At 37.3% G+C, this 288,358-nt stretch overlaps 1 protein-coding gene and 2 long non-coding RNA genes across 3 annotated transcripts; 2 read left to right on the forward strand and 1 right to left on the reverse strand.

Moving 5' to 3' along the window:
• Positions 1-12,974: 12,974 nt before the first annotated feature.
• TMEFF2 (transmembrane protein with EGF like and two follistatin like domains 2) lies at positions 12,975-238,763 on the reverse strand. The gene is made up of 10 exons (XM_070581697.1): positions 237,743-238,763; positions 235,340-235,449; positions 227,936-228,065; positions 222,762-222,788; positions 114,550-114,646; positions 60,087-60,235; positions 59,320-59,379; positions 18,744-18,867; positions 16,782-16,940; positions 12,975-13,303 (listed from the first exon to the last, which is right to left on the reverse strand). The coding sequence occupies exons 1-10, from the start codon at positions 237,912-237,914 to the stop codon at positions 13,207-13,209; spliced, it is 1,125 nt and encodes a 374-aa protein (XP_070437798.1). The 5' UTR covers positions 237,915-238,763; the 3' UTR covers positions 12,975-13,206.
• Positions 89,892-93,489, forward strand: LOC139076839 (uncharacterized). Its single transcript, XR_011528836.1, has 2 exons — positions 89,892-91,006; positions 92,650-93,489. It is a non-coding gene; the product is annotated as an uncharacterized lncRNA (long non-coding RNA).
• On the forward strand, positions 238,469-240,826 carry LOC139076837 (uncharacterized). The gene is made up of 2 exons (XR_011528834.1): positions 238,469-238,709; positions 239,795-240,826. It is a non-coding gene; the product is annotated as an uncharacterized lncRNA (long non-coding RNA).
• Positions 240,827-288,358: the final 47,532 nt, after the last annotated feature.

Here is a 288,358-nt window from a genome sequence, read left to right on the forward strand (position 1 = left end):
TAGAGAGGGAAGGATGTCTTTTCAACCTAAGTTATAATGTCTGAGTAACATCTCCTAAAATTAAGACGTCCATAAGTCAGGGAAAAGGTTTTTAATTCCACCCTGAATAAGACTTTAAAAGCGTACAAAAGGTTTTGGTAAAGGGATTCCTTGATGAGAGTCCTTGTTTCTTTTCTTCTCTTTCAAGTATTCATCAGGATGTTCAGCAAGTCTAATCCTGCTGATTGTAGCGCCTTTAATGAGACACAGGACAGCAGGCTGTCTTGGTTTCAACAGGTATGTACTATTTAGGGCTTCACAGACTCTAAGTCAAACTTAGAATTTGACTGTCTGATGTATGACTATCTAGAGAAATTCACAGAGAGTGGGCATTTCTCCCAGGAAATGTAAAGACTATCCAAAACATTAAGCAATATGCTTTGCGCCACCACCTCACCACTTGGCAAGCTTCTGTCATTATTGTACAAGTCCTCAGATCTCTTTGTTTCCTAGACTATATTCCATCTTAAAAAGTGATTAGCTCATGCAACTGATTCTGAAATGCAGCCTAAAACAAGGCAGATTGTGCTTTACTTGGGATTCTCCTTCACTGCCAAAACCCCCTGCTGCCCAAATGCCAGTGTGGTGTAGTGCTTGGGCACGATAGCTGTGGCCATCACCGTGCCCAGACAAGACTTCTCAAAGGCTGCGCAAAACAGTCACCTTCCCAAAGCTGGCAGTTGTGCTCTCAGTCTTGGGTCCTCGTCATCCCTTCCCCCTACCCCAAATCTCAAGAATGGTACTAAGAATGGAAAATATAAGGAAATGCTAAACTGCAGATTTCCACAATCAATTAGGTATTATTTATCCTGAGAACTTCATTCTTTTTCACCTGGAAAACTATAGTGATATTTGTTAAAAAAAAGAAAAGGAACCAGTGTGCATTATTCATAGGTGGCTTGGCTTCATAGATCTCCTTGCAATTTGTTTTTAGAGCAAGTCTCCACTCAGAGCCGAAAAGTGCATTGCTAACCTTGTGCCTTGGTTCCTGTGTACTCACTGTGGAGGTCCTTGCCATTGGTAAATCCCTTTATAGAGATCTAAGGCTGTCCTTGCACTGAATTTGTAGCTCCTAATATAGTTCTGTCCCCATAGATTCTTCTTGGAATAGTTCACTGGACCCAGGACATTTTGAATGGACCCAATTCACATAACAAATACAACACAATTAAATCTCACTGGACCTCCAGTTTACTTTGCTTATACCAACGAGGGAAAGAGTAATCAAATTTTAATAATAAATGGGCAAACACATAATAGTAATGTCTGCAATTAAGAACAGTTTAATCTCCTGTAGCATCTTATAGATTTTTCTCTCTAGCATTTTGGGTCTGACAGATTCAGTGCCTTCTACCTACTAATTATTTTTATTAACCATTAATGAAGCAAGTTCTTTGTATTTGAAATTTTAAAATAGGTCCTTAGAATTAGGTCATTTAAAATAGTTTTTCCTCTCCTTGCTCTCACCTCTTCCCTAGGACAGAGCTGGGCAGGTGAAATCCAGAGGTACCTACTTTCCTCACCAGAGAGCTCTCTGTTTGCCTTTGCTGGTGGTAATTTATTCTGAATACATCTCTTTCATTTAGGGCTGACCTCACGGAAAGCAGGGTTCATTTTACAGTTTCTCCGGCAGTGGCTTTGGAAGTACTGTTCTTTGGTAGCTAACATTTTCCTTTTTTACTTGCATCCCTTCACTTGAATGGCTAATGATAGAATCAGGACCCATGTCTTGAACAAATGAAATCAGACCAGGTACCCTTTGTCCCTTTGTTCCTGCTTAGATTTGTGTTTGAGTTTTATCCTACGTATCAATTCCCCCTTTGGCCATTCTGATCTCTGCCCTGCAGAGCCACTTAAAAAGTTTCCCATCTTTGAGAAAAGGACAGAAATAAGGGATATTAATAAGAAATAAAACAAGGGCCTGTTTCCATCTTGACTATTCAATGAGTGTGTGTATGCCATCTGAAGGCTCCAATAATGACTTAGCATTCACTCATTTTTTTAAATGAGCTTTGTTAGGCACATTTGTTTGGCAGTCCAGGTAGCCACAAGGCATTGTCCCTCTTATGCTGTTTTGTACTAGGCACTGAAAGGACAGAATGAGAGACAAGGGAAAGAGAACAGCTTTTACAAATGAATCTTACAGTTTGAGTGCCTTTCAGAAGCAACAAATCATTTTTAATCGGACAGCTCCTAATTAAATTGATTATGAGATAAAACGCACCCAATAAGTATCAGGTGCATATGAGTTAAAAAGCCTGGTGGGTTGCAAAAGGCATTTAATGCTCCTAAAACTTTCTGAAAGTGGATGCCCTTGAAATCTCTCATAGCACTGAGTTAAAGATCTCAGCTGGGGGCTGCTGACATGTGTAATGACTATGATTTATAGCACACCAGCTCCATACCACCCTAAGCCCCACCAGGGTGCTGCCTGGAAACTAGTGTGGCTTATGGTGGGTTGGAAGGAAGAAAGGAGGAAGAAAAAAGACTCCAAGCCCCTTTTAGTAGCCTCTGTACTATCGGCTTAGACTTCTGGGGCCTCTTTCAGAGACCGGCAACTTTCAAATCAAAGATTATTCAGCTTCTGCTGATTTATACCATAATGGTATAGTTTTGTTCCTGATGTATGTGGCCAGTTAGTCCAGGTAGGGTGGCAGAAGCTCAGAGGTGATTTTAATTTCATTCTTTCAATAAGTATTAATTGATCACCTGCAATATTCTGAGAATTGTTCTAAGCAGTTGGGCCATATAAACAAGACAGGCTTCTTGATCTCATGAAGCTTAACATTCCTTGGGGTGGAGGGACCAGAGATGAAGAAGAGACAGAAAAACGAGCAAACATGTACACAAACAAGGTAACGTCTGACATGATATCACTTATAACAATTGGAAATTACCTTGTTCAACTCTTTCCCCGGCACCTATATGGTAGGTAGAAAGAGGTATGTGGATATTGGAGCTCATTAAAATTGGGAGAATGAGGAGGAGGGGAAAAAGGAGAGAAAGGTAGGAAGCCAAAGCCAGTATCCTTATAATATGTTGAAACACATGTGCTGGTTCGGTTCATAAGTCATCTCTGAGGATAATTTCCATGGCAAAATTTCAAAATAATTGGAGCAACGACAGCATTTTTGGAACAAGAATTTGGCTGGCCAACAGGTAACCTTGAAAGATGTATGATTTCTGCCATGCTGGTATTAAACAAAAAGTAGTGGACACAGCGTGATAGGGTGGAACAGAATGGATTATGGTTTGATCTGGGTTCAAATTTTGACTGTGACTAGGTCTGGCTCCGCAACCTTGGACAAGTTATTTACAACCTTACAAGTTGCTTCCCAATTACTTCATCATAAAAATGGTATAATAATAACGTGTCTCAGAGACTCTTGTAAGAAATAAGTGAGCTGGTATTCATAAAGTGCCAAACAATCTCTCTCCTATAAGAGATGAGTAGAAAATCAATCTACCTGGGTCTTGATTTTATCCTGTGTCATAAATTGTAATTTTATGTGCATCATACATTATCACACTCAGTAAACCATAGTACCAATTCTTAAAACCCTCAGACGTAGCGAGAAAGAAAAAGTCAATCCTTTAAGGACTGTTTCATTCCCTTATTCTCAGGTCACACAAACAGTTCTGTCTGCAACGGAAGGAGTCTTGATTTTGTGTATTCAGGATCAAATCCAGCATAGTGTTCCTTTGTGGGGCCACTCTTCAAGTCATAGCTTTTGAGGCTTTCTGACATTGTGAAACAACAACTCAACAAAGGATCAAAGGATGCAAAATTCAAGGTTGATTCACGCATTTTAAAGTGAAGGTGTCTTATAGCATCGGGCACGATGTGAAGCAGCTAGTGCCAGCAAGATGTAACTCAGGAGAACAGAAAGACCTTGATTTCAGAGAAAAATAAAATCAACAACTTGATCTCTCTAAAGCCTCAGATCATGACAGAAAAATTTGCAATGATGAAAACCAGGAGCCAAAACACAGATGACTGGACCAATTTTCTCCCAAACTATCAGGTGACTGTATATTACCTCTAGCCTTTCCAAAGATGTCTTTGAAAATGTCCCCTACGGAAGCCCTCCTGGATTTAAGGGCTCGAAGAAGGTCTCTTCACTTTATGTTCTGCCGCTGAATAAACAGGCAGGGGTTATGAAGTAAAATTATTTTGTACAGTATGCCAAGTGTTTCCACATATTAAAGGCAATTATTGGTAAATGATCTTTTTATAAAAGTTCTTGCTGTGATATAGGTATCTAATTTATTAGGCACAGTGTTTAATGGGATTGCTTAAGAAATTAACTGAGACCCTGAGTTAGGAATGTGTTGTTCCATTTTTCATTTTTCTGAAATAAGATCCAGTTTGCCTAATTTCAATTTATAGTCCTTTCCTTGCAATGCAATCTGCTCTGAGTATAAGATCTTGCTCTTCCATGAATTTTCCCGGGAGCGCACAGGTTATCTTGTCTCTCTTTTTCTCCTTCCAAGCCTGTTCTTATGGTATCTGGCTCTTCTGCATCCTGGGTGAAAAGAGGGTTGACAACATGGCAAGACGAAATTGCCATCTTTTGTGGTTAGCCTGTGCAGTGAGCATTCAGGCCCCTGGAGGTATTTTTGTACAGCTTTTCAGGGCAGCATTTTCATGTCCCCACTGAACTGATAACGAGGAAACTTCAATGCCTGTTGCCTTCAATCATTTTCTTATTGTGCCAGCTCAATGACTTTTCTTCAACTCCAGTTTTCTGGCACCAGGTCTGGAAAAAAATTCTTTTTGTGTGGGTTGCAAGGAACGTCGCTTTTAATTCTCCATTAATGGGCGATTGGAACAATTCCTTACTCACAGAAAAATTATGTTCATGTTTGTGCAAAAGGGAATGCAGAGAAGTGACAGATGCAAGATAAGAGAAGAGGCAGCCTTTCATCGTTTTCCTGTCCAAGCAGCTTTGGATCACCCTTTGAAGAAAGTACCTTCCTCACTGCTTCTGGAAAACTAGAGACCCTTTCTCTTGCCCTTGGCAGATTCCTTGCCCACACAGTTACACTCTGCACTGCACGCAAAACTTCTGAACCCGAGATCCTTGCTACAAAGACCTCCATTTTATACATTCACATTTCAGGAGAATTGGCTCTTTGCTCTAACGAGACAGAGATTCTGATGACTCATTTGACATGTAATCCCGATGGAAGGGAAAAAAATGTGTGGTAAATCCCAGTGACTGAAGAACTGGTCTTCATTTGCAATGGGGCCAGTCATACGTCATAAAGAGGCTAAGTGTTAAAGCACATAACATTTAGAAAGTAGAAGTCCTTTCTCCCTTAATCCCTGCATGACTGTAATTAAGCAGGAGAGTTAGTTATATGTAAATCATGCATTACTGTAATTGGGCACGAGTGAACAATCACGTACACCTTATTTAAAAGAGAAATGTAATGTTATTATGTGGAAGCTGGGCAGTGAAGTCTTAAATCTCTAGGGGGGACATCAGCAACGTCCCTGGCTGTTTACAAGACTTTGGTCTATGAGCTTAATTACAAGTCACCCGGCTGGGCTCATGCTGTCCTGTGAAGAACTGAGCCACATGCCTTCCAAAAGGCTAAGAGGTGAACCCTGGGGTTTCCAGTCCCATTCCTTTCTTAACCTCCACTTGTAGAGCAGTCATTTTTCTCTTTCTACTCATCTTTTCAAACCTAAACAATACTTTGCAATGGTTTGCTCCACTTGGCAGTTCTGACCCATATTTCCCAGGCAGACCACAGATAGATTTGTCTTCTGTAAGCAGGGCCCAGTCTGCTTCCATTTTTAGCATGTCTGTTCTGTGCTGCTCAGGGCTGCTTTAAGACCCCAGGATTCTGTTTTCTAAGTGGAGCCAGATCAGATACTCTCCAGCAGCCTGCGTTTGTGATTGCCACAGCACCTCCACAGCCCGGAGGGAGGGCCAGCCTCTGGGTGGAGAGGATGTGCTGTTCCTTTGTTCTCTATCCAGAGAGCAGATCTGGTGCTTTGGACAAGGTTGTCCTGCAGAATATAAAGAATCTAATCTGCATATCTTGAGGTCAAGAATTGGGAAGAAGAAAATATGCACATGACAAAACTTTTAGTTTAAACACATTCTCCTCCTCACCCGGAGGTCCCCAGCAATCATTTTTGGAGTTGTGCCTTGGCCTCATTCTGCCCAGCTTTCCAAGCCAGTTCCTTGCCTACCAATCCTGTGCACACATCAGGTTGACCTTCAGACACTGCAGGGCAAGAGGCCTTCCTGGGGTACGGCCTCTCTGCTCCCTGCTCACTTGCTGCCACACCATATTCCTGCACTGCTGCTTAAGCGCTTCAGACGTGCTTCTTTCTGAAGGACTATGGGAATGGACCATCTCTTAAATTCCTCTTCTCATAATCACCCACTCCTCCCAATCCAGTTGTTTGCTATCTCCATCCCTCCTGCCTTCCTCAGCTCGTTCTTGCTCACTTTCTTCTCTTCCCATTCTACATATCGTCATTTCTCACTCTGAGCATTCTTACTTGACATGCCATTGGTCCAGAGGTTATGGATGTGAACAGATGAAGTAACTTCTGGCTGAGAACCTTTTTTTCAAGTAAGTAGTAAGGAGCTAAGTGCATTCCCTAGTGGCCATAGTGTTTTCTCTTCATCTTTGTTCCTGTAAAGAGACACCTTGAAGTAACATATAGCACAGCCTGTTAGAAGAATAGACTGTCTTTACCGGATGAGTCCATCCAGGAAAATTCAATATCCTTTTATAATAGCTTCAGCTCACGCGATGGGTGGCAGCTATTTGTGCATTCCTTTATTTAAGTAATATTCTTATATTGTTTTTAACTATTCAATTTTATATTGTATTCAAGTTTGAAAGTTTAAGTACTTTTAAATATAATCAAGTGATACATTTTTTAATGAACAAAAGTAAAAATAAGGACATTTCTTAATGTCATTGCTATTGTTATTTAATGTTACTCTACTTACACTAACTCCTGGTTCTGAACCAAATCAAATGCCTCAATTAATGCCCATGAACTGCTTTTTACTCATCCTATACAAGACAGTGAAGGAGAGTCCCAGGGTGGGAAACAACTCAGTTCAGAGGTTAGCACCATCCTGAGCTGAGTTTAACCGGAGTGCAAACTGTTGGAGGAGTAGCAGCGTTGGCTTAAGTACATTGAGGGCATGTGATGGTTAAATGGCCAAACCTTTCTCCAGCTCAGGGATCAGAAAGAAGCCTTCGTAGAGTGAAAGAGAAACAAGACATCCTCATCGTGAGTGGAGAGTTAAGCCGCTTTAGCATCTCTGGATTTCGGTAGATTCAGTTAGGCACAGGGACAATTAAGGAGAAACTCTGTTGATGAGGTCCCAATGCTTTATGGGTAAACTTTAGATAGTTGCAGGCTGTGAGACTGAGAATACCTTGTAAGGGGTATAAAAGCACTTACACTAGAAGGGACCCTTGTCAGGAGTATGGGACTTGGTGGAAAATTAGTGATATGGGTGAGAGAAAGATAAAGATGCAAATAGATAGCTCAGAGATCCTCAGCGAAACCCTTTGAAGGCCTCACTGATTCCTGACTGAGAGGGATTGAAACTTACACAAGAACCACACTGTGTGTGTAGTTTGATAAATTATGCTTAAATGACTATGAAACTTTAGAGCTTATTCTTTAGTGAGGATTCAGTTTGTGAAAAATTATTTTATTGTCTTATATAAACCTCAATCTATATTTATAGAAATGATCTGAAAGGATATACACGAACACTGTGGTCTTTATCTCTTGGTGGTAGGATTATTTTATGTTGCTGGCTTATCTATATTTTCAAATTTTACTACTTAAACAAGTGTTATTTATGTAATGTATTTATTAGTAATTTCATGTACTGTGGTGACAATTTGGGACATTACTCTGTGCTTTGTTTTCATAGCTGGACTCATAAAAAGGACTTTGTTTTCAAGACTTGAGTCCAAGAGGAGAATTAAGCTGGGTTGTGGCAGAGGACGGCTGATACCCAGGACAGAGTCTTCTCGATGGGAAGAAGCATGGTTAGGATCCTGAGAAAGGGAGGAGGCCCAGCAAGGGGAGATGCCACAGAGGAAGGGTACAGAGCCCTCTCAAAATGCCCCCTGCAGAATGGGTTGACTGTGTGGGCGCTGAGGACAGCTGCCTCCGGAGGTCACTGTGGCTAAGCTCCCTGTGCAGGGAGTGCCTCTGACAGATCAGGAAGACGGGAAGATTTAGCAGTGGCAATGGGACCACAAGGAACAGACGACCAGGACTTGTTCCTGTTCCGCCTCCCCCATAATACCTGATTAACTCTGAGTTAGGTTCTTATGCTGGATTGAATTTGGTTTGGAAAAATAAAGGCAAGCACTATTTCCTTCACTTCGTACCTGATGCAAGAGAAATAATGAAAATTAATGAAAAAGTTACAAGTAAATGAGTAAGTCAAAATGACTCATATAGTATTACCGGGGATAGATATCAATCAAGGTCACATTCCCAGAGTAGGTGGACCAGCAAAGTCGATTTTTGTCTGGAGTAAGGCTGGCAGGAGGCCTGAATATGACCAGGTGGGCTACACATCACCCTTACTGTCCTGAGGCTGATTTCAAAGGGTCATATTTATTTGTATATTTATGCATTGATTATAAAACCAATACCGATTACTTTATATAATCCTAATCCTTCATATAATGTGGATGCTCATATAAAGATAGCAATTAATTCAATGAAAAGGTTTTTTTTTCTTGATATCCAGATGATTAATTATATGACTGAAACATCTCCTGTAATTGAGGAACAGTGAGAGTTGGTGCAGGTACTGCATGACTTTGGAAAAGGGAAGTCGCATCTGAAGATAAACGTTAGTAAAGAGTCTAATAGGACTTTGAGATAATCTCTGTCATATTTCGATAGTCTGCACTGAGTGCTCCTCAAGGATTTATGAAAATAGAGAATTCAGCCCTGCAAAGTCTCTGCAATATCGACTCACTCATCCTGTGCCTGGAAACACACAAGAGGTTTACCGGTATGTGCTTTATCAGAATAGACCTCTTTTAAAGGGGAAAAAATGATCCCTTTTCTTGTTCAGACATGAAGCCAGTGGACCCATTTGAAAAAAATTAGAGGAGATGCATTGTGTCTTAACTCTGTATTGCCTTATTTTTCTAGAATCAGCTCTCTTGCCTCAAAGAGACAAGAGATACTCCTTTGAGTAAGTGTGATTGCTTGATTCCTTCTAACTCTAACCATATGATTTCCATTATGCTTTATTTAAGTGATGACATATGATTTATTCTTCTTGATTACTTAACAACAAATATTTATTATATTCCTAAAAACTAATTTCCACGTATTGGAAGTTTACTCTGTGCATGTCATCATTCTAAGCACAACATGGATTGTCTTGTCTTTTTCTCATAATGGTCATATTGGGTGTGCAAAGACATTTTTCTCCCCATTTTAAATACGAGGCATAAAGAGACTAGGCAACTTGCCCAAGGTTAAGTAGTTAGTAAAGTGGAGCTTAGATTGGGACCAATTTCTGTCTTGCTTCAGAGGCCAAGTTGTAAATACTACACTCTCCTTGGAGGGACCAAATCTCCAGTAACCACTCAGTCACCTTGAATCACCTCATTCTATTTTTAATTCTTTGAATAGGACTTATAACTTTATAGTTTTGTTGTTGTTGTTGTTTATTGTTTGATTAATCACCTCCACTTCCTTTGCTAGAATGTGAGCTTGAGAGCAGAGACCTGTTATCCACTTTATCACCACATAACAGCACCTAGAATAGTGTTTGGCATGGTGTAGGCACCCAATAAATGTTTGTTGAATAAATGGAAACAACTGGCAAGGCATTAATTTTCTGCCTTCTTGTTGCTCCTGGGCTAAGGGAAAGACAGACTTGCATGAACAATTAAGGAATAACATGGAAAGTACTATAACAGAATTAGGAAGACTGCCAAGGGAGTCATGGAGGCTTCACGGATAAGCTGTTGTTTGCTCTGGGTATTGTGGAGAGAAGAAGGGCATGAAGAGAGCATGAGGAGTGCATAAAATCCCAGAAGCAGAAGTCAGAGTCTGTGTGGGGAAAGAGGAAATCATCTCCTGTGTATCTTACTTGAAAAGACATGTCTACTCAGCCTAGAGGGTCCTCTTGTAGGGTCCCCAAGGACTCTGAACTGACCATGATCATAAACTTTGTTACATTCTTTATAATTTTTATTTACCTCTCAGTCTCCTCACAAAGCAGTGAGATCTTTGATGCAAAGAACCAGGATGATCTGATCATGAGTTATTTACAGGCAGGACTCCGCCTTATTTACCTTTGTCTTCTCATAGCTTAGTGTGATGCTAATGATTGGTGGCCCTCAGGACAAGCATAATGTACAACAAGTGTATAATGAATGAATGAATGAAGGAGTGAATGACAGGGCTTACTAGCAGTTTATTTAAAAAGAGTTTTGAATTTAAGTTGCGGATAGGCAGCAAAAATAGTTAATATGGTCTTGGGTAGCAATAATAGAAGTATAGTGCCTGGTTTATGAATATCCAGCATCTTGGAATTACAGAGATAGAAATGATAGAAATTGAGGCCTGAGATGTGAAATAACTTCTCTTGGTTTCACAGCACATCTGCAGTCAAAGTGAGACTTGAATTTGGAGATCATGGCTCTTAGTTAAATTTGCTTACTACTGGTTCTATTATATTCTGTGCTGATCAGACCACAACTGGAGTAGACTGTGCAATTCTGAGCTCCACACTTAAAGAAATATAGTGATGAAGTAGAGTTTGTCTATGCAAGGATGACACAGATGCTACGAGGAAGTGGAAACCATATCACATGAACATCAAATGAGGATGTTAAGGATGTTTCACTTGGAGAGGAAAATACTTGGAACGAAGTCATGGAATGAGTGGGAAAACAAAATATCTGTCCAAATATTTTTAAATACTTGTTACTATTCTCTCTTTGTTCCAGAAAGGAAAAATAGAAGTCATGGGTAGAAACCTTAGAAAGTATATTTCAACTTCTCAAAATAGTCTCAAATTTAGAATTATCCAAGAATGAAATTCCAAATTATAAGAGATATGCAAGTAGAGGCTGGATGAAAACCTGTCAGGACTAGATTGTGTTTTTTTAGAGTAAAGATCATATTTTATTTGTATTTCCCTAAGACCTTGAATAGAGGCTGGTGCATAATAAATACTCACGTAAAATGTGTCATACACCTTTTACAAGGGATTCCTTTAGGGGATGAGTGAGCATGGAGGTGAACAGGAATGCACTTTATTATATTATATTATTACTATTAACTCTAAGGACTTCTCCAACACTCAGGTTTATGATCCTTTGATAAAAATTCACGCAAAGTAACATACCAACATTTAATGAAACAAGTCATTTCATACTCTTATAAGTTAAGGTCAGTAGCATTGTTGTTTCTTTTAAAGTCTACTAAGCTCTGTGATGTTGCATTTTCACTCTTCCTTTAGGAGGAAGGAGGTTTTGTTTGCCACAACTACTGTCTTACAAAGGAGATCAGTACCAGTTACATCTCTGCACCTATTACCCAAACTAAAATCCCATGCAGAAGTTTAAATGGAGTTTGTTCTGTACAAGCAGCATAGGACCGATTTATGGAAACACTTGAGTGATGGTTGTGCCAATAGAGTCACACTTTTCAAAGTGATGACTAACCTAGAAAAGCAGGTTTTTCACAGAGTCCTAAATCCTATTTAGATTGTCACCTTTTTTAATGTTTTAACAAATATCTTAAATATCACTGTAGGAAACATTTTTCACTGAATACTTTATATTCAGAATGTGTTGATTTGATATTTGTCTTTTTTTTTTGACCCAGGAGTGTCATTCCTTTTAGTCCATGCAGAGGTCATTTGAAGGAGGCAAAGAAAGCTTTATTTACTATATTAGCCATAGAAAGCTATGAAGAACAAAATGATAATAAGGCAATTATTTGGTTTGATAGTTTCAACTTATTCTTTGAGAATTTTCACAGTTTATTTTTTTTCTAAACAAAGTGGTTATACCTATTTGTATGCTCAAAAATGCATATCAACTTCCCACTAAGGTCTTTCAGATGCAATGCGATTAATTTTCTTTCTTATCGCATCATATAAATATGCTCAAACATATTTCTCTGTTTTCTTGAAACATTATCATCTTAGTCCATTTCAAGTAATTGTGTTGCATTAGCCATAAAGGTATTCATGAGGTATTTGGTTGTGATTCTAACTTCTTTTTAAAGAGCTGTATACTATAAATATAGCAAGGTGCTTCTGAGAATTCATGATTTTGTGTTTCACATTTAACGATGTTATTAAATTTTTCCCCTAGTTGTTAATTCCACTGACCTAAATGGAGAAGATTTTGTGTTCTATATTCCTAACATGTAACTTGTTCTGGACCCTTTGGATATATGCACTTCACTGGGAGATTCTAAGATGCTTCCCAAATCAAAACCAATATCTTCTTTCCTTCTCCCTTATGAGTTATGAAACACTTTCCCTCCCCTTCTTCTTTGATTTAATTTATTTGCCAGAGATTTTTCTGCTCTGGGGCTGAAGATGGAGGACCAAGGAAGAAATTCGATGAAATAGAGATGATTCAAAGATCTGAAATATTTTATCCTCACTCGATATAAAGTAAATTATTTTTTCTCCTTTCCAATAACCATCATTTCCCTTGATCTTGGAATCACTCAAAACCTAGCCACTGAGTCCTGTATAAACTAATGCTCTGTCCCAAGATCTGGAGAAAGATGAAATACTGGTACCTGTACAGATTGTACTAGCTTGATTATATTTACAGTTATGAGATACCGCAAATTTAAGAATGCCGATTTTTTCTCATCACTGAGTATTTATTATATATAACAAATACATGGGAAAGAAAAAACTATATTGTGTGATATAAATAGTTTATTTACATTACAGAAAAACATCAAGACAATGTATACTATTTCAAATATATCCATACATAATCAAATATAGCTGTAGTACATGTTTTCATTGGTGTAGATTACCACAAATGCAAGGCAACATGTGTAGATCTCTTGTCTTATTCTTTTGTCTATAATACTGTATTGTGTAGTCCAAGCTTTCGGTAGTCCGGCCACTGTGCAACATGCTCCCTTTAGATTAACCTCGTGGACGCTCTTGTTGTGTTGTCTGAACTGTAGTGCCCTGTATTTTGCTTCTGTCTGTGAATTCTGTTGCTTCTGGGACATTTCCTAGAAGGTTGGAAAGTTTACAAATCTTAGTCCAGTGCTATTCTAGAATCACAGAGTGAAGTTGTGGATTAGGCAAGTTATTAAAATATTTCAGATGAAAGAATTTATTATTAGTAGAGGCTGGGATTATTTGGGAAGAGGTGTTCTTTTTTTTTTTTTTTTTTTCCGCTTCTCCTTGCAGTTGTCTTTAAGTGTCTGTTGTGGAGGATCGAGGAACAGAGGCAGAAGCTGAAAAGGAAGTTTACCTAGTCCTCAACTGCTTACTCATTAAAACACAAAGAATGACTCAGCACAATGCAGTCAAGCAAGTCCTGAGCTCATCTAATTTCACTTTAAAGGTCTTCAACAATTTCATATTGTAAATGTCCTAGGGGTGAATGTTGTATTGACATTTCAATGCTGCAAGTTTAAACCCTATCAAACCAGAGGATGAGCCAACTGTTAATATCTGATATGTAGTGGAAAGGGATCTTGTTTTGTATTAGCCTAATATTATTTTTGTCCATTAATACTGTAAGCTAAAGACATAAATTGGTACCAATTATTTAGCTTCTATAAACAGCTAATATTCAGTCAGATTATCTGTAAAGCTCTGATCTTGTATCTTTTCTCTTGTAATACAAGGATGCTTTGACAATGCAAATAAGAACAACATAAAGTTCATATAAAGTCCTATTATAATAAACTGTGGGGTATCAGAGAATATATATTCATATATATGTTTATAGATGAATAAATAAATATACATAGTATGTGTTTGTGTATACATATATATAAATATATATATATATATATATATATATGGTCTTTTCTGGGGGGAGGTCGGCAAAATGACCATGGAGCTGGAAGTCACATTTCCAGCAAGTGGGAGGTGGAGACAAAAAGACTGAAAATCCAACTTCTCAAGATGGTAACTCTTTTCATTCCAGAATGTGTCTCTAGATGTCCATATTTTTTATGACGCACATTGTATTTAGGAGGGCAGTGGTTTAATTAAAATAGTAAAGAAAAACAAGGAAGAGAAATTAGAAAAAAAAGAAAGTGGGAAAAAGAGAAGAGAAAGAAAAGAGGTGGAAAAGGGGAGAGATCAGGAGGGGAAGAGATTGGAAGAAAATAGGAGAGAATGAGGGACCTCAGCTCTGTGAGATTTTGTAAATCTCTTAGCAACTAGATATGTTGGAATAGGTCTTGACAGACATGTGTGGCCAGGTCGCTAGGAAGGAAAGGTTTAGGGCTGTGGGGGAGATGGCCTAATTGGAAAGTCTAGTTTTTAAGCAGAATGTTTTCAAGTGAATGAAATGAATCCACACTGGGAATAGTGTGGTCTATTGACTAGTACAACTCCTGGAAAGGCTTTGGAAGGCTTGGATGTCCTAGGATAGCATTGAAATAATGCTAATTTAGCTCATACGCTATTTTTCCTTCTCAAAAGTAAACAGAGGATAGGGTTGGTTTTGTTTAAACATGGAAAATGAAAATGTCCATATGCCTTGATAAAATGGCTGGCTCTCATTTGGAGCTCAGTTTAGGTTGTCTTGAGCATCAGAATACACAACATCATGACCTGCCAAGGGCACTATGAGCAGTGATTAAGTGCGCAGGCTCTGACACTAGGCAGGCTGGACTCCATTTCTGCCCTTGTTGCTCAGCTGTGTAAACTCAGCAATTTGTTAACTTCTCATACCTCAGAGTCCCTATCTTAAAAATGGGGATAATTGTTCCTTCTTCATAACATTATTAAATGTATATATGTGTGCCTGTGTGTGTGTGTACACACATATATGATACATACACACACATATAGTATATACACACACAATTCCTGGTGAGGTAAGGACTCTGCGTATTCCAGTTGTGTTTATTATGTATGGAAATGGAATTGTGATTAATAACAGACCTGAAAACATCTGCTAAAGCATTTAAACTTTTGCATTTTTGTCAGTACATGAAGTAGGAAATCAAATTGTTATGAGATTATATCTATTAAATACGAATTTTGTTTTTCATGTACTGATATTCCTTAGATATTAGAAGGCTCCAGACTCTTAGAGTAATGTGGTGCAGTTTCCTGTGTTTTAGATTCTTTTCTTTTATACTCTGTATTTTTGGTTACTTGAGTTATCTTTTTGTTCCCCAGAATCTATTTTAATATAATCCATTGACTCACTTGGCATCTAAACGTGAGAGTCGAGTTGATGAACTCAGCTTGGCTTAGAGCAGCACAAAGCTCCAGTCAATGATCTACCCTTAAGCCTTTCTGCCAGGCAAGGATTTATGAACCATATTTTGTCTCTTTCAAGAGCAAATGCCACACTTGTCCTTAAAGAAGATAGTGCAATACAGATACTGAGATATATTATGGTCTTTATTTTCTAAAGATATGATACCTTCTTTTATTTTCCTGTCTTTGGAAAATAATTTTTGGGGAAACATTCTGATTTACTGTGAGCTGTACAAATGAATGGAAGTCTAAATGCCTTGTGAATTTGGCGAAGACCTTGAGAAACTTCCTTGGAACTTTTTTCTCAAGGAAAATGAAATTGGGTCAGAAAGAAGTATCTTCAATAATGCTTCTGGTTAGACAGGACAAAAATAACATGCATTTGATTTAGAATCTAATTCTTGGTTACTATGAATTTACACTCTGGTGAAGTTAAGCAAGTACCTGGCCCCACTCCTTTACTCCAAGTCCAATGTCAGACATCACTGACTAGTCTTGGTTTTGTTTCCTGTTGAAAGTGGATGAGATCTCTGTATCTCTGTCTACCTAGCTCTCCAGGCAACAATGACCATTTGGATTGTTCTTGGGGTTTGATATAAAAGCTGGTTGTGAGATTCGTTGTATGTTTCCATATATCAAAGGTTTTAATGGTCTATAACATAATCTTTCTTGTTATAACTATTTTCTTTGAATTTTGTGATTAAAAGCTATTTTGTCAACTTAAGATAAAAATGCATTTGCTGTTTTTATCAAATATGTTAAAAATGATTATATCTGAGAGTTATACTTGGAAACATACGTACCATAAATGAGAGCTGTAACAATACTTTTCTAGGCCTTATATAGAATCTGTTCTGACCTCATTTGGCATACTGATCTGGGTAAATAAGAAACGCTGTTATTTAAATAGTCTGTTAGAAGTTTGAATGAAGACTGACTTTTCATAGTTAAAAGAGAGAAGCATATTTAAACAAAGACTGGAATTATATATTAGAAATAAAAAAAAAAGACCTTCGCTTTGAAAATAAATAATCCCCATCATAATGCAAAAATAAGGAAAATAATTTGTTCCACTCCAGCATGAAAATCAATGTCTTTTCATTTGGCTATTCAAATGCTGTTATGATGAGGAAATAGGACTCCAGAGAATGGATGGTTGCAGAGTCCATGAAAGGACTCATAATTAGAGTGATCTGATTAAGACAAGGAGGAATAAAATCTCCCTTTATTTGAATGGCCTTGAGTATCGTTACTGACCTTGTGATACAGAGGACCACCACACAGATGACAGCAATCTGGATCGTTCCAATCACCGCTGCGATTAAGACGTACTGAAATCGTACAGGGCCGGGGACAACATAGAGAACACTGTAGTCCTTTTTTTCACAGTGTTGGCCAGTATAGCCAGCATCACACCTGCAAGAAATTATAGTGTCCAGTTACCTGTAGCTGCTGGATCCATTTTTGTAGGTGGCCGACAGGCATTTATGTTCATGATGACATTAGCGCTTTTTGTCTCCCTCTCTAAAAAAATGGTGCTTTGTAGATATGGTTCTCAACTACTTATTTTCAACATGACATCTTTGTGTTTTTGGTTTTGAAGATATGTGGGTTCTTTTTATACTTATAATAATGAATTCTGAAGATTGGAGGATTGGTAGATAATTTGTGATGATAATACAGAGACAACAGATGTCCAGGGATAATTTTCTCTCTGTTTTTTTCAGGTGAGCTTTACATTTTATTTAACTTGCTGTTTAATCAACCTAAGTCAACGAGATTATTTGAGAAAAGGTTTGTTTCTGATGACATGGGTATAAAAAATAGGGCTATGTATTTATTTAGTTTGGGATAAAGCCTTCTTTATGTTACCATTAGAATAATTGTTGAAAAATATTAGGGCCAGAGGTACAATAAGAGTAATTTCTTTGATTATTATGGTCATAAAGTCTTCTGCTTATGTTAGAGAGTTAAATTTCAGAAGAAAAAAGTAATTATGATGAAGGCAACCCTGTTCTGTAAAACAAGCCCACGTGCTATCCATCTGAGAAGCAACGCTACCTCTCACTCAATCAACCTTCACCAGAAAGCTCAGGGAAACAATCTGCGTGTTAAGATTGACATTTGACAATGAAATGAGAAAACAGCTCACGTAAAAACAATACTAATGGGGAGCTACTTGTCATTGACTTTGTGCAATTATTTGAGTACTGCACTTTGAATTCCTGGTCAGTACATCCTGGGCTGTTTCCTCTCTGCATCAGAAGGGTTTAATGATGGGGACTCTGCTGAGGATGACACGGCAGCAGAAACAACTTCCCAGTTATGTTCCCTCTGCCTGACTTCACTGGAAGGCAGGTGCTAGTATATTCAGTGAAGGAAAACATGAAAGGAAGCCAGTTCTTGAGGAGAGAGGGAGAGAGAGAGGGAAAGAGAGAGGGAGACAGAAGAGAGAAAGACAGAGAAAGGGAGAAACCCCTTTCAATGTATAGCAACACACAACCTATTTCATCATATGCCACTTGTATATTCCTTTAATAACAACACATTCGTTTTTCCACTTTGGCTTTACCATCTCTGAAATAATTACGTTCTACCATGAATATTCAGCAGATATTTATATTTATTAACTAAATCCAGGCAAGCAATTTCTTTGTGTCTCAAGTGAGTTTGAAACTGTAGAGGTGTAGCTAATAATCTCACTATACAAGTCACATGGATAGCAGATCGACAGAAAAGAGTGTGCGCCTAGCAACACCAAGACTGATCATATTTATGAGAAGACCTGAGGATTTTGAAAAGGTGACCTCCCCAAAGCAACTATGTTATCTAATGGACAGAAAGGCCTCATCCATTCATTTGTTCGAGAAATATTTATTGAGCACCTGATATGTGCAAAGTGTGTTCTGTGCCTAGGGGAAAGTGGTGAATAAAACAGAGGAGCCTGTGTCTTTAAGGAGCTTGTGATGCCCAAAGCACAATTTCAAATTATACTAGAAAAGTATACATAATAATGTGTTGCATAGTACTTGGGTGTGTAAGGCACACACATTTTGTGATTTGCTAGTGGGAGTGTGTGTGTGTAGGAGATGCAGAGAAAAGCTTTGCTGCTGATCACTCATTCAGGCAGAATGCCATCCAACTCTCCGTAAACATCCAGAATTTAGTTTTCACATTTTTACTTTATACATTTTAAAAGTTAAAGGGTGAAAATATTACCTGCAAGATGGCTCCTGCATATTGATAGAATGTTCACACTTTCCGTGCATGCAGAAGCCGTTGTAATGTTCTGGGCAAGGTATGTGGTGTTCTCTGGCACTTTCTTCTAATTTGTTAGCATTCTCTGTGAACATAGATAAAAGCAAGCACCCCTTGTAAATACTTTCTTAGCCTGGTAAGATCAACCAGTACATTAAGAAGCAAAGTACAGTAGGCAAAGATATTTTAAAACGGCAAGAACTAAAAGGCCATGTTTCAGAAGAAAGAGGGAGACGGCACTGAAAGACAGACATCGTTACAATTGTGTTTTAGAGATGAAACTGCAAAATTACCCAGGGCTTTTCATGCTTTTATGTAATTTCCTACATCTTTAACAGCCAGTGGTGTTTCTACGAGTTGTCAGAGAGCTTTAATTTTCCTTGTGTAAAGACCATACATTGATCATAAAATAATTCAAGAAGTAATTTTCTATTTTTTGAAATTCAAAGCCCAGCATAATGTCCCTAAAAGTAAATTGCTGCAATACCTTGATACTTGCTCAACGTGGGAGCTTAAAAGTTAAAATACGGCAGCGTTCAATTGTTAGACGTTTTCCAAAACTAAATGCAAATTTTAACAAATGTATTCTTTCAGGCTTTTTTCATCTACGGTGAACATGAATTTTACTAGCATCCATACATTTTCTTATTGTCAAAATAAAGCTATTGAAGGAGCAAATGTTACTTCATAATCACTTATGTAGACACTAACACAGCACATACAGGATGCTATAAGTGTATTCTAATGCATAATATTTGGCCGATGTTAATAATGCTATGTGAAATTTAAACTTATGATAAGGAAAAAACTTATGTTCTAAAATGAACCCTTTCGCCTGTCATTAACAAGTTTCATTTGTTTTCTTATGTTTCTATGAAGATATTACAATATTTTTTATGATCTTTTTTAGTCTAAATATATTTGCTTCATATTTGTAATGCCATCTCTAAGAGGTCTTTTGATTCTTTATGTTCATTTTATAATATAAAGTTTTGCCTTTTCTGAGTGTCTTCTATAATCTGCGATATCCTTTAAAACTCCTCTCCAAACACATGAGAAATATAACTTTCTTGACTTCAATCTAAAGATGCTCTTCAACACCACCGTAATTGGTCAGCAGTAACGGAAGATTGAGAATGAATTACTCTTTTAATGAAATAGATTATTTCCAGATAAGGCTATAGTTTTTTATTATTGTGCATCCCTTATCATTTTTACTGGCTGTCACGGATGATGAGCATATTCATCAGGAGAAAAAAACTTTTGGTATTACTGAATCAGACAAATGTATTACTTATGTTGAAGCAGAACGGTAACATATTTATATATTTTAAGATCTAGGTGTCATCTACAAAACATTAAAGCTTGGTAAATTGTTAAATATGTTAAGTGCTTTCTGTGTAGAGATATTTATATACATTGCTATGATGGATAATATTTCAGATTACATATCCAAATTAATATCGGATTCATCATCAGTATGCTAGAGAAACTGGAAATGGCATTGAAATCATTCATTGGTTCTATATCTGTGTCTTTTTACCAATTTAGGTGATTTTTTGTTTGCATTATACTATTTCTATTTTGCTAATTGCCGTTAAACTGAAGGAATCACTTCCATGGAAAAGACCGAGAATATACAGAACCTTCTCTTTCAGTTTCTCCCGTTCTTCAAAGCTACTTTGGAATTTTGTGGCATAGTCATTTTGGTAACAAACTGCCCCTGCAGTGAGCAAACACAGCAAAACTGAAATGGATAATGTAGGGTGAAATTGCCAATATGGGAATATGTGACCAAAATGGGCCACCACGGTATTTCAATGCACCTCGAGAGGCTTGTGGTCATTCATGAATCCATGGAGAAAACTGGGCTCATCCTGCGCCAGGGCCAGGGGGCTGCAAGCTAGAGTGGTCAAACCGTGCACCTGCTGGTTAAAGGCACACTTTAGCAGTGGGTTTTGCTGGCCCCACTGTTGATGTAATGAACCAGCACTGATTTTCACTCTTATTTCTGGATCTTCTCCCCATAACAAGCTATTCAACACTTGTATTTAGTGTTCGTTAGTAACCCTTCAGTGCTTCTGCACACCTGCATGCAGGAGAATTTCCTGTAACTTCCCTGCATTTCAGCTATAAACTATGATAGTGTTTTTAAAACACATCTTATTAGGGGCTATTTTTTTCTTTCTGTCAGTTGCAAAAGAAGATAAAGAATTTTCTTAACTCAAAATCTAGCTTTTAGGCTATTTCATTTTTAACTCTGTTCCTCACTCCATACTGTTTGTTTCTGGATTTGTACCACATCCACAATTATGAACTGAAGTCCAAGGGCAAAATAAGAGCTTGTTTGAGTGAGGTTGTTGTCTTAGTATGATAAGAGCTATGTATTTTCACCAAGCTCATTCTCCAGACATGGTGATCACATGGGAGGGGAATAGTTTCCATCATAAAATCTGCTAATTAGTTTACTCCATTCCTTATAAGCTTAGGGTGCTCTGTTCGTAGGATATTGTCAAATAAGAAAGTAGAGAGATTGGAAATAAATGAGTAGAAGAAATGATTGCTGGGAAAGAAAATGAGGACTCATCAATACATGTCAGCAAATTTATAGTCAATCCAACGAAGTAAACCAGTTGATTGAAAACCTGAATACATAACCGCTTCTAGTAATACAATAGACATATTTAGAAATGAGATTTAAGTATATTAAGAAGAGTAGAGACACAGAAATCTAATATCCCAACCAAATATGCGTATGGACCATAGTGAAGATTTGTGATTCTGATGTTTACGCATAGGGACTCAAGCAACAATAAAGCATTTAAAGATTTAAAATCATATAAGAATGATACTTTGGAAGTCTGTATGTTCTCTCCAGTGGCTGATGATGTAGACAACAATTTCTCTGTCCTCCATTTAAAAAGAGGTTTAATGTAAAGGTTGTGCTCTTTCTTCTGAGAGAGATGCTGATGATGGTAGAAACTCTTCATATCTTTGTTTAAAATCCTCTACCAGTTTCCTGTTCAAATGTTTACAGATGGTTTGTTCTGAAAGAGATCTCGACCCTTTTAAGAAACAATTCCTGGTATAATCTGGGTTATTTGCAGCAGAGCTAACAGGGCTGCATGCCTATTACTAGTCAACACTCCAGTCAAGAGCTATAAAAGCACATTGCTCTAAAGCACAGCTACAGGTATTGTGTCTATCCTAGTGATTTCAGGAAAAGAGACAGAGAGGGCTGAAGAGAGAGAAGGAATGGTGAATGGCAAGGCCTTACCTCACCATAAGGTAAGTAGAAAGGAAATAGAGCCAGGCAGAGGCGTTCAGAGAGTTAAATCAATAGAGCCAGAGTGGGGTGTATGTGTGTGTGTTTACCATTACTCCTGCCTTCTTCTCCCCAAAAAGCTGGAAATAAGATGTCATTCAGAGAATTAATCCATTAAAGTAACACATCATGGGTCAAAGCAGAAATATGACAGTATAAAATTTGACTAAAACTATTCGTATATCTGAAGAAAGAATGTTTCCCTTTGGACAAGGGTCAGAGCTTGGCAAAAAGAGCATCTGCAAGTCAAGTTGTGTCACCTATTCAAGTGCTCCTCAGAGTGGTGTGCCCCGAGGAGCCAAGTGAAACTAGGAAACCCAGAGGCCCAGTTGCAGAGATGGATGCACTAGGCTATCAGCATCTGATGCTGTTAAATATTCACTCAGTCAGCCCATTTCTCTTGTTTACTTTAATTTCACTTCTATTCAAGCCTCCTCATTGGGAATGGCTTTGACAGTGTCACCTGAATATCATATCCCTCTGACAGTTATCTATTTTGTTTGAGAGAATTGACAGGTTTTGAGTTTCTATGCCCTTTTTGGGGCACAAATCAGCCTTCTTCAGCCCACTCACTTCTGAGATTTTCTATGATCAAATTTCTGCACCTATTGGCTAGAGGACCAGACCCTACCCATAATGCACTACAGTCTCGGAGGCTGTTTGGGCATTGGTCGGATGATATTTCTCTGGAGATACCCCTATTTTGCTTTCATCAGGCTTTTCTTTCGAATATAAACAAATCCTTTAGACCACTGATTACCGAGGAAGGTCTGAGAGAAAGTTGGAAAGATCCTAAACTAGAAGTATCATCAAGATTTAGTGGATGTCTTGGAGAGGCGGATACCTACTACATATTTTTAAGCAACTAGAGTTGTTCAATAGGGAGATGAGTCGTATAGTGAAAGAGTGAGTTTCTGGTGGTGTTAAAAAGGAGCTGTGCTTTCATCGCTCAGATGGTGTAGATTGTTACTTTGTGATGGATCAGATTATTTCAGACCTCTAGATTCTTTGAACTCTAATATTTACTTCTATTGCTAATATTTATTATAAGATTATTTTTGATACTCTGGGAAAAATAAGTGGAGAAATAGGGATATTATTCAGATACAGTAGATGAAGGAAATCACTTTGCCTTAATTATTGGGAATTCTACTTTTTCAAAGAGTGTAAAATGTCTTAAATATTTACTATGTCTACAAATCAGGCCTAGCATAATGTGATCTTCATTATGTATTGTCTTCCTTGTGGGGAATAATATGTTTTTGGATCGAAATTCAATTTTTTTTTCCTGAGGATTCTCCCTCTGCTAACATCTGCTGCCAATCTCCCTCTTTTTTATGTGAGCCACTGCCACAGCATGGCCACTGAGAGACAAGTGGTGTAGGTCTGTGACTGAGAACCACGCCTGGGAACCAAACCTGGGCCACCAAAGTGGAACACACTGAACTTAACCACCAGGCTACCGAAGCTGGCCCTAAATTCAATTTTTAACATCACGCTTTAACATCACAAATTATCTTGACCAGCTCATACTGATAAGTTGTACAGTTTGGTTTATTATCTTTTCAACTGTCTTTTCCTGTGGGCACACAAAAGGTGCCACACTTTTCCAGCAAACTAAAAATTTCCACTTTGAATGTATTTCTATAACCCTTCTATTTTTTTATGTTTAATAACAGTACAAAGAAACCCAGCACTGGGGGGTTCATACTTGCACACCTGTGGTGATCACTTGATTTTACCCTTCAACTACTACTGCCATATCTCCAAAGCAATTTGGAAATAATCTTATTTAACCAACTAGGAAAAAACCTACCTTTCTTTCTATTATATTTATATTGTGCCTGGGACAGAAATAAATTCTGAATTTAGAAGTAAAGTCATGATTGTCCCTGTTGTTGATTAGAGCTGGTTTCAAAGAATATATATAATTCTTCTGATTCCCTCTCCTTATCTTATCGAGTATGAACATGTGAGGTGGCAGCAAAGCCTCATATCTAGCTTGAATTGCAATCGAAGTTTTTTAAAGACCGGAAAAGCATCCTATTGAACGGGTTCTGAATGTAATGCAATATGTGTTCTCACAACTGAACCAGTTCCATAAGAGCCTCACCTGCTGTTATAGTTTCTTCGAGGCACAGATGAGCAGATGAGAAGAGTCTCTCCTTTTTTAAGCCTCTAGGACAGAGACTCAAATGAGAATGCTAGATAAAAGTGACAGCCTACTGCAAGGGACATGGAGGCGTTTAAGGACACAGTTGATTCTCAAGTTTTGTAAAGAGCAGAGACCCAGTCACAACATTCCTAGTTATTTAAGCTCTGTTAAGATTTAGAAAGATAACTTCAAAACAGAGACCAAGTCCTTCAAATGCTACAAATTCAACATTTTTTCTGCAAGTTGAACATTATCCTATTTTTTCAGAAGAGCAATTAAAACTATGTGGACCCAAAATTTTGCCAATTAGGCAGTGGTATGGGTTGGGAGCAGGATGGATGGGGATGGAGAGAAATTCTTTCTTATCTCACCATCGATCAGGCACTAATATAAAATGTGAAATGTGATTATCCATCTCACCACTTGCGTGCATAAATATTTTTATTGGACATAAAATTAAAATAAACTGGAAGAAAACTAATTTTCATGTTACTACATTCTCAGGCAGGGCCCTAATGATATTATTCAAGAATTGCCTGAATTTAAGTTGAAAAAAGTACCAGCATCCGAAATAGCTATAGTAATCTGGGGACCGGAGTGATGGAAATGAAACAATACTGGATGATTATTTACATGGGCTTTTGTTATCTCAGTTTCTACTGGTAATATATTTACATAGATAAAGCTGAGAAATCTGTGAAATCTTGGGAGAGAAACTTGTATGTAACACTTTAACTTACAAAATCCAAATACAATTATTATAATTCAAGGATTTGGCATAACAAGGCTCACACAGATTTAGCTAGAAATTCTAGACTCCCAACAAATAAAGAAAACATTCTTTTCTGTTTATTATTAAAAGCCAAATAAGCAGATCTTCAGCCTTTTGCTCTATCCTCTGACTTAGAACCGCCCTGCCTGGCTTGAGATGGCAGAGCCCTCAAGAGTAAAGAGAGCAAGCTACTGGGAGAAACTGTACTCTTCCTCAAATGGTCCTTTTTGAACTTCACCATTCAGTCAAGAGCCTATTAACTCTCAGCAAGTGAGTAACTCCTATAGGTTTAGAGGATTTAGCTTGAAGACCTTTTAAAAATATAGTATTTTATGGAACTTTAGAGTCTTTGACAACACTTCGTAAATATCAGGCCTTGGGAAGAGGTAGGGAGTCTCGAGCTGGAGTTGCCTTAAGCTTATCTGTGGCAATTTGCTGCCGCTCTCCCCACTGAGCTCTGGCTGCAGCAGCCTTTCTCACTTGAAAGCTACTCTTCAAAGGCAAAGTTTACTATAAACCTTAGAGAAAGAAAAAAATTATGGGAAGTCATTTTATGCCAAGGATATTCCGCTCCCCTTCTTTCTTTTGTCTTGCACTAAATTTATGCATTTCTGGCCAAATTTCTTTGATTAGTGGCTAATCTGGGCATATTTTCTCAGTGAGCTTCTTTGGTGGCAGTACTGAAAATGACGACCAAGTGACGAGAGTCCAGGTTCTGTCCACTTTCACCTTCTGGGCTATGTCAAGCTCTTTTCCCCTCCACAGGCTGCATATGCAGAAATGGATAAACTGTTCAGATAAACCTTCTCAGGTGACCGATTTGTTTCCCTCTGGGATCCTGAAGTTACTAGTCAGCAGAGAGTGTGGGGGATTTACACTGGAGCATAGGCTGGAGCAAACACAGTAGAAACATCGGTTTTAATAATGTAGACAGGACAAAAAACGTGACTTTCAGTCATTTGTTATACATGTATTTCTTGAGTACCCTCCTTGTGTCTGTCACTGTGCTGTGGACTGTGTATGAGACACTGTTTATCTATTGGTTGTTTCCCATGATTTTGCTTGTTGTCTTCTAAACCCTCCCAAGGAAACAGATTCTCAAGACATAATAATAGTAAACATATCTACAATTACTTGCGAATCTACAACATGCCCTTCAAGGTAGATTTATAAAAATCCCATTTTGTATAACTGAGGAAACTTAAGTTCACATAGGTTTAATTACCTGTCTTAGAAATATACACAATTGATAAGTAGAACTGGGTCAAACCCAGGGCTCTTTGCAGTGTAACAGGCAGACCACACAGTTAAGAACTTATCAAAACACAAGACAACATCTGGCCTCCATTTCTTACTTATTATTTGCCCTTTATGATGCCTGGCTCTTTAACCCACCTGGATCCTACCGCTGCTCTGAAACCAATTCTTTTCTTTTTTCTTCCTTCTCCCCTTGGGAGAGATATCTTGTCTAAGGCCAAGCCATCATGAATCTCAACCTCTCCATCCTCCTCAAGGGCTCTCTCCATCAATTACCTCCTTTCTCTCCTGTAGCTTCACCTCTTCTTCATTCTTTGCTTCCTGCCAGCAGCATTTAAACATTTTGTGTGTGTTCCTTCTTAAAATAAAAGTTTATAAACCACTCTCAATCCATGTCCCTTGATGGACTTCTTGTCTCCTTTCTCCTCTTTACACTTAAACTTCTTAAAAGTGTTGTCTCCTCTTCTGTTCTTCACTTCCTGCACTAACTCCCATTCACTCTTTAACCCACCACTCTCTGGCCACCCCTTCAGAGAAACTGCTAAGACCAAGCTCAATCAACAACATCTTTGTTGCTAAAACGAGTATCTCTTCTCAGACATCAACTGTCAACCGTCCCAATCTCAGTAACTGATACTGCTGACCACTTCCTTCTTTGTGAAGTCTTCTCTTCCCTTGGTTTCCAGATCACTGACCTCTTGTTTTTTCAGTTGTTCCTTCATAGTCTATTTTGTAGGCTCTTGTTTTGCAACTGATGCTTTAAGAGCGAATGCTTTCCTAAAATTCTTTTCTTTTTATACTTTAAATACTCCCCCTGAGGGAACGTCGTACTCACTCAATGCTTCTACTGTCACCTAAATGCCTCTGATTTCCAAATTTGGATTAGCCAACACAGATCACGTTTTTATAGGTGATGACACTTTCATAGAGTTTCATATCCACATATCAAAGTGCGTAGGATCTCTCAGACACCTCAAACTCATCAGCCTCTTCTCCCGCTTCCTTCCCCTTCTTATCCCAGGCATATTCATCTACTCATTGACCCAAATCAGAAATCTCGGTTTCGCTTTCAAATTGTGATTGAGTAAATCATCAAGTCCTATAATTTCTACTTAAGTATCTACCCAATTTTTTCATTTTCTGCATTTCTACTGCTACTCCCTGAGATCAGACCATCACTGTCTCTCAGCTAGTCTCCAATCTTGCCTCTCCAAATCGATTTTCCACACTAGAGCCAGGGTAATCTTTCTAAAAGAAAAATATGAGTGCATGATGGCACTGATTAAAACCCCAAAAGAAACAATTCTTGTTATTCCTTATTATTCCGCCAATGAATTAAATTTTAAAATCACTTAGAAGGCCATTCAGAATCTGGTCCCAGCTTCTCCATTCTCACTTCTTGTAATTCTCTGGTATCCTCCTACACTCATCAAATGAAATTTCTCTCTGCCCTCTAGGACTTTCCAAATGTCATTCTCTTTGTCTGGTATGCTCATTACCCCTCTTTGTATCATCTACCCAACTCCTACTCATCATCAGGTCTCATCACTGACATTACTTCCTCTAAGAAGCTTCTGTAATGTTCTCCCTGCCCACTCAGTCTGGGCTTACGGCCTCTCTTACTTAAAACCACTCCTCTCTCCTAGCACTTTTCACTCCAAATATTCTTTGTTGTTTATTTGTCTGTGTGACACAGTAGTTCATAAACTCTTTGTTAAAGGCAAGTATTAGATCTGCCTTATTTATTTATTTGCTGTTGTTGTCTCTGCACCTAGCACAGACCATAGCACAGAAAGGATAATGAACATGTAGTTTTTTAAATAAAAGAAGGTTTCCCCACTGACACAGTTGCCCAGCCTGGAGAAGCTGCAGAACAATATCCAGAAGTTATACCAGTAGAAAAAGGATCTTAACATTGTGTCATGGAAACAGCTTTTTGTCACGTGAGGGTGGCATCAGAAAATAACCTAAAGGAGAGCGAGAAGTGCCTATGAAACAATGTCTGCTGTGGGGGCTACAGATCCTGCAGAAAAGGACCCAGAGAAAGGGACGTGGTTCTTTCTTTCTACAGCTTCTGGTGGGGCTCATGGAGAAATGTGATCATCTAGTTTTTAAAATAATATCCTCTCTGTGAACTAAGGAGGTGTGATTATAAAGCAATGATATATAATCACCTTCACTTAAAGAATGAAAAGTATGGGAAATTTAGTTCTTCTGGGTGGAAAAACTGGTATCAGCGTGCATGTCATACCTCAAAAATCACACTGGAACCACGTAAAGGCAATTCTGAATGCACAGATTCTCATTTGGCCATTCACACTGTGCCTACAGTATCGTCCGGAAGTGAGAAATGCTGGTTGAAATTTTTTAGGACAAGAAGGAAGGAAACTTTTATTAAAAAAACAAACAGAACACAGGCAAATGCATTTCAAAATAGAAACTAGGATAAGTTAATAAAACATTTTCCTTACTTGTCTGCTTCTGAATACAACTATGCATTTATTCTCATACTTAAAAATAATAGATGATAAACTCCAAAACTATGGTGCAGATACACTTGAGGACACTGCAATGAGGAAGGCTAGTGACGAGCTTGGTTTTCTGCAAGTGCACTCTAAAAAGAAGTGGAGAGCTTTTTAGTTTCTTCAACCAAGGAACAAAGGGATAGCTTTTACTCTTCAATAGACTTTTGTGAACAGAATCTCAAAGTGCTTAAGAAAAGACACTAGGAATAATGTAAAATTCTCTATGGAAACAGGTTTAAAACTGGACTTCTTTTCTGGAAAAAATAAAAAGAAATAAGTTCCATAAAATTTGTGGTAAAAGCATGTCCAATAGCTAGAAATATTATATAATGTTTAAGTGGAATGTTTGATTCTAAATATTAATAACCTGCCTAACCTAGAAATTGTAGACAGTCTTTGTCCAGCATATTATGCAATGCTAGGTACCTGAATAACATTTCTAGGTACAGAACCTTAGCATTTGTATGTTACAGGATTTTAGAAGACGTTCTTGATGCTCTGACACCCTCACAGAAGTGTGTGTATATGTGTATCAGTTTTGTATAAACACAATTATACTATGACCTCTTACAAGTGGCAACATTTAATGAGGTACATGAGTGGGTTTAGTATCCTAGAATTTCTCTTTTAAGGGCAATGCTGCTGGTTCTAGTGCAGACCACTTAAAGTGCTTGCCAAAAACAGATTTCTAGGCCTTGGTCCTGATCAACTGAATCAGAATCACCAGCTGAGGGGCCTGAAGTCTGTCTTTTTTGAGGTGTGTGTGAGGAAGACAAGCCCTGAGCTAACATCCATTGCCAATCTTTCTCTTATTGCTTGACGAAGGTTGTCGCTGTGCTAACATCTGTGGCAATCTCCATTTTGTATGTGGGATGCTGCCGCTGGATGGCTCGATGAGTGGTGTGTGTGTCTGCTCCTGGGATCCGAACCAGCGAACCTCAGGGCACCGAAGCAGACCATGGGAACTTAACCACTAAATCTCTGGGCCAGCCCTGAAGTCTGTCTTTTTAAAAAGTACCCCTAGGGATTCTCATGCTCAGATGATTTGGAACACGATACTGCTGACCCCACCTAGCCCCTTCTCCTCATCTCTCTGTCTCTGGCCATCTGATGCTAGGTTCCCCTGCTTCCCGGTTCCTGCTTCCTTCCCCTGGTAACTACCCTCGAGCTGCTCAGCTACTCCTCTGTAAAGTACCTATCTCAGCAGCTGTTCCACGTCCATGAGTGTGTGAGCAGTGGTTGGCTCAAAGCTGCTCTTCACACACCCACCTTGGATGTGGTGAGAATCATCAGGGACCTTCAGCTCATAAAGTCTTCCTTGACCTTGGCAGTCAGCCTGAACAATTCATTTCCTTTTAGAACATCTTTGCCTCTTTTGAGAACACAACACTCAAAGAATAGGCCATGTGCCTGTATCTGGGAGAGATTTCTAAATGTTGTCAAATCTCAGGTATCTTGAGACTAACTTTTTCAAACCTCTAGGCTTCCTTCATGGCTCTGTTAGATAACTAACAGAATAGCAAGAAGAACTCCCAGTGTGGAAGCCAATGAGCATTCTCTTGAGTATACGAACAAATAACACAGCTGGGAAAAGGTGCAGATTATACCCTTTAGGACTGGCACAATTTTCAAATGGGAATAAAGGCGCATTGGTCCATTGGTGATATCTTTATAAGTTCAGCTAGTCTGTAGAAAAGAGAAAGTCAAAAGAGAAGTGATGGGGGCAGGAAAGAAGACACATAGAAAGAGGGAATAAACGGAAGCAAAATCACCACTTGTGGCAGGGGGGCAACTGGGAGAGTTGATGCCACAACAAATAGCAGGTGTTGACAGCACAAGAGAAGGGGCAGCAGAGGAGGGACATTTCTTCAGTTTCATGGAGAAGGACAAACAGCCATCTGTGCTTCTAAATTTCAGGCCTTAAGGACAGAGGACATGCGCTCTACACCAGAGTTTCCCAAGGTGACCACTGTCAATGCATTGCTGCTTCTGGAGCAGGCTGCATGGGAAAAAGGGGTTCTATAGTCAAACAAGTTTGGGAAAGGGTGAACTAAAAAAAGTTATATGGGTGTCTTTACTGCTGGTTTTCTGATTCTTTAAAAGGCTAAGCTGCATTGTGAGATACTAAGAAAGGACACATATTATGGAGTATTCCTAAACTCATTTGTCTACGGAACCTCCCTCTTCTTTTTGGGATCATTTTGTGGGACTATTCCTCTAAACTCCATTCTGGGAAACATTGCATTAGACCACAGCATCTCCAAATTTTTCACATCACCACACATGCAGAAAATGATAATATTTGCTTTTAGGTAAAAGGAGGAGACAGCCGGGGGCTCTAACCACCCAAGCCACCTAAGGGCTCAGGTGGTTCGATGAGTGAACATACGTGTTACCCATTCATGGCACAAAAGAAAGCTTTGCACTAGATTGTACTTTCCTTTTAGGGCAGAGACCGTGTATTGTTTACCGTAATATCTCCAGCGTGTAGAACAGGGACTAGCACAAAGTGGGTGTTCAATAAGTGGCATGGATAAACGAATGAATATTACAGGCATAGGCAATATATTTGGTAGTCACGTGTACCTTGGTGTAGTGGTTTTCAAAAGATTAGTGCCTATTAGTTGTTTGCATCAAACAACCAGCTGAACTTCAGTGATGTGCCCTTAAAGGCACAGACAATCCTTACCTTAAGTGACAAGATAAGGTATAACACGGCAGAGAACTCTAATCTACTCAATAGAATGTATATATTCAGTATGACAGGACTAGATGCACAAGTAAAAGCCATATTTGCTATACACTTTAGTTTTCTTCCATGAAAGGCAAAAGGCTGGAGGGCAAAAATTTGTTGCTAACTATAAAAGACAAGAAAGATATCTATAAATGACTTGAAAGTGCAAGTATAGGTAATTGATGTGTTTGCACATTTCTCCTGTATGATGTCATGGCCAAAAAAGGGCAGTTAGAGAATTTACAGTGCAGATTTGGATTCATTTACGGATTTGGAGTACTGCCATATGTTGGTACCTGACCCAATTAATGTAAAGGATTTTCAGTGAAAGGGTTGGAAGTTATACCATCTCTTTTAATATTCCATGATAAGACAAAATAATTCTAAGAAACAAATGTGCTATGTGCTATGAGTATTTCTGAAAGTTTGTTTGACATTTCAAATTAGCATTCCAGATAAAATTGATAATAAAAAAGCCATGGAATTAACACTAAGACAGAATTTTGTAGTTTTCACTAAGAAGTAATTTCTGAACAGAGCATAGCCCCTGAGCAGTTTATTGGCGTAGAGAAGTTATTCTGTTTTGATGATATTTCTCAATTATATCTTGGTACATGTCTGTGGCTCAAGTGTCTTTGTATTTAAGCAGAATAAGACTGTTATTGATGGTGTATTACTTCTTTAAATAAAACTTTTAATGATGTGTTAATCTGTCATAGATTTCCATGTGGTGTCTCCATTTAACCTGTTACAGAGACATGAGAATACCAGCGAACGAGTCTTTTTCATGACCAGATTACGCTTTTTTTTTTATTATCAGTAAAACTGTACATGTAAGTGATTATCTGGTAAAATAACAACCAAATATTTTATTTGTTACTGTACCGGGTTGAATAGTGTCCCTTCAAAACTCACGTCAACCCGGAACCTCAGAATGTGACTGTATTTGGAAATAAGTAATTAGTTCAAATGCGCTCATACTGGATTAAAGTGGGCCCTAACTCCAGTGACTGGTGTTCTTATTAGAAGGACATGTGAAGACACACAAGTAGAAGGTCAAGTGAAGACGGAGGCAGAGATTGGAGCTGTGCTGCTGCAAGCCAAGAATGCAGGAGCCACCAGAAGCTGCAAGAGGAAAGGAAGGATTTTCCTTTTGAGCCTTTGGAGGGAGTGTGGCCCTGCTATCACCCTAATTTCAGACGCTTAGCCTCCAGAACTGTGAGATACTAAGTTTCTGCTGTTTTAAGTCACCCGCTTTCTGCCAATGTGCTTGGCAGCCTTGCAAACTAATACAGTTACCATTTAGCAACCAAACTCTTACATTGATGAAATATACCTTTTACTAGCCCATATGGAATCAACGAAAATGACCTGAAGGATTGGTTTCAGCTAATGTGTGACCTGGACAGTCTTGGTTTACATTTATTTTCCTAGTGTAATTATTAATAGTGATTTTTCACTCCTAAAAGTTTGGATGATAAATTATATGACCACCTTAGGTTAAGCTTATGTTGAAATATCTGTGGTTCCTTGCATTTGCAACACAAAAATTATGTTTTGAAGGTGCTGATGTGTCAAAGGATGCTAACAACCACAGTAAACAAGAATTTTTGAGACAATAAGAAAACTTTACGGAAAGGGCTGCATTCATTTTTGATTCATTAATTCATCTTATAGGAAAGGCAGTTACTTTACATGTTCATTTTGTCATATAACAGATGATGCTGCATTTCATCTTTATTAGAAAGAAGCAAATGACCAAGAAGCAAAGTGACATTAATGACCTTTTCAACAAAAAGATTCCAGGTCACATCTGAGGCATGATTTCTACCTTATCTCTATCTACATTTTCAGAATGTTTGAATAACTGATTTTCTTATGCAATTCTGACTCATTAAGAAAATGCTAGAGTTTATTTAGCATCTTTTATTTAAGAAGGATGGATGTTTAGGGTACTCCATTATGAAAATTTGAACATTAAATGTTCTTGTATTTGAAATGTTATCCTTTGGTTAAGCGCAAATCTTTTTAATCTGGGACAACTCTTTCCCTAAGTATTCTAAATAGCTATGAGTTCACTCTCTCTTTCTTTTTTTCTTTCCAGTTTGGAACAAATTGATTTGCTTCCGGCACTTCCTTAATTTCTAGTCAGTGATACCCCTGCGTGTAAAAAACTGCTCTAGAAATAGTGAAGGATGAGGTGTAGGTCTCAACAGTTTCCAATTGGACAACATTTAGGGCTTGGAATTAGTTATTAACTAAATGGTACTTTGTGGTCTCGTAGTATTAGTTTACCTTTTAACAGGTCTAACACACTCTCAGTATATAATTTACACTCTCCAAGTACACAGTGAACCACTCAAGAAGTCAATAGGGGTTATAAGACGTGTACAAATTTGAATTTGGAGAGAGGCAAACACCTATTTTATCCATTAGATATAAAACAGCTGACATTTAGAATTGGGGCTTACAGGGAACCATTTATCTTGAAATAGAAAAAGCACAAAATGGCTATGTCCAGAGATGGGAGTGAAGTATGACACAGTTAATTCAAACAATTTTTCATTTTTGCCATCATTATTGCTGTCAATCTCAACCCACATGTTTTGGATCTTGGCATGTGACCACGGAGCCCTTTGGATCCAGAGAAGGTAAGAAATATTTTCTCTTATGAGGTTTTGAAATTTACTAGACTTCAGTCCTACCTGTACCTAGTTAACTCATCAATTTATTCGTTCACTTTAAAAATATTGGTCGATCTCATCCTCTGTACCAAATATTGCGGGTACAAGGTGTAGAGTGATGAATTAAGAAGATGAAGCTTCTCTCCTGAAGAGCATACACATTAGAGAGTCAGACAGGCAATATACAAAATCACAAACAAACAAAAACCTAACATTGAAATTAGAAATGTTACAGGGAAAAGTATGGTGTTCAGATATGGAAGAGTAGGTGGGAGACCTGTTTTAGAGAGGTGAGGGAAGCGTATTGAGGAAGGAAGGCTGAGAAAGAGGGGGCCAGGTGAAGAGCTTGGGAAGAGCCCCTGCCTGAGTGAATGGAACAAATGGAAAAAGACTCTAATGTAGGAGAGAGATGTTGCAGGAGCCAGCATTGTGGCTAGAACAGAGGGTGCCAGGGGTAGTAAAGAGAGGGCCAAAATGAATTGGAGAGCCCAGTGAGATCTTCCCTGTGTGCAACTTTACATGCCGTGGTAAGGAGTATCAAGTTAATTTAAAGTGCAATGGGAAACCATTTGGGTAGTTTCAAGCAGATCTGACTGGTATGGAAAATAGATCATTGAGGGAAACAGAGGGAGCAGGGAGAATAAATCAGAGATCATTTGGCACTGTGGGTGAAAGACCACATCCAAGTCTTGGACTTTGGTAGTAGGAATGGAGAGAGGAAAAAAAATACTTCTATTCCACATATATCTTTGATGTGGACTGAATATGACTTGTTTATGTATTGGAAAATGGGAGAGATGAATCAAAGATGACTAGAGTTTTGGCTTGAACATCTGGGTAGTGCTATTTTGTATAACGGGGAAGACTGGAGGAGGAGCAATTATGCTCTGATGTATAAACATGACAGATCTCTGGTTATGATTTTTGAAACTGCATTGAAAATTCTATGTTTATGTTTGAGTATGTCTACAAAAGAACTGATGTGAACTGGAAGGAATTCAGAGTTTAGTAGGGAAGTTATTAGGGGTTAAATGCCTATTAATAATATTAAGTAAAGTTATGATTATTATATGCAAATCTTCTACATGATATCTAAAGTAGGAAGAAGGACATTTATAATGGTCTACAAGGGATGTTGAGATGTAAATTTAAAGGCAAGATAAGATATATCATGAAATGAAAGGGAAAAATTAGACTCTGAAGAAACATCAGTGAGGAATGCTTTTAAGCAAAGCATTCTTTTCTCGTTTTGAAAAAATCACCACAAGAAAATGAGTTATTTAAAGATAAGAAGTTTGTAGATTTGCCCTCTTCAATTTCCATTATATAGCATTGGTCTTATTTTGGCCAAAAGATTATTAAATTACTTTATTATTTTACTCTGTTTAATGATGTACATTTTTCAAAGTTATTCTGTAGCTATTATTTTATTTGAGACTGCAACACCCCTAAATGTTAGCTAAGTTTTAGAATATGAGTGTGTGTGTGTGTGTATTTTTTTTATTGAGACATTAGAAGGTGGAGGCCAGAAATATTCAATTATTCCCCAATGTCACACAGTGAGTTAAAGGCAGAATACTTGCTCCAGAAGCCATGAGTTCTCATTTTCTAAATAAATGTTTTGTTTTAAAATAGTTTAGATTTATAGAAACATTACAAAGAGAGTACAGAGAATTCTCATATACCCACATCCAATTTTTCTTTGTGTTCTCCTCTTTAATCTGATGTTTTCTTCAAAAATTTTCAATGGTAAAGAATTGTCTTAGAGTTGCACATGTAGAGTTAGGAGAAAAATGAAAGAGGCAATCATCTGGATAATTCTAGGCCAAAAAACAATTTTGTCTGAAAGATTTAGATAATTGAGACAGAAGCGTTTTTTGCCTGGAGAGATTCCTAAGATTGCCCTGCTCATGCACTTGAGTTTGTAGGTATAGTTAGGACTATAGGTGTTTCACTTTCTAGTAGGAAACTGCGTATCACTCAATGTGAAGAACGTGGGTTTTTTGAAAGGGCTAAATTGTTTAGCTCTATGTTTTTTTTCTTACAAATAAAGTATATTGGGTATTTTTCATTATAAAAGCAATTCACATTGATTTAAGAATAGTAGAAAATACAGAAAGTAAAAGAAGGATAGAAAGTCCTCATTGTTTACAACCTAAAGAAAACCACTATCAACATTTAATTTACTTACTTCTAGTCTTTCTACTAGGTGGATAGTTTGAATCTGTTTACTTACATTGGACCATGCCTAGGGCATTCTTATTTTTAAGCTTCACATGAGGCCGTGTCTAAAAGCTGGTCTCAAAAAGCAGGCTAGCTAAATTGTTCAGCATGGTACATTATGAATAGGCCATTCAGTGTATCTGGAGAAGGACTGTAGTCATCTGAAGCCCACATCTTACATCAATTGGGCCAGTGGTTGACAGTGCAGAGACAAGAATTAAAGATACGATTGGTGGGAGAGAAAATGGTACAAACTTTCAAGAACTAATATGGAGTTATATCTCAAGAGCCTCAAAAGCAGACAAAGACTCATGTTATAAATAAGTCAATTGCAACATCCTTTATAAAAATGAAAACTGGGAAATTACTTAAATTTTCAGCAATAGTACAATATAGTTAAGTAAATTGTAGTGTAACTAAACGATAAAATATTATTCAACTAGAAAAAAGCTATCAAGAATTTTGATAACAGAAAAAATACATATTAGAGATAATTTTATATTATAAATGTTTTATTTTTATAAGAAAAATAAATACATTAATTGAAAAATAATGGTCATCAAATGATTTTTCCTTTTTGCGTACGGGGAGGCGATCCTTAAAAGCATAATCAAGTCTTTGAATTTAAGATTTTACTCTTACTTGATCAGTTTAGAGTGGGTATATTCAAAGCTTTTTGTCATCTATTAACAACCTCTCATAGAAAAAATGTGAAATCTTACTTTCCTCAGCTTATTAAAACTCTAACATTCACTATCGTCTTCATGTCCTTATACTGTTTTTAGGAAACAGAAGCTCCAATGCCCAAACTTGACTGGGTATATTTCCACGCCCTAGGAGCACCACAATCTTTCTATCATAGTTGGCAGTACCAGGGATGGGCTAATTGTTTTTAAGGGTCAGAACTGCTTTCATATTTCTATGTTTTTATTGATCTTGGGTCACTGGAAGCAACTGCTACCATGTCCCAATTGCGGTTAGAGGTGACAAAACTATCCTTTCACAGCCCCACCAGGCTTAAACGCATACAATGGAGCGATCTTTGTCTGAGACTCGGAACAATGAATCTTCCATGTCAATTAAAGCAGATCAGTGTTTATAGAGAAGAAGAAGTATGACCAGCAGAGGAAGAGCTATGCAGGGTCTTGAGATCCCATCTGTCTTCATGCTAAACAAAGCTGGACCCATGCAAGCCCTTTATCATCTTTTCAAGCTAGGTCATTCCATAGAAATGAGGAGTAAAATATGAGCATGAAGTGCCTTAGGCACAGTCATTTCTCTCTCATACTCTGAGTGTTTCTCAGTATTCTCTGAGGGTACTGAACATAAGGCAGGTTTGTGATTAGTCTCATAATACATAGCTGATATGTTATATGAGTTAAATAATTTTGGTAATTGACAGTGAACTTTTGGTAACACTGAGAATGATCTGACTTCTATAAATGAGAAGTTGTGTCAAATTGAGTTCAGAATCTGGCTCCTCCACCTACCAGGTCTGGGACGTAAAGCAAGTCACATACCCCTCTGGGGATCAGTTTCCTCATCTGTAAAATGGGGATGATAATAGTATTTGCATCACAGGGTTACTGTGAGGAATAAATGAGAATACCCATATAAAAACCCTTTGAACAACAGCCAACAAATAATATGTACTTCATAAATGTTTTAGTTATTATTGTCATCACATGTCCTCATAGTCAGGTTTTAAAACAAATCTAAAGGAACCAAACAAGAACAAAGCAGTAGACCTAGAAGTAAATACTCTCCGAGCCCTTTCAGGTCACTTTGCTTTTGTTTTCACGGGCATGCATGTCTGTGGAGAAATGCCCTAGCTGGCATTTACAAGAGATTGTTCTCAGAGGGAAAAATACAGACTTTGGAACAGAGAGAGCTGAGCTCAGATCTCAGCATGGCGATTTAATATTGTTAATGGTCTTTGGCAAGTTACTTCACTCCTCAAGGCTTCTGTTTCCTCATCAAAAAGAAGGAAACAGAAAAGCAAATTGGTGAATACAATGCGACGTGATGACTGGGTGAAGATAGAGGCCAAGAACACACAGCCCTCATGCCCAGACTCCAGGGTCAAGGTGGGGAGCGAATGGCCTCCGTTTCCTGATTTTTAAAATGGTGAAGTAATGGTACTATCTGTTAACACTTGTGAGGCAATAAGATCTCAGGATTGGAACTCCACAGTCTGGGTTCAAGTCTGTGCTTCCTCCCGCCCCTCCCAACTCTGTGACCCCAGCAAAGTTATTTAACCTTGATGCCTGTCTGTAAAACATTTATAACAATGCTGGCACACAGTAAGTACTCAATAAGTTACAGCTATTTTAAACAAATATATGTAACGAGTAAATGAGACTGTAAATGTAAAGAAGCATTTATTTAGCATAGTGCCTGGCACACAGTAAATGCCCAATAAATGGAAGTGGCCGTTATAATCATTATCATTCCCAGAGGAAAGATATCTAAGCTGAAACATGAAGAATGAACAAGAATTAGACAAAGAAGAATAAGCGTATTCCATGCTGGAACAATATATATAAAAACTCAGATGGGACATAGAGCATGGCTCGTAGCGGAACTGTCAGTTTCTGGAGCACAGAGAGTAAAGGGTAGCGGGCGTGGATTCAGGAGTGTGGTACATGCCATAAAGCTATTGTATTGCCTTGCAATCAAGTAGGCACCCACTAGCTGGCACATGCAAGTATGTCCAGTGCTCCCACTCAAGGGGAGGCTGCCTCTCCAGCAAGACTAGCAGGTCCGCTCTCGTGCTTGCCTCAGCCAGCCTTTCAGTGTGTTTCGTTGCTGGCACTTTATGGAAGAGATTCAGTTATATTCCATAGCGGACTCTTGCAAGAGCCCTGGGCAACTGAAGGAGCCCTCAATAACAGCGAAGGAGAAGGATTATAGGGTCGGTAAAGATATACTTTGTTTTGACAATCTACAAAGGGGACAAATGCCATGGTGTGTCTATCTCTAATAAAATAATCTCTCTTCCATGCAATCTTATAAAAGAAATGGAATTCTCTCTTGGCAAAACAAATATACATCGGGTTTAGGCCACTTCTTAAACTCAAGGCAATATTAAAAGTGTAATTTGAATCACTTATTAACAACAAATCTCATCACTTGAAATGTATTCTCATCTCTTAAATACAAGAGATGCTGACACAATATAGTCTATTCCGATGGAAACAACTTTGCTACAATAAGATAACATCCATTCCTTTTTTTAAAAATGGCTTTATGTTTTTATGTTTGATGGAATGATGAGATGCTATAATACATTGGAAAAAATCTGTGCATGATATTCCTTCATTGCGGCAGTATACCATAATTACTCAGCTTCCCTTTATCATTAATAACAGAACATCCTGAATAAAAACATACTAATATCCAACAGATGTTCAGAAAAACATAAATATCTCCATGTCAGCACATTTTAGCAAAAAGTCAACAAAATTTTCTCTATTTCTTTTTCTTTTTTTAGTTTTCTGAACATGTTCTTTGATATGATATTTTTAATCCTCATTAGGGATTTGCTTTTGGTTTCTTTAGTATCTGCCACAAGAGACTGTATATTTTCAAATGTAGCCAACAGGCATCTTGCTACCTGTTTTCTCCTTACCCTCTATATCAAGAGGCAGGCTGGTGTAATAGCAAGAGATCAGCCAGCATTGTGGTCAAGAGAGATCTGTGTACACCTATTCTCAGCTTAATAGCTAGGTGACCTTGGGAAAATTGCTTAAACTTTCTGAGCCTAAATTTCTTTACCTTTACAATGGTGATAATAATTCTTTCATTGAAGGGTCGTTTCAAAGAGAAGCACTAATAAAGGACCAAGCACTCAGCTATTCAATAAAAGTTGGCAATTATATTATCCATCTGAAGACCATTCTGATCTCTTGGTTCCCTTTGACTATTGGGTTCTCCATTTTTCTTCCCCACTGATACCTTAAGGTTACTAAATTTTATTTTTTTTCTAAAATTCAAGTGTTTCTCTTCAGTTATCATTCTAAAAGCTTTTTCTCTTAGCCCAGTTCCCTTATAAATATGCTGTGCAAAGATGAAGGCAGGTTCTGTTTTGCTTTTTAATACCCAAGACAAAATTGCGGTGCAGGCACTACCTGACAGATTGCAGATAGCTCCTCCTGTTAGAGGAACACAACTCCCACACAGACTCCATGAAATGGCCAGTAAAAATTGCATAAAATAGTTTATTAATTTTTTTCCCTGTGATGAATTCCATTGTCTCAACTTGGAAAGGAGAAAACGGCCTATTTTGTAAAAATTATACGTGGGCACCTGGTCCCCAGGAATGGGCTGTCTATTCAGGTGGGGCTACTTAACTCCTCCAGAAGCAAGGAGCACCATAACAGTGTAGGAAAAATATAATTTATAGACTGGTACGCTGGTGTCCTGAAAGGATAATTCATTTAATATAAAGGAGTTATTTATCCCCATCTGGTAATTTACATACTATGGTTTACCAAGAGGAATTTTCCCAAAGTGACCATCTTCTTCGAAGGCAGTGGAACAAACATGAAATAAGAAAGAGGTAAAAATTAACAGTCTTTGCTTTTTTAGTTCAACCTTTAGAACCTCACATAAAAAACAATCCTGGCATAAAGGTTAAGCAGAGAGGACATCATGAGGCCCTTGCTTTCCATATCAGCATTTAGACGGAAGCAAAGACTTGACAGGAAGTTGTCACTTTTTTGATCTGTGAATCCCTTTTCTTCTAGCCAGTTCCTTTCTATTACCATTCAAGGGCTGTGAGATTCGATTTCATTTTGGTTTGCACTCTGGCCAGGTGGTCTTTGACCTGGAGCGCCACAACTGTGTTAAGAGGTAGTGAAGATATGCGCTTCCATGTCTTCACGCACTGCAACTCTATCAGTTTACTTTATTTTGATACAGAAATTGGCTAATGCTATACAAAGTCTCTCTTCCCTGGAATTCAGACAGCAGCTTATTTATATGTAGATGTAGCTATATGACATTTTCAAATGCCATACATTTGCATATGAAGGTCTCTTTCTTCCCCTTTCAGTAAACAGTCTCTGCTATTACTTCCAAAGCAATGTTTTGAACTATATTTTCTATACAGGTCCTTCCTTAAAATGTTTTTCAAATGCCTAGTAGAGATAAAAAGTGAAACCCTCAAACTGGGAATCCATTTTTTAGGGGTGAAAATTAATATATCTATCTATCTTTTAGCATCTTCTGTTTTTGTAGCTTTGCGCTGAAAGTTTTGTAAAATGACAGAAATATTATTATGGTCAAAATTTCTTAAGAAGAAAGCAAAAGTGAAATTAATTTGACAGGGAGCTTCCTTTAAAAACTCACGTAGTTTGGTTTCTAGAGAGATGACTATCAGTCTTATTCATTTATTCAACAAATAATTATTGAGTGTCTACTATATGCCAGGCAATTTTCCAGGCACTGCATTTACAGAGGGGAACAAGACAAACTCTCCGTCCTCATCAAGTTTATATTATAACAAAAGAACACAGAAAATAAAAGACTAAAAACACAAATATGTAAATAAAATTTGGTCTCATTCAACAGTGTGAAGAAAATCAAACATGGTGTTGTCAGACAATGCACAGGGTGCAGGTGGACATTCAGTGGAGTGCCCAAGCAGGCTTTCTCTTGAAGACCTGTGAAGGGTCCTACTAGGAGAAGATAAGAGGGATGTACATCTTTTATTTTGTGTGCGTGTGTATGTGAGGAAGATTGGCCCTGAGCTAACATCTGTGCCAATCTTCCTCTATTTTGTATGTGGGACACCGCCACAGCATGGCTTGAGGAGTGGTGTGTAGGTCCACGCCTGGGATCTGAACCCGTGAATCCCAGACCACAGAAGCAGAGTGCAGGAACTTAACCACTATGCCACCAGGCCGGCCCTGAGGCACATCATTAAGAGCACAGAAAAGGCTGGAGCAAATAGTATGCTTCAGACATAAGTGTACAGAAAAATAAGTTTTGCAACAGTAAGGGCACTTTTAACTGTAACTCTGAAAACGAAATGACCATTTATTTGACATTAGAATTTTAAGAAACATGAAGTAACAGGGAAGGAAACAAAAGAGAGAAGCTACTTAGTGTTTCCACAATTTCTATTTGCTTCTATGGGCCCCACTGTTCCCCAGGGATTCATTCTAGGTCATCTTCACTTTTCCCTCTACCTGAATCCCCTGGGACCCCTAGGCTCAGCTTCTTTTGAGGATTACCACATCGTTATTTTCATCTCCACTTCTCTCCAGACCTCTAGTCCCATGTATTCATTTCTATGTTGATGTCCTTAAGCAAAAAAGATAAAAAATTGACTCAATATTTTGCCCCCAAATCTGCTCTTCCTCATATTGTTTTCCCTGTCTTAGAGAATGGAACTTTCATTCATCTAGGCAGCCAAGCAAGGAACCTTCCCATTTTCCCTGACTCTCCCCTTCTCTTGGCATTCATAGCCGGTCAGTTAGCAAATCTCGTAAGCTTTTAGTCGCTAAATTCACCCCAAATCTGTTCCTCTCTGCTGCCACCATCATCAACAACATTCATGCTTCATTGTTCCCTGTTTGGTTAATAGCACGTTCTCTTACCTCATCTTACCTTGTGTTCCTTCCCTCTCTAGCCTGTTCTTCACTTTGCTGCCAGGGTTTTGTGTTTGTTTGTTTTTTTGAATAAAAAATATGACATCATTTAAGATACCTCAATGGCCCCTATTGAGCAGAGGCTAAATTTCAACTTTCCTTTCAAATGAGGAAAGATCCTGATTGAGGCTGCACACCACTTCTTATTTCAGCCCATTTGTTCCCTTCCTCATCCTATGCTTCAGTCATTCCAAACTAGTTGCCACTCCCTATAAATGCCTGCTCATCAAATCCTCGTTGCCTTTTCAAATGCTGTTCCCTATGTCTATAATGTTCTTTTCTCTTTTCTGCCAGGCAAACTCAATGCAGACACCAACTCCTCTGTAATACCTCTGACTTCTCTTATTGCCAGTCATAGTTACTCCACCAGCTTGAATCTCTGCTCCATTACATAGCATCTCTGAACTTTGCTTCCTCATTTCTAGAAAGGACTCACTAGACCTCCTCCAGGCAGGTTGTAAAGAAATAAGATAGCATGTTGTACATATAATGCATGACACAAAGTAAGTGAAAAATAAATCTATTTTTTCTACTACTTTCTACTACTTTATTTCTACTTCAGCACTCTCAAGGCTTTATTTTCTATTTGCTGGAAAAAAGTTATTTGAATACTAATCATCATTTAACATAAGAGTGCTTGTTAGAGTAATACAACTCTGAATTTAAAGCTAGAGGGAGGTTTGGGTGTAGTTTGCCTCCGAATTTCCTTATTTCCAAAAAGTCAAAACAAACACTACCAGTATCAGTGAAAATTGATCAACCCTCATAAGAAGTTCACAAATTAAAATTCGGAACCCAAATAGGTAGCTAATCACAATCTCTCGAAAGCAGTGCATCTTCCACATGAGTAGATTTTGTGGGTCTCAAGTGGTTTTGTCACATTTGCCACTTTGAAGTCCTGGATGCCACCAGCCTGAGAATCAGGGCACTTTACTTAGAGGGTGTCACGGTTAAAGTCATATCACTTGATGGTGTCTGAGAATAACGGGCACTTTTCTAGGCTTAGAACTTCCCATTTTGATGAGCTTGGGGAAACAATGTTGATTATAACAAGAATGATTCTGAAGAGACGCTCTACTAATTTGCTAATCAGTTTCAGGATTTTAACGTATTTATGCAAATTCTGGAGAAAGTCACTGGAATCACAGACTGAGCACTTCAGCCTGTGGCTTTCTATGCCATCACTGCACAGAGTAATGGATGACCCTATTATCTGGCACTGACATTGAGATCATCTATCTGAAACCTACAATCTACAGGCAAGGAACTAAGGCTCAGGGAAGTGCTGGCCAAATGCAGGACCTGACATGGGTCTCCCGGGGGTTAGTGTGCAGCAATGACTAGAATCAAGGGTGCATTAAATGCCAATTCAGAGATTTTCCCACCTGCGTGGAAAAGCCTCTGTTATTCAAAGATCCTGTAACCCATGTCACAGGTGTTAGAAGAAGATCGTGAAAACAGGTAAAAGGAAAAAAAAGGCAAGGAGGGTGGATAAAGAGTTATACTAGTTTTAAAATTACATTAGATGAAAAGCAAAAATGTTGAAATGATTGAGACCAGTGTAAAACTTGACTTGACTTCCAACTAGTTTTAGGGATTATGACTTTTATGATAAGAATAATAGATGAGACATACCATCCTATTGTTTAAGTTTCTGATGCTGAATCATATTTTCCTATTAAATTTCTACTTAATTTTGCACAGAACACAACATTTCTAGGCATTTGAGTGTTGGCATTTTTATCAGAATAGCTTTTCTTTAACCCCTTACTTTTAAAAGTTTTGTTTGTAAGGTGTGGTTTTAACCCCTTGGAACCATTTCCCAAGACAGAAATATAGTGGATTTTGCAATGAAAGTCATCAGAAACCAGAATTCATTCACCAGAAGTTAGATTGAAGTGGAACTTGCAGTAGGCACAGGAACTCAAACGTCTGCATTTTCCATTAGCATGAGGGGACACGGAGCATAGAAATTTCTTGGTGAGAACTCTGGCCTATAGTAGAATGCCACTGCCTCTTATATATTGGACAGTTTCAAAAACATCCTATGCCCTAATGCTCTAAAAACACAATGCAAAAGGAGAATGACCAGTAAGTAATAGACATTGGTAGATCAGGATAATATGACAAATTGGATGAACTGACAGGCAGGTGATGAATACTTTTAACATGACCCTAAAAATAGTGGAAGGATGTTTGCACATTGACACTTCTCTAAAGGCAGATGGATATGCACGACCCGAGTTTTTAGACAGGTGTCAGGAATATTGATGGTTGGTGTGGGAAAGATCATTTTCTTGGCACTGTTGCAGTAGACAGTTTGCATGATTAATGATGCATCTCAGTCATTTTTTTTCTCCTAGGGGCAGAAAGGGATACGAACCTTTGTCACCCTGAGGAATGTAAGAATTCTGCCTGAAGGGTAAGGCAGGAGAGCTTTGCTCACCTAAAGCACCACTTTCTTTTCGCCGGGGTGAAGAAATAGTAGTAAAATATACAAGTGATCTTGACATATGAGATGACAGTGCCTGGTAGGACGATTATAAGATGCTTCTCCTGAACAATAGAGTTCTACCCCAGGGCACAGGAGCCTTGCACAGACTTGAAGTGGGGAGTGCAGTAGGCCCGGGCCCTGACAAAAGCAAGAGCGAACTGTGGCTTTGGGATGGATCTGATCACATACAGTGAGTGCATATTAATAACCACTCGAAAGAAACAGTACAAGACCAAGGAAGTAAGAGGTGAGATCATCTTTCTAATGTTTATATTCATTTCAGGTTTTCTGAGACAATTTTCTGATTCAAATCAATTCAATATTGTTTCTAAATGCTGAATCTAGTGAGAAAGGGCTTTTCCTTTCCAAGAATAATACTGTTTGCTCAGGTTTTTAAAATGTCACATAGAACAGTGAATGAACTATGCTATTTCAAGGCTCAAAATTTAATACAAAGCCTAACAATAGTTTGTAGATGTATTCCGCTAAACCCTGAATAGCTCGTCTACTAAAAATATTATGATAAGTAAAGGTAAATACAAGCTATGGAGGTAAACTACAAAAGTTTCTCTTCTTTTTCTTTTTAACGGAATAAAGGGCAACCCTGGAAATCAAGACCCAGTGGAAAAAAATCGTTGTTATTAAAAGAAAGCATTTCCTTTGTTATATTGAAGGTTATTAACTAATAGATCAGGTGATCTAGAAAACAGGCAATTTACTTCTCCAAAGAAATTTAAATACAGAATAGAGGCTCAATGATATGAGGGCAAGGGGTGAGAATTTAATCTTCATGAACACAAGTGACTGCAGAGTTTATTTCCTTATTTTCCGTTTACCCAGAGAGGATAAGAGTTAAAACCTAAAATCCTTCCTTTGCTAGTACTAGAACTGTTTGTATTTATTGATGAAATTCTCTGTGGGTAAAACTCATAACCAAAATGTGTGAATGATGGAATGTGTCTTATCTGGAATAAGCTCTTAACATTTTTAACTCATAATTTCGATTGGTATACTGCTACATTCAAATTCTGTAATAGAGTTCTCGTAACAGGACTAAATAATCTTTCTTTAGACTAATACAACTTTTACTCAAATTCTGAAACATTCTGTACCTGTTGAGTACAATGAACTCTTCCATTACTTGGAACACGTTGAGGGAAGAAAATCACTGTAACAGTATAAATGGTTGCCTGGAACAGCCCTTGTGCTTTTGGAACATGCAACCTGAACAAGACTTAAGCCAATCAGCAGGAAACAGAATTACCTGGTCGTAAATTTGAATCTTTATACATAGTCAAGGGACTATTGAGTCCAACAGCCTTGTCATCATGTTGTTTTATATGACTCAATTAATACAGCCATACAGGAAAATGGAAATGTAGAATCAAAAAATCTTCAGTTTGGGGGCCTGCCCTGTGGCCAAATGGTTAAAGTTCCCTGTGCTCCACTTCAGTGGCCCTGGGTTTGCGGGTTCAGATCCCAGGTGCAGACCTACTCCACTCATCAGCCATGCTGTGGAGGCATCCCACATACACAGTAGAGGAAGACTGGAACAGATGTTACCTCGGGGCTAATCTTCCTCAAGAAAAAAAAGAGGAGGATTGGAAATGGATGTTAGCTCAGGGCGAATCTTCCCCACACACAAAATAAATAAATACATAAAAATTTAAAAAATAAAAAATCTTCAGTTTGAATTGTGTTAAAATTAGATCAAATTATGCTATCCAAATTAAATAATTATTTCAATCTGGAAAAATAATTAAAACTTTGATGACAACACGGAAAACATGTTAGAATAAGAAGTGTCCATATCCTAAATTTCTGCCAATAATAATTCCTAGTAATTACATAGTGAGTCACATCTCACAAAGGGTTTTCATCTCCAAAATATGTGAAAAAGGCAGAAAAGATATAATCTCCATTTTAAAGATCCTCAGAGAAGTTAGGAGATTTCCTCAGATTATATAACATTTATAAACTGAGTAGCTGGGTTTAGAATTTAGGTCTTTTGATAACCTGCCCAGTGTGTTTTCCACAAAATCAAAACATTTCAGTAGGGAATTAACAAATCATATACAGAATAACATTCAATAAATGGATCATAGATACTTGTACATTATTTCATCTGTCTATACCAGAAAGAGTTACTTCGTTTTTTTTTCAATGGCTAATGTTTGGCATAAAACCAGTGTAGATGAAAAAAAATTGTCCCAACTTCCAGAGATATAGTCTGTTTCCAAAGAAGACATCATAACTTTTTCAAAACATTAACACAAACCTCTCAGACAATTTATTTACCAACTCTTCCTTCTTAGGTATTTTTTTTGGTGAGGTATAAAGGCCAATGGTACACACACTGCATGAATAGGTAGCACTATAATCTAAGACAGAAAATAGCATTGCTGTGAAAGTTATTCATTTGTTTCAATACTAAAGTAATTACTGTAGCAAAGACTCGCTCATTTATCATTTCCTGTTGTCTTTGCTGTTTTTTCAAGTTGTCTTTTTAAACAAATATCCTCATTGTCCTTGTGGCAAAACCAATAACTTTATTTCACTAGGTACAACAGCAAACCGAGGCAGCAGGCTTTAGTCTCCGTTCCAAGGGGGAGCTGTGCCTGGCTGCCACTAAACAACGCATTGGTGTCCCACTACCAATGCATGCTACTGCACATTGGTGTCCTTCCCTGAGGAACGTGGCAGTCTAGTTGAGCACTAAGTTCCCAATTAAGAGACATCGTCAGCTCTCCTTCTGTTTCAACATTGAAGGTTTTCATGAATACCTGATTCTAATGCCATATCAAGGATTTTGTTCCGCAAACAACACAACAATTTCAGTCTTAAGAATTCCTGTTGGAAACTCTAATAGAATTTAGACAGTTGCTTTTAAATATATTCCTATGAACCAAGATTTACAAAGATTTATACCGTGGAATAATAAAAAGAAGCTTTGAAATGGTTGCTGTTGCCTCCTCAGAGAACATCATTAAATATCTTTCCAACAGGCAGTATTTAGTTCAGCAATTCAGTCAAAATGCGTAAGGAGTGGCTAATATGAACAAAAAGATGACACAGCTTTGAACAAAAGCAAAGCAGGGACCCAGATTATTACAATACTAGTTAGGAATGCTGAGTAAGATGAGATCCAATTATGACTATAAGACTTTCCTCAATAACTCATGATAACCATCAGTCTAACTTCCATTTTAGCTAGATTAATTTTTATCATTCTGATAAGCCTTTTCAGAAACAGATATTCCCTCTTATTTGTGAAACTTTAAAGGATATTTCTGTTTATGGGATTACCATCATTTTAAATTAGTGTGTATGTGTTTGAAGCAGCGAGATGAAAAGAAACCTGGACCAAGCCACCGATCCTCTGTCTAGGATTGTGTCTCCTTGTGGGGCACAGGAGAATTGAGAAGTGATTAGGGAGCCCTGCTCTGGAGTTCATACTGCCACTTAATTTCTAGAACCAATGTAATGTGTACTTTCCCATAGTTTCCAATACCATAAACCAGGATTTCCAAACCTTGGCACTATTGGCATTTTGGCTGAATAAATGTCTCTGGACATTGCCACACATCACCCCAGTTGAGAACCATTACCATAAGGTAGTGGTCAACACATTTCCCTCAAGTTCATGATTTCTGAACTAAAGTTATATACTTGGTTATAGAATCTTAAATCTAGAGAGCCATCATTATAACCTAATCTTATTTTCAAATTTTACTGATGAGAAAATTTAGATTCTGAGAAGCTAAATGCCTATGTAAATTTCGATGAGTGTAAAATAGAGATGAGACTAAGTCAAAAGTTTCTGCATTCCTACTCCAGGCTCTTTCTCCTACAAAATGCTATTTGTAAGTCATTTGGTCTGAAATTCAAATGAACTTAAGAAATAAATATGATGACTCGTATCATTGGAGAATAGCCTTTAGAGACTCCAAAACAATAGATAACACATATATAATTTCTAGTTGACTTTGGAATGAACTAAGTGATCTTATTCCAGTGGCTTTAATTCCCTTATCAGGGAATTATAATGATGAGGATGATGATGATAATGATGATAATGATTCTAATGAAGATGACAAAGGTTTTCTTAGGATAACATTATGATTAACTGTTTTTCTTCAGCACATACCAATTCCTGGCTAAGGGGAATAGCTAAGGAGCACGCTAAATTGCAAAAAGCAGCCAGCTTGAATGTCAGAATGTAGTCCTGATAATCTACTTAGATAAGTGAGAGTTAATGGTTTCCTATCACTACTGACGAGGTGTTATCCTTATTATTAATTGATCTACATATAGAAGACAACATAGACACTTTATTAAAACTATTTTTAGATACGTTTCCCTGGCCTGCCTGTTGGTTCTTCCTCATGCTTCCATAGCTACATTTCATCAAAAATCAGAAACAAAGGCATTCATGCTAACTGTGAGGAAGGGTGAGTGGCTACAAGTGAGGGGACAGGAGTGGGATTTGCTCAGAGATTATTTCAAACAACTGAAAACTTCAACTTCCCTGGGGCTCTTTAAATAACAGAAAAGTAAATAGGAAAAAACCCAGTGGTGCAAGATTTGTAGAATAATTGTGACAGTACATGAACAGTCAATCTGAAAAAGTGAATTTGAATGTGTATTGCCTGACAAAACACTAATTGCTTGTTGGTTTAAACTCTGTAGACTAATAACATGATCTTTCTGGAATACTTAATTTCTAGAGGACAAATGGAGCTTCACTTTTAGGCTTCACTTTCTGAATGGTTTTTAAAAAATTAATTAAAATTTTTTGTTGTTGTTAAACAGACATCTATTTCCATCATTAAATGAATTTTTTAATGAAATACTCTTGGAAGGGGGTTTTCTGATATATGACACATGCAGCTTTGAATCTTAGAAAATGAGAAAGAAAGAATAAAAGCAGTGGAATTTTTATATTTTACAGAAATATTATGTGACACAATCAAACGATGGATAATACATTCACAACACTTTGAAGAGCCCTCTGTCTCATTCTTGGTGGGATAATTGATAAACTCATTCTGTTTATGTTTTATAAAATTAAACATTAACAATGTTACCATAAAGGATATTTATTAGCATAAATGCTAAGAATTATCTTAGAACATACCAAAGATATTAAACTTGCTTTCTAAAATTTATTCATTTTTCTTTGCTATTGGTCAAACCTCTTTGGATTATATGTTAAAACATGGCTTTCAAAGTTAACTTTGTGTAAAAACTTTTGAAGTTTACACAATGCAGAAGGACCTCCCAATCCAACATGGCTAATATTGACATTCTGTACTAATACTGTCCTTTCTTGGGGGCTATTGAGTGAGACCCCAGAGGAACTCAGAAGTTAGGAGAGCAGGATTACCCTGTGTTTCCAGAGCACTAGACAGCCTTAAAGTTATGAAGTGGCTTCCAGGAGAGCAGGCCTCAACTTTCCCCTGACAAAATTTACTATATCTAGGAGAATAGGTAGATTGGACAAGACCTACCCAGAAATGGAACTCAACAAAGGAGAGTCACACAGGCCAATAGTGTTAGTGCAAACTCTGACCACGGGAGAGGAGGTTCTGGCCAACGGCACTTATTGTCTGTATTCATCTGAGGGCAGGAGCATCCCTATTGTGTACCAGTTGCAGAAGGCTGTCCTAGCTTGGTGCCTTAAACATCTAAAGAATATATGCTCCATTCAGGCACACTAAGCGACCTCGTTATAATTGGGCTTCTCAGAGAATTCAACTGTAAGAAGAGAATGCACTGGTCAGAGGACCCATGTCCTCTAGGTAACTCTTTCTCAGTGCAAATCAATACACAGATACTGAATTTAGTTAACTGAGTTCACTGCTGAGCAAAAAAGCTTACTTTTGGTGTATTGAAAATTTAGATTTCTGAGTCTACAAGTCCAAAAGCTTCTATCATGAGTTTAGTCAATGTCTAGTTCTCACCCTGTCATGTCCCAGCTGTCCATCTTCACCGAATTTTCATACTCATGATATGCCCTTGTTGCTTCTCTGCCTTTGACTAAACCCATCTCTCTGCTCCCATCTTCCAACTACTTCCCAAAGATCACCCGGAACCGTGCTCCATAATTGGCAAATTCCCCTCTATCCTCAGATGCCTCACTGAAATTCTCCTCTCTTTTCTTGCACAGTAAAGCACTAGCTTTCCCTGAGAGTACCACATCTCCTCAGCTTTCTCACAAGGTGGCCATATTCTCTACCTTCCTCGCCTGCATGTCAGGACTCACAGTGGGGGGTGCTGTCCTCCTTGGTCCTCATTGCTACTTTCAAGTTATTGGACCACCCCTTCTCTCAAGCCTTATCACTGATTTCCAAACACTGTTATGCCTGGAGTTTGGCTCATAAGTTAGATTCCTCTTGATTACATTTGAGTTCAAACTAAAATCTAAGCGTTTTCCAAATGATCAACTGGAGGGAACAAGCTATGACCCGTGAAACAAGCAACAGTGTTTAGAAATGCAATTTCTCTGAGAGATTTTAGTTTCACAGATATTTAAAAATATTTTTAGTTGATTATGTTTGTACACAGTCTCAAATCGTCAAGATGTGAGAACTGAAGTTTTAATGTGCTTGGTAATGTTGGCTCATATATTTAGGGCATGTCAGACTCATTAACGAAAGCAGCAAATCAAAGTGCTCTGGATAGTTTGTTTTTTTGAAACTGCTTGAGTTCTATTTCTTAGTTTTATGGAAAACAATGTATCCTGACATTATACAGAGCATTTGGACATAACTTCACACATTATACAGAGCATTTGGACATCAGCTTCACACATTCTATTCACACTTATGTTACTTTTCCCAGGAATGGAAATAATATGCTTAAGGTAAAAAGGTAAATTAAGGTGGATAATTATGTCACTTTCACTAGTGACATCTAGATGTTTGAGCTGAAACAGCTTTCCTTCTTTTCCTCCTCTGCTAAGTAGACTTGTTTTTCCCTGGTGATCAGTTTTTGTTGAAAACATCTCTTCTGACCTTGATGCTCTGCCTCTTTAAGGTGTATGTGTGTGTGTGTGTGTGTGTGTTGATTTATGATGTGTGAACATTAACTTTTCTGAGTGAAAATAATGTTTTGCATAAACAGAATAAATTCTCATATGTCACATTCCAGTTAATTTTGCTTGACACCTCCCCATCAGCATGGTCACCCATTACATAAATTTCTTGTGAATAATGAATGTGTAGGTCTTTCAAACACATACTTTGGGGTACAAATGACTAATTTTTAAGGTCAAATAGAAAAGAAATATAAGTGATATCATGATCTTGCAGTTCTGTCAAATGTTACATACTATTACTAAATTTCTATTTGAATCTCATGTTGAAATAATCTGGTGATCATATTCTTTTAAAGTGATCAAAATATACCATATGTAAAATTATGTTGAATGGACGAAAACCGAAAAATTGGCCATGTGAAAATTTAGACATATCAATGTACTGAAGATTTAAAAATGGTAGATGCTTAATAAATATTTCTTTATAGATGAAGTAGAAAGTTAGCCAAAGTCTCTTGCAACAAGTTGTTATATGACTCAAACAGAAAAAAAAATAAACTTCTTGCAATTGGATGAGTTCATAAAGGGTAATATATGTATAAAAACTCTGAACACATATCACATGAACAGACCATATCCCATACCACGTCTTATATTTCCCATAAAAATATACTTTCAATTGTCTGACGGAAAGGAAGATAATAACAATAGTTAGCTTACTAGTTGCTGCTAATGCCTTACATAATGTCTTTTAATTCAAACTTCAACCCTATGCAAGTAGGTTTATTATCTCCATTGAACAGATGAAATTGGGGCTCAGAAAGGTTAACTAATTGGCTCAAGGTTAAATAATCAATAATAGCATGGCCAGGGTTTAAACTCAGCCCTGTCTGATTACATGGCTTTGACTTCTAAACTGGGTGCCTCACCCTTATGGAAGGGAAAGGTAGAGAAGTAACACCTCAAAGTGAACAATTTGTTGCAGAAAGAAGCCTTTCAGGAAAGTAGGAAAAAGTGCCCATAAATGATGCAGGATGCATTTACGAACTGGGGCATAAACACAAAGTTTCCCAGAGTGTCTACCAGGGCCCAAGGCAACTCTTCAGTAGAAAATCTTCATCTGTATTGCAAATACTATTTCTGTGTTTATCTATAACTATGAACATAACATAATATTACCGATGACTGGCTACATGATTTTATGGGGAAAACAATGAAAGCACAGAAGTTCAAGAGAGCAGGAAAAATTGGAAGTTAGAGTTCATAGAAAGCTTCATGAATTTTGCAGGACTCTAATGTAAATCCCAGAGGGGAAATAGTTGAATTGAGACACTTTCCCTCAGAAACCTTGAGAAAATCTTGACATCTTAATTCATTTCCTGAGCTTAAATATTCTAGGCTAGTCTGGTGGCACTGTAATAGTCTGGGCAAACATTTTTATTTATTTCACTGTTGATACCAATATTTGTGCTACAAGCTGCTGCCTGCATTTGCTGCTATTTATTTATTTCCCACAGATCAAATTATTGGCCTAGACATAACATGCTTTCCGGTGAAGCGCTCCTCTTGTTCATGAGCAAATGCAAAAAGCTTCCATTTTAAATGCAGATTTTTGCCACATGACTGAATTAATTCATGTTATAAATATGATATGTACCCACTTGGTATTCGTGTCTATATATGTAGAGTGGAAGAACAATCAAGGCAAATAGTTAATAAATCAAGCCAGTGTCCTATTTGCATGGGTGGGTGGTCAATACGTCAAAATACCGTGTCTAGTTCCAGGTCAACCACTTAGTTTCTCTGAGCCTCAATTTTATTTCCTCTGGTATTTGCAACACTGTTTTATTGGACTGACATTAGAGCAAATAAGGTAATATGAATGGATCTTTGTAAAACCACAAAATATCACACACACATTTTCTATTAATGTTGGATGACTTGGTAGCAAACACTGTTCTCTTTGGCTTCTCTTGTCCATGTGGGGAAATAGGAAAGAGAACAAGAGAATTTTAAAAGCAAACAGCATAACACTTATAGGATGTTTATAAGATATAGGCATAAATTGAGAGAAAAGTAACTCTTTCCAGCATCTCACAGCAATGTAGACATCATGGTGAAACATTTTTGAGTCTGGAACTCCCAAGCAGTTAACCTTTAAGGTGCAGAGTGAGTCCCAAAGCACCTAAGAATGTTAGATAGTGACACTTTTCCCCTGCTCCCTCTCCATTCACACTTGGCTGGATTCTGGAATTAGCAATAATGGTTTGAACCCTCGCTCCATCACGTAGTCTCTTTACTTAATCTCCCTGAACCTTCATTTCTCACCTGTCAAATGCATAGAGTATCTCCCTCACATTTCTGTTGTCAAGACTGAAGGAGACAATATATGTGAAAAAGCCTTTGTAAATTGCAATGGCTTCTACAGAGAACGAGTTATTATCACAATTCACTTAGCCTATCTAGATACCCTTTCAAGATGTCAGTTCCCTCTTAGTGTGGAAACATGGGTTGACGGAATAACAATAGGATGGGTAGAATTTGGTTTACATGTGTATTTCTGGTTTCTTTCTTTCATATTGCAGACCTGAGCTTAATATCTAAATTATTGCTTAAAGATAAGGAAAAGGTTTTTAATCCTCCCTAAATGTTACAGGAAAGGGTGAATGGTCCCAGTGCAACGTGCAACAAGTTGACACATGGACTCCATACATGTTTGTACCTAGACTCAGAGCTAGGGAGACCCTTGCTCCCTCCCAAGAATGGAGGTGACTCAGGGCTTACTTATCTCATTACAAACTAATAAAAACAGGAAATTTTTACCCCCATATACATACTATAATCTAACATATTCTCTGTTTTTATTCAGGCTTTCTGACTGTTATCTTATTTAGTTCCTGTTGAACCTGTAGACACATGAGGAGGATAAACTGAACATGTTCTCCCTCACAGCCATTTCCCTCGGTATTCTGTGTTAATTATTTATTTTTTCTAATCCAGAAATATACACAAATGTAACTCATTACTTTAGTCTGCCATAGAAACAGTATCGTTGAGTTATACATATTTTAATGCTATGTTCTAGAATGTTATCAAAAATTGATTTAAAAAATCCCCAGCCATATGAAGAGCCTCCTGGCATATTTTATAAAAATCACTGTTGAAGCTTTTATCCATCCTATGCTTTCCAGTGATGTCTTATAAAAAGATCTATGCTAAACGTTTCCTTTAGAATTTAGCACTAGGGGAACTTCATCTTTGGTGTCTGTACTGGTTATTTACTTTTATCAGACAACGAAAAGCTAAGTTCCATTTAGCAGGGACCTCTTCACCTTGGTGAAGCCCAGGTCAGTGGAGAGTGTATAGCAGGGACTCTGAAAATATTTGCTGGATGAATTGATTCCATCGTAATTTCTCTCTACATTGGTTGCAAGGAAGCTGAGGGCTAAAGGCAGAAGCTGTAGTAGTCTATGTTGCTGATAGAGTTATTTTCCTCAAAGTTCTACTTTTATGTTTTCAATTTCTCTTGAAACACTCTCATTGAATATATTTTAATTATAAGCCACTGCAGATCCTTTTGGAAACTGATACAGAATGTCATAAAAGAAAATACATTTCATTTTCTAGATGATAAAAGACAAAATAGTTTAACTTCATGGTTATTTGTTTTTTTACATCTCTCAACTTATAAAATTAAGTACATTTTTACTGGAAAAATATGTAGCCACTTTTTCTGAAGCATGACCAGACTTTTAGATAGAAAAGCAATACCACCAGAAAATACACATACCAGAGGTGAAAAACCAAAATAGTTGAACTTCAGTTGTTTTCATTACAAGACATGAGAGGAATATATACATTTTTAAAGAAAATGTTGCAAATTTCAAGAAGTGTAAAACATTTGCTATTTAAAAACTTCCAAAAGGAAAGTTTAATATTAATTGTTTGAAACAATGGAAATCCTTGAAAGCCCTAGCTTTATGGTTTTATAAAATCATGTTCTCTGAACCCTTCTGAGAGTGAAGAGAAAGACTGAAAGCTAAGCCCCAGTCATACTGACAAGGGAGAATAAGACTAAGTGGCCCGCTTGGCTTATCAGATAGCAGTTCTGTCAGCCTGCCTTGAAACAAAGATCCAAAGCTCTTGATTCGGGACTCACTAATCCTTCCGTCTCATTAAAGGAGAGAGAGCACAACAGAAACCCAAGTCAGACCCAACCAGAAAGTACCGCCAGCTGGGAGGATCTGGCAAATTCCTTGGTTTCCTGGTGTGAAGGGCAGTTAGGTGAGGTAAGGATCATGGAAGTCACAGCTCCATGCAAGTTTGCTCACGCCTGGGTCTACTGCCCGTTAGTCTTGTTGGAGGCAGGGCTCCTTTACGGGCACTTATTTTTTTTTATAAATCAGTCCCTCCTTGTTGGAGTCTCTTTCTTTTAAATGCTATTAAAAATAAGGCACAGCATACTTATTTTAAGATTTAGGCTTTCTTTAAAATATAGTTCCATTTTTGTAATCAGAAATGTGTGTTCTTGTATTAAAAGATTTAAGGTAGGCTCAAAGGAAAGAAAAGCGGAGGGGGGAATTGCTAAAGGTTTGTAACCTATGGCATTAAAGACATATAAGGAAAAGATGAGTGTGTGTGAAGATCAGTACTTCCCTCTGGTGGGAGAGTCCATGAATGCTTGTCTCACGAGGGAAGTGACTGTGATGTTAAATGAGCTGTGAGCACATGGCAAACTTCTAGGAATGTGAGTCACTCGGTTCCTGTTTTTCCTCCTTTGGGAATTTTGAGCTTGTGAAACAGAAATTAAGAGGACAATGACATACTGAGTCTCCATTTGGTTCCTTTTACTTTTTCCAAACTTTGTGTCCCAAAATTCAGGAAAATGCAAATACTATTGGAATCTTGGAAATGTTGAGGAACAGATTATTATCTAAATAATTTCTAAAGAGGGGTCTATGTTGTATTTTAATAAGATCATCAATGAAGATAAAGACTTCTAAATCAAATTTAAGGGGAATTTTAAATTATGCAATCAGTGTTTAATTAGGAATGGCAAGCTTGAAGTATAAGGATTTATTCACAATTATTTTAGGTGTGATAATGACACTGTAATTTTGCTACAAAAGGGTTGATCTTTTAGAGATGCAGGTTAAAGTATTTATCAATAAAATGATGCGATTCCTGGGATTTATTTCCACATATTTTGAAGGTAGGGAAAGAGGATGGGGGTGGGGAGAGGGCTAGGTTAGCCATGGCTTGTTTTTACTGAGTTAGAGTGATGAGCACGTGTGAGTTCATGATACTATACAGCCGACATTTGTATGCGTTATGTATATATATGAAATTCTCCCCAACAAAGAGTAAAAAAAAAAAAAGGGTGTCTGTTAAAAATTTTACAGTGCATATAAGAACTGTAAAAAGTTCTGAGTAAAAAATTCCTTTGTTTTTCTGGATTCTTCCCAAACTTATTGTCCACGGACTATTATTTTCAAGGAACATCTATTAATATCTCTCCTGGACACTTTGGGAACAGCTACAGAATAGTAGAACTAATGGGTTTCCATGTTTCATTGTCTGTGACAATTCCAGGCTTCTAGCACATGAAAAGTTTTATTTACATGTTGAAAAACATTAAGATAAAAATGAAAAGTTAAAAAAAAGAATTCTTTTATTCTCAAATTCTGGGAGGTCTGAGGTATCCATAAGTAAAACATCTGATTGATTAATTTATTTTTAAATTTCATCAAGATTTACTTTATATATAAGTATAACATCAGAAATATTGTTAAAAGAAATGCAATTTCAGAAAGAATGAATGGTAGTATATATTTTGAAAGACGAGGCAATTCTTTTTGATTGAATATTGGCCATAAATCTAGTTAGAAATGCTTCATAGGTAAAACTGTATTTTTTTTAAAAGCCCTACATATTATCAACTTCAATAATTTTGTTTCTATATATTTTAGCCTAAATTTCTCCAAATTTAAGAATCTATTAAAATCCTATTTGCATACCCATAAATTATTTCCCACCCAAGGAAAATTATATTAGGTAGAAATGTTCCTCATAATAATATCCTATAATTGCTAAATAAAATTTCCATTTTAAAATAAAATGCTTTATAATTTTGCACGTGTCAGAAGCTACATATTAGTTTTTAAATAAATTGAACGTATTTAATTTTAAAAAGTAAATTATATATACCTTTTTAACTTTGTGTCTAAATATAGACAGCCTTCACTACTAGTTATAGCTGTCCTTTCTTTCTAGCATTTTAAAGAGACTAGTAAACTTTTTTATTGTTGACTTTTATAAAAATTCAAACAAGAACATTTACATTTATTACAATATACTGTCAAAAATTGCATTAATTTCCATCGATGTCCATTAATTTGATAAAATTTTGTCATTTGTGCTATTTGTACTGTCAAAACAAGTTAATTAGATTTTATGATATTTTTGACAATTACTTTAACTCTGGCAAAAAATAAGTGTCTTATTTGCTTCAACAAAAATTTACTCTTGCTTATTGAAAGTTTGAACTAAGCAAGAGAAGACTAGCACATGTCAGAAGTCTTGCAAGGTTGAACTCAGGATCAATGGCAAACAATGATTCCCCAGGACTTTTTTATTGACATGCTCATATTCTGTAGTAGAAAATATCACATACCTGCATAATCTGTTCTTGCGTAATGCCCATCTTCAGATTTAGTAGTTGCAGTTGTGTTATCTGTGTTAAAAAATTAACAATAAAGATTAACTTTCATAAATATCTGTCACACTTATCTCTCCAACAGTATCTTCATTGCAATTAAGGAATTTTTACAACTATAGTTCTAAGCAACCTTTATACAAAGACAGACTTACAACATCAATTTTTGTTCGAGAGTGAATAATAGAATAATGTGAGCTTTCTAAAGTTTAGGGCAAGAAAGTTCACAACTATAACTGAGATAGGTTGAGTAAAAGAATAACAAGTCAAAAACGAAGAAAACGTTTCTTTCTGAACAAGAAACAAAGTAGGACATCCTAGTACATCCTGCTTTTAAAAATGTACTTGAAATATTTCTATTGAATCAAAGCATAAAAGTGGTATGATTTGCTTTTAATTTTGAGGTTGTCTAATAAAGCCTTAGATTCTTCGCTAAAAATGGTTTTGACTTTCCTTTTTTCCCCTGCAAGGAGAATGACTGCTCTCTTCTGATTATTGGTTTCTGTGTTTATGGTATTATGAAGATACAGTCCTACGTGGACGGTTGCTGGTAGGCCCTCAAACTTCTATTGTTCCCAAAAATGCTAGTAGACTCTACTATCCATTGTGAATCAGACTGCCTTTCAGAAAATGAAATAGCTTCCTAATAAGGAGTTTTCTTCACTTCTCATTTCTACACAGAGACTAAAAACATTCTTTGAAATGAATTTTGGTAGGAACATTACCTTGACATCGACCCAACGACATGACTTCAATTTTCTCCTGTTTCTGACACGACGCTTCTTTGATTTGACATGCATTATCATAAGACTTCCCATCAGAAGCACAGAGGGGATTGAAGTTGGTTTGAGAACAGTCAATGTTGCACACGCACCTAACGGAAGAGAGAAATAAGAATGTGTAACATCAATAGTGTTGTTACCACATTATAAATAAAACACAAAGTGGAAGAATTGCCAGGGTTGGCAAAATGCAAGTTGGCAAAATTGAATTGTATCCTTCTGGGGAAGTTCCTTCAGTTTTCTACCTGAGATGAAAAGAAATACAGAACTAATCAAAAATAATTCAAAAGGCTGAGAAATGGATACAAAATCAAAGGGGAAAACTCAGAAAATAGTCATCAGTTGATCTCTGCCACTGAAACTTTTCAAACGTGTACATGAACTTCCACGCTGATGCCTGCAGATTTTGAATGGGCTGAGGTAGCTACGAAACTCTGCTTTACAATTTCCTTAAATAAATCTTACTGTCACTTCTTTTCTCAGGATATTTGAATGGCGAAAGCTTGAGGAAAATGATTCAGAGGACATTTAAGAGAAGGAAAACAAGGAGATTATTTGGAAGGCAATTGGGAGTTAAATTTCTCCAGCATACATGAGGAGGAGCATAAAATGTGCTAAACAGGAATTTTCAGTAGTGCTTCACACTTTTGAGGGGGCCAGAAAACCCTTTGAGAATCAAGTGAAAGATACGGATCCCTCCTCAGAAATACTCATACTCATATAAACAATTTTTTGCATAAAATGTCAGGGGTTCCATTGGCCCCTTCAAACCTATCCCATGGACCTCTTTCTCAGATATATACTATTCTTTTTCTAATTCTAGTTTTAAATAATAAATACAAGTTGACTATCACTTATGATTTTAATCTTTTTCTATAATATGAATAAAAATTTGGTGAGTCAATAAGAATTAGGGCACCTGAACTAGAAAACTTAGACATTTTAAAGCAAATTTTACATGATTTTTCCCACATTCTTATAATTCCCTGTATTTTACAATCTACTTTGTTACTCAGAATATTGTGTTGATTTTTTTTAGGGGTGCAAATATGTTACTGCCTCAGAATATAAACTCATATTTTAAATTTTTATTAATATTTATATTATTTTTCTAAATAGATTGCATGCTTCTCAAAGTAGTGAACCAGACATTTTACTTCTGTATATTTTATTTAGAGCTAGGCATATAATACTACGATAACAACGACCACTAGCTTACTACATGCTGGATTCTAACACGCATTGCGTTATGTAATCTTCACAACAGTCATCTTACAGACCAATGATGTTACGAAAGATCAGAGAGCTAGTAGGTTGCGGAACAAGGACTCCCTATGGCTGTGTTAGAGGAAAATATCATCCCCTTCCTCTCACTGCAGGCTGTGTATTAGAATTTCCCAGAAAACTTTTAAATATATCAATCTATAAGCAGGTTTCTGGGCCCCAGTAAATTTAGGGGTAGAGCCTAGGACTCTGTTTTCTTAAGCAGTCAGCCTGGCACCAATCTCACTCCCTGGGAATCGCTGCTTGATGGGTTTGGTGAGTGAGAGAGGGTTTGTCTACACACTAGTGCTTCTCGGACCATCTGTATCAGAATTACCCAGATCTCTGTTAAAAATGCTAGCAGGAAATGTGCTAATGCACTTAATTTTTTTTTTGGTAAGAGAATTGCTTTAGGAACACTTGGTTATTTTTACTTTCACCTATTTGGGGACAAATAGCAACGACAGATGGTAACCATCTCGAAATGCTTAAGTCATTGAGGAGTGGTGCTCCTACCTTGGCCATGATGCTGTATGTGATGACAGCTACCGGGATCACAGCATTGCTACCTCAGCTGATTCTTGGCATCCGAAAAACCTGAGAGTAGGAGCTGCCTACGTGTTCAAAGAGCTTTTGGTCCTTTCCACAGTGGGTTTAGAGAAGTGTAACTTTGGAGATCAGACTTTTATTTTCCTTAACCGTTGGTAATAAATAAATTAATAAATAATAATTTAAAAAGTCACAAAATTTTGTATTTTTAAAAAAGTGGTTCATTTACCTTCAAGTCAATTTAGTTTTTGACTGTTGTTGTGTTAGACTCTAGGGTCTATCTCCTTGAAAGACACTGAAATAATTATCTGTTAGCAGCAGAAGAACAAAGAGAAAAGTATATTCTTTCCCTTATCTAAATAGTAAATTATGTAACATATCAAGGGCTTTGCAGTTTTCTCCAGATTAAGTCCAATGAAATTCAGTGGTGTACACCACAATAACTTTGATGAAGAAATGATTGGCAGTTCCGAAACCCATTTGATATCATAACAAAATGGTGAAATGAGAACAGAGATGGGAAGAGAAAATTTGGTTGAATTCAATTGGCTAGATTCAATGATCCATGAAAAATTCACTTAATTAAGCCATAGCACCAAATTAAACAATTGTTCAGGATGTCTTACAAGATCCTCCTTTTCCAAGTGGCTATTTTTTTTTTTTTTCCCAGTTTGACTGATCTGGCCTTAGTTCCACAGATTTTCTGCTGCCAACATCTTCTTTCCTTCCTTTCCTAGCATTGCTCACTCAGGGCCTCCTTTCAAGATTTGTTTCCCCTTTGGAAATTCCTGACTCTTGCTGCCTTAAATAAGCCTTTCAGGGAACGGCTAAGAAAAAGTTATAGACATTTTGCATTTCTATTCTCATCTCAAAGGGAAGATCTAGATTCCTTGAGGTGAAAGTAAGGTATAGTTTTGCTGTGATATAAGCTTCATGAAAGCATGGATTATATGTATCTTTTTCCCCACTGTATACTGTCATTATATCTCCATCTTTCCTCCCCCCTCTGTGGCCTTGCATATATTAAATTAATGCAAGAGTATAATAAACAAATTTTTGCTTATGAATTTCAGCAACCATTGGAAACTGGAAGCCTACGGAGAATATTTTTCTTTCTTTGAATGAGTGGAAGAAGCTTCAATAATTTGCTGAAATGGCATGAAAACTATGTAGCTTGGGAGAAAGGAAATGTTGTGACTGGCTTACCAAGGACCTATCATTTCTATATTTATGTAAGACCCATGAACTCTGATTATATGATCACTATTTACTATATTTTCTGTATCTAAGTTTATTACGCTTACTTAGAAAACCATGCAGGCTCCCAGGGCCATGATCGGAAACTCTGAGGCCACCTTGATCTCTATTGGTAAAATTATCTTTGAGTTCCATGCTTTGCCCAATATCTTGCATACAGTAAAATTTCAATAACTACTTGTTCAATAGATAAATAAATGAAATGAATGAACACATTAATATGATTTTATACCCTTCAAGAAAGGATAAAATTAACATAAATTATCATCACCATACTGCCATAAAAACAGACAGGATAGCTAAATAATTTTCTTGGCAAATATTAAATGTCCTTACTGAGATCAAATGAATATTCAATTGAATTTGAGGATAATGGTAATAATAATACTTGCTTACTTAATGGTAGTGCCTGTCCCAGTGCTATATGCTTTATCTGCTATTACTCCTTTCACACTTCTATCTCTATGGGGTAGCTGCTATTACTATCTCCATCCTCCAGCTAAGAAAATTGAGGCTTGGAGAAGTCATGCAGCTTGTACAGGAAAGAACCTAATTTTAAATCTAGGCAGTCTGATGCCAGAGCCTGCGCTGTTCCATACACTGCTCAGTACAATGAAAAACAACACAGACCCAAATTCCTACTATTAACTAATTAAAGGAATACTTTGGATGAATAGGGCTTGAAAAAACAAGGCTATGTCTACTCTTGGAATATTTATTATGACTTTATGAATTTAAATCACATTGACTCTTAGCTCTGTCTTCCTAAATAAGTGATCCAGGCTTTTCAGTATCATAGAGGTATATCAGTGAATATTCTTTTTAAGACATTCTGAACTAATACCTGGTGTTAGAATGAGTAACTAATCTGATATGTATTAAATTAATCTGACACTTATGGCATCAGTTGTTCAGAATACTTTTTCCTTAATAAAACTCTTTATAAAGTTGGCTCCACATAAAACACACATTTAGACCAATACACACACATCCCGTCTGACTTTACTAAAATTACAAAATTGGAAAGTTTTAGCACTGAATCTTTTCCCAGTTTCTGCTTCAAACTTTTAAAGAATCTGGAATCTTTGGAAGTTCACATTCACGAGGCAGAAGGGTTTTGCATGTTTATATGAATGAATGAATATGTGTATGAATGTGTGTGGAGAGTGGGCTCTGAGGTGGCATTTACTGCATTGTTAATGTGCCTATTTCCTAGTTTACAACTTTACTTTTCTGCAACTTTCTCAAGGGCAACATGCCTGTTTTACCTTTGAATTCTTGGTACCTAGTACCATGCCTCATAGCAAGTCTTCAATAAGTGTCTGTTGAATGAGTTACTGAGAGAATGGTGGGATGGAGCTGGAAGGAGTCAAAGAAAACAGTCACTGTCTAGACATCAACACGTAGCAGAGATATGTTCATATAAACTCTCACCTAGCTTTGTGCTACTTGGCACATGGACTCTCTGAGGAAGGAGAAGGCTCTTAAGAACCAAGGTTTGCCTTCCTCCTTTTATTCGTGTCTACACAGACAAAGGAAACAAAGCACTAACCCTTAGTGGCCTCAATGTCATCGAAGTCCAATTGCGAAAAGGACACGTTTTCACCATCCAGGTTACTATTACCTTTTTGGTATTTAGGTACAGTTTTTAAGAACAAATATAATTTGAACAAGGCAGTGATTTGTCAGTTTATTGCTATCTCAAAACACTGAAAAATATAAGGCTCTGATAAAAAGATAATAGAATTATCATACGGTGTAATGATGAAACTGCAGGTCATTCTATGCTCTAGCAGTTTCTGTAAATTAATTCAAGTTTTTCTGTAAAATGAAAGGCAGACATTTTTAAAAAACAGAAACTATCCCTTCTTCACTGCTTTTGGCAAATAATTGCATTATTATTCATTCTGAGAGGAGTAACTAGTTAATTACAGCATGTCACAGTATTTCATGTGAGCCAAGGATTTGTAAGGCTGAGGACTGCATGGGTGCCTTTAAGGTTTTTTGTGTTTTCTCTTCTTTCCTTCTTCTTTTTCTCAACCTATCTCAGTCTTTTGACATTTTGACATTGCGATTACATAGATCTCTTTTCTTCTAGGCTACAAAGAAAAAGAATCAGCCCTACTTGAAAATAATAATTTCAGGGATCTCTATGTGGAAATACTACCCTCTGAGAATTCTTCAAAGAAAATTAACATTGACTGAAAACCCTAGCTCTCTGAATTGTAAGAAAGAAGAGAAACATCCAATAATTTTAGAAGACCACTTGATGGAGTGAAAAGCCTAAATTATTGGAAGCAAAAGGTGGTGTCTAAGACAGTTCACATACATTCGTAATTATTTCACGAATATTTTGGGGGCTTGACATTAGTTCCCTGCCTCCGTTGAAATGGTTCTTCCACGGATGTTCGGCAATGAGTTAAATAAGCCTTTCCTGTGTATTTAGCAATGTCTCATCATCCACCAAAGTGTGAAGATGTGAACACTGCCAGGTAGCAAATTACTTATTCATGTGTCTGGTTTGTGGCTGCCCTCTAATTTCACTAGATTTTGTTTCATCATACCTGTCACTTATTCCTCTCGCAAGGTCTGTGACTTGATGTCTGCTCCGAATTTTGACCATACAACATTCCTGATCCGTTTTAAAGCACCTAATTGCACCACAGGAAGGGTGGCTTTCGGGGGTTGTTTTGGACCTTGACTGGTTTATTTCCCTTGAGCCTTTCTCTGGGGCTATTATGCAGTCCCTTCCTGGCCTGGCCAGTAAAGAGGTCAGATCCGCTGTCTGTGCTCTCTGTCAGAACCCTAATGGATGAGCTACATTATGCTAATAACAGTAAAAACAGTGCGTATCTTTCATTCAAGACTCTTGTGATACTTTAAGCCCATTTACTCATTAACTTTCACGTCACTCTTTTTGATGGAACTTGACTGTAAGTATTTTATCTGTACAGAAACTACAATTCAGGAATGACTGTGAGTGGTGAGGGAGAAACTGAGATACATGAAAATCCATTAAAAACTTAAACTTTCTATACAAAGTGTGGAAAAGCATTGACTGAGAGGCAAGGCTAGTAAGTCTACCATATTGTTACTCAGGTAACATGCGCAAGCTTGGGTCAATACTTTTTTTAATTTGAGAAGGGCAATTCTTTTAATTTTGAAACTTAGGAGGATGGAACAATGTCCTTCTCCAGACAGGTTACCCAGGACTGCAATGAGGTTTTCCAAGGAGGACCAGGCTTATCTTGTACATGGAAAAAACTTGTTTGCCATTAATATGTATCTCTTTATAAGGCAGTAAAGCACAGAAGTTGGCCTACAGTTAGGAAAAGTCTTGGGAATATTGGGACTCAAGGATTGGAAAAAGCCTAGGTCAACAAACAGCCAGTCAGTGGGTGTCTCAATGAAGGGAAACTGAGCTGAGAAACTCTTCTGCTGGGTGGTGTCAGAACTTTCAAAAGCAGAATCATATATCAAACAGGGGGAACAATTCCTGGCAAAGAGACTGATGGCCATGGTTTGAAATAGTCTGATATAATGAAGGTACACGGGGAATGTCACTGGAGCTTGGAATGTGGCATCAGATCTGTGTGTAATTGAGCCTTGATCCTTGACTAGCTGTATGATCTTGGATTAGTTACTTAACTTTTCCAGGTGGAAATGGAGGTACTAACTCAGGATTGTAGAGATTAAATAGAATAACTGCTTAACGAAGTTTCTGAGAAGTTGTAATTACCCAATAAATATTGGTCATCATTAATGTTTGGCTTCGTGGTTTCCAATCCTGGGTGCAGATTAAAAATTTCTGTGGAATATTTCAACCTTGATCCCTAACCCAGAGATTCTTGCTGAGGAGGTGTGACGTGAGGCCAAGGCAACCACAGTCATCAAAAATGCTACAGGTGATTCTGACGTGCTGCTGTGGTGAGCTGCAATTGGAATAAATACTCTTTATCACTCTAAGATTGAAATTTCCCAAATTTAGTGTATGTAAGATTCTCTATGAGAAATTTGGATGCAATAGTTCTGGGATGGGACTCAGAAATCAGCATTTAAGTAAGTTCCTTTGCTCTTTCTAAGGTAGGTGGCTCGCATATCCTACTGAGGAATCTCAACTACTCTGGCTCCAGCCACACTCTCTCTTTCCTCTTCATTCCATTATAAGGAATTTAATGTTCTTGTTTAATGTACATGCTTCAGTGACACGCATTGAAAAGCTTTCCTCCATGCTACAGGTGATATGTGTGTGGGGTCAGGTGACAGGGAAAGGTGATTAAATAGACTGATCCAAAAACATCAATGTCGGAGCAGTCAGCAGAAGTGATTCACCAAGTAAAATCCAGACAGAGCGGTGCAAAGGATCAAACTACGGAGGAGCCCTTGCGCCAGGCACTCGGCTCCAACTTCCATAGGACTCCCAGTTTTAATGCTCACAAGATAGGGCTACGAAAAGGGGGAAACTGAACTGTGTCAAAAGATGGGTAGGATTTAACAGAACTGTAGTCAGAGTGAATGACATGAGGAAATGCGCGGAGGCACACAACACGGGCTGCTGGGGGGGACCGCGAAGATCCGTCTGATTGGAACGAACTCTTCCCATCAAAAGCAGCGGAATACAACGCTCGACAGATTGTAAGGGGCCTCGATTCCAGCCCAAGGAGTGGCCTTTGTCTTGGAGGCAATGGGGAGTCCTGAAAGCTTTTTGAGCACAGGGTGACGAGAAGGTCACCGTGATGAAAGGGGTGCTTTAGGAAGATTACGCTTGCAGTGGAGTGCAGGCAGAGGGGCCAGTCACCATGCTACTGCTGTCAGTCAGAGCGACCAGCGAGGCAAGCCCAGGAGTGAGGCATTCACTCTAGGGAAGAAAAGCAAGAATCAATAGGGCTTAGTGGCTTGATTCTTAAGGCATATTACAGTGAAGTACTAAGGCAAAAATGTCACCACATGCCCTTCCGGCTCTGCCCTTTGCTGCTCTTTTTCCTGACTTGCGTTGTGTTCCAAATAGGAAACTTATGAGAGGAGCAGCCAGGCTTGGGGATGCCGCTGTGTGTGGGACTCAGGAAGGCATCCTTTCCTCTCCTGGTAGAGAGAATGTTCTTTCTTTGCTACTGGGACGCGGCAGGCAGGATTCTGTCATGATGGTGATAGCATGTAATCACCCTTAACTGCAGTCTAAAGAGAACCGTCCCTGGACTAACGTATAGCCAGCCTGATCAGGAAGGGTTTCAGACCACTGTGGCAACAAGTGCCCAGGAATGCCCACCGCCTTAGAGAGCGAAGAGGCGCCCTCCAAGAGGGTGTGTGGGGCCTCACCCCTCTTCACTATATGTGCCAGAGCTGAAGCAGGAGTGAGCTTGTGATCCATTTTCAGGTATCACAATTGCATTTTTCTCAGGATTATTTTTTCCTTTTTGAAGCAGCTGCATTTACATCCTAAAATAATCAAAGTAAACAATTCTTCTTACTCATGTACATTTTTAAAAGTATCTTGAAGCACAAATCCCTCATTAGCATCATGTGTATGCTCTTGCTCATTAAGCTGGAAAACATATTCAATAACCAAGGGTGACTCTGTGATTACCAAGAAGTGTGGTCGCTCTGACTAGATGGGTCTTACTACACAACAAAGTCAGAAGGCATGACAACCCCAGAATAAGAAATTGGAAGAAAAAACAATACAATGAAATTAGGGGAAAAAACAGTTGCCTTTGAATAACATGCTAGACTAAATTCACACTCACTCCTTTCTGTCACGACTAATGGGATTGAACGTTTAGGCATTTTCCTTTGGGCCCAGCTGTGGGATTTCCATCCCCATTTCAGTCAGCCAGGCAGCTCTATGTTTACATTTTACAAACTGGCCCTCTGGTATGCTTTCATTTGGCAAAGGACTTTCAGGAGTAAATATGTATGAACATCATTACAGCCTAGATTTTCCATAAAGCTGCAATTTAACATCACGCCCTTGCATTTTATCCATGAGATATAAGAAACAGGAGGTAAAAAAATGGCTCTGCATTGTGGTAAAATTGCTAGTTTGAAAATACTGTCCATTAAATTGTTAAGATGGTTTTCATTTGTTTGTTTAATTTTATTTATTTTCCTATAAGGACACATGATAATTCTTTTCGGAGAAAAAAGGCAGTTTCATGTGATGGTCTGGGATCTCTCCTTTGATTAGATAATGCCAGCTTCAGAACTAAGATTTTTTTCTTTCTCTCAGGGAATTTAGGATCTCAGGGAACTCAGAGATAAGCAGTAAGTGAGTAAGTGTGTGTGTGTGTGTGTGTGTGTGTGTGTGTGTGTAGAAAATGAATGATGGGTGGTACGTGGAACACTAAAATATCTACCCACAAGTTTCAATCGATTTTATTGATCTTATGATATAAAGGCAGGAAAATAAAGTGACATTTGTATACTTGTAACATTTCCTCATGGAATTAACTCTCAGTGTGTTTGTAAAGTTTTTTCCGGACTGATGTCCCCAAAGTTTATTCTGTTATAATTGAGTATAAAAATGAAGTGTTGATTAAATTATGCTGGTATGAACTAACCCCATTCATAATTAAAACTTGTACCAAATCATCTCCCTTTATGATTACCTCATCCTTTATTTTTCGCTTATTAATTTTAGTCTCAATTCAATTTAAATTTGATTTTAAAATAATGTTTAATACATTTTATCGCATGCTATCATAAATTTCATTATCTGAACAATGAAAGAGAATAAAAATATTCATAGGATGCTATACTACAACTCTGGAGAGAGAAGGTGTGAAATACAATTAAGGAAGGAGGATGCGCATAGCTTTATCCGTAAGGTTATGTTTCTAAAGAAAAGATCAAAAGCAAATATGGTTAAATGTTTGTATTTGTTAAAACCAGGTGGTGGATGCACAAGCATTATATTATTTTTGATAGTTTCAGAATATAATTAAAACAATATTAGATTTGACGTTTTGCTTAAAATGATTAAATTACCAACCTTGGTAAATACTTTTGCTTTGATTTAGATCTGGATAATTTATTTCTAAATTGTTTAAACCAAATTTGAAAACAAATATGGGCAGGGAGAAATTCTACTAAAATAAAATAATGTTTCTTTGTAAATAACTATTTAAGATTGAGCTTCTGTCTGTCTAAAAGTGACTTTTGAGCAGAGTTTATTATAGGAAGGGAATCAGCTTGTCTTTCTCCCTCCTCATCTTACTCGTCCGCCCACTGAAATGTTAAACTCGCAAACACATGGTGGCATTTCAGTTTACAGGCTCCAGCCGGCGCTGCTCCTGGACTTCCTGCAGCATCGCCGGTGAGTTTCGATTGCTCTCAAACAGGGCTGGATGGCAGTGTTGTCAGCCAGAAATAGTCGTGAGCTATTCCGAAACCCTTGGGATGAAGGGCTTTGAGTAGAAATGTTTGAACATTTTGCTTTGAAATAAGAATGCTTCAGAGTTTCTCCAAAAGATTAAGCTTTAAAAGGTGAGAAGGGAAAGGATGTGTGACTGCTCCTGGCTGTGAACTCCGGGTAAGCGGGTAATGGCCTCCTGCTAGAGGGGTTTGGCATTCTCCCCTGCCCTCCCGGACCCCTGGCACAGTGCTTTGCACATTCTACATATAAGGGTTGAATGAATGAAGGGATGAATGAGGGTTCCTGTTTGATTTTTTAAAGTTTCCTTAATGTCCTTCCAATCAGTGAATTACTCAGACATTCCTAACTGTCCAGGGCTCCAGCCATGCTCTTTATCATCTGAGAACGCTTCCCTCCTGGGCCTGATGCTCCCTCGACTAGGTTGCTTGCTGTTTCCTCATCTGTAGCCTTACTCTCTTACTCCAGCCTGTCCTGTGTCACATGTCTCCACAGTGTAGTGGGAAAAACATGGACCCGTGGATCTTGTAATTAGGGTCTCAGCCCATTATCTGTACCTAATAAATGCTTATTGAATGAATGACAGACCTGAGTTAAAAATCCTCATTTTGCAAGTTACTTCACTCATCTGTAAAATGCGGAAAATAACTCCTAGCTCATAATAATACCTACTTCGAAAGCTTGTCTGCGGGTATAACTAGAGAAGAAATGAAAACAACTTCTTGTGATATTTGGTGCATAGCAGGTTCTGTTGCTTCCCCTGCTCATGGAGAGTCTGTTCTCCATCCTGTATTAAATTGGTCTAGTCCATTCCAGGCTGCCCATCACTACATTATCTTTCCACTTACACCTAATTGATCAACTGCAAATAAGCTTTGTTCCATTGTGGATAAAAGAACTATTTGCCATGCGTATTTATCTAAAATCTATAAATTGAGGTTTTTTCCTGCCATGCTTGGAAGTACAAGAAGACTGAAGTCTCCTTCTTTTTTTGGTTAAAAAAAAAGAAACTGTTAACAGATAACATCTCCAGTGTATTCTGTTTAAAAAATGAGATATTTGGCATGGTCCTATAAATTTTAATATTTTTAAATTCTATATAACTTTCAAAATATAGAAACCATAGCTTATTTATCTAATTTTCCATAAATATTACAAATTCTTGTAAAACCTTAGGACATCATTGTACTGATTAATGTTAAAAATAAGTTTGCTTCACTCCTCCATGTTTTCTAGTCCTTGTTATCTCTGCCCTTCACTTCTTCCTTACCTTTCTCTCTTTCTTTACTGCTTTCTCTCTCTCCAAATATTTAAGTCAAGTATATAATCTAAATACTTAGGAAAAAAAATCCCCTGCAATTCATGGAGCTTACTATCTAGCAGAGAAACTTACCATTTAGGAGATGGAAAGTTTCAAAATCTTTGACAATCATGCAGAAAAACATTTTTTTAATATATTGTCTATAAAGATGATGCAAATGTATTGTATTTGTATGCAGAAACAATATAAATGAAATGAGAGATGAATCTGCTTGTACTTTCAAACATTGTGGAAACAAACTCAATTTATAGATTTTAGATAAATGTACACAGCAACATGCATAAAGTCACATTGAATTCTTTTGCTCTCATTTATTTTTCATGCTAGAGTTATTTGCTAATGGTGCCATTCTTTTTATTCTAATTAAAATGTCCACATTTCTATTCTTAAGCATAGCTATGCAAAATGGTCCTGCTCTTGGCCTCATCTCAGAAGCTTTTTAAACTGCATAATCAAATGTGGACTTTGCTTTCAGCTGTAGTAAGTGGAACTACAGGAACACAATATGGGTTTTTTTTTTTTCTGGTGAGGAAGATTGGCCCTGAGCTAACATCTGCTGCCAATCTTCTTCTTTTTGCTTGAGGAAGATTGTCGCTGAGCTAACATTTGCGGCAATCATTCTCTATTTTGTATGTGGGATGCTGGCATAGCGTGGCTTGACAAGTGGTATATAGGTCTGCACTTGGGATCCAAACCCACAAACCCCAGGCTGCCAAAGTGGAGCATGTGAATTTAACTGCTATGCCACTGGGCCGGCCCTGGGAATACAATATGTTTTGTAAAAGATTGTTTTGAATTACTTCTAAGAGGAAAACTCATTTTAATTAAACTAATAAGTTACTGACTGTAACAAATACTAGAGTTATCATAAGTTATTACCTAAAACGTGGCAATGTTTTCATTATTTTAACTTTCTTGTGACTATATGTTATATACAGCATATGTTAGGGATTTGATTTATCCTTACCTATGCTACTCATCCATTTCATAAATTGTCAGTCTTCTATCTTAAGCAAGCTAAATTCTAATTTATTTGAATTCAAAACACTAATTCTTATTATCACATATTATCTTTTATTTTTTTCAAAATAAGTACCTTTAAGTGCCACACTATAAAGGGACATAGAAAAAAACCATAAATTCTATTTAAATAAATCAGCCCGTAGTTGACTACAATTTAAAACCATTGGGTGATAACTTTTGTTTGTGCCTCTGAACAGCATGTATTCTATACGTTTCTTACTCACAAATGATCTACCGAGATTGACAGCTGACAGGCAGGCAGGCTTGGGGCTGGCTGAGCTCATTATCAGATACACATCAAGGCACCAATGGGACCAATGCCAACAAACACGCAGGAAGCCTTCAATACTCATCCAGATGTTGTCTCAGTCGGGGCCCTTCAACCAGAGTTGGAGTATTACAGGCTCATACTTTTCCTGATAGGATGCTAGCCCCCAATGAATGAACTGGCCTAGTCTCTAACTTGGGATTTTTCTAATATGACAAACCACTTTTTAAATGTAAAATTCTAATCAAAAGTAACATACAATTAAAAATATCTTTTATCTAGAAGGAAATGGGATGACTTTACCTTTGTATTTAGCTTTGTATTTATACTCCTATAGATCAGAGAGTAACTTGGCTCATAAAAGATTCAAGATATTGTATTGAGAAAAATTATCTAAATTGGAATGACAAGGTATAGAAAAATTAACAAAAGTGTATACAATGAAAGTTTTCTTATCTGATGTAGAAAAAAAATGTAGAGGCTCATCCAGAATTAGGACCCTAAGATGCTAGGAATCAAAAAACAGCTAAAGATGGGTATACATATGCTCTGTATGGATAAATCACCAGGGAACTGAAAGGTCCTCTGACTTGCTCTCTGTTTCTACTCTGCCTCCCCAGAGTCAGTTACAGCTCAGCCAGGGAGATGCTTGGAAAAAGTGAAGGAGCTCAAACCATTCCCTCACTCAAAACCCAGCAAGGGCTTCCCAGGGACCTTAGAGTAAAATCTATGGTTCTTACCACGGTTTATGAGGCCCTGTATGATCCGGCTCTTGGCTACCTCTCCAATTCCTCTTCTTATCAATCTTCTATACTCCTTCCTTGCTCCAACCACCCTGGACTTTTTACTGCTCTCCCGACCCACCCTACATGCATCTGCCACCAGGAATTTTCATCTGCTGTCCCCTCCACCTGGAATGTTCTTACATCAGATATTTACACGGCTCAAATATGACCCTGTCAGAGAAGCCTTCCCCGACTACCCTGTTGAAATCAGCACGCTTCCATCTCTGAATCCCGACATTACATGACATACTTGGTTTCTTTAATCGTCTGTTTTCTCTGCTCCAATGTACGCTACATGTAGAAAGTGACCTCATCTGATTGGTTCACTGCTGTATTCTTCAGGTCTAGAACCATATCTGGCATATAATAGGTGCTCAATAAATATTTGTTGAATAAATAAGTAAATCAATGAATACATTTCTAACTTAAATATGTACTTATAGTTTAGTGATCTAGACAAAGCTTTGATTTGCATTATACGGTTAATTAGATCAATGTGTATTACTTTGCTTCAATTATCAAGAAAAGTATTTCTTTATTCTTACATGCAATAAATATTTCTTGATTTCATCAAATGCTTAGCTGACAGTGGATATGCAATAAATATTTTTTGAATAAATGGAATGCCTACCATGTATGTTATTAGACATTTTGGCATTTATACCAAAAAAATGGGCCAAATAACCTTGTTAGGTGGACTAGGTTATTTTAAACATGTTGATGAATTTTGTGTCCCAAAGAACAGTCTTCAGTAATCAGTGTGAAATGGTAAAGGTTCCCACAGTTTGACAGCCCTAAGCTACATGCAGTGCATACAATAAGCTTTTTCATGATCCATGTACATTTTTGGCACTGAAATCCATATTATATAATTCCAATCTTTTTTTTTCACTGCGATGCTCAAAATGGTTTAGATTCCCCATCTGTCAGAATCTTCTCCTGCTGAACAAAAACTCAATCAGCCCTGTTTCTTTTAATGATTATTTAATTTGTACCAACCTTTGTTATTACTATCCTTAAGATCAGAATGAGTCAGTGTTTACTGCAGATGTAGAAAATGATTGAACGTTACTGTCTGCCGTAAGCCTTTGCCGATCAAGCACTTTCTTCATCTTTAGACAATTCAGTATGTGTCTAATTTAAGTAATTTGATCATTTGATCATTCTGATCTGATTTCCAATTATACTTGTATCAACAGATCTATTTCATTTCAAAGACGCAACAGCAGTTACTGAAAACTGAATAATGTTGGGCTTGTACTGGGTGAAAGTACTTTTCATAGGTTCAAAGATTTAGATAGAACAAGGAGAAAAATATGTATCAATTTATTGCTTATGTTATATGTAACTATTACTAAATACGAATTGGAATAAGAAGGCATGTTAAATATCACATAAATATTTTGGAGTGAATTCCCTTGTCACAGGCATTGTTTTTATTTTGCCTATGGTTTCTGGAGAATACTAGTCAGGGGTATGCTGTGTGGTAGATGTAGTTAATAGTGCAAGGAAACGCAAGGAAGACAGAACCTCCCTCTGCTTAGCACAATTTCTTAGGCAACAATGCTCTTCTGCTTTCCTGATACATATGCTCTGCTGGGGGAAAACAGCGTACTGTTAGGGTGGTGGTTAGTTATATGAGGGATTGGACTATATGTTGCTATATAAGGTTTTATATGCAAAAAAGATTCATAAAAATTAAATCTAAAAATTATAGCTGTGACTTGTCAGTGGAATATTGTTGTTGACAGAGAGATGTTAAAATGGTTGAATGGCATTCTAGAGGCTGTCGTAGAATCTTTTTTTCCCAGGCTGGTAAGGACTAAAATGGTTACAGGGTTTTAGATGCTAATTTTGAGCTTGTTCCATTTGGCTACATATTCTGCAATATGTGTGCCCCCTTGGAAGAATTTATGATTAAAGACTGAAACTGGCTAAAAGACACAATTTACAGTCTATTTTTCTAAGGTTAAAGAATGATTATCCTTTTAAAAATGTTTTTAAATAGCAGAAAGCACAAGCCTGTTAAATAGAATACATTTTAAAGGAATCTTATTTAAACAATCTACCCTAAATAAAAGGGCTACTATAGTTTTAAAAGAATAATGCATATGCAGGAAACAATGGTGATCACTTAATAAGTCGCTCAACATTTGAACAATAAGTGTGACATTTGGAAGATGGCTCCTTTCTCTGGGAAAGTATACACCATTGCACTTGGTATCATATTCAGGAAAGTGGAACCAGAGCTGGCAGGTTGCTTGAGAGACTAGGGTCCATCCTCTTTTTCCTGGAAGCATAATGCCAGTGTCACAAAATGTTGGTGTTGTCTTACTATATCATAACACAGTGTCATAGTTCAAGCAATCACTGTGTCAGCCTAATGTAACTGCAGTGTATGCTTGCAGTCATAGATAATGAACAGTTCACAGGACAAGACACTTAAAATGAATATTGGCTAAATATAAGGTCTGTACAGAGATGAACCAATATATCTATACCATGCCTTGAGTCGCATAGAAGGATACACAACAGGCTACTCAAGTTTTAACCTATAAATTCTAAAGACTGCTTGATATAGAGAATGATGATAGTACCAATTTTTGGAGTGGTAGCCATATCAGAAGAAAGAACTTGTACATGGACTAAAGGTGATAGAATCCCATGAATTGAGAGATACAATTAACTTCACTCTGTTAAAAAATTATTAGAACTATACCAATCTACAAGTAATTAGAAATAGGCATCAGGCTCCAGGGAGCTGAATGGGATGATTCTCATTTCCATTCAACATAGCCTAATTAACTAGTGAAGACATATCTACCTTTGTTTATTAACAATTCTTAATTAGAGTAGATTGGTCAAGCATCATTTATTCTTTGTGAACACTACAGTTTAACCATGGTAAACCAAAACTCTTCGGTAACTGCATAAGGCACTCAATTAAATAATACCATTTTAATCCCATGCCTCATCAATTGACACATGAACTGTGAAACACTAATACTCACTCCTGGCCTGAGACCTTGCTCTCAACTGGTGAAATATACTCAGGACCCTGTGAGTCCATCCCACAGCCTTTCACACTTTCACACACATCCTTTTACTAGCTAGTTATTAGAAGTTCAGTGAAATTGGACATTTCTCTATTTCAGCCAATATTCATGAGATTCAGAGTCCAAATGGTGCTTTCCTCAACTGGAGGGAGAAAAAAAGAAACTAAGTTACATTTTCTTTAACATTACCAAATACTGCATCTTCCAACTGGGTAATTATAAAGCAACATGGCAGAAAGCTGTAACAGGAAAATTACAAAAGGCAGAATTCTGGGGTACTCGTTCATTCAGTCATTTACTCAATAGATCTGTGCCAAACACATAACATGAGGCAGCACTGTTGTTTTGGTTACAAAGGGGAACATGACACTACCTACAATTAAGAGCAAGGGACAAAACATGAATTAGAGAGGGCTGTTTTAGAGGCATAGTCAAAGCTGAGATGAACTGAGTTTGAGTGTGGTGGAGTGTCAAGCTTTCTAGAGAAGGAATGCAAGTTCAGTAGGACTTGGTTGGGCACAGAAGTGGGAGACAAATCTTCAAGCTACAGGCAAGAGCTTATGCCCAACTACAGAGGCATGAAGCCTTTGTTGCAGGGCTGCAGGTGGCTTGGTAGACCTAGAGGTCCCTGTGTATGCGAGGTAAAGAGTAGAGTGAGGCGGAAGAGGTAAGGTGGGGCCAGATCATAAGGTAGATCTTCGACCTGCTGAGGACATTGAACTTTACTGTGAAGGTTCAAGGAACTTTGAGGAGTGGAAGCAGAAGAGTAATAGGAGGTATGTGAATGGATTGGAGAGACTGGGTCTGGAAGCAGGGAGACCCGTTCAAAAGCTGTGTATCAATATAGAGGAGAAAGGACGAGGCCTGAGGGATCTGGTTACACCCATTAGTAGTGTTCGCTCCAGATGACCGTTCTTTTCTTCTGCTCTCTTTTTGTGTTAGCATTCTCTCCTAGTGTTTCTTGTACTTCCTCCATGCTCCCCATTTTCAGCCTAATATCTCTTTTTCTCTCTCACGCTCTACAGGTCGGTGTTCTTCAAAGCTCAGTCCTAATTTCCCCTTTCTTCTCTCTCTATGGTCTTTCTCTAGGTAATCTCTTCTATTCACAGTCTGACAAGTTCAAATTTATTTTTCCAGCCAAGAATCCACTAGAATCCAACTGCCTACTTGATATACCCACTTGGGTGCCTCATAAACATCATAAACTAACTTTAAAAATTAAACTCTTGTTCTTTTCCCGGAAATGTACTTCTTCTTCAGTTTTCCCACCTCAGTAATTGACACTCACATGAACCAAGTGGCAAGCCAGAAGGCCAGGAGTCAGGGTTGATAGCTCTTCTCTCACAATCTCCGCCTCCAGTCTTTCACCAAATCTACCCCTCACTTTCCCCGCTGCTACTCAGATGACAAGCTTATCTGAGATAACAAGCCTCTGGCTTGTTGACAGAGTGAAAGCAAGGGACTAGGGGGAATGTGGGGTGGGGGGATTTGTACCATTTGATTCTAGCAGGATGATAAGTTCTGTCAGATTCTGTAAAAACGCAAGCCCTGTTAGAGGCTGTTTTAGTTTCTCTGAGCCTCAGATTTCTATTCTCTGCCAATAAACAGATATTCTTTCTTTCCAATTCTTTCTAAAGTCATTTGAGATAGCCAGAAAAAAACTCCATATAACTGTGTTAGATTTTTTTACTCAGCAAAAAGTTCAAGTGTTTCAACATTTTCCCTTTGCTTTTAGCTTACCCTTATTATACATAGTTTTTTTTTTCACCCTTACACATTAAGATACCATAAATAACCACTTCCTGATTCTCCTTCCTTCTCAGTTTTGCAAACATTTTTCATGTATTCACACTCATCTTTGAGCATTGAATCTAGCGTGCTTGTCTTTCTTCCTCTCATTTTATTTTATTCAATCATTATTTAAAAGGGGATTTGATTGACTTTGTCCTATTCAATTGGCATCCGGCAGCTTGGCAATCCAGATGGGGATAGGCTGGGAATGGTGCTACATCTTCTCTTTCCTTTCTCCCTTTCTACCCATCCCACTCAAGTCTCCTGATGATTTCTGTACGAAATTGTCAACCAATATATTTTCAGGTAGCAAAAGTATAATTAAGTATTTAAACATTTGAAAGTCATGAACTTGAAAAACTCATAAGTGGCAAAATTCAGTTTTTCCACGAATTTAGACAGATTTGTTTTGGTCGATTTGTGACTTTTTTCAAGGTAGAAAAATTAACTTTGGGGCCAGTTAGGGGATATAGTGGTTAAATTCTCGTGCCTGCTGCCGTGGCCCGGGGTTCGCAGGTTTGGATCCCTGGTGTGGACCCATGCATTGCTCATCAAACCATGCTGTGGTGGCATCCCACGTACAAAAATAGAAGAGGATCGCCACAGATGTTAGCTCAGTGACACTCTTACTGAAGCAAAAAGAGGAAGATTGGCAACAGATGTTAGTGCAGGGCCAGTCTTTCTCAGGAAAAAAAAAATTAACTTTGCTGCATTTAGGAAATGGCCAGGATATGCAAACATCTTATTCTTAATTCACTGTACCTAAGACATCAAACCAATTCCTTCTCACCACAATAATATCAATATTATTATATAATATTGTTACTCTCTATTACTCACATTCACACAACATCTACTGTAATGGTTGGTATTTATTTTAAGGCAAAAATATTTGGAAATAATTTTTCTGGAAGAAAAAACATTGGTGAGATTGTTATGTTTATAAATAAAACAAAAGTAAATAAATATCTAGAAGGCTGATCTTTCACTACTTGTAACTATATAGATTATTACTAGTACTATCTCAAAATATTATGTCGAATGAATTCTTTTTCATATTAATGATCACTTGCCAACTATTTGATTTTACTAAAAGAGGAGAGTCAGCTGAAGCGGATGATACCATCTTTTTTACTTTTCTTATTGGAATTCTTAGAGCATAAGAGATGTTGATAAATTACTGAACACACCTCCAGCAGAATCATTGCTGAGAGGTATCGGGAACGTCTTCACCTGGATAGTTACACAGCTCATGGTGCCCTCATGTATAAATAGATGGGTACTCTGATCTAACTTTGGCTAAACAATTTAAATAACAAAAAATAAAAGCACATCGCATACCAGGAAATTAACTTTGACGATTCTGAGCTTAAGGAAGGAAAAGATAACTCTATCATAATGGGTGCATGTTTAGAAAAAAATAATGTTAGTGTAAAAATAGCTTTGAAAATTTGTTTTCAAAATTGCTTCCTTCCTCTGAAATGATGATTATAGCATGCACAAGATATTGCATTTATAAATATTGTCTTTTTTTTTTTTTTTATCTCTTCAGGGTCCTTGTATTTGCATTGGTTTTTCATGGTGGTATATCTCTATTAAAGGTTGCAAATTTTTCTTGACTAAGAATAAAAGGCATTGAGAAGTTGGGTGGTTATCCAATAGGACAGACAACGTTAGTCAAATAATTAGAATAATATACAAACTGTGCTCCAAATGATCAGAACATTACGTGGAGAATTGGTTTTGCACCATGAGAATTATTTTAAAGGCCTTCACTTTTCATAATGTGAAGAAACTCAGTGTAATTATACTATTTCTGTTTGCTCATATAGAGAAAGTGTTCTCTCTTGGAAATGTATCTGAGCAGATACACACTAAAATAGTAGGTTTCATACTATGCTTCTAGGAAATGATTCTGTTGGGAGCTCAACCAAGATGTTCTGCCACTAAAATAAAATAATAACAGCTTTTTTCCAATTCTCTGAGAAAAACAGAAAAGAAATTTTTCTGATTTGTGAATTTCCCCCCCCCCCATCCTCTCCACTTTTTTCAGTTTCATTGGTTCTTCAATTTGCCTACTGGCATATGCTTCTATAAGATGACAAAATGAATGAGCCAAGAGCACATAAGAAAAGAGACAAACCTTATATGTGTTAATTCTCAAATACATGTTATGAGTCATTGCTTTTTAACATGTAGAGACTTGCACACATATAAAAATAGTCGTATTTCTGCAGATGAAATTCCTCCTAGCTCTTTCAATTCAATTAAAATTTCATTATTTCATGGAAATCTGCAAAGAATGTCATAATTTTCAGGTGCTTGAGTGCTTAATTGTGACTGAGAACCACTGAATTAAAATGCTGAATTTATTTATTAGTTTTATTTTTTGAGTGGAAATTGTAATCCAGAGATTTTCAGCTATATTTCAGAATCAGGATTAAGTATGATGATCAAACTTTATATTGTTTGGGTTCAAGACTTTCTCTGAAATAGTAAAGGAAATACAAAGAAATTAGAAAACACATTAGCCCTTGTCTGTGTTAGGAAAGTTATTTTCAAAAACCTTTATGTTAGTTGATACTATTAATGGCTGCATCTCATCTAATTCAAGACCTTGAAGGTGGACTCTAGTTTGCATTCCATTAAAAGTTTTTAATAAGATTTCAACAAAAATAATAATAAAAAGCATTCCATTTCACCTTTGCATCTCCTTAACAATTCAGAGTATCAATTATAACACAACCTTTCTTTGACTTGCAACCACCCCTGTGCTCTCAACAGCATAGTGAATTGCATGTAACACTTTCAGGGCAAAATAAATGTCTTGTTTTACTTTTTAACTTTCGTTCCATTTTAAAGTGACCTCTCAAATGGTGTAGTACTCAGCTAAACTTTATCTATTAAATAGTATTTTTAAGCATTTGTTTTCTTATTTTCTGATCATTTCAAATGGTTCAATCAGCATTTTAAAAGTTTTAAGAATACATACTCCTCATTCGCACCTTAAAGAGAGACTGTTTCTTTCCAAACAGGGGTATTGCTTTCTTCTTCCTTTTTTTTTTTTAAGGATTGGCACCTGAGCTAACAACTGTTGCCAATCTTCTTCTTTTTTTTAATTCTTCTACCCAAAGCCCCCCAGTACATAGTTGTATATTCTAGTTGTGAGTGCCTCTGGTTGTGCTGTGTGGGATGCTGCCTCAGCATGGCCTGATGAGCGGTGTCATGTCTGCACCCAGGGTCCAAACCGGCCAAATCCTGGGCCGCAGAAGCAGGGCGGGCCAACCCGACCACTTGGCCACAGGGTGGGCCCTGTTGCTTTCTTTTTAAATCATCACACTGATACTGGGATGGGAACCGTTGCTTACTCAACTTCCTTTTATTTTACCTGTCACTTTCCTAGCAGCACAGATCACAGGACTCTCAGAATAAGTAGGCTAAAGTAGGATGTCAAAGGAAGAAGGAATTTCGATTATTGAAGGTTCCAGAATCCTCCACTCCTTTAAAGAAATATAGAAATTAAGAAAGGAAACAATAAAATTTGGAAAGAAAGAAAAATGAGAGTGTATAGGAAAAACTGAAGGATAAAACAGATGAAACATTTTTGGTGCAGAGAGAACTATCATTTTTCAAAGCAGACTCAGCAGTTCTTATCTTCTCTTGATCAGTCAGCAAATATACCATAAATCTTCTTTCACAATAGTGTTTCTCAAAGGCTGGTCTGCAGAGAAGATTAAATGAAGGGCTTTCGGGAGTCTGCTCCAAATGGGCAGGATCATGGAGAACGAGTCCCTCCCTGATGGCAGGGCCAGCCCCAGGGGGAGCAACCGTGTAAGGTACGCAGACTCCAGGCTGATCAGCTTGGATGGTTTGTCAGGAGGATATAAATATTTTAGGGATATTTTTGTTAATTTAGTGTACTATGTAGAAAAAGAAACTGAAGTTGTCATTTATTTATTACCAGTGGACAGTCTGAACTGTTTCAATCTTGGGGAGAAGAGCTTCTATACAGCTCCCAAGAAAGAGCTGAGCCCTAGTATCCATTATACAAACAACAGTTTATATTACAAACATAGATCATACAAAATTGACTTATACTCTATTTTCCTTTTCTTGTTGTTTTTTAGAAAGGGAAGATTTAGTGGTATCTTGCCTATGTATGTCGTTGATTTTAATTAACAGGGAATGAAATTGCTAGTTTTTTTCCCCCTAAAATTCAATATTTAACTTATACATTAAGTTAATTGATTTAAGGAGGATTAAAATAAAAACAAAAAAACAGACGCACTTACGTATTCCAGAGTACTTGTAATCTGTGGGGTGAATTTGGTGACTGAAACTGGGAAACAGAGTTTAGAAATCACATGAAGAAAAGCCTGGCAGGAAATTGGGATCGATCAAAGAGGCAGGTACCCAAAAGGCCTGGAATTTGTTAATGAACAAGGGCTGGGAGGACCTAAAGGCTGTCTTTCTATGTACTGATTTTGTAGTAAACCTAGGCCCCTGATTGAAGGAACCACAGTATACCAGAAGCCAATTTAAAGAAGGACTGGCTGGACATGAAATGGAGAGAGGACAAAGAAAGATAAATTTTTTTAGTCTAAGATTCAGGATTTCATGTTCTACAGCTAAGAGTGACAAGATGCAAGCAGAGATGTGAAATTTGGAGAACCGCCCCAGGAGCCTTATAATATATGGCGACATTGAGCTGCGGAGAAGGATTTCCAGCAGAGAAAGAGCAATGGCAGCTAGGGGTGTGGGAAGCCTAAGGATATTTTCAAAATCTGAATGAGCTGAAGAGGATAGGTGTCTTCAAACCTGAAAAAAATAACTAACACAGGAACTAAATCCTTAGCTCATATCTTAGTTCTTTCATAATTCAATTGCTATTGTTCCTTGTCTTCTGGAATTAAAATTTGCAGAGGAGAAGTCTGAGGTCATTCTCATTTTGTTCCTTTATAGGTATATAAGCTGGAACTACGTTTCCCAGAAATCCCTTGCCTGCGTGGTTCTGGGCTAGAGTTGGCCACAAGAGAATTAGCTGGAAGGAAAGCAGCAGACATTATACTCTGACAGTCCATGCAAGGCACCAGGTGCAGCTGTAGGCCACATTGATTGCTGGTGTCTGTTGCTGCCTCACTTCATTGCAGGGCAGCAGCTCGGCCTGCAGCATCTCAAGCTCCCCCTAGACTTCCTCCACTGGCTTCTCTGAGTCCTGAGCCGGCTGGTGTGCAGCTCCACAGTAAAAGGTGCTAACTTCTGCAAGTCACCTGTATCGTCAAGGTTGGAGACTGTGAGAGACAGATGTGTGCTCCAGTTGGTCCTTGAGAGTTCCAGTTTGTGCTGTTGTCTTCCTTGTCTCACGTCCAGCCTTTCCTCCTGACTGCTGACTCTGCTGACCCATAGAGAGGTCAGGGCCAAGACCATGCAGAGGCAGCAGCCTTTCACAGACTTCTTCAGCAGCTCCCACAGATGCATGAGGTCTGATGCCCATAAAAATTCTCTGATTCTGTAACATTCATAGTGGTGCTATTTCCTTGATTTTACCCTTTTGAAAGAGTAGGTAACTTGTTTCTTTCCACCCAGATGTCTGTCAGGGTTTTTTTTCTCTATCTTTTTCATCAAAAACAAGTTCTGGGATATATTTTAGAGTGGACATCTATTCATTAATTCATTGATTCTGCCTGGGAATTTTTTCTTTTAATCTGCTCTTAGGTTTTGTTTTTTGGATTGTTTGCTTACACTCAAGAAAGCAGTTTTTGATGATCTCTTTAGTACCAATTTTTTTTATCAATAATAATAATAATACTTACTCTCTATTGGCTGTTTACTACTTTCCAGGATCAAACGCTTTAAATTCATTGTATTCTTTATCTCGTTACAATAATCCTATAATGTAAGTATCTCCCAACAGCATCTTAAGTATTATGTTGGATTTTCCTACATTATGGAGGATGAAAAATAGAAGATGTTGGGGATTTTTTGGTTGGTTTACTGGCTTGCTTATTTATCTTTGAATAAGGCCTGATTTATCTAACCCTAGTCTGTCAATATGCAAGGGGGGTGGGTTGTAATGTATCCTGTTCCCTGCCCCTTTTTGCATCTACATCTGAGCGGTGGGTTGATGGCCACATTTTCTAGTCCAATTTCCAGTAATTAGGCTTTTACCTAAAATGCTCAGTCCTCCTCCTTTCCTTTAAGACACTTTGAATAGAGTGACCTCACAAAAATCAACAGTCACGGGTATGTCCAACATCCACAATTCTCTGTATACCCCCCACCTCCTCTACCTGAAGCATTTTGCCTGTGTGTGAGGGAGAACTACACCAATGCCAGGTACTTCTCACTTCTTGTCTAATTGTATTCTAGGAACTGTAGTTTTTTCCTGCACTTGGAGAAAGAGAGGTGATAATGGGAAAGAGGAGGGGAACAGCAGTATTCTGGCTTTCTCCAAAAGCCAGATCATTTCCTATGACCTATATACGAAAACCTATATTGGTTTGTCCTTACGTTTTTCAAAACAGGCTGGAGGTAGGTGGGTAGTCTTTGTTTCTGCAAGCAAAGAATTGGTGGATTTTGATTGCACTTTTAAATCCAGTTTTATTGGCCTTGTAATTAGTAAAATATCCGCAGGTTTTGGTAGTTTTTTTCTTTTTTTGAGGAAGATTAGCCCTGAGCTAACATCTGCTGCCAATCCTCCTCTTTTTTGCTGAGGAAGATTGGGCCTGAGCTAACATCCCTTGCCCATCTTCCTCTACTTTATATGTGGGACACACTCAAGAACATGCGACCACACCCGGGATCTGAACCGGCAAATCCCGGGCCATAGAAGCGGATACAGTTTTTTTTTTTTTCTGATGTTATTATTTTTTTTACATCTGTCTATCATCCATCTGTATCTCTAGCTGTTTTATTAGTCGGGAAAAATTTCATTAGAGGTTTGCCAGTTGGAAACAATATAAAACTGGAAGATCTTTCCCTTCACCACTATCTATAATCTCCTTTTAGTGATGTTTCTATTATCCTTTGATTACCTGAATTTGGGACAGACTATACTTGCTGGAGGAAGGTTTAGCAACTATCATTGATTAAAGGTCATCACACGTTTCAAAGTGATTAAAAAGCATGTTAAAGAAAGATTAACACTAATAGAGTCTTTCCTCTAAAATTCTGTGAAAGAACACTGCAGAGGGCAGGGCTTTGAAAGCAAAGCATGGCCAGCTCATAGACGTACTTTGTGACAGTCATATACCGCTTGTGCACATGTCTATTATTAGTAAAGCACAATATTCCCATATTTCTTTATTCATGGGATAACTTTGAAAGTATGTCCGATACATGAGGATTTTCCTTAGTTGATTTATCATAAATACAAAAATGGAATTATATTTTACAGGTACTTTCTGCTCTTCCTTTTGCTACAAGTTGCATTAAGTCAACACAAGCTATATTAAGCCAAAACATTGTTTCAATTTAAATATAGCATAAGACTGTAGTCTGTAAAGAATTCTTCGGTATTTTGTTATTTTTGTTTTGTTTTTTAAAATATGGTGGGTTCTTGTCTTTTCCTGAGTGAAATCAACGAGAAGCTGCGAAATTTATCAAATTAAGTGGAATGCTTCCTTATGCTAGTGTCATATGCCACAGAGCTGTGTCAGGCATGTGGAGAACACTGGTAGCTCTTGAATGACATTTTAAAACAGCTATCCTACAGTAAAATTTCAAAATTTGAGTTAGAATTTACCTGCTGTAAATTGTGCAGAGCAGATTGTAAACTGTGCATAATATTTTCTAATATTAAAGACATGAGTTTTAAAATACACACTCTCAGAGCATGTGGTCAGTGTTTCATAAGAGTTTTTCCACATTGAGGATAAGAAAGAGGCCAGAGTTGTACTTTTTTAAGCACTTAATTTGAAGCCTATCCTCAGATTTATCAGTTGTCCAGTGGCTTCTGCAAAAACATTTTAAATTCAGTGTCTATTTTTATATCACTGACCATTGAGAGGCTGAAGCATAAAAGTAAACATAGATGGGACTCTGAGAAGAATAATGTTGGCACCTCTTTATGCAGCAGAGTTTTCTAAATTAAGTTCATTGCATGGGTAATTTCCTGTAACCACAGGGGGCCAGAGCTGGCTGGTTGACTAGGAGAAAATTAATGAGAAGCAGAGAGGTCTGAACAAAGAGGGAAGGAATGAGGTATACTATTGCCTAATGTAAAGGAAATAGACTAATGTCCAGATGAGAGGAGGTGATCAGAAGCTTACTCAGTCAGGACGAATAATTGATCTGGAGAAAATGCATTGGCAGTCAGTGAGAAATCCAGACTTCAAGCTATATCAGGCATTGTGTTGGTGACTGAGAGAATGCCTCTGGTTGTTTTGCCAGAATGATGCCCACTCTTTTAGGACTCTTATTGGTGGTTCAATTTCAAATTAAGGCATTTCTATCGAGCTTTTGAATTAGCAGGGGAAGACAAGGGATGGGCTTACGATCAAGTGTGAAGCTGTTGGTTATGGTGGTGCGAGGTAAGGTCTTATCTGAGGAAGAAATTCAACACACAGGAAGGCGTTTCATTATGACATAGGGTTTTTGTTGAAAACAAAAAAAAAAGCATGCCAGATGGGAAGATACGGAAAACAGCACAGTTCAAATCCAAGATGTTGGTGAAACTCTCACTCGGGCACAGCTATAAAGGGGAGAAATGTTTTTCTGTGTAATAAAAAGTGAAATCTCTGCTTCAGTACATTATCGTGGGGTATAAAATTCATTACTTGTGTTTTCTATGGGAAGAGATCTGAACATGTGCCACAGTAATGGAAAAATCTGCTTGGAAGGAGTACACTCATTTTTGGCATATGTCTTTTTAAATTGGGAGATTTAGAAGTCCATAAACAGTGTGTTTCCTTCCTAGTGTTTCCTTCCTATCTAGGTGTGGTCCTAGTCTAAAATGAAGCAGGATAGGGGATGGGTGCTGGCTCGAGGCGGTGTGATACACAGTGGGGAGGTGGAATGTCTGAACGCGATGCACCGATGCAGTGCAACTGCTTTTGTAGCTTTGTACAAAGAGAAAAATACATACTTGACTGAACTATTTAACCAACACATTTATTTCTAAACTGCAGAGTTGAACTGTTGCTTGGTTATTCATATATTCTTACATGAAACATGACAAAAATACAATGCATTTATCGCTAAAATGCTGGTAAGAAATTGGTAAAGAAATACATACACATGGCTCGTGAACTTCTCTCCTCCATCCCCCAAGCCCCTGGGTGCCTCTCACTTCTGCTCAGTTCACAGTATCAGAAATCTGAAGCAATAAATATCACGCCTCTCTTGACCACAATGAGCCAACAGGTGTCCTATCGTAAGTAAATAGGCCACTGTGAGCACACCAGCCGCTTTGCTGCCAGAACTTCCCTGGAGTTGCTGGTTAGGCTACAGAGTGCTTTGTTTTGTTTGGACATGGGAGGAGGAGGGAAAGCTGAAGTGTGAAGACAAAGGTGAAGGAAGGCGCAACCCTCCAGCGGCTCAGTGTGGGCACTTGGCTGCTGTAATAGATGACTATGTGTCAATGCACATTAATATTTGATGTGCATCATCATATTATCCTTTATGTGCAGTTTCACAATATTGTGAAGCAGCAAGGCTGTTCTAGACAAGGATTTATACTGCCAAGTGCAGCGGCTTTTACTTGGTGAAATTAGCACACATCCTGTCCTTACAATGTCAAAAGGGATGCTTCTGTTTATATTGAATAAACAGGCAGAGACTGGGTCCAACCTTTTTTTAAAACACTGTATTATCTTGAGTGCATAAACAAGACTGACAAAATAGTTTTTCTTAAATGGCACACTGATGCATTTTGTATTCTGCTCCTCGGAAACAAAGGCTTAGCTTCTGTCATTATAAAGGACCCTTGAAACAGATCTGGAAGTGAAAGCTTATGCATTGTGGGATAGAACGATGAAGAAAACTGAAGAAAATGCTTAGATCTACAAAGGCTTCTGCTCATTTTTATTTTCTTTTTCTGAAAATTGAATACAAGCTCTGGGAAGCATTATTTACTCACACAATGCCTGACCACATGTGCAAACCATTAAAAGGGCGTAGCTCCCCTGCCATTTTGATGCGGTTCAAAATAAAAATGTAAATGCCAATGGAACAGTTCCTCCAGATATGCTCCAGCTGTCCTTTGTATCATTAATTCTCTTCTCAAGTACAATAATTCACCCATGACAATAACCTAAATACAATGTTTTAGAGGTCAGAAAGAACCCATGTGTGAAGGGAGGACAGTCTATGACAAGGAGGTAAAAAGAGAAATCACCACATGTGGTTTGTGGAAAGATAAGAGTCTGAAGTCACAAAGGTAGTCTGTCATAAGACCTTGCAATATCTAGGAAAATATTAAAGTCAATTTCTCATATTGATCATTTTTTCACAAAGACCACTCACCAGAATATAAATCAAACTTCCACTGCATCATTTATTCATTCATCCATTCACTCATTTCATAAGCATGTTTTCAGTGCCTGCTGTGTATTCCATATTACAAATGACAAAGGCATGCTAGGGTATGTATCACAGAGGAACCCTGTCCTCGAGGAGGTCACTGTCTAGAACAGTACCTAAGATAACATGCACGTAAGTAACTACAGAGTACAAGGGAGTAAGGAACAAGTCAGAAGAGAAAAATGATACTGGATGTGGCAGGCAGCTTCTAACATGGCCCTTAATGATCTCTGCCTCCTGGGTTTCATGCCCTTGTGTAATCCTCTCCCCTTGAGTGTGGGCTGGAACCAGTAACTCTCCTCTAATACAGCAAAAGTGATGGGCAGGGCTGGTTTCGTGGGAATGTGACCCATCCACGCAGGGCCATATGCTTGGTTTAATGCTCTGTTGTCATTGACTTGACATCTATCTTTGAATTTCGTAAATGAAGTCCAGTGACACAGTGGAGCATGTTCACGAGCAGAAGGGAGGGATGTGATATGTTGTCTGCCTCCATTCTTGGCCACCCATTCTCACACAGTGTTCTCGATGCCCCACGAGCACAGGGTTCCGGTGGACCTGTGATTCACGGAGCTCAGTAAGACTCAAAGCAAGTACAAAGTAAGTGGGTTACGTCTACCATTGAGGAAATGGGCACTGACAGCCTGAGAAGATGTCCTTTCCCTTCAAACCAGAACTTGCTTAGAACACAGGAAGAAGTCAACGGCATCTTAAGAGACAAAAATGACCAAGGAACTGTATCATGGAAATTTTTTTATGCTGCTTCCCTGGAAAAGCCAACCACTTTTGCTGAAAATTATGACTGAGCAGGAAAGAGAAAGAACAACCCATAGCGCCTTTTTCTTTTAGTCCTTCCTTACTCACCAGTACACTGAAGACAGAGAGGGTTGGTAGAATGTGTGAGTATCAAGAAATGAAATACAAACAAACAAACAAAAAAACAGGTGAGTTAGTTTTGTGCAGCAGTGTCTACTGTTCTGGTAAGAATGAAATGTATATGCATGTATGAGCTAAAAGCATAATTGTGTCATTTTTAATAACTCTGTATACAAATTAAATGCTCTTATATTTGCATTTAAACCCGGCTTTGTACAATATAAAAATTAACAGTAAAATACATAATGATAATTTAAAATTTTAATCTTTCCCAACTCAGAATGACATAGCAAATAAAAATCACCATGACAACTCAAGAAAGAGAGACTAATGAAAGAATGGAAGAAAGCCTTCAATAGAACTTTTTTTATCTTTTTTGGGGAGAGAAAACTAGGGATTTTCCTTTTGCATTGAGCTCAACAAGCAGGTCATGATCATGGGCTGTCACTTCCAAGATTAGGTTACAAAAACATTCTGGCTCCTCCTTATCTCTTTCTCTCTCTCTCTTCTTCCCTCCCTCCCTCCTCTACCTGACATCTTTCTCTGAGGTAGAGATAGAGAACAAGCTACCATTTTGCAAGAAGGCTTTGACTAAGAACTAAGAAAGACCTGCCCCTTGTCAGCAGCCACGTGAGCTAGCGTGGAGGTGGTCCTCCCCAAGGTGATCCTTGAGATGCTGCAGCCCTGCTGACACTGACGTCCAGGTTGCAGACTTAGGAGGGGCCCTGCGTCGGAAGCACACAGCTAAGCCATACCTGGATTCCTGATCCACACAAGCTATGAGGTAATAAATATAGTTGTTTTGAGCTGATAAATTTGGGGATAATTTATTTTGCAGCTATAGAAAACAAATGCATTGGGATTCAGTGGAATAAGAGCTTAGTTCTAAGGACTGAGGAGGATCATTTGACATGTCTTTTCTGATAAGCATTTAGTGATAGAGGATATAGCATTGCAGGTAGACGATACTATGTAATCTAGGACAGGGCAACACTTCTCAAATCTTTTGATCTCAGGACACCTTTATAATTTTGAAAAATATCGAGGACCTCTAAGAGCCTTTATTTACACATCTTATATCTATTGATATTTACCACAGTAGAAACTAAAAAATAAGGCATTTAAAAATTTGTGTTTAAACAAATGTTGGAGAGAATGTGGAGAGAAGGAAACCCTTGTACACTGCTGGTGGGAGTGCAAAGTGGTGCAGCCACTATGGAAAGCAGTATGGAGTATCCTCAGAAAATTAAGAGTAGATCTACCACATGATGCAGCTATCCCACTGCTGGGTATTTATCCAAAGAACTTGAAAAGGCAAAGGCATAAAGATACTTGCACGCCGATGTTTATTGCAGCATTATATACAATAGCCAAGACTTGGAAGCAACCTAGGTGCCCATCAAGGGACGAATGGATAAAGAAGATGTGGTATTTATATACGATGGACTACTACTCAGCCATAAGAAATGATGAAATCCGGCCATTTGTGACGACATGGATGGACCTTGAGGGTATTATGCTGAGTGAAATAAGTCAGAGGGAAAAAGTCAAATACTGTCTGATCTCAAACATAAAAACAATGACAAACACATAGCGTTGGAGATTGGACTGGTGGTTACCACAGGGGAAGGGGGAGGGCAAAAGAGGTGATTAGGCTCACATGTGAGGGGGTGGACTATAATTAGTTTTTAGGTGGTGAACATGATGTAATCTACACAGAATTTGAAATATATTATGATGTACATCCGAAAGCTATGTAATGTTATAATCCAATGTTACTACAATTAGAAAAAAATTTTATTAATCATCTAAAAACAATAATACATGCATTATATGTTGTAAATAACATATTTTTATGAAAATTAATATATTTTATAAGAATAAATTTAGTGAGAGGAAGGTTAACGTACATTTTTGAAAATTCCTTTAAAGTTTAGCTTACTAGAAGAAAGCCAGATTCTAATATCTGCTTCTGCATTGAATCTGTTGAATAACACATATTAAGTATCCTCTGGAAAACTCCACTGTGCATTTGTGTGAGAATGAGGATGGAAGAGGCAAATAATATCTTAGCCCTTGGACCACACATTGAGAACAACTGCTCTAAGGCATGGAGCTGGGAGAATTCAGAGCACATGGTGGCTAAAGTACTCTATAGAAGAAAAAAATCTCAGGAAGGTAGATCTCAGAAGCTTGAATATCACACTCAATAGTTTATCAGTAGAGGGTTTGGCAGAAGTTATTTCCTGTCAATCCAAAAGCCATTCTTGCTCTCCTTCCTTGTTAAAGAATCCTTGATTCTGTTCAGCTTTGGAAAGCTCATGTATTGAGGGAGCGCATGTTGATTGGTCTTCCTCCTACCCATGATTGTTACAAGTGCAAATATGTGACATAACCATGGCCATAAAAAGAAATCTCCTGTTGCAGGTGGTCATGGCAATGTGTACGTTTTCACTGAGACAGAGGATTGCTCCTTTCTGCCCTTGGATGCTGTGCTGTAAGAACGTGATGCACGAGTTTGCTGTAACCATCCTGCTTCAATGATGAGAAGGCCAAAGGAACCTGGGTGAGCTGACCCACAGGCTGGATACTGTTGAGCCACTGAATTGTTGAAGATTTTGGAACTGAGGACTGACAAGCCAGTTGATGTCTATGAACATCGAACTGACTGCTGCGGATTGGACTTTGACATACCAGCTAGGTGGTTATTAAAATAGACCAGGTAAATGTAATATGGATCTGAAACACACTAGTATTAACAGAAATGAAAAAGAATAGAATACGCATGAAAGAATTGTGGAAGTCAAATTTGTAAGACTTGGCAGCTGAGTAGACAGACGTTGGTGTGTGTGGACAGGAGAATGAAAAGGAAGCATCAGCAATGGTGGAGTTAATTGCCTGCCTGAGTGATTAGAAGAATAGTGGTGCCAGAAACCCTGCAGATGTAACAGGTTTGGGAGGGAAGATGATGGATTGAATTTGGACATAGGGAGTGAAGGAGATACCTAAAATACATGGTGTATGGTTAGTGCTCAATAAATGATACAGGACAGAATTATCTGATACCCTTGGCTTCCTCATATTCTTCACTCTTTTACTAAAATGTTGCCTTCTTAGGAAAGCCTTTCTTGATCACCCTATCTGGAATTGTAATATTCACGCCCCACTTCCTTAACACTTGTCCAATATGACTTAATAAGTCCTATGTTACTTCTATGCTTTTTTATTTTATCTGAGCTCTTATCTAATAAACTACATATATGTTAACTTATTTGTCATGTTTTCCTAAGAGAAAGTAAACTCAATACTGGAACTTTTTATCTGTTTTGTTTACTTAGCATCCAAACCAATGCTTGACACTTAGTAGATAATCAATAAATATGTATTAAATAAATAAATAAATACTCAGAGCCTGAAAGTCAGGGCTGCAAAAATATTTGTCCATCATATGCCTAAAGGTAGCAACTGGAGCCTCAGGACTAGATGAATGTACTGTAATTGGATACCGAACTCACAGAGATAATACCAGATATTTATTGAGCAACAAAGATTATCCTAAACATGTTATATACGTCTTAGCATTTAACCCTTACAAAAATCCTGTGGGTAGATAGCCACTCTCCCATTTTACAGGTAGAAAAGCTGAGGTTCAGAGAGGCTAGGTAACTCAACTAAGGTTGCAAAGTTAGTGAGAGACCTGGGCCTTTATGTAAAGACCAGAATAAGCTCTTGTGTAGAACCTTTAACAGAAAATTTACCTAACCGATGGAATTTTAAATTGTGTTCAGCCATGGTACGTAGTTTTCAAGGAAAATAATTTAGAGTTGTCCTTGCTGTCTGGCTTTGTAAAAAGTAGAAGTGACCCTTCTTAAACTTCCAAGAAAAGTAATTCCTGACTTCATAATCAGATTATTCAGATAACTATACATACTTGTACACATCTCTTCTAATGTCTGAATAAAGCAAGAGTAAAGATGGATCACACACAAAAAATCAACAGTTAAAAATAAAATCAATGGGTCTACTGAAAAGACAAAGCACTTTTAGTCCCTTTGGTTCTCTACTGGGAACTGTAGTGAAGCGCCCGGGAGGACCTCATAAACTACATAACACTAGTGGTGGAGGCAAGATGATACTTTTCTTCAAGTCCTGGGTTGGCTGTCACTTAAAGTGACATAACTTAGAAGGTCTGTCAGGACATCTTAATGCCTCAGAGATGTTCTTCATGAAGAAAATGACCTGCACTTATTTCATTTAAAACAGATCCAGCCTGAGGATGGTTTTCCTCCTTCTATGAAAAAGCAGGCTATTAGTGAAGATAAGGACTCTTTTGGCTTTGCAACACGTTTTTACATTTTGTTCATGAACATGAGATGGAAAAATGAGGCGAGAATGATTCCTTTATTGGGCATTCAATTAAAAAATGTCATGACTTGGCCATTAGTTTGTATAAATCTTAGGAATGAGTTTCAAATGAGAGTGTGTTATTATGTTGAGGGGAAAACGGAAGTGCATAACCTTGGGCAGATTGTTTAACATCTCTCTGCTTTACATTTACAAGTGGTAATGCAAAGAGACAGGATTATATGATCTCCAAGGTCCCATCCAGATGGACTTAACACACTATGATTATTTGAGAGGCAATTTAGCGCGGTAGTGAGGAGCCTGGGCTCTGGAACCAGACTGCCTCTGTCTAGGTCCTGCTTCACTTCACTTATCAGCCGTATGACATGATGTAAGTTACCTTGTAACCCTTTAAGCCTCAGTTTCCTCTTCAGCAAAATGAGAATAGTAACCCTCATAAGGCCCTTTTGAGTATTAAGCATGATTGTCCTTGTAAACTATTTAGCACCGGATTTAGTAAGAAATCAAGAAACAGTATTGTGAATAATATTTATATTATAAATTAAACTATTTTTCCTCTAACAAGAACAACAAAAACTTTCATAAGAATTCAGGTTGGTATGGTTTCTCTTGGTTTAAACTCTTTAATCTATTTAACACCTACATTATTATTTATAGTATAAAAAATAAATTAAGGCATTAATTTCATTTACACAATCCCAAACAATTGGTTTGATTGTTTTCATTACCGCCCCCAGCCCCCACCTCAGTAGAATAGGTGTCGAGATTCAAGGCCTATTTAAAGGGATGCTTTGGAGACTTATGAAGAATTTCTGAGATAAACCAGGGCACCATCATACAGGTCACCAATAATGAGAGCGAGTGACGATTCTCTAAATCACAGTCTGAACAATACATTAGCATGATATGGGCAAAGAGAAACGCTTTTGAGATAGTATAAGTTTTTAAATAAGAAATTCAAAGACAACTGAGGTTAATGATAGTAGTTATTATGTATCTTCCTAACATCCTCATAAAATGGATGTTCAAATTCTCTTCATGTGGATGCGAACATGGAGACTCAGGAAGACAAAGGAACATGCCTAAGGTCACACAGGAATAAGCGGCAGCACCAAAATTTAAGTTCCCGCAGTTTGACTTAAGCATCTGAGCTCTTAATTAGACTGCTTTTAGCATAAGAACCATTTCTTCAGGTTTGTTTTACGCAAAGTTTATGCTCTCTCAAGACACCAAACTGCCTTGTTGTATGAATTTATCCATTACACTTGTCTGTCTGTCCATCTATCCATCCATCGATGCATCTATCTGTCAAGCATGTCTTTGTCTCTTAAGACATGACCGACAGGATTTGAACTCTTGGTTCATGGCCAATGAGTGAAGTGAGACAGATTTGTCAGACTTTGACTTTGATATAGTGTCATCAGGTACAACTCAATGCCAGAATGAGCATCTGATTATCTTTTTGTCAGACAAGGAGAAGTCTCTTCTTGTGAAAGAAATTTCCTAGCAGACTGAGTTTTACTAACTTGTTCCCCTTTCCTCTTTGAAAAAGGAAAAAATAAGTTTTCTTTTTTTTAAAACATGATTTTGAGTTTTAAAAATAAATAAAAACTAATTAATGATTCTTATTTAAAGTTCACAATGAATCTTAGGATTCCATTTGAAATATTAAAAACACTCTCTCATATATAGTTTTAAGTTTAATTCCTCAAATTTAAAATTAGGTCACTACAAGTAGTCAAAGATTGAGCGAAAAAAGATATTCATTTCCTTTCCCTTCCCCCCTCCTCATCATTCCTTCGTGGGAAAAAAATTTCCTAATATGTTGCACATTGTAGGAACAAAAATGAGTTAACCTCTTTTTGGGTTCTCTTTTCTACTTACTCGTCTCTATATTTGTAGGCCTCATATGGAATGTCAATTTCTGCTTTATTCTTGTAAGCTTGGTTTTATCTTCCTAAATATATCCTCCTTGTCAGAAGCCAATCAAGCATTTTGCTCTCCCCCTTTATAAATCGTTGTCCTATTTTATGCTTTGGGTTCTGATTATCTCTGGTTCTTTTTTCTTCTTTGTCACAGGCACTGCGGTGCCGAAGATCTGGAAGCACCACTAACTGTCCTTTAACTTTTTGATTCTCAGGCAGGTCAACCTAATTCATGTTAGCCGTGAAGCGGATGAGGGGAGAGTGACACAGCCAGCCAGGCGGAGGAGTTCAGCAGTCTCCCTGGAGGAGATGGCCTATTCTACTTTTCACTGAGTAGAGCATGGATGGGTAGCTGAACACATCTGCGGTTAACTTTCCCTGGCCACCCCACTGCAAGGCCTTTGGGGATAAGCATGTTAGAAGCTTTGTCAATGTCGTGGCCCATTTGGGCTGCTATGACAAAACTATCAACTGGGTGGCTTATGAGCAACAGAAATTTATTTCTCACAGTTCTGGAGGCTGGGAAGTCCAAGATCATGGCATCAACAGATTTGGTGTCTGCTGAGAGTCACTTCCTCATAGAGGGCTGTCTTTTTGCTATAACTTCACAAGATGAAAGGGGCAAGCTAGCATTCTGGGTTCCGGGTTCTTTTTTATAAAGACACTAATCCCATTCGTGAGGGCTCCATCTTCATGACCTCATCACCTCCCAAAGGTCCCACCTTCTAATACCATCACCTTGGGGGTTAGGTTTCAACATATGAATTTGCAGGGGGATACAAACATTCAGATCACAGCAGTATCATTTGCCAACTTTGTGTCTCTGCCTTCTGTAATGACCCTTAATTTCTCCACTGTTTCCTTATCTCCATAGTCAATCTCACTCTACATCTGTTTTCTCACTCATGTCAAGTTTGTCGGTCAGGATAAGATGTTATGCTGCAGTAATAAATAACCTCAACATCTCAGTGGCTTAAAACAACAAAGATCTATTTTTTGTTCAAGTCACATGTCACCCAAGGACCCAGGAAAATGAAACAGTCACCTACTTGAACACTGACGGTTACTATGCCAGAAAGAGAAAAAAACTCTGCAGGGTCTTGTATTGGCAATCACACACTCAGCCACAGATCAAGGTCTTGAACCAGACGCATGAGTTCCCCCAACCTCAAGGGAGCCAGGAAGTACAATCCTATAACACAGTCCTATTTCCCCCATTCTGGAGGTGGAAAATCTGAAATATTCAGTGAGCACCAGGACAGTTAGTTTTCTCTTTTAATTAAACAAATGGAGGACAGCAGCTTTAGTTCTTTTCTTCTTTGGCCTATTTCTAATTTCTAATTAATGTACCCTGATATCCTTCTGTTTTCCATTATTTAGTTTGTCCTTTCTTTCCAATATCACATTATTTTCAATAAATATTTTGTTTCCTTTTACCCAGCAGTCTAACTTTTTCCTTCCCCAGTGTCTGTTCTCATTCTTCAGCCCGAAATCCATTTTCTTTATTAGATTTCTCTGCACTCCTGCAGCTCTTTCTGTCTGCACCACACAACTTAACCTTTAATCATTTGCCTACTGGGCATTCCACTTGGTTCTGCCTTTTATCCGCTGCATAAGCACGTACCTTTCTCTCCCCATCTCCCTCCCCTACTCCAAATTGACCCTACTTCCCAATCCCAGCTTCCAAAGTGTGCCATTATTCTCCCCAGTGCTCAGCCTCAGAATCTTCCCTTCTCTCAGACTCTTTTTCTACTCGCTTGCTTCTCACCATTGTGCAGTCACCAAACTCTTCCCCATGCACCCATTGTGCTGGCGTGGATCAAACGACACAGTGAAAGTGAAGAGCATGTTGCAGACTCTAACTACAAGCGGATATGGCTCTCTACTCCGTTAACTATTTTCATTCCTTCCTTCACTTACTTATGTATCATTCATTTATCCACACACTTACTCAGGACCTAAGTGCTTTCTTGGAACTGTGCTTGTTACTAGTTCATTTATAAGTGTGCTTGTTAACTAATTAATTAAATATGTCTCTGCTCTCTAGGAGGTTCCAGTTGAGGAAGTCACATAGCCACACTTTCAGGTAACTAAGCATTATTAAGATTGAAACAAGCAAAAATGCTCTGGGATATGTGAGAAGGGCGCAATGACAATGTTCTGGAGAGGTCTAGTAAAGCTCAGGAGGAAGTGAGAGTGGAGATGACTGAATCATATCACTTCCAGATTACAACATCTGAAGGCTTTTCAGCATACTTAGAATAAAATTGACACTCTTCATTAAGGCATATTGGAACCTTCATGATCAGGCCCCGTTTCAACTTCAACTAAGATCTTCTTTCTTATTTTCCTTTTCTGGCTCTGGCTACCCTAACCTTCTATCAGTTCCTTGAGCACATTAAGCTCAACTGCACTCTTGGGCCTTTGGAACAGAGGTTCTCTTTGCTCAAAGTTCTGTTTCTACAGACCTTTGCGAGGCTGGCTCTTTCTTGCTACTTGATTCAAATAGCAATCCTCAAAAAGTCACTCCCTAAATACCCAATCTTAAGGAGCATCCCCCTCCCCCAGGACCCTGATTTTCAGAACTCTGTTGTAACACTAATATCTGAAAGCATCTTGCTTGCATACTGGTTTTGTTGTTTCTTTATCACTTAGCCCCATCTCTCCTCTTCCTGGGAAGTTTATGTTGTCATCTTGGACAGGAACCTTCCCAGCATGAAGGCTAGTTACAGGTGGGAATCTTGTCTATGTTATACACTGTACTGCCGGGACTCAGAGCATAACTCGTCACATGGACTAAATAAATATCTACCTCTGCTATACAGCTTCCCTGACTCCAGTCTCTCTCTCAGGGACCATTACCAAACTGCCTTACTGGGTTCTTTCTCTTTAATGCTAATTTTGCTATGTAACAAATGTTCTGGCCAGAGGGACGTATCAGTGAAAACTCACATGTATGATCCTTTTCTTCTCTTTTGCTTTCTATTAAATGAATGAACAGGACCTCAACAATTTAGGGAAAGGCAGGCTCATGATAGGGAAAGAGGCACAATTCCTACAAGGCCACGTGTAGAACTACCTGATTAGGAACACTTGCCTTGAACTGTCATGAAAGCAAGAAATAAATGTGTGTGTGTGTGTGTGTGTGTGTGTGTGTTATACCTCTGGGAGTTTGGCATTAATCTATTATAACACTTAGTGTTACTTACCCTAATTAATATACTCGACAACTAGGTCTTCCGTCATTTGGCTATAAGTACTTTTCTAACTCTTCAGGTATTACACACATTCGCAGTCATAAGTTGTTCCCTCCTCTGAAAGGACAGTTTCTTTAACCACCTTAATTTTACCTTAACATCTTCCCTCTCGCACAAGGCAATGAAAACAGCATGGACCTTGGAATTATCCTAGAAAAATCTGAGGTTGAATGCAGAAGTGCTTCTACCTAGAAACATGCATTTGGCCTGTCATTTACCTCCTTAATACTCAGTTTCCTCCTTTGCATAAATGGAGAAAAATAACACTTAATCTACTGCACTGTTGTGAAGGATTAAATGAGACAGTATACTTGACTTACATGCTAATTAAACATACGTTTCTTTCTCTATTTCCTCAAGGAAACTTCTCTCCTTTGAGTCTTGAAATTCTCCACTGCATCCCACATTTTCTGAAGTACCATGTTTACAAAATGTGTGAGAGTGTGGCCTCTGGGTTCAAATCTTGACTTTGACTCTTAAAAGCTAAGTAAACTTAGACAAGCTACTTAGACAAATAACACTTTTGTGCCTCAATTTCATCATATTTAAAACTAAAATAGTAATAGTACCTAACTTGCAGTGTTCTTGTGAGGGTCAACTGGGTTAATAAATGCAAAGTCCTTAGGGGAGTGCAGGGCACAGAATAAGCATGCACTAATGCTTAGTTATTATCAAATTATGTTCTCAAACCTTTCAAACCAAATCTTCCCAGCTACTGTAGACACTGCCATTCTCTATGCTTAAGATAGCGGCTGTGCCCCTTGCATTGTCTTATTTCCTGTTAAAAAGAAAGTCTTCCTGACTAATAACTTTGCAGGCTACAGTTTTAATACCCACAGTGCTCTACACCAACCCTTCTAGCCAATGTTACAGGCAGCACAAATAGAATTAAACTAAATTACACTTAAAAAAATGTGGGCCCACTGCCCTCGTGCACTCTATTTTATTATCATGTGTTGCTTGGTTGCTAATGCAAAGATTTCTTCCCCCTCTAATTTAACACTGCAGTACAAGATATTAATTTGAAACTATACTTTGGTTTGGGACAAACAAAAATTGGGGAAAAAATATACAATAGAGGAAGAAGTGGGTTAAAATTCCTAAAAGCTTGATTATAGCAATAAAGGACTACAAATCCCATTATGAGGATTTTTAGAAAAAATATAGTCAAATATATCTAGCAAATTATTGGTTACTTATTGCCTGAGTAAAAATAGAGCAGAATTGATAGGAAGTCTTATAAGTAAATATATCTCAAAGTCACATTATGTGTTCTACACTCATAATCATAATCATTAGGCCCTATATTATGATATATTGCTATTGCTTTGCATACTTTTATCTTTGCTTCTCGTTTCTACTTTTTAATCATTTAACTAATTATGATCAAGGCGAGGATATTTGTCATACAAAATTGAACGTTTTCTCGTTTTGCACAAACTTGTATAACAACCACATCCTTTATTCTTAATTAATAGTAAAATAAAATATTTACAGAAAAAACTGTGTAAGGAAATGATACTTTATAGTCACAAACCAAGTCATCTAATTTCCAAGGTGTTCATGAATGGTTTGGAATAAATCAGAGACACTGTTCTAGGGTCATTTCAAGACCCCTGGCACTCTTCCTTATCTCACTGCATGAACAAATTATTTCTCTCTCAACGACTGCTTAATTTTGCTAGCTGTACCTGGGGACTCTAATCTTAAGACTCATATGAAATATTTTAGGAGTTGTGTCTAATCTTTGGCTGGGGTAACTATAATTCAGAGAAAAAGACTCACAAATACATTGGCCATCTATTCTGAGTCAGATACCATAATGTGACAAATCTAGATCTCATTATTGAAGTCTTACAGAGAATCACCTCTAAAGAGTTATAATTTTACAACTTTAGAATTTTATCATTAATACATTGCATTAAGATCTAATATAAATAATTTTATATAATTTATAAGCTAGTTATCAAGGATGTTGTCTTTTATTTTATTCAAAATGTTATTAAAGGCATACAGTATAAATTCTTATAGAGTCAGAACTTGTTAAAGTACCTCTTGATGAACTAGTTATCTTTTCTAATTACACCAAAAGAATTATTCATTTTCTTCCTTACCTTGAATTCTAGATAAGGGTTTTGATTAATTCTAGCAGCTTCTCTTAGTTTGATTTTTCCTTAAATTAATTTTTCGATCCTGCTTTTCCCCTTCTTCCTTCTCCTCAACATAGTTTTATTATTTGACTCTTGAATTTTTCCTCTTATTTAAATAGCTTTGTTGTATTTTTACATTTTGCAGACTCTTCTTCATATTCTTTGAAGAGCCTCCTATTTTCTGTGCTTTCTAAAGAGATGACTAGCCAAGATGAAAAACTTATTTCTGTTAATTTCTGTATGAAGGGTAAAATATAGAGTCATAAATGTTATCTTCTGGACACAATAGACCAACTTTTCTAATTTAAAAATCACTTAGCGGAAATTTTAGGCCAAAAAGGAAAGAGGAACGATGCCACTGGGACCATTGGGGATGCTTGCAGAGTAGGTCTTTCTAACCCACAGCAATTCTGCTCCAATCTTAGATGATGTTTGAATTCAAAGAAACCATGAAAATCGTCCAGACCAACACTCTTATTTCCCATATTTTACTTATGAGGAAATGGAGTTAGTTCTGGCATAAGGATAGACATATACATCAATGGAATATAATGAGAGTTCAAAAATATACATATATAGGGCCAACTAATTTCTACAAGGGTGCCAAGAAAATTTAATGGAGAAAGAATAGTCCTGTCAACCAATGGTGTTGGAACACTTGGATATCTATATGCAAAAAATGATTTTGGACCTCCTCATTCCTCCATACACAAAAATTAACTCAAAATGAATCAGAGACCTAAATATAAAAGCTAAAACTATAAACCCCTTAGGATAAAATACAGGAATAAATCTTTATGACTTTGGGTTAAGCAAAGCCTTCCTAGATATGACACCAAAAACACAGGTGATAAAAGGAAAGACAGACAAATTGGAATTCATCAAAATCAAAACTTTTATGTTTTAAAAGATACCATGAAAAATGTGAAAAGACAACTGCACAAAATGGAGAAAATATGTGCATAACATCTACATTTGGTAAGAAGCTTATACCGATAATATATTAAAAAACCTTACAACTCAATAATAGATAAATAATTTAAAAATGGCAAAAGATCTGAATAGGTATTTCTCCAAAGAAGATATACAAATGATCAATAAGCACATGAAAAGAGACTCAACATCATTAGCCATCTGGAAAATGCAAATCGAGACCACAATGAGATACCATTTTACACCCACATGGATTGTAATGTTCAAAAAAATGGTAATAATTGTTGGCAACGATGTGGAGAAATTTGGATCTTCATATGCAACTGGTGGAAAGATAAAGTGGTGCAGCCACTTTGGAAAATAGTCTGGTAGTTCTTCAAAAAGTTAATCACAAGGTTACCATTTGACCTAGAAATTCTGTTCCTAGGGTATACTCAGGAGAAATGAAAACTTATGTCCAAACTAAAACCTGTATACAAACACATTTGTACACAAATGTTCAAGACAGCATTGTTCATTACAGCCCCAAACTGGAAAAAACCCAAATGTTCATCAACTGATGAATGGATATACAAAATTTGATATATCCACACAATGGAATATTTTTCATTTATCGAAAGAATGAGATACTGATACATGCTACAATATGGATGAACCCTGAAAACATCATGCTAAGTGAAAGAAGCCACTCACAAAGGATCACGTGTTGAATGATTCCACTTATATGAAATGTCAGAATAGGAAAATCTGTAGAGACATAAAATAGATTATTTGTTGCCTGGGTGGATGGAGGAGGGAAACTTGGGGAAAAACAGGGCGGGGCTGCTAATGTCTACACGTTTCTTTTTGGAGGGATGAAAATATAAAATTGATTGTGGTGTTAGTTGCACAACTTGGTGAATGTACTAAAAACCGTTGAATTGTATGCTTTAAATCAGTGAGATTTTTATGAATTATATTACAATAGGGCTATAGATATATCTATGTATCTATGTACCTATCTATCATCTATCATCTATCTATGCAATCTGATCTATTTATGAAAAGAAGCAGAGGCCGAGGGAAATGATAAGATTTATCCAAGGTGATGTCTCAGCTCCCTGAACCACCAATCCAGTGGTCTTTCCGCTGTGTCACACCAGCTCTTTCCTCTCTCTCCTTTTTAAGTGTCTCTTTGGTAGCTTTGATTAATGGTGGCATAAGTCACTTGAGCCCTTTCTCTTTACTACATGTTGATCACCCTTAACCTTTCAGGGGCTCCATGTGTGTATCTGTCATGTAAGGATACCATTACTTGCCCTTTGCGCGTCAGAGAGATATCAGAGAATCACAGGAGAGGAGACAGTCGTCTGAAAAATGCAAGGTTTTTAATATGTTAGGAGGTTTTCCTCTTCTCCTGGCTGGCCCTTCATGCCATGCATATCTCAAAAGGCAAATACCTTCTCCAACATTATAGCAAAAAGACAATTGTTAAAAGACTTATGAATGCAGGTATAAAACATTCCATAATATACCCCTAAGGATGTAATAGCTTTACACAGAAATGTCAGATTCTGATATATTGATCAATATAGGGCATCTTTTTATTTTTTTCCCTAAGCCCAGCCATCCAATGTTGCTGTAATACACACAGCTTTGTTGTATTTTCTTTTTCCCAAATCAACAAATTTTCTATAGAAGGAAAAACATATTCAATTAAAGTTAAACTGCATACTTCAATCAAATATAATATTTTTATTTCTTTGTCATAATTGACAATTTGATGTCATATTTGAATGTCTTAAAGTACCACATTTGTGTGGATATCTGTTTATTACATTAATACATCACTAATTTTTGCTAATGGGAAGCAAATATTTTATTTCATTTCGTATTTTTGCTTTTTCCCCAATTGTTGGCACTTCTCCCTGATATGCCTCTCTTGATATCCAATGATTATAGGCACTTATGGCTAGTTGGGACCTAGCATTACTTTTACTACCCTGGATAATATAATTTTGATTGTAGAAAGCGCATTTTAGGATGAGCTCTGAGAACAGAGTAAACTACTATTTCAAAGACTTCAGAAAGACTGCAATGAATAAAAAAGAGCCGTGGTAAAGGATCTTTGGAAGATCATCCATCCCAAGGGCATCATGCTGATTTCTATGTTTCCTTCATAGCTTAGTGATGAAGGAATGAATGGACCCACTCCTGATTAAGTTTACTTTGCACTGCGGACACTAGAAGAATCAGATACTCGTTTCTTTTCTTTTACTATAATAAGCATTTAGATCTTCGGCAATATTGATTTTCCGATGGGTGTCGCATATAATTTTACAATGTGTTCAATCACTTATTAAATATCACCCATCCTGTTTGTAGGGGGATGTGTCTGGAACAGACTGACGTGGGCTGCTGAGGATGGCTAGCTGATTTGTTGTTTAGAGGAAGCAACACATGCAATATATTGCTATCTGGAAGTAAACCACTGAAGACCAGCAACAGTTTCTACCCAATTTAAAACACCTTTGGGAGGACAGTTTCTCTGTAAATAATGCTTATACCTCAGAAAGCTATTTATTATGAATCCTCTGAATACAAACAATGGAAATGTTTTCATTACATACCCCATCTAGTCTCTCGAGGTTAACCAAGAAAAATGTCTAACATAGAGGAGATTTAGGTTTTTAAAATTTTCTAGATCATAATTGTTAGGACAGTACCTTCAGATCCATTTGTCCTAAGTGCAAAAATTTTGAAAGAATAATTAGAATTTGGGCCACAGAAGTTATGTTGAAATCTAAATATATTATTTGTAAATTTGTTTAGCGTTCCGAACAACCTCCAAACTCAGCCTCAAGGTTAAGAAAAATTTTTGAGAGAGAGGCTTTGTGGATGTGTAAAATACAATTAGATTCTTGTTAGAAATACATACACACACGACACAGACACCTGTGTACACACACATAAGCACAGACATGGGAGGAAAATACACCTCCAAATTTTACAGGGGTTATCTTGGAATGACAGGATGACATTTTGATAGAGTTTTTATATTTCTAGTTTTTTCAAATTCTCTATGATAAATGTGTACAACTTTTATAATAAGAAAAAATCAATTTTAATGTAATATCAGAAAGATACATAGATTGGGAAATAAGAGGCTTGACATCATACTTTTAAGCGCTGAATAAAAAGATTCAGCAGAGCATTGCCACCAGGAGAGAGATTAAAACCCAATGCCATATGGGTCATAGTTATCTGCCATTTAATTTGGTGATTCTTCCCTCTTTCTCTATATCTCATAATTTCTCTTTTTGCAGCAAGGAGATGCTATTGTAATAAGCCCTCCTTTGCCACTTGGAAAGGAGCCTGTAGCCCATTAGCTTAGTATCCCAAAGACCCTAAGACATGAAGCTAAGTACAACCTTGCTTAGCAGGTGGCTTCCTGCACAGTGCCCTCACTCTCTGGGTTCCTCAGCGCTCCTGGCTTTTTCTAGAGCCCTTTAAAATATTGCTAAGAGTGGCGTGCCAGCATTAAAGGAAGGGGGAGCACTCTAATGGCTAGTCTCTAAAAACTGTGTTATATGCCTCTTTTCTGGATAAAAATATCCGGAACCTATCAGTAGTTATAACATATAAATAATTTTCACCTGGTCCTTAACAGGGTTGCCATTGCCACTTCAAAGCAAATAAATGGAAGCTGAAGCAGCTCAAAGTGATGGGGTTTGGTGAAGCTAATTCTCCTCTCTACAATCTCATGGCTGATAACCTTCTCATCTAATGGGGCACACATGTGGTCATAATAAGGATATTCTCCATAGGTAATCATTCCATACCTCCACAGGAAACAAACAAAGGAAAACTACACGGTCGGCAAAGAAATAAGGTAGGCAGAACTGTGGGAAAGAAAATACTTCAAGGGTGTCATAGACAATGTGGACCTGTTGGTGGTGGATTTCATCAGAAAGTGGCATTTCAAGTCTTCGGCAGTTTTTTTTTTTGGTGTGGAAGATTGGCCCTGAGCTAACATCTGTTGCCAATCTTCCTCTTTTTGCTTAATGAAGATTGTCCCTGAGCTAATGTCTCTGCCAATCTTCCTCTATTTTGTATGTGGGACACTGCCACAGCATGGCTTGATGAGTGGTGTCTGTGTCCATGATCTGAACCAGCAAACCCCGGGCCCCTGAAGCAGAACATGCGTACTTAACCACTACACCACTGGGCTGGCCCCCAAGTATTGTTTTTATATTCTATTTCAAGAAAAAAAAGTGAAATTCTATATTGAATACACCTAACATATGTTAGATATATATCTAATATATGTATGTGGCATATATATATCCTATGTGGCAGGCACTCTCAGAGGGTTTCCGTGCATGGAGCTGTTTAATCCACTCAATAAACTTATGAAGTTAGATATGCTAGATATATATATAATATATGTCAGATATATCCAGTATTCATATATCATGTATCTAACATATCATATATGTATATATGTATATATTATATATCTAACATATGTTAGATATGTTCAGCATTCATATATTAGATATATTCAGATATATTGTAGCTCAGTATCTAACATATATTAGATATATTCAGTTTGTGTGTGTATACACGTAATGTATACTACACACACACACACACACACACAATTTATGTCATTAAACATATGAGAAGACAATGAGTGGTGGATAAGTGCTTGTCTTTGGAGTTGGTCTGGCAGAGTTCAAATCCTAGCTCTTCCACTTACTGTTTGGCTTTGGGTAGTTTGCTCAACATCTCTGTGCCTCAGTTTCCTTTTATGTAAACTGGGAATTATTAGTGTATCTGACTTCATGAGATTATCGAGTGGATTAAACGGCTCCATGTACGGAAACCCTCTGATGGTGCCTGCCACACGGGAAATACATGCTTTGGAGGTTCCTTCATAGTTTGAGAACTGCAATGAGATTCATCTGTTTGTCTCTGAGACTGGGATGTTACACTGGGACGCTGGAACGTGCAGTGTGTATTCCCTGATTCTAAGGGACAGAAATCACTGACTCAGAACATACTAGAAGCTGAGACTCAGAAAACTGAGGGTGAGAGTTTGGTGAGTGAGCGCCAGAAATCAGGCAGCACCCTGTGAGCAGAGTAGAGTCCCCAAGAGGATTTAAAAAGCAAGTAAAAGAGGAACAGGTAAAGAAAATAGATACGTTACTGGCAGAAATACATCTGTACTTAGGAGTTCTGCTTCCTTTTTTCTGTCTTCATGTTGTATTTCATGATCTTTATATAAAATGGGAGTTACATGGTCTATACTGCATGAGCTAAATAAAAATTATAAAAACATATAAACATATGCACAATTGTACAGACCATGTTACAAATACTAGTCCTATTTAACTATAATTGCACTTCTAAATTTTATTTCATTGTGTGAAATTTTTAAAAAGTACAAATTATTTTTTTTATTAAGATGGTATAGAAGTACATAAAAGAAGGAAATAACAATATCAAATGCAAACTTTTACATTTGGACATAGATTTGCTAAAAATGAGAGCATTTTTCCCTTGAAACGATGGGAGTGGAAAGATGTGTGTTTCCCCAAATCAGGAGCTGTATATTTCCCTCTCTCTCTGGAAAGCTTTTCTGGGAAAGTCGAAGCCTTGAAGGAAAGAGATGTCTTTACTCTTCAGACCCCACCCATCCATACCAACAGAAAATACTGTGGCAGTTTTCCGAGGCGACAGCGTCATCTTCATAGCGGGGGAGAAAAGGCAATTTGAGGGAGGCAGTATTCCAACTACAGGAAGCTTGGAACTGAAAGGTTTTCTCATTCCGTAACATTCAACAAAAACCTTGGATTTTCTAGACCAGACCTATTCCTTTTTGTTTCTGTTTTTTCATTCTCTCCATGAGTAAATTGATGTTAGAAGCCCGTCCTAATTATGGTCCCCACATTTACAGCTAAGGCAAGAGAGCAAAGGGAGTGAATAAAAGGGAAGCCCCCTGGGGGACGGCTGAAAGAACTCTTAGGTCACTAAAAGTGTGTGACTTTATCAGCATCCTCATCTTTAGATATCTCATATACAACCCTAACCGATCTTCTTTTTACTTAGTAGAAAACAATTGGAAATTTTCCAATTGCAGCACAATCTTTTTGTTCACCAGTAGTAGTTTTAAAAGAAATCATTTTCTATATTTTCCACAGCGGTGTCTTAATTTCTCCTATCAAACTCATAACCCAAAGTACTGAAGTCAGCAGGACCTAATGCCTAATTTGCTTGTATGTATGGTGAAATCTAGTGCCAAGGATCATCCACAGCCATTGCCCTGCTTCAAATATTCATGATGCTCCACGGTCCAAAACGCATTAAAGGTGGGAATGATGCCAGCAACACACAGCCTTCCTAGTGACAAGGAGCCTTCTCAGATCAGAGGAGCAAGAAGTTAAAGACTTCAAACTAAACTGTCTTTGTGAGAGACACTCACAAAAGGAACGCCGAATCCCACACCCTGTTTCAGTTGTGGAACATCAATGAAATAAAAACATAAATGCTCATTCATTTTCTCTTCTCAACTTGCTTTACTGCAACTACTTTGCTTTGCTCCTTTACCATTGCAATCAAACCCAAGGATGTTATGCACTAAAACTTGAAAAAATTATTAATGCTTTCAAAGACAAAATGAATGGCTACTGAGGAATTAATAGCATTTAAGCCAATATGATACTGCTAATGTAGAGAGTGTACAAGAGCAAAGTTAAAATAAGAATAACAGCTATAATGCATGCATATGAATCAAATACACATAATAATTTAAGTTGTCCCTTTATGCCATTTGTCACCCAGCTGCATCTGCTCTTACACCTGTGCTCCCTTCCTTGATCTATCCTGACACCCTGGAAACGTTAGGCATGCAGCCAATTTCTTACCCAGCCATTCCTATGATCAGACCCAGAACCAACTTGCTTTTTTCTTATATTAAATCAAGTATCAACCCCAGGGCTCTGAACTACTTCTGACTGACAGGACCAACAGAAAGTTCTAGGCTAATTACTTCTTAGGAGTAGTTCCCAGTGCAAAGAGTTACTACTGACCTACTTTGGACTTACCGAAATAATTTATCAAGTAAGATAATTAAGGGAATATAAAGCTGTTTCTAAAACCAACCAAGTATCAGAAATATTTGTTGAAATCTTAAGTTGGTATTCCCAGTGCTATCAGATGGGGCTTTATTTCTTTGCAATGAACCAGTTTTATTATGTTTGACTTATTTATAAACCATTCTTTTTCCTTATAAATTATATTTGGCAGGATGTATTTGATAGTCTCTTTGATGTATAAATGTATTAGTTTTGACTTTTTCCCATCTAGATATGAAGAAAAACAATCTCTTAAGCCCTTCTTTTCTTCCCCTCTTAACCCCTTTGCCATAAGCAGGCATGCACATCCCTTTGCACAGGTGCTCCAATTATTTTTGAAGTCCATCCTAAATAAAGGGATGCCTCATATGAAAGTGGTTGTAACCGTGGTGTGGACCACTTACCCTGTGGACTTTCAACTCTCTCTTTTGAAAGCTTAATCCTTTCTTACACTTAGGTAAATATCTATAACTGAAGAATCTTTGGTAGCAATAGTCTTTCTCTCTTACTGAGAAAACCTGACCATTTTCTGATTTCTACAGCCTTGATATTCTCCATAAGAAGAAGAAAAAGGCAAAAGAAAAACCTTGAAATGAAATCATAGAACATAAGTGCGGGACTTACATGAGCTTAAAACCATCTGTTTACTCAAAATAAAAGCATTAAAATGTTATGTCATTAGTATCATGGTTTATCAATGCCATCCTCTAATGGTTATTTTTTCTTCTTTTCTTCTTCTCTCTTTATCCCTCTCTGTTTTATTTATTTTTTTTCTTCCCCATGTCCAGTGTGACTTGCTTCTTAACCCAAAAACTCACCTAACCATGAAGACAAAATCGATTGTGTAGTACTGGCTTTTTGATTCTAACAGAGATTTATCTTCATCTAGAAAGCATCTGAACATCTTTGAATAGCTAGACTTAGTCCACGTGGTGAAATGTAACATGTTAATTTCTTAGGCCAGGGTGAAAGAAAGACTAGGAATTAATTTCCCCCCTTTGTTTCCATATTGCAGATACAATAATAGCATTATTTCTCAGTAGCATTTATTCACATCTTGTTATTACTGCATAATGCAGGGTTGACGAAATTATGTACATAAATTTGTAGTTTAGTTAGTGTCAAGGAAAAAATAAAACTAAACACTGAGTTGTATTCTTTGTTGCCATACAGCATATGCAGTATTTTATGTTTGCGAGAGGACCTGGCCACGGTTTCTTCCAAAATCGATAGCACATCAAAGCCCCCGGATCCAGTTGACTAGTACTGGAGTCAGATGCCTCCCTATTGCTTCCTATCTCACTCTATAGCCTCTTTCATTGCATACCTATTTAATTTCATTTATTGCTTTATTCTTGTGTCCTTCAGCTGTTTCCAGTCTGCCCTTCATGGCCATAACTAAATACAATATGTTAACATAGAAAGGTATTTATGTAAATGAAAATCAATATGCTTATCATTTCAGCACCATTCCTTATTGCTTACATTGAACATTTTAAGTACATTTTATTTAAACATTAACAACTTTTCATTCTTGCCTGGGTAGTATAATAATCTTCTTGGCTCCCTGCCCCCTGCAGCCGTCTAATCTTCACAGCTATGGCCACTTAGCCCCATCTGGAGGTTCAGCTTTATTCCACATTTTGGAGCTAATCTTGTCTCTACGCTGGGGGCGTACAAGATGTCTTAGCCAAAAGCTAACTGATTCAGCATCCAGTCAGCCTTGTTGCTGATTTCATCCTGACCTTGTAATTTATTTCCCAGATCTAGGCGCTTGTCCCAGCCCCTTGCAACCAAGGCTTGGTTTTCTCCACTGGTTCCTGCAAGTGGGTATCCATGCAGTCTTTCCTATACCAGTCCCTGATTAGTGTTCCCGATTGCTAGCCAATTCCTCAGTAACAGGTTCCTTTCGTAGCTGAGTTTCCTTTTCTCATTCCAGTTGCCACGGCTGGGCCCTACAGTCTATTGTTGAATCTTTAGGATGTCACTGGCTTTGCCCATCTCTCCTTACCATGCCTGTCTTCATCTCACGGATCTGAACTTTTGGTGGAATACTAGAAGTGATATTGCTTGCCTGGATGTTTTCCCACTGCCTGCTGTAGACATATCCCTTGTCACCAGCTCTAAACCTGCAGGTCTTGAGTCACTGGATCTAAGCTGCCTTGCAATCTGGCCATCTCACTATTCCAGCCAGGACAGGAAAGAAATATTATTTTAATTGCATCTTTGCTTGAATTGTTATGCTAATACTTTCTAGTTAATTTCGCCTCATATCTTCATCTTGGCCCTGCCACTTAAACACTTTAAAACTCAGTTTCCTCTTAGTAAAGAGAGATCATAATGATATCTACTCCTAAGGTTATTTAGAAGATAACTGAGAAAAAAAATGCGTACAAATGGACCAAGCCCATCATAGGCAATCAGTGATTTTTCGCTGCTATTATTATCTCATCTTAAATCTTTGCACTTGTAAAGTGGAACTATGTCACTTAAAGATGATCATTAAAGAGATGAGAAACCAGGGGAATGGAAATTCTTAAGAAAAAATTAGGGACCCATGTGAATTTTTTTTAAAGTAAAATAATTGACAGCAAGATAATTAGCTTTAAAAATAATGTTGAACCACAGATGCAGTCACCAGCAAACATTAAAAATGAAATATTTTAAGGGCACACTTTTCATCAGCGTGTTTTAATATACAATGACTATGACTATACAGAGCCCTGAAGCATTAAGTGGGGAGAAGGATTCTTTGAGTCAGTCATTTATTTTAGAGCTGTATTTCCATAACCATTTGGGGCATTTTAGATAAGTAAAATGTTAAGCCCCAGTTTTGTGAAATTCTGACATTAATTTTGGGGTAGAACTAAAGAATTGATGTGTTTAAAAAATTCTCAAAGTAATTCTGATGATCAGCTAGATTTGGGAACCATAAATTCATCAGCCATTAAGATGCCCAGATTTTCTTTAAAACACACCCATTCGTTTGCCTCAAGATGGTCAAACCAGTGCATAGACTCCCTGACTTGGCTCCTAGCTGCCTATTGGCTAGGAATGTTTGACAGGTGTGGAAACTACTGATGTCTACTTTTAGTAATGGGTGGCTATTTCACATGGCTAGTCAAGAGCAGTGTTGATCTATAAGTACCTAGTTAAATTACCCTAAGAACCCCAGTTTTCTCAATTGCAATCCTGACTTAATTTGCATTCAAAAATATTTTAAAATATTTTAAGTGCAGACTGTTTTACTCTTCTTTTTTTTTTGAGGAAGATTAGCCCTGAGCCAACATCTGCTGCCAATCCTCCTCTTTTTGCTGAGGAAGACTGGCCCTGAGCTAACACCTGTGCCCATCTTCCTCTACTTTATATGTGGGACACCTGCTACAGCATGGCTTGACAAGCAGTGCCATGTCCGCACCCAGGATCTGAACCCTCGAACCCAGGGCTGCCGAAGTGGAACGTACGAACTTAACCGCTGCACCACCAGGCTGGCCGTAGACTGTTTCACTCTTGCCAAAATTATCTTGTCTTAATTTTTTTTCTTCTCGTCCCTTAGATGAATTTCCCTCTTCACCTACAAAAGTTTGATCAAAATGAATTTTTCTCCCAACTTTAGATACAATTGACATATAACATTATATAAGTCTGAGGTGTCTAACATGTTGATTTGATACACTTATATATTGCAATATGATTACCACCATAGTGTTAGCTAACACCTCCATCATGTCACATAATAGCTATTTCTTTTTTTGGGTGAGAACATTTACGATTTACTCTCTTGGCAACTTTGATCAAAATGATTTTTAACTGCTTTAAGCCAACACAGTCTGCATGTTGAAGAAAACAAAGGGCCCTGGGCTGTTTTCCTATGTGTGTAAAAATTAAAGAGAAGGAGAGAGAAAGAGACTGCCTCTTTCCACTATCACACCACAAAGACTTCCCTCCGAATTTTGGATGGCTCAGTTTGGGTATGATCAGAGCAAGATGAACACTTGTGGATGCCCTAGGAGGCTAACATTTTGGAACCCATTCAAAATAATGAATATTTTCATTATTTGTTCAGCATACCTTTACAGGATAAGCTGAGAATTGCTTGCGTGAAGGGAGAAGTTGATCCTACAGAGCGGCCCAGACATCACTCTTTGCTTTACCATCTTCCCAGTTCAGCTACAGGCGTGCATATGTGTACCCTTAAGTAACATCTCTCTAGTTACCCAGATCCACCAACTTGGAAAGCAGATTAGCAACTATCATTGTTTCTTGACCATGCTTCTTCAGAGTTGTTCTGGTAAATACGATTTTTCTCTCCATCTCTTAACATGGACAGGATTTGAGAGTCTCAACGACATCTTATTGTACCTTATCAAGTAATGCGCTGGACAGCTGCTTGGTGGCCCAATTCTTAATTCAGCTTCAGAAATTCCTTACTGTTATTATAGCCCTCATTTTTCCCCCCGTAGGAACTGGATAAGAAAAAAATTGCTGAAAACGTCTTCTTTTGGGAACTGGTTGATGGAGTAAAAAGAAATTAACTATTGTCATTCTTTCATTTAAAAGAATAAAAAAAGCACGTTACCAGACATCCTCGGCATCTTCATCACACTCTGCACCAAACTGGCAAATATCACAGGTGGATGTCTCCTTTTGACTGGTTTCTCCTGAGCCTTCATGGACTGCAGGACAGAAAAAAAGAAACAAAGAATTCAGATAAGTGTGCATAATACCAACAACTCTAAGACTATTCTATATTACAGCTGCTACCCTTCCAATGGACCTGTTTGCCACTGGGGCTTCGTAAGAATGTCATACTCAACTCCTTTCTTCCCTAAATTTGAGGAAACTCTAACAATAAAATGCCATCCATTGGGATATGGTGAGCACTTCTCTTTTTAAAAGCAAAATAAATCAGACACAAGGGTTTACTAGATTTATCAAAATTTCTTGGCTAATAAATAGACCATATGAAAGAGTTATTTAATTAAAAGGGATTTAGATTGTTACTCATCTAAAAGAAACATCTAGTGTCTATTTTATTTAAAAAACTTAGCATTTTCTCATTCTTAAATTACAGATTTTGTTATTTATATTTTTTTATACATAATTTAAAAAATTTAAATGGGCAGGATTGACTTATTAGATATGTCTTCCTTTGTTTCCCCCTCAAGATATTAAGTACTTCTAAGGAAAAATATGTTGATTATAAGTTTTTATAAAACAGCTGTTAATTGGTTTGCACAGTAATTTCCTGAATCTTACATAGATATTGCACAGAGCGCATCATAGTGATTTCCTCTGTGAGGGTTATGAACATATATTTCATTTTAAATGTGCATATTGTCATTGACGATGATTATTGATATTGGTCCTTTTTCTCTCCACAAATTACAAGGAGAAAAACATGCAATATATAACCTAATTATAAAATTAACCTTTCAAAGATTAAGACACAATAGTGTAAATCAAGAAAAAATTTCTGGTATTTTGAGTTCAAGGCATGAAAATCTGAGCAACACTTTTGAGATGATGGATTAATGTTTACCCAATTAAAAAATATGTAGTTGAAAGCAAAAATTGTTTTGCTTGTAGATGAAAAATTGCTACAACCTAACTACTGCATAGATAATCTTATTCCATGGACAGATCATATGCTTAATAAAAGATGTTTAAATCAAGAGGATCTGTAAAAAGTGCACTTCTGCAAAAGGTTATGTATTTCCTTTCTTTTTTTAATGCTTTTTGGTGAGGAAGATTGGCCCTGAGCTAACATCTGTTGCCAATCTTCCTCTTTTTTTTTTTCCCTCCTCAAAGCCCCAGCACATAGTTGTATATCCTAATTGCAGGTCAGTCTAGTTCTTCTATGTGGGATGACACCACAGCATGGCTTGATGAGCAGTGCATAGGTCTGCACCCAGGATCCGAACCTGCAAATCCCAGGTGGCTGAAGCGTAGCATGCGAACTTAACCACTCGGCCATGGGGCCAGCCCCTGGGTTATGTATTTTCAACAGAAAAAGAATATAAGCAATTAAGGATGGCATTGGCTTCTATCTTTATGAACCCTAATAAGACGACATTTTTAACAAAGATATAATTTATTAACATGCACCCTAAACCTAACAAATCCAAGCCTACTTATTTTGTTTTAATGTTTTTTTAATCATTCTTCTTTGTCTATTAACAAGAAAGCTCTTAATATTTATAAAAGCAAAGGTCTTTATTCCTTGATTTACTCTTTAATTTACTGCTGTGCAGATGAGTGATTTAATTTACCAAAAAAAAAAAAAGGATAAGAAGAGATCTCTAGGAGAGTTCTCTGTTTTATAGTTTCCCCAGGAAAGGTAGAGAGATTTATTTTTTCTAAAGTAACATTTTCTTTCCTGAACTTGATGATTTGCACTTATATTTTTAAAAAGCTATGAATTAAATAGATCAACTTCAATTGCAATAGTTTTAAATTTGGAAGTCTTAAAAAAAGATATTCCTCCCCAGAAAGAAGAAGGAATTTTATATTCGGATAAAATAGACAGCACTTATTACCCACTCGATTACTTTAATACAGGCAAGACCATTAGACTAGACCATGGGGATAAAAAGGAAGCTGGGGCTTCACCTCAGGGGAGACTGAACAGCTGAGGTCGGTCTCTTTATTACTTTCTTATTATTAATGCAACACGGAAGTTGCTAATGAGAGAGAGCCTTTTAATGTGAGCAAGATTAGCAGCTCCCAGACTAAAACTTCCCATCATTCAGGAAATATACTAATGCAATGGGAAGGTCCTTAATGAACAGTTACAGCCCCTCAGGGGCAGCCCCATTTTCTTTTGAAGCAGAGATCCTTGGTTAGGGATCCACCGGAAGTAATCCAGGGGGTGAATTATGCTAACTCAGCAGAACTAATAATGATGTTTCTACTGGAAGTCACATTACATTTCTATAAAAGGACAATTATTGGTAGAATTGAGATGTTTGGAAATTCTCCTACATGGAGAAATAAATCCAGAAGTAGCATTAGCAACACCTCCATCAATAAGTATTCTGGCAATGACCTTATACGAAGTCATCCACAATGAAAAATAAAGTAAAATCTTTCTATATTACCTGAAGCACAGGCTTGTACCTTTGTAACAAACCGCCAAATGAATCAGTCCACAGCTTTCATCTAATCCTATAGATGAGTGGTTCTTAAATAGGGCTGGGCTCAGAGGCGCTAGTAGATTGTCTTTGTTCATTTATTTACTTTTAACATAAATGCCCTGGGATATCGTTGGAGATACTGAATTCGTAGGCTTGGGCTTGGATATGCATATTCTAGAAAACAGACCTTCCCAGAGGAAGAATCTCTGCCTTAAACAATATTGAGAAGACTTCATCTGACCCGAACATCCTCCTCACGCATCATCTAGCTCCAGACTTCTGACACTTTGCCCAGCACACGAAGCGCCTGGAAGTTTTGTTAAATGCAGATTGTAATTCAGTAGGTGTGAGGTGTGGCTTGAGGTTTTGCATTTCTTACAAGCCCCCAGATGCTGATGCTGCTGGTCCACAGACCATACTTTGGTTAGCAAGGATAGCGATGTGTTTTTCAGTTCACAATTCACAGTTTATTAGTAGGTAGTGAAATGGAGTTAGTGGGTCACTACCAGTATTTTTGTAAACACGAAACTGAAGATACTAGAATAGAAAACACAGTGCATCTTATTTAGCAACTATAGGTTTTATCTTATAACACTGTTTTAGTTTTACATATGTACATCCACACAGGGTTGCAATGTGAATTTCATCTCTTACTAAAGGTCACGGTTACAAAAGCTTGAAAACCACTGATGTAGCCCATGGTGGATTCTCAGTAAATGTGTTGAATTGGATTATTCCTTCTTTCCATTCTTTCTACACTAAGAGAAACAGGAAAGATAGGTGCCTAATTATTTGCATTTATCCACAGATTATATAGAAATAAAATTCATTTATCCAAAAGTATTATTTTAACCATGAATTTGCATTTTAAGCCTTTTGAGTTTTGAAGTACAAGAATTATTCCCTTTTCTTCTATAGAAACAGGTTTCAGCAAGTGATGGAAGGCAATTTGAGGGGCGAGGAAGGTGGAACTCCTGAAAGCACATTTTACCTAGAATGCCATCCTACAGTTAAAACTGATATAAGCCCTTTAAGAAGATTCTGGATTGGGACATGGTAAGAGATGAGCAAATCACCTCCCTCTCTCTCAACTCTCCCAACCCTGGAAGGTTTCATCTGGAGGTAACCAAAGCTCTTTTATCTCCACCTTGTTCTGCCCAATCCAGGTCTTCACACTGGATGCGCCCACGTGGCCCAGTTCTCTTCCTAACTCCCTACAGTGTCTTCTGGGCCTCTTAGAATATTCTTAACCTATGTTATACTATTTCTGAAAACACAGTGAAATGTAATGTTCAAACACATAGTTATTCAGTGTCATTTATTTTGGTAAAAATTGTGTTAAAATCTACATTCAGTGAAATGCTCAGATCTTAAGTGTATCTTTTAATCAGTTTTGAAGAATGCATATCAAGACAAGGAACACCTCCATCATTCCGGAAAGTTCGCTGGTGCCCCTTCCTGGACATGTTGCTATCACCTCTCTGTCTCTCTGTATAGGCAGATCAGCGACCTGATCTCTGTCACCACAGATTAACTCTTCCAGAACATCACATCAGTGGAATCATACACTATGTAATTATTGTGTCCAGCTTCTTTCACTCAGCATCATAGTTTTTGAGATTAATTCAGGTAGTTGCATATATCAGCAGTTTCTCTCTCTTTATTGTTTGGTATTCAGTTGAAGGAATATATCACAGCTTATTTATCCATTTTTTTTTTTGTTGAAGGACATCTGCTTGTTTTCACTTATTGGCTAGAAACAATAACTGAGTATTTATGAATAAAGTTGCTATAAATATTCTTGTTAAAGACTTTTTGTGCTCATAACTTTTTATTTCTCTTAGACAAATACCTAGCAGTGGGATAACTGGGTCTTAAGGTAAATATTATTGTTTTTGTTTTTATTCTTAAGTTTCAAGAATTTTTAATATATTTTGGGTACAAATTTTCGTCAGATATACGTGTTGTGATATTTTTTCTCGGTCTATTTTCTTGATGGTGTTTTGGCCTTTTCTGCATGCACAGAGATTTTTATTTTGATGAAATCAGTTTCTTTCTTTCATGATTTGCCTTTTCTGTGTCACTTCTGAGAAGTCTTCTACTCGAAGCCCATGAAGACATTCTTCTACGCTTTTTTTAAGTCTCTATTTTCATTAATTTTTAAATTGTGTTTTAGGTTTAGGCTTATGGTCTATCTCAAATTGGATTTTGTACATGATATGAAGTAGAGGTTGAGGTTCTTTCTTTTTTTTTCCCACATGGACATGATTTTTCTCTTTTGACCTATAAACGTGGTGAAATACGTTGATTGATTTTTAAACGTTGAGCCAACCTCGCATTCTTGGGATAAGTCAAACTTGATCATATCTACGTAATGAAGCTTCCAGAAAAATCCAAAAGGAAAAGGTCTGTAGAGCTTCTGGGTTGGTGAACACATGGAGATTCTGGGAGAATGGTGTGCCCAGAGATGGCATAGAAACTCCATGCCCTTTCCCAAATACCTTGCCCTATGTATCTTGTCCATTTAGCTCTTCTTGAGTTATATCCTGTTATAATAAATCAGTGATCTAGGAAGTAACATGTTTCTCTGAGTTCTGTGAGCTGCTCTAGCAAATTAATTGAACCCAAGGAGGCAGTTGAGGGAACGTCCAATCTACAGCCATTTGGTCAGAAGCGCAAGTAATAGCCTGAGCTTGCAACTGGCATCTGAAGCTGGGGTGGGTGGGTGTGCAGTCTTGTAGAAGTGAGCTCTCAACCTATGAAATATGATTCTATCTGTGGGTAGATAGTGTCAGAATTGAGTAGAATTCTCAGACACCTTACTGCTGTCTGAGAATTGTCTCTTGACATAGGGGTACTGCCTCCCCCTCCCCAGCCATGTTGGGAATCAGGTCTCAGAACACTAATTTAATTTCATCTTAGCATTCCTAATGATTTTTTTCAGTGTTTTTGTGTCATTATTTTGGTCGTTGCTTTAGGGATTACAATATATATCCTTAAATTAACCCATTACTTCATGAACAATTTAAGAAGTTTATGACAATATATTTTTACTTACTATAGTCCACTCTTTGAATTCTTATTGTTATATATCACACTTGTACCTATGCATAAAACTCATGTTCCTTTTCAAAATTAGTTTTATGTTAAACAGCTATCCTCCTCTTTTGTGTTAATTTCAAAGGCAAAAAGCCAGAGATGTCAGTACCCATGTAGACTCCTTCCTGTCATTATTAAATGATTATTTGACTTCTGACCCATATTTGCTCTAACTTTTCAAGACTTATCTGTGGCCTCAAATTCTCCATGGGAGACACTATTGGCACATGATACTTATAGTAGATTGTATTATCTTTCCAATGAAAGGACTATATGTTCCTCTCCATAGCCATATGACTTGAAGTTCCATGATGTCACTGTTGACCGTATGACTTGCTTTTGCCTTTGAAATGTGAGCAGTAGTGAGAAGCTATATAAAAGCCATCATGTGGATTTCTACTTTCTTGCTCTTTTCCTTTGCATAGAAAAGACACATTTCAGAACAGGAGCTGTTTCTTCAACCAATCCCAAAATAAGAAGATATATAGAGCAGAGCCATAGCTGACTATAGCCATGGGAGCAAGAATTATGCCACTGATGCTGTAAGCCTCTGAGATTTTGAGGTTGTTTGTAACTGTAGCCTTACCTAGTGAAAGATGACTAATAAGACATGAATTAATGTTATTAATAAATTCTAGGGAAACATATTTCACAACATTTTCCACACCTCAGATTTTGGTTGCATTACTTATCTATACAAGCCTAGATCTGTTTTTAATTTTCTCCAACTCTGCCTTCAAAATTTGTACTATTTCCTTTCTATCTCAGCGTATATTCTGCCATAGTTAAGGCATGTTGCTTCTATTACATTTTCATTTTTCCCCCAACATAGCACTACCTTCCCAGTCTATGTATGGTTCACATTTTCTTCTCTATGTAGCTCTATTATACGTCTTTGGCAGTTATATAAGGTGTCCCATTTAAATTAAGCATAGTATAAACATTAAACATGGCATAAATATGCATAAATAGAAACCTCCACGTATATCAAGTCTGAAATAAAGTAGGCAATCCCTGAAAATATCAAATTGTATCCACAAAGGGAATGAGATTTCTAAGTTAAAATATGACCCATAGATACTGGTTATATAACCATTTAAATTATTGCAAAGTTGGTTCTATAACCATTTAAATTATTGCAAAGTTGAGAAAAACACATTTACACAAACTTTATGTAGACCTTAATCTAAATTTTTTCAAAATTTAGAATGATTTTTCTCTTTCTATTTTAGAGTCAATATCATTCACTGGGCAGATGACAAAATAATTATTGGTAGTCTTGTCATTTTTCCCACTTTATTTAGATAGATAAAGAATTCATCAGTGATAACATTCAATGCATCTGTTGTAACTAAAATTACTTGATTATCAAATTATCAACAGCAATTTTTCTTTTAAAATAACTTGCATAAATTACTACCTCATTATCACTGAAAAGGTGAACTTTGAGTTTGCCTTCTAATGAAGGACAAATTCCTCTTAAAGAAGAGAAAGAAAAATTTAAATTGAAACTTTCTACTCCATTCTTCAATTGGTACAACTTGTGTATTTTGCTTTTTGTATGCCAGTGTTGCCTCTCCTATGCCTCTCCCACCTGTGAGTAAGCTGAATTTAAATGATGGAAGCTGCTGACAGTTTCTTGAGGCTCAAACAATTCTAAGTTGTTGTTTTTCAGCCAGAGTCATGTGCTTTTACATTTTTCAACATTTTCCTAAGACCCCAATATGACTTTAAAGAAAAATAAGAAATGCTTTTTTTCAGATTATAACATAGGGATATTTGTCATATGAATAATAATTATATTATTACATTGTATTACTGAAATGCTAAAGCAAGAGAAGTAGCATTTCAGTCTTTTATTTACAAAACTAACACAGATTAATTTTGTATATGTATCAGTGCCATAATGCAGTAAGATGTGTCCAGATTTTAGGGAGGAAATTCATTAGCTTCGCTTCTTTTTAATTAAAAGAAGTATAACTCCACTGATAATTTTTAATTTTTAAGTGATTTAAATTGTCCAAAACTAAAGGCAGTCTGAAATTATACTTACACATAGTGGTTTGAAATTCTAAAAACCACTTGAAAAGCCTAAGAACCAAGTTCATGTCTGAGCAAATGTAATTTTATATTAAACACTCAAAAGAAAAGATCATTACAGAAAATTTAATTTTTCATAATTAAGCTAGTTTGCTAGAGCTTGACAAAGCTTCTTTAGAAATCACATATAATTTATCTTCTGCAGAACTAAAAATAATTTCAGATTAATATAATTCTGCGATGTCGAGGCACAATTCTATTGTCATCATTCAAGTCTGACTGATTTCACTCAGTCCTATCTGAGTTAGAACTGAAGATACTCAGTTGATTAGAAGAAAGAAGAAAGAGAGAAATGAAGTAAGGAAAGGAGAAACGAGAGAAGGAAGGATGGAAGGAAGGAAAGAAGGAAGGAAAAAAAAGCTTATTCAGCTTGATATTATGCATGGCAGGATGCATTAGAGCAAGTTACTATGCCAGACTTCACGAAACTCTATTATATCAATTATATGATAATTATAAGCAAAACTACTTTTATTATCATCAGTATAATTAATCTAAATCATTTTATGCAAATTCATGTAATTTAAAACTTTTTCCTTATTAAATGGCTAAAAGATGAGAAATTTATTTTTTATTGGTAAGTTATGAACTTTGGCTTGGGTTACAGGAGCTACTACAGAGCATAGTGGGTACCAAATCCCAATGAGAGGAGACTGAGAAAAGATTAGGAGGTTAGTCAGTGGAAACAGTAAATGGAGGTGCACCTTTGTACAGGTTTGCTGATGAGGAGAACAGAGAATGAGGCATTAGTTAGATATGGATGCAGAGTCAAGAAGCGGATTTTTATGCAAGGATGGAGTTGAGGCATCATTGTATGCTGAGAGGAATGATGGAGCAGAGAGAGGAACAAATTTATGCAGGCAAGCAAAGGCATAATCACAGAAGTGATGTCCTTGAGAAGGGATGTGCTTATACACAGGTGTAGTGGTTGATCTTAGAGGTAGGAACACATTTTCTGCTCTAGAAAGGATGGCAGAGTATGTGGGTACAGATGTAGAAAGGAGGTGACACTGGAAAGAGGACAATGAAATAGATCTCCTGTGGTTGTATTTATTGCCTCTATTGTATTTGTACTTAAGAGAAAGGTCCTCAGTTGAGAGGATGTGATAAGAAGGGAGCAGACTGTAAGAGAGAGAATGTGAATGAAGAAAGACCGAAGTCCTAAGTCTTTCTTACACTAATTTGTTGCTTTCCAACTTTGTGCTTAATTCTTCTAATTAGCAAATCTCTGATGAATACAGATATTTATTTATTAATTTGGACTTCTGTATGTCTTTAGTACATGAATTTTGGTGTTGATAATTTAAAGGCATTTTGTGATGTAGAAAGTTTCATTTGAATCATCAGATAAAGAGCAAATTGCCAATAGAGTTAACTCTAAGCTACTTAACGTTTGTTGTGGCAGAAGAGCTTCACGGTCTAGTGACCACTTACATGTCACGTTTCTTTCCTAAATACTCTCCCATTCCATCAGGTCTGTACTAGTTCAGCTCTTCATCATACCTTGCCTAAACTTCTAACTAGCTGATCTCTACACTTACAAACTTGTTTCTTTTAAATACATTTCCCATGTGCCTTATTGAAATGCAAAACTGATCATGCCATTTAAAATTGAAAATGACGTGAAGTTGCCTAAAGGCTGTTACCTGACAGACAAAAATCAGGCCTAGTGCTAGGAGAGCTGCATTTGGGTTGTCCGGATTATGTCTATATCCTCAGATTTCTTATTTGTAAAACGAGATGCCTGCCCTGGTTAGCTCACAGGCTGTGGTGAAGATTAAACAGGAGGATGGGTGAAAGTGCTTTGCAGCCTCTAAACTGCTCTGCCACCCGAAGGTGTTAACATTAAGAAAATGATGAAAGTCAAGTCAAGTCATCTTTTTCCAAGTAAGAAGGCTTTTTGAAGGAAGTCTAAGGCCGAACATCGCAAATGTGAATTTTTGGCCCTTGTGAGTGGCGTGATAAGTGATACTGAAATAAGAATCTTTGTGGGAGCAGGAAAATAAGAATTACAAAACAACATAACAAAATAGAGGAACTTATGGAGGAAGTCTTGTGCTAGAACATTCTCATTTGGTTTCTTATATTAAGGGATAAAAAGACTGAGGGAAGAGGAGGTAAGAGAGGATGAGAAGTCTCCGGCAGACATCCTCAGAAACTGCCCAGAGCTCTTTGTTCTAGAACACTGGATCTTGGAACAAAGAAAGTACAAAAGTGACATTTTCTTTTCTTATTGATGAAGATAAGGATAAAATAAGTTCTTTATCATTTTTTTTCTACTTGCCTGTTATGGGCATTGGTTTTCACCGAAAAGCATATTCGATCTGAGTCTGACTTCCGAGTCCGAATGAGACGTAAAAATGAAATTTATAAAGATCAAGACTTGTTTAAATATATACATACAGTAGTCCCCCCTTACCTGTGGTTTCACTTTGCAAGGTTTCAGTTACCTGTGGTCCAAAAATATTAAGTGGAAAATTCCAGAAATAGACAATTCATAAGTTTTAAATTGCTCACCATTCTGAGTAGCATGACGAAATGTTGCACCATCCTGCTCCACCCCCCCCAGAGGTGAATCATATCTTTGTACAGTGTATCCACGATGTACATGCTACCTTCCCGTTAGCCACTTAGTAGCCATCTTGACTATCAAATCGACTGTTGTGGTATCTCAGTGTTTTTGTTCAAGTAACCCTTATCTTACTTAATAATGGCCCCAAAGCACAAGAGAAGTGATGCTGGCAATTGAGATATGTGAAAAAGAAACCATAAAGTGCTTCCTTTAAGTGAGAAGGTGGAAGTTCTCGACTTAATAAAGAAAGAAAAAAAATCACATGCTGAGCTTGCTAAGATCTACAGTAAGTTTTATTGCAGTATATTGCTATGTGTTCTATTTATAATTAGCTATCACTGTTAATTTCTTACTGTGCCTAACTGATAGATTAAACTTTATCATAGGTGTGTATGAATAGGAAAAAACGGTATAAATAGGGTTTGGTACTATCCGTGGTTTCAGCATCCGCTGGGGGTCTTGGAACGTATTCCCTGCAGATAAGGGGGACTGCTGTAAATAGGCCAGTGAAATAAAAAAGTAGCAGTAATCATGAAGCCAATTTTAAGAGGTCACAGCATTTCATAAAATTGGTAGTTCTAGCAATAATTGTTCTAAATTGCCTGTACTATTTTCCAGCCTCGTTTTGCTAACTAAGAATCAGTTTCTAATTTTTGGAACCATCAATTAATTCACAGGTGAATGTTAGGGCTGGAATTCAGTGTTTGTCTTTAGTTTCAGTCTTATCTCGATCTAGCCACACACCTTCCTCCACCCCTGCTGGTTCCATATGGAGAGACCCCGTTTCATCTCTACAATTTCCCTTCTGCCTGTTGACTCTAGTTGGTGGAGTTTGTCACTCTTATGACTCCCTTTTCCAGTTTACAACTGCCTTTCAAGCTCTGGTTTCAAATCTATTCCTTATTGCCTACTCCCTAGCATTCTGGAAGACCTCTCTTGTGAGCTCCTTCTAGGAATCTGGCCCCACTAGCAGGCAAGTCAGGAAGGCCCCACTAGCCTCAGTTTCACCCCCTCCAAGAAAAGGTGCTTTCACATACATTATTTCAAATCAATATAAACAAAAGAAAACAAGAAGAAAAATATATATTCTCAAAAGTATCAGACTAGAAAGGTCAGAATTACCCAATTTGAGGTGTGAAACAAGACATGAATATCTCCTACAAAATGGAAAAACAGAGAACACAAAATAAAACCAAACCCACAAAATGGTCTAAGAAAGCCGAAGAAGTGCTGGAATAGGTTAGAAATTGCCTTCAAGCTAATCAATATGTCTACACACAGACCCATTAGCTCAATCTAAATCTGCAAAGCGGAAAGAATGAATAATTGTGGAAAGGACATCTAGATTTTTTTAAATTGCATGAATTTTAGAGAGAATTCTATTGCCGTTAGATTGCCAAAGATATCCAGAGATAAATGGAAAGAGATAATTTTTAACAATTAACAATGTTCTATTTGGAATTTCATAATGAGACCACTTTTCTAAACACTAGGTTTTTAAACTCAAACCACTTTCATTTATATAGTTTCATCAAGATTCATGGACTTTCTATTTTTAAACACCTCACACCTGAATTGTAAGATAACTGGAAGTGAATTAATTTCTTTGCTTTTGCAGATTTGGGGAAAAAATACTCTTCACGTTTGGGGAAAGTTGCTGTTAGCCTAAATCATGAAGATTTAAGTTGAATAGGGACTGTAGTTTATTACCTCTGTTTAATATTTGTTTTAAAAATTATAATATTGAGAGACATATATGCTAAAATTCTCAGACATAAAAACGTTTTGACTTGTGAATAAATAAGAACATACTCATAAATATAATAAACTCAAGAAGGAAACATTTTAGAAGGTCAAAATATTTGTATTATTATAACATTGTGAGTTACATTGTTGGAATTAATAATAAAATCAAAAAGCATATTTTTGTAGAGCTTTACTGTTTTTCATTTGATTAAAGATTGTGGCCTCAGTTTAGAAGTCAATGAAATATTTCTAATGACTATGAAATATTAGTCAATAAGCAAACTTAAATGGTACTTTAAAAGTCCAAATTTTGATTATGATACAACTCTGTTTAGTTCTAAGTTCTCCTGTTACCTTTAGGATAAAAATCACAGTCCTTATCATTGTATTCAAAGCCTCATGATTTGCCCGCAACCTCTGACTCCACCTTCATCTCTAGCCCCCTGGCATGCTCCTTACACTATAGCTCTGCTTGTCACTGTGATGGGGGTTTACATGCGTTGTTCCACTGTCTGTAGTAGCATCTCTCTTCCCCACCTCCATGGCTGAGTCTGTCTCTACCTTGAAGATTCAGCTGCAGCATCACACCATTCAAGAAAGATGGCCTCATCTTCTTCCTTTTCCTTCCTTCCTGGGCTGTGTTGGCTCTTGGTTTATACACCCTCACATTCTTAGAACTTATCACATTGTAGAAGTTGGGTTGCTTTCCTGATTCTTCCATTGTCCTAGGAGTTTTTCAGGGTCAAGTCATATGTCTCTTTTGCGTTTATATCCATTCTTAGCACAAGGCTTGGGAGGAGATACGAAGTAGTGGTCAGAGAGGGGAATTTCAGAATGTGAGATCTTTGTATTAGAGTGCTTCCAGGTAATAACAAGGTGTAACCGCATTTCTAGACAGCCAAACTGACATTGAGGAGTCTGAGGAGATATGGGGCCAGTGTTGAGAAGAAATATCAGATAGACCCTGTGGTAGTTATTAATGTTGTGCATTAAAATGTTCAGTCACAGGGCCAGGTTGCACTTCCTGGACGCCTTGTGGTTGAACAGACCACATAACTAGTTCTGGCTATTGAGTTGTTGAGTGAAAGTGACATGGGTCACTTCAGGCTAGAGCATTTAATTGCTGGTTGGAGACCTTCTCGACTACTGAAGGGTACCTGAGAAAGGCAGGAAGAAGGTCAAAATTATGGGGCTATGGCAGGGGGATACTAAAATGTGGTTAGATCTGCCACATAATTTGGAGAGAGAACTGACAAGATTGACTGATGAATTGGGTGCAGGTATAGAGTTAATGTTTAAGATAGCTGCTCCCTCTGTCTAGGTCCCTGACTGATTGCACAGGCATAACCAGCTGTCCCCACCCAGCGCCTTGCCCAGCCAACCTGCAGTGAACATGTGGTGAGAATGAGAAACGAACCTTGCTTCTTTTAAGCCACTAAGTTTTGGGGCATGTTTGTTACTACTGTATAACCTTGCATAACATAGCATAACCTGAATACATCAGGCTAGGAGGGCTGGATGCCCTCTGCTCCATTGCGTCGATTTCACCAGCAACTCCCAAGTACCCAACTACTGATGGTTGCCCTGGAATAGAGTGTAAGGAAAGTAAGCCAAGTGCTGATTCATTGAGAAAAATGGCAGCAATGTGGAGTTCATCAGCTTTATACCTAAAATATGGGGAAAGGGTGGTATCAGCAAACAGTATGAGTTTTGAACAAGAAGCAGTTTACTGGATGATAATGACAGACTGCATTAATGGTGGTCTGAAAACAACAATTTGAAGTGAGCAATGCATGGCCTTATATGGGAAAGTGGAGTGAAGTAGATATGATTTGGAGAAGTGTTATGCTGTCACTGGGGAGAAGACGGGGGGAAATTATTGGAACATTTAGCACAATTTAACCTTACTCTTTCACTAGAGTTAATATTGATAATAACTATCAAAATAGAGCAAGAATATACTAAATTCCTATATCCTTAAATAGGCCCAATTTTACTTTCTCAGAGGATACAGGAAATGTTTCCTAATAATTTTTGGTATTTTAAAATGTATGTTCACATGCATGCTTTTACTGTCTTAAAGCCCTTTGACATAAAGTTCAGATTGCGGCTGACTTGGGGTATCCCCAAATAGAAAAATATTTTTTCCCTATCTCAAAACACATTCCGCTTCCTGCCCAAATTCATACCCACACAACATTCTGTACTGTTGCTTTCATTTTTCTCCACTGCTGCTTAGATTTCTTCATGCATATTCGTATTTTTAGATCAGATAAAATGAATAGGTTCTTTCCCTGAAAAATATGTAGTGCGATTCAAAGAAACTGTTCATAAAATGAAATACTTAAAGTCTTGTGAAATATTGATTCGCAGCAACTAATTTTTCTCTATACTCAATTGCTTTTTCTTTGTGTATCTGAAGCACCGTTCTTATGGAATTATGTAGTTGTACAAGCAGTGGTATTGACAGAATTTTTAAATGGAAAAGAAGGGGGTGGCGAAAGGGATTTAAATGTACTAAACAGAATATCTTTCAAAATATGCCTAAATATGAGGTAGGATGTAGGGACTAATCTGCCGTTATATTCATTTTTGAGAGAAACCACCTCCATAAAGAAATACTTTCCCCCAACACAAAAACAGGTGTCGAAATGAAGAGCACTCCTCCTGCCTTGTTAAATTCCACGTCAGAAACATGGACTGTCTTTCACGACCACAGTTTCGTCCCTCCCCTCCTCCCACACTGCCTGACAAGCAGGTCACAGAGGAAGGCTGTTAACTATCTTCCTTTGCCTAAAAAGGGATCTCAGACAAATGCCTACCTTCACTTTACCCCTCAGGGGGTCAGATGGCTGAGGAGTGATTTGTTTGTGTGCAGATAGGCAAAGGAATGGAAAAAAAATATTCAAGTGAAGAATTTCTAAATGGGGAAGATGTGTTTCAAAGAAAGCTTTTCTTATGTATCAGATACAACTGGCAGAGGCACAGGGCAAGGGGAGTCTACTATAAACAACAAGTCTCCTTAGCAAAAAGGGCCACATACTGAGAGATCTGTGAGCTGGATAGAACAGCCAGAAGTTCCACTTTTCTAATATATGTTTGAAGAGGAGGTTTGACATCGGTTTTAATGCAACTGGGAAGCTTTCAACTTTTTCTTTTTTTAAGACAAATTACTTGGATTTAACTTCTATTAAAAAGCCCAAGACTATACATGATCACAGCAGACACATTAGATTAGAAATAAAATTTGGTCCAAGAACTTCAGTAAAATTAAGAAGCCAGTTGCATTCTTGGCTTGCATAGAAATGTACATTAAAAACCCTCCTAGTTTGCTTAGTGCATCTGTTAAATGATACAATATCCATATCTATGATCACTCCAGAGATCAAATTAAAAACATTCCTCATTTGTTTGTTTGTCTCTAAGGAAAATACAGGAAAATAAAGGAAAATAAATGCTAATCAAAAGATTAATGGATTTCTCGATGTATAATACATTAACCACCCCTGCAACCTTTGGGAAACAAAATAAAAATAAGGTGTTGTCTAACATATTCTTGGTAAATATTGTGCGGTTTTAAGGCCTTTGTCAGTATGAATTTGATTTAAGTCTGTGAATCTTTTCTGAATATTCCTGTAGCTGTCTAGATAGAAACATCATACATAAAAATGTACCTTATTCCAAAACAGATGAAACTCCCAGTGGCAAAAGAAGATTTAGGTATCTCTGAAGGTTTCTTATCACCCAGCAACATAACTCTTTGATGGTTCAGTGCCTGAAAGGGTCGTCTGGGATCACTCATCAAATAAATCAAATAGTTGGCTGGCTAACAGAGTGGGAACCTATAGTATTCTCACGTCTCTGCTTTCAGACATCCAATCTTTCTTCTAACAAGCCAGTAGAGAAGTTAATATGTCACTTAGTGTGGCATATCCAAACCTGGGTATCAACCTGCCCTAAGTTGCTGTTACTAGTTCTGAGATGGTTTGACTCATCTAAGCAATGACAATACTCAGTTTTAACATTTTAAACCACAGATTGCCAAACCCTAATATACTGAGGAAAAGGGGATGATGAGAAGGCTGGAAGTGTATTGAGTTTCATCTCTAAATTGCTTCAAGGAATTTTATTTCAACATATAAAATCTAATTTCGATTTAAATATTCTATAAATATTTATTAAATGATGATGTAACTATATTTATTATACATATATTTTTTGGTTACTAGCAGGATTATGCTAATAGCAGTATTTTAAATTACTTCTAAAAAAGACAAGTCTTTTAAAATTCAGAAATCAAAGGCTTTAGAACTATGCTGTCCAATACGGAAGCCAGCAGCCACCTGTAGTTGTTTATATTTATATTAATGAAAAACAAAATCAAATTAACAATCCAGTTTCTCACAGGCAATAGCTACATTTCAAGTAATTAATAGGAAGCTGAGGATAGTGACTACTGTATTGGACAGGGCAAATATAGAACATTTCCATCAACACAGAATGTTCCATTGGACTGTGCTCGCTGCTCTAGAAAGGCATTACTCAAATACAGCATATAATAGTATTCGTGAATCCATCTTCTTTCAATTCAGTTACTTTTGTTTTAGTGTTTCAACCTTATAAAATAAGAGGTGGCATGACGGCCGTTTTCATCTTCCCATGAGGTAGAGAGAATATCTTACTGTGATACATACATGTGTTATATGACTATGTGACTCTTTTGTATATACTGTCCTTTGATTAATAAACACAACAGAAATTCTTAATTAATAAGATTTTGCACTCTTACTCCAGCTCAAGTGCTCAAAACATAGCTATCTTCTAATTTAGTCTCTAGACATCTTGATAATGAGCATCGGTATTATTGTGGCTTGAAGCTTAACAGATTAGATGACCAGAACTGGGCCCAATAGAGTGAATGTAGATTTTTTGTTTTTGTTTTTTTCTGCAGAGTAAGATACGCTCTAAGCTAACATCTGTTGCCAATCCTCCTCCTTTTTTCCCTCCTTTCCCCCCAGAAAGCCCCAGTACATAGTTGTGTACAGTTGTAACTGAATTCTTCTGGTTCTTCTATGTGAGCTGCTGCCACAGCATAGCTACTGACAGACAAGTGGTGTGGTTCCGCATCCGGGAACCAATCCTGGGCCGCCTAAGCAGAACATGCTGACCTGTAACTGCTAGGCCATCAGGGCTGGCTCAAGAGTGAATGTGATTTCAATGAATATCTTTTGTTCCTCTGTCCAAGGATCTGGCTACCACACTTGCAATTATATTTATAGTTTGGGTTAGCATGCCTACCTCATACACTAAGGTTAATTATTGTGCCTAGGGTACACCACCAATATACACATACTGCTTAGCATATACCCTTGCAAAAATGTTTCCTTTTCATGGGGATCTAATTCTTCCATGTACACACTTGCCATGTGAGTTTAAACCAAGACAACATGGGTGCCATGAGCACTATATTATTTGTAATAGGACAGACTTGATTTTTGTGGCTAAAAATTTCCTACAGAAGAATTATCTTCCCAACAGACGTCAACAGACCTTTCACTGCTATCAGTTTGAGGGGGGGCATTAAAGTAAAATGAAGGCACATAGAGATTTAATTCTGTGTTCACATCTATAGGTAGTGATAAACTGGGGATCTGCCATTACCTTGATATTTTGGAGATAAATAGGTATCTGAATAAATAGAAGGCTTCGGTCTCTGCAGCTGTCACTAACATATTTCACCCTAATTGCAAAATATTTATTTTAAACACTAGAATACAAACCGAGGAAGCAAACCTCAGCTGGTAAAAAGGAGATTTTCAATTGCCAACTTTTCTAGATTAATTCAAATAGTGTGGGAGATACTACAGATGGCATTTTATTCTTTAACTTTTGACTTTGTATTCTGTACATAAGGAAGGAAGGAAGGAAAGATGGAAGGAACTACTTCTATGGTTTCTCTGTGGGTAAGCAATATTTTATTTTGCTCTGTGTCCTGGTACCCACACATATTTGGCATACAGTAAGGCACTTAGGAAATATTTGTTGAATAAAAGATGAATAAATTTTGGCTGAGACAAGAAAAAGAGTCATTTTTAAGTTAGTATTTATAGGTGTATATTATAGTTATAAACTTTACTCAAATCTATATTGCTTTGTTATATTTGAGAAACTAATATGTATAACTGGCCCTCCCACCCTCCCCTCCTTTCATCTCTCCCCATTTCTCTTTCTTCCTCTCCTATTATAAACGGAAGTTTTACATTAATTAATCATATTCCTGATATTTGGGGGCATTTGCATCACAAAAATATCTTCTTTAAATGTTTATTTACTTAAAGGAATAATGGCATCAAGGAACAAGATAAAACTAGATGTTGAATTTTTAATTCAATGATATGGACCAATTTCTCCAGCATATTCATTCATTCTACCAACATTTACTGAACACCTTCTATCTGGTAGTAATGGGGATAAAACAGTGAGCTAAATAAAGTCCCTGTCATCATGGAGGTTAGGGCACTGTGAGGAAATATTTTTAAAAATGTTTGAATAAGTTAAGACTGCTCGCTCTCTCTTTTAAAAATCAGCAAGTTCATTTATTTATTTAGTCCAACTCACTCCCTGTACCCTGCTACCTTAACTTATTAGGAAGTGAAGGACAGAGTGAAATTGAAGGAACCAATTCTGCATAAGTGGATGTCAATATTGCGGCACCTGAGCTCTAGGGGATGGGGGTCTCATCACAGATGATGAAGTGGCATGCAGGCGAGCAGGGAGCAGCCAGTGAGCCAAAAGTCAGCACAGGAAATACCTAGGTGTGTAATTAGGGTGGGAGTGAAGATCAAGCTCAAGGCTTGGTCTTCTGATCACACGTCACCTCTTACAATTCTCCAAATAGGGCAATCCGAGCTTCAGTTTGACCCTTTTCCTATTCTTTGCATTTCGTTTTCTTTCTCAGAGAAATCTGGCTTCAGAAAATGATATCTAAATGATAATGCGTCATTGTGCTGATGAATAGGGTTACAATGCTTGAGACAGATAGATATGAGCAAGAAAGGCAGCTAGATGGCGGATCAAAGGCATTTCCTGGCCAGAAGGTGGAAAATAGCCGTTGAGAGTTTTAGTAAATGCACTTAAGAATCTAGAGGAGCTTCTCAGGCATTTATTAGAAGCTAATTCAAACCCTTCGGGTTACGGAAGATTTTGTGAAAAGCACCTCTTAACTGACCAACTGTCAATTAGCAAAAGAGAAAATGCCTCAAGTACTCCATTATGATGATGATCAAATAAACGGGCTTTGATTACTATAATAATGGTAGGATAATTTATAAAAAATCTTTGGTTTGAGATATGAAAAGAACGCATAACTGGTGATCATCTGTAAAATCTACAGTAAAAAACTACAAGTATAATTGCCCAATGATGCCAATTTATTTTTTCTTCCTCAAATTTTTCAGGTGATCTAATATAATGAGAAATAATAATCATTAAGGTTTGATCATCCTAAACTAATTTTCTGGATGGCTTATTAACCTTCCAAGGATGTCTCTCTTCTACTTCTTGATCGTTAGATTAGGTAATAATTAGGGTAAGAATGAGAAATGTCAATTACATAATGATGTATGAGAGGATACAGAAAGATGTCATGGATATTTAGGCTTATGTTTTCACGTTTGGCCACGTTCGTGGATACGCACACACACGTAAGCACAGCTTTCTGATTTCTTATAAGAAAGAGATCTAATGAAACATATATTTCAAAATATGATTTAAATATTTTTCCTAAACTGAACCTGGTCCCATGTGTGTGAGCTTCAGAAAATAAACAGTAGCAAAAAAGCAGAGTCTGCATTAAACAGCTATACACAACATTCTCTCACTTTAATTTGTACTGGACTAGAGTATTTTAGGAAAGGCTATGATTTTCAAATATGACTAAATGTAAACACTCTTAAGAAGAGTAAAGAATGATTATTCCACAGGATTGTTCATTTTAGAAAGAAAATGGCATCATGGAAAAATGATGGGTGCTGGGGTCATGGGGATCTGAGTTTAACACACGGTGAAGTCTATACCAGTCATGTGCCTTCATGCAATCACCAAAACTCTCTGAGCCTTTGTTCCACCATCTGCAAAATGAGGATAACAAAAACTTTTGCAGGGATGTTCCAAGATTAGATGCAACGTTCGTATAGGTCTTGACATATAGCAGGGACTTCAATAAATGGTCGAAATTATTATTCTTTACCTTTCTGCATTGGGAGCTATTTATTCACTGGATTCATTTATTGAATGTGGACAAAAACATTTATATTTGAACTTAGTCTTTTGTCTTCCCTTTTACTCAAATTAATTCCAGTTGTTGGATTTGGACTGCAATGGAGAGTAAGAATTTTTACCATGGGTGTTAGAGATATACTTCAGAGGTATACTTTCCTATACTTAGGAAAATTCACAACTGAACCGTGCTGATTCTCTATATCTATATTACATATTATTTATGGTGACTTCAGGCTTAGGGCCCTCATCAGATCTTTCTCAACGTTTCAGTTGGATTTCACTTCATACAAACTGCAAACTATATTCTATGTAGTGTCAGCTTATAAATAAAAAATAAATCACAAATCTGACAACAAAGTGGACCCTATAATCAACTATATATAAATTCAGTCCTGAAAAAAGGAAAAAGCATAAATGTTGCCCAAACTCAGAGTAGGTATGACACTGCCTGCTGTGACACTGCTTCCTTCTTGGTAGGTTTAGCAGGACTCATACAGTCGTGGAATCCGCACTTCTTTGCATTCTATTCCTACTAAGGGGATATATACATACTGTGCCAGCTGCTAGTGTTCCCTAACTCCCTTCTCCCTTTATTACATGACGGGCAGCTGTGGATAAGCCCACCTCAGATCTCATTTGAAGAAAGAATTTGCCATTTAGTTGCAAGATACACAGTTAGCTGGGAGCCTCCAGCAGTCAGCGACTTAAAGATTCGCCTCAGCTTTCAAGTCTAGGCCACTTTCTTCTTATGGCGCTACAGCATGGTTGGAGCACTAGGGTCTGGCAATTCCTGCCCAACATAGGACCCCCCTAGCGGTCAATATTTGCTCTGGAGATGCACATAGGGTTGACCTAATTTTTACCAGGTTTGCATCTTGCTCCAAGGTCTGCTCTGCCCAATCCTGCTCCCCTCCGTCTCTCCTCTCCCAGGTCTCAGATCTGCATCACAGTGTGAGGGCTTCCCCAGCCCAATTCTGCTTCCTCTGCGTTTTGTCTTTTATTCCTCCAATAAACCTTTTGCACTCTAAATTTGTCTTAGCGTCTACCTCCCAGAGGATTGAAGCGACACATATAGTAGTAGTGTTTTAGCAGGGTATGTGGAAAACTACTTAGCGGCTTCATTTGCTGGTCTTGTGCCTGGACACGGCCATATGTCCAAGTTCCTGGGAATGGAATATAACTGAAAGTGATGTGTAAAGCTATTGCATCACTTCCTTGAGGGGAAATTGCTTGCCTTCGACTTCTGTTGTTTTCCTTTTCCTGAAAGTTGGCACATCGATGTGGCATTGATAGAGCTTCTAATATGCAGGAAATTCCCTCACAGAAGGGGTGAGCAAACTGTAGCCCACAGGCCAAAGCTGCCCGGGGGCCTATTTTATATCGTCCGTAAGCTAAGGATGGTTTTTACATTTTTAAAGCATTGTTAAAAGAATAAAAAGAGGGAGAATACGTGACGGAAACCATAGATAGCCCATCAAGCCTAAAACATTTACTCTCTGACCCTTTGTGGAAAAAGTTTGCTGACCCCTGCTTTAGAGGATTGCAGATCAACAAGTTAGGAAAAACCTGGGTCTCTGAATGATCATTTGGAGCAAAGCTACTCGTCTGTCCTGCAGTCCTGGATGGTAACGTGAGAGCAAATGCTACCGTATTATTGTGTCTTGCTGTTATGGCAACAGACCCTAGCTAAGCTAGGTACAAATAAATAAAAGAAGATGAAAATGATTTTCTATTCCTCCAAAATTTTATATGACTCAGTCACTTCTTCATCTAAGCTTTGAACAGTTTTCTAAAAATAAATTCTTCATTTGTTTCTTAGCTTTTAGAGACCAAAAGCACTTGGATTGCTTGTATATCATGTTGCACAAACACTGCCCACGAAGATTAAAAATATGTAAGCTTGAGAGACTATGATAAGTATAGAGTGTACTTTATTAACTTCCCCTAATCCAAAACACCATAATATTATTTTTAGAACTGGCCTCTACCTTACACAAAAACGTGGTGACTGTAATGAGGGAGTTGAGGCTGTGGGAACAAAGATGATTTTACAAATGGCTAGTTAATGACTGCATATGCTAGAGGGTAATTTATTATAAACATAGGGTATATTCTCTCACATCAATTACACCATATTATGACAAATCATTTACCATCAATAGGCTTTCTATAGTCAGTCTCTCAGGAACTTACGCAGCACACATTTCTCGGACACTTTTCTGTATCTTGTACTGAGGTAGAGAAAGTCAGTCAATTTGATGTTTCCAGATACCCAGCAAATGCACAAGTTTTATACATATCATTTGAAATGATCAGTTTTGCTGCCTCATGATTTTCTTTTTTGACATCAATAAAGACTTTATACAAAATAATCTCTTTGCCGAACCCAAAACATGAGCTACTGTTTTATATATCAAAAAGCTTACTTGCTTGCTAAATTCTCACCTGCTTCTCATTACACATAAAGCTTTGCACAAAAATAGTTGATCAAATAGGTGTGATACTTATAAGCAAACCTTGAAAGAAGCCATCTTTCGTAATTTCATTTGTGCTACCTGAATAAAGTATTTTTTAAAATTAGCATTCATTGTCATGATGTTTAGAAAGAAGGTACAGGACTGTTGTAAGAACAGAAATTTTTTGTTATGCCAGACAGTGAAGAATGAAAAAAAGAATTTCTCGTGATAGGTATTTTCAGATGCAATACTAGCGCCTTTGCAAAACATATTTAAACAACTGGTAAAAGAAAGTGATATTCTGTTTTTCTAGCAGCATCTTGGTACATAGCTTATTGGTTTACCAGAAATCATCAGAAAATGCAGTATGCTTCGTAATTTAGTCTAGAAGCTTTCTCTGAAAAATTTCTTTGCAAAGAAGCTTTGTCTACTTTACTACTGAGCCTGGAAATGCAGGACATGAAAATATGTTTCACTCCCAAGTAGTCTGAGGTTTTGTTTAATTAGCAAATTTCACTATAAAGAGGCACAAGATGGAAGTCATTACTTTCTGGTCATATTAATTCTAATTTAAGAAAGATAAAACAATCAGCCTGATGATGTGCCAATTTATTAAATTCATATACCTAAAACTTAATTTCCACTGAATTAACTGTGACAAAATATCAGGCTTTCCTTTCCAAAGAATCAGGGAATCATAACTACTAGAAAAAAATGCCAGAGGGGAGGGAGAAGATACAAAACTGATCGCAGTGGCAGAAAGTCCCAGTGCTTTCAAGTTTATTCAGTTGCTATTTTGTTCGCCTGCTATGGGCATGGTATAGGGAGGAAAAACAACAGAGGGTATATTAAAGTCTTCTATGTGATCTTTAAAACTATACTTTTTCATGCATAAAAATCAATGCTGAAGTGTCACAGTGTATTAAGCTATTTTACTTGTTTTTGAAGTTGCCTTTTTTTCCTTTTTTGGCCATTATAGTTAATTCTGTGATGAACATCTTCATAAACACATCATTTCTTTCTTGCATTGGTGCATGTGCTTAGGAGTGGAGTTTTTTAATCAAAGAGTTTGAAAATGTTTTAGCGTCTTTACTTCTTACTGCTGTGCCCCTATGCATAGCAGACACTGTGCTGAAGTCAGTGCTCCTCCTTGCTAAGACCCCGTGTGGATTAGAGTTCTTGGAGCAGAGTGCTCCAAAGAGCCACTATGGTTAGACAGAAAGTCAGAGTGAGCATGCTAAATATGACCTATCTGCCATCTTCCTCTAGGGTTTTCTAAAGCAATCATCCAAATTTCAGTGCTATTAAAAACAAATGAATTTCTTAGTCAGTGAAGCTTTTGCTAGCATTTTATCATTTAACTTTATATCACTTTTATCATAAAGTTATTGCATTTGTGTCCCTTGTACCATGTGTAAGGATAAATTTTCTCCCATTCGTATGTTTGCTAATTCCCTTTACTCTGGAATGAGTTTTTATTAAAACTGGCTGCCTATATCCTGGGGTCCTATAGACAAATGACCTTTCTTGACAGTTAGATTTGGATTATCTTTACTACATCTGGTATTTATTTTGGTGCATTTTCCAAAACTGCTATCCCTAAAAATCAATTTTTATCACTTCGGATAATATGGTTTATTTTTTAACCATAAAATATGTTTTCAATTAAATAAAAATAGAAGACAGTAAAAAATGTCAAAGTGCTAAACAGAACATTGTATTTTATGTTATGTTTCTTGCATTTTGGAACATGTCTATGTTAGCCAGATTTTTATAGGGTTTTAGGAGAAAAGTTGTTTTGAAGTCAAAAAGTAGTAGGGAAAAAGTCTCTACATAGCGGTTACCACATGTACCATTAGATAGCTCGTCAGTTCTCAAAACACATATCACGGTACTCCTCCTCACAATCAACACTTAGCACATCCTCAGCAAAACAAAACAAAATAAAACAAAACAGAAATTTATTGTTTCTTGAATGCCCTAATTTTATTTTCAACTTCCAGACTTTGTACACTCTTCATTCATATCTGAAATGTCCATCTCCCTTTTTCAACTTCCAAGAGCTATTTTGACTCGGGGTTCAGCTCAAGCAATTAGAGAATTAGATGGTGTTGGAGGTAAGGGGAGGGCTTAGGAATGAGAACGAAATTTCATTCAAGCCCTTTTCTATGCCAGGCTCTGGTCCCAGGAGTTTCAAAAATGTTCTTACTACTACCACCGCTAGAACCATTGTACCACTGAATTGCACCTACCTAGAGACAAACCCGGAGGAGGTAGTTACGTACACTTCCTAATTTAGTACTCAAATAACTCTATGGGCTAGGCATTATCATGCCTACTTACACATGCAGAATCAGAGGAGTTAAAAGTCCTGCTTAAAGGCACACAACTAACAGCTGTAGAGACAGGATTTAAAATAGGTCCATTGGAATCCTGAAGTCAGGCTCTTCCTACTGTCCCTCATTGTCTCTGTGCCTCTGCCCTGGTCTGGAGGGCTCATTTTCTGTTCTATCATTATTTATTTTTCATCTAAACACCTGTGTTATTTACTGTGTGCGCCCCTTATTTAGCACTCCCTTCCTTGTGTCATAGATGTACGCTTGTATCATTATATGTATGCTCTGTTCCACAGCTAGATTACAACTTCCTTGAGAAAGGAGATAATTATTATTAAAATAGTGCCAATTAAGATGCTTTTCCATAGTGGGTACTTAATAAATGATTTTGGCTGAGGGTAATTGTTAATCTAAGCATCTATGTGAAAAAAAGTGAATGTTCTTTACATTAAAAAAAGAAGAAAAAGAATGGATCCAAAGGACGAGGACTCATTAAGAGAAGAAAAAGACAAAGTCACATTTATAATTTCTCCACTTTTATTTTCACCTTTTTACCTGTTGAATATAATCTTAAACACACTTAGACGTTGAGTTTTTATTTCTTGTGATATTATTTTGTAGTGGGAGCTGTGTACGTGGTTACTCTATTATCTTTTTTTTTTTTTTTGAGGAAGTTAGCCCCTGAGCTAACATCTGCTGCCAACCCTCCTCTTTTTGCTGAGGAAGACTGGCCTTGAGCTAACATCCGTGTTCATCTTCTTCTACTTTATATGTGGGGTGACTGCCGCAGCATGGCCTGACAAGCCGTGCGTAGGTGTACACCTGGGATCTGAACCCGCGAACCCAGGGCCACTGAAGCAGGCCGTGCGAACTTAACCGCTGCAACCTTGGGCTGACTCCTCTATTATCATTTTAATTCTCTATTTAAACAGAAAATGAGATGCCATCAAAAAAGCAAATTGATGCTATGTATTTTATGATGACAGAAAATATTTAAAAATGTGTGAGTGTCTAACACAGGTTTCTTTTTTTTAATTAGTTTTACATTCATTTGTAATCTGGAGGGAACTCATCAGGTTTCCGCCATTGAATTAGAGTCACTTTTTAGTTTCCTTGCTTTACCTGCTAGTAAAAATGCAATGGTAGCTATTCTTAACCTTAATACTGCTTGGTTTTCCTTTAAATATTTTAAACCGAAAACTGGAATAAAGCCCTTTTAAGATGAACCAGGCTCCAATACAAGTAAAGGTTTAACTTCTTTTCTTGTCTCCTTTTCTAAGATGAAATCTGTATTCAGGATGTAACGCTTCTTCTGAAGTACTCGGAGAATCAGAGAAAATGGCCCATTTTCATTTTAATGAATCATGCTGGAGAATAAATTTACATGATGTTAATACTGAGACCTGGAAGATGGTATGGTATAATGCTCATAATAAAGGATTTAGGAACCATGACAGTTCTGGGGTATGAATTCTGGTAAGCCACTCATGTGTGACTTTGGATAAGTTACTTGAGCTCACAGGTCCTCAGTAAATTGAGATGGAGTGCTAGGCGGAGGCAGCACGTCGCTGAAAACCAACTCGGCGAGGCCAAAATGAGATCAACCAGCCATCAGGGCTACACTTTCCTGATGCACCCCAGGATATTCTGCACATGAAACAGCACCACAGAGTCAGGCATCACTCATTGTGGGCTCTTTAAATGAAACCGACAGCAGCTGAAAGGCTTTGCTCTTAAAGATAGAGGGAGGTAATCCCATCTCAGGCAGCCAAATGAAGAGGTAAGCTGGGAGGATGCAGACTTCAAAACAGTATGTTTGGCTGCATCTCTCTTTCACCTGCGGAATCTTCAGCAGTTTATATCTAATAACCATATTAAAGAAGAATATGAAGGGGAAATCCATATCTAGGGAGATAGAGAGGAGGTGAACTCATATAAGCATAAAGAAAAACACCAAGGAGGTAATTTCAGGATTCAGTAAACAAAATTGGGACAAAAATTCAGAGTGCAAATGTACAAATCTGATCACAGAGCTCTTAGGAGATGACTTTTACCATTATCTCATAGCACTTAATCATCACGCAATCAGCATGCCACAGAGCCCTGCGTTTCAAGGGATTTGTTCATATGGACAAGGTCCATTTCTCAAATGTGACGCAGAGCTGCTTTAAAATGGCTGCTGTGATCTTTAACAGATTGTTTCATCTTTTTGTGTGTCAGTTCCCTCAACAGGAAAACAGACCCCATCAAATTCCACACGCCATTGTAAACATCAAAGGCATTAACATATGACAAATGAAATTTGTTAGTTTAGTTAAATCTGCATCTTTGGCTAATTTATCATCAATAATACCAGAAAATAAAAGGAATTATTTAACGAGTACAGACATGTGCCACATAATGATGTTTCGATCAACAACGGATGGCATATACGATGGGTGGTCCATGAGATTAGTACCGTACAGCCTAGGGGTATAGTTAGCTATACCATCTAGGTTTGTGTAAGTACACCCTGTGATGTTCGCACAACAAAACCGCCTAACGACACATTTCTCAGCACGTATCCCTGTTGTTAAGCGATGCATGACTGTAATTGGTTATAGAATTCATTGACATCTCTCCACAACTAACAGCATTTAAGCGTTTGGTACATTTGGTTACTCGTTGGTTTCTTTTTGCCTCCATAATTGTTATGCAGTATCAGTGAGCCACCACAAAAGCTATATAAAAGTACATTAAAGTTTCTTTCCTTCAAAAATCTTACATGAGTAAGGGTAACTCCAATTATTTTGTAATCGGTCCTAGTTTCTTTTGGAAAAAAATAGCCTTTTGATGAGATTTTGTCTTGAGTCAAAGTTTATGTAGACTTATTTCAAAATCACTGATTATAGAAATCGCTTACAGTCTGCTTGCTCATGAAATATTTCTACTGCAATTCTTATCTTTTTAGTAGTACATGCTCCATAGTATGTATCACCTTGGTAACACTCCAGAAAAGGAAAGGGCTGTTAGCTGAGAGATGAGGTGGTGTTCACGGGTTGTAAGTTTGGGTTATAAAAAATGTTCATAGTAATGATCAAACTTTATGATCCGTCTACATATTGGTAGGTACCAAGCCAATAGAGAATTGGAAAAATCTCCTACCAAAGGACAAGGAACCTTAAGTTCACAGGTCTTTTATTCCTTTTGGAACATACTTCCCATTATGTTTGGCCTATCTGCAACCTCTAAAGACACTTGCTTTGAAATATTTTTATTTGTTAGCATATAGTGCTACAATTTGCCTAGCTCTTATAATGGCAGAAAAATATATTGGAAGTCAATTTTCTCTTTTAATATGACATATGTATCATGAAAATTAGGCATAATTTGCTAGATTGGACTTGGGAAGAAAAGAATTGAAATATATATCGTTTTCACGTTAAAAAAATTCCACACTATACATAAAACTAAATTCTCAATCTGGGAACTCACAAATAGATATCTATACCCTACTCTGGGCAGGAATTCTAGGAAAGAAGTCCAACTAATTAATGAATGATGAGAACTTTGCCTGTTCATTGGGAAAAACCTTACAGTAATTCATTCATTTATTTCCCAACATTACAAAACATTTAATCCCCAACCATGATGGCTCTAAGGGAGTGTAAGCAAGGAGGAAAAACAGGCTATAATTCTAGTCAATAAAGTGTCAGGGTTGTGGAACTTGTAAGGTAGAGAGAAGACAATACTCAGGTTACAAAAAGGAAAGAAATCTAAGGAATAAACGTTGGTCTCAAAATGCGTGGCTTCTACTTTCACAGTGTCCTGAGTCCCAGCACCAGCAGAGTGAGAAGTCACCTTAGGCCAATATTACAGCTGCAGGAATTACGTGAGAGGCTAGAGTTTAGAGACAGCCCATCAAATCTTTGTTTCTTTAATAAACCTAAGGCATAGTGCCAAATTGGTTAAATGTACCATGTCTGTGTTCACTCATGCATGTTACCACAGTGAAATTAAAGAAGAAACAAAAAGGGAGCCGATCCGTTACAACCTGATGCAATAAGAGAGACTAAAGACTATATTAGAAACTTTTCTATGTTTAACGTATAGTATGTGCAAAGATAAATCCTATTTCTGGGGAAGTTCTTTACATCCTCCCTGGTAGACTCAGATCCCTCTGTTATGTCTGTTGACTTCCTCTGTGAATATCTTTATTAATAAAATCATATGGTTAATCATTTATTATCTTTCTACATCATAAATTCCAGCTATATGTTTGAATACAAAAGAAGAAAGAGCTTGCTTATTAAACTTAAAATAAATTTCTTTATAAAGAAGTTCTGGGAGGCAATACTTAGTACAATTAGTCCCTGTTCCTCACCTTGAAGCAAACATTGATTTATAAAAGACAAACCTCTTCCAGCATGGTTCAAGTCCCATAGCTCCTGATTCGCTAGGAACTGCGGTGTTTCAGTGCTGGATTCTTCTGTCTGTAGCTCAGCAGTGAGAAAATACTTTTCTTGTAGAGGCTCTGTGAGGACTTCAGTTCCTTCTATCACTTCCAGAAACTTTCCATCAGCGCAAAGCAAATAAGATGTTTTATTTTCCCTAACACATCCAAGGAGGCTAAATGGTGCCCACAGGTAAGAAGGGACTGAGTCCGTGAAGGGGCATGGAAGACTGAGGGGTAGTTGGAGAGAGGAAGCTCACACTTGTACCAAGGCTAACGGTTTACAGGGCCTATCTGTCCACGAGCCATAGGAATATCTGGTTAATGGATTTTTTGCTGATCCCTGCATTTTCCAGATCACCACTGGCTGCAGAATTTACAAGGGGAGAGAAGGGTCTCATCTCACCTGATCGACAAGAGCACTGAGTGACAACTGGGTCAGGGCAAGCTGACCCTGATAACATTACTGGTGGTGTCAGCATCAGCTGCTTTGAATGAAACAACAGATCTGCAGAATGTAGCACAAAACTGAATCAATTATCCTGATATCTTCTGAAATCTTCATGTACCCTTTGCTCTCTAGGCAAACCCAAGCACTCAGTTTATTTCTTTCTCGTACTTTGTGCTTTCCCACCTCCCAATCTTTTAACTCATGCTGTTCCTTTTGCCAAAAACTGGTTTTCTTTCTTCTGCCATCTCTGAATGCCCAAAGCGTCTCCTGTGCATTTCAAATACCACCTCCAAAAGATCTTTTGTGCTTAGTCTTCCATGTCCCCGTGCCCTTCCTCCTGAAGTATGTCTTTCTTTTCTCGACTCTGGAGCACCTGGCCCCTAACTTGGGCTATCAATCACCTTCGCCCTGGCTGTAGGGTTAATTACGGCTGTGTGGTCTCATAATTCTCAGTGAACTCTTTGAGGGCAGGTTCTCTGTCTAATTTATATTTATTATCCCTTAAGCCACTTACCATAGTAGGTACTCAGTAGATACTTGTTTAACAAACACATATATTGAAAATCGAGACAGAAGTGACGTTGGGGGATTGAATCAGCTAATTGCTCCAATTCTTCACTGACTATAGAGTATCTAGACAAACCTCCTGCTCCCCGGGCTCCAGCACAGTCTTTCCTAACCTCCTTTCCTTTTCTTTTTAAATTCCTCTAGGCTCAGGTAAGGCTTTCTCCCCGCCCCCACTCACCCGCTCTTCCTCCTGCTTGACCTACTTACTTGGATAGAAGAATTAGGTCAGCAGTCTAGGGAACAAGAATCTCAGACTTTTTTCTCCCAAAGGTGAGGATGACTGAATGTGGGTCTCTAAGTGGCAAATAAGCTTGCTCTCGAAGTTCTTTGATAACTCCGAAGAGTATAAGATCTGAGAGAAGAGACTCCCCTCTCTCTTTCCAAGTGAGGTTTAAAGTCAATACCCAACTTCCAGGTTGAAGCCCTTGGAGTCTTCTTTGACAATCCCCCTGCCTGTCTCCATATCCAGATAGCCCTGATAACTTCTCCTGAGAACAGCATCTGCGATCTGGGTCCACCTCTGGGTGCCACAGCCACCACCCTAGACTGAGCTGCGTGCACCCACTGTGTGCCCCGTGCTCCTCTCAGGCCACATGCCATGTGGCACTGCACAGGCTGGGTCTGAGTCCAACTTATCCTGCTTCCAAGCTGTACAACTTTACGGAACCTCCCTAAGTTTTTGTTCCTTTATTTGTCAAACGGAGATAATAACGTCTACTTTACTGAGAAGATTAAACAAGAAAAGGCGTGTAAATCAGGTGACACAATGCCTAGAACATGGCATCCATTAAGCCTAAGAAATGGTCTCAGCTGTTCCCTGCATAACCATACTTTTTCTTCCTCCATGCATTGGTCTCCCTGTCTAAGGTGACCTCCTTTCTCCTTTTCCTTAACGAAATTCTATTCATCCACCAGCTGACTATCAAATCATCCTATATGATTCTGTCCCCACTGATCTGCTTGTCTTTTCTGTAAACATCACTTATTTTCTGTACCCTGCAAATTAGAAATAGTATGTATTATCTTGTATTCTGTCATGTTGCCTTACAAAAACGTGACTATCAGGGCTGGCCCCGTGGCCGAGTGGTTAAGTTCGCGCGTCCGCTGCAGGTGACCCAGTGTTTTCTTGGTTCGAATCCTGGGTGCGGACATGGCACTGCTCATCAAACCACGCTGAGGCAGTGTCCCACATCCCACAACTGGAAGGACCCACGACGAAGAATATACAACTATGTACTGGGAGGCTTTGGGGAGAAAAATGAAGAAAAATTTAAAAAAATTAAAAAAAAAAAAACTTGACTATCAGATCTTTAAGAACAGAGCCATGTTTATGGTCACGTGTTCTTCATGGGCCTAGCCTAGTGCCAGCACATAAAAAGTAAACAATAAACATTTCTTGGTTCAACAATTGAAGGAAATGCCAACAGGCAAAAAATGTGCATTCTTTAGTGGAGTGACTGCTGTTTCCCAGAATTGTTTATTACTGATCTGGCTTGCCAGTTTCAAGTGTGGCAAAAATGTACTCGCCCATTCATAAAGTTCTCTTGCATCATGACATGTCTTTAGTCTTCTGTAGTTAAATATCATCACTGCCAAAAGCAGCGATATAATAAAACCCAATCTATTACCATAATAAGTTACTCGGACTACAATCAGTCAAAACGGCAGTTCTCTGACACCTTGCCAACCCCAGGCTCTCCTTTCAAGGTGTGTGATATAAGCTAATTTACATGTTTTCTATACAAAGAAGAATCAAAGAAGTCTGATAATTGATGTAGGAACACCAGGAATAGCTTTCAAATGGTAACGTCAAATTTGCCCATTACATCCAGGATGCAACTCAGACTCGGGCATTTGCATATTAATTTATTAGAGTGTTAATCAATTCTGAAAATACCAATCTCCATAGTCCAGGTGCCACAGGTAGTTGAACAGGCAAACTAGTGGAAGGAATTGAACAGAGCCGGTAGGCTGGCCCAGAAGACTCATTAGTTATACAGAGATTTTTTTATAGGATGAGAAAGATTTCATTGCTCTGACAAGAAGTTATTCATCTACATTTTAAAGCTGGCAAGACATTACTAATTTCACGGTTCTATTCCTGTCACTAAGCATGCCACAAACGCCAATGCTCCGTTAATGTGTTGGAAATATTACATGTGGGAGATGGTGAACGCAGCAAGAAGCAGCATCTGTCTCACACACTCAAGCTGTGTGCTCTTTCACCTCGGGTCCTTTGGACATTGTTGTCAACTCCCAGTTCCCAAGACTCCTAGTCTGAGTAGTATCACACCTGCCGCAAGGCTTAGGGATTCTCTGCAGCAGCTTATGGTGGTACTTGTGGTAGGTTCCTGCGTGTGTAGCTGTTTAATGCTTTGATGGTTGTTTAAGGGCTCCTCTCAAACACCTATTCCTGAGTGACAGAGTTAAAAATCCCAGCCTAAGCAAAAGGCACACAGTGGCAGAAACGCCAGGGAAGCCATGGAGATTATCAGGACAGTGGGGTAGTTACTGAGCAGTTATGCTCAACGCCCTCCTCTCCTGCCCTACCCCCCACACCCCCGCGTCACCTACTACATTTGTAATTGCATGAAGGAAAGAAAAGGATAGAGTATTAGCTCTCTAAAAGAGAGGGAAAAAAAATTCACTTCCTCTGCTTGTCTGCAATCCAGTAAGAAGCTTATTCATGCATTTTAAATTAAACTCTTATTTTAATAGCTAAACACAAAGAGCAAACACTTGGAAAGTGGACTGTCTGTAACATTTGCTGGGAGAGTTGGCATTCTGGTTTTATGATGTCATTTTATGAGCAATAAGATTAGATTTTGTTCAAATGCAATTTATCTGAAGGAAAATATTAATTTGGAGGTTATTATCACAGTTCTGAATTTCAGTATAATTCTCCAACTCATTAAAAACTCTGCATTGCTATGTGTACTTCAGGCCAAAGTATCTGAAAACTGGGGAAAAAAAGACGGAGATAAAATTCTTAAAGTCCAGTGACATCTATGTCCTGATATCCTGCTCTCTTTCCAGCAGGTGCATATTACTGCCTCTTCAGAATTTTTTTTTTTTTTCATTTGGAAGATTGGCCCTGAGCTAACATCTGCTGCCAATCCTCCTCTTTTTGCTGAGGAAGACTGGCCCTGAGCTAACATCCATGCTCATCTTCCTCTACTTTATACATGGGATGCCTACCACAGAATGGCTTTTGCCAAGCGGTGCCATGTCCGCACCCGGGATCCGAACCTGTGAACCCTGGGCAGCCAAAGTGGAACGTGCGAACTTAACAGCTGTGCCACTGGGCCAGCCCCTAAAAGTTAGTTTTAAAAACAGATAACTTACTTTCTTCATCAGAAACTGAAACATCTGAAGTCCAGGTACTTGCTCAGGATTTGAACCTTCAAATTTCAGCTCTTTCTCTCTTATTAAACCTCAGTTACAAGAAATAATCTTCCTGGATGGTTGGCTGGATATTTATTGGCATGACAATTCCTGTTGTGTTCTGTGTGATGCTTTCTCCCATTTCTGGCTGAATCAGCGTCAACTAAGTGGAATCATGATAAAGTTTGACTTTGCTGCTCAGGGATTCTCTTCAATATTCTCCATTTATTTTCAAATATGCAGGGCTCCATATACTTACTCTAAAATGTATAAGATTCTTTATATAACCATGTGGTAATTGACATTTACTAAACGTGTGGCATTTAAGGATAATTGATAGACTATCTGGAATTCTAAAAAGAATTTTGAGACTATATAAATGGTCAAGAAGAGAATGTTCCACATTTTAGAAAAGTCTTCAGTGTTCCCAAGGACCAACATATTCGTCTTTGATTGGAGATTGGCTGTGAAAGAGGTTTGTATAGAAGTTTGTGATAGACAGAATAATGGCCTCCCTAAGATGTCTATGTCCTACTCTCCAGAACCTATGAATATGTTATTTTACATGGCAAAAGAGTCTTTGCAGACACGATTAAGGACTTTGAGATGGGAAGATTGTCTTGGGTCATTCAAGTGGGCCCGATGTAATCACAAGGATCCTTACAAGAGGGAGGCAGCAGATCAAATGAGTAGAAGGTGATGTGACAATGAGGGCAGAGAGTGAAAAGTCATTGCGGTGCAGGGCCATGAACCAAGGAATGTGGGTAGCCTTAGGAGCTGGAAAAAGCAAGGAAACAGATTCTCCCTTAGAGCATCCATAAGAAACACAGCTCTTCTCACATCATAGCAGCGGAAGATTTATTTTGGACTTCTGACCTCTGGATCCCTAAGATAATAAATTTGTGTTGTTTTTAAGCCACTAAGTTTGTAGTACTTTGTTACAGCAGCAATAGGGAATGAATATAAACCCCCCAATAAAGGATTCACTTAGGAAAGTTTCTCTCGATGTTTTCTCCAGCTGCCCCTTGCTCGGGCGGATGCACATCACTGCCGTTTGTTGAGCTGTTCTTCCTTCTTCAGCTTTGCTTACAGACTAGGGGTCAGTTGAAGGCAGGTACCCTCCCTGCACACTGTGTCCCTGTTCTTACGGAGTGCACAGTTTACTGGGAAGAAATAGATGCTACACAAATAGATTAATAGGTATGGGATACAGTAGGTGGAAAGAAAAATAAATCAAGACAAGAATATGGAAAGTGAGGTTTTAGTGCTATTTATTTATTTCGGAGGGAGTATTTGATCTGGTTTAATAACTTTTTCTAGAATACATTTCAAATTCTGTTCCTATGTTATTGCCAATTCTCTGTCCATAAAGAAGTATTCATTTGATACTCCCAAATAGACTCTTGCCTGTTTCTAAATAACGTCTCACCTCTCTTCAGATGTTAGAAGTTTGGCTGTCCCTCATCCCTAAGAACTAGCCATAACTGGACATATAGAAAATAGCACAAGAAATCACCTAGATACAAGTTCTAAATCTGAATTCCAAGACCTCAACCACGACAGCATAAAACATTTCTATTCTCTTCCATAGTGGTGGCTACGTGGGAACCAGACAAGAGCTTTTGCCAGAAATCCCCAGGTAAATTTTGCCATTTGATGATATGTAGACCCAGGCCCAGTCAGACCTTATTGGTTACTTCCAGATCAACTGCAGTGAGGTTAGAGTTGAAATCCAAGATGAAAGCCTTTGAGATTACATTTAAACCCTGATTACTCTATAAAGTCAGAAAGAATAAACAGCAAAAAAAAAAAAAAAAAAAAAGGAAGAAAGAAGAGAAGGATAGGAAGGAAGGCCTGGGTTTTCATCCCTCTTAGGGCTGGCCCTACAGTCATAGTGTCCGGCCCAGAACTAGGGTTTTGTTACATTTTGTTTTTATAAGCCTCTGGATTGTTTTCAGACTCATGGTATTAGCAGTAGGTCTTGGTAATTCTCTACAAGGCATATTTAAATGTCTTGAACTTTGATATTACAAACAGTTAGTTTTGAATGTACTTATTATTAATTTGGTTTGAATGAGGCTTATCCACTTTATTTAAATAATCTTTTGAAAAGGAGGAATGTGGGTAGACTGTATTTCGGGGGAGGTTTATGAGGTGCTTAGACTGAGAGGCTCAGGTGGAGTTGGGGCTTGGGACACAGATAAAAGCTTCATATTATGTGACTTTTATTATACTGCTTTTCACGCTTCTTTGTTTGCTTTTGTTCTTACTTTAATGTGTAAATGTAGCATCTCAGCCTACCCAGGACCATTTAATGTAGCATAAGGCTAAGTTCCAAAGACACTGACCCAAACACATTTGAAGTGGCACCTGAACACCGACCATTTGAAATAAAATTCTACCACATAACCAGAGGGCAAACATTCTTAGTAATTGTGTGTGTGTGTGTGTGTGGTTGATACACCCTTCTCAATTTTTATCTTGCCTTTAAGCTGTTGGTAGACAAAGAGGTTGCCACTCTTATAGAAAGAAGAAACAGTTTTCAAACTTGAAATGAGAAGTCTCCTCTTAAATCAGTGCATACTTGATTAGAGATCATGTTCTAAAATTTAGTCAGATTTTATTCATACTCAGTTGAAACCCTTTAAATGCATCCTGTGATTTTAATATGTGATTAAGGAAGCATTTGGAAATATTCTTCCTCCTCTCTAGTAATTGCTAAATTCATGCGTAAGGATTATTATACTTTCTATTTCTGTCTTGATTTGCAAAGGGCATGGTAATCAATAATAACTGTAAAATAATGTGGAACAATTAGTTTTTCTTGCATGCTCATAATTTGTGTTGACATCAGTTGGCATTAGTTAATGCATATTTTGGAGAGGGGGAAATTAAGCTGTCAATAATCAAGTTTCATACTCACTACTATTAATAGCAATTTTTTTTGCTTTAAATAAATAATTTTTGAAAATTTGTATTCTAACATCCCACTAGCAACAGAAATGCATGCATTTCCTCCTAGAACCCAATGACTTTCCAAACATAATGACTCTCTTAAAAAATAAGATGAGTCAATGTATTTCTTTGGGTTTTACCAGATTAACTGCTTATTCCTGTTTCAAAACTGAGTCTATGCTGCTTTTCATATTCTAGAAGCTCAGAGTAAATTCACTTGAGTAAGGCAGAGTTCTCACATTTATGCAAGCACAACACTGGATCACAAAAACTGAGTTTAAACATCAGGGTCGAGCTTTCCTCAAACGCACATGGTTCTCTGCAACTACTGACGGTCTGCCATGTTAAGTGATTGTCCTCATCGTTCCTTTCCTGCCTTTATTACGTGCTCAGTAGGTTTGCTGTTGTTTTCTTACTCTCCCTTCATCTCACATATATTGGTTTTTGCCATGTGGCTCTGTGTCACCCACAGCCAGCTTTCCTTTTCTGGTAGACGGGAGAGTCCCCTTAAGCTTCTCCCTTCAGATCCTACAAAGGCGGGAGCTTTGAAGGTAACCTGGGTGAGGGGACACAGCTGAAGCCACAAAGCAGCCCATGTTTTGAGGTTCACTGTCTGGCCTGACAATATTTCACAACTAAAATCTTAGAGAGCTGTAGAATTGATTATATACAATTTACTATTTAGGCCTCAAGACGCTGCTTATTTTGCCACTGAGCCAAAACCCTCAATGATCACCTATAACTTCTAAATAACAGCTTCAAGAGGAATATAATTCAATCTCTCAGCACCGTATTTATTAGAGACATTGAAAAATTTTGTAAATATTAATGGAGGAAGTAAAAATTGATCCCAATGAAGGACAGAAATGGATGGAAATCTCTCTTTCCAGCTGGATAGATGCCTTCCTCTGGCAGCTGCCATGTGTCATCTTATGTATACGGCATGGTAGTGAGTCCTTAAGGAAGTTTTGAAATAGCAACATCATAGAATTCAATGAGAGAAAAATACAGCTATCCTTCTTGCCCTGAAAATAAATTCTAAATGTGTGCTTTTTAATGACAAATAGGGTTACACTATTTTAATTTTATTTTCAAGAGTGTTCATCACAATATTAAAATTATAAAGTAATAGGGAAACTCAATAAACCTGACACTTTTCCTGCAGCAAAAGAAATATAGAAAACAACTATTTAAAACAAAGAATCAAAAAGACAAGAAACAATAACAACGTAAGTCCTTATGATAGGGAGAATCTTTGTCACTGATCCACTTTAGAGGCAAAGACCAAAAGACTTTCCATAATGATACTGGGGATAAGCTAATGGCAAAGCTGGATATTGTCACAGTATTCAATTTCGAGTTTCTAATTCAAGCCCAGTGCTTCCTGCACTCTGGGAATAAAAGTCTTCCGTAACTTACTTTAAACACAAAACAAATAAATAATCAACTGCCAAAATATTTAGAAACCACAACCAACAAATGAAATGTATGTAAGATAAACATGCGTCATAGTTTTTGACATAATCCGTAATTTGAAGTGAAGTTATATGTAGGTCGTGTGAGTAACTTAAAAGCTGCTTTGCACATTCGTCACGGCTTCGGCTTCTGTTCTCACCTTGTACCCTGTGAAGAGGTTTTCATAATGAGGAGAAGCGGTGTTATGGGATTTGGAAACACTGCTCCACAGAATACAGAAAATGCAATTTGGATGGGTGTTCTGTGCCTGAAAGAGGAAGCAGCTGATATGACTTAACTTTCCCTCCTGCCCAGGCTGTGACGTGGTCATCCATTAACGATGAAATCAATGGAATATTAATTGGATCTTATTCATTCCCAAGGACAGTTAGAACCTTTTACAAGAGGAGATTTTCAACTGAAGTTAAAAATTTTATAGACATAAATGTAGATGAAGCATTAATATAAAACAACATAAATGTGACTGTATTTATTAGACAGTTAATTTTTTAATGGTTTAAGGAGTAATATTCCAAGAGCTTTTCTTTTAGGCCATTTAGAAATGAGATACTCATTCTGCACATAGGAAGATGTTTCTTGCATGACTGATTTCTTCCAAGTGAATCCTCTATACCTATAAACTTAATTTGCGTTTGCAAATGTACTCGTTATTTTGAAAATTATAAAAATAAAAATATACTTTAAAATTTGGATGTATCTTTAAATTTGAATGTTTTTTTTTTTTTTTGAGGAAGATTAGCCCTGAGCTAACTGCTGCCCATCCTCCTCTTTTTGCTGAGGAAGACTGGCCCTGAGCTAACACCCGTGCCCATCTGCCTCTATTTTATATGTGGGACGCCTACCATAGCCTGACTTGCTAAGCGGTGCCATGTCTGCACCCAGGATCCGAACCAGTGAACTCCAGGCTGCCGAAGAAAAACGTGCGCACTTAACCACTGTGCGAGGGCCACTGTGCCGCTGGCCCCTAAATTTGAATTTTTAAGTGTTCTAAAAACCACAAATGTATTTTGCACCTATTTTGTATTATTATTTCTTAGTATTAGCATATACTAATATAATATTTAATAAAGGATTGAATTACGGATTTGTGTGTACACTAAATTTTGCAAATAGTATAGTTACAACACATACATTTTAAAACAATTTAATGAAATCAGGTTGGCTTCACCTTATTTACTGAGATGATTTTTTAAAAATTGCTTGTGCATTTCTCCATGTAACAAGCTCCCTTAATTGTTTATCACATGCACACTTACCGCACTGTGCACAGCTTGCTTTACAAAGGAATGCAAGGAAGGACATCTCACAATAGAATTATGTGGATTTAGTTGTAATTCTAGCTTATTCGTTTCCTAATTCATGTATCGTATCATCTTATCTACTCAGCCAAAGCTTATGAAGAGCATATATTCTTTAATGTATTTCCTTTTGAGCTATGCTAACAGAAATATATTGTTAGCTTGGATAGCGATCACCTGCCAATTTAGACAATAATTCCCTCAAATATTTCAAATAGATTTTAAGATACAACAGATACCTTCAATTGAGCTACTATACGCTCTTCTCTTGGAGAAATAGACATTTGAATGCACATTTTTAATCTAACCAAAGTGGAATAAATCTTCATTGCAATTTTCAGTACTTGTGTTGTCCTTGTGGGAGAGCAGGAATAAGACAATTACAGGTCATCACGTCTCAATTACACCTCACTGTGTGCTCTCCGGCCTCCATTATTAGAATCTCTTTAGGTCCTCATATTTTTGTTTTTAATTGGATCATGCACAGCCATCAGTGAAGAAAACACATTCACATTCAGAGCTCATGTTAGCCTAAAAATCTTCTAAATGAAGTCAGGAAGGTACAAGGCTAGGATTCTAGGTACATTGCATACGCTATCACATTTAGACTTCACCAAAGTGGTAATAATAGTCTCTTTAAACAGCAGCTTAGCGGAAAGAGAAGATGAAGAAAAGAAAGGTTACAAGCATTTGGCCGATGACAGTTACATTTGCCTCCATTAACCGAATACATGGGTGATTCTGTGTTTGCTATTTAATAGCGTAGATCATCATTTGACAATGCTTTAGAGGAGGAAGTGGTCCCCGAAATAATAATCTCTAACTTGAATTTAACCACAATAGTAGAGTAAAATAAAACACTAACATAGATTCTTTAAAAAACAAAGTGACTTTTTACCCAGCGAGTATTATCAAATGCAAGGTCGTATTCTACGGAGCAAAAACACTCTCAACCCAAATCTTATTTGAATAGAACCCTGACCACTCCTTTGTGAAAAAATTTCTTTTATATTTTATTTATGTGTAACTTTTAAACTTTTTGGTCAACATAAAATCAATGTTTAAAAAATAACTAATTTGCCTTCCATTTAGAATTAAAATAATTTGGGGGCTGGCCTGGTGGTGTAGTGTTTAAGTTCATGTGCTCCACTTCAGTGGCCCTGGGTTCACCAGTTCAGATCCCAGGCGTGGACCCAGCACTGCTCACCAAGCCATGCTGTGGGAGTGCACCACATAAAATAGAGGAAGATTGGCACAGATGTTAGCTCAGCAACAATCATCTTTGAGCAAAAAGAACAAGATTGGCAACGGATGTTAGCTCAAGGCCAATCTTCCTCACACACACGCACACAAAAACACTACTACTATTACTACTACTAATAATTTGTTCCAAAAAATTCTCCTCATTATTTGACAAGGCAAGTGCTGAAATGAGACTAGGTCAAATGCTAAGAAATCAAGTCTTTAAGGAAACAGGGCGGGTTTCCCTGTAGAGATTCCTGATTAGACAGGAGAGTTTTAGGAACAAGAGACAACCAAGGTTCTGCCATGTTTTCTACTGTCGTTTATAGGAGGGCAGCTGAGCTAGGGGCAGAAGCAGTCTGCTGCTCTTCTCTCAACTGGATGAAAAAAGCAAAGCTTGAAAAATATAGACAAACTAGCTAAATTGGCAGTTCAATAAAATTGCATTCACGAAGATTTTTTTCTTCTGGGTAAATGGCAATTCCATGAAGGGCAGCAGAACGGAATCTCTAAAAGCACGTCTTCTGTGAGCTGATCGTCGTAATTCATCATATGTATTTGAGTGAATGTTACAAAATTTGTTTAGAGTAAGTATTGAGAAAGACTTGGGTAAAATATTATTCAGTTTAGTTATTCAAAAGGAATTGATTTAAAGTTTTCAGAGTATTTCAGTTATAGAAACCAGGCATACAATTTTGTTGAATAAAGAATTGGTTTTTAAAGACAGAGGTGTTATATTTTTGAAATCCCCAACAATGTCAGCTTTCTAAAACTACATTAGCACTTGGTTAATATTCTCAAAAGACAGCAGGGAGCAGCCACAGGGCATACACACTGAGAATTGAGGGACAATCAGTATAGGCCTCCTTCCTTATTTTCCTTTCCCTTCTTCCATCTTGCCAGTTGTTTCTGTTTCAATCTTTATAGCAAACAAATGTTATTTTTTCTTCTCACTAGAAATGGACACTGAAAGCCTTGACTAATGATCATAGCTAAATTGCGTTCTTCAGTAGTCAACAAGCCTGCACTGTTTGCTTGCTCATTTAGTATCTGAGTAATATCTAGTTAGGATTCACTCCTTGAAGTTAAGTCCGTGAACTAGTTCTTTGGTAAGCTTGGGACATTAGGGACGCTGAGAGCTTTCAGACCTATTTTTTAACTCCAATCAGATATTTTTGCATGTTTATCTTCTGCTACTTTTGTGTTTCAAACTTTCTTGGATTGGTAATGCTCTATTTTCCTAAACCCTTGAACTCAGACCAAAATGAGTTTCCTTATTCTCAATTACATAAGCATAACTTAAATTGTCCAGAGTACCTGATAGTTCCAGGTGGCTCATGTACAGGGCCCCACATTTTAGAGAGATTGGTTTCAGTTTTCAAAAAAACTGTACCAGATTAATTACTGGCAGCTTCAAAGGTTGTTTAAGGGAAAAAAGGTTTTCTAACCATTTTCTCAGTTTGGCGCGTAGGATTGCTTCATCTGCCACAGACTATGCTGCTACCCAACAGATTCGGGCACTAAAAGCACACAGACTTGCATGTTCATTTCAACATTCATTTTTCCCCAACTTCTTTAGGAAGACCTAAAACCATTGGCTTCTTCTGCATCTAAGAAATGTGTGTCACAAAAATGTTCAATGAATTGCTCAAGATCGCATCAGCAAGTTTAAATTAAGCTCGGATAAGAAGCTAGCGTTTTACTTCCACGTCTATTCATTCCCAAACCACATGATAACAACTGAATGTCTTTTTTTCCACCTTAGGAGTGACCATTTATTTAGTTCAATAGTGCTTTTGAATAAACATAGTTTGATTAATGGAAAAACTGTAGACAGTTCTTAGATTTTCAAACTGTTTTTATAAGTATTACTCAAGTGTATTGCAAATATATACACCACTCTATATCATGGCCGGAAGTTATTGACAAATGCTCACAGGAAGAAGAAATGTTAGCCTAATAATGAATTATGGTCCTGTTCACAGTTTTATTATCAAAGTTAGTAATTGCCTTAAAATAGCTGAATGAATAAGTTTTAAATTCAATAACCTCTTCATATTTCATACCAAGGAACCAGCCTTACCCAATTTAATTCAAATTTAATTCAATTAAAGAAACAGAGAGAGTGTGCCTACAGCAGACTGGTTTTACTTAAAATGTAAACTGTGCACACTTCAAGGTAATTTCTTGATTAACCTGGAGGCTGAAAAGCCGATCTTGTGTGTGATGTTGTGTTGGATTAGTGGCCTACTGGAAACTTTTGTCCAGAAAAACTGGCCTCATCCCTGGGCTTCCAGGAGACTGTGACTCCAGCTATTTTCCAACAACTCTTTGTTATGTCGCTTTATTAGGCATAAAACAAGGATATTGCTAATTGTTTCTGGAGTTTATAATGCCTGTGGTATTTGCCATCTATTTTAAATTTGTATTTTGCTATGTTTTATTTTCTCCATCTAAATAAATATTCATTTTTGTACCTAATTTTGTATACTTTCTCTTAAAATGTGACCTCAAAATCTTATAGGTTTGGATCCTACTTTAGGTTCTGTTATTTTACGGAAGTACAAAAACTAGACACTGGAAAGTCCTGCAGAGCCAGTAAACGGACGAGCTGGGATAGGAACCCCTGTGTTCTGATTCAATGAACACGTGCAGAATCCCTAAGACTCTACTGCATCCAAGGAGTGCTTTAGGCTGTAACAAACGTCTGAGGATGCAGATGGTGAATCTCGCTTAGAAATCTAGTCCAACATGGAAAATATACTCTCTCCTAACTAAATATTAGTCAACTGAAAGAAAATATCTGAAGAGGGAACTCAGGTCTGTGAAAACAAATATTATGTCAACTCTAGGCAAGGCACATGGTCCAGAATTCCAAAGTTTTCTGCACTACACTTTCCCTTTCAGTAAACTGGAGATGACGATTATTCTAAATTGTTGGAGCAATCAGTGAGATTCTGCATGTAAAGCATATAGCACAGATCCTGGCACATACAAAGGCTCAATAAATGTAATTTAATTTAGCTTTAGGGCAACTTAACTAAAAAACTGGAAGGAATTGGAATGTTAAATAATAATAGCCTGTCAGGGAGATGTGTATAAAACACAGGACGCAAAAATTATTGAACCTTATGTAGTCAGAGACTACTACCAAATAAAACATAAAAACAAGTAAAATTAAAGCCTGTATTTGCAACTCTTTTAGCTTTTAGTTAGCCATTTTGCAATGGTTAGTCCAGGAAGGAAGGTCATGCTTATGAGCTTATCAGCAGTACACAGATCATGTATTCTTTTGTTAAAAACCATTTAGTGGCATTCCATCTCACTCAGAATAAATGGCAAAGTCCTCACCATGGTGTTGTGTAAGTTGCCACAGAATGTGCCTTGACCGCAACTTCATTTTCCTTGTTTCCCTCCCTCTTTACTCTGCTCCAGCTATGCTAGCCTTCTTGCAATTCTTCAAACAAAGCCTAGAATTCTCTATCCCCAGATATCTCCATGTCTCTCTCTCTCTCACCTCTTTAAGTTTTTATTTTAATGTCACCTTTGCAATAAGGCCTTTCTTAACTACCTTACTAGAAATTGCAACCTCTAGCTTATTCCTGAAATGCAGCTCATTTTTCTCTATGAGTCTTCTGAGGAATGGAATACTGCAGCTGGGTCTACCTGGGTCTTCTCCTAAACCCTAGGATCACCTAGGATCACCACTGCACCTAAGCAATGGAAGAGCGACTTCTCACTAATTCAAAACGGGAGCTGGTTCCCCAGAAACTCAGCAATTGAATTTTACTCTCCTATTAACCATGGTCATTGCCCTGTAACTCAATTTCTCATTGAATATGGTCTTTCTGGATCTTCTCTTTTCCTAAAACTGTTTTCTGATGGTTATTTATGATCCCAAGGGATATCTTTTTTCTGAACATCAGTATCCCAAAATGGGTACAACAGCTGTCTGTATTTCCTTTCCCTATGCCTGTTTCCCAGCACCAACTGACAAATGAGAAGTACCTTCACCAATGACACGATTATTAGATTGCCTCCCAGATCCTGTCCCGTCTCTGCTTGGATCTTGGCCAGTACACGGACCTTTCAGCTTTGGATTCACCTTCAGATGTGTGTTCTCATGTGTTTGCCCCTAGAATAACTGGTCTCTCTCTTGCCTCCATCTCAGAACTGCAGCAATCTTCTTTTAGTTCCATGAGGAGTCAGCTCTAACCTTTGCAACTTGGCTGGTTCTATTGCCAACTATATATTAACAAAACCCTAGTTGTGACTCAGTATCTAATTCTCAATGCTCTAGAAGCTTTTAGGGAGGTAGACTTGCTTTCAACTCTGCAAGCAAAACACCCAGTAGAGTGCTAAATAAATCATGAATTACTGTGTATATTGAGTCAGGCAGTCAGTCGGTTAGCATTTGCAGTTGGATTCCAGAGTTCTCTTGGTGAGAATCAAAGCAATGGTGGAGTCATTAGTAGAAAGAGAAGGAAAGTGAGAAATTGTCTGTCTTTGTTTTATGCAGAGCTGCTGTAGCCTTGAGGTGAGAGCCTGCTTGGTGTGTTTGAGGAAGGAGCTGAGGGAAAAAGAGAGTGGTAGGAGCTAAAATCAGAGATGTAGCAGAGGTTAGATCATTATAGTATTGCTGTGAAGTTCATTATAAGACCTTTGGCTTTTACTCTGAGTGAGATGGAAAGCCATTGGGAGTTTTGAGTAGAGGAGTGACTTGTTCTGACTTTTATATATAAAGGATCATTCTGGCTGTTTTATCAGAAAAAGACTGTAGGAAAGCAACTGCCAAAGCAGGGAGAAACATTAAGAGACTACTTTAACAATGAAAGAGAGAGAGAGGGAGGGAGGCTGAGAAGGAGAAAGGGAGAGAATGATGGCAGCTTGTGTAAGGGTGGAAGCAGTAGGCGTTTCTGGGGAGTATACTGGATATATTTGTATGTAGCTTCAGACAGGATTTACTGATGGATAAGATGTGAGGATTGAGAGAAAAGAAGTAGTTAAGGGTGACTCCAAAGTTTTTGACACGAACAACTGGAGAATGCTTAGACACAGAAATAGAGAGAATAGGGTGCGTCAAATTTGGGGGAGCTTATCAGAATAATTTCCAGTTAAGTGGCTTTCTTTTCTTGAACACATAACCTATCTATATAAAATTTTACTTTAATGTCTGAAGAAGTAGGTCAAATATTTATAACCCTGCAAACTCATTATATTGTGTACTTTAGCTTAGGCTCCTAACTCATACCGCAATATATAAATCCATTAAAATAGTTAAAAAAAAAAAAAACAGAGAGTGGTTATTGGCAAACATTTTAACACAAAAATCTGACAATTTTAAACCTCTTCTATTCATATTGTATTCATCTTGGATAATTTAACTGGATGAATTAAAGATAACATAAATTATTCAACTGTAAATGATTTAAAAGCAAGCAGCATGTTCATTTCATCATTTTTTTCTTGGAGCCTTTCATTAAAATTCAGCCATTTTGCAATTAATTGTCACAATTTTCTGGCCAATACATTCATTTCCTATCATATTCAAAGAAAAATTATTTGAATTTAAAAAATCTTACTCTACATGCAGTTTATTGAACATTTCAAGTCTTGACAGTTTAATTCTATATTTGTGTTATGAAAGGCAGTTCTTTTCTTTTTACCTGTCTTATTTCTTTAAGTTAGTTACACGTGAAATTGTAACCCTGACTGTTATCTCATGTTAACTCAAGACAAGAAAATACACATGAATATCGTAAAGAGATTTGACCTGGAAACTTTTCATTTATTGAAAAGGCTGTTGTTGGATTTTAGCACATGAATTATTACCAGAATCCTTTAAATATTCATATGAAGCCTAATTGATGTTGTAATGTGGAGTAACACACTCTTTTCATTTGACCTATTCCAAAATGACACACAACTTCTTTTACCAAATTGTTTCAATGTTCATGAAATAGAGAGGTTGATTACATATGTATTTCGCGAAGTGTTCTTGAAGTGAACATAAAGCGTAATATTATTTTTATGTGCTTCCCCCCTTATGCATGATAGCTCATTCTATAATAAATAAAACCATTTACTCAGCATATCTATTAAGTAATGAACCTGTAGTGTAGGCAGCTATTTTCCAAATATCGTAGGTAAAAATAGTTAACAGCTATGATTTTGCAGAGACCTTCTAGTTGGCAGGCACTGGGCAATATGTTTTTTTGTGCGTTATCTCATCTTGCCCCCACAACCACCCTCCAAAGAAGGTACCCTCATTATTTCTATTTTGTGAATACAGAAATGATAGCTAAGAGCTATATATAGGTGTGGCCCAACATCACACAATAGTAAGTGATCAGTGACAGTTTAACTGGGCAATATAACTCCAGAACTGGAATACTAAGGACAATGGCATACTTCCTTAATTCAGTTGGCATTTCTGAACTTAGAATATTGAGTCACCATATATTACATGCCATTAGAGTGTCACGAGACCACTAAGTACAAAACATGTATTTTCAGATATGTAGGAAATACAAGATAAAAGAGAACCTAAGCTATTATGTCCTTAATCCAATTGCTTTTTCTTCAGCAAAGACTTCACCTAATGTCTTCCAAGCAGATTAGAATTGTGACATATCCACATTTTGAGGAAACCTTTAGAGAATGCAGCTTGAGTCAGAAACAGAGCAGTTAAGGAAGTCCCTATTAGGTACTCTAAAACACTGCTACTGCCAATAGGAACTGGCAAAAGAGAAAAAGGTTTGAAAGGAAAGCAAAAATTTAATCACATCAATGAGAGTTAGTGATTTAACTATAGTGAGACAGTAGAATTCGAAATGTCTAAAGAATGGGGGTTGTATAGACAAAAAAGGAATGCTAGGAATTCATTAAAAATAATGTTTGAGAAGTATATTTATTGATATAGAAATAAGGTCATGAAAAACTGTTATTAGGAAAAAACACAAACTACAAAAAATATATAAACTATGCTCCCTTTGGGGGGTTAAAAATATATCTTGCTATATCTGGATGTTATCTTTGGTAATGCAGGTAAAAGTAATTTTATTCTTGAGGATTTTTTTGTTTCTTATTATTTCATACAATAAACAGATGACTTGATAATAAAACCAAAAAGTTATTCTAAGAAAGTCACCATTTCATGTTTCTTCCTGTACTGAAACACTGACACTGCTTAGCTTACATCATTTTCAAAAGAGGTCCATGATTTACTAATTTCTTTGTTTATTTTACTTAATGAAGAATAAATTATATTCTTTTCAAAATGATCTTTTATAAGCTACACTTGAGAATGTAAATTCCATTCAATCCAAAATAATATACTTTAAGTACTCCCCTGTCTGAATGCCACTTTTTTTGGTGTTTTGGGAAATTCCAGGATGAAGAATATATGGCCCCAGCCCCTAAGGAGCTCACCAAGAGAAGAAGAGATAAGGCACGTAAAACCTAAGTATAATTCCAGACAAAACGTAACAAGTATGTCAACAGTGGTAAAAAGTCTTATGGTAGCAGGGAGGTGGAAATTATTTCCCATTCAGTGAACCAAGAGAAGTTTGATGGGGATGATGGCAATTGACCTTGAAATTGGACTTGAAGAATGGGTTGGACTTTTACAGATGAAGTCAAGGAGTTAGGCATTTCTAGTGGGTGGCAATTACATGAGAAACACTTCGGAGTGAACAAAGCAGAGTGAATAGTATGGTTTGTTTCCTACATTGAGTATTTGGTAAGTAATAGTGAAATAGGAGGCTGAAAAGGGAGTTGAAATAAGGTCCAAACATTCTGAGAAAAAAAAAGGCTAAGCTGTTTGGATTTTATCACCTATTTATTGGGGAGCTATTAAAAGCTTTTGAGCAAAGAAATGACATTATCTTTGTTAAAATATGAATAATATTAATGCTAAATACACTTAGGATTAAGGGATTGCTAATTTATATACAGATCAACCAAGCCCTAGATTCCAAGCAGTTCAGCATCACATGAGAATAAAGAATCTCGATATCTTGATGGATTAGTAAAAAAGAAAGTTCTTCAGAATTTCTTTCTTTCTTTCATCTAGGACATCTAGGAAATTCTCTGTTGTCTTTTACTAGAGACTACCCTCGCACCCCCAATGCCCCAGAGCATGGTTGCATATCCTAGTTGTAAGTCCTTCTAGTTCTTCTACGTGAGTCACCACAGCATGGCAACAGACAGAGGGGTGGTGTGGTTCTGCCACCGGAAACGAACCCGGGGCCGCCTAAGCGGTGAGAGCGCGGAAGCTTAACCACTAGACCATCAAGGCTGGCTTGAGACTTCTTTTTTAAGATTCTTAAATTTACTTAGACCAATGTTCTAAATCTTACCATGAATATCAGTGCAAATACTTATGATAGATACAATCATCTGTGGGAGATTAAGAATCGTAATTAGGAAAAAATCGCTTCACTAAAGCAGAAGTGCCCAATTTACATGATATTATATGCTGGTAAAACAGTGTATCAAAACAAAGATCAGGGTCTTTTTGGACTTAGAAAATGTGCAGGCATGCACAAGATAATCATTCCATGCTTATAAGACAATGAGATCTCTGTTAATTTCCCAAATACAATCATTCAAATGACTTCTCCTCGTATGTCAGCGTGGAGAGCATATGCTGCAGGAAGACTTCACATTCTCTGTCCCAACAAAATGGCCTCAGTATCTCACAGTGTTGGATAGTCAGGGAATCACAAGGCAACAAGGGAAATTAAGAGATCATCTTGTTCAGATTCTGCATGCCTTATAAATCTCTCTAATTCTTCACAAAAGATAGAAACAATATGACTTCTTTTGAGAAAATAATTAAAACAGAAAATTTCTGTTTAATAACGTCATGATGACTGTGTTAGAAACGAAGTTCACTTTTTTGTGGTTCTGGAATTGAATGGAAAAAAGAAGCAAATAGCTAGTCATCCATTATACGTGATCAATTATCTTAGCTAGTTCAAACAGGTCAACCTTTTAAATTGATTTTCCTAGTAGGCGATTAACTTTTTGTTTCCATAAGCAAGTAACTAATCTAGCCAGCAAGGTTAAATTGGGTACTTTGGGTCACACAGAGCTTGAATACAACAAACAAAAAAAGTGGCTAAATCAGAACAAATTTTTGATGACCCTAACAACAATTTGAATTGCATGTCATACTCATATGGGTTGTTAGTATAAGCCACTTCTATGAAGGACAAGATTTTATTTAAACATAGACATAAATCTTTTTGTAATAAAATGAATATTAGGTAATTCCATAGCATTCTCTAGACTAAAGGAATTTTTCAGGTCATTGTGCTATGCCTTATAACTTTCATTTTAAAATTCTTTGATAATCTTTGTTAATCCATTGCAATAAATTCTCTATGGTAATCCTAAATTATTAAGTATTAAACTAATACCATCCTTGAAAAGGTACCAATGAGAGAAACTATGGACAAGTGGGAATGTAAAATGATGTAGCTACTGTGGAAAATAGTTTGGCAATTCCTCAAAAAGTTAACCAGAATCATCATATGACCCAATAATTCAACTCTTTGGTATATACCCGAAAGAATTGAAAGAAGGAACTTAAACATATACTTGTATGTCAATGTGCATTGCAGTATTCTTTTCAAATGTCAAAAGGTAGAAACAATCCAAGCATCCATCAACTGACGAATGGATAAACAAAATGTGATATATACAAACAGAGTGGAATATTATTCAGCTATACAAAAGTAATGAAGTTCTGATACATACTACAAAATGGATGAACCTTTGAAAACATTATGCCAAGTGAAATAAGCCAGACATAAAAGTGCAAATACTGGATGATTCCATTTATATAAAATATCTAGAAAAGGCAAATTCACAGAGACAGAAAGTAGATTAGAATTTACCAATGGGGAGTTTTTGTTAACAGGTAGAGTTTCCGTTTAGTGTGATGAAAAAGCGTTGGAATTAGGAAGTGGTGATGGTTGCACAATATTGTGAATATAATTAATGCCACTGAATTATGTACTTACAATGGTTAAAATGGCAAACTTTATAATATATACAATTTACATTTATATATAAATGTATCAATGACAGCTATGTGTAATAAATAATTAGTATGAGATTCCACGTACTATATTTTTATTTATGGATCTTACATTCTGCTTTTAAAAAATCAATAAAGTCATGTAGTTGATTCACACGCAATCTACTGCAGGCTAACTCTCTGCAAATCCCTTTCTGCTACCTTGACACATTGCTGGTTGCCACTTCTTACCAATTTTCCATCCCCTCAAGGTATTTTTTCTTTTACATTGATCCTCATTGTATTTATTTCTAACCACTTCTACCAGGATACGTTAAATTATTAACCAACAATAAATAGTTACTTATTGAAGACGCCTCTGGATTTAAGGAACACTTCCTTATAACATGTCTGTTACAGTTGATGAATAAGGGAAGAAGTAGACAGCTTCAAGACAGACTTTGAGTGCCAGGGGTATGCTACCTGATGCTAGACTGTATATGGTGGGGAGGTATGAGGGAGGGGCAAAAACCATAATGACTTCTAGGTTTCTGGCTTACAGAATTGAATTGAAGTAGGAAATTCTGGAAAATGAGATTTTAATGTGAGCAATATGTTTGCATGACTGGGTATAGGAAGATAATTAATTTAGTTTCAGACATATTAAGTTGTAGGTGCTTTTAAAGCACTTTTGAAATATACCCAATAGCTATGCTGTGCAGTTGGTTACATTTCCAAGTTTGAACCTCAGAAAATTCTGTACTAGAGATGTAAATTAAGAAGCTATTAGCATATCGGTCATAATTAAAGTCATAGGTATAGGTGATATGGCTGAGGGGGAAAATTTAGAATAAGAAATGGAGATGGAAAGAAAGAAGAGAGGAAAAGAGAGAAGAGAATCTGTGACTGCCCATGGAGCATCTCTAATATTTAATGCCTGGATAATGAGGATGAGCCAGCAAACGAGACAGAGAAATTTCTATGAGAGCCATAAGAGGAAATTAGGCCAGGCAAGTCATGGAAGCAGAAGAAACAGAGGGTTTTCAAAGACTAAGAGGTCAATGGAGTCATCTCTTTCTAAGCAGTTAAATTGAGGACTAAAAAATTCCATTGGATTTCATGACCCAGAAGTCATCGGTAACCTTTTAGAGAGCTTTTTAGGTGGCGAGATAAAGTAGGAAACCAAACTGAAGTGGGTTGAGTGGTGAGGAGGAAGCGAAGTAGTAGGGTTGGAGAGTGTAGACAATTCTAAACGAGGGAAGAAAAAGGAGTTGTACCTAGACGTGGAGGGAGAGTCCTGTTGTTTTTAGCTGGTATCCTTCATCCTTAGAATAAAAATCCAACTAGACTTTTATTCTTCTTTTCTGTCTACAAGGCATCTCTCCTTCCTTTCAAGACTAAACCCTTGCCCACCTCTTCCTACCTCCGCCAGGACATATAGCATTTATTAAGTATTTACTATATGCTAATTTGTTATAAACACAGTATTTTAAAGTTTGTCGCCATTCTTGCACATCCCTTTTATTAATTTTTCACTCATTGCTATTCGTTTCTTTATAGCTGAATCAGTTCTTTTTACGATGCTTTTTCTGTTATTCTGCATATATGTAGATTTTTTGGATAATTAAAAATATATATTTCACATATTTCATGTGTTTTAACTTGCTCTCATTATGCTCAAAGTTGTACACAAGCACTTAAAATTAAGATTACCATTTATTAAAAGTATTTCTTGATTTTAAAATGTTTAGGCTTATGTACTATTGAAAGAATATTGGCACGATTGCAAACGTTGAAAGATTATTTCAGTTCTATTATTCTTATTTCTACCAGTGACTGCTAATAATGAAAATATTAATAATTGGGCATTTTCAATAGACAAAGAAGTCCTCATCTTGATTTTTTCAGGTAAATTACAACGTTCTATAGAGAAGATGAATGCTTTTCATATATTTTTGAATGCCTTAGTTATCACTTATCATATGTTAACACGAAACAAGAAAACTAATTCACACGAATTAATACCAGTCTATGGTTATGAAAAGTAAATGGATGCAAGGATTATAGGACATATTTTTGCTTTGGATATTTCTTCATTAAGAAATTTCTTTTCTCTTAATAGAGATGATATGAAATAAATATGGCATTTAATCACATTAAATCAATTCTAATAAGCTATTTAGATTGTTTTGAATACATATGATGGTAGATATAATTAGCATCCCTAAAAATAGCAGGAGAAAATGAAAGATATTTTTCAATAAATAGTGAACTTGTAAAATGAACATGATACAAGTTCTGAAACAGGGATTTTAATGGGAGCAGTTGTTCAAAAAAGTAAGTGACGTGAATAGTAGCTAGCAGTCGCTAAGTCCTTTGTATTCACCAGACCCTTGATCTTATTGTTTGTCCATACCTCCCAATGAGGTAAGTATTACTATGACCCCATTATACTGACAGCACCTGAAGCTCAGAGGAGGGCCCACCACTGATGAGCAGTGGAGCAGAGATTCGAACTTAGATTCTATTTCAAAGCTTGGTGCTTTACCTTTATGCTTTAATAACATCCACAACCAAAACTGATATGGGTCTTCTGCTTAGAATTACTCGGTTCCCTTAGAGAACAATATTGAATCAAGCCCGGAAAGTGTATTTGTGTCCATGTGCGAGTGCGCGCACGCGCGCGTGTGTGTGTGTTATAGCTTTTAACCAATACTGTTTGGGGTATTTTTCATCAAGAAACAAAAGCCCCCAAGAGCAAATATCAAACAAACAGCTCAGATTGTGAAGAACATGAATACAATCTTTAATCCAAAAGAACTATCTTATGTGAAAATAAAATTCACATAATGTTACCTATTTTTGTAGAAGATAATTTTTCTTTCCTTACTAGTATAATATTTAGTCTTGAATTCTGAAAATATATTTGGAGTAAATAAAATAAAAATTAAAACTATAATGATACATATAAGCTTAATTTAATAAATATGTTTAATAAAGTAAAAGTAGATCACAAGACATTGATAGAATTCTGAATGTTATTCAGGAAGCAAAATGAAGATAAATGAATGAATCGATTCAACGACATACAGTTCAGTTACTATATTTTACTAAAAGAATATTAAATTTTGATATGTCACTGGATATAACTGTAAAGAAAATAATTTTGTAGTCTTTGTTGTTGATGATGATAAGCTGAACAGATTGACAAAACAACTACAGGATTTTATTCAAAACATAACTATTTACATCTAAGGAAGTATTCTCTAAGCTGGTCTGAATCACACTGAATCACAGTGTGAGACTGATCTTTTAGAAATCTTCTGATATAAATTAAGGTTACTGCCAGTATCGTGACGTGAGAAATGAAGGCAGCAATTCTTACCTGAAGATCAGGATTCTTACAAATGCTTAATCTGAGTGCAGCATGTTATTTATGATTGCTGATAAAAATTTGTAAACCTTTTAAGCAAGATATTAAATATCTATGGCTCAATAGCCATTCAGAACAATGTCATTTTATTTCTGTAGTTATTTTTATTGAAAGAATACATATTATTCTTACTTTCATCATTATCTAACAGCGTCCTTTTAATAAGTGCTATTCCATATATTCCCAATAGATGCTTTGAGACTAACCAAAGTTACCCTTTTTCTTAGCTCTGATATTTGTAAATTTTTTAGCCAACTATTTTTTAATTAATGAGACTTAAAATGTGATTACCAACAGATAGGGGCTACCAGAGAACGCCTGTAATCAGAGGTGGTAAAAAGATTGTTTCGGAAATCTTACAAAAGTGCAGAGCTCTCTCAAAGTTAGAATAGCTACACTTAAAGATAATTTTCATAAACTATACATGATAGTAGAATTTACTTCTGAGACCTATAATTAACTCAATGACAAGTAGACAAAAATTACTTAAGATCCAATTGTGTATACTCACACAAACTTGTCATAAGAAAATAAAAAGATACTAGTGAGAGGTTAACTAATTAGAAGTGAAAGACTCTTAAGTACAGGGAAATGGCAATTTATTTAAAGAAAGCCAGGGATCCAAACAGAATATTAGGAAAAGCAAAAACAATGAGTTAAACGAAGGTTCTCGGTTTCATTGATAAAATATAGAATTGGAATAAAACTAATCTACCAGAAAGCAGTTTGTTTTTATTCTTTCATGATTTACACCTTAAAGATTATGAATGTTTTGGTCTCAACTTTGTAAACTCCTCAACGATGTTCTAATCAAAACGGAGGGTTTTGTACCAAGAATTTTAGACTAGAGATCATTTCATAAAGAATGTACCTACTAACAGATGGCTTTGATCCTCTTCCATTGACTGTGTAGAGTGACTGCCAGTTTTGGAACACATTCTCTGAGGATTGTATTTCTAACAGGCAACCACTTTGTGGTGAAAATTTCGAGATGACATAACTATTCCACTATAACAGCTCTAACAGAATCAAAGTTTCAACACTGAAAATTGCTTTGTCTTTAAGGGATATATGCAAGACAAAGCGAAACAAAACGCCTTTCCCCTTTCTCCAACTCTGAAGAGCCCTTGGCATGTGTTCACAAATGCCTCGGTGTGAGGAGAGACGCACAGTCAACAGTGAAGAGAGACTTGCTGAGTTTAATTATGTAAGTTGTTTCAGGAACTGAGAGCTTATTCAGCACACCTAAATATGAAGGCTGGGTCCAGCTTTTAAAAAATTATAACAATTTACTGCCTGAAAGAGATAAATTCCCTGAAGACTAGTTTTCTTCATACAGTAGATTTAAAATGTTTATAAAGTAAATCTGACCTAGACTTGAGTCATTCAGATATGAAAATTCTATATTTATTTCCATTTTTGCTTCCCATACAGTTTCTGTCATCCTTTATTCCGATGACTATTCTCAGAAAATAATTCAAATACATCTTTAAAAGCATACAAATTTTTATTGTTATATACTTCACAAAGATTATTTACAAAATACGTAAACATACTGTTTGATAATATAACTTCTAAATGGGTGAAAATGTCTACATTTTATTCACAGACTTACTAAATATGTTACTCATTTTCGAATGTTTAATCTCTCTGTCTTTGGTTCTAGAGCAGAGGTTAGTCAATTTTTTTATGTAAGGTGCCAGATAGTATATTTTAGGATCATGGACCAAGAAGAAAAATCAAGGATATATGTAGGTACTTATATGCCAAAAGAGAAACGAGATTTTCACATTTTTTTATTGATGAAACTCAAAATATAATAATAATAATTGCATACAGTTTTGTGTAATACAGACCTACTAGTGAGAAAATGCAATTCTTCTTTGGGGGGATAACATTTTGCCTAATTGCGGTCCAAAGATAGTGCTCCCTATCATCAAAATTAATTGCAAATGTCCTTCTGCAATGTGATTTTATATATTGCTTCTCTGAATATGTCTTTTCACCCAGGAAGGTAGTGCCAAATACTGATATAAATGCATGAACACACAGTTTTAATTGGGTATATTTATCGCTTGGAAGGAATTTATAGAATTCTATTAGATCATCTTGATATTCGTTTTTTAGCTTGTCTTTAAATTGTAGATTAATGACTTCCAATTGAAGGTTAGAAGGAAGCTCCTCAATTGCACAGTTAAATGTGTTTTGAAATACGCAAATTTCCTTTGCACTTGCCTCAAGGCCTGAAAAGTGCTGCGGGACTGTAGTTTGAGCTCAGAAAATACATCTGCTGCAGATTTGTGTGGGAATGGAGATCTCACTTTTTGCTTTACTTTGACTGTACCAGGAATGTCTAAAGCAGCTTGACATTATTTGTGATTCAAGCAACATCAATTGCTCTTGAAATTACTTTACAGCAGTGTAAGTTCTGCATATAGACAGTGTTTGCCTTGTAATTTTAGGTTGAATTTATTAAGAAACATTATCGAGTCTGCAGCAAAAGCTAATTTCTGAAGCCAATTTGGCTTAAATCACAGTGGTTGAGGGCTGGATTTGTCACCAGGGTTGTAGGTTTGGACCCTTGTTCTAAAGGATACCAAAGGCAATTATTTAAATTGTCCCACAGTAAATAGTTATTATTTGCCCTGAGCAAGTTGTAGAGAACCCTTATAGTGTCCATTCTTTCATGAATTTCCTGAACAACCATTTGTCAAGGGCCTACCATGCTATTTGAACTTTGCTAGGTATCAGGGAACTAAAAACACAGACAAATGAAGGAAAGAGACATGTTAGCAGGTACTGCCAACATAATATAATAAGTGCTAAGAAGGAATACATAAGTGTACTATAGGAGCAAAGAGGAAAAATTGTGATGTATCAGATGCCATAGTTTGAAAAGAAACACCAAGTGAGAAGATATTTAGTTCCCGTCATAAAGCATTTGTAGCAGATTCTTAGGTAGAGAAGTCAGGAAAAGAAATTCGGGACAAAGAGATCTCTTTGTATGTAGAGGGCTGGAGGCATGAAAAGATAATTTTGCATCCAGAGAAACGAGAGCCAGAGGAAGCAAAGTGGAAGAAGGGGAAGAAGGTGGTGGAAGGATGCAACTGGAGAGTCAAGATAGGGCTAGACTGATTGAGGAGGCCTTTGGAACCGGAGCTTCACAAGCTTTAATGTGCAAACGAACCACTTGGACAATCTGGGTAAAATGCAACTTCAGAGTCAGTTGATGGAAACTCCATTCTGTCTTTCCAACAAGATCTCAGGTGGTGGTGATAGCTGCTGGCTGGAGGATCACACTTGAATAGCAAGATTCTACACAACACTAAGGGTTTTAGCCCTCTTCCCTCTTCTGGCAGTGAATTCGATGTGGCTGACATTTTAATCAGAGAAGTAACACAATCAAATTTTGGAAGTTTAAAGGTAGAGCTATAGCTATAAGGAGTATGGTCTGCACATAGGAAAGAACGAGGATAGGAGAGAGTTGCTGAGAGAAACTTGTTCATGAGAGAAAGGCTGAGAGCCTGAGCAAGCAGTGATAATAATGATAAAAATTTTAAAAACATTCAACAGGTAATCGTGCACACTGGATAAGGAGAATGGCTGAATAAGAGGATGAAGTAGCAATATCTACGTTCCCTGAAAAACATTCACCAGGCAGCCGCAATAAAATCTGGCCCCACTCCACGCCAACCCCTCTATTCTCCAATGAAAAAGCAAAAACAGAATTCAATTTCCTTAGTGCTAAAAGAAAAAGTACTTAGTAACAAAACTCATTCCAACAGGATGTGTGCATGAGAAATATTTTGGCATATAATAGCTAACCTCCATTCTGCTAAAACTGATGTCAGAGGAATTTAGGCTCTGCCAACGCAGGAGCTTTATTCTAAGGTTCCAGAAAAAATTCAATGGTAAGTTACGTGGATTTTCTTAAGAATGGGATAGGCATTTCTCCTTTTGGAGTGGCTTAGCTCTGCCAAAGAACTGTGCGATTTTTACTGTCCTTTTAAACACAGTGCCTGTTACTGTATTGCATGGCTTCTGTAGTGATCCACAGGCAATGAAATCAAGTGTGTTTATGAAATTAACTGTATACATCTGCTTGGTCCCAAGACTAATTTAGTGCAGAAGAATGAGATCAGAAGATTACCATTACAGACTGAATGTAAATATAAACACTAGATAAAAATAAAAATACCCTGTATTTTATATGCCCTGTAAAAGAATACTATCAGGTATTAATAGATTGATAGAACTATATGCTTGTCTTATTCAATGTGATTTAATCATTTATAAATATGGAAAGCATAACAGAATGGCAAAAATGTAAAAGGAGGGTATGAGAATCAGATTGGAATCCAGAAATGAAATTAAGGAATGTATATATTTTAAGATGTATATGTAAATACAAGGCCCACAAATTGGGCTCTGAGCTTTATAGCAACCATGCAATAGATAAAGCTATTTATCTATTTTTTTATGTGAATGTTAAAATTTCTCCTTTATACCAAATGAAAATGAGTAAGCCACCACATAGCTGCACTGTAAAACTATATTAAGGAGAAAATTACTTTGCAACCTTTGGCAAGTTACTTGTAGCTCATTCTTGATGTGCTAATTGCTGTTGCTGGTAGTTCCTCTGAAGTAAAGATTTGTCCTTCAGTGTATTTACTGAACCAGTATTTGTGATATTTGGCAGCATCTTTATTTCAAATTTAGTTATCCTGTGTGGAACTTCTGATGTGATGAGCTGATTCGATTTTCCCTTACCTGTTTTGATAAATAAACTCACATTTTTTTCTAGAGTCAAAAATGGAGGTAATTTCTCTGGGTTACAAAAACACAAAATTGAGTGAATCATGAAGTCAGGAACACTTATTAAATCTTTGAAGTTCAAAAACATAACTTATAAGGTGTATACAGAATTGGTTTTCCTAGCCTAAGCCTGTAGCGACAGGCAAAGATTAGAGTAAATCCACATGACCATTATTAGGAGGACACCTCAGAGATGTATTATATCTGCTAATGGAAAATAATAGTGTAAAATTGACCTGCTACCTTGGCACTGATTTTCTACTGCACCACTACAAGGGCATCCTTAATGCAAGTTTTTGACATCTGTATCAACTGCTATCCTCAACAAAAACTTACTCTCTTAAAATCAATATTCTTGTTTATAAACTAGTTCTCTGAGTTATTACAAATCATGACGATGTTTCGAACAAGCTAATGGTCACAAGAATGTTGATCGATTTTCCAACTTCGAAAAAAATTGTGCAGATAGCTGCCTTTTCTTCAATATTGAGTCGGTTCATTTGTAGACTGAGTTAATTTTGATTCAGTAGGATTATGAGAAATAAGAAAATGTTTGAATTTTCAACTCACTCCTTTCTGTTGTGACATTTTGTTCTTTCATTCCATCATCTCCATTAGTTTGCCAACTGGCACTGACAGGAGTGTAAAACTACTGCAAATTGTTACTTCAGCAGAACACTGCCTGCCAAGAACTGATCAGCTGCTCCTCTAAATGCACCTTTCACTCTTGCCTTAACTGAAGCAGCCCGAGCCTGCAGTGCTGCTGGTAATAAATCTCATCCAGCAGCATTTGAATTTAATCACCTGACTTCCACCACTTTAAGATAAACATGCATGAATGCAATCGTTATGAAAACGAATGTCTAGTCTGCAAATTGGAGGGTGTGTCGGGTACAGGACCACAGGGGCGAGCACCCCCACTCTTTTCTATTTATGGCTTCATTTGAACTGATTTATCCGTCTCTTTCTCACCTCCCCTGTCTCAGCAGTTATAAACTGCATCACCTTTCCTTCACCTGAGAAAGCAGTCAAGCTTTTCCCGATTGAAGACATTCTGATGGGGCTCTGTGGGTCACCTGACAGAGGGCTGACCAAAGTGATGGATGCTGCCTTCTCTCTTCTGTGGATCTGGATGCTTTGCACCTTCTCTGGGTCAAATTAGGACTCCTGAGAATAATATCTGGATCCCCTGAACAGTTGTGAAACTGCCAGGATCTTCTGGATGGATAAGATCAGCAAGTATTTCAGATTTATGTAGCCAACCTCAGAGAAGCAGACCGAACACTTATAAAAATTTTCAGATGACAGAAAACATGAATAAGTAGGTAGAAAATGGGTTTCTTGGCTAACACCTGGCAAACGGAATTTAAACATGTAAGGACAGAAGAGTAATTCATATCGATCATAAAACTAAAAGGAAACACAGATATATTCTTCCAGTATTTCAACTATGTCACAAGTCATGGGTGCCTCCTTATTTCCCAGAATCCATCCACATTGCCCAACAAGGATGTCCCTTTGGAAGACTAGATATTAGTCACTCTAGAACTGTTTGGCCTCTTGCATAGCAGCACCCTTTCTGTTTCTTGGCTATGATATACCCAGAATTCACTCTTTTCCATTAGCTAGTTGGGCCTTATATCCTCTGAAAAGCTCTTATGAACAAATGTCTCATAACAGAGGCTTTATTGGGAAAGCATACCACAAAAGTCGCTTGTACATAGTACATAGTACAGAATTATGTTTTTTAAGTTTTTTCATTCGAAAAGGGAACCAGTTGGAAACCAGTGTGTCTCAAAGCTCTGAGAAATCTCCTTCCTTATCTTTGTTCTAACTGAATATTATTTTAAAATATATACAGCACAGAGGAGAGAGGAAAACAAGTAAAAGAGATAAAATTACTCTCAAGCTATTATATAAGGAAAGTCTACCTATGAGTTAAAAAGAAATTCACCACACCTCTAATAAAAAAGTATACTTCATAATTATTTAAACAAATACGATAGAAATATATGGTTTTGTATTATAATTAATTTTATATTGTATTGTGTTCCGTTTAGACACCTTTTTAAAGGATTAATTTTAAAAGTCACCAAGAATATCCTTAAATTTAAAGTATGCTAGCTATTAATTTCATTTAAAGTTCAGACAAAAGTGAAAGATTTCAGAAAATGCAAGTTTAATAAAATTCTGTTTTAAAAAATACCAATAAACATGGACATATCTACCAAAAATCCTGCTGAAAATGGAAAAATTCAGTTGATTATTCAGATATTTGAAAAAGAAGAAATACTCTCCCTCCCTCCAAACAAACAAAAACGATGAGGTATTTGTGAACCATTTTCTGAGACATTTTCATCTTCTTTCATTTCATCTAGTTGAAGATTACTTAATACACAAAATAAGTCCTTAATATACTGTGCTAATTAATTAGGTGATGGGAAAAAAGTACAATCTGAATAACTTACCATTTCTTTTCTATGAAAATTTTCCCAGTTGTGAATACATTTGCCAAGTCTATATGACAGGTTGGGTAATACAGAAATCCTATAAATTATTCAGGTATCTCAAATACATTAAATTATTTGTATGAAGATACTGTATGATATATTTCAGGAAAAAAAGCATCAGGATTTGTACGAGAACAATCAAAGGTGACAGCTAAAACTGCCTGTCCCAAATGGAAGATATTGACTGCATTTTTCAGATTTCAGTCTCTGCCATACGCACTCCGGACACTGCCATGCTAATGACACTTGAGATAAGGGAAAAGACACACTTGCAACTAGAAGGAAGGGAAAATTACGAATGCTCATTACCTTATATGGTGTTTTACACACAGGACCTTGGTGCCTTCTCCTCACAGTCATGTTAGGGAAACTGAGGCTCCGAGAGGCTGGGTAACTTCCCCAGGGTGGTAAAACCCAGCCTGGGTAGACTCCAAACCCTGTCCTCTTTCGTTTTGGGAAGCTACCTCCCAAGTGCAAAGAAACACTTGCTCTGGCTGCTTTAAAAGAATGTCCCTCTTCCCACTTTAGGCTATTCATTCATTCATTTTTCCACTGTATTTGTATATTTATTTTTATATATATAGGAGTAATTCTTGCTTTGGACTTTTGAGTTTTGCTGTTTTGCTAAATAATTTAGAACCATCGTATTTAGTTATGTGTTGTGGCAGGGAAGCATTCCTACTCTGACAGCTAAAACGCTAAGTGCATGAACGAGACTGTTAGCACCCAGCGACCCTTCCCTCCGCCAGGCTTTCTGACAAATGAGAGTCTGCAGCTCCTTCCTCAGTCTTGGGAGAAGCTAGGGCACTAATGGCATCTCAATTGTCTCGGACCATTTCCAAATGATTCTCTATCAGCAAGAAGAAAGAAAAATTTACAGAAGCTTATTGTTCATCCAGGTTTAATTTTGTAAATGCTTACAGAAAGCCGCATATTGACTAACAATAGAGCAAATTATACAGGGTTCATTAAATATCACAAGCCACCTAATTCACAGCTGTTATCTGCGTGAATCCTTAATGCTGTTAGAATATTTTCCCTTCTGTCTTTAAGTGCTACACCTCCTGCCTCCTCTTCTATCTCTTTCTTTTCCTAAATCCAAAATGTAAAAATTATTCATTTGGGGAGCATTCAAGAAACCAACAACACAGTTTTTTGTTTGTTTAAACTAGAGCAGAAGTCCCTCTATTTTGAAGAAATCAGTGACTTGTTGGCATGGAACAATTATTTGGGGCAAACATTGAAGCACTGTGCTAAGGCATTACAAGAATACAGCTGACTATGTCTAAAGTCAAAAATGGGGCAACGGTACAATTGTGTAATTTTAACTCTGTTTTACATTAGTTTGAGAAGCCCACTCCTTTTCATTTAAGTCCAAAATATGCTAGTTCAAGAAATCTTGGGCATTTTATTTATCTAATTATCTTGTTTTGCTGGAGGAAGACTGTCACTGAAGTAACATCTGTGCCAATCTTCCTCTATTTTGTATGTGGATCGCTACTACGGCATGGCTGACGAGTGGTGTAGGTCTGTGCCTGGGATCCAAAGCCACAAACCCAGGCTGCCAAAGTGGAGCACAAGGAACTTCACCCATGATGCTCTGGGGGTTGCAGACACCCATCTTGGGCATTTTGAGTAATAATCTCTTTATATTTGTATGTTATTCTTCCTCCTTAATAGTGAGTTTGAGCTTAGCAAAAATCCTTAAAACTACAAGAAAAGTTTTCTACCCAACACAACTTACACTTTTACATCATTCTAATCTTACTTTTAATGATGATGTCATATGTACATGCTCTTTGGCAGCCCATTAATTTAAGGTTTTGAGATACATAGATCTGGGCTGTTTTGTAGTTTTCTTAGTGCCAAGTCACACAATTCTACTGTGTGAGATAGTGATACGATTCATGTTTCCAACCGTGATTTGCCACGGCAACCTTAGATTTCAGATCACTGCAATTTTCAGCCTTTTATATAAGTTTAGCCTTTTGCTGATTAAACTTAAGTCCAAATAAATTGCATCTGTCACAAATGTTTTTTTCCTTAAATTTGCCATTTCAGGTAAAGCCTATTTTCAAAAAGCAAAACATACTATTTTTACTCAATGTCTATACATATATTTTTCATTTTTTCTATATCTCTCAATTTTAAAAATATTTAAGAACTAATGCATGAAGCAGCATCTCAGTATCAGCACAATATAATGATATTCTTAGTTTTTACTTAGATTACTGACAAATATTCTAATATATCACTTTAACCTTCAAACTTACTTTTAATATCACCTATTATAAACATGCCCAAATTGGTTTTCCTTTATAAATTCTTGCACAGATATAACGTTTTGACAAAAGGAAGGATATGCTAAAAATGAATACTTGAATTTAAAGGTAGAAAATTAGCTTCAGAACAAGTTGACTGTTGTGCCTTATCTCAAGAAAAAAGTAGACAAACGGCATATATTTTAATTGTTGTGCAACTCACTTTAATAAGAAAAAAATGTTGGAGTAGTCAGCATTAGGAAGGCTGCACGATTTTGAATACGCCAGAAGCTTATCAGGTACAATATGTTAATTTTTTTCTAATAGCGTAATGAAGTCTGAAGCTTTCAGAGAGATGTGACTCTGATAATGGGTCTGTTTAAAACAACATTAAGCAAACCTTGATTATGGGTTGCTCAGCTGCTTCCAAAGCTAAAGGAGAACAGCATTTCTTCACAGGAAGCCGCTGCTCACAGAGAATGCATTTCATCCAAGTGCTGCAGCGGCACATTCGGCATATCCCAGGAGGCAGTGGGACTCTCCAGTGTGCAGCACAGACGGGGCACTGTGGGTAACTTGTGTGTCTGATACATATCACCACAGTAGATCTTTGAATAGCCACATATTTCCTCTGGGACATTCCTGGGTGCCCCATGTGAGTGTGTTGAGCACAGAGTAATCTTAACCTGTTCTGGTCTGAGGCTCCTAAATTAGGTATCTTAGCTCTGGTGCCAGTTTATATTTTTGTGTACTTAGGGGGGCCAAGGCTGAAAAGCTACCAGGAATCCTGGGACCCTTGTGCAGACCTTAGAATCTGCTCCTTTAGAGTTCCCCAATTGCATATTCTGGATCAATTTTTTTTTTTTTTAATGTGTACCGATTCCCTTTTGGGTACCTCTAGTTATCTTCAAATATAACCCAGTGGCGAATTTATAAGAAGAGAAGGTGAAATATCCTGACACTTTTTACCAGCGTGTTAAAAAAAAAGAAAGAAATAGTGTTACCCTCAGAGCAATGCTGTCTGGCCATGAAGTACGGAGTTATCGGGCTATCCAGGCAAAAAGGACACTTTTAGAGGGAAGCATTTTAGTACTTTAGCTCTTATCTTACTTATGTCCCCATGCAGTGGGACAAGAGTTTGAAGACCTCATATTTGTTCTTACCTTTCAATTTTAAGGTACATCCTGATTTCAAAAATGTTAAAATATGAAAATACTGTAGCATAAAATTAAGGAAATATGACATTTATGATTAGGGATTTGCCTGTCTGAGGACTTGACTTAATGTGCACCTCTAAGGGAATGTGATCCTTTTTAATATGCTTGTTGGAATAGCTGGAAAGATTGAGGCACATCACACTGTATAATCTGTATTATGTACATAATAAAACAGTCCTTTAATTTTAATTGTGTAATTATTTGCCATACCAATAGTCATTAATTTTTTAAAAAGCCCTCCTTTATTCATATTTGTTTCTATAGCTCCTCTAAAAAGAAAAAATTACACTAACATTAAAACATTACATCTGATGCTAACATAGGTCACTTGGCCTAATTTAATTGCAACTGTGTGCTTTTCCCTAAATAGGCAACCAGCAGATGCAAATGTCTATACATTTGTATTGCATTGTGATTTGTAATCTTAAAAAAGTAAAACTGTCATTTAATACTGTTATTACTTTTTAAAATTAACATTTCCATGTATCTATATATTAACAATCTTAATTATCTAGGGAAAGAGGAAATTAAAAATTACTACTACTACTTTTTCTTTCAAGATTAAGGGTATAAAATAATAATTTAAATTCAATAAATACAAAATTTGGAACACAGATTGTTTCCTCAAATTCATGCTATGCCATTCTTTCTTCAGCTTCATCTGTCTTTTTGTTTTTAAATAATGCAACCTTCACAATTTTAGGTTAGATTAAAATTTTAAGGAGTTTTCAGATAGTATTTCAAAAAGAGTATTTTTTCATTTTTTCAAAATAAATAGAATCTACTAATTAAACTCAATATTTCATGACCTATTAATTTTGCAGTTATTATAACCCATCTTTAATTGGATTATCTATAATTATAATTAAATGGCTCTCTGAATCATAAAAGGTTAAATACCAGTCATTTTCCATTTAAAGACTTAAATATGAGTTGATCGTGATAAGGAAAGATACTTCATCCTAAGGTTAATCACTAAGACTTGTCCCCTGCTTTCATAAAGTCAGCCTCCTTATCTCTTGCCATTTTATGATTCATAAAACTTCTCAATTCTGCCACATACAGTCCAAATACATGGTATCTTTTAAATAATTTTTTATAATTTATAATTTTCATAATATAACCACCACTTACCTGCAAAAAAAATGTAGAATTAAAGAATTTTTTTCCTATATTCATTAGATGAGGTTTCACTTAAATTGTGTGTGGTAGTGGTCTTACTGACAGGACGGGAAAGAAAGATTAAAGACATTTATGGCCAACACAAATAGATTTATCAATCATTCTTTGTGAATTCTTTCCTTTTTTCTTCTTTCTCTCCTTTTCTCCCTCTTTCACCTTGTTCTCTCTCTCTCTGTCTGTCTCACACACACACACATACACACACATTTATGATTCTTATTTTAGCATCAAGTTTGTTAAATTACTATCTTTCACTTGGAAATAAGTCATTCAAAGGTGAACAATTAACTTTAGACTTATTAAAAGAACATTATACTCAATGGCCTTTCATCAAAAACATAAAACAATATTGTATTGAATCACTCAGTTCAAATAATTTGGGAGCAAAGCCCTTGATTTTCTATTTGGGCATTTTGAAATTAACTATACCATTCGAGAAAATTTTAGGAGGGGAATAAAAGACAAAGAGAAAAGTGCCTAGAATAAATGAGGAAATGAATTGCTGTGGCATGATATTTACTTGAATTCCACAAATATTGTTAAGGATGAAGCATGCTTCAGAAAACCCTTCTTAAAAGAGGTCTATGATAAGTTCCTAACCATACATTGTACAGAGTAGTATGCAATCAGGAGCATAAAGTACAACATTCTACGTTCTGTTAGTGCTCACCAAGGGGAGAGGAAGAGAGATGACATCTAACCAAGTTGCATAGAACAGGATTCACAAGGGTGGGGTACCCCAGAGACGTGAAGTAAGGATTTTAACAAGAAAATGAAGGTACTAGATGTCACACCAAGAGGAAGGAAGATCATGAACAAAGGCCTGGGGGCAGGAAAGTCCCAGGAGCAATATGTAGTCTCACTGAAGTGGAGTGTGGGATAGAAGGAAGGGGGTCATAAATGAAAGTCTGGAGAGGACGATTGAAGTGATATTATAGAAAGCCATAAATGCCAGTCTGAGGAGTTCGAAATCAACAAAGATTTCCAGCAAGGAAACGACATAATTAGGGCTGTGTTTCAGGTCGATTCCTAGAGGAATGGATCCAAGTGAGGGGAGTCTGAGAGCAGGAAGAGCCTATAAATGTGGTTGCTGTGGTCTGGGTAATATGGCCACCAGTAGCGGTGAGGGTGCCAGAAGTTCTCAGGAGAACATGATCCTGATGGAGTCAGACTACACGAAAGGCCTCAGATATTTATATTTTTAAACAGTGAGGCTGACGGGTAACATATTTCTGGTAACATTGGCAATTTCACATTATAAGTGAATTATCTTACAGGTATCAGAATATTTGTTGGGATGCTACAATGTCTGTGATACAGAAGACTCTGTGTTCAAGAGAAATGTCAATAGAAAAGGCAGGAACAAGTGTACATCTGCTTAGAAACCTGTGATGTTAATAGAGAATATCTGAGCCAGTAGAAGTGGCTAAGGATAATACTCTGCATTGCTTCCCAGTCAGAAGGTGTGAATGATGCTTTACGACAGAGATTCTCAAACTTTAGTGGGCAGGAGAATTACCTCAAGGGCTTGTTGAAACACACATTGCTGAGAGTTCAGAATTTCTGATACTGTAGGTGTGGGCTGAGGCTCGGAACTCGCATTTCCGATGAGTACACATATGATGCTGATGTCGTATTATACAAATCCCACAAGTGTTAAAAGAGGCAACTTATGGGAAACTTCAACCACCTGGGCTTTTCCTAGAAAGCCCTTTGTCCTCCTAGAGAACATCGAAAAATTGTGCCATCTTGCTGAAACAGCATTCCTCAGGTTGACGACAAAACAATGAAGGGAGTTTCTATTCCTGATGTAATTTTTACCAGCAAAGAAGAGCTTCTTCCTGACTCTGAAATAACGAAAACTTTTGAAGAAAGCATCCCTGACATTTTAGTAGCTGAGAAAAGACTACTGAATTATACCCTAGGTTTTAGGAAATTATATCGAAAAACAATTTAAGAAGCAACAGCTATCATAGTTCCCCTGGGGTTCCCTGGCCAGAAAATTTAAAGGAGGTGGAGAGTAAAAATTGAAAATCTGATAATACAATCACAAATGATACTGATGAGGAAAATAAGAATTGGTATCCACGGAAACCAGTGTGGTTGCTTTGGGCTCTCTTTCTGATGAGCTCCGACTCGAATAAAACGTGTGCAAAATATGAAGGAAAGAACACATAACCAAAAAGGAATACAAAGGAGAAGCAGCAGTCTTTAAGAATAGGAGCAAGAGGCTGAAATATCTGGAATTTCTTACCTATACTGAGGACACTAAAGAGTTTTCTTTTAAATGTGCATAAAATGTGTGTATATATGACATAAATACTATATTATAGTAAAAAAAGATTTTTTTAAATGATAGATATAATAACTGCTTGGGAAAAACGATAACTGCTAAATATGATAAAATGGTGGTTTGCTTCCATTTCTCTCCACTGGGAGAATTATCTTCACATTAGGAAGGATAGCATCGTAAAGAGGTAATTGAAGCACAAAATAAAAGCAAAGATTCTGAGAGCATTTAGCCTCTTTAAATGAATGTTCAAGTCCAGACACAAATGAATTACATTTGAAAGGTTGTGAAACAAATCATTCTGGGTAATCACTGGGAAATGGCGGTGAATAGAGGAAATCTCATAAGATTAGAGATGAGCAAATGATCCAATTTTCAAAAGTGGATAAAATTCAAAGTATGGAACCCACAGACTTGTCAAATAATTCCTAACTGCAAAATTTCATAAAGGATTATCAAAGTATTAATTCAGAAAGTCTAGTAAGTAGTGAACATGCAAACCAAATAAATAAATGAATAAACAAATAAGTAAATAAACAAGTAACACCAAGAATGCACTCAGACTAGGGCATGCCAAGTCAATCTCATAATTCATTGGATTTCTGTCATATTCTAAGTAAGACGTTTAAGGGAATTTCATGGTGCCCCTGTAGCTAGCACAGAGAATGTGCAACAAATGCTAGAACGTGTGGGTGAATCTCACCAACAGAAGAGCCCTCCCTTAGGGAGTGTAATTGTGAATCAGCAGGACAGACTCTAGAGAGGTAGCTTCCTTCTTGATCTGCTGCATTCAGTTTGACATTTTTTCTATCTGTATCTTAGCTGAAAACTAAAGGGTGTCTTTATCAAATACGTAGTTGACTCAAAGCTGGGAAAATTGACTACTATCTTTGACACCAAAAACAGGATTTAATTGATCTTGACAGGCTAAAAGGATGAGGCAAACTCAGCATAATGAAACTTAACTGGGATAAGGGATGAGCCAAGGCCAACATAATGCAATTTAACTGGGATAAGGGAAAAATCTGAGATTTGTGTTGGGATAGCAATTATACATATTGAAGATAAAAGATCCTTTCTTGACAGCAATTTGGGTGACAATGACTTGAGAACTTTAACCAATTACACTGACGGAGATAAGGGGTGTGAAAGGGCCTTATGGTGCCTGGCAGACAGCAGGCACTCACTGAAGAGTTGTTTTTTATTGAAGCTCACTACCAGCTAATCCTATGATTTGACTACGAAAATTGTAGGCTGAATTGCAGGAGTGTGGTGTCTGCACTGAGAGATATAACATTTCCATTGCATCCTGGACTGCTCAGATCATTTACAGAGCATTTTGTCCAGTTCTAGGTTCTTTATAAAGAGAAGTAAACTGACAAAATAAGTAACATTTAAAAAGAGGGTGACCAGAATGGTGTCGGATTAGAAAACAGAAAGTGGGAGGCACTGGTGGGTGAGGTTTAACAGGAGAAGAGAATGCCTAGGATACGCACCCTATCAACATATCAGATGTTGCCTTGTGGAAGAAGGAAAATTTTTAACATTCAAATGCCACAGGAATTGTTTTTCAGCTCAAAACAAGAAAGAACTTTCTGAGAATTTCCATTTTCCAACAGAAAAGATTTTGGGGCCAAATGGGTTCGGGGGGCGGGGGGCGGTTTATGATGAGGATTTTAGGCTGGTTAATTTTAAAACTGAAGATGAGAAGCAGGCTCCGAGGAGTGGAATTTGCTTGCCCTTTGTTGGGAGACATTTGCATTTGTGGGGGGAACCTCCATCTGTGGAGATGCCTCCCTCTCTGTGCCAGGGGGAAGGGGGACGGCCTTGTCTCTGGAAACTCTTAATGGGGAAGGCAAGGACTTAAGCTGGTTACTGTCTGGCAACCTCATCTAACTGATTTAGGGTGGTGGCTTCTGGCCTTTACTTAATCCGATTTGATTCTTATCTAAAAGTTGTAGGACCACCCAATGGCCAGATCCCACCTGCACTGATGCCATTTTAACTTTTTTTCATGTTCTTTCCTTTGTCTTGTAAAGAGATGGCTCACATACCTATGCCTTAAATTTAGCCTTACTCTCCAGCCAGTTTGCAACAGTAGCAGGGGCAGCAGCAGTGGCTCCTCCTGCCCGTGGGCCCTGTCCCCACGCAGCAGCCTGACTACCCATGGGTCCTGTCCCCATGCTATTCCACACTATTCTCTAAATAAAAGAGCACTACCGCCAGAAAAAAAAAAAAAAAAGAAAAATACTATGTCATGAAGTAATGAGATTCCACATGTATCCGCCAGAGGCCAGGCCGTGGGGAAGGTGTAGAGGGGATTTCTGAATTGGGTAGGAAGCTGGTCTTAATGGTTTCTATGGCTTCTACGAAGTCAATTCAATAACTATTTATTGAAGATTTAGTATGTGGAAGGAGACCTCCCCTTTTTGTGGGCACACAAAAGTCAACGGGGTAAAGATTTTAAACTAAACATACCTGTGGTCTCGTAATAGAGCTGAGATATGTGCTTTATTAATTTTAAGGTTACAATACTTGTAGATAAGTGACTTATGAGCCATACAATGCTCTGAAATAGAGAAGGGGAAGTGGACCCCAGAATATGAAAGATTGTTATAGGATACAATTGCTGAGGGAATGAGGTAGCATAGTCATTCCAGGTGGATGAGAAAACTGTAGCAAAGGCACTGAGCTGAGAGAGAAGTGAAACAGGAGGTTGTTCAGTTTAGATAAAGCATGATGGTAAAAGGAAAGCAATGGAAGATAGGCTCAGAGAGGACCTTGAAATCTATGCCCTCTTCTAGAGGCAGGAAGAATCCACAGCACAAGCTGGAGTATGGAATTACTACGATTGGAATTTTGTTTTAGGAATTGGTATAAGTGGGCAAGTTGTATAAAATGGGTACATTTGGAAAGAACACAGTCAAAATAGAGGCGACCAAGGATATTCGTAATTATGAATGTCATCTATAATCCAGGGTGCTAAGTGAAGTCCTTTACATAAAACATCTCCCTTAATCCTCATAGGCTTACATGAACAAATATAACTGAAAACATCATATAAAATCTGCCATATGTTTTAACACTGTGATAATATAAGCCAGAAACACATCTATAACTTTCAGGCAATGGAGTCTTTCCAGGAAACATAAGAAAGTAATCCATTGGGATACTTTTGAAAAACCCTATTTGGGGAGTCAAAGGGGGAAAGGAGGAGTTTCATGTATGTTTTCACTATATCTAGGATCAAAATATTATATTTAGGATCTTACATGAGAATGTAGTTTGTAAATTTTAAGCATTTTATAAATATTAGCTATCAGGTGTCTGTTACATGTAGATTGAAAATCTGGACTCTCCTAGAAACGATGAACTTAATTTGGCATATAGAGATTACTCTAATGAATGAATTACTTTTCAGTGGGCCAAATGTGATGCCTTTGATTTGAAGATCATATATATTTTACAACATTGAAGATATCACATTTACTTCTCTAATTATAGAGCCAGGAAGGAATGAGTGTACATTAATTTGTATCACAAAGATAGTGGTTCCTTGCTGTTATTGGGGTGAAAATTCTGTCTGAAGACTGAAAAATGATGGGAAGAGCGTAGAAAATTCTCTGATTGGAACCTATTTAAAGTTCCATTGTGAACCATAAACAATTGTTAACTAAAAAAAGTCCACGGTCTGGAACGGAAGACTGATAGGATTTGTTAGGTATTTCGCTGGGATCCAGTGGCCACATGAAGGCAGAATTATATCTACAGACTGAAGGAGTTCTCATTTATTAAAAGCCACCACTGATTAAACACAGCAGACTATTCATATTCATAAACCCGTGATTGAGGAAATGCAGTACGATTCCAACCAACAAATTCCCTAATTGATCAGATTTTAGCCTATTTATTAAGGATAACTCTACATGAAGACCTCTAAGAAGATCACAAACCAGTTACTGACAGTAGTTCTTTTGTGGCCTAAGAGATGATTTCAATGTTTCATGTTACTTGCCCACAATTGGAGGTTTTGCAAAAAAAAATCTAGATTTCCAGCTTCCCATGAAAAATCAGAAGACCTAGCATGTATGGATACAAATTCATGCAGGACAACTTTTACAGAAATTAACTTGCTTATGCTCATTTAAACAAGGCATGGGCTTTTTGGTTTACCAAGGACCTTCCCAACCCCTCTTACTCCTCCATTTTTTTTTAAACATCCAATTGTTCACTTACTTGCCTGATCTGTTTTTCTACTCTAATGCTGATCTATTGTTTCATTAACCTACAGTTAGAATCTGAGCTGGACATTTGAAAACTGCTCAGATTCCACCCTGAAGATGTGCTCTACTGCTCAGCACTGTGGCAAGTTTTTACGCATCAGATAACTTCTAGTGTATGGGGGCTATTACATCCACTTTGTTCATTTGTTCATATTAAAAAGTGCAAAAAGACATGAAAATCAGCCTTCTATTTTTATAAATGTATTTTTAATGTTTTTATTGATGCAAAGCCATACGAAAAAATTAAAGTCATCAGTGAGTAACTATACTTTATTGTATTTGCTGTGGACTTCAATGATAAAGCTTGCCTAATTTACATATATTGCAGATTTGGTATTTATTCATTTTTTTTTAATATCACGGGTGGCTAGACATTCACATAATAAATATGCTTTTACCCTGCATCAGTTGAACTTCAAGAAAAATTAATTACATTCATCATTTCCTGATTTATTTCTTTCTGTAATTTAAGTATCCCCATGACAACAACAAATTTTTGTTAATTTCTGAGTAGTAGAAGCACCTTCCTGTAGCATTGTCTGCATTTATCAAGTGGTTTCTTTGAAGGATGTAAGATCTATACTCTCTTCTTAGTGATATTCTTAACGTCACCTTCAATTTACAATGAAAGATCATATGTACATGACAGCTGTTTATTTTGATTGACTTTTTCCTTCATAATGTCCTGTTCTTAGTTAGGTCAGTCTGTATTCCATTTAAACTTTTATTAGCTACGTATTCATACAAGAAGTTTCTTTAAAAAATAACACTACGTGTATTGTTGGATTAGTTTGAAAGCTTGGTTGATATCAAAATACTTACAAAATTATAAGTCGAGTTATATGAAAGGAAAAACATATAATTCCTGTTTGTTTTTTCTTTTTGGAATTTATGTTCAAGTACACTAAGGAGAAACAAGGAAAACTCTCATTCATCAGGGCTTAGAGTCATCCCCAAATTGTCACTGTCACCATCACTCTCCTCATTTTCTGATTCCATTTGTTAAATATTACTTAGGAAAATCTTCCCTCATTTTTCTGTATTTTAAGAGAGATTAGTATGAAAAATTAATTCTTCATAATTGTCAAGGGCACGATATTGGAGAATCATAAGTGGATTTATCTGATGTTTTAAAAAATTTGGTTCCACACTTTCCATCCTTTTATTCCCATTCCATCTTCTGTTTTCTTTGAGTGTCTCATTTTCTTCATCCAATAACAGTGGAATAGAGATAGAAGCCACTTCTAGCTCCTTTTATGGGTCCCTCCTCCAAAAACATTTTCATTAAAATATTCTCCATACTTCTTTTAACTTGATTCTTCAATCATAAAATTGGCTAAATTAATAAGTGTGTGTGCATGTATGTGTGTGTGTGTATTTCAAGGTAAATCTGATAATACTTTGACTCTTGTCTGGAACAATACTTGTTCCAGAGTGAGAGAAAGTGGGTGACAAAAGATTAAATAACTTACTTAAATATAATACGGACAAATGCATAATTGTTTTGCTTCCATTTATTTTTTTAGGTTACCTTATTCAAAGAAAAAATAATGCTCCTATGCATGCCAATAAACAGGTGGTTCAACATACATAATTTCCCTATTAAATATCATATTCATTTGTGAGACTATTTATAATTTGACTTTGTGGATGTCAACTCTTTTGATGGAATGATTAAAATAATTAAAGGCCAAATAATGACTAATTTATGATTTGGGAGTTTTCCGGAATTGTCAAAAAATACAAATTCGAGGAGTTTTTAAAAACATCATTATGAGTTAACTTACTTGAAAGAAACAGCCATGATTTTCTGAAATATCTTCCCTTTTTGGAGGAAAATCAGATGAATATTCTTAACAGAACAAAACTCATTTTTTAAGGATGTAAAAGTACATGTTATATAGTGCTACTCATAGAACATAGAACACTGAATTATTTAACAATATTAAATTATTAGTTATTTAATATTAATGTTATTTAATACAAGGAATTTGATTTAACTTTTTGAAAGTTAACTATGTATTTTAATTTTGAACCAACATTTGTCATTACAAAATACATATTTATCTATGCTCCTGATTATGTTTTCTATAAAATATCTAATGAATGGCATCTTTTATCATTGTATACCTTTAAATATACACGCATTTTATTTTACTCTAAAATGCTAAGCTGCAAAGAGAAAGCAATAGAGAACATGATGACACATGGTGCCAATTTTTAAGATATTTTCTTTTTCAAATAAGATATTTGTTTTTATACGAACTTGATAATAGCATTTTTAAATGTCTATATTATGCTTGGAATCAGAGTGATTCTAATTAATAAGACTTTAACATTTTTAAAGTAGTATGTCCCCCATCTGATAAAAAGGACAAAACATCTATCTTACTTAACATTTTGGGACTGTCTCTTCTGTACACGTGAAAAAATGAGTAAATTTCTATATAAGGGAGAATAGAGTAGTAGCTAAGGTCATAGATTTTAGACACAATTTGCTCAAGTTCAAATCCTGACTTGGCCACCCACCAGATACACTATTTTGGAAAAGTTACTTAACCACTCCATGCCTCAGTTCTCATCTCTAGATTTTAGGGTTTACACAATGATTAGATGTTTTATTTTACCTATAGAACCTAGAATAGAGAGCAGGATATTGCAAGTATCATATAAACTTGTTCTTCTTATGTTGATGTGCCACTTCTAGGAGCTGGGGTCCTTCTGAAGAAAGAAGAAGAAAAAACTGAAAAGCAACTTATCAGTTGCTTAGATGAACTGATTAACTGAAAAGCCTCCACATCCAAATGGTGGCAGACGAGTGAAACAAGGCATGTTTACTTCTGTGTTTACTGTCACGGGACATCTGGAAGAATGATCTCACGCAGGCAGGGGATAAAAATAAGACCATAAAGAATCTTTGCAAAGATGTAAATATCACATGAGACAAAATAACCAAAATCCTACCATCATGCAGGATACCATCCCTATAGCAACCACAGGAAATTTTAAAATCTTTAAGTCAGGAAAAAATAGATTATTCTCAGAAGATAGGCTCCTGGCCAATAAAAATATTGTGGAGAAACAGCTAACAGAAACTCCTGGTTTGGTTTTCAGAGCTCCTCTCTCATTCGAAGTATTTTTGATATTGGGCTAGCTTACAACACAAAAGGGGACGGGTGTGGAAGGAGAAAGGAATCTGAAAACTAGAAAAGTTAATGACCTAAAAAGTATTTTAATTAATTTTCCACATTGACTTTTAAGAGTCTGATGACAGCATTTCCCCTACAGCCTGATTTGCAAGCTTTTCTCCAAAGCTTCTGCTTAGTCATCTCCTTAGTCATGTGGACCGCTACATTTCTGATTCATTGAGAGAATGAGAATATCCTATTTTCTGAATTTGCAAGCTTTATAGAGAGCCCCATAGTGACAGCCTGTAATTTGCGTGTGTGTCTGTATGTGTAAATTATTTTCCAATTGCACATTTTCTAGCAACTCTTTCAAATCCAAAAAGAAAATCTTCCAACAAGCCATTGGAAAATACCGGCTGGGAAACTTGCATGAGAGCACCCAGTGCCAAATTAATGGTTTGGTGATTAGCCTTGAACTACTTTCTCCATTTACGGACTAGTGAAAGCTGAGTAGTGTTGATTCCCTATGGGGTTGCATGGGAGTGTTTTATTTGGGAAGTTCAAAGGAGGAATTGTAATTACACTAAAGAAAAGATAAGCATTCCTGTTTTAATTTTCAAGACTTCATATGCAGTTTTTATTTTTAACCAGAGTAACATATTAAGAGACATCATGTAAGACACTATGGGTACATAAAGAGCTCACAATTGGATTCCACTTTAGGTTTGCTTTTTGGGGGCACCCTTCATCTTTAAAAATAGCTTTAAGACTTCCCATGCCAGTACTATTAGTGTCAGTAGCCACAGAAACAAGCAGGAACTCTTATGGCTGTATTAGAAATAGGGACCGGCATCCAATAGTTACAGTAAAGTCTAAATGACAGTGGGTGTGTGGATGTACTCAAGGATGCTCTGTGGGCTAGAAGTACCATACAGTAGTTTAAAGGGTCATAATGACAAACAACGCACTTCAGTTATCTTCCTTCATGTCTTATCTTCAACTAACATTAAAGAGAATTAAGATTCAATTCTGCTACATCTTGATTCAATTTTGACTAACCCTTCTATCTCATTATAACCAACCCCAACCACTTGATTGGGGTCCAGTGGAAGCATTTGCCTGACTTCCAACACCACAGCCATTAGTTGTTGGATGGCTATGATTTTTCACGCAGTAAGCAGTTGTTTTCTTTTTTTTTTTTTGCCTTACATCCCCAAGGTACAAATAAATAGACACAGTACTGTATTAATGCCTGTTTTACAAAACTGCTTGAGCTGTGATATACATTTTTAATATAATAAACTGACTGCATTATGAAGAAAATTTCCAGAATGAATAAACTCATAAAAATTCATTGGTACGGCCTGTTCCTCAATTAAGGAAATTCTGTCTATTGAGCTTAGGAGAATGCTTGTAATGAGTGGAAAACTCCATCATGTTTCCCACAGTCACTGCAGCCAATGCTTACTTTTTGGTTGCATGGAGTTATCACTTTGGGCTATATTTCAAGGGTAAGTCCTTTCTGCTCTTTCTATCAGCACAGAAAGGAAAAAAGCTTGATTTTTAAGGTCTTGTTACTATTCCATTTGGTAAAGCAGCAATGTTATTTGTCAAAATATAACAGTATTCTGAAGAGAAGGTGCTAGATATGAAAGGTTTCATCATTTCCACTATAATATGAATGTCACAGAAGGGGAAGATGAGGTTATCAGAAATTATAATCATACACTTGATCGACAGTCCACAGAGAAACTTGAGATTTAGGTTCCCTTAGGTTTACGTTGCCTTGCCTTGTCCTTCTTCCCACACTTGACACATTACAGGATTTTGACAATTGAAGAACATCTCTGGAGTACTGATTACTCTGCCTGTGATCTCCTTGCCTATGTGGAGCTGTGTGGTAAGCTATTGACTATCAGAAGAGCCTTTAAACAGACAGTTCACTCTTCATTATTATTGAAGAATGCTACAGTGAGTGATCTGAGGAGGTCCAAGTGGCCAAAGGACACGTTTTCAATGTGTTTTGTTCTAAGGCATGCAGCGTAAAAGCATGGTGCAAAACGAATCTGGCCAGCGAGAGAGCGCGGGGTACACAAGCATCTGCTGGCTGCCTCTGGAATAAAACACTGCATTTGTCGAGACTTTATTTATGATCTTTTTCTGGCATAACTAGTGGTTACTGCCGAAAGCCAAATTACAGCAGCCTTGGGTAACAGATTACTTCGAAAGAAGACAAATTCTAGAGTGGATGGCTTTTAAAAATTTTAAACAAAAGTATTTTTAGACTATCTTCTGTGTCCAGGAGGTCCCTAAGGCCCTCAGCATTTCCAGCTTTTTTAAAGTGACAAGAAAACAACAAAGAGAGAAGGAAGCAGAAGAATGGTTTATTTTTGCCCCCATTTCCGGCGATCACATCCCACCAATCACTTTGTGACTACAATTTGCAGGCTTTTAATTTTGCCTTCAAATGCTCTTCACTGTCTAACAGGTTTTGGGTGGTTGGGAGGTCCCATGGTTTGTGGGTAGGACTCCGACGGGAAGGAGGCTGCGCTCCGGGAGGTGTTCAGGGAAAGCTTTTCCATAAGCGCTCGTTAGTCTGATAAGTGTATTTCAATTTTACATCAACATTCTTTTCTCTTTGCAATTTAATTTGCACAAAAAGCAAGCAGTGCTCTTCTGCCTCCAAAAATATGTACGAGTGGGTGTGTACACAAGAGCGAGAGAGACAAGCACAGGGAGGGCAGAGGAAAGAAGAATTGAAGAAAAAGCTCAGATTGTGCATGTTCCATCTTTCAAGCTTCATTCGGGCTTTTTCCTTATTAGAGAGCAGTGCTTACTAAAGACTCTTCTAGGAGATTTTTAATATTTGAAGAAATGAGCTTTGAACTAAGGAGATGGGGAGGACATTTCAGGGGCACGTTGAATTCAAAGACTGCCTGAGATATGAAGTTCAGAGTAAGAGCTTAGTTGGTAAAGTTCTTTCTGCACTTGTACCATGTAATTAGGGTCAAAATTAGTGCTCATGGTGATGATAGTAATGGTTACACTGCTATCCCCTGAAGAACAGGAATAACCTGGGGTGAATTGTTGTAATCACACACTACAATGAGAGAGATAAGTATATCTTATACTTAGTATTATATATTTTTATACAATTTCTTGGTGAAGGAGATAACTGAATAAATGATCCAATGAAAGCAAAATATTATATAACTTCATGGCTAACTTTCAACTACAATAAATTAATATTTTGATGCCTTTATTAAGTACAACTTCTATCTAGTGTTGACTGGTCCAGAAGGCCCATCGTAGAACAGTCTTATTTAAAGTTCTGGAAACCAATGTTTTGTTGCCATACACTATTTATAGCTGATTTTAATACATTCCACTTGCGATTTTTGAGACATACTTGTTTATCTACATATGGTTGAAAAATTAATTAAAAAATTAACTAGTGAGCAAATGAACAAACTACACTATCTTTTTGATTTTTTAGAATCTGCATTTTTTTCCTCAATGGAAACTCAGTTACCAAATTATGTCTTTAAAATATATACAGGGGCTGGCCTGGTGGCATAGTTGTTAAGTTCTTGTGCTCCACTTTGGCGGCCTGGGATTCATGGGTTTGGATCCCGGCTGCGGACCTACACGCTGCTCATCAAGCCATATTGTGGCAACATCCCACATACAAAATGGAGGAAAATTGGCATAGATGTTAGCTCAGGGCCAATCTTCCTCACCAAAAAAAGAAAAGAAATATACAAACAAGGACAGTGACATGTAGGAATTGTTATTATTGACAATAAAATGTGGGCCTACATTGACCAAAGGATAAATGGACCAGCCAAGCATCAGCCCTGTCCCTGAAACTAAGGACCAGGGTGGGAAGTTTCACTGGTCTTTAAGCTTTGATTCAGCATCTTGGAAAACCCCTCACTTGCTTCAGCCCAACAGTGTCCAGTTGAAGGCTTTTTACAATGTTTAAGAAACAAATCTAAGTAAGAGAAAGTAAAATCATTGCTAGCATGGTGATTTTGGTGTATTCCACAGTACACAATTACTTCACAGTGACATCCCGCCCTTACTTCGAATCCTGAGTTCTTTGCTCCATTCTCAGTTCTCTTCTGATTTTGGTCACCTTCCCTAAAGTGTCTCACATTCAAGCCATTGAAAGTGCTCCCTGGGCACACACTCTGTGGTCCAAGCAGCAGATGCCTCACAGTTTCCTTTTACATTCAGTCCTATTATAATTTCTTAGGGAACAAGTGGAGGTGGTGGGGAAGGCTCTCCCACCTAGCACGCTTCTCCTCATCAGCCTCTCCTTTGTCTTCAGGTACAAATCCTTGTCACTCTTCCATAGCCTTGGAGAAAAGGCTGAATTTAGTACATGAAGTTCACATTTTCATTCTCTTTAGAAAGTTCGAGATGAGGTGGGTCATACAACATGATTTCCTTTGAATTTTTCTCCCCTAGAGCTGATTCATTATCTGGGTTAAGAACTCTGGCATCAGGTATTTTTTAAAAGCTCTCCAGGTGACTCCAATGTCCAGCAACAGTTGAGAACCATTGACCCGAGTAACATTTTAAGGTCATCACCGTGACCGTTGTACGGAGAATTGTTTAGCGAAACCAAGCGTTCTATTTTTCACATGTTAAGTGTGAAATATCTGGAACCTGAGTCTAGGAGAAAATACACTGAGGAAGGAACTATAGGGGAAAATTGGGAAAGGTGAGGGTTTTTTTTAGAGGAAATCAAGGAAGAGATGATTGGAGTTTGGAGGTTAATTTCAAAGATTAATCCTCTGGACTAGAAGTGTAAGCAGAAACTAAAGAGTAAATTGTTCTCACATAAACTTTTCTCTGACACTTGGAAGTGCCACCCCTTAGGGAGCAATATGACTTGGCCTCCTTATTCTCCCCACTCCTGCAGAGGAGTTTAGTGATGAGCGTTTTCTTAGTCTGACGTTGGGGCAGCATGAACAGGTGGCAGCTCCAGTTCGGCGAAGCTGCACCATTACAGACCTGCACTTGGCTTCCTGAGCAATAAGACCAAAGAGAGCTGGCCGGAAAGCAGGAAAAACAGTGGATGTTCCACATTGGCTGAGGGTAATTGTTCAGGAATCTTGTGAGTCATGTCCTTAGGGGCTTCTAGAGTGGTTGGGAAAGATTTGTTCAGGGAGGAAGGGGGCTGGAGGTCCCATAATAGCAATTAGGGGGTGGCAATCCGGAGAAACATGTGTTACCCACAAAAGAATAATTCATTCACGCATAATCAAGAACTGAGTGCGCTAGGATGGCTGCCAATGTTTGTCTCATGCATAACTCAGTAATCCATACTGTCCGGCTTGCAACAGTTGTGAGTGGTGATCTGAGCAGTTCGGTGAAGAGCTGTCTTTTGTATTGTTAAATACTAAATGCAAGGCTTGCTTCAAGACAGGATAATCGGCCATAGGATCTATTCACCTCCACATCTATCCCATTTTCAAAGGACTAAAGTAGGCACTGGAATCAGAGATTTCCTTCCATCTTGTTGTATAGACACTAAGTTACTTGGTACATTTGCCGTCGTAATTATTTCTAACCTCACAGAAGGTAATTAAGCAAGAGAGAGATCAAGACCTCATATAACGCAATAGGGTCATGCAAAAAGGATTCGATGCTGCTGTAAAAGTAGTGAGTGGCCTCAGGAGCAAGGCCACACTTATCAATTACAAAACTTCTTTTTTTTTTTAAAGATTGGCATCTGACCTAACAACTGTTGCCAATCTTCTTTTTTTTTTCTGCTTTATCTCCTCAACACCCACCCCCCGCCCCGTACATGGCTGTACATCTTAGTTGCAGGCCCTTCTAGTTGTGGGATGTGGGATGCCGCCTCAATGTGGCCTGACGAGCGGTGCCATGTCCACACCCAGGATCTGAACCCTGGGCCGCCGCAGCGGAGCGCGTGAACTTAACCACTCAGCCGCAGAGCCGGCCCCTCAATTGCAAAACTTCTTATTTGGAGATTGTTGTAAACAGCACAAAAGATAACATCTACAAAGGAGTTAGTATGGTGCCTGCACAGAGTAGATAGTCACTAAATATTTATTTTAATAGAAATGAGCACAGATTAGTAAAAAGGAGAACTATTTAATAACTCAGAGTCATTGGATCTGTTAATGATAGCTGATTTATTTAACTAACAATTGCATTTGTCTAATATGTACAAAAGAACTATGTTGAAATAACCTACAGGCCACTGATACAAAAAAGCTGAGAAATGTTGAATACTGCTTTTTAACTCCTATTATAAGGAGAGACAACTATACTTAGAATATAGTTAATCAAAACCCCATTTCAGCAAATTCATTAGCATACTCTGTAAGAATGAGCTGGTCATACATCAATTTTGATTAGAATCTTAACATTTAGAATCTTATGATAAAAATATTAGTTAATTTGGCATCTCATTTAAACTGATTGGCAATGTTAATATTTTTAAAAATTTTTTTTAAAGATTTTTTTTTTAATTTTTTTCCTTTTTCTCCCCAAAGCCCTCCGGTACATAGCTGTATATTCTTCGTTGTGGGTCCTTCTAGTTGTGGCATGTGGGACGCTGCCTCAGCGTGGTTTGGTGAGCAGTGCCATGTCCGCGCCCAGGATTCGAACCAATGAAACACTGGGCCACCTGCAGCGGAGCGCGTGAACTTAACCACTCGGCCACGGGGCCGGCACTGGCAATGTTAATTTTAATAAAATTTTTCAATACTCACTAAAGAGCCTATATTTGAATATTCGATTTATTACTCTTGATAATGTCTAAGAATTAGTTTATTTGCTCAAGAGATATAGTAGACCTTTATACAAGAAATATATTTGATATTAGAAAAGGTAGAGACTAAACTAAATTATATATTCATTTAATTTTTAATGCTAATACTTGTAAATAATTTGAATGCATTTTATACAGCATGATACACCTGATAATGTTTGTACTTTTGAAAAAATTATGGATTTTCACAGCTGATTTTGCATCCAATTTCCCAGTGCATCTTTTCCTAGTATACATCCATTTCATATCTGCCAATGATATTGGTTCATGGCCAATTCTCCAATGCATATTTGCTAATGCATCACCACTTCTGTGCAGACTCACTGATGTAGGCCAATGATCAGGTGTCGGAGCCAACGTTACTCTGTCCATGATAGACCAACAACTATTGAGCAGGCTGACCATCAGTATTTTGCCAGTCATGTGACAGCCTGATTAGACTATTTAAAATGAACACTCAGAAGACAGACCATAACTCATGATGGCTAATATCTGTTGATTTACCATTCTTGTATTTCCTGGGGGCGACATCAACACCTGTGGTATGAAAAATGCATACTATAGACCATCTACAGTATTTGTTTTCTGTTTTGAAAGATGCTGATCTGCCACAGATGCGAATGTACATTCTAATGCTTGAAATACTGTATATTCGAATAGGGGTGAAAGTGCTGATGCTACTCAAATATGCATGAAATGGCAGATGCCTCCTTGGGAACACACTAGAACTGCTGGCACAGGTTCAACCAGTAAATAAACATAAAATAGCTTCTTCATTTTTAGATACAATTTTATCAAAACCAGCCTATATTCTTTCATAATAGGCAGAGGGAGTGAGAATATAAAACAGTGCTAGTATGTTAAATTTGAAGGCAGAGAAAATTAAATGTGCTGCTAATTCCATTAACCAGTTTTTGATTAGACACATGGTTGCTTGTGAAAATGGGGAAGATTTTCTGTGTGCTTCCAGTGGCTCCTTTGATTAGAGGAGTCAAAGATTACAAGGAAAGGGAGCTGACTTGGCAGTATTGTACTTGAGTATTTAGAACCCAGGCTTGTGACTTGCTGCTCAGAAATGGTAGGTGTGTGTGGGTTGGCACCAAATAATATGTAACATTGTGTCAACTATCTCTAACGGATAGGGCAGTGTTAGTTAGAGCTTTGTGTACAAGAGAGATCATTCTGATTGAGAGTATGACTTGACTACGTAAGTACGTAATGATCCCATGAACACTTGACTTTCCACATTAGTGCAATAAGCATGCTAATTTAAATTTCTGACTGATAGTCACACCTCAAATTCCAGACCAAGAGTAGTGGAGAGTTTCTATTTAGAAACTACTTAGACGCCTGTGTCTCCTGTGAGGATCACAGACAGAACTCCATATCAGCTTTAGTGAATTTTATCATGTATTTCATTTGTTTAGGGGCAACAAATAAAGTAGCATCTCTTTTTAATAATCCATCTAAATTATCTGCACCTCCATATTGCTGCTAGCAGCTAGGTTCTTTTCTCTATTTTATCTGGAGACTGTTCAGGCAGTCTCTAGGGGGTCAGTTCTGCTCGGATTCCACCTCCACAGTCAAGTGAAAACAGGTGTTCCCTCATGAGGCTGAGCACAGTGCAGCCAGCATCTGCGTGCAGCTAATTCGGAAGGCTTCCCTGCTCTTCCCATCTCGATCTTTGGAAACCATCTTTTCCACCCTCACAGGTTTCTATAACATTACTTCTTGAGGAGAAAGCCTTTAGATAGGTTTTTTGTCTTTTTCCTCTTAGAAAGCCCAAGAAGTCTTTATGCAAAAGCTTCCATCCCTCCCCAGAAACTTTAAATTGGATAATAATTCTTCCTGTAACAAAAAGTGAAATTTTCCTCACTAGCCAATGCACCCCACTGGATGACAACTATCAGACTGTACAATCGTACAGTATCTCTTTGTTTGTTTTCAAAGCTTGTGCTTCCAACAAAATCATTTAGACAACAATAAAATATTTAAAATAGTACAAAGCGAAGGCATCTTAAACATCAGCATGTTTTTGACTTAGAGCCCACTGGGAGGAGTAATTTAGTTTCATTAACTAAAATGGCTGTCCTTGTCACTCTGGCAAATCAACAGTGACTTGGGAACAGTGTCTGTGTAGGAAAGAAGAAAGAGGAGAAAGCATGCCTTTTTAACGAAATAAGATACAGACTTTGAAAATTCTATGAACGCTTGGTTTACACATCTGTAATTCTGAGGCATTATTATTAAAACTAAAACTGTCTGTAAAATTTTTATCAAACTTAGACTATTCAAGGTAGGCATGAACTTGCACCCAGAGGAGTGGGATTCCTAAATTTGGAATCCTCGGTTCCAGGTCATAGCTTCTAGTTGGACAAAGGAGAAGAGAGGCTTATCTTATCAGTATTTCTGGAATTCCCAGCTTGTGTTTCTCTCTGAAGTCAGTTTACAGGCATCCAGAGGAGTTGGCAGTGCTGCCCAGCAGCTGCCCAAGTAGCAACTGCAACAGCTGGATCAATAAAGCTACTGCTGTAACAGAGAGAACTGCCAAGACCCACGAAAGGTCTAAATAAGGAGAGGTCTGATTTGTTTTACTTGTAAAGAAAAGAAGATGAACCCTAACAATTGTTTCTATGCTATCTAAGATTTTCAGATATTTCTGCTTGCAATATCACAAAGAAACTGGAACAAGAGTCAGTCTAGAGACCAAAGCTGTTAGTTATCACTATGTTATATGATTTATAGACTATGGCACTATTCTTTTGAACATAAGAAACGTTAAAATATAGGGGACAGCTTGGAAGAAACAGGATAATAGAATCTTCAACAGCGTTTCCTCTTGACCTATTCTTTAATTCAACAAATATCTACTGAGGCCCTAATCTGAGCCAGGCACTTAGGTTGGCGCTGAGGATACAGCTGTGAAAGAAAGAGACAAGACCCCCTGCCCTCTTGGAGTTTACCTCCAGTATTTTTATTTTATCCATTAATTCTATAGTTTCTTTAATTCAAATAAATCATCTCGTATCTAAAATGCTAACAACAGGTACCACGTTGTGAATGTTCATATGAGCCAGGCACCGTTCCAGGTCCTACACAAACACTGGCGTATTTAATCTTCACGGCAACTCTATGAGGCAGAAGCTATTTCACAGATGAGAAAATGAAGGCACAGAGCATGAAATTCACTTCCTTAAAGTTTCACAGTTGAGAAGTGGCAGCCCCAGGATTGGAACCCACAGGGTCTGGGTACAGAGCTTGGGTCCTTCACCTTTCCACTCTATTGCCTCACCTTATAACAAACGCTCTGCCATGCTATTAATAGGCATTCCTGGTTATTTTGTTTCCAGTGATTTAAAAATGAAACACATCAGTACTTTGTTTTTAAAGAATAATTTTCTGTTTATAAACCGAGTATATCACCAGTAACAAATTCTACATGTGTCAGAAATATGCAGGCCATGAGAGTACTTAAAAATAAACACAAAAATCACAGTTCTCAAATCTGATTCTGAATTTGGCAGTTATAAATAATCACACTTAAAGTGTTCTCTCACCTCTAAGCCAGCATACACCATCTCTATAGAATTAAATGCCAATGATTTTGGATTGTGTGCTGAATCCCGAGGCCATGCAAAGAGACCGCTAGGATTGTTAGTCCAAACGCTGCATTTTAGAGATGAGAAACTGAGGTTAAAAGAGGTTTCCTAAAGTCACACTTGAGAACCTCGTCTCACTTAGGGACTTTGCAATATGCCCATTTGTTCTTTAACCTAATTCGAGGATTAATAGACCAAGACACAGTTTGTATAGAAAGCTGAAGATAAGATAGCTACGAAATTCTCTCCCTGGTAGCCTCTAGATGTTTAATATGAATATTGTGATTTAGAGAAATCAACATCAACATTTCCTATCCTTCACTTAGGGCAGTGTAAGGAAGGATTTAAATGTTCTTCAGAAGAGAGGATATTCACACTCAAATATGACATAAATGAAGCCAGAAAGTGGCAGCACGGTATAACCCATTAACCTTGGTGCCAAACAGATCTGTTTGAATCTTGATTTGATTTTGCCCCTTAGTAACCTGGAGACATTGGGCAACTTTTTTTCTCTGGGCCTCATCTTTCTCTTCTGTAAAACGGGGAGATGAATGTCTATTACTTAGATTGTTATATACATTAAATAGGATAATGCATTTTAAGTATTAAAACAACAAAATATACAAAAAAGTGAGTTTCAGTATACCTTGGGGTTTTCTTAATCATTGTGACCAAAAGAGGAATAGTTAGCTCACAAGAAGTAGACATCATTTTGACACTACAGGTTACACTTCAAGGCTTATCTATGCCATTTGTTCCTCCTGTCTTGAATCTCTTGAATGTTAATAAAAGTATTCCTGAGCAGCCTACTAGAACTTTCTTCCAGACTATGGCAAAAGGACAGATAAAAATTTTTGATAATAGGAAGTCTTTTTAAGCTTAAGAAAAATCCTTCATTGTCTGGCTTAAAATAACATTTTTAGTGTCCTCTGCACCCCACCTCTCCTTCCATTTTCATTCTAGTCACGCCAAACCATCTGTTGTTACCTCAAAATGCCATGATGTTCCACACGTCCATGTATCTACATGCCATTTCCTCTGTCTCATATGGTCCTCTCTTTCTTGTTCATTTGCCAAACTCTCACCCTGTCCTCTTGTACTAGTGGTAAACTCCTTTGAGGCACGACCCAGGCCTCTCTGGCACAGTGCCTGGCTCACTGAGGGCATGAGTGCCGTGCAAATGTTTGTTACAAGAATGAATGAGGCCAATAATCGAGTAGGGCAATACTATTGTCATTTAAATATGAATTTCATAGTAATGCAAGGAAATTTATTCGTGCATTTGTATACTGGCTCTCTAACAAAGACTGAAACACAGACTTAAAAAAATCTATTGACCGATGGCATTACTGTTCAAGCGGGATTATGGTTTCACGAAGGATCAAATTGAAAGGACAACCTTTATTTGGATATACGTTTTGGAGATTACTCCTCTAAAATATTGTGTGTCAAAAAGTTTGTAAATCTAGATTTATTATTTTTAACGTGAAAACCAGACATCTGACACTAGCCAAGCATTTTAGCCATAAGTAAAGTGCATCACATGGCACATAGTTGGTGCTTACTAAAATATTTTCAAAACAATACCACATGATACTCAGTGGAAGAGAACATATTTAAAATCTACTTAAAAACATTTTCATCAGAAGATCACATACTATAAAAATTACTCGTGTTACATTAACGTGACTGAAAATTGCTATTTTCCCCATCTTTTTGTCTCCACTATAGTTCCCTGACACTGGAATTTATTACCCCACACTTTAGTAAGCCTAGAACCAGTGAGAGACTCAAAAGTAAGCATTCAAGGTATTAATCCCTTCCTAGAGATAGAAAAATAACCCAAGCTACTCATAAAACATCAGTTGATACCATGAATAAAAATAATTGTGCACCATCCACTTGTTAATATGAAATGTTTAGCACGTGAATTTAAGAAAGCAAACTGGAAAATGATAAAAATGCTAAGTTATTCAAAACCTAAACTATTCTTTAAAGTTTAACTCATGTCCTATCTCCTTTCTAAGGTTCTCCCTACTGACTACCTGCCATTTGATCAGTCACTCCTTTCTGAATGACTACACATCACGACTTTTGGTCTGATTATTTTGTGTATATATATGTTTTCACTCTCCTAAAGGACTATGAACTCCTTCTCAAGCAAAAGAGATTATCTTATAAAGTTGCTTAACTAACCACACTGCACTGTGAACACAGTAGATGCATAATAAATATTTAGTGGTTCTTATTTGTTAACAAATGCCAAATGGGGATTTGCAACCAGAATCACGGAGACTGTTTTGTGCTACTATTATCTGTAGTTAAACAAACCCCCAAGGCAAGAGTGTATTCAAGAAAGAACGGAGTGGACAGTGTTGAGAGGGGAGTCAAGACAGAAGGATCGCATTGCGGACTGATTCTTCATTTGAAAAATAGATTGTCTCCTGCTCCCTAGGCAGTCTGCTGCTGAGCATAGAGGAGCTACAGTAACCAGATTGGTTTATTAAAATATTGTCCCTTTAGTTCACCATGACTCATCATTATGATGAAGCTGTGATTCTGGGAACTGAATGTGCTAGATTTGCTATTCTCATGACACCCAACAGAATAACATAAAACTTAATTTTTAATGACTTCATATTCAGTTTAGTGCCATTGTATAGCTCAACCTCTGTATGGACCCAACGTCTAATAAAATTTGGTAATGCAAAGAACTGTCATAGCAGTCCCTTTGAGCAATGGCCTGCTCTAAACCGCTTGGTATTGAATTTGTAGATCTGTCTCAAGGAAATGCTCTAGATAATTAAAAAGTCCTTCTCCATCCTTCAATATCTCCCACCTCACTGCCCTGCTCAACTAAACCTCACTGCCATGTTAACATGATTATTGTCTGTTTTATTCACTTCTAAACCCTCAGAACAAGAAGAACCTGATACATAAAACGTTGAATTAATGGATGAAAGTCACTTGACATATCAGTTATTTGGAGAGCTGCAAGTCTAAACCAAGGACTTGAACTTCAGTTTTGTCTGAGACCAGGGCTAATGATGAAAAGTAATAGGGCCAATGAGAATTACTCGGTCACCATTTCCTTTAGCAATGGCTTGGACAGACTTCATGGTTGCCAGAGGCTTACTTTTTCCAGAATATTTTCCATTGTGATATTACTGCCTGGGAAGGGGGCATCTTGTTGGAACTGCCTTCTAAAATTTTGAGACTCTTACACCTCTTGGGTGGAGCAAGTGTGTGTTTATGGGGGCAGGAGGTTGAGGTAGGTGGAACTGAGAGAATACCCAATAGATTTCACAAGGAGTCTGGTTTCAACATCACTGTTGAGCCCGAGATATGAGTGTCCAAGTGAATCATATTAATGGTGTATATCACCAATTGGCTTGGCTCAAATGCTGTGAACTTTGTTGAATATGCTCATGTAATATCTATGTTATAGTACAGTGATAGAGATTTAAGATACCATATTTTATAAGAATTATTGAAAAATCCATTAAACTCTATTAGAAAACCTGGCTTCTGATACAACTCTGGACTAAGAAGACGCTTGGGAGGAAAAAAAAATTTAAAATATTCATTAAGAAACAACCTTGGGGCTGGGTTTGGCAGCCTGGGTTGGATTCCTGAGCGCAGCCCTACACCACTTGTCAGTGGCCATGCTGTGCTGGCAACCCATGTATAAAATAGGAAATGATTGGCACAGATCTTAGCTCAGGGTGAATCTTCCTCAGCAAAAAAAAACAAACAAAAAAGAACCAGCACTGAAACAATCTACATACAGAACCACAAAACAACAACAACAAACCACAAAACAATTGAAAAATAAGCCAAAGATCTGAATAGTAAAACTCATGGACAGAGACAGATCTAAGTTTTTGTGGGAACTGAGCTCATACAATTTAGTGGAACTTCTTTAGAAAAAAAAATAAGACAACATTACAAATGCACAAGTATGTACAGAAGCCTGGAAGGGGCCTGTGCAAAGTGAGAGGCCCTGAAGTTGAAGCTACACACGTTCCATGATATCACAGCCTCTGCATACTGCTGTGGTCAGTCTGCTCATGCAGGACTGACAATGTTTATAGAACAGATTTTTCAGGTAAATCCAAGTCGGGAAAAATAAGATAGATGGAGAAAGAAATGTGGGAAGCACAGGGAAAGAGGCCACGGTGGCAGCAATGAAGCTGTGGTAACTAGGCACCGGAGTGGGAACAAGAAACACTAGCAATGCTGACAGCAGAAGAAAGTCTATTTTGAGGGGAGAGAGGAGAAAAGAGCTTCGCCTTCTGGGAACCAAAGAGCTATTTAAATCTGAGAATCCAGTCTAGGGTCATCACTCTGTCATGCTAAAGGCTTATCAACCAGAGGACAGCTATTTTATTGCTAGAAAATTGCTAGACAATTGTGGAGCTCACCCTGAGGAAACAGAGTAAATGCTGGGGAACATTTTACCATCTCCCAGTCTCCTCCTCCCATCTCACCTCGCATTCCTCTCTGCTCCCCCCTCCCACCCTGTCACTTCCACACCAGTGTTTCCACACAGATTCATCCTATGAAATAGCACGTCCATTTGGATGAGAATCGTATGACAGGAGTGATTACATAAGTAAAGTCCATCTAACTGAGGGCATTGTGCACTATCGAATTCAAAGACTTTCAAATTTCTTATCCATAATGCATTCAATTAGTCAACTGGCTTGAGTCAGGAATGATTTGAAAATCAAACATTCGGACCAGATTGGAGACAACCGTGTCCTTTTCTTCTGATGAAGAAAACACAGACTTTGGAGCCATCCTTTTCCCAACACACTAAGTAGTGAATCATCCAGATCATGAGTTTGTGGTGGGTAGAGACCAGTCTTGCTTATCTTTTATCTTAATCTCTGGTCTCTTGCTCAGTGCCTGTCATTAAATGGGTGTTCAATGAAGAATAAGAAATGAGCATTTCCTGTGAATACACTAAACGCTGTGGGATGAGGTGCTTGATGTCCACCATATTAGAGGCTCCAAAATTACAGAGTATTTTGAAGGATGCTGACATCTCAAAGAACATAACCTTGAAGAAGAAAAAGGAGTGAGAGAGGATGCTCCAGGTCAATTCCTGAAAGTTAACTTATCACAATTCTGGTGCCCGTAAGACAACACTTGACACCAATTTAGTAAGAAAGGGAAATGGACCCAAAGTAAATTTATGTGAGAGATATTCACGAGAAAAACAAGTTTAAGAGTGCAAGCAGCATCCATTCAACCCTATGTCCACCACCACTCACGTCTGTGCCTGCCGTGTTTATAATGACCTACAGTCATAAACAAACAAACGAAAACCTTAAAATCAGGCGCTTTGTCTATTATTTATGGAGGACAGAAATTTGGTTATACATCCCAGGAAAGAAATCTTTTGACATGTTTTAAAGTCTCCACATTTCAGTTATCTGAAAAATTCAACATTTCAGCATACAGATTCGTTAACCAGACACCTCAACTCTTACTGTAGTTGAGAATTACAACTTTAGCAAATTTTAATTTTCAATTGTAGGGAAAAAACGTTTATTCCAATCCATAATCTTTGCTGGCTTCAGAGTTAAAATAGCTCCACCCTAACTACACAATCCTACAAAAGTGACTTTCTACAACCCACAAAATAGGCATGGTATGAGCTCCCCCTACTGGTAGAACGCTACTCCCACTTCAGGAATCCAGTGAGGAATGGCTCCTGCAAGCTGGAGCATTAAAACAGAGTTGCAACTTAGGGTTAAAGAGGAGGAAAAGCTAAACAAGTTTTAAAACACCAAACAACAACCCCAAACAAAAAGGAAAACAACTCTACTCACTCTAAAATAATCTCTGTGAAAGAAACACGCAAAAGGCACGTTTACAAATATCTGACGGCACCTTTAAGTTCCCACCCTAGAAGGGACAGGCGAGTGAACTAAAGAGTAAACAGGATGCTCTGTTGTCCTCATTTGCATTCAGATGTAGCAACAAGTAGACCTTACTTGTAGTGATGCTATATATCGCTGGTAGAATTCTTCCCTCTAACAGCACAGGTGAGAGGCTACCGGCTTTAGAGAAATAAAACAGAACAGCACCATGGAGGTTGAACAAAGGGGAGCTTGAATCCAAGGGCCTTATGTTTTCTGAACTGAGGAGTGACTTCTGCTATGCTGCTATGTGAACTGGGAAACTAAAAGTGGAAGCCATAAGTTTTATATTTCAAGCCAGTCAAATTTGTTGTCTCCAGAGAAGAAAATCCAATGTGAGAATCAATGGTAAATACAGGTAAAGTGTTATTGTGGGGACATTCACACTGACAGAGCAGAAGAACTTCTACAAAGGTGTTGCTAGTGATAAGCTGTTACAGAAAAAATATAATGAGAGAAACAGAACTCCCACTCTGTGAGTCAGCAGAAGGGAGCTGTTTCATGATATTTGCTATATTTGTAAGGCTGCAATTTGATTATATCTGATTCTGTCTGTTATCACAATCTGTTACATATCCTACATAGAATATAAATACATAAAACCATTTAAAGGCCAAATTATAGAGCTGTCTATTTTTATATTTTACCTTTTACTGCCATACCAGTGATGAGGCTTAAGTGGTACAAATTTAAAATGGTAAATGAAAAACAAAAACTTCCCTATATCCAGGCTTTGTTGAAAAGCCACTGGTTGAAAATCCCAAAAGTACATCAATCTGCTTCCCTCTTGAAGTCTGAGAAAATTGCCTGAGATGAATACAATAGGCTCAATGCACGGGCTTTGGTTTTTCAAAATGATGCTTTTATGAAACATTTTCATGTCTTAAAAGTAAACCTATGCATTCATTCATGTTGAATGTGTATGGAGAATTTGAGGAGTGCAAAATGAGGTGACTGAATTGTTATCTTTTTTATTTCCCCTTTCCAGATCCTTCTTTACATTAGCATATAACATTTTGTTCACACCAATGTCAATACAGAAAGAAATGGAAAGGAATTTGAGTGGATGTGGGACACCAGTACATCTGTCTCCTTCTTGCCATCTTTATTGCTACCACCCTAACCAGGTCAGAGTCATCTTTACCTGTCCCCTGCAATAATCCTTTTAGCTGGTTTCTTTGCTTTCTCTCTTGTTTCATCTATAATTCATTCTCCACACAGCAGCCAGAGTAGTCTTTTAAAAATATAAGCCAGATTATATTACTCCCCTTCTAAGGCTTCCCATGACACTATAAATAAAATCCAAATTCCTTACCACTTCTCCACTCTTCTACCATTCTCCTGCTCACTCACTGTGCTCCAGCTACACTTACTTTCTTTCTGTTTCTGGACTTCCCTGAGGTCTTCCTTAGGGCATTAGCCTTTGCTCGTCTGTTTGGTCTGAAGGCCCTGCCTCTGGATCCGGGCGCACCTATCTTTCTTACAATTCAGGTGTTCAGGGAACATCTCACTGTTCCCAAAAAACCCAGTCACTCTGTATTCCATCACCCTGTTTTACTTCATTAAAAGAAATTATCCATCTTTACTCGTGTTTCTATAATTGCCCCATTTGAAAGCAGCAAACCTAGAAGCAGCAGGCTATTTAAAAGTATTCTGCCATCTATTTCTTCTCATTCCCAGTAACCTCGGGGAGGAGCATGCAGCTACCGCATTGTTCTTTTGCTTGGCCTTGTCCCAGAGGTACGAAAATTAGAAACTTTGTCAGAGGGAATGCTCCCTCAGCATTATCAGTAAATACTGTGTGCTAGAAATGTCAGAAATAGTACTTTTAAATTCTCAGATATTTCGAGCTGAAAACTACTTAGAAAAAGTTAGAAAAAAAATCTCTGAATTTAGAAAAATTTAAGTCGTTGTTGGAACAAACACATGATTCAGCGTAACAGAGTCCCTTTCATCAACTAATCCAGCCAATCCTCTGTAATTCAAAAAACGGGCATTGCCTTCTATGATCATTTGCAGGTGCAGGAAGAGGCACCGGTTCCTAGTCGGCGATGCAGTGGCAGGCAGAGGATCTACTCAACCAGACCAGGCCTTTAACTGTCAGTTAAAAAAAATGCTTGAGTGGAACTAAGCAGCTCTGGATCTGAATCCTGCTCCTCTTCCAGACCTTAAAAAATGTTTGTGTTCCATTCTGTTCATCTTTATCCCCTTGTGTAATTCTCTCCTCTCCCCTTAGGCGTTATTGTTCCTACAGAGAAAGCCATCAGAGGAGAGTTCCATGAATGCCTATGCTGTCATACAATAGCAGCCTCAAAACTCTTCACTAATTTTTTTCTTTGAAATTAACACATACTGCCCAACATATATTCGAGGCTCATCCGTAATTATACGAGAGCAAATAACAAAAGAACTTGTGATATAGATTTTTTAAAGACTTTCCTTATAATATATTACCTTCCTGTAGAAATTCCCAAGATTTGCATTACGACAGGTAAATTTTTGTGAAAGAGACTGAGAAAGGAGAATAATTTCAAAGTGACGAAATCTATTTCTATAGGAAAATTCTTTGAAGTTTCAAGCTTGAGGCTTGAGTACTCGTAGTCTAAGGTTCAGCAGGAGACTCAGCAGCTAGAGTTGGCAGACCATTCCTCAGGTCTCCACGTGCCCTACAACACAGAGCAATAGGGAGAAGACCACTAATAAGATTGCAGAGACCAGGAGACAAATGGATGGTTTGGAGCAGAGTTTCCCAAAGTGTGCACCATGGCTTACAGATTCCTTTGATTTTAATATCTTTAAGGAAAATGTTTCATGGTCAGGGGTTCTTGCAAAACACCGTTTAAACAAAATTTAGCATGCTTCTTTACTGCAAGACTTTTCAGTCTGTCATATGTGATTAAGGTGACCAATTGTCTCGGTTTTTGCACGACTGAGGAGTTTCCTGGGATGTAGAATTTTCAGTGCTAAAACCAAAAAAGTCTTGGGCAAACTGGAACAAGTTGGTCACCCTATATGTGACTCTTCAAAAGGGGTCAAAAATCTGCTGCATTTCTCAAGCTCACTTGACTGGATACCCTTTGGTATAACAGCTTCTTGAGGCATTCAAGTTCCACAGAACACATTTTCAAAAGTGCTGGGGTAGGGGGAGGCTGTCTGATCTTCCACCCAGCAGCATGGAACACTGATTTCAACCTTTTGTCTTGTCTGGCAAGAAAAAAACTATTTTTCTAATGAAATATCCTCTGGCGACAATAAATGCTGCTTTAGATGAGGGAGAAAAATGTGTGTGGGGTAGAGTTAGGAAGAAAATCCACGTCTGGAACTCTTTTAAAAAGATTGTCTTCTCAAAACATATATGTGTTGGGGGTAGAGAAACAATCGAAGGGAGACATGCGTTAAATGAGGAAATACTGTATGCATTAATATGGAAAGAAATGTTAAGAGTTAGAACATATGAAAAACCATACAGCCTACCCAAGCCTGAAGCTATTTAAAATTCCACTTTTTTTGTTCCTTAGTTGGGCACTAAAACTCTTTTTCTACAAAATGTTGAACATCACTGCTTTCTCCTTTTTCCTTCTGACGTTTTGCATTGAAAGTCCTTTTCTCTCACCAGATTGCTCTCCTGTTTTGTTTTGCCAAACTTTTCTTTTTTATCGCCCATAAATATCTTCTTTTATATCTGAGCACTGCATAACTACATTGCTCCAGTTTCATCTATGGGGGGAAATGGATGGAATAGGAGAGCACGGGGAGGTGGGGAAGAGCTGTGACTCAGAGTTGGTGGAAGAAATAGAATCACTGCAGATTTCTGAAGGAATGACATCTCTTATGGCATTTCGATGCCTACACTCAGCAAGTTGAGGGCCATAGTTAGCACTACTGGGAGGTAGTAGAGTGGCCTCTGTGTGCACAAATGCACCAATTAACTGCTATTGTAGGAGGTGACATCACCACCCTACCAGATCATTCATCCATCAATTTCACAAATATTTATGAAGCACCTACCGCAGGCCAGGCACAGTCCTATGAAATTCTGCTGGCTGCATCTTCCCTTTCAGTCTGATGGCACTGAGGTGACTTACTCTAAAATCATTTCCTCTCACTTCTCCCTGGCATCACACGGCGGCGCCATTTTCCTCCTCCATATACGGTTGCATATTTCATAAGTTAAAAGCTGAAGCTCACAGAGTTCTTCTCTCTTATTTCATTAAACCAAGAAAATTTCTAGATGTAAGGAACTAATATCCAGGGTTTTATTTTCCAAGTAATATTCTTTTATGGTTAAAGTACATTTTATGTGAGCTAATCATTGTAATTCCCTGGAAACTCAAAAAAGACAGGCTTTTTTTCACTGCTTCAATGTCAAATGAAGGCATCAAATGAATTTCCAAATGATTCTCTTCTCTGGCCAAAGTCATTTGGTATTTTAATGAGCAATTTGGATGTGGAATAAAGTATTCACATAGAGTAAAATTACCTCAATTACCTACAAACTAACTTACTAGAACCCTAAAATAACTTTTTTTTTTTCTTGGCACACCACTTTTAGGAGAACGTGGTAAATCACAAGTGAATAAGTTGATATACTACTATCAGATGCCGTGCACTTCACAAAATAAAGGAAATGCAAAGGAGAAGCCTTCCAGCTTGGGCTGGCCACCTGTATTTTTGGTAGGCTCCTCTTGGATTCTCTTGATCCTCCTTAGGTCCTGGGTATGTAAGTGGGTGCTTATTTTTGAAGCTGGTTTAGGTTTGTGAATATCACTTTCCTGCCTTATTCTTGGTGGGATGGATCGTGCTTTTACTTTTTTTGGTTTGTTATTCTTCAGTCCGCTTCTATTAAGTTAAAATAGTCCTACAGTTATTTTAGTACACGAAACTCTGTACATTCAACTTTTAGTTCAGAATTTCATATAATTTAAACTGTAGTATGCAAAGGTGAATGGAAAAATGGAAACATTTTGAAATTTAAGCACACATTTTTGCTATTCATGTTACAACCTTGGTTCAGCTGAGCAAACATTTAACAAGGTCCTACTAAGCAGGGGGCCGTGTGGTCTGCGTATAGGGACATTACCAGTAAATAGCTCCAGGCACATACGCAAACAGATTAGTTCAATGAATCAGATTGGCAATGCAAAGTAGAACTGATGAGAGATATTTAGTCCAAGCAAGGGATTGAAGGAAATCTTCCTGTAGAATCTGATCCCTGATTTAGTCTTGGAAGATGAATAATATTTAGGCAAGCACACAGGAAGGGCTTCAGGAAGAAGGAAGAGCATTAGCAGAGCAAAGAGGCAAGAAATCTAATGGCACTGTATCCCAAAGAACTACTGTCAATGAAAAAGTATACTGGAGTATCAAGTCTGAGGTGAAGAAGATTAATAGCAAGAATGGAGAGGCAGGCTTTGGACCAATTCTGGAGGTCTTTGTATCTCTTACTGGGAAGACTGACTTTTATTCTAAGGATGATGGACAGCCATTGTTGGGTTGTAAGGAGGGGAATGACATGCTCACATAAGTATTTTATATAAATCACTCTGACTGTGCAAGTAAGAAAAGTTTTAGGATGACAAGACCGGAAGCAGAGAGACCTGTTAGGAGCCTTTTTTTCAACGTTATGGACAAGAGATGACTAGGGACTGAAATGGGGGATTGGTGGAGGGTCTAGAGATATAGACCTGAGAACTATTCATGATAGAAAATTCAGAGTGTGCTGATTTATAGGATTGGACTCGCTCTGTAACTCTGCCACATTCTATCTCAAAGAAGAGCTCAGCATAAGGGAGCTCTCTCTTCGTGAAAGGCCAAGGGAGTTTCCTGAATCAATGCCTGAACATGGTTGGACAGCATGGACCTTGGAGGCAGTAAGAGCAAGAGCTTGTAGGCTACAAGCATTTAATATCATCTCACTATTTAAGATGCAGTATAATAACTCTACTACCAATTCCCTTTTTTCTCTCCACTGCCAGCTGTGTTTCTCTTTCATTATATTTAAAAATAACACCTACTTTCAAAGATAACCACATTCAAGCTGCTATTATGGCTGTCTTTTGAGTAACTGAATAAAATCCTCAACATTGTAAACTCCAACTCTTAAGGATTAGATCTCAAAATGCATCACCAAGCTCGAAGAATTCAGGAAAGATGACACTATACAGCTCAACATGTCTTTTCACCAAGTTTCCACCACTACCATTTAAACCAAGGTGTCAGAAATTCTACTTGCTAAAGGTCATGTTTTTCTGTCAGTGCTACAGTCTCTAGAGAGAATGGTCCGCGTAACTGGAATGACACTTGCCTTAACTCAATGCTTACAAGATCATGCAAAATTTTTCAATTTACCCAGGACCAAATATGTGCAGAGTACATCACTTTTGTGTCAAAGTCATCCTAGAAATGGGCTCCTGCTTTAACTGATTACGCTAATAATGGTCTTTCTGTTTGTGATCTTCACCAAAAGAAGGTAATGACAGAATACCCACAATGTGAGCCAAACTATAGAGTTAAGGAATGAGAAAAGCAGCTGGAAAATGAGAGAAAACAGGGGGAAAGATTAAGTTTATAAGCAGTATTATTTAATTAGGAATGGATCCAGTTTAAATGATCCATCTGCAGAACAAGTTCTTGGAAGCATCAGTTCAGCCTTATTTAAAACCCAGTTAATTCCCCTTTTATTCTTCTCAGAGAGAGATCAGCAAGGAATACAAAACTAAAAGATTTTTCAGAACCAGTTTACTAACTGACAGTCATTGGAATAATTCTTTTGGTTTGACTCATTGAGCCAGGATGCTAACATTATTTAAACATATTGTTTTCTATTTATTCTTGGTTTTTATTTAAATCCCAAAGCTATAACAAGTGTGTAATTTACCAGAGAAAATGAAATTGCTCTTTGTTAAGTACACATTGAAAATCATATGCTACAATATGTATTGTACATTTAGTACAGTAAAAAAAAGCTATATTTTCAAATCCAAATTTGAAACAAATTCAATGCAATTTGGCATGCACTGCAGCATGCAGAGATTCCTACGTATTAAATACTATCTGTAACAAGTGAAATTTTCTGCTTGCTTAAAAATATCAAAACAGGAGAAGGAGATCTTAAATGAAACCCCAAATACAAAAATATCTTAAGAAAATAAATGGATTCGACCACAGTAAAACCTATGATATCCATTCATTGAGGACCAATGTCCCTCAGATGGGTAGCAGACTGGTACATGTAAGACAGACAAAGGATTCTCTAGAGAACACACCAAAAACTCCTGCAAATCAACAACAACCAGACAAAAGAAACTTGATCTTTTCTCTTTTAACTGTAGAAGTCTTCTTCCCTTCCTCCTTTACTTCAACACATTCTCAATGCAGATCTTGTAAAACTGTCAGTCAGGCCCCACATCCTCCTCGGCTCCAGACCCTCAATGGTGCCCAGCTCACTCACAGGAAGAGCCAAACCCCAAAGGAAGGTCCCCCCGACCTCTCTTCTTCATCTCCAAGCACCCTCCTACTCACCTTGGTCCAACTACCATCCTTGATCTTCCTGGAACACCCCAGTTATGCACCTGCTTCAGAGCTTTTGTATTTGAAGTTCTGGAATGCCCTTCCCTCCCTTATTTGCAAGGTTTGCTCCTTCATTTCCTCCTTATCTTTGGCCAGGCCTTTCTGGTCACCCCAAACAAATTAACAACCCCCCTCACATTCTCCTGGCCCACTTTTCCCCTCCTACATAGTACTCATTACCATCTGACAACCTATATTTCCTTGTTTATCTGTTTACTGAGATATGCTCTGCCAGGGCAGGAATTTTGTCTGTTTTGTTCCTTGTTTTAAATTTTACAGACCCTAGAGGATGCCATGGTGCAATGTCCGTATTTTCCCCTTCACAGCTGCCAGGAATGTTGTGTACAGACACTTCACTGCTGAGTCCCTCTCCAAGTCTAGTCTGCAGCTGAAGAGAGACACCTGGCCCGAGGTAACTCTCCCTCTCTGGGGTCGCTCACATCAATGACGATCGGTGGGGTATAAAGGCCCAGCTTCACTGCCTCGATTCAGCACAGCTCTTAGGGGCCATCCCATCTCCAGAGCTCCACATGGACCTTCCCGTGGCTATTTTTAACTGCACCAGTTCAGCTTCTCCCTTTGCCCAGTCCTACTTTCTTCCCTTCCACAGATGCTGATCCTGAGAGCACTGCTCAGTAAACTTCGAATGCACAAATCGCAATTTCAGAGTATACTTCCCAGGAAACCCTGCTAGGATCACAGTTGAAAAAACTAAACACAGAGAGTCTAAGTAATCTGTCTGTGGTCACACAGCTCTTAAATGGTGCAGCCAGGATCAAACCCACAGAGTCTTGTTCCAGAGCCTGTCTTTTTGACCATTACTTCCTGCTGCTACTCACATAACCATATTTTTTTCCCAAGAATTTAAAGCATATTAAATACCTTAGATTGAATACTTACAAAAGAAAAGGAATGGGATTAGGGATTGGGGATGAGGAGAAAATTAACAGAAGAGAGTAGATGGCAATCATTATGTGCCATCATTATGGACTGAGGAACATGATTAACTTACATAACAGACAATGACAAAACCCATAGGGGTTTGAGTACTACATTGAATAGAACAGATGATTCAAAACTAAAAATGAGAGTGGGGAAGGGGTAAGGAGATGGATAACGAAATCTCAAATGATTGTTGATAGGACTTATGGTTTATAGAAACCACAGAATATGTGGTCTGGTGTAGTTGTTGCAAACAGCTACTACAAGAGGTAGGGTAATCTTGTAGACTATAGTTTCCTCCCTCCCTGAAGTTCAAGGACTGGCTTAGTTACCATATGAACTGTTGTTGGGATTGTGGGTAAGATGCTCATCCTTTCTGATCGTCATCCACACATCCAAAGGCTGTTATTGTGATTAAATAAATTAATGTTATGATGGTGCTTTCTATAACCCATACAGTGTTTTACACATATTATACCTGAGTATAGGCATCTTTATAGATTTATCTATTCATGCTCTGACATCCAGCAGAACTACAATAAAATCTTCCCATCTATTTTAAAAGAATCTCTTTCTAAAAAGCTCAAATTTCCCTAGAAAAACTTTGCAATGCTTAGATCCCTGATGAAAATTTCTCCTTGTAAATATGCCAAATCCCTCATATCATGAACCCCTCCCATTTCTTCTTTTTGGATTTCTATGGAGGCAATATGCCTGCCATTGTAGTTTTAAGAATACTTATTTCTGGTTTTGAAATTTTTAACATTATTTCTTATTTCTTCTTTATCTCGCATAACCGCAGTTATTCTGCTATCAACACTGTGATTTCACTTCTCTTCAAGTTGCAGAGCTGGCTGTCTCCTCTAAAGACTGAACACTGTGCCTGGGTTCATAGAGTTCTTATTATGATCTCAGCATCAATATTTTAAATCATGGACTTAAAAATCACTAATTAAAAGATTCAAACTTCTAATTAAACCCTTCAGAGAAATTATGTTCTTAGAGTAAATGGGGATAAAGAGCAAAGGTAATATAAATTCTTTTAATTTCATCTTTACTTTTTTGGAGTTCGAAGCACTTTGCATTAGTTTATTATAATCATCTCTCCTATAAGTAGATAGCATTCTCTTTTACTGATAAAATAAATGAATCTCCAAGGAGACTGAGAGTAAAAATCAAACAGGCATCATTCAAGTCAATTAAAAATCTAGAATGAAATCTCCTGATTCGTAATCCAAAGCCATTTCTATCACATTGCATTCAATAATTACATTTCTTTTCCTAAATATGGTTTTCAAAAACTTATATGACTGATTCAGAAGAAAGTTTATAACATCCATTTCATATTCTCAAGCAATCTCACCTAGAAATTCAAACAACTATTACTGTTCTACTGGAGAAAAAAAAGTTATTTTTATTTTTAAGATGGCAGTCACGCGTGAGAACAAAGCACAGCCATGTTGATAACAAGGTTCCTTTCTTCTCCCTTTTCGTTTTCCATCATTCTCACTTTGTTTCCCACCTTCTGTTTGCTTTTTGTGTTTTTCCAATTTCATTATCCACGGTGTTCCTCATTCATTCTACCTCGATTTCATTACTCCATCGCAATATTGTTTCTCTTTTGAGGTAAAGAGAAAGTAAAATGGATTCCAACCCATGAAAGGCTGAGATAAGATTTCAATTGCGGTTCAGATGGCTATAAGCTCATCTCTAGGCAGCTCTCAGATGTGGGACGGCAAAAGTGAGGCTAGTTTCTGCTTTCTCCCTGTATGTGGGGCCCTGGAAGAATCTCAGACCTTGCGCATGTGGTAGCATTTCTTTACCAAATCACTATTGCAGCTGAACCTATTTACAACTGATGCCTGCCGGATTTCGGCTGCAATGTGAACCCAAGGAAGAAAGTACATGGTGAGGCACGCTGTGCTTGCCAAAACTTGACCACGACGGTAAGGGGGAGAAGGTACAAATAGAGGTGAGGAAAGGGTGTACAGCAACGCGGAAGAAACAATTATTTAGCCTTATATAAGAATATTTTATGGAGTAGATATTCCATACCTTGTTATTTACAGCATATTTAACATTTTATTTCTGCAGGGGATTATTTTTCTTTTGATAATTAGAATCACAATTTTTCCCATTGTCTGCTGAGAAGAGAATTTACATGTAATCTCCCTGAGTGTAAAGAACTGTGTCATATTCAGCTTTACAGCTCTAGAAAGCTTACCTTAGTACCCAGGTTATATTAGGCTTGTTCAATTCAACCAATTTCCTGAATATCATCAAATCCACATTAGAAACATAAGGATTTTTTTAAAAAGCTGTTTTCCAGTTTTTACCAATATACATAATCAGAAATAGCAGACGAGGGTCTACAATTTGTTGCAGTGTAAACATTTCTTGTTCTCGCCAAAATGTGTACGAAGTAAATGTCTTAATTATGGGCATCCAAGAAATATTATACAAAGATAATTGGCTCAGGACAATTTTGCAGGACAAATTTGAGAATAAATTTTATTTTATTTAAATAAAAACATTTAATAACTGGATTTGTACACTGAAGTTACCATAATAACAATTACTTGGATAATTAAAATAAAAATCAGGCTTTCATTATGTAAATAATGGATGTAAATTTAATTTGAATTTTTGCTATATATATCTCACATTAATCTATTAAAGTATTCTCTTAAAACTATATAATTACATAATATGTATAAATGGACCCAGAGCTTCATTTTATCGAATGAAATAAATATATACCCATTGTTTCTATGCTGTGTATCTTAGAGACATTTTATTTCTATAGACATGATCATACAACTCCCCATGAGATGTTATTAAAATTTAATTGTGGACTCTTCCAGACCTATAGCAGGATAATACATTTACAATTATTTTAATGGTTAAAATATAGTTTTCATTTTGCTGGGCTTTTTCTACTTTTAGGAGTCTAACAAAAATCTAATCAATCCAGAAATATTTTTAAAAGAGGGTAATGGAAAATATTCATAGCTTAGTGTTTATAATAAAACTGAAAGACTGAGAGAGAAAAGCAGGGGTTAAAAAGCGTCCTTTAACCACCCACACACCCCAGGATTTTGAGAGGAGTGGCCTTTAATACTTTTTTCCTACTGCAGTATTTGTTGCTTAAGGAAGTCTGTGGGTGGATAAGATGTTATTATCCCTCCTACACACACCCGTTCTCTTATTTACAACATTAAGTCTCTGTATATAAGTACTTGAAACACCAACCCCCTTCTTTCAACTCCTCTCTGAGATTCTTTGGAATTTGGTCCACACATTAACACGTATTAACTTCCCATAGGGCAAATATATAGTTAATTATAGTTCATCCTGACCTTTTTTACGAGTGATAGCCTATCCAAAAGGTTATTTGATGTAGATGCCTTGCCAACTAAACATTTTTTTATCTTTTTATATATATATATATTGGGTTTTTTTTGAGGAGGAGGATTAGCCCTGAGCTAACGTCTGCCACCAATCCTCCTCTTTTTGCTGAGGAAGACTGGCCCTGAGCTCACATCCATGCCCATCTTCCTCTACTTTACACGTGGGATGCCTGCCACAGCATGGCTTGCCAAGCGGTGCCATGTCCACACCTGGGATCCGAACTGGTGAACCGCGAGCAGCTGAATCGGGATGTGCGCACTTAACTGCTGGCTCCACCGGCGGCCCCTAAACATTTTTTTAAAACCAGAATTCCATAAACAGCAGGACTTATGTTCAAAACTAATAGTGAAAAAGGATTCTTTATATTGAGTTTTCTCTCTTTTTTTCGGGGAGAGATGAAGACTATTGGCCCTGAGCCAAAATCTGTTGCCAATCTTCCTCTCTTTTTTTTGCTTGAGGTAGATTGTCCCTGTGCTAACATCTGTGCCAGTCTTCCTCTATTTTCCATATGGGATGCTGCCACAGCTTGGCTTGACCGGAGGGGTGTAGGTGTGCATGATGGGATCCAAATCTGTGAACCCCGGGCCACCGAAATAAAGTGCGAAAACTTAACCACTACGCCTCCGGACGGCCCCATTAATTTTTCCTAAACACTAAGCAGATACAGTCACTGAAATGGGAAAAGCCAACCTTTCAGATTTGTAGGCAGTATTTGTTTCTTATTACCCCTGCAAATTACCTTTAGGGATGAATGCAAATGTGCAGATCATGTTGGCGACACAACGAACATGTTTTACCTAAATAAAGTTAGCCTTTTGAATTATTTCATCTGACTAAATAGATCAATAAAGATTTTAAAACTCTGTAAAACGTATACTAACAAGTTAACATAAATTTTATGAAACCTTTTATCCCTTTTATATTGTAGTAAAAATGTTCCCTCAAATGCAGTAAATGACAGATATGCCCTTGTGCAAATGGGTTAAACTTAAATTATTTTAAAAATAATCAAGTCTAATCTTCATTGCTAATGTAACACTCATTCTTTTAAAAAATATAGGCCAATCTAAGGAAAGTAAAAATTGATGTATTTTTAACGTGATTTTGGGTTTGGAGGTTTAATGATATCATTTACGACAGTCACACATATAAGTGTTTTGTCAATAAATTTGTTCACTTCACTATTCCGATCAACGCATTCTAGTTGGGAACTATATTAACTTTTGTTAAAAGAAATTGTAAAAATAACCATTAACCATCCAAAGTGCTTGCAAAGAAGCCCCAATTATTAATTAAGTATACATTATTGAGAATATAACGTACAGACCAGCAAGAACAGTCTCAGGTACTTCAATCACTTAATTCAAAGGAAAGTGATTCTGCTCCTCTGCCACCTTGGCATAGGGCCTTGGTCAGAACACAGAGGCAGGTCCATCCCGTGCATAGCAGAGGTAGCAAGTCAAGCATACTCTACGTACAAGCCAATGGATATGCGAACTGGAATTGTGCAGGCCACTCCAAAGTAGGCTTTTAGGTTCTAGTTACTAAGCTTTTTTGGCATTTTTGTAATAGAGTAAAAAGATTAAAGAAAATTAAAACCATCAGTATTTCAGAGCAAAGTAACATATAGACTAAAGAAAAAAGTAATTCAGTAAAAACCAAACCAAACCAAACCAAACACTATTCAGTCTCTGATTAAAAAAAAAAAATTTTACACAACTAACTAGGAGTAAATATTTATTTACCACAACTTTCAGAACAATAACTCTTTAAAAAGAATACAACTCAGAATTAAACGGGTTACACGGTCTTTTTTCTTTCTAAAGCAATTATCTCTTAAGAAGTTCTGTGTTTTTTCCTCTCTTACTAAAAAGCACCTATAATTGAAAGGAACAGTAGGAAAGTAGCTTCCAACTAGTGTACGAAATTTAAGTTAGAAACATCATGTTCATGACATTAAAATTATTTCCTAAAAACATTACCTTATTCAGATTACAGGATAACATAATGAACCAAGGATTTCAATGTAAAATGTAACAAGGAAGAGTGAAGCTGATGTCACTTCCACGATCATGTGCTAATTACAGTGAACAAAAGCTGGAAACTAGTGTCTGACACATAAACCACCCCTTATTATTTTAAAAAAAGAAGAAATGATGCATGATATTAGGAGGAGACTCAGAAAAAGTGTATCATACTGATGTTTCAACAGAAAGAGCAATGAAGATACGTTGTGCTTTGTAGTCTGGTTTGTTAAGTTTTGTTTTTAAAGATGCTAAAAAGTTAAGACTTGCTTCGTGAACAGTGGAACAGCTGAAGGTTAACACAATATCTGCCAAATTAGGCAGTCTACATGTAAAACTGAATAGCTGGAAAATAGACAGAATTTTGCATAGAAACTTCTTCCTTCCCAAAGCAACCTTTTTTAAGTTGATTAATTTCTTAATATTCCAATGGTGAAACATTCACTCAAGGAACTATCTTTTCTCCTTTTTTTTTTCCTCTTTAAGATTTAATTTGTTCTAGAAGTTCTTCTTTTCAAAACCTCTAGGGAAGCTTTTTTAGGAACACTATATTAATCAGCTAGAGAAAACAAAAGCACAAACTTGATTTCTTAGAAGGCAGTGAAAGACTATCCTAACATCAAATAGCTGTCCAATGTCATGTGACATTGAACTCCATTTCCTGCTCACATGCTACTGAATCTTGTCTCCTGTTCAGCTTTAGTCTTTATGGAAAAAACCCGTGCCCCAATATGCTGCTCTGTTGCGTTCTCTGGGTATTTTGCTTATTTGAGCTAGTTAAGCCTTTCATTACATGAAGTGATTTGACAAATCTTTCAAGTGTGGCCCTAACTAGATACGGTGTGCAGTAGACATCTGACTTTCCTGAATCCAAGGCCTTCATCTCCTTATTATTTTTTTTATCAAGTTCTGCATTTAAAAACTAAACTAAAATTTACTTGGAATCATACATTTAATAGTTTTATCCAACTTAAGCAAGGCCTTGAGAGAATGATTGTGTTTTTATTCTTTCTCTTTTTATTATTCTTGTTGAAATTATATCTAGTTTTTTTTTGTTGTTATGTATAATGGTGAGATTTTGCTTAGTTTTCATTTGGAAAATCACTTTGGGAAATTTATAGTGAAGGTTCAATCCATAAATAAAATCTTATTTGGCAGTAAATATATTAGATCAGATTTTGCAAATTTCTGCCTCTCTCTAATCTTATACACTTCCTTAAACACACAACTAAATAATGAAAATATAAATGTTATTTTAGTAAAAACAACTATAGATTAATTTAGTTAAAAAGATACTATCTTATTTTCATTGGCTTAAATTTTGTTTATCTTTTTAACTTTTCTTTTATGAACTAAAGCTCCTTCAGTTTCAAATGCTTATTTCAATAATTAAGATTTCGTTTAAATGATAGTTATGTATATGTTAATATTAATACCTAGTAATTGAGGGCAGTATTACATGTTTTAAAAACTCAATATTTAAATGATTTCCTCATGAGTTTTCTGCTTTGCTAATATGCTTGGAAGCTTCCATTAGGAAGTTTTCACATGCATATATATCTCAAAGATAACTCAGACACAAACAAACAAAAGAATAAGGAAGATTAGATGAAGATAGAGTTCCTAAGTATGATTTTATAAATATATCAAATAATTTGCATAGTATATACATTTATCTAATAAGGAGAATGATACTTTTTTGTTTTCCTTTTCCTTAAAATGCAAAATGTAAATTTGTCTCAGATATCTATAATGGCAAAGATATGAATAAATATCCACAAATAATATCCACATGTAAGTTTTCAAATATATAAAAAGGAAACTCCTACCTCCATCTCCAGATCCTGATCCTGCATCTGGGGGGAAAAGAAATACTTTGTTTTTGCTTGAAAAACATATTCAAAAAACATTTAAGTCTTTTTTAAAATTCATGATTACTTTCTTCATTAAGATAGTAGTATAATTGAAAAAGTTACTAATATTTAATCATATCAAGTTAATGTAATTTCTATAACATAACATAAAATAAATTCCGTTATTTTCATTCTTAAACTTTGTGAAAAAAGTACTATCTAGCTTTGGAATAATTTCTAAATTTCACTATGTAAAATCTCTCATATTTTTATTTTATTCAGGATGAATTTGGCATCATTAACAAAAAAAAATTGAAAATGAGATGCTTATAACAAATCAATGAGATTTAGAAATAAAACAGTTTAAGACGTGTTAAATAAACTCATAATTAACGCTTATATTCTTGTAAATCACATTTGCACAAAGAAAAAACAGTTTAAAATGAATACCTTTTTATATAATTCCTATTATGTTTTCCAAATAACACAATTATGGATGAGTCTATCTGCAACCAAAAGCACCCTTTGTTTTTGAAACCAGCTGAAAAGTAAGCTTAATTTTTGCCTTTGTGATTAAATTGGAGATATACTAGGTGATGCTGGCAGAAAAAACCAATAACTGCCTTTTGCCTTTCTCTTTCTCCGCTTATTTTCTCTCCTCCCTCACACATAATTACAACTGGTTAAAGTTGTCTATTTCTGAGAACTCAGTTCCCAGAAACACCCAGTTTTCTAGTTGGAGTCAAGACCGTTGAATTTCCATCTGCTTCCACCTGTTAAGTGTGGACATCATCTTCCTTATGCCTCCCCACTTCTTTGCATTCTAAACACATTTGCTTATGTATTTTTAATGTTAATACCAGGAAATAAGACTAATACTGGTATTCTCTGTCTGATATACCCTCATTTTACATTGAAATCTCAACCAGGGTTCAAGACGTATCAAACGCCACTTCCACGAATTTGTGTTTGCTGTCTTAGTGCAATTGATATAAAACATTACCTCTACTTGTTTGCCTCCATGACACTTAATTGAGAGACCCAGCATATAAAGAAGCACCACGTATGAAAATCCACAGAAGGCTGACACATACTGAAGAATGTGTGCCTCCCCAATAGTCCTCCTTATCATCATGTTAGGCATTAGCACTGCCATGAAGGAGAACAGTTTGAATTGTCAGCCTTGGTGAAGACTTGCATTAACTAAAATCACAGAATCTAACCTTGTCTTAAATCAGAATATCAAGTCATTAATTCACTGCTAATGTGACTAAGGAGTATGTCTTTGGACCAGCATATCCTTTCCTTAAAGGCAAACTAACTGGTAAAGCAATTTATAATAGCAACCCTTCTTACTAAATGCAGAATCAAATAAGGATTTTAATATGATTTGACTGTTTAATGATAACGATCAAGAAAGGCTGATACATTCATCTCTGTAGTAGGAGAATAGTCCTGTCAACTGAACTCATAATCATGTCATGGCACCATCACTTTTGGATGGGACAGTGCTTAAATGGTCAATGTTTGTCACTTTTCCTTTTTGCATACTTTCACAGCTAAAATTTTAACTGACTTTATTTGAATTAATTTTAAAGCTTAATTCAGTATTACTTATAATCGTCAGAGGCTAATAACAGATTGTACTATTATAGCACTAATACATTCTACCTGTTTTGGTTGAACATGTACAGTTTCTTTCCGTTTCCCACTAAGACTATAAATTTCTTTAAATCATGTCTTGTTCAGCTTTCTATACTTGTATGCACTTAAGAGGAAATGCATAAAAGCTTATGGATTCTAAGCTGCAAACATTATTCATTGGATGACATAAGGAATGTTATTTAACCTTCTTAAGCTTATTTGTCCTCTATTCAATGGGTATAGTAATGTCTATCTCACTGGGCTATTTTGAGGCTTACTGCACAATAGCATGTTTTAAATGCTTATCACTGTGTCTGGAACATAATAACTAAAATTTTGAGTAAACATCTTGCCTATTCATCTATTGGTTTTCTAATAAATACATTGCTGTTAGTGCCATCCAGTTGATTCGATTCCTAGTGACCCTGTGGACAGCAGCCCGGAACCCTGCCTGTTTTTTTTGCACCATCCTCTCACCTTCCGGCACTGTATCAGACAATGCTCCACCGCTATTCATAGGGTTTTCATGGCCAATGTTTTTGGAAGTGGGTGCCAGGTTCTTCTTTCTAGACTTTCTGAGTCTGGAAGCTCTGCTGAAACCTGTCCACCATGGGCGAGCCTGCTTGTATTTGAAATACTGGTGGCATAGCTTTCAGCATCACAGCAACACATGGCCACCACAGTATGACAAAACTAACAGGTGGTATGGGTCCATGACCCTGCCCGGGAAATGAACCTGGACCATGGTGGTGAGAGTCCCACATCTTAACCACTAGACCACCGGGACTGGCTTAAAATAAATACACACATGGCTGGAGAAAATCAGGAAAAATGGTAGTCATATTATGGCTTATATTTCCCATGCATATTTCTAAAAAATTCAAGAGGCATGTCCTTAAGATAATTTGTGTTTGATTGATCCAAATTAAGTAGCTAGGAAAGAAATTGATTGAAAAAAATGGTCACTTAAGTCCATGGCATCATTATGAAATAGTGATGGGAAGCTTTAATGGTTTCTCTGCTATAAGATGAATCATCTTGGCAAACCAGAGTTAAGTAGCCTACTAAAGCCTTATTAGTGAAGAAGTCATGCTGGTGGCCCTGAATCTACGCTCCTAGTCAATGCATTTCTTATAAGACAAAAAAAGTGAAATTGACAATGAGGCTATTGAGAAGACTGCCCAATAGGAAATCATTTTCTGGACAAAAAGTTATTTGTAAGTTCAATGAAATATAATAAATGGAAAGTTATATCTTCCACTGCCTTTATTCCTAGAGATCACAACTTGCCACCTCCACTCAGTGTCAAATAGCATTAAAAAAATAAATGGAAAATCTACGAAGAAAAGAATGAGGATCTTTTTTAGATCAAAAGTCAGAACTTCAATTTATTTACAGTCAGACCTGGTTAATCAAAATTACTTTTGTCCCTCCATCATTATTCAAATCAAAAACCTTTTAGACTTACAAGTCATGGAAGATGCATTCATCAAGACTGGATTACTAATTGAATCCTGCAGAAATTTAAGTCTGTGAATGAGCTTGGGATGGTACTCAATTGTGATTAAATTTTCTACTTGGCTAAGTATTTATTTTCATAGTATAACCAACACATTAGGGACTAGAATAGAAAGACTTGAATGAATCAGGAGAATGTGATGGCATGTTCTGACAAGAACTTGGAGGTTGGCAAGTAAGAAAGAGAGATTTTGCTTTCAAACATTGTTAGCCATAAGCACAACTTCATTGCTATTATGACTACTGCCTGCTGATCCTCATTTGGCTGTTGTCAGAGACAGACAGATATCCTATATGATGCTGAATAAGAAAATGTTTTCCTTGGCATTCTCTGGTATTTGACTACATCATTCCTAGTTTCTGGAAGTCAGAGGATCCATGTTTTTCTATTTCATTTGTCCTAACGTGTCAATTATCCTATTTTTGTTCATTAGGTATGGCAGATTGATTTTTCATAAGTAGTTTGCTCCTTGTCTTTTTTTCTATGTCCCTCATCCTTACTATGAGTGCAGCATGGTGGTCCCCCACCTTTCCTACTGGGGAAGATAGTCCCATGACTTTCACATGTCGCTGTTACTTTCACTCTCTACTTCTCCCTCATAGATCCCACAGCAATGACCTGTTTGCTTTAGCAAATAGGAAGAAAGTGGAGCACCAGTCCAGCTTGCCTTCCAGTCACCTTCCAGAAAGGACATTCACATTGTGAGGCAAAGAATCATGTAGGAGAAGAGACTACTTAAGAATTAAAACCCAAACAAAAAAGCCTACATTATTATCCATGAGGAATGATACCATTCTCTTTCACTAATTCTTAGAAATGTTGGTAGTCATGAGTACAACTTAGAACATTATCAATTACTAACAATCAATAGGCTTAAGATAATCTTTTAAAGAATATGAGACTTTCTCCTTGCTCATTTATCACCCTGCCCCAGCCATCATACACATAACTTTTAACATAATATCCTGGAATAGAAATACTTATTATCCAAGATGGACTTTTCAATAAAATAGACTGTTACTGGCACTATTCTATATTTCCATTTTGTGAAGAAAGTTCATATTTTATATCAATACTTTTTTACTGAAGATGCTTATATCATCCAATTCCTCAGAAATTATGACATTCCAAAAAGATGCTTATTGGCCATTAAGGGGAACTACCATGGAACACTAAAGCTTCTTTAACATGAGTGATTTTAAGGTCTCCAGCCTAACCTGAAAACTCAGCTTCAGTTTAAAGCATTGCTTTATCAAGTTGGGTTTCTTTCCTCTTGTTTGTTTGTTTTGTTTTGTTTTCTGACCGTAACGCTGTTCAGCTCTAACAACCAGTGTACACAAAAGGAAAACCTGAAAAGCTAAGGAACTTATGAAGTCACTCTTTCTTCTCACTTTCTCTAGAGCATTCATGGTACAATATAATTAAAAAGCTTTATGGAATCCCAAGCTGACTGTGTCTGAAAGGACAGATGGCATTAGAAATAACGTCTATCACCAAGACATTCTTCAATATAATCTGCTAAATGGTAAGAAGAGAATTTTCTAGAGCTGCTAAACTTAGTCACATCCTAACTTCTGAACTGAATCTGCAAAGCAGCCTTCCAGCAGACAATGCTATTGTCCAAAATGAACAAACTAACAAACTTTATTCATGCGTAGATAGGTTTCTATATATTTGGCACCTGGGCAGTCAATCTAAATTTCTAATTATATTATTCAACTGTCTGCACTTCATTAAATAACATGTGTATTAAAATCTACCAATTTCTTTATGGTAGATTTTCTCTTTCTTCCAGAAGTGATTTGAAATGTAAAACACGTAGAATAAGAATAATGCATACTTTGTATAAAAGAATAAGAGGCTTGTCTAGCCAATATATAATCTGAGTTATTTATCTGAAGATAACATAACAGGAACTGTAAGGCATGGCTTTCAATTCAGAATCCATTCAGAAGGTTTCAGGGAATCTTCAGGATCACATACACACCTGTGGCACATGATCCTTCGGACACCACCAGTATCTCACTCTGCTGTTTGCACGCAGCCTGCCGCAGGTAGCACTCATTCTGGTAGCTCTCCCCATTGGAGCCACACACAGGCACGTAGTCATTGTTGCACTGGGGAACACACAGATGTAAGCCTATGGTTAGTACTGGAGTCTGTATGCCTCTGACGTCTTGAACAGAAATAATCATTTACAAAAGAAAGCACTTGTCTTCTTTCACAGGGATCTCCATTGTATCCATTCAGTCTTTGACCTTGCAAGGACATCATTCAAAGATATACAAAAGCAATGCCAAGTCAGCCAATCAGTCATTTGATTCACGTAGAGGAAAAAAAGGCTTCTAAATTGATCAGGCAATTCCAACAATGTGATTGGAGAAGAAATACTAAAACGATATAGCAACAACTGTATCAATATTATTTAATATTGCCTTTCTAATATATAGCCCATCTGGCTTGGTGGAAAAAATCAAAACATGTTACAATAATCAAGCTATTCAAAAGATAAGTAATGTCTATCTGTGTCTGGATCAGAAATATATAGCTGAAAAACCAAAGAATTCATTACTCCTTAGCATGCTTTCTCTCTGCTGAATTTTAATCTTTACAAATTTCTAAATATTGGATAAGACATTTGGGTTACTAGTTTAATTTTTCAGATATCTTTAGGTCACTGGATATTGATGTAGATACAGTGTAGAGAGAAACAATAGACTATGGGATACAGGAAAAAATGCCACAACTACTGAACTATATGTAAATATCATTGACTATTCAAAAGTATGACTATTAATATACATTTCATAAAGAGAAAAGTTCATTTTTATAACAACCTCATTACAAAAAAGTACACACTTTACAATGAAAATTAGGCAACCTACAGGGTATCCTCATCATAATATAATCACCCTCTGAGGCATTAGAGATACTTGGCTGTGTCCTATACGTGCTAATTACGCTCGAGATGTGATTATCTCATGATGACTATTACTGATGCACTTCATTGTTAATTATAACAAATGCAATGATCAAGATAATTATTTATAAATACTCACCTATGCCAGAAACTAAGAAAAGTAAATCATACGTACACATGCCATGTGAAAACGCTTTTCTGTTTACAATGTCTTATTAAAATATTTGAGATTTTGATGTGCTGTAAATTAATAACACATACAAAATAAATCAATGATCTAGTGAGTTGGCTAGGAAAGTTTTACTATGTACGATAATAAGCCTAAAACTTGGGAATTTATGCAAAGAAAGGAGCAAATCCTCAATAAGGTTACAATCTGATGATAAAAACTTGAGATTTTTTTTTACTCTATTTCCTTACACGATCTGTACTTTCTCCTTCCCAATCTACCACTTAACTCTCGTTTTTTGCCTTTATGTAATAACGGCTTAATCATCCTAAAATTTTATAAATGGTATAAGTCAATGTTCTCTGAAACGAAAGTCTTATTTTATGAGTCTGACTTTGTATCTACCATTGAAAAACTTGAATATAATTTTTCACTAATAGTGATATATTTTCCTCCCAATAGTAAATCCAAATTGTATGACACTCATATTATGATCACTATAATTGCTTTCATGGTAATTTATATATTAAATCGTATCTATTTAGAAATTATTTAAATATGATTAAAATGACAAATATTTTAAATATGACATATTTTAGAAACCTTTATTTCTATAATTTCTAATCTAGACATTCTGGAAACCCTCTATACATTAATTTCTTTCCACTATTACACTAATGTCTCCCACACTCAGTGCATGTATGTGACTGTATTTTAAAACTGTTTTGATTGGAACTTTTTGCTAATGAGGATCTTTAACTCAATGACTCAGTAACTTCTGATCAGGGGATATGTGTGTAAGGGCTGCCTTCCACATGCTATCCAATATGTATATATATACCTACCACAAGACTGAACATCTTCATCACTACTGAAGAAAAAGGGCAATAGCAATATGTTAGTGAAGAGTTGAATCTTCCAATGAGCAGTACTGAGAAGACACCAAATAAATGGGGTTGGTGGCAGAAACATGTCCAGGGAGGCAGATGGATGGATAGGTGCTTGATGAATGCGCTGTGTTCAAGACCAGGGACAGTGGAATGTAGGGAGGATTGGAGGACTCACTGACAATGCAATGGTGCCTGAGTACACAGAGGACAGACCAGAAAGAAGTGAACAGCTGGTAATAGATTACAGTCAGTAGACTTGCTGACCCTTTCAATAGGGAGAAGAGAGGCATAACTAGTGTGGCTGGCTGGACGAGTAAGCTTCTCATGCTCGGGTCCTAGCATTCTTGTCCCTGATTACCTTTTAATTTCTATCTTCAACCCTGGTTACAATACTCTGTGTGTAGATTATTTGGGCTCATATTTTCTTCTCTGCAATCCCCAGGATTTCTCTATCCTTCTCTTCTACTTCTGCAGATTACTCAGGCACAATCAGTGGATGCGGAGTGAAGGGTGGGAAGTATTTATTATCTCTGTCGAGTGCTAGTACACAATGCTGATATGCATCTTAAAATATCGAATAAACTGATAAAGTGCTCATATGCCACTTCAGAGGGATGCAGTAAGCCAAATGTGAACAGTGCTAAAAACAGAGCTGCCAAGTTCCATGCACAAGCCAAAAGAGAGATTTGCACGGAGCTGAAAAGAGCTTAACTGTAGATGATCAGCACGATGCTTTTGGCCCTTAGTACCATGACTTGCACTCATTAATATGAACAACACAAGGAGGAAGCATGCTCTAAGTCATTAAGGCTCCGGAGTGGAAGTCTGTCCCAGGTGCTCCCATTTCTCTCACTGCCTTGGTGAAGGACCGACCTCATGTATATCACTCAACAAGGAAATATTTAACAAGTTTATAGCTCAGTTTCCCCATTTGAAGTGGTTAACCGGGGCGTTTGGGAGGATTAACAGAGTCATGTTGTTAAAACATTTTGGAATATTCATTCATAAAAAAGAAATGTAAATTATTTGCCTTTCATAATATGTATTTTAACTAGCAGAGTCATCATCTAACATAGACACTAAAACATGCATGTCTAAAATTAGAAAAATAAAGGAAAATAGGATAACCCTCGGCATAAAAATATGCTAACTACTACATTAAAATATGCTAAATGATTGGAAATAGTTTTTAGTGGTAATCATCATACTGCTCAGTTTCAGATGAAGGGACAGATTCAGATGTTAAGTGACTTGCTAAAGGCCACGTAGTTGGCTGGTAAGAGAAAAACAAGATTCAGGCCCAGATGGTTAGGCCCATAAATGTATGTGTTGTGCAAACTTCCTTTCAGGGGAAAAGGAATTCTATTTTTTTTAAGATGTTTTAAAATTTTAAGTTTATTTTCCAAATATATGTTTTTCAGTAGAATGATTTTGTTCCAAAATGTCCACATTACTTAAGGAAGCAGCTACATGCCACACTAGTGGAGTCAATGACTTGACACTCTAGAATATACGAAATTCATTTTGATAAAAATGAAAAGAAAATTTATGTGAGAAGTTTTTCATATGATTTATTGCTTGTTTGGATAATAAGGATTTCTTTTAGCTGGGATTTCAGCATGTAGAAGCTATGCATAACTTATATTTTATATATTATCGGCACCTTCTATAGAGTCTGGCATGTAGAAGGCACGCCACAGATGTTAAGTGAATTCTGTTATATTCCCAGTTGTCAAAGGCTTAGGAATAACGACTTAAGATATGGTATGTTTCTCTTCTTAAAAAAGAAAGAAAAGGTAACCTGCATATGTCCCAATCCTTTGATCATCCCATAGGTAGCTTTTACTTCTCAGTGACTACATTTCTTTATTTGAAAAAATTTTTATGATTTTACAAGAGTGGGCAGGACTGTGACAGCAGTGAAAGTGACTCTGTGTGACTTCCGAGGCTAGGTCATTAAAGGATGCAGCTTCTACCTGGCTCTTTCTCTCTCTCTGGATGCTTGCCCTTGAAACTCAGCCATTGTGCTATGCGGACGCCCAGAGTAGCCCATACAGAGAGATCCACATGGAGAAGGACCAAGGTCCCCAGCTGACAGTCAGACATACGAGTGAGAGCCCTGAGATGAGTACAGAACTGAGCCTTTGTGTTCCCTCCTCCCCTCACCTAATGCCGAGGGGAGCAGGGCTGAGCTGTTTCCACTAAGCCTTGTCCAACTGCAGATTCACGAGCAAATAAATGTTCCTTGCTTTGAGCCACCAAGTTCTGGGCAATTTGTTATGCAGTCCTAGTAACTGAAACAATTGCAGATCTAAAACATGGCTTATTGAGTGAAAATATTTAACATTTGAATTAAATAATATCTAAAAAATATAAGGCTTCATCATATTTTTAAATTATAAGGTGATAATTGATCATTGTATAACTAGTGCTATCTATGAATAATTGCATGTGAGTCTTCTTTCGTTCCTTCCTTCCTGCTTTCAACCATCCACCCATTCTCCATCCATCCATCTATCCTGTCCATCCACTGTCTCAAAATTTTCATCCCCACAACCGATTTACCATATTGACCAGCATGCCATTTGGCATACAGATAGGAAGGCAGGACGCAGGAGGTTGTAGGCCATTTCTGGAAGTCACATCATCATCTAAGAATTAGTTGTACTACTTTTGATATTAAGAGTTGTCTACAATAAATGGGTACTTTTGTCCTTGTTACTGATGTTTTTATTGGCATGTATAATGTCCTGGAAAAAAATTAGATTTGATGTCAAAGGACCCAGGTTCTTGCTTTGGGATAGCCACTTATTGGTAAGTTATTTATATTTATGCTCACCTTCAAAAGGAGAAGAAAATAATTATCCCTCTCAATTGTGAGAAATAAATGAGATAACATATTTGAGGGTAGAATATGTTTATTTTAAATCATCTAACAGAGGTGAAGACAAATATATGTTCACTTTAGTGCTCCAATAATAATCCAAATTGGGAAACATTACAGATTCTAAACACATAGACCTATTTCTCTTTGAAATTTATCTCTCAGCCAGAAGGAGCATAGTTTGCATCCTATTCTGAAGGGAAGAATTTGTGCTTGTATCTGAAAATGCAGGAGAAACAGAGAGTAAATGACCTCAGCTAGTTTAGAATAGGATACTGGAAAATAGAGTTTTAGGACATCTCCCTTTCATCAGATACTGGGACAAAAAAACCCCAAAAAACTCAAATTCATTGGGAAGTATTAGAAAGGACTGAATCAAGATACTCCTGATCTAAAAGATCCTATTATTCTTTGAGCAATTTGTCCATTTTCCCTGATCTTCAACTTATTTCAGCCACTCTAGAGTCTAAATTTTCCACTAGGGAAATGGTTTTTTCTCCTGATAGACTGACAGCTATTGCAAAGCACAAACTAATAGCAGTAGTAATCTAGTAGTAAGTTTAAAATGCTACAGGCATTAGGAAAAGAAAATTTACATTTTAGGTTCTTATTCGAACTTTCATTCATTTCCACCCCTCGCACCAATCTATTGCATTCAACAATTATTTAAATTAATGACAAATGTAACTGGCTGACCAATACATGAAAAACACAAATGTCTTTGTTGATACAAGTTTTACCAAGACTCTGTGGAACCTGAAAACTGAACACAATTTCTTTAATGAGAAAATGAGACATTTCCTTATAGTAGCATGCATGCATTTAGAATTTTATGAACTCCCCTTTTTTCTCTTGGCCAAATCCTGTTAGAATTATGGCTTTCCATTTGAGCAACATTCTTCTTGGTTCATTTTATACTGTTTATGAGTTCACTTCTTATGTTTACCCTTGTTTATGAAAATAAGACATTTATGGGAATTGCAAATGGAAAGGGAAAAAATTCACAAAATCCTATGGGCCTTTAATTAGTGATTTATCCAACTGCATTTTCCCTTTAGTTAACATTTGGGGGAAGTATGACTCGGAGAGTTCTCATGCTCCATCTCTCTCATGTAGTTCCTTGAAAGAACATAATTACATTGTTCAGTGTGGCTGGAAACTTTAGAAGTTGGTGTCACATGCATATTAAATATGCTTGAATATGTTTCTAACACTCCAGTATGGTCTAAAGACTGTAGTAGGGTCACGGCAACCCTTACCCACCAGCTGGTGGTGCACTTTACAAATATCAATTGTTTTATTGCTTTCTTAGAAAGAAGAAAGTAACATCCAAGAAGCTTTTAGCTTATCTATAAACCATTCGAACTATATTTAAATGTGAATTCCCTTATCTCTCACTGAGAGGTTGAATTCAATCTAAAATACCTAAATTTCATCAACAATTCTAAATATTACATACTATAACAAATATTTAGGCCTGAATTTGAAGTCTAACGGTTTTACTTGCTCTATATCATTTATTTTTTTTAGTTTTGCTTACAATCTTGGAAAAGTTTTCCCTGACCCCACACATATAGTTGTGTTTATGCACATATTTCCCGGTTGACCCTTATGTTAGATTTCATGTGTTTTCAAAAAAAGTAATTCAATAACACTCAAAGGTTAATATAGACATTAGGATGGCATCTATGATATTTGAAGCTTAAATGATCACATAAACATTTTGAGAGAGAAGAAGGTTTATAATTTACATGGCAGAAAGCTTTTGTTAGATGATGGCTACAATAATGACATTGAGTTCCATCTTTAATATACACTAATAACCTAGTTTTGAGGATACGAGTTTCGAGGATACGATTGCAGTCTCTGACTCTTTTTATTTTTATTTATTTTTTAACACGAGGCAAAGTACACCTTTCTCATGTTTATGAATGACTTGTAGCTATTTGCCCTCTTTTGGCTTCCTGAGAGATTAGTTGTAATTGAATGTGGTACCCATGAAAAGTTGACATATTTTAATAAATTCCATGATATCCAAACTAGTACAGTAGCTTTGAAGTCACATTAACAAGCAGTTCATTTAAAACCTTAGCCGGATTGCCAGGATAATAAAACCCAGACCATTAAAACAGAGAGCAATATGATCAACAGATGATAGCTCTAATCAAAAAGAACAAAAGTACAAATCCACACTTCTGATCCGCCACCTGTTTTGACTATTATCCACAGTAGCTGACTTATAAAATGCATGCTAGAAGGAGTACAGAAACATACGTTTCCTTTGACAAACCAAAAGAACATCCCGAAGCTTTCTCCCTCCAGTGGCATTTATAACTATGGCATATACATTTCTCCAAAAAGCTATGTCTTCTTGACATCAGTTGGCTCTCTTGTCAGTACTTTTGCTTGGTGCCAGCTTCCCTCTTAGCTTGCACACATACAAATTGCCAAGGAACAGGTTGTTAAGGAAGATCCCTGCTTTGTAGTCTCGTTAATGAATTAAAAGATGCAAATATCAGACTTCTTACCTTGAACTGACAGACGCAAGTCACAGTGTCTCCAATTCTTAAACATTCCCCATCAAATTTACAGGTGTTGGTGTCACAGAGGAAGAGATCATTTTCTCTGTCATCATAACCTCAAATTTAAAGAGAACACTCTAGTCATTAAAAAATGCTATAGACTTAAACAAAAAAGCACTACTTTGAAGCTTTAAAAGAATTGTCCCCAAATTTTAATTCCAATCACAGTTGTACTGCAAGGTCATTCTCTGTTGATAACCTCAAAAGTCTCATTAAGTAATCAATATTAATTTCTTTTTTTCACAATTGTTTTCTAGTTAATTCCCTTTTAATATCCTTTTTTGATAGTGCTATTTTATTTTAGCTTAGGTTAACACTGGCAGTGGTGAATGAGGGTTTAACACTTGCTTCCCAGCTTCTTTATTTTTTTCTTATTAAGTGGACTATAGTTTATGAACCCCAAACTCCACGTCTTAGAAAACAGCTGGTGATGGTCTCTGAATGCCATTTTATCATTTTTCCATCTTTAATCATTCTTTTGCTTTAACGTCTGAAACAACCCCTTATTTGGAATTTCTCCAGACAAAGAGGAAACAAAGGCCCAATAATAAAGATAAACAGGCACAGTGTTTTCTGTGATAGTCTGTCTGGCTCAAATGAAGATTGATCACCTCTAAGTTAACAGGGGTGGAGGGGGGGGGGTGCCAGGTTCTTGAACAATCTGTCTGGGAAACCAGTTCATTCTCTTAAGTTTCTGCAAATCTCTTTAAGATATCTGGCTAATAATGAATTTCTTGATTGCCAAGCTCAATTTGACATTTAAGTTAGTTATTTCCTAAAACAATACCTTAGTTAAGAATGGGACCACAAAGCTATCGACATTCCAAACAATTGATTTTGCAGGTTGTTTAATATTCCTTTGATAGAGCACCTAAAAAGTGATTAGGCACCTGCAAAGTGGAACTTAGTCCTTCCAAAATAACATATATGCACGCATGAACCACAAATGAGTTAAAGAAAACATGTTGAGTTTTACAGAAATGCCAAATTTGGAAATTGCCAAAAACAGAACAAAGGCAATCTATTGACCCAAATCTAATAGGGTTGCAAATATCAACCTGTTTTTAAAAAGCACAAACTACAATGCTGCATAATAATTTTCCTCGTGAAATTTACATCAGTAACAACCCAGGACTACATATGCTTTCATCCTATAAATTACAGTTGGTTATTCTCTCCTCTCCAAAGTTACATACACTTCAGCTCACATATATCCCTGAAAGCCACTTTATTCAGAGACCGATTTAACTACAGCAGAATTATATTTACAGAAGATGAAAAATTACATACATACTTGCTAAAACAAGAACAGATCAGACCTCGGGGACAATACGTAGGCATGTTAATGGAGTTTAAAAAGCCAATGAAATCACACCACAATCTGCCTGGTATACTACAGGCTGTTATACTGAAATGAGAAGCCAGCCTCAAGTGCAGCAGCTCCCATCCTCGGGCCCTATTTAACTAGGAAGCTTCAGCAGAGCAAAGCCTGCCAAGCTCTCGCGTTCAGACACTGACGGGACCTGAGCGCGCAAGAAGAGCGCCTGACCCACTCCAAGGAAGCCTGCCCAGAAACGGAGTCAGCGCCCACCCGGGTCGGTTCCGCCCTCCGCCCGCCTGCGCGTGAGCCTGCCCAGCCTTGGTCATGCCCACCCCGGCCTGGGAGACCTACGAATGATTCTTTTCTCAACTTCCCTCCACCATGAAGAGCTTTCGGAGGCAAGAGAGAGGCATCCGTGGGCTGCAAAAACAACGTCTTTTGCAGCCAAGGAGAGAAGGAGTATGAGAGAGCCAGCAATTGAATCTCTTGAAACCCAAGCTCGTTTAGAATCTGCGTGACCTGTTCTTGAATGCGAGACCAGAGACCAGGGCACCCTCATGGCACTTTTGCCAGGAATCAGTGTTTCCCCTGCAGTCACCATTTGATTTATTGCTTTCTCGCTCTTTCTTTCTCATAAAGTTATTTCCAGCTCGTTCTAGCTAGACTTTTTCTTTAATGATGGGAAACGTTCTGTTTTAGTGTTTCTCCAAGGATTGGTGCTTTTTTCAGTGAATCCCCAAAACCATCCCGTTTAACATTTCTCAAAATCTTCGCAGCTCCAGTTTCAGTGCAAGGATGCAAAGGTTCCTACACCTGCACTTTCTGCCCACCCCAGACCCCTCCCCCACTTCCTTAGCGGCCTGCAACAGTTCTCTGTGCTCCTTTGGGTGGGGGTCGGTCGTCTCAGGGGTTTGGGGCAGTAGAAGGGAAGAGGCTGGGGAGACGCGCTAGGGTAGACTGGTCTGTGCCGGAAACGCGCGTTTCCTCTGAGGGGTTTAAGGGGTCGGGGGCTGGGGTTCCGGACTTACCAGAGCAATTCCAGCCGGTGGGCGTTTGGCAGTCACTTAAGGAGGTAGGGAAAGCCGCGAGCTTCACCGGGCGGGCTATGATGAGTAGCATCAGCGGCAGCAGCAGCAACCAGCAAAAGCCCTCGCAAAGTGTCCAGCTGCTGCACTGCCGCGGGGACTCCCACAGCACCATGACTAGTTCGCGCAACTCTGCAGCAGCAAACGGCTTCCGAAGAACACACTATCGCGGGGGCCGGGCAGCGGGCTACTGAGCATCCCGCGGACAGCAGCAACACAGGCAGCGGCGGTGGCAGTGGCACCCGACGGGGAAGCAGCAGCCAAACCCGCGCATGATCTTGAGAGTTTCAGCAACATCCAGTGACCCGGCTCAGCCCCGGGAGCGAGAGGGTCGTCCGCGGAGAAGCTGCGCCGGAGACGCGGGAGGCTATGCCATAAGGAAAGGACTGTGGCAAGCTGGGCAGCGGGAGGAGCCCGGAGTCCAGGGGCAGAGGAGAGGCGTTCAAGGAGGCAGGGTGGAGGGAAAGTCAACGCGCCCCGCAGCCTAGCAGCCGCCTCTCGCGCTCTGCCGCCCGCATCCCTCTGGCGTTTGGGAAGCAGCAGGTCCTTAGCCCGCCCGGGATCACGTGGGAAGAGGCAATCGGGCGCTGATTGGCGGAGCGGGATGCAGGTCCCGGGAGGGAGGGGTCGGCGAGGAGGTGCAAGGAGGAGGCGACGACGACGGATGCCACAGATGGGCTAGCTCGCCAGGCGCTGGCCCGAGTGGGGCTGGGCGGGGATGGCTCAAGTGAGAAGCTCAGGCTTCAGGGTGGGCGACCTCCACACCTTTATGTACCACCTGCCCTTTCACTCTCCGCCCCAGGACGCCCCCTACCGAGCGCCGGGTCGGATCCAGCGCCCCTCTTCTGTGCGTAACCCCGGGCTGCCGGCGCCGGCAGTGGCTGGGTGGCGTCTCTCGGAGCTGGAGCTGGTGAGGGTGGAGGTGGCGAAGGAGCGGTAGCAGCCGGGTAGAGAGGGGAAAGCGGGCACAGAGGAGAGGGCGTCCTGCTGGCGCCGGCGCTCCAGCGTGCGGGAGCGCGCCGCCTGGCTGTAACGGGATACAGGCTGGGAAAATCGCCGCGGAGAGCCCAGGGATGTTTCTCTGGGGAGGAGCAGGGAGCAGGAGAGGGTGAGAGGCGCTGCTGTGAGAACAGCTCTGGCCAGCCTGGAAGCAGCAGCAGTTCCCATAGGAGCCTGCGACCTCGAGGCTGCTCTCCAAGCTGGCTCAACCAGCCTTCCAGGCTCTCTGCACTTCCGTCTCTCTCCTCCCCTCCCTGGCCCCCTGCAGCCCTGAGCAGCCAAAGGTTTGAGGAGCCGAAGGTTCGAAGCCCTCTCTCCGTCACACGCTCGTCTCCAGCCGGGAGCCTATTTGTGAGGCTGCCTGGGCGGTGCGGGCAAATGTTTCGAAGGTCAGATTTGGTCGGGACAAGTGGTCACAGAGAGCAAGGGAAGGCTCCTCTGCATCAGCAGTGGGTGGGTTGCCGGGCGCCTCGGCAGGGAAGCGGTATCCAAGGAGAGCGGCTCGCTCTGCCTGGCGGCGCGGGTAGTGTTCCTGGCGCTTCCCGCCGGTCTCTGCCCAATCGCCGGAGACCTGGGCGAGGCGAGCTGGTCCGACTCCGCAGGAGACTCGCCCTGCGCCTTTCTTCCTTCAGCTCCAGCCAGCCTGGGCAACGGCGAGCGGACCCGCCTTCTGCCTGCTGCATTCTTCACGCAGTTAGAACAATTTAGCCTAATGGTATTTTAGTCGCTAGTAACGGGACCCAGAGCTTCCTGGGACACGAATGGAGAGGAAGAGCTTTCTCCCGTGACCCGGGTCGTTATTGCAGTCACAGTGTTTTCTTTTCTGTGTGATTGTTCAGTGACTCAGGATGTTTTTTTCTTCTTTCCCTGCACTCTCCTTCTCTATCCCTCCCTCCCTCCCTTCCTTCTTTCTTTCTTTCATTTCGAGAACCCTCCTTTGCTTTTTTTCTCTAAATCTCGCCTTCTCCCCTCTCCTTCTGTGTCCCCTGAATTTAGAAGAGCATTGTTTGATAGCTTCTCACAGGCAATTAGCCTCCATCCCCAATCAGTTAAAAGAGGCTCCAATACACTTTGAAAAGAGGGACTATCTATTCTTCTCAGGCAATGCCAGAGAAACAAATTGTACCGGAGCTATCTTTTTAAGTACTTTAACCTCCAACCTCCTCCCACTTTCTTGCTTTTTAACTTCTCCTTTGAGAGATGTGATCGTGCAGCACCTCAGTGCCTCAAAGAAATCGCATTTTTTTTTTCCTGTGTGAAACCCATCCCTTTATCTTACATCTCCGCCTCCGCCCCGAGATCCCTCGCCTTTACCCCCCACCCCGCCCACCTCCAAAGATTTCTGAATCTCTGCGTCTCACTCCTGGCAATTAAGCAGCAGATCCCAGCATTCTAGTCGGTGGCATCTCGCTCCTCACCAACGAAGACTCCATTAAAACAGATCAATTTGACCAGACGTTGGAGGCATCAGAAAATCGGCTTCTAGACAGCGCAACTAAATTCTTGAAGGAAACGGAATACCCGTTAGAGCTGCCAGCCAATATTGCAAAAACAAGGAATCAGAGATGTCTTCCACTGCGCCCTTTCAGCACAGACGAGAACATAAATATACGCTTAATATAGATCGAGATTTAACAACTGCCTAGTCGAGACTGAGAACACGTCATTTTCCGTAGTAAGGCTGCTGTGATAACTAATGAGGCTGATGAAAATAAGTCATGCTTGAAACTAAAGGCAAAGTCCTTAAAAGTGTTCACGCAGTAATTATGGTAATGAAACAGGACTTGCTAGGATTTCAGTGCTTGGCTATATTAGTAAAATTTTACAGAACCTCTTAGTGAGTAACTGTTATTGAATTCTCTGCTAAGTAAATTTTTGGCATGCTCTCTAATAATATGCACTCTTCCTAAGACATTTTGTCCAAAGTAACTTAAAACTCCGAAGGAGTTAATTACTAGTTGTGACTGGTTAACACCATGCGGTTGCTTCTGCAGAGGTTCTTTAAATTATTAAACAGTTTGAAGCAAAGTCGTTCCAGTAAGAATGCTGTGATTTTGTTCGGCTTACTTTGTAGTTAGTGTTACAGTGCCACCAAGAAACAAATTCTGAAACTGGCAGGCACCACCAAGTGGCGGAAGAGCATCATTCACTGAACGGAGCACAGTATTATTGAACACGTAAATAAAAATATATACATTATTTCGTCATTAGTACCAAGGAAGTAGACAGGCATTAAATTTTATGGCAGTGAAGATTGAATTAGTGATTGGATTAGCGCTTCAACTTTTCCCCCAGCAGGGTCAAATCAGTTTACTTATTAGGATTGAATTTAAAACTAAGTCTACGAATTGTACTTTGCATTGTGTATTATATGATTACTAGTAATCTAATCCAATCATATCATGAATTTGCAAAATTTCTTATTTTAAAATAGTACACAATATTTGCTTTCAATATTCCTGGGCTAAAACACTTTATTTATGGCATACGCACTCTAGAATGGACTCAGAGGGGGTAAAGTCAAGTTATCATATTTTTTAGGTAGAAACAGCACAGAATTTTTTTCCAGAAGACTTTTTGTTTTCTTTTCCCCACATGGAAAGGGCATCATTAAGAAGTGTGCGATTACTCAGAGCTTTAGTGGGGTAGGAGTGGGGAAAGGGAGAATTTATTCTAGAAGAAGAATAATTTAAGATAAATGAATCTGGGAAAATAAAACACATTGCCCATCAGAACTCTGTCTCCTTCCTGAGCTGTAATACTTTCTGATGCTTCAGTAATGGTAAGATGTATGTGTTTCTTAGATGTCAGACATTCTGCCATGCAGGAAACATATTATTTTATGTGATCCCTACAGCACCCCTATGAGACAAGGAATGTCATATCCCCATTTTATAGAAAAGGCATATGGCTTTTAAAGCAGCAAACAACTTGCTCCACTTAACAAACCTACGCAGTGGCACAGCTGGGACTCAGCCCAATTCTCTCTGACATTGGAGCCCAGGACCTAAGTCACATCTTCTGCTGTATGGCTGCCTCTTGGCCTCTGAGAAAGGAAACTGTAACTGGGAATATATCCCCTCTGTCCAAACAGGCCTTTATCTGCCCTTTTTATGGAGCACCAGTAAGGCCCAAACTCATTCTGTCTCAACCATGAGCAATGAGATCCAGTGGTTTCCATATTTGGAATTCGTATGAATTACTTAAGAAGCTTTTTAAAATATAGGCAAATTCTAGGTCTCACTAGCAGAAATTCTAACTCAGAGAGTCTGGGAATCTAAGATTTAATAGTCATCTTTGAGAACTAAGGTGTTACCTACATCTATGTGACGAATGAAGGATATCGGAATTCTTGCTCAGTTTCCACAGGACTTTCGCAGAGAGATTTCTAAGACAAGAGAAAGGCTTTGACTAAGTGTGCAGAGGAGCTGTTGTATGTGTCTGTCTTTCTACCATTAAGTATTGCATTTCCGTATGCGTATGTTCACTACATATGTATTAAGCTTCTATTATGTCTGACTTACTAACTTTGTGAGCATAGACAGTTTCCTCATTTGTAAAATGTGGGTAATAACAGTACCTATGTCCCAGGGATCTTCTGAAGATTAAGGGAAATATAATATACAAGTTAATGGTAATGGCCTTAGGGAGAATCCCTATATAAATGAATGAATGAATACATAAATGTGTGTGTGTATGTGTGTGTGTAGTTAGCTATATATTTACATATAATCAAAAGTATTTAAGGATACACAAATGATATGTGTATGATATTAAAGTATACAATGTGTTGATTATTGATAATGAAGCACAGTATAATTTTCATATCTAACTCAATACCTTAACATTTTGTCCCTTAATTTCTAGCCTACCTCAGATAGACAGATAGATAGATAGATAGAAATAATGTCCCAAATCATTGTTCCTTCAGTTTTCATTTATAATTTATTGATATAAAAAATGCATATTATATTATCAGTAAATAACAAATGTATTAGAACATTAAGTGTTTAATTTGTAGGTAAAATGCTATTGACAATATTATTATATATTATATTATACATATATACATATATTATACATAAATAATTATATATTACACATAATATATATGTTATATTTCAGAGACATCATTTTCATCTTTGGTTCATTTTTTTCACTGAGTAATTAAATTTGCTGTTTTTCCACTCTTTCCTATAATTAGGTAATGATGTATAAATAACAAGCAGTGATTGAAAGAGATAGTTTTATAATGTAGAAGTTTCCCTATGCCTTATAGAGTCTTGTGCCCTTAATTATTTTTGATAGTTTATGTTTAGATTTGTAATTTCAGCCCTGGAGAAATAGTTTATTTCCTGTTAGGGCAGTGGGCCCCAGTCACAACTGTGCATTGTAATCACCTGGGGGTTGAAAAGCACTGGTGCACTGTCCGCACTCCAAGGCTTGGATAGTGTGGAGGTGAGGCAGAGGCACTGGGGTATTTTTTTAAAGTTTCACTGGTGATGGTGATGGGTGGCTTCTGTTGACAGCCACTGCGATGGAGACAGTGACTTCCTTATTCAAATATCCAAGTTTCAGCAGGTAAAAGGGTGGTTTTTTCAGTTAAAGCTCTTAAAAATAAACATCTCACAAAAGGTGCTCTTTGATTAAGATATTTAGCCAAAGCAATATGCAACAGTTTGCCACTAGTTTGCCAATAGTTTGAAAAAACCTGTTGTTTTAAAAAGAGCTGGATATAAAAAAGCAGCAGGCACCTCAGTGCGATTTGGTGTCTTTTTATTTACAAATTCAAACAGTTTTCAATTGCTATTTAATTTAATCATAGCCTTATCTTAGGGCTTAGTTTAATACTTTTCTTCAAATCGTTATGGAACTTGTTTTTTTTTGCAGTCAGAACCAGGAGCTTGAATCAGTTTTGGATGAAACCGCTTTTCATGTCTGTCTTTGGCTGCTTGCGGCTTCGACTGAGCTAAATTAGAAGTGGACTGCTCTCCGGCTTTGTGGAAAGAATTAGTGACGGTAGTTCTTTCAATTTGTGTTATTAGCAGCATCGAGTCTTTTATGTTCTAAGCATTTCATTTAGTTTTTACAATAAGCCTGCATCATTTCTCCCTCTATTATCTGTGACATTGTATTGCTTTTTGGTTTCTTTTGCTCAAATTACTTGTCAGTGGCAGAGCAGGTCACTCAAGAACTAATGTTCTCAATCATTTTGCTCCTCCTTCTACCTGTGTTCTCCCCAGCCCCAAAATAAGAAAAAATGGAGAAAAGAGGCTTCCGTCATAAAATAAATTTGGGAAACGCTTCCTGTAAATGCCATTCAGCTCGCTGTAGCTTCCCAATGCACATTTGCATATTAAAGGCCCTGAGGAGGCCTGCAGTAAAATCAAACCAAACGCATCCAATAAAATGAAACACCTGTTTAATGTTATTGAACTTTGATTTTCTAATATTATTTGATCATGGACTCCCTTTTAGCAAGAAAGCGCTACAATAAACTATGGCCATGGGTTTCCTCATATTACCCCATTAGTAGCGATAGATTAAAGGAATGAGACTCCTTAAAAACTTGTGTCAGCAGGCTTGGTGAGAAAGCTGATCATCGTCTCTGACTTCTCTTTTCACAGAAACAGCAGTAAAGCCAGCTCACAGTAGAGCACATATTCCACAGCCCTGTCTTTCAATGTGGCTCTTCCTGCCATCATAAACATTTTGGGAAGATGATTAAAATGTCAGCCCCGCCACCTTACAACCTTTAAAAATTTTTCTCAGTTTTGTCCCATGTAAATTCTAAATTAGATACTCTGATTTCCTTAGCACTGATTGTAACATAGGATCAGATACAGATTGTGTCTGATAACACAGCTTTCTGAAAAGCTGTATCTTACATTGTTAAACAAGCTAAAAATGTTAATATAGAAACTTTCACAAGATTTTGAAGAGAATTTAATTGACTTCTTTACGCCTCTATACTTATCTCTAGGCTTTGCAGCATAAATCTGGACTCTTAGCCACTCACTGGCTATTATTAGAGCTTCTGATATAATGATAAGGCGAAGCCACATGGCAGTGGCCAGGCATCTGTGCATACGTGAGTTGGAGTCGTTGCCCAGGTTCTTAGAAGCTGTGTGTCCACGGGCAAGTTACTTGGTTTCTCTGAGCCTCAGTTTTCTGTCTTGGCCAGAGTGCTTTTTCTTACTTGAGTAACAGAGAAATTTAGCTTGGTGTAAGAAGAAAATGTGGAGTTCTAATCGAGGAAGGAGGCAGGTTACCGGAAGGACTGAAATCTTTAAATAGAAAGCTGTCTGGAGAGTTAAGGCAGATGCTCATTTCATCTTTTTGGTTCAGCATCATCTCATTTTTACTTCTCTTTAGCTATTTCCCTTCTTTTTCTCCCTATAGACCGATTTTCTCTGCGATCTTAACATCACCATCTTAGATGTGTTCATAAATTGCATTTATCTGCATTAGATGTCTACTGTACATTACATATGTAGTATTGTGAAATTGTATGTATTTTAAATTTTAGTACCTCTAAGAATGGAGAAGAGATGTTTCCATGGTAAAGTATTTAACAACTATAAAACTAGTTTATATAAATTCTCCAATTTACTTTATATGAGCCCTGACTTTCATATGTAGGATTTGCTTTCCATATATAGTAATTAGTGAAATAATATTGAATTTCAAAGATCTTTAATTTCAGCTCAGGGACATCATTCTTTGTCCATGTATACCTAAAGGATGTAGCAAAATGCTTTATTCATAGTTAGCATTCAACAGATGACACTAAATTAAATTAAGATGCTAAATCTAAGCGTGTCAATCAACACACTCCAGAAAGAGTGCACCAGGAAATGTAGTGAAAGCACTTTGGAATAACCTCGAAGTTCCTTGTAGATTTCCTTTATTAAGCAAGACCTATTTTGGAATGAAAAGTCGGCACCGAGAAGGCGAGGCTTGAGCCATCAGGGGGTACCTCAGCAATGGATGGTGCCGTGGAACTCCTCCTGTCGCCTCCCTGCTCCCACCGCCTGGTCATTAGTCTCAGCGCCTCACATGGGCAGGATTTTATTCATGGGCTCATCCTCTCATTGTGCCTTTATTTTTTGCTACCTTCATATTTCCCATGGCTTCAAGTCAGGAGATCAACCACCCAATTAATCAGACTGTAAAACAAAGAACAATTGTCTTGATATGAAATTTGAGGTTTTAGAGTGATATGAACAAAGAGAGAGGAAGATATACAGCAGGTGATGTTTGGGGGCCTCTCTCATACACAAACTATATATACACACGCACACGCACATGTATATGTATGTATACGTATGCACATATGCATGTACATACATCCATATAATATATACTTGTAACGTGTATGTATGTTTGTACACGTGTATACATCTACACATGATAAACAATTCAAACAATAAAGAGATTATATAGTCATACAGCCTTTCTAGCTTCCAGAACTTCTGGTTCCACAGAGATAACTGCTGCTACTAGTCTTTTAGAATCCTTCTAGATTTGTCCAGGCATATATCCTCTCTCTCTCATACTTGAAATATATAGAGACACATTTAAAGATGTGCTGGCTACACAATATTCCATTATTTTCTTTTTTTTCTGGGAAAGATTCACCCCGAGCTAAGATCTGCTGCCAATATTCCTCCTTTCTTTTTTTCTTCCTCCTTGAAGCCCCAGTACATAGTTGTAAGTCTTTCTAGTTCTTCTATGTGAGCCACTGCCATATATATATATATATATATATATATATATATGTGAGAGAGAGGGAAATCAAAAGGATACACACACATATAAGTAAATATAAATAAACTTTTGTATATTTATATATATTTACATGTGTGTGCACGTGTGTATCTTTTTGGTTTACAAATGAGTTCTTACCATATACACTGTTCTATTTCTTGCTTTGTTCACTTAATAAATGCAAGGAGAGCTACTTCATTTGGCTGGGTAGAATTCCATGTTGGATATCTCATAATTTATTCAGTTCCTTATTTATGGATGTTTTAATTTTATTTGCTAATTAAATTTAATGCAGCAGTGTATATAATACACTGTCTTTTTAACAAGGATATCTACCCCACTCCCCCAAGAAAGAGACTAAAAGGCCACAGGACATCATGACTATGCTTTTAGGGGGAAATACTGAGGTAGCTAGCAAACAAAGCTTACCTTTTGATTCTTAACTACTCTCAATGAGGAATGTATTTAAGCTGAGTACAATATTGGAAATATTAGAAATATCTTTCAAATTTTGTTCTGATATTCTTGCACACAAGTGTTTCAGTTAGAACATAATTTCTTACAGGCTAATTTTTGTCCATTTGCTGCCATAGAACATAGCGATACCACCAAAATCTAATGTAACATTAGTTGCCATATTATAGAATTCAACATAATGTGGGTTGGTTTTGAACTCTTTCCAAAGGAGTTTAACTGTATTATACAAAGATAGTTGCATCTGTCAGACATACAAAGGGCAGTGTTTAACATGACATACCCGTGTAGACAGAGTGAGTTAGTGCTTTCCTCTCAGAAAGCTAAATCTTTCTTCTTCCGAGTTATAGAAACTTTAAAAATGTTACTTTTCCCCCGACACTGACAATTGGCTATGGATTAGCCATCACGTGAGCAGCTTTGGGGTCAAGGCCAGGACTCTGAATTTGAATTGGAATCTGATTTCAAGTTCTGGCTCTGACTCTTGAAGCCGCGTGAGCCTCATCTCACCGATCCTCCTTACATCCTCTTTATATATGTAACTTGACAGTTACAATATGAGGGTTAAATGAGATCTGTAATCTGCAAGGCTTTCTGTAATAGGACAGATATTATTTGCTGCTTGTTGAAGCATGTACAAAGCAGAGGAAGTTTATGTGATTTGTTCTTTGCTGCTGAAGTCTGAGTCAGAGACCTGACAACTACTGGGGACATCTCAGCCCCCAACACTCTGGATTGAGAAATTACTTCTAATTGAAGGGCAGGGAAAATATGATAAAATGCAGATAGGTGTATTTGTATAATACATAAATTTTAAATATTACATATTTAAATACGTTTTACATGTTAAAAATATTTTACATATTACATAAATTACGTAATATGTAATAAATGTAAATCTGAAGTATGTTGTAAATCACTTTATGTATGAGATTTCCTATTTTTTATATGTGGACTAATGAATCCCAGAAAACTAGGAAATTTTAGAAGATAGGACCTATGTAGTTTAAACACAATTAAGTCACTTTGTCTGAAGTAGAAAATAATGGATTTTCTTCATAATCCACCTTTTTATTTTGAAATTTTGATCTATGATTTCCTCTTAAGTCAGTGAAACTTAATAATTTAGAGGTTTTTAACATTTTTAAAAAGAGTTTTGTAATTGACTTATATATCTTTGAGATGTTTGTGACATATGATCCTGTGAATAGGTGAGGAGAGAAACGCAATGTCATCGGTGAAGGTGGAAAAAGCCACTATTAATTTTATGACCAAATATACATTTTAGTAGGTCAACTATTTAGTTATGCATTAGCACTGATGTTCATATTTACCTAGCACTTGCTTCTTACAAAACTGTTTAAACATTTCTCCTCGGGGCCTGCTCCGTGGCCGAGTGGTTAAGTTCGCGCTCTCCAGTGCGGCCGCCGAGGGTTCGGATCCTAGGCGAGGACATGGCACCCCTGGTCAGGCCACATTGAGGCGGCGTCCCACATCCCACAACTAGAAGGACCTGCAACTAAGATATACAACTCTGTACGGCGGGGTTTGGGGAGATAGGGCAGAAAAAAGAAAGATTGGCAACAGTTGTTAGCTCAGGTGCCAATCTTTAAGAAAAAAAAATTCTCATCAACTTTACAACATAGGTATTTTTATGTCCATTTTAGGGGCCTGGAAATTAATATTAAAAGATTTAGTCAATGTTTTCTAACCAAAGATTCAATGTTCTTAAGAACGAACCTACTTTTTGAGTTGTCAATATAACTACAAAGCATTGAAAGAAAGCTTCACCAGCTAGATTATGTGGATTGTAAATACCAGTTTTTTAACTGTGATTGTAAGGTAAATGATCGTTTCCTTGTTGTGCACATTCTCTCACTTGCAAAATTGTACTGGAAATGGATGTTAATAACTTGCATTTGCCTTGTGCTTTAATGCAGTAGAATAGCACATTTCTTAATTGCATATCATTTAGAATGGTCTACCATTTAGAAGAAAGCTCTGTTCAGAGACATTGCACACACAACTGGGAGGATATTGTGGTGAAAAGATATCAACAATAGCTCCATTAATGTTTAGCTTATACCTTCATCTAATGGGTACTAATGCATCTTAAATGACATATGCGAAGATAAATTTACAGCGTTAATAGGCTTACATTCCATAACAATAACCTATTTCTCTCACAAGTTCTGCCTCTCTAACAAAATATTGTCTTGCCAGTGTCATCTGATTGAAAGGTAAAGGTTGGAAGATGCTGTTTTTATTGACATAGCAACAAAATGCCCTTGTCTTGATGTACAATGTATATTTGTATTATATATAAACATATTCAGAGCATTGCCATGTTGTAGAAAGTTACATTTCACCAAAATGTACATTTAAGAATCATAATCTGTCTGCACACATAGGTCACCTCTATAACTTAAGGTTTCAGTTCAATTTTAAAATCTTGTTTATTTTTACTGCACTTTATTTCAGAGATTTAAGACAAATTTAAGCCAGTTGATTTGACATTTTGATATCTCTGAAATTGTGCATGTGAAATGGCAATCAATCAGTTCAACCAATTTAAAATCTGACTTCTATAGACAGGCCTAAAGTTATTTCAGTCATAGATTCCTGATCTTAAAATCACGTATCAAAATCTAAATAATGTTAATTCAAACATTAAATAAGTCTTAAATTTATTATTTCCCCATTTCCCCATTACGATGGCAGCTTTGTATAAAAAGTCTTCCGAGATCTCGTTAATCTCATGCTATATTTCACTGTGGACTTGTGGGCCCTTCTCTATATATTACTGGTGTTTATATTTTACAGGTTCACATGAAAGAAAAGGTTCTTCTTCCAGAAAAATATGCATAAGCTTATGCCACATATTTTTAACATGATTTCAGGAGATTCAAAGACCTCTCCAAAACCCATTCATGACCGTTAGGGTAAACATTCTATTTTATATGAGCCATTTTTTATTATTTATGGGAAAATAACATCACCAAGTTATTTAAGCCATTTTCATATGAAAGAAGAAGTTTAGTGTGGAAACGTGTTAGTTTATTTCCAAATGACTTGGTTCACTTTCCATTTCTACTATAAAAATCTACTCTTTGATAAAAAGAAAAAAGCCCTTTCAAGCATTTTATCTGAAAAGTTGGGTTGCGTATGATCAACGAACTAGTTAACATAAATACTTATATTATTAAGTTTGCATAAGATTTCAAATTTGGGAATATTGGAGGTGAAATAAAATATGAAGAATTACGAAACCATGTTGAATGCATATCTTATTACCAAAGAACATATTTGTATATTATGTCTGTGATCATTTCAATATTTGTGTATATGTCAATCTAAACTTAGATAAGAGGAAAAATATATTTCAAATATATATACACTGGTATAGATTACAAAGCACATATATCGACATCAATGTCCCACTTCTTCATTATCCAGTACTGTCTTTAAATGTAAAACTTCAAACTAAAAACAAAAAAACCAATCAAAAGAATTTTGTAGACAATTTTTAAAATTATGATGACGTCAAAGATTTTTCTGTATCCTTGAATAGATATATCTCAGAATCGAGAATTAAATGGCTATTACTAACAAGTATGCAGGCAGGACAAAAGTCCACTCCAGTTGTTGCTTAGTATGTTACTCTGCACATTTTTCCTTGACTCACATTACTTGTTACAAGAACACTCAGTGAATTTATGATAGGATAAATTAGATAGAGCAAAGAAACACCTCTTGTAACAAGAGGGAGGTGAGAACACAATTTTGATCTTTACATCAGAATCTTGTATTTAATTTTCTCAAGTTGCAGCCTCATTTTTCTTTTACATATTTTATGCTGCAACTTTCTAATCACTATTTGAGTGTTTTCCTTTTCTAGGCCAAGTTAGGGTTTTATTAGGAAGAATAATTAGAACAATAAAATAATAAAAATACTTAAATCTCTTATCAATGATCTTTGGTAAGAATAGGAAAGACCATGCTGCTGTGGGATTAACCGTAATTTATGAATAGTTTTTATTTTCAGATATTGGGTCGCAACCTCAGGCAGTCCCTGCGTGAAATCTGAATCCAGACCCTGCACAGGGAGGACAAGGAGAGACCAAAGAAAGAGGCAAGCCACTCCAGATAGGTAGGTGGCAGGTTTAATAAGGGAGGGAACTTACATGTGAAAATTGTCTTGGGCAGCAAGATGAGTAGATCTCCCCACCTGCCAGCCAGAATTGAACAGTTTATATAGAGGTCTTAACAGGTTCAGTCTGGTGTCCTGTCCAGATGGTCTCACCAACACATTGCTCTCTCAAGGCTGCATCCTTGAAACTGGCTCCCACGGTGGGAATGTGGGCAGAATGTGCATTCCAAGGACAGGGGAGGAGGGTGAGGAATCTCCCGTTGCCCAGGTCTGGCTCCAGATTCAACAGGGGATCACGTCCTCTCGATTCATGCCCTCCTCCAACACTCCATCCCTCCTGACCAGCTCTTACCATCTTACACAGGCCCCTCTCTTCCACAATGTGCCCTGATCAGTCAGCAAGGGGTTCCATCAGCATGGAGGTGGCTCGCTGGGCAGCCATCTGGCTGCATTGGAGGCAGATGCCACAGCAACAGCATAGGCACGTGCAAGAGAAAACACAGATTAAGATAGTGATTCCCCAAATAAGTAACAATTCTTTGCATCAAGAGCCCCATGATCCGAACCACTGATTTATTAAGTCCCTTAGGCTGGGAGTCCGGTAACTCAGGGTGTTCACTTGTGTCCTCATGTGATTTAATTAAGATGGTACGTTAGGCGACTCATCAGGTGTGAACACACAGCCTTCTGTTTGGATAATGGCATGGGTGCCTCCTTAGGAGGCAATAACAACGTCCAAGGCCATCTTATTTTAGAGAACAGCTTTTCTCATTACAGATATTTTAGTGTTCAGTAAAGACAGATTTTGCCGGGTATTATTTAAGTTTTGTTGGGTGAATTTAGTAAGGGCTTGCTGCTCTGACTCCCACTCCTACACATGACCTTTTTTACCAGATGGTATAGGGACAGAGGCACTGTGCTAGGTGGGAAATAAAAGTCCTCCAAAACCCCAAGACCCCTACAAAGGCTTGTACCTCTTTCATGACTCAGGGGTTGGATAGGGTTGCATTTTAATCACAGCTTCTGGGACAACACACATCTTACTCTACCAAACAACTCCCTAAATCTTTATGGAGGTACCTGGGCCTTGAATTTTCTGTGGTTTCACCACTCATCCTTTCTCTCAAAATTCTAGTAAAATCTGTAGAGTGTCCTGCAACAGAGGCAAGTCTTCACATGTAAACAACATATCATCGGTATAACGGGCCCATTTTACTGATGTGGGGAAGGAGAACAGAGACAGATCCCAGGCTACCATCCCAGGAGGCATTGTGGGCCTGTGGAGGTAGGCTTCGGAAACACTTGAAAGGTCCATTATTGTCCCTCTCACATGAAGACAAATTGATCCTGTGACTCAGTGGCCACACGTATACTGAAAAAAGCATTTGCTAAGTCCAGTACAGCGTGGTACACTCCCAGGACCATGGCCAAGCTGTCTAAGATTGTGGTAATATTGGGCACAGCCACATGGATGAGAGGCGCTACCATGTTCATTCTTGGTAGTTCACAGTCATCCGCCATGAGCCATTTGGCTTTTTTACCAGCCATAGTGGGCTGTTGAAAGCACTATGAGCAGGGCATACAACAGCCACTCAGTGCAGTTCTTGGATAGTTTCTCCTACTTCCTATGCCTCTTAGGCAATTTATATTATTGGACAGCAACTACTCTTCATGGGGCAGTAGACTTACTGGTTCCCAGTTGGCATATCCCCTCAACACTGGTTTGATTGCTCTAACCTGGAGGTGGAATTCACCAACAGATGTTTGCTGAGTTTGACTGTGTTGGATATCAGTGTCTGATATATTCTCTGGTATTTTATCTCTGATATGGCAGAGATAAAAACTTCATATTCTCCTGGGGGAGAATGCCCAATGTGCAGTGTCAGAGGGACTTTCCTGACCATACCCGTTTGCCCTCTGTAAGCATTAATGGCACTGAGGGGGGAGAAAACTTCTGAGTATTACCATGTATTAGAGGACATTCGGCTCCAGTATCAACAAGAGCCACCACCCTTTTATTGTTTCTGGGTGACCAGTGAATAGTGAGCTCAACATGAGGCCTCCAATTGCCTCCAACAGCCCTCACCTGGAGGCACTCTTGGCCTGCATCCTATACCCAGGATGTGGGAGGCACCCACTCAGAATAAGACTGTATTCCTGAGGCTTCTGCTGGAGCAGGTGGAGCATCAGGGCTGGTAGGGGCACTATTGTTCAGGATCCAAGGCTTTCTGTAGGCCAACCAACACCGTATCGAGTTACCAGCCTATATTTTCAGGTAGAGTCCTGGCAGCAATGAGGTCAAACCACATATGCTTAGGGGTTACTTTTACTGGACACTTTACAGTGCATTGGGATAGACTTTTGGCTTCTCAACCTCCCTGTCTGTCTTGGGTCTTTCCTACAGCTTTTACCCGTTCTCAGGATCTGTCAGTTTCCCCCAGATCAACAATGGATTCCCCAACGTCGTAAATATCTTTATTATATCATAAATATCTCACCACTGAACTCAGCATGATACCTGCGTCCCATACCAGTTGCTGGGGGTGGACTGGAGTGTCTTGGCTTTCATTCCTCCAGTGAGTGTGGACTGATCAGGGCTTTCAAAGATAGAGACATAGGTGACCTGTCTTGTTCCCAACTTCCTAAGAATTTGTTGTGCCTCCTCTATAGGTTTCCAGGGTCCCATGTGCGCAGAGAGAACCCCCTCATTGAGTAAACCTCTCTGCAGACTAGAATAATCCAGTCTATAAGGGAGTGAGTATCTTGAAACCCTTAAGTGCCATGCAGGCACTGCCAGAGGGCAGGGTATGTGGTGATGTTGCTCATTTTCTCTGCCTCCTGCCCTCTCAGAGAAATGCCATCGCCTTCTCCCCATCACCCATATCCCATAGCAACACCCACCATGTCTGAGTACTTTCCCTGGCCTTTTGCTGGAACGCCGCAGCTATGTCAGTAAGCTTAGTGGGAGTATATTCTCTCATCATGAACGTTTCCATACTTGAGGTAGCATTGCTGGCTGGGGCAGTGTTGCTATGCTTTTGCTTTCCTTTGTATTAAGGGTCGGATAGCACAGGGCACTTTGTCCATTTCACTGTCAATCACCACAACATCCTCCTCGTCACTCTCCTCACCTTCCCAGGGATTCCATCTCTGAGTGTCCCAATCAGGCTTTGTCACAAGCATTTGGACCTTAATACGAGGCAGCTTGCACCCTCCTAGCTTTGCTAAAGGGTGAGGTAACGTCTCCGACTGATTATCCTGCTCTCCTACCTTGTCTCCCAGCCCTGAAGCCAGCAGAGCAGTGGACAGTGGCATGTCCCTCTCTAAGCTCAGCTCTTCTTCCAACTTCCTAACTCTAGCTTCAGCCTCTAGTTGGGCATCAGTGGTCACTGGACTGCCCCCAGTAGAGGCCCGCCCACTGTGGCAGCCACTGATTTCTGTTCTTTGTCACAGTGTTCTATGAACAGTTTCTCAAACAAGCCCTTAGACAAGCTGGCACTTTGGGGGCATCTCTGTGCTCACACAGTGGTCCCTAAGCCTCTAACATGTGGACCAACCCTCCCCACAAAGACGTCAATGGCCAACTTGGGATTTCCCCATGGATGCCTCTTTCCCAAGGCCCGTTCCTTCAGTCTCCTGACTGACTTGTTGGGTGGCAACCTTGAGAGTTTTCCAGGTGAAACAAGAAACTGGCCCCCTTACACAAAAGGCAAGGAGAGACAGAAGAAAGATGCAGGCCACTAACGGGGTTCAGTCATGTATACTGTTCAGATGTTCTCAACAACACATTGCTCTCTCAAGGCTACATCCTTGAAACTGGTTCCCACTGTGGGAACTGTGGGTAGAACATACATTCTAAGGACAGGGGAAGACGGGAGGAGAGGAGGAATCTCCAACCGTCTGGATCCAGCTCTTGAGTCAACCGGTATTGATGTCCTCTCAATGACCTCCTCCAACATCAGTATATTGATTTATCTGTTAGTAATCGAGGGGCATTAATCTACCTTTTCTGTCAACTGGGTGTCATACACATTATCACATAGTTACACACTGAACAATATGCAGATGAGTGTGCAAACATGTGGTAAGATTGTACATTTATTTATTCCACAGTATTGAATGTCTAATATGAGTCAGACATTAAGTTAATTCTGAAGATCCAGCGGGGCACAAGATTGAAAATCTTAATGGGTTTAACAGGGAAATGGGTTTAGTGGGGAAGATAAACATTAAATAATTAATTTCACAAATAATTAACTCTGAAAATTTCCATGGAGGAGCAGGGCAGGGTCCTACTGCACTTGAGTACATAGAGTAAAGAATAGGGTAAAGTGAGCTGATGTAGGGGCTCAGGCAGCTATTCATCTGTTTCTTTATGCACTTATTGAAATATTGAGTTTCTTGGAGCCTCTGTCTCCCGCCGTCCTTTTCTCATCTTCTGCTTGGGTAGAGTTGAGGGTGAATTGTTATAGGTGATTGAGAATGTGTCGCTACTTAGGTAGGGGAAGATCATGACACATAAGTGTTTATAGGGCTGAGTGGATAGTTTGTCACAGGCTTTGGGGATGCTAAGTAAGATGAGGGTTAAAAATGTGCCTCTTGAGTTTTCAATGTGATGATCATTAGTGACTTATCAAGGACAGTTCTAAAAGGATGTAATCCACAGAGAAGATGGTGGGTCGGGAGGTGGTGTGAAGAGATTGACTTAGCTTCAGCTGACCAGCAAAGCAAGCTCTATGAGGGCAGAGATTCTGCATCCCCAGCGACTAGAACAAAGTCCAGCACAAATCGTGCTTTTAAATATTTGCCAAATAAATGAATGATATGCGTTCTGGAGGGTAAGCAGAGATCAAATCTTATAGATCACAGAAGGTCTTGTAAATCATGTCAGGGCTTTTGGTTTGCTGCTTTCCAAGTATAATGCTTTCAAGGGTTTAACTCAGAGTCTAGCCAGATTGGATTTATGTTTTAAAATGATCATTGTGGCTCCAGGGTGTAAAACAGACTTTAAGGGAGCAGGTAGGCCAGTTATAAAACTTTTTCAGTGTTCCTGATTGGAAAAAAAAAATCTGGAGTAATTGAGCAAACAATCTAGATCAAACAGCCAGAGAATGGGTAGTCAGAAGGTGGGACGTTTAAATCCTTCTTTGGGTAATGACTAGAGCGATGACATTGTTGTGCATATAATAAATGATGGCAAGTGGAATCTCTACTCTTTAGATTACTGATATATACATGTAGCATAATTCCTGTTGCTTTTATCATTTAATAGATATGACCACTCTGTGATTGAGGAATGCGGCTGTCACAGTATAACTCCGAACTGATAGAGAATATTTCAAACCTGTCCTAGAACCTGAAGACATTCAGTATTTCCATAAATTAGTCCTTCTGTACTAATTTATTTAGCTCCTGCCATATTCTAGGCACAATGCTAAGTACTGGGGATAGAATGGTAAACAAGATAGACATGGTCTCTACTCTGATGGTTTAGAACGAAAGACAAAGATGAAATTAAAATCAAGGATGAGGAGTAGAATGAAAGGGTAAGAACCAGAAAATGTTTGGGGACAGCACAAAACACAGAGATTAAACCAAGTCTAGGGTTTCAAGAAGGCCCAACTGGAGAAAAAAATTCAGCTAAAACTTTGTTATCCAGGGTCAAATAGAAATGAGGAGGGGTGATGTTTTCGATAAAGAAAAGATGAAATGTTCGGTCCAGGATTTATACAGAATCTGGCTCACTAAAAGGAATTCAATAGCTAGAAAAACATGAGCATTGATGTTGTTTGGTAGACAGGAGCTAAATGGAGCATAGTCTTATAATTCATGTCAATGATTTTCGATGTTATTCTCAGGACAATGGAGAAATGAAGAGGCTTCCAGCAAGGCAGCAATGCCACCCACAATTTAGAATTGTAAGCCAGATGTCCTATAGGGATTTCTTGCTTTTGAAGATTTTGTTTGGCTTGGCTTGAGTTCCAATTCCTCCATCTGTGATGGATTTCAAAGCCTTCCCCACGGTTTCTGCAAGTTTCAAAAGCTTTCTATCTTATGCTTCTCTCTGATTCTGTGCTCCAGGCTGCTTGAGGATTGTATCTGCATTTCCACCCATGGCACAGGGATTTACAACTCAATTCCTTCATCTATTCCATAAGCAATCTACAAATTAAGTATTTCATGATTCTAGTGGACTTTCCCATGGCCTTATTGGGAAGAGACTCATCTGAAAATAAGAGCCCTTTCACCATCTCCCTAGTTCTATTTCATTTTCTCATCTTCTCTCTTTCAAGGCACCACAAACAGTGTTTTCCCATGTCTTATTCAGAACTATTTCACTCATAATTATAACCCTTATAATCAAACACCTATCAATATATTTTTTTCAAATGGTACAGTTCCCTAATTAAGATGAATTTTGGTGACAGCTGTTTACATAGACTATATTTTTTTATCCTGTAATAGAATAAACACTCTAACTGCTGTGTAGAAAAATTATAGCTTATTAGAAAAGATGGTAACGAAAAGATTCACAAAGACAAATTAATATAATTTGTTTTTATAGAAGATGAAGATATTTAAGCTCAAAGAGGTCAACTTACCTGCCATATTGTACGCCTTTTGTCTCTCAGGAGTACACATATAAGCTCATAAACCCTCTCCATGGATATATCTTTGCCCCTAATTCCAAGTTGCTGGTGACCCTTGGCCAAAGTGTTTCACCCATCCAAGGGAATGGTAAAGGGTATCTTTTATTGCTCTAACTTTGTTGCAGAACCTTTCCTCCTCCTTCGCACACCAATTTTCTACCATCGTATGTTTATTTCCCACAACACTATCTGTTTCAGTGTATGAATGTGTAGTTTTGAGGTTGCAATTCAGGACAGAAATAACAAAATTTACATTCAAAGCTAAAAACTTCCATATAAGAATCCCTAAACTAGAGGTACAAAGGAAGTGAAATTATGTACGAAGAGATGTTGTGAAAGATCATCCATAAGGAGGATAGTTTCAATGGGGTGAGGGTGATTGTAGACGTGACAGTTATGAGGCAAAGGCACTATCTTCTGGTATGGCCTGTCAAATTTTATTTCCTGGCAAAAGTTTCTGTAAAACAGGTAAATGTTACAAAAATAGAAGTAAAAAAAACTGTTATATTTGGGAAATATAAAAATTATAAGATAAGTAGTTCTACATGGGTTACAGAATCAAAGTGATAACAGCAGTTACCTTCTTTCTTAACCAAGGAGAACAATTTCTTTGTTATAGTGTAGATCAGCATATACATAAAATAATCAATATTAGGCGGTGCCTAATCTCAGAGATTTACTCCTTGATGCTCCATCCTCTACTTTCTTGTCTCCTTCTGATTCTGTGTTCCAGGCTATTATTTTCCTCCACTTTCACAATTAAATTATTCCCACTAAATGAATGATTCCTATATTTACATCTATGACTTCATTTTTATCTTTTTCATGTAAAAATTTGCATTTTTAACAACATTTTGGAAATCTTGATGTGGATATACAATTATCAACTTCAACACTTAAAGGTGGAAAACCCTCTCTGTCATCCCCTCTAATTTTCTCCTAAATGTTTTTCTAACTCCACTCTCACCACTCCATCTTGTGGGCTATCATCCTATTAGCCTTCTATAAAATCTACTTCTATCAGGATGCTCCCACCATTGGGAAGGGGCTGCACCCTCTGACCCCAACTATTGAAAAAAACCTTAACGCAAAGAATTTCTCCAAGCTCTTTGTCAAAAAACTCCATCTGATACCTATTTACCTGATAATAAGAGAAATGGTCATTTTTTCATCTTATCAAGTGAGATCAAGAATGCAAAAGCTGTTTCTAAATTCTAAAGAAAAGCTGAAGCATAGTGTATTTTTATCATTAAACTTGTTGAAACCACAGAGAATGCTACTAAGGCGAAGCAGCAATCGCAAGTGTTCCAAGTTAAACCATTGTTATAAGTAATATCTACGGCAATAGATACATTTAGTTTCTTCTATTTGTTTTGTTTCCTGAATTATTTATTTTTGCTCTACAAATTATCCTGCATTCTATTTTAAGGATTATAATGTATAACGTAAGTACATAACTTTTTCCTTGCTTACGTTTTTTACATATTAAATTGCCTTAGAGCAAAAGTAAATATTTAATGAGTAACAAATTTATTGACCTTTCCCCCAAATGGAAGACTTCTGTAGTAGCCATCTTAAAATGCTTATTTTCAATTTCTCATTGATCTTTTATAGTTGAGGAAACTTACCTAAACAAAACTATAGAAAAACATAATTTTTTTTAAATTTGAGAATTATCCAGACCACTTACTCCAGTCTCTACATGATCTGAATATCAGTTAAAAAGTAAAATGAGGAGGGGCCGGCCTGGTGGTGCAGCGGTTAAGTGTGCACGTTCCGCTTGGGCGGCCTGGGGTTCGCTGGTTCAGATCCCAGGTGCGGACATGGCACTGCTTGGCAAGCCATGCTGTGGTAGGCGTCCCACATATAAAAAAAGTACAGGAAGATGGGCATGGATGTTAGCTCAGGGCCAGTCTTCCTCAACGAAAAGAAGAGGATTGGCAGCGGTTAGCTCAGGGCTAATCTTCCTTAAAAAATTTTTTTTAAAAAAAGTAAAATGAGGAATAAATAACACACAATTTACTTAAACATTTCTGATTTTTTCTCTGTTTAATGAAAAACCTTTTGAAAAAGATCTTTAGCCATTCTGTTATCCTCAGATAGACAACAAATTCTAAATATCCTTGGCTTGAATCGCAGCTCCCCACTTAGTAGCAGTATGACTTGGAGCGGGTTGCTGAACTTCTCTGTGTTTTTGCTTTCTCATGTGTAAAAATGGGGATAATAAGAGAGTTGTGAAGAGATTACACTGGAGAACATATATTAGACAATACAAAAGCATTTTGTCTAATGTCTGGCACATAGAAAGTGCTCACTAAATGTTAGCTGCTATTATTATAATAAAGAAAATACTAAAGGATAAGGATTTAGGATCATCTTAAAAGAGAACTTCTCTTATTTCATTCATATCACAGAATGTCATAATTGTTCTACTTACTAGCATCGAGACTCGAAGATCAATCTACTTCAGCACATTTTTTAACGAGTCTGCGTAGGTTGCCTTAATCCGCTGCAGGTGTTTCCTGCTGCCTGCTTTACCCAGTTCCTGGTATCCAATATGGGGCTTTTAGGCTTTCAGTCTGCCTTCTATGTTTTCATTTGTGAAGGAAAATGTATCTAAGTCATGATAATAGGAACATTAAGATAATAAACTTTTATACCCAGATTAATACCAAAAGAGTCTCATAAAATTAATTGTATTTAATAAAATGCAAAGTCATCAATATACCGTCTATCTTGAAGCCTTACTGGAACATGTAAAATTATCGTAATCAATAATGATAAAATAAATTTTAATTCTGAGAAATTATAGAATTTAAAGTTTCTTCCTAAAATTTAACAACGGTTCATTGACTGTGTTTTAAATTATGGAGCAGATTATTCACAAACGTCATAAATCCTAAAGAAACTCAGTACTTATTGCCCCCAGGAAGCCAATACAAACACGGACTGAAAAAATTTCAGCGAGGTATAATTAAACTATTTAAGCCAATTAGTTATTCTCTAGTAAACATTTCATTAAGCAATAGTATTTTGTGTTTATGTCAAATTTATTCCCTGCTAAGAAACAAAGAAGAAGCAGTAAAATTTTTTGATGGACTTGTATTTTCCTTTTTAAATGTCACTTAAAAATTAAAAGGAAAATTTAACATGATGTTTCTACTTTATAGTTTCAGACAGATCACCTCTTTGCCTTTAGTAAAATGGAAGAACTGAGCAGGATTCTTAGCTGTAACCCTTAAAATGTGTAGTTCACCACTCAGACTGTGCTAAGAAAAAGAGGCGACATCACTTATCCAGGTCCAGCTCTCGGCTTCAGTCACATGCTTCCTTCAATCGGCAGGTTGCCTTCCATATTGCAACACCATGGTGGTTTTACCATTTAAAGTGGCTCAAGTTGAATAAAGTTCCAAGGATTTTTATCTAGTTTTCCTGCTGAATATCTTAATAGTGTTGGGATGAAGGAGGTTTGTTTTTGAGATTGATTTCTTTTTTCCTTCTTAAAGCATGAAATCCGAACAGATGGGATCACAGATTCAGCTTGGTGAGAACTGAAGTTGTTTCATACTCTTTTTTTTTGTCTTTAGAAACAAAACCCACAGCACTAATTTAGCCTGAGTCTTACAGTACCAGTATTGTCCATCACAGCTCGATGATAAAGTGTTAACTGCAGCTGTAGATTCAGGATCGAGGCCTTTGTTGCATTTTTTCGAAAGCTGTTAATAGGGATTCTTTCTTAGTTTAAAGCTTTCCCTCTTTTATTTTCATATGCCCTTTCAACAAACTATTTAATTTGCTAAAAGCTGGCATCAGTAATAAGAAGGATACTTTAATAAACTGTTTTGGAATTAAGCTTGAATTAAGTTTCAGTTACCTCCTATTTCCTTAAGAAAGTGGAAAGAAAAGATTATATGTAGTTAAATTTATGATTATATTTATTGGCAGCTATTTGTAAACTTCTGTCTCACTATTGACTAGTGGGTTGTAAAGATTTCTGTTATTTCCCTCCTTGCTGGGTAAATCATTATAATTAAGTCTCAGAATGTCTTCTGTATTAGGTGTGATATAACTTAGAATCTCCTGAGTTCTCATTTGCCAAAAAAGTATTTTATATCCTTACACTTTAAGAGTCTTTCTCAGTATATCTCATGATATTTGGGGCATTAATTAGAGATAAAAAAAAAATGTTCAGTGTTATCTCATACAGTACTTTTATGAGCAATGGCCATATATTCACTCATCAGGCAATAAAAATTGTTGCATCAAAGAATTTTAGGCCCCCCCAAAAACACAGAGCTCCCGTGGCCCCACCCCCTTGGTTTTCAGAGGAGAAAGCACATTTCCAGGGAGATTAAGTGATAGGCTTCAGGGCACATACCTGCCCAGGGACGAAGCCCACAGGAGACCCCTGATGCCCATATAATCTATTTTTTGATATCTCATAAGAGTTCTCAGAAAACCTGATCCCTTTGTTGTTGCTTTTCCCCCAATACACAGTTACACTCATTCATTGTTTGACACTCTAATTATGTTAATTATATAAACTACAATTCATCCATTGCCTGAAAGCAGAATAAAGCCATTCATACATGCCAAGGTTTAAGCACACTTTGGACAATGAATTTTATTGTGTTTTGTGAATAAAGGCATTAAAACTTTCATATCCTGTGAGCTAAGAGCTCATGTGTACCTCTCAAAGCCAGAAAAAAAGCATTTCCAATAATATGAAATTCTTAAAAATGCCTAATGTCAACTGGTTTTGTTATTCTTTTTATTCACCACCTTGATGTCTTTAGCTCTTTATAGTTTTTAATCACTTATCCAGATTTCTTGATACAATTCTACTTTTCCCTTACAAGATTCAGTTAAGAAAAACAAACTTGAATTAACCTTGATGAGATTTATTAATTCCAGAAGCTACTTCCAAAGTTGTCACTGACTCAAATGTTTTGGTAAAAAGCTTTTTATTTTTAGATATCACTTCTGTGAAAACAACACATTCTTTATTGGGACTATGAGAATGTTGCAATGGGCAGAACCACCATACTACGTACTAAATGGATTTCAGAGTCTGGTGTACTTAAGATGAAGTACTGAATTCTAAAAGACTCCTGTGTATTTGTATTGCCACTTACAAAGAAGCATCCAGCAAGCATTATCACATGTCTGTATAGATAGATAAATATCTATCTACATAGATATCACTCTTTCTCTCTCTCTCTCTATACATATATATAACTTCTATTCATTCTTCAAAATCCCATCTGCATGTTACCTCTAGAAAGAATATTGTCCCCTCCCTCTCCAAAGCCAAATAAATTGCCCTCTTCACTGTATCCTGACAGCAAGATGCTCAATTATAAACTTGTTTACTTTTCTGAATCTTAATCTGGGCTGTGAACTCTTCAGTGATGGACCCCCGTTGTACTACTGTTGTTTACCACATTGCCTAGAATATAACAGACACCTAATAACTTTTTTGTTGACTTAATAAAATAAGGAGTAAGACAAATTAATTAATAAACAAATATTCTATTATTTATATAATTAAATAGAAACCTCAGGAATTTCAAATAAAAGGAGAAAGAAACCCCATATGTAGATGAAAAGTGGTGGCATAAAACCTGAATCTGATAATGCATAGGTTTGTGATGACCATCAGATTTCCAAAACTACATTTTAATTCCAAAATAACTTTGCATTTTTGTATAGAAAAGACTTAAGTATGACATCAGTTTAGAAAAATCTTACTTTACCATTGGTCCCTGACTACTTTGACATTCATTTATTTTATAAATCATATCTATAGATAAGATTAAAATATTATTTCTTAAGTGTCATCAGATCCACAATTTCTTGAGAAAAATCTTCTTCTACTCTGTCCTGTTCTTGGAATAACATGCCAAAAATTACTCCAGTACCTTTGAAACATTTATTCCCAATGTTAAGAAAGATCTTTTATGTATTTTAAAATTAATGTTTTAAATTATATATATTTTAAAATATTGATGTTAAAATAAGCCAATGTGTTTATAATTCAATTATCTATTTCAATCTCTTCACTAGTTAAAAAAATGAAATTCTGTGTTTGAATCTGGTGGTTCTTAAACTAGTTGAGGAGACAGAGATTGGAGTTTGTGGAGGTCAAGACAGCTCTAATTTGCAGTGTAGACTATCTAAGAGGAAAGAAGAGAGAGACACATAAGGAGAGAGCTATAAGACATCTACAAAGAGGTTTCCCTGAGTCTTTGGATGAATAGGGTGAGACTCCATGAAGCTGGACAAGCACAACTTCTGAGGAAAGAAAAGTTAGTGTAGTGCTGTAAGCTAGAAAGCTCCCAGAGCTCACACAGTGCTGGGAATTGTTTTACTTCCCACCTTGTTCAGTGCATGGACATTCAGTAGCTATCCTAGAAGGGGCAGACCTTACACAGGGATTTAATCGTCCCTAGAATAAAGGCCTCTCCAGACCTGCCCTAAAATAATGTAAAAGAAAAGATCAAAAGATCACAGAAATCTGCAAGTAATTTAACTGCCTGCCAGGAAAAGTTAATTACTTAAAAGAATTTCAAAAAATTCAGCACTCGACAACATAAATGCATAATGTCTGTCATCCAACAAAAATTACTAGATATCAAAGAAGTCAAGAAACGCAAACCAACTCCTAATACAAGTTTTTAGACTTCTTCAATTTCAATTAGTCAAAAGTGGAAATTCAATTAATAAATAAGTGACTGTAATTCGATTGTCATTAGAATATATACAAATAACCATATGTTGCAGACACTTTCACATAAAAACAAGCAATATATTTATAGCATATCATCACTTAGCGATAGCTTCTTAAATATTTTATCTCAATAAATGTTCACAGAAAGCTGCATAGTCACTATTATTATTTGGTAAAATTTATACTCTGGGCCATGAGGTTCAGAAAAGTCACCATGCTTGAAGCATCAGAACTGGGACTTAAATCTACTGACCCCAAATATACTTTACTTTTATCACATCACATTATCTCAAATGTGTTTACAATCACCAAAAGTTATATGATATGCCATTAAATAAATATTCCTAACTATTGATGATATTTATAGCTTGTCTCCCAAACATATCTCCCATATAACTGATGGCGGTACTTTCTACCCTAAAAGATCTTCCCTAAAAGAACTTAAAAGCAAATCTCAACAGATTACAGTATAAAGGCTAATACTATGTTATAAATTATTTACATGTCTCAAAGCAATATCAAAAGGGATTTATAAAATAATAGAGAGAAACGATTGATAGCATTACTTTGAGATTACTATATTGTACATAAATGGAAATATTGTAAAGCTATTATTTACGGAGAAAAGAAAACTAATATTGATTTTGTACAATCTGCTGTTTTTTCCCCTACTCCATTGGCTGATTCTTTTCAGTTTCCTTTACTGGGTCACCTTCTTCTTTTCAACTTTTAAATATTAGGGAGCCCTAGTGACCTCTCTATACATGATGTTCCTAGGTAGACTCATCAATTATCATGTTTTTAAATTTCTAGGTATAGTAGCTCCCTTCATCCCTGATTTCTCCCACAAAATTTAAAATTATATATTCAACAACCTATTTGACATTTCAAATGGAAATTTAATAGGCATCTCAAAGTTTACATTACCAAAATAGAATTCTACCCCAAACCAGCTCCTACCCAAATCTTCTCTATCTTGGTTAAAAAAAAAAAACAAAACAAACATCTAAATCCATCAGGCCAAAATCTATAAATTTTCTTTGCTTTCTCTCTTTCTTTCATGATCAAATCATCCATTCCCTCAGCAAGTCGTAGTGATTCATATTGATTCACTTCCAAAATGAACAGCTGATTTCCTCTACCATCATTCACATCCAAGCCCTTATCATTTTTCCCTTGTGTTGGATATTTGCAATAAAATTCCAACTGGTTTCCCTCTATCTACTCTTTTCCCATTAAAAATCCATAGTGTGGCCAGCCCAGTGGCATAGTGATTGAGTTGGCACACTCTACTTCAGTGGCCCAGGGTTCACAGGTTCGGATCCAGAGTGCAGACCTGTACACCGCTCATCAAGCTATGTTGTGGCAGCACCCCATATATAAAATGGTATAGAATTTGCATATAACCTATGCACATCCTCCTGTATACTTTAAATCATCTCTAGATTACTTATAATACCTAATACAATGTAAATGCTATGTAAATAGTTGTTATACTGTATTGTTTAGGGAATAATGACAAGATATAAAAGTCTATACGTGTTCAGTACAGTTGCAACTATTGTAGCCCTTTTGATCCATGGTTGGTTGAATCTGCAGATGTGAAACCAGTGATACAGAGGGCTGACTATATATAATTAAAATTTTTCTATTATTTATATATGTTTACATATTTACATATATACGTATTCCTCGGGAACCTTAAAATAATAAAATATTTAATAAAAATCTCATGCATACTTTCAAGAACCACAGGCAATGATCATGAAAGTGACTAAGTCCACATACAGGTAAGTCAACGTGGAGCTTCAATGGTGGTTTCAACTTCAGTTTCAAATAAATGAGCAATTGATCATTAACTATTCTTAAATCTTAAGTAGGTCAGAACAAGATATTGAGAAGAAGGAGTGAAATTCAGATAAGAAAAGATTTTCTGGGTAAATCTAAACATCACCTGTGAGGAAACACAGCCAAGGGTAATTGACCTCCTGATGGTGAAATACATAATAGAACGTAATTGAACTTATCTACGAGGTAGCTAAGTAGGTTGAGTGTTTTGTTGACTTTCCTATTTTCAATCTGACAACAAAAGTTTTGAATTTCTAGTCCTTTCCAACTTCTTACTACCTTTGTACGGAAAAATAATTCAGTTCATTGAAATCACTTCCAAACTCCAAAATTTTATTCCTGATCTCAAACAACACAATTGCCATCAACAAAGCAAATAAAAAGCATTCTTTCTGATATGCAAATTAGAATATCAAACAGCCAATTTTGTGCATACTTCACATATTCTGAAATGTCATAACAAGGAATATTTAATGTGTAGAAGCCCAGGTGTGCAATCAGAGATAAGATTTTTATCCAAATAAGAGTAATCAACACAGTTTAGTCATTTGACTTGATAGAAGTGAACTTGGCTATATGATTCCATTCCAAAGAAATCACAATACAAACAAGCTAAGAGAATGAATTTGGATTGTCTCTAATTTTTACTTTTGTGGGTCTATTACTATTACTGATGTTCCCTTAGTCTCATTTGATACTCCATTTTCTATTTTATTCTATGAATAGAAAGATTAAGGCTTTTATAAAGCTGATTAAGAAATAAAATAAAAGATAATTTAGATGCATAGACACCAAAAATATTTTTCGTGTAGGAAATTAAAAAAATACATAAATCTACAAGCTTATTTTATCTGATTTATGGCAATATATTTGAAACACTTAAATACATAAGCAATGAAGACCCTTCTCTGAAACATCCATTTTGGTAGAACTCTCAAGTAGCTTATTTTAATAGCTCATTTTTAACTATTAAGAGAGGGGCAGAGATGTGATTCAGAGAAATCCTAGCTCGGGTGAACTGAATTTTTAATCCTTGTTTCGATTATGTCTGTATACCCCTGAGCAAGTTACTTAATCTTCTTGGATCTCAGTTTCCTTATATAGAAGATGGTAGAGTTGGCCTGTATAATCTCTCCATATAAAAGCTTATACTCTATCCAAATACCAAATACACCGCTTTCAATGAAGACAAGGTAAATTATGATATTTTCCCCCTTAGCTTGTTAATACTAGTCCCAGAATTTGATGAAAGTGGCAAGAAACAACTTCAAAAGACTGGAAGCAGCCTTACAGTTCGGGTCAACCAGTAAGGGTTCGCTGAGTTTCTTTGGCTGTGGTGGTACCACAAGGAATGCAAGGAAACATAAAACATAGTCACTGCTCCCAAGGAATTTGAAATCCCTCCATATATGTAAGACCAATACGTGCATAGTATCCTGTATCTTTAAAGAGTGATATTGGCGTATTAGTTCACTGTGTTTTAATTTCTGAGACAGAAATCTCTTTTGAATGGATTTATATCAAGAACGAAACTTATTATCTAACATAAAAAACCACAAGGGTGCAAAGGTATAGTTAGACCTCATATATGGTTAAGACTGAGATTACAAACACTGCACTCCAGAACTCTCTCTCTCTCTTTGTCTCTCTGCCTCTGTCTCTCTTCTCTTTGCATGTCAGTTTTATTCCCTGATATTAGCCACTTCAACACAGCTCCTAGGAGATGGGTCCCAAGTTCACATTGTTTAGATTCGCTATAAAATATGGACTATGAATGATCTTCTTTCTTGTCCCAAACTAGAAACAAAACAAGATAAAGCAAATACGTCAACTAACAAAACACCAAGAATTGAGCAAATTGGCAAAGGAGTGTAGTAATATGATTGGCCTGGTATTGGTCAGGCGCTTACACCTGGTTACTCTGTGTCAGCCAAGTGACAGTGGATTTTTTTAAGAAGATGCCAGGTCCAACTTGAACCACAAGGTTGAGCAGGAGGCAAGGAAGGAGCTTGCATGAGAAGAGAAGGAGTACTGTCCTGGGAAACTGGAAAATAGTTACCAATCAAGTAGATAATAAGCTTATTCAGAGAACAAAATGATCAGCCCGGCTCCTGAACAAGCAAGGCATTATCAAATAGCTGAATACTGGATGTAATCCAGCTGGGTAACAACACAAAGTTGGGAGAGCAGCAAGCGCAGCAGCCCGGAGGAGTGCAGGTGTAAAATGTGCTTGGGGGCGGTGAGCGGGTTGGTTTGGTGGGAATACTGTACAAATCCAATCAAGCAAGGTCATTTCCTCTGAAAACGCTATTATTTTTATTCCCTCTTCACTTTTCCACTTCAGCGCACATTTCCAATCTCTCTGTCTTTATAGGTTTCTACGTGGTGCTCTTTGCCTTTGCCATAAATGACACGACACCTGCAAAAAACACGTACACTTGTTTCCTGAAGAGACCAGGATTAGTATAACCTGGGAAGACAAGATTGATCTAATACGAAAGACTTGGGGTCCTCATAAAAAAAGTACTCAACTTAGGGTACCTGAGCCAAAGCAGAAGAGAGCTTAAAATTATTGCAGGCACCAGGCGGACAGCAGTGGCCTGCTGGTAATTCTAGTGAAACACAGAGATCTTAGACTTGACAAAATAAATAGAACACTTTGCTCTCCATTGGGGAAAATTATTCTCACAGAAATAATAATTTTTATCTGCTAGATAACAAGGGAACTTAAATGTCAGGTAAAAATTTGTATGCTTGGTTGAGTTTAAAATACACATTTTAAATCAAGTCATTATTATGGCTATTTTATTTTATTTTTTACCCCATTTAATATTTTCAAAGAACTTTGACCTGTTTTATATAAGATAAAAACACATTACACTGAGACAGGAGTAGAATGGCGATAGAAATACAGCCCCACATTGATTATCTTCAATATGAACTGTCTTGGGATATAAATTATTTCCTCAATCCAAAATAAATATGTCTTTCTAGTCTTTTAGGACTAATCTTTTGATTATATATCACTTTCTTCATTCTTCTTCTGAAGTATTTAGAGAATTATGCTTCCCTCTTTTCTTCGATAAGTTCTCTTCCAATTAAAGTCCATTTGAGACTCCTATTGAAACCCCAAGTTAGTTTTCATTAGCAGGAATTGTGGCCTCTCTTGTGGCTCAGAGAACAAGAGGGAACCAATATCAAGAATGAATTTATCAAAACTTGCAAGCAACTACTTCTAAAGCTGAGGGAACTGGAGCGGAGGGATACCATGAAATTAGCGCAGCTTTCCAGTAAGCCTGATAGCTGACCAATGAGGTAAGCTTTTGACTCTGGCTTTGTCCTTAGGGTAAATCTGAGGTTCACTACTATTTATACACTTGCTTTATCAGCCTCATTGGGTCTTGATGGGTCAAAATATCACACGAGGCTATATCTTAAAGCCATTTTTACTTGTAGTCTTAAAAGTTCTTTATGTCCTTATAACTTTCTTCGTTTTCAAGATGTGGAATTTATTCCTTCTTGCTTTCTGTTGGATTAACTGAGACCTTCTACTAAAACATGAAATAGGAGTAAACAAATAAAAATTACTTCCAGAGAAATGTAACTCAGTGCATAATTACTACTTAGTAAAAAGGTTGTTTAAAAAGTCTGGGGGCTGAGAGCTGGGGATGAAGACTGAGGAACACCCTGGACTCCCAATTATTCTCAGTCCATATGTGGAATCACCACATTTCCTGTTTGTTGAATAATACCGAAACAAGTGGTGAATATGAAAATAGTACCAAATATATTTTGCAGTACTCAAATTAAGTATTGTTAAAAATAAGGTTTTTATAAACCTTAAAATAATAAAACTACATTTATAAAAAACTATCTAAAATATGTTCGTTTACCAATAACCAGTATATACATATATATTATTTCATTAACTCTTCACAATAACCCTATGAAGTAACATCCCCTCCTAGAGAAAACAAAATTGGGAGTATGCTCAAATTCTCTAAACTTCAAGTTCATGCGTTTAAATAAGTGTGTATCCAAGCTTTCAAGCCAAGAATGTTTGGCTAAAAATGCATGTTTTCATCCAATCTGTCTGTGGCTTCTTAACACTGAGATTTAAGCAGCAAACCAGAAGAGAAATTTTAATTTTATGAACTAATTTACGGCCTCGATGCAGTCACATACATTTTGCATTAAAGCTAGTGAAGTATAGAGCTTAGATATTTCTTGAGAACCTCAAGAGAAAAATTACCAAAATTTTGGAAGAGAATGTTGCACCAATAGTGATGAAAAGATTACAAAAGAGGCATGAATAAACCAAGGTTTTTCATCATCCAATAAACACTGAAAGCAATTGAAAATAAAAAATTCATTTAGAAAAGTGTGTGTCAGGAATCAACAGGCAGCTTGTTGATACCAACAATCACTCTTTTAAACCTTATTGCTACGTCATTAAGAGGAGAGAGTCTTGCTGACTGTGGTTTTCCTAGAAAATAAAGCATTTCTCTTTCACTTATACGTTTATGTCAATTAAAATATTTTTACTCAAGTCAAACAATAATTGATGTCTGAATACATGTAAAGTACAACCTCGTAGAAGAACAGGGGTGTGTGGAATAGTGGTACAAAGAAAAATTTCCACGGGAATACAAACAGGGAAGACATTAATTTTAAAGTGAAGATTAAAGAAGAGGCTTCATACAGGAGGTGGATTTGAAGGATGAAGGAATAATACCAGTCAGGAAGAGAGGCCAAAAATCACATGAAGAAACGTGTGTATGTGTTAACCCATTTATAGAAAAAGGAATGGGCTCATGGACATAACAGGCCCTCAAAGGGTTCTATCACCTCCAAAAGCAGAGTTATGTGTATTCAAGGAAACTGTGAGGAGTTTAGTTTGGCTGCAAGTTGAGGAAAAACCACAAAGCTAATATTTACTGACCATATAAAGTATGGCAAAGATCAATATTAGGTGTTTAATATATGTTTCCTTATTAAATTATTACAATGACCTTCTAAATTAAACAAAATGCTACTCATTTTTCTGGCTAGAAACACAAGTTTAAAGATTTACTCATCCAGGGTCAAATCATTGGTAAGGACTGAGGTTGAGCCTTGACCCCAAGGCCACCAGATTCCAAACCTCGTGCTTTTCCCACCATTGCAGTGTTTTCTAGACTATGTCCTTCAGAACACTCTTCTTAACAGGTACTCCATAAAAAAAGCATTTTATGAAAAATTCATTTGGGAAATATTTCACTCCACATCCACTCCCTAGCTATTCGTAATTTACGCTGGCATCCTAAAGGCTCCAAGAACTATAGAAAAGAAACCTGATTAATTTTGCTTATCATATCATTTCCCAAATGCATTTGAACTTGGAGACTTTTTTTATTAAAATATAACACCTATTAGTCTCCCAAAATTAGTGTTTTCGGAGACATCCTGTGGGAAACACTACCTTATTGGAAATAAGCATAGAGTGCACAAGTGGCACTTTTAGTTGTCAGGAGAGAAAGTCAAGAGTCTAAATCAGCACCAGATCACAGAATGCTTATAATGAAAAGCTGAGGAGAATGGACTTAATTCTGCAAGCAAGTTGGAAAGAATTCTTGAAGAATTTTGGAAAAGAAGGTGATGTGGTAATGTAATACCCAGAATACCCCATGTGTCTTGAACATTTAATAATAATTACAGATATTTCAGCAATGCAATAAGTTTTTACACATCACAACCTCTGCTACCATCTAGTGCCTCCATCTTCATTTAAGAAAATGTGCATCTCTTGAGTAGACTGAACGCCAAATTTTGCTAGAATAATGGTTCCACTGATTTTGGTCTGCCATCATCTATCTCTTAAGATCATTATTTTAATGGTTTTATGATTTACCAGGATGAAAAATTGTTGAATACTAATACCCAGGATAACTTTAGTAGAGGAAGCTCTATTTAGCAATTAATAGCTAAAACGTTTTCGCCTTTGACACTTCAATTGCAGTTTGCTTTTTTATAAATTGTGTGAATTATTTTCATCATTAAATACTGTTTTAGATGGAAAATTTATATCTTTTTATACCTGCCTGTACTGCAGAAGTGTAAACCTTTTATGGAAAGAGATTGCTTATAACCAAGTTTTATAAACCACTAGAGTGCCAAAATTCCATGTGGCGCATCGTTTGTTGTTGATATAATGTCACTCAAAAGTGTGGCCTTCAGAGGACCTTCTCATAACTGTCTGGAGTACTGGTTAAAAATACAGACTGTGGGCTTTCCTCCTGGATCAAATGAAACAGTATCTTGGATAGGGGGCAAATACAGGCATTTAGGAAATTTTCCAGGGGATGCAGCTGTCCACAAGGGTTTGAAACACCCTGGCCTATTAGGTCAGAGGAGGAGTGAAAAAAATCTTATTTAAATTTCAATAGTAGTAGCACGAGAGCAGTAAGCCAGCTGGTCAAGACTTATTAAGCAACCATTGTGTGTAAAAACTCTATTGAGACTCCATAAGTCGCCCTCATGTAAGATACAAAATTGTAAAAGCAGAAGAAACCTAGCACAAATGAAAAAGACCACAAACATTGGATGTAATCTTATAAATACACAGGATACCCATATACAAATGTTATGCATAAGAGCCTCAGATTTTAATAAATAGCAATAAATTAACATTTCCTAAACATGAAAACCAAGACTCAAGAACCCAGCTGTATCTCAACAATCCAAGCATGCTCCTGACTCAAGGACATGAAAAATTCCCTCTACTTACAAGGCTCTTTCTCTAGTAACTTTTCCTGGGTTTCTCACAAAGCAAAGCCTAAGGCAAAGTCTTACGTGTTATGATGTAAGTTGAGAGTGCGATCCTTGGGATGCAGGAGTGAGAGAAAGAGAGACTAAGGCGAAGGAGACTGAGGCAGGCCGTTGAGACCAGAAAACAAAACAGGAAAACGAAAACAGTTGTGCTACAGAGTTGACCACCGCTTGGTATCAAGTGCATCTAATGTCTCCATGTCATGGGCCCATCTTCTGAGGTCATAAAAGATTGTGTCTTGGGATTTACTTTTGGGATTATTAAGAAAGAAGAATTTATCCTTCAGCTCCCACCTCCCATTGATCAAAGTATGCACCTTGAGGCATTGACTCCTCTGCATTCCCAGATTGCCTGTGAATGGATACCAAGCAATTCAGGCTGTGTCTCATGCCTCAGCATCAACAGGGAAGCCACTGTCTAGAGCAGGAGGCAAGAGATATGTGAGTGGTTCTGAGACAGTGTTGTGTCTGAAGTTGGTCAGAGTCCATATGAAGTTAGTTTACGCAGCAATAGCTAGGGAGGATTAAGGGCCTAAAGACCCAGGCAGTGAGGCTGAGATGTTCAATGAGCATGGCTTCATCTCCCAAATGCTATTTCCATAGCGAGGACTTTCCTACCCACTTACTCCTTACCATGAATAATATTTGTTGTAGCAACGAATACTTTGTGATATTTTATTACATATTGTTTTGCATATGATTTTCTTCTCTCAGTAGGATGTAAGTTCAGAAACCTAGTTTAGGTCATTGTCTTCTCTCCAGTGCTCAGCGCAGTGCCTTTAACGTAACACTCAGGAAACTTGTTGAAAAAAATGAGTGAATGAATTGATTGACTTGCCCAACTTTGCTCAGCCAATGACAGAGACCAGAGCAGAACGTGGTTAATACAGACTCAAATCTTTTAACATTGTCTGTGCTGAGGACAATATTTTGATAAAAAAATCTTATCCAAATTACAGAGAATTGGATTATAATATAATGAATAAAGACAAACAAGGAATGTTTCCTGTGTCACAAGTATTCATGTAACATGTAACATGTCTTTATGTCTTCATTTATGTAGCTTGGCACTGTCGTTATGTGATGATGACGATGTATATCCGTACTGTCCAATATGGTGGCCACTAGCTACATGTGGCTATGGAGCACTTGAAGGGTGGCTCGTGTGACTAAGAAACAGGATTTTAAATTTTATTTAACTTTAATTCATTTAAATTCAAATTGTCACATGTGGCTAGTGGCTATCATATTTGACAGTGCATCTCGAGATGTTTATTTATAACTTGACAAACTAATCTTTTTAATAACTGCCAACTTGACAAATGGTTGGTTTTAAAGACTTAAATCAAGTAGGAATAACAATTTGACCCACATTTGGTATTGTAAATTTCCCCTCTAGAATCTTGCATGAAGATTAAATAAACGAAGGGAGAGTTTCATTGAGAACATTGGAATAGACGTGTTTGCGGGGCAGAGTTCATCCGATTGTTTAAATATGATTGCAAAAGACTTTTCTTTTCTCTCCCTGAATTATCTGATTGGACTCAGTACTAAACAGACTAGGACAAAAGATCCTACAAATGGAGTTTAAAATTCTTAAACTTTAAAAATTACTTTTCTTCCCCCCAACCAAACAAATATTCTTTAAGTCTGAGGATACTTGTTTCAACTCTGCCCAGACAGTTTGGTGACCTGGCTTGCCAGGAAGAGTCTCCTGGGGGAGAGAAACCACAGGCTTCCAATGAGCCTTCCCCAGACGTGCTCTCAATACCACCCTTTGCGGGCCGGAGGAATGTTTTTAACTCTACAGGAAACTAGCTTAATGAATACTTGGAATATTATTTTATTCTCTCCCAGATTTCAGTCTTTCTAGAAGCAGTCAAGGCGTCCTAACCTTTTCTAAACTTGAAATCAGTGTGGAGATAAGAATATTCCCTAAAATATCTCTACGAAAAAGAACAAAGAAAAAGGCACTGGGCTGGCACAAACTATTCTAATTTTATTCCTTGTATGTTTTGCACGTATTAAAAGGAGAGCGTGAAAGGCATTCAGTGAAAGGAATAGATGCCATCATAATAAAAATATAATTTGTTATAATGCCAAAATAACAGGGGCAGTAATATAACAGCACTAAAGGAAACATGTGATAGAAAATTAGAGACAGCATTAGGCTTAACCCAATTAAGACGGCATACATTTAACGACCTCCGGAGAAAGTTAATTTTTAAACCACTCTCTCTCTACCTGGAAATATCTCTTTATGTCTAACTTAAAAATCTCATGGTGCAATTTAAATTCATTTCCTTTTTGTGATGCCCAACGGAGTAAAAAGTATGGGCTACTTTCCTTTGAGGGATAAGCCATAATTTGTTTAAAGATCGATAAATATGCAGCTTCTCAGATTTCTCCAGGCTAATGACTCTATTTAATGTTTCCTTAGAGGTCTCCATGATTGTTGTCATTCTACCCTGAACTCTAAATTCTCTGTGTTACTTTTAAGTTGATGAGCCTCACAGTCGTTTACATAGATTGCGACTCTATATGCCAAGTGAATGGCGCACAGCACTCTGCCGCTCCGCTTGGCTGCGTGCAGGCCCTGCCGTTACACATAATCTGCACTGTGCCCGTCGTTCCACCTCCTCTTAATGTACTACTCTGGAGTGGAGTCAAGTATGAACAGAAATGCCAAGCAGCTGACTCCACTTCAGTGATATTTGTCGATCTGTAGGTAAAAGCAGTCTTTCAAGTATTTACCTTTCCCACTTGATTTTTTTTCTCTTTATTTTTTGCCCTTTTAAAAGGTAAATTCCCGAGATTTGGCTGTGTATGGTTTGGTTGCTGTGTTTCAAACTTTCTGCCTGTGTTGTTCCTCTGAAAAATCCTCACAAACAGATTAGAATACCCAATTTGCTGCTTTTTCCTCGCTTATTGCTGTTTTCGTTTTCAAGCTTTGAGAAAATGACTTGACATGGGGTGTGAATGTATGCCTTTCATTCCTATATGCTACCCCTGACTTTTATGGCTCTATTTACTTTTCTTCAGATTATTATTTCATCTGTTATCCTACTGCTTCCCTACCATTTCACAAACAAATCTCTCTTTTCCTTTCTTATATTTGCACAAAAGACAGTGAAATCATGAATAGCCTGGAGCTTTTAAATACAGAATGGGTATTAACTGGACTCCAGGAACTATTTCATCCAGGCTGGGAAAGATTATTGAATTTGGAGAATGGACCACAAGCACAGTAAGGAAGCACAGTGAGCGAGCATAAGCTATGACTCTCAATGTTACTTTGTATTTTTGCTTCTATCTTTCCTCTTATGGATATGGTGTGATGAGTTCACAAATTCTCACTTAATTTGTAATTTTCTATGGAAAAACTGAGGTTATTGATGAGGAGTTTTCTTTATAATTGCGAATTAAACACTTAATTGTGATATGTTCGATATCTTACACTTGACCGTATGATCACACTGAAGAATATTGCTTTAAAAATTCGTTGGTCTGTGCAACATATTATTTGTTGTCAAGGCGTGTCTTTGACAATAATAGTTCAAGGTCTTTTAATTTCACAAGTTCTCAAGTAATTTTCACTTCAAGCTCTGGAATGCTGATAATTTTCACCTATTTTAGTACAATTGTTATAATTTATTATTGTTAAGAGACCCATTATATTCGCAGTTAAATTTAGGCTTACTAGTTGGAATCAATACAATGTCTTCTAATGAAACAAAATTTTTGCATTTTTAAGATGCCATCATTTCCCCTAAAAAGAACTTTGGATTGCAATTGAAAATGGTAAATACCTAAATTCACTTCAGAAACAGATAAATACTTTACCGTAAAAAATTGAGATAAGTAATCACTTCCGTTTTGGTTGTTGTCCTTATCAACAACTATTCCCTTCTGTAATGGGAATCATTAATAGCCAAGATTAAATTACTGTGGATAACAACATATGCTATCATGACAGAAATTAACCTAATTAATGAATAATATTTTTCTTGGAGTTCAGGCAGATAAAACTTCCACTGCTAGCTTTTCTGCTGGACTAAATGCATTATTCAACCAGACACTAAAATTGATTCTCAAAAAAGAGGTGTTATTGCAGTTCTAAAAGTGGTAAGGGTCTATGTTTAGCACAATTGACGTTACCCATAAAGAAAATATGAGGCGATTTACAAAAAATGCTGGATCAAAAATTGAGAAATGTTTACTTTATGAATATATTTATTATATAATTGTCAAGCTAACAGAACTTTACTCAACATGTATGGTGAAAGAGGAATGGGTTTTGGATCAAAATTCATGCTATGCCACTTGATAATTGTGTGATCATGAACAAATTACTCTGTGGAATTTCTTTCTTCCTAGTACAACTGATAATAATATCACTTCATAGAATTAAAGGAAATAAATGGAAAACTCCTGATGGATAGACTATTCATCCAACCTAATTTTTTCTTTTAGAATCTACCACGTGTGGAGATAAAGCATGCCTGAGATAGCAGTGGTTTTCACCCTCTGCTTCTTGTCTGGTTGGCAAAAAGACATTAATCAGACAATTAGAATTTACTGCAATTGTGATGGGTACTATGAAGGAAAGGCAAATACAGCCAGAATGGTACCTATTTCAGGACCTTGCCTAATCCCAGGGTAATGAAACCGCAGCCAACAAGGTAGCATTGAAGTTGGAATCTCAAGCAAGAGGAAGAAGCATTGGCCTGGTGGAGAGTCAGAGAAGAGTCTTTCTATCAGAAAAAAGAGCTGAAGGCTCCGAGATGGAAGGTGCTTGTCACGATCCAGGAATGATATGAAGGTCAGTGAAGCCATGAGAGGCTCTTAAATTTCTCTTTTCCATAACCCGCTTGTTTGTGAACTCCCTAATATTGTTTAGGATCTTCTTCTTTTGTCCCCCTCCCACCCCCCACCAATACTTAATATGTAGTTTTGTGTATGACAGAGACAAAATAATTGCTGAATTGAAGTTTGACGATTTCAGGTCAGTAGACCCAACCTAGGCAGCCCTTCCTAAACATCACGCTTAGCCACAACTGTATTTTCATTTGACAAAAAGTGATTGAACACATCTATATTAATAAGACTTCATTGAGTGCCAGACGGGAGCCATCAGGAATTACTGGAATCTCATGGGCCTATTCCACATTTTAAAATTTGTTATAGTTTGTAGTTAATAGCAGTCAAAATATGCATTTGTGCTTAGTGCTCCATTCTTTACCAAATCAACTGGGATATCTCTGGTTGAAAACATTTTTTAAAACATGAGGATTTTTGATTAGACCTATATATTTTGCTTCCTTCTTTTCAATCCTCGAAAGAACTCCTAACTTAAACTTGTCAAATTCTTGATATAGGAGACTGTTTACTTTAACATTCTGTTTCAGAAAAAAAATAAAGGTTGCTGAGCTATCTTCCAGAGGTCCTATCACTAAACAATGTACTCATTATTCTTAGTTTAAGCATAAACAGATGTGGATTTTTCCTTCTTTATTTCAGGTAAGAACCACCACTATCATAAACAATTTAACAGTCATCCTGCTTCAGGCCAAAGGACTCAATAAAGGTTTATTGCAATTGTCCTAAGCAGTCACTTCGAAATTAACCTTTTCTACCACTACTACTGACCTTTAACAACGTGCCTTAAGTATGGAATTTAGAAGGAAAATTGGCAAATGTAGCTCAGCTATCAAAAACCAAGCCATTTTAGTTTTTATACTTCTTTGGTATATTGCAAATCCTAATTACATATTCCATATGTTTTGTGAGGGCACACAACATTAAAAGAACTTTCTTGATTGTTTAGTTTAAAAGCTTTATTGCTAGATAGCAAATATATTCAGTCTAAAATCTATCAAGTCAACCATCATTTAAATGAACAGGGAAAAGTGTGACAAATGGATGCACTAAAATTGCTGCTTTTAAATTTCTAACATCAGTACCAGTTGAAGTAGACTCTAATTGAAATGCATTTTCATGTATTCAATTCATTCCAAACACAAGCTTTACGCAATTACCTCATTAGCCAAGAATGGGCAAACATGAAAACACATTATTTCCGTTGACATTTAAGAGTTTGGATATTATTGACATACACTGATTGATTGATTGCCTAGGCTGGGCAGATATATCCAATTTTCTAGGAAGAAAACTGCAAATCTGCCTTTGAATTTTTGTGATATTGTAGGGTTTTTTTTTTTTTTGGTAGAATGTCATGCTTTCTCTCCCTTATAACACTTTCTTATCTCATTATATCCTGTTATTTCATTTTCCTTGGCTCTCTCATTTTACCAATCTGGCTCTCAGTTTTTTTGTAATTTAAAATCTTTCCAATCTAACAAAGAACTTTCCTCTTCTTTCGTTTTACTCTTTGTCGTTCCGTTGTTCACACTGGCTCTTGGTTTTACTTGACACAGTCCTGTAAAATAATATATTTATTTCTATTACATGAAATGTTTACTCTAAAACATTGAACAGATAAAAGACAATCCTGGTTGTAATATAATATGATCTTTTCTCAGTTGGAACCACTGACGTAACCTTTTTTCCCTTTACTGATAGCCCAATCTTAAACTTATTATTTGATATTTTAATTCTGCTCCAATTCCCTAAATATTTAAAACATGTATTTTCACATTGTTATTATTAACAATTCCTTAATAATTCAAAATTTTTCTTATACTTATTCTCCCTTCCAGACATGAATGAATGCTGCTTGACATTTTCGTGATTTCTACTTCCTGACATGCTTAATGGATTAAAATTTAATAGGGGTTCTTACCACAGGTATTATGTGAGAAGCCCGCCTTCTCCTCCACTGACTGATTCAGTGGCTGTTATTTTGACTGTTAATGAATTACAAAACCATGTTAACTTGAAATGGTTATCAAATTTTCTGTCAGCCTTTTGAAGAATATTTTCAGCCTAAAAGAGAGTCCTAAGGGGCTAGAGTATTTATATTAAGTAAATATTAAATTATTTATATTTTTTGGTTCAGTTTATTATTATTACATTGGATAAACATGGATAAGATGTTACGACAGAGAACAATTGCTTGCTTTCCAGGGTGGTGGAGCATTGGGAGTGGCTGGGAGAGAACACCAAGGGCTATGGTTGTCGTCCTTTGGGCCTTAGGTGGACGCTTAAGAGACATTGCTTATTTCCTGACTTTGCTTGAGCAGGACAATGGAAGAAAGGCACTTTATTGTTCTTACCTTTCCTCTGTACCTCCCATTATTCCACTTTGAGTAACTCATGTATTCAACTCTGGACATCTCTCTGTCTCTCACATTTCTTTGTTTTTCTTCTTTTCCTATGATCCCAATTTGGACTTTTCTAACAAGTAATATAATTGCTCCGAAAAATGTCTTGGCACAAATGATTATAAACTTACCCCATGTCCAACAAAGAAGACCGTTTCCACACATGACCACATATGTACTTAAAATTCAATTCTTTGGAGTAACTACCAAATTCCCAATGTACTACGCATTTGTTTTCCCATGGGAAATAATAAAGTTATATGGAGATTGCTTTTCTCTCTGATTTTTGTTAATATTTCTTTATTTGTAGGACAATATACGTTAAGATGGAGTATTCAACTTGATTTTGAGTTTCTTAATATAAAATTTTCTAAAATAAGACAAGTATTTTTCATATTGATGCATCAAGAACATATCTATAGAAATTAAGTTAATCTAGGTTTGTTCTCTCTTTCTGCTATGTCTGAAATCCTAATGCTCGTATTATATCTTGGAAATCTATCCAACAATGCTTTGTGAAAACAAAACTTAACAAGTTAATTATAATTGGTTTTCATTGGAATAATCTAGTTTTTCCATCGTATTGACAATGACAGTAAAATATTTTTAAAATGTTAAATGCATTATTAATAATTAAAATTAGAAAACATAAAAATATTATACCATATCTAATTATAACCACGTAAAAAATTTTTGGAAGAATAAACAATAAACTATGAAGACGTTTACTTCCTGAGCAGGGGACTTGGAGTCTGGACTAGGAGGAGATTTATTATTGTTTTCTCTTCATTATTTCATTTAAATGGTTTGGCTATTATAATATAGCAAGCACTTGGTTTTATTTTTGAATAATGAATGATGAAGATCACTAACCAGCACACGACATGTGAAATACAAGTTTGTTTCTTGAACAATAATAAAACTACCAAGATAGCCATAAAATATATTTGTTTGCTGAATAAACCACGTTTTCCAGAATGTAAATACACACACACACACACACACAGAGTTGCACTGTAGTTCAAATATTTGCTAACAAATTGATCAGCATTTGTAAAGTAATATGATTTCATATATGTATATCCTATTTATTCAAACCTCTGAATCATAAACATCAATTAGCACTATTTAGAAAAATATACTAATCTTTTTGAAGTGTGATTGTATGGATTTGTTTATAATATTGATTATACTCCTAACTAGCTATTATTTTCACTCATCAGGGACTAGCATCAAAGCCAGCTATTCAGTCCCATACAGAGATAGTACATGCCAGAAATACAGTAGGACATCACAAAGACTCATGGAAGCCTCACTCCTCCCTTTGAAAGGATAATCTTACCTCTTACCTCCTTAAAAGTGGGCAGGCTGTGGTCTCTCTGGGGAAAACAAAGCCAGAGACAATGCTATGTAAGCCTCGTCATGACAACTTGTCCACTTGGCTAAGCCAAACCTACTTGGACCTGTTGAGAGACCAAAGACAGTCACTTTTAAAACGATTATGACTTTAATACTCTTTGGAGATGAAATTCTTGGCTGAGACTCCAAATAAAATGATAATATTTTAAACTACAAGGAATTCAAAAGTAGTTTATGTTGGGAAGAAAATGGGAATCGCCAGTGGTATTTTCATAATGTTAATTTGATTGCATGTTGGTCTGCTTACAGCCAGATGTCCTCTTTTGCTATTGAGCACATTGAGAAATTAAAATTCCATGCATTTTCTCTAATTGCTCCCTTGAAATGAAAACTTCTGTGCCTTTTTCACAGCCATAATCCGACAAAACCTACACATCTTTGTTAGTGCAGTCATCTTTATTAACAAAGATTGAGAGATAACAGTATTATCAGTTTAATGATGAGTGTGTACGAGGATAGCAATTATGTTTTCTCCTCGAAAGCCTCAGCTGCCCATATTAAGAGAAACTCTGAAAGTGACAGTTACATTTTGTCTCTTGCCTAGGGAGTGTGAACACATATAGAGGAAACAGTGCTCTTGGCTAATTACCTAGTCAGTAGTCACTCTGATAGTCCCTACTAAGACATCAGTTACTAAAAGTCAGAAGGAAATGTAATAAATACAGCCTCTGTCATTGTTCAGCCAAAAAGCATGCCAAGTTGAATAGTCTTGGCTTTAGGAATTGTTAAAATGTAGAAATTTTGAGTATATCCTGAAAAAAATTTAGTTAAAATAAATTTTTAAAAATTCAGTCAATGGCCTACATAGTCAGTTGTCTACAAAAATGCTACTCTGTGATAGTTTAACTTGGTAACTTTAAGTTAAAATAAAAAATTTAATATATTAACTTCATTTTTTACTTTTATCATTTTAACTGGAAGTATTAGACTAAGTTCCAAGCTATTTTCTGCCTCTGTATAACTGAAACGGTTGAGGAGCTTTATTACCAAAATCCAAATAATTTATTCAGAATTAGAGAAATATTATGTATGCTATCTTCACATTGCCTAAAAAGAACTAATCTAGTTAATTATAGCTCTTTAATTGCATTTTATCAATATAATTGTGTATGTTAACTTTTATTTTGATGGACTATTCCATTTGCTACAACTAGCCCTTTCATAATCCCTTTTTTGGTATTAATTCTCTGATTTTTGCTAGATAACCTGAGGAAGATGAAGAGAGAATATAAACAAGTTAGCATTGTGTGTATGTTTGAAACAGGCAAAGGAGGTATTATTTTCTTATAATAGGGAATCAGAATGTACAATACATAACTATAAATACGAATATAAATCAATAAAACAATAAAAATTTGAGTATAAAATTTTAAGAGGAAATTTGAGCATATCTGGAGGAGAGCCTTCAAGATGATAAGGTGAAAATCACGTCATATGATAAAAAATTAAATGGAATGAATCTATCTGGTCTGGAAAATTACAGATTTAAAAGGAAGATAATTCTTATATATATATTTTTAATCAAGCTTATTTAATATATGCAGGAATCCCAGAGCAGAGGTCACAAGTAGCAGAGAAAAACGAAATTTATAAGGAGGCGATTTCTGTCTCTTCATAAAGTCTGGTGTTCTAAGAGTTGCTTTCACTTCTTTGATTTGTTCATATTTCTTCCCCGCCACCCAATGCCCCCCAGTTTAAGACAGACTCTACTTGTCTCTCACTTGGCCTATTATAATAGCCTGCTTACTGACATCCATGCCTCAAGTTTCCTAACCCTAATGTGCATCCTTTATTTTACTGTCAAAAGGACTTTCTGAAATAATACATATGAGCATGTCTTTCTCTTTGGAAATCTTTAGTGGTGTCCTTTCACCTGGAGGATGACATCCAAATCCTGAAACACATTTAAAGCCTTCTCAATCCGGCAAGAAATACATTGCAGGTGTCTTCTTTTGTCTGTTCAATCACTGCATACATCTCACATGTCAGTTCTGGAAACTTGATTTATTTGGATTATCATGCACACTCACACTTCTAAACATTTACTACTGCTCCTCGGCTTACTTGGACTACATTTTCTCCTTTATTTTTCAATTACTTGGCAACAATTCTTTGGAATCTAGCTCAAACATTATTTCTTTTATGAGGTCTTTTCTGACTTTCCAAGGAAGAGAGAGTCTTTCGTTACCTTCTATCGATTTGATTCCAATTTGATGCATATAATACTGTTATCTAGTTATTTGCTTGTGGGTTCATTTCTCCAAGGAGAAAGGGAGCCCTCTGGGAACCAGCATACACAGTATTCATGTTGATGACTGCAGCAACAAGACAGTATCTAGAACATAGTTGATGCTAAATCTATCTTTTTTTTTAAGTGTAAAAAATGGAAGAACAAATGCAAGAGTAGATGTTGGTTTTCCAAGGATGTCAGAGGAATTGGCTGGATCGACATGAGGCTGGACTTGGAATCTCCCAAGAACATCAGCGAAACACTAAGATTTGTGATTGCAGAGTAATTTCATAAAATCAGGTGACACACACATGTAAACACACACATAGAACTGCAACTACAGCGAAAGAGTCTCTCCATAGAAAACCATTAGAATCAACAATTTTCATGAAGTAGTCTGTGCTGGAGACATAGCATGTTGGAAGTTTTCATGTGCTATTGCTTTCAGCCTAGTCTGTGGTGAAAAATCGTTGCAAGGTCAGAGAAACACAGTGTGATACGAAATGTGGGTGTTCATTAGACGCTCTTGGCAAACGATGTGGTAAAACAGAAAGGTTCAAAAATTGGAACTTCTTTCTCAATGAATGACGTTAAACTTTTTGCTCTATTAATATACATTATTTAAAAAAATCGTTTACTGCTTAAGAAAAAATGGGACTTTTGTAAAATCCCTGTACAGTGCAAAATATATATGTCGTGGAAAAGAAAAGAACTCTCAGAAATACATAAAATCAGTTTGAAACATAAGGAGGAAACAGAATACATTAATTTTTTATTTCAATTGAGATCAGATGGAAGCAACATATATTAAGATAAACACTAACATATGAGCATAAAAAGAACTGCATAAAAGAAGTGGAAGTCCGTATATTTAAGATCTAGATAAAGTTAAAAATTTGATTTTACTATATTGAAGTATATTAATATGGCCAAATATCTACTATTTTTTGTTCTCTGCCAGTCCTCTATTTTATTCCTATATTTAAAAAGATGTGTACTATAAATTACATGCGTTAAAAACAACAACAATAGCGATCAGTGTTTTTCAACTTTGTCTGTGATAGGAAAATATATGAACACTGTGATACATGATTGAGTAGCTGTACTATTATTCTAAGGCTATTATTTCCATTGTAACACAATGTATCTTTTCTCTCTACTTAAAGAAGAACAAATAAATTTTTTGTAGGAGAAGAGATGTACAGATAGAGGTGGACAGTGGCATCTTAACTCCTAAATTAGTTCTTTACAACTTAGTTCCCAGATATTTGTTTCTCATGCCCCCTGCTATCTTGAGGAACATTTCCCGTTGTCTGTCAATGAGTCATATATTGTCTTCTCAAAATTGGAGAAAACACAAAGCTACAGTTGGATATAGCATGAGTCACTGACAGACAATGGAAAGCACTAATATGATGCACCCAGAACTACTTTGTATTTTGAAGAAAATTGCTCACTCTTCTTTTTTTTCTGGCAACATCTTCCAAATACTCAAGGTTTCCCTTCCTTGTCAAAGAATGCAGCCATCCAGACCAGGTATCCCATTCAAAATGATGAATATGTTTTAAATACAAGCTGTCCTTTTCCTTTCTGGCATCCTGTTCATCTTTCACCGCTAACCGTTTTCTACTGTATATACTGAATATCTTTTTCTGTCCTCAAGGTGCAATACATTACATTTGACAAGGCATACAGATGGGCAGCTTTTCACTGATTCTGTATATTTATGGCAGAGAAAATGAGTCCCTCTCACCGCATTGGATGATCTATACCAGATTTCCAAGCAGCCTCATCCCAAGGCAGCATCGTGAGAACCGTGCTTTAACTTCGTGCCCACCAAAGCAAGGCCAAAACGGAACACTAAAATGCAGATAATTTGAAAATTCCATTTGCCAACAATGAGACATTTAAAAGAAGATACTGTATGTACAGCTAATGCCATATTAATGTGCATGAGGGGAACAACTTAATAATGTAACAATGTAAGGCTATGATGTATTGGCGTTTACCATAGAGCAAAAATGTGCAAAAATAAAAATCCATTTAGCCTTAAGCAACTACTGTCCTTTAAACTTCTGATATTTAGATTTTCAAAAATACATATAAAGTTACTGAAGTTTTAGCGTAGTTAAAAAAATGGGGGGGGGGGGCGAGTGGGATAGCACAAGGAAATGCCATAGCCACTCTTCAGATATTTGGCAGGAAGTTGCATAATAGAGGACGCAGATACGCAGTGTGTCATTTAGAGGACAAACTAATGAACACCATTCATAGGAAAACAGGCTTCCGCACAATATAAATAAATATTTTGTCCTATGAAAATCCATGATGTTATGTGAGGCAGTAAGCCTTCTGACATTGGCTACAGAATTTGTTGCCCAAAGGTCGTGAATACTTTGGAGAAATTACCAGAATGTAACTTCTTGAGGGCAGGGATTTTTAAATTTTCTTTACTGCAATCTTATTCGCTGTGCCTAGAATGGTATCTGCCCCATGGTAGACACTTAATTTGTCCCATAATTAATTAAAGGAATTATGGACTAAGGATTTTGACAGAAAATCTTTTAGATTTCCCTGAGAAATTCCCTTTGTATTCAAAGTCTTTGCTTATAAGGATAGACTTTAATAGAAAATCAAAATAATTTTGACGGTACTTTAAAACCAATAGATTTTTAAGGTAGTCAATATAAATGTATGAAGGGTTTTGTTTGTTTAAATAACATTCAAAGTTGCTTTCATTCTCACTTCATTTAATTTTTGTTAATATTACCAACAGCTAAACGTGAATTGCAAATGGCATTGAGGGCAGAGGCACTGATCATTGTGGGTGATGACCATCTCACTTTTGATATGCCATGTGCCAATCAAATGTATACCTAAACAATTTTTATTTTTACAATATAATTTTTCTTTCAGATTAACACCTTGGAAATGGTATTGGCTCTCTATAGTAGCTGACAAATTACTGCAAAATTTAGCGACTTACAACAATGAATACATTATATTTCACATAATTTCTGAGGGCCAGGAATCCAGAAGCACCGTCGCCGGAGGGTTCTGCCTCGCAAGGTTGCATTCAAGCTGTCTATTGAAACTGCAATCAGCTGAGTCTCAACAACCTGGCGTGGTTGTGGGCAGGCCTCAGTTTCACAGTTCTGTGCTGCCTGTTGGCCAGAGGTTGGAGTTCCTCACCTCACGGGCTTTTTATGGCATGAGAGAGAAATGAGAAAGACAGAGAGAATCCGAGATGGAAGCTGCAGACTTATAACCTAATCCTAGAAGTGGAATACATATAACATTATAAGGGTTATAACACTTGCTATTGGTCACCCAAGTGACCCCTAACACAGTGTGGGGGTGCACCTACACCAGAGTGTGACGACCAGGAGAAAAGAGGCATTGGGGACCTTCTTGGAGGCTGCCTACCACAGAAATCATTTGATCAGTAATTTGTTAGTTATTTATAGACACTATGATTGATCACACAATTAAAGGCGGGGACTTGGAAACCATGGGCGGGGGGGGCCAAAATAAATTTCCTAGTTTAGTTGTCTAAACAGATCGAATCCTGTAGTTCACATTTATGTGATTTTTTCTATTTGTTTTAGCTAAAAATTGTTTTTATTTCTAAAAATATAGAGAGGCATAGAAAAGATGGCCATTTCCATTGTGTGTTATAATACTGCATTCTTTGTAAGAAATAAAAACTGGAATAATTACTCTGAACAGTCCAGAATGTCAAAACAGCCCCTTTCAAAACAATATAGTACATAGCAAAAATAGCCAGTCATGGCTCTTCATCTAATGGTCCAAGCAGTTGAAATAAATAAGGACTGATTCTAGAGCTTTTTCCTTTGTAATGCACACATGTAGTATTAAAATATCATCCTCATGATTATTAATATCATCAAGCAAGCAAAAGAATTTCTTTTAGTTGTGGATCAGAAGCAAGATTTTCTTCAGTTTCTATTCATATGTAACAATTCATTGCCAATTTTTCTAGGAATGCATATTCTCCTCAAGTGTAATATCCTTGGGAATAATAGCCACAGAACAAAAAGCTGAGTTTGTAAAACATTTTGAGCTCTGTGGGGAACAAAAGTTGTAAGGGAAGTACAAAGTATTATTAGCATCAGATTCACAATTTATTCCAATTCTCTCCCAAAATCCTTTCCTCTGCCCTGAGGGAAGAAAGTTCC

This window comes from Equus przewalskii, chromosome 17 (genome assembly GCF_037783145.1).
Source record: "Equus przewalskii isolate Varuska chromosome 17, EquPr2, whole genome shotgun sequence".
Classification (NCBI taxonomy): domain Eukaryota; kingdom Metazoa; phylum Chordata; class Mammalia; order Perissodactyla; family Equidae; genus Equus; species Equus przewalskii.

Coding starts and splice junctions, on each gene's coding strand:
- TMEFF2 (XM_070581697.1), bottom strand. CDS start 237,914: ATGGTGCTGTGGGAGTCCCCGCGGCAGTGCAGCAGCTGGACACTTTGC. Junction 235,450..237,742: donor CACCGGCTGGAATTGCTCTG/GTAAGTCCGGAA, acceptor TTTAAATTTGAG/GTTATGATGACAGAGAAAAT. Junction 18,868..59,319: donor CGCAAGAACAGATTATGCAG/GTATGTGATATT, acceptor CTATGTTCACAG/AGAATGCTAACAAATTAGAA.